The 259,921-nt window shown below is 41.0% G+C and overlaps 1 protein-coding gene and 1 pseudogene across 1 annotated transcript; both read left to right on the forward strand.

The window, feature by feature from the left end:
- The first annotated feature begins 65,635 nt into the window (after window positions 1-65,635).
- Window positions 65,636-243,336, forward strand: CTTNBP2 (cortactin binding protein 2). Its single transcript, XM_036328864.1, is given in 24 exon segments — window positions 65,636-65,852; window positions 81,752-81,859; window positions 129,549-129,773; window positions 140,492-142,130; window positions 148,275-148,475; window positions 149,852-149,951; window positions 152,238-152,388; window positions 167,499-167,753; window positions 178,168-178,285; window positions 181,229-181,504; window positions 183,702-183,797; window positions 184,883-184,962; window positions 199,049-199,135; window positions 199,217-199,316; window positions 211,894-212,046; window positions 212,198-212,385; window positions 221,874-222,052; window positions 224,701-224,906; window positions 225,364-225,549; window positions 232,166-232,229; window positions 235,506-235,638; window positions 236,954-237,055; window positions 242,188-242,394; window positions 242,396-243,336. Coding segments are annotated over 24 exon segments (4,968 nt in total). The 5' UTR covers window positions 65,636-65,771; the 3' UTR covers window positions 242,429-243,336.
- Window positions 163,119-163,781, forward strand: LOC118666540 (annotated as a pseudogene).
- Window positions 243,337-259,921: the final 16,585 nt, after the last annotated feature.

Here is a 259,921-nt window from a genome sequence, read left to right on the forward strand (position 1 = left end):
CCCTGACCAAGGGATTCAACCCACAACCTGGGTATGTGCCCTGGCCAGGAATCAAACACCTGGCCACAGCCTTTTGGTGTACAGGAGGACGCTCGCTGCCCAGCAGAGATCTGTTCTTGTAAAGATATTCATTACAACAAATCAAAACAAAAAATGTATGCAGGCCTGTAGTGGTTGTGTCTGTGTTGTTTTGTTTGTTTAAGAGCTAGAAAGGGCAGCATGAAGGCCCAGGAGCAAAATGCCCTCATTTTAGACAACAAGATACTAGGGTGGGAGGACTTTGGTCTGCCTAATACATTGCAGGCTGTGGTTACAAGACTTGGAAATGTGTCTTTCCTGAATGTTTTTGCTCTGATTTATGTCAGTGTTTGATTGATTCAAACAGAAAGTTAAGCTTTTATTAACTTGCAGCAAACCGTTGTCCTATAATCTTTGATGTTTTAACTCAAAAATGAAAAGAAAGTAGAAACAGTGTGTTAAAATGAAATACAATTTATTGTTTCTGGCTTCCCTACTCTTTAGTTGCTTCATTTCTGGAGTCAGTGCAGTGCTCTTGTATGAACATGATATTTAGGAGCTACTACTTTTTAATCTGGCCCTATATAGGCTGCTAAACTTCTTAATTAATAAGTGTGATAATATATACCTCCTGGGATTTTGTGAAGATTAATCAGTTAATTAGAGGACATAATAAAGGTGAAATCCATGGAAGACAATAGGGATTTAGAAAATGCAAGTCTCCACCGATGCCTGTCCTTTCCTGAGAGATGGAGTTTTAATGAGGACACCTTTTAATTTTAGCATGAACACAATCACTTCTTTCCTAATAATTTCCTCCTAAATCAAAAGCTGACATGGAGCTCGTTTTCCCTCTTTAGATCTGTTCCCTCTTTGGAAAGCGAGGTGGTTGGATTATGCTTTGCCTCAGTGTCGTTCAATATCTGGGCTTCTGTGGCTCCTTCAGAGCTTTCCTTTGGCCTAGGAAAATCCAGTTTATCCAGCCATCAAATTCTTCCCTCGGTTAAAAAGGAGAGTAAGCAATAAGTAGCCAGGGACAGAGCATAGCTGATGTCAACTGAACTGCCTGAGCTTTTTGTGTCCATGGTTGTTTAGTGCCTCTTCTGGGATAGGTGTTCTCTAGTGGGTATGGCATGTAATACAAACACATTGCTCCCACTCCCACATATTCATCTACATGCCTCCCGAAGGAAAAAGATTATAAGACAGGGAAGTCTCAGACAGAGAGAAGGCAGGGGAGTTAACAGAGCCCTAATACAAAACATAACACGTATTTTTGCAAGTTAAGATTCCTGGGAAGCAGAATGAGCCAGAGATTGACACGGAGGGAATTTATTAGGTAGTGATCTTAGGAAGGGATGGAAACAGAGGTGGGCATAGGGAAAAGCTGCCTTACGATGAGTCACAGCAAAGGCCTCATCTGAGTTCACGGAGAACTCTGGAACTAATGTGGCCTGTCAGAGTTGCTTGAATTAAAGCAAGAGGGTCAGGCTTTTTGCTGCTGCACCGAGCAGTCATTGATTGTGGCTTTCTCTGGGAAGAGGGCGTTGCTAGGATGAGGCCCCTCGCTCTTCAGCCCAGGCACTTCCAGAAGGGGGCTGACAGCTAAGAGTGTCTCCCAGCAGCAGTTTCTGCAGCGAGGGAAACAACCCCAGCATCCTTGAAGGGAGATCTGGGTGTGTCATGGCTTCCACTAAACTTTACTTTTTCCCCTGCCCCATTTCCTTCTTCCTTTTATTCTTAATTTCCTGATATGCACCCCTAATAAAGTATCAGCAGGTAAGCTATGCTCTAGGCTCTGCTTTGTAGAGAAGCTGGGCTGAAAAACCAAAAAGCTATACATGTTTGCTTTGGCTTCTATTTTATAGCCCTACATGAACCTGCTCCAAAATGGAACTCTCTACTATAATGAGGATGTATATAACTAATACCACGGACCAAAAAAAGGCTTAGAACAATGGAGATTAGGGGGAGGACACTTGACTTCTAGAGTCAGAAAATTTGATTTCTAGAGAAGCTCAACTTGTGAATATTAGGAATACAACTTGGTCTTTCATATTTCGTTTCCAATTTGACATAGTGGACATAATAATGTCTGATTTCTCCATCCCCCTAATGATGTCAAGAGTCTGAAAGAATATAATGTAAGTCGGAGCACTTTGCAGATATCACCAGATCTCCAGGATCAAATTATCCTCCCCATTACACTCTCTAGAAAATGTACTGAACAATGAAACAACGATGCCATCCTTCAAGAATGGATGGCAGGGCCATGTGGTGCACAACCTCTTACAAATACAGTGACACCCGAACACTAGGAAGCTACCGGTTCAAATGTCTCTCTTGTCCCCTGCCAAGTTTCCAGACACTCCACCACTGGAGACTGAGGTCTTCTTAGATCCCTTTTGATTTTTCAGTGAAAGCTCCAGGTATTGCCCAAGTCCAGGCACTGTTGCCAGCTGAACCTCTACATGGGGCCTCCTGCAGCTATGCTCTGTTATGGCCTTGTCAATAGGTGCCTGAGAACAAGACAGGCATCTTCTCTATGGGAAGAAGAGGAGAACGGGAGGGGAGGCACTGGGAGTCAGGACAGTCAAAAGAGGAACTGAAATGTGAAGTCAGTGGGAAAATAGTTCTCCTACTTCTTGATTTCAATGAGGTCTAGCCCTGGTTAAATATAGTCTAAATCTACACCGCGGGCCACAAGAGTAACACGCTATATGCTGTAGGATAATCAACACCAGAGCTGTATCACTCCTGCCTATGTCCCCTTCTATCTCCTCTCCTCTGAAATCATCGATGGCTTCCCTGGGTGGGATTTGTACAGGTTTCTCTTGTGACCTACGTATGAGAGGGTGACATTCATTATTATTAGAATAAAATGTTTAGTCCCTTAGCTTAATTCTTACAATTAGCACAGTTTTCATTCTAAGAATGTGAAATTAGAACATGACCCACTCTTATTTAATTAGCCCCACCCTTTCTACCAAGATTTAACTCTGCAAGTCTTTTGAAATATAACATGAAATAGCACAGAATCCTCCGGCACGCTCAGGGGAGGCATGGGTAAAAGTCGTTTTTTTAAAAGAGCAAAAATAATGGGAAAGTAATGAAAGAAAACGTCCCTGACATATTAGAACTAAAACAAACCATATGCTGTGTCAGAAAACGATTTCCTGTCACCCTGGATGAAAGCTGAATGAGGGCTCTCCCCTCTCCTTTGTGAAGACTCGGCCTTGGCTAGCCCCTCTTGGGATTACAGGGCTCGTCCCCTCTGACCCCAGGCCTCTGGTGGCTATCCTGCCCCCAGTATCTGCCACCGAGCCTGCCGAAGAGCTGGCGGCAATTACCGGAATGTAGGGCAATGACCTACTTTCCAGTTTTGTGAACCAGTAAAGCTAATATAGTGCTTTCTCTTCCAAAGCACAGACTTCATTGATTTTTCAACAGATCAATGCCAGCCACCCTAGACAAGGCAGCATCGAGCAGTCCCTGGGCAGTTCTGCTATGGTGAACTGAGCTGCATAGACAACTAACTCTGAGCATCTGCAGTGTATTCTTAATTGGATCTATGCATTCGTTCTGAAATAAAATGTCTATAGATAAATCAACAAAGTTACCTACTGACATTGCGAATCCATCAATTGAAAGGCAATGGCACGATGCCAAGGAGCCAAGCCTGGGGCTTGTCAGTGCTGGCCTAACAGGTCCCTGCAAATGTGAGGCAATTTGAAGAACACTCAAACATCAATTCTGCACAAAATAAAGGATTATTAAATGTCATAGATGGAAGGGATCATAGGAATGATCTAGTTCAGTGGTCTTCAACTGGTAGGTAGGTTATGGGGTTGGGGAGGAGCTATTCTTTGGAATTACTGGGGAGCTTGCTCAAAATATATACTCAGGTTAGGCAGAACCTCTCAACTCAGCCTGAGTGCATATTAGAGTCTGTTAGGTGGTCTCACAAATATTTTAGAGCTTTGATAAATGACTCCTACCTCACTAGAGAACGCACTGTTTTACAGAAATTGAGTTCCAGAGAGGTAGACTGTAGCAAAAGCCACATAGCTAATAAAATGTAGGACTTGGACGACCCATCTAGATGTCCTGACTCCAAAGGCAGAGCACTATAAATTTACCTCATCCTTCTTAGAATATGATTAAGCTTAGAATATTAAATTTAGAGATCCATGATATAATCCTTCACTTCAGTGCCTAATTGAACTTATAGGTGGTATGAATTGACTGTTTATTAATTTGAAAACATGGATTATAAAGCTTCTTCAAATGTTAAGATTTTAGATGCACAGATAATCAATGGCTTCCCTCAGTGGGATTTGTACAAGTATCTCTTTTGACTTATCATGAGATGGTTACATATATATTAGTGGTTTACTTAAAAGTAGCATGTAGTTAGGTCTTCCTTTTAATTTAATCTGACAAACTCTACATTAACATTGGAGTGATTAGACCAGAGTGGGCAAAACTTTTTGACTCGAGGGCCACAATGGGTTCTTAAACTGGAGCGGAGGGCCGGAACAAAAGCATGGATGGAGTGTTTGTGTGAACTAATATAAATTCAAAGGAAACATCATTACATAAAAGGGTACGGTCTTTTTTTTCAATAGTTTTATTCATTTCAAACGGGCCGTAGTTTGCCCATGGCTGGATTAGACTATTTAAAGTTCATGTAACTATCAATAGGGTTGGGCTTACATGTTCAATTTGCACTATCTTCCTGCCTTTTGGGGGGGTTAGGTTAATTAATTAATTTATGTATAATTTTATATTTTATTAGCTGTGCCTCTTGATGTTGTCATTGCTTTTTAGTGGTTACTCCAGGATTTAAGGTCCACATTGTTATTTTTTTTGCATTAGGCAGTCAATTATTTCTTAAAGCAATACATTTAATTTTATAAAAAGTATTTTGTATTTACCCATATATTTTTAATTTTTAGTGCTTTTACTTCCTTTACGTAGATCCCAAATTCCATCTGGTATCATTTTTCTTCCATCTGAAAGACTTCCTTTAATGTTTCTTATAGTGTAGACAATAGTGTGTTGGAGCCAACTCACATAGGTTGGCAAGGGTCACTTATGTGCATTCCTTCCTTCCTCTGTGTTCAGAGATGACTGGTTGATACCTTGAAAGTGGCCATAGGAGGGTTACACAATGAAATTGGAAAATGCAACAGAACTAGTGCCATTTCGCTGGCAAACTATATGTTAAACATTTGCCATCAAACATCTTAGTGCAGGTCTGGTTGGCAATAAACTTTCTCAGCTTTTACATGTCTGAAAATGTCTTTATTTCATTTTAATTTTTTAAAAGAATCTCATGACCCCAAAAAGGGTACATATAAACAAAATAGCAGCTCTGTACATTATATTTAGGTAATTAAAAACTGGTGATAAAAGAAAATCTTAAGAGCTTCCAAAGGAAAAAAAAAACACTGTGTACAGAGAACCAAATATAAGAATGAGAGTAGATTTCTCACCAAAATATTGCAAGTCAAAGGAAAACATTGTGACATCTTTAAATTACTGAAAGAAGTAAACCATCAATTTAAAATTTTATATATAGCCAAAATGTCTTTCAATAAATGAAGTGAAATAAAGACTTCATGTACAAAAGCTGAGAAAAAAATACTAAGGAGGATTCGTAAATGTCCTGGTGAGTTTGGCAAATTCAGGGGCAAGTCATCCAGGAGGAACTGTGGCATCTTTTGGTAGAAAAAGCATCTTTTAGGAAAATGGAGGCAGAATTACCAAGCAGTAAAGTTTGTGATACTGGGTACCAGGAACAGTCCTGCTGTAAGTGCAGTGTGCAGTCACTTAGATTTTGCACCCATGGGATTCGTATCTGAGGCCAGTGATAAAGATACAGACATGATTGTAATTAAAAATGGACAGATATGTTTTCCTAAAAGTTCTATGAGGCTTTGGGGAGTAATGGACACCATGTTGACAGTTTTTTAACAGAATATACCACCAGAAATGTTGAGACACATTATGTCCAAATTTGCCCTAATTGGTAATGGTCTAGATTTCTTTATGAGCATAGATGAGGCTCATCTGAAAGTCCCACATAATATTAAAGATGTCTTTACTGGGGATGAAATCTTGCATTAGCTGAGGGGAAATAATAAGTAAAAAAAAACACCCCACTATATTTGTTATGGACTTTTGTCATGGATATTATCAGTATCATTTTAATTCCCCTTCTACTATCTGAAGTATGTCCTTTATTAGTAGAAGTCAGAAACTCTTTTCCAGCCTTTCTTGAAGCTAATGTAAAAACAGTAAGATATGCTCCATGAGATTACTATATAGAAGGCAACATGTAGAAATAGGTACCAAAGGGAATCAATTTTCTAGAAGAATAATCACAGAGACATCTGGCTTACAGAGAAGCAGTGATGGAAATTCTAGCATCAAGTGTGAAGTAGCCTGGGCTGGGGAACAGGGGCAGGCCGGGAGAGGTCAATGGTGGGGAGGAGACATATACTAGTATAATACTTTCAACAATAAAGAATTTTAAAAAATAAAAGCAAGTCTAAGAAGTTGTTCTTATGCCTATGTGCTATGCCATTGTTGTACACAGTCAAGATGCACCATCACGGTGATGCTATCAGTCTCTTATAGATACTGAACCTGCTGCAAGGAGCATTTGCCTTCAGGAGTGCTCTGGCAGCTAGCATTGGTGAGGTCAGTGGAACAATCAGTGGCCAAGAAGGCTCACTGAACAGCTTCATGAGCACAGCCACATTACCCGTACTGACTCTAGGTTGGGAATAATGGTTTTTTACAGTTGTTGTATTGCTTAATAATCTGCAAACACTTTCATATCCAGAAGCTTTGGGAGAATACCAGGAGAGGAACTGTTCCTACTTGATAGGTGGGTGTCAGAGTTCAGGGAGTTACTTAGGTGACACATCTAGGAATGCTAGAGAAGGGACTCAAACTGATTATAAATCTAGCACTCTTTCTACCATATCCCAGTCTTCCTCATGTCTCCCCACAGAGGACACACACACACACACACACACAAGGTTGGTGAGTACTGAACTAGCCCTTATGCAAAAAACATATTTAAAGGAGCTACAAAAGCACCACAATGGATTGGTAAAACAACAAATCTCTTCCTTCATCCCACAAATAGCCTGCTGTGTGCTAAGTACTGGGTTAGTCACTGGGTTACAACAGTACATAGGCTTTATAGAGCCCTGGCCCTCCTGGAGGTTAGAGAGCAACCAAAGGACTTGTATGCATGTATATTAGCATAACCAATGGACACAGACACTGGGGCGGTGGGGGCTTGCCCAGAATGGGAGTGGCTTGGGGTGGGTGGGGCAAGTGGGGAAAAAGAAGACATATGTAAAACTTTAGACGATAATAATAATAAAAAACGAATAAGGACTGTTGATCATTTTCGTAGCTAGGGTTTATGCTCTTAGTTGTTTATTAAAATTCTCTTCTCTAGCTGGTTATAAATCCTAGAGAGCAAAGATCACACATATTTATAATCACCGTGTCACAACTCAAGGGAGGAGAAGGGAGGACAATGTGTGAAAAATTCCAGGGATAGCTCTCTGTGAAGGGAGTTGATGGCCATTGGCTGTACTGTTAGTTTTGACCTCCCTCAATCGCTCCAGCCGGCTCCACTGGATTCATATGTTTTCTTTATGTAAGAAGGTTTACACACAAAAATGTTGGGGAGTTGAGCATTCAAAATGTGTTTGGGTCGGTCCATCAAAATTGCTTGAACAAAACATTTGAGTTACTCAGACAGAGCTATTTGGCAATGGCTACCTGAAGGTACTCATATGCTGCACTATGGCCGTACATGGTATAACACGCCTGCATATGCCATGCAGCTTTCATTTCTCTGTAACAGTGAGAGCAAGCAGCCTCTATAGGCACAATTGTGAGGGCGGGCTAGCTTGCCTTCTGCATCTTTTCCTCTGCTCTATTTCCAGCATCTTCCATATTCATGTCCTATAATGAAACAGGAAATAATCTGATAGGAGCATTTTGTACTTCTGTATTTAAATTCAGCAAACATTTTATGCATACCTACTATATCCCAGCAGCCGTAATACTGACTACATTTCATAGAGTCTCTAATCTGTAAGAGAGATAAAAGACCTACACAGAGAAATAGAGTTTCTAAGTTACTGAAAACGTAGCACACAGGTAAATAAGAAATGGATAAAAAATATGTTAGAGGCAAGTAAATTTTGCAAGTAATAGATAAATGATTAATTTATCTGTTTGAGCAGTAAATATTTATCCCATATTTCAGAAACATTGGTAGTTGTTTGAGATACGGGGGGTGCGCGGGGGGGGGGGGGGACAGAACAAGGTAAGTCCTTGCACTGATGACATTAAATTCTAGTAAGATAAATAGATAATAAACAAGGGGGTAATGTCATCATATACCTCACTTCCTAACCAACCCTTATTTTTCCATATTACATCCCTCCTGAACTACCAGCTATCCCATATATGAGTCATTTCCATTCATCTCTCTCAGATGTTGTTTTCTTACTTACGAAAATTTCCTCCACTTTCTGGTTTGATTTACAAGGTTCCCTCCCACCCAGGCTCAGCTCAAAAATAAGATCTCCTTCAAACCTGTCCTGCTTTTCCCAGGAAATGTTAACATTCTCTCCTCTGGATTGCCACAGCACTCTATGCATGGGGCCTCAGTTCTGCAGGTGTAATAACACTGAAGTGTAATTAAATGTTTAAATGCCTTTTCCCCCACTAGACAAGGAGCTTCTCAAGAGAAGAAAACATGGTTTATTCCTTCCATGCCCTTCCAGGTGCCTAGATCACCTGCATGTACGGGGAGCTGAACTATAATAACATTATCAACCACAATGATAACAATGACACGAGCCTAAAGTCCCCACAATGTGCCAGTACTCTGCTAAGTGAGTGGATTCAAAACAACCCTTTGAGTTATGTATGTTATTAATATCTTCATTTTATAAATGAGAAAACTGAGACCCATAGAAATTATATGATTCCCCCAAAGTCAGAAAGTTCATGAAGAATAAATATCTGATGAATGATTATTTTTTATTTTATAAAGAACTCTGTGCCCATGAACTCATCCTTAAAAGTCACATATTCATAAGCATCTGCTCAAAACAGTTTTAAAAATTTGAGGGATATTGATCATTGTCATCCTCATAGCAGCAAAATCCAGTTACAGATTAAGTTCTTTGAATCTGAATGAGGTAAATGATTTTAAAGTAAAGAATAATTGAAGGAATTCTGGTACATACAATTTCTAGAGGGACATTTGAAAGCCTTTGCCTTTATTTTCTCTTGGACACATATTTTCTCCAGTTTCAAAGACAGCTGTTAGAAGGAAATGAGGCAAGAGATTTAAGGGCAGTCATGAGGCTTAAAAATAGAAAGTTGCATTTTTTTCTCATCATGCAGCATGTCCTTTCCTTCCATAGCACAGTATTCCCCATCTGTGACCGCATAGCTGGCGCTCACTGGATCTTGTAAAATCATCACAAATACTGTAGTTCATTTTCATAGTTAACAAAAAAGTTTGATGAAAAATATTCACACTTTAACTTATCCAACTTGTCTGTGTTATGAAAATCTCAGAATTTGCCCTAGCTGGTTTGGCTCAGTGGATGGAGCCTCTGCCTGCAGACTGAAGGGTCCCAGGTTCAATTCCAGCCAAGGGCACATGCCCAGGCTCGATCCCCAGTAGGGGGTGTGCAGGAGGCAGCCAATCAGTGATTCTCTCTCATCACTGATGTTTCTCTCCCTCTCCCTTCTTCTCTGAAATCAATAAAAATATATTTAAATTTTTTTTAAAAAAAATCTCAGAATTTACCAGCTTATTGTGTACTCTTCTGCTTGTTGAGCTTGAGGGGGGAAAGACAAAATATGAACATGTTAAAGACTATTAATACTATGACATTAAATTTGTCTGAAATGCTCTGATCTTAAATTTTTCAGTAAAAGCTCTGAGTCTCATATAGAGAAGATATCATGAGGAAGTAGAACTACTGCATTTCTGTTTCACAAAGTCTTCCTGGTACCCATTTACTTGCAATGAAATTATCTTTCTTGATATGGAAATAGGCAGTAAAGCAGATGCTTTACCGTTCTCTCTATGGTCATTTTAATCAGCCTACTGCCTTAGCATTCATGAAAGCAACAGAATTCATTTTAAAAAGTTCCCGTCAGTCACCCCCAATAAATGAATCATTAGAAATCCAATCAGTGGTGATGAGCTTGGATGTAATAAAGAGCCATGCTTTGAATCTTGATATTTTTAAAATATTCGTATTATTGGACTAGAAAATGAGGCTGATTAGCTGCATTGAACTGGTTGTCATTTAAAATCCATATAAATTTACCTGTCATCTGAAGACATGAGAGATGATAGTCAGGGACTCAGTCATGTCTCAGCAGGAAGAGGGCTGCCACACTAGACAAAGAGGAATGCATTGCTCTACCTCTGGTCAAACTTCAAATTAGTAAGAAAGGCCCCAGAGAAAGGAAAGATGAATAAAAGGGGTGTTTAGTGAGCCCCTTCCTCAAATAAATAAAAGCATTGAAGAATCCTATTTCTTTTTTCAGGTAGAGGTAGGAACTGAACCACGATTGTTAACATTTTGTAGCTCTCTGGGAATGTTTGTAAAATCTCTGTTGGTTACATTTGTCATCTGTTAGTTTCTTATTCTGATTTATGGTAAAACTCTTAAAACTAGGTGGGAAAGTAGAGGGCTATAGAAGAACCTCAAAGAAAGAGCATGTGGTGGAAGCTACTATGATGGTGAGGAAGGAACAGGAAGCAGTCAGGAAGGCAGGTGGGAAACTCTAAAGCAGGGGCTGATGCTGCTTCCATAGGCAGGATTTCTTCCTTTCGGGGAAGCCTCAGTTCTGCTCCTAAGGCAACTGGTTGGATCAGGTTCACTTGGATTACTGAGGACAATCTTCTTTATTTATAGCCAACTTGATACCATTGTGATTGGATAGTCTATAATAATAAAAGTATAATTTGCTAATTAGACCAGACAGCCGAACGACCTTCTGGATATCATTTCGGACATCCATCCGGGTGAAGCTGTGATGGAGTGGGCCGAGGTAGAGGTGGTTAGGGGCTATCAGGCAGGCAGGTGAGCAGTTAGGGGCGATCAGGCAGGCAGGTGAGTGGTTCAGGGTGATCAGGCAGGCAGGCAGGCAGGCAGGCAGGAGAACAGTTAGGAATGATCAGGCAGGCAGGCAGGCAAGCAGATAGGGGTGATCAGGCAGGCAGGTGAGTGGTTAGGGGTGATCAGGGAGGCAGGCAGGCAGGCAAGTGGTTAGGAGCCAGTGGTCCCGGATTGCGAGAGGGTGCAGGCCAGGTTGAGGGACCCTCCCTTCCCCCGCTCTCCCCCCCCCCCCGCATGAATTTTGTGCACCAGGTCTCTAGTTATTAATAATAGGAAAGAAACAAAGGGACAGCCAGACATTATAGGCATGTCATTTGGGCAGCTTCACCAGGAAGCAGCAACTTTGCACTTCACATAGGGAAGATAGATTCATGCCCAGTAATGTTGGGAAGACTAGGGAAGGTACTTGCCTATCAGTCAAACCTGGGGACAGAGATGACTGGCCAGAATGTGCGTGGCAGTTGGAAGCACCAGAACATTTGGAAATACATAAACCTCTAAACAAAGAAGTGTGCGCTCTTGGGCTCTTGGGACTCTTGTTGCTTGTGTACCCCTGGCTCTAGCTTAGCTTTCTGGTATTTGCCCATATGGCCCATGGCTATGCAGGCCCCCCACACAATGGACTAAAGGACTTCAGCTAGCCTGATGCTATATCGGACTGTGCAAATGTGGAATGGAAATTCTGGACTCCGACTCTGATTTGAACTCTATTGAAACTCCAGTTACACTTCTTCTAAGACTGGACTGAGGGACAAGGGACTTTGCAAGCCCAGGGATGTAATTCCACAGAAATAAAGTGGTCTACTACATTACAGCTTCCTGTGTGAGTCTCGGAAAGTTGCTTTTCTTGGGATACCGCAAGAACTCCACCCAGCAGCAACTGGGGGAGACAAGGAATGCTTCCCTCCTATAACAAACTGAGTATACACATTAATCACATTTACAAAAACCTACAAGGTCTTTGAAACGGTGTATAAGCAGAAACACTGCCAGCTTGGACAGACAGCAATAGAAGAGAGGACAAAGTGAAAGAGAGCTGTTTGACTTCAAAATTCTACCCTTAGGAAATGAGCTGATAGAGCTACTCACCTGTAATCATGTGCGGCCCTTCAAGAAGAAAGGGAAAATGACTCTACAGCAGTAGCATGGGTGCAGAGGCAGGGCTGGAGCTGCGGGCACAGGACATACAGAGCTGTGGTGGGACCGGGGAGTGGAGTCTGGAGCCACAGAACTGAATGGAATTTGCTCCATTGGATTTTGACCTTGCGTGGGTCTTGTTACTCCTTTATCTCTTCCCCTTTTCCCCTTTAGAGTGGGAATATCTATTCCATGCCTACCCCACCATTGTATTTTGGAAGCAGATAACTTGTGTTCTAATTTCAAAGGTCTATAGATGAAAAGGAATTTTATTTCAGGATCAATGAAATCCAGACTCTCACCTAGACCAGATTGGGTTGATTTAATTCAGATCATGAGATTTTGAACTTTTGAGCTGATTATAATTAGATGAGATTTTGAACCTACTTGGCACTGCATATTTGGGAGCCTTGGGCTGTGTGAATGTAATTTGCATATAGGACAAATGTGTATTATGGAGGAACAGAGAGTGCTCTGTAGTGGTTTAATAGTGGCCCATCCAAAAGATATGCTGTTACATTTTAATACCTGGAACCTGTGACCTTATTTAAAAAAAATAAAAGAGCTTTGCACATATAATTAAGAATTTTTGAGATGAGATCATCCTAGATTATCCATATGGGCCTGGAAATTCATTGCAAGCATCCTTATAAAAGACACACAAAGGAGAAACACACAGAAAAGAGAAGGTTGTGTGAAGATGGGGACAGAGTTGAGTGATACAGTCACAAGCCCAGGAATGCCAAGAACCACCAGAAGCATAAGGAGGCAAGGAATGGAGTCTCCCCTAGAGCCCTCAGGAGGGATCACAGCCCTGCTGTCACTTTGATATTAGAATTCTTGCCTCTATAATTATGAGAGAATTTTTTTGTTGTTGTTTTAGCCACAAGTCTATGAAAGTATATACACTCTATAAGAAAATGATAAAAAGAAAAAATAGAGTCACCAAGTAGTAAAACATGTGTATCAGGATTCCCTGATGCAATTTTTCAATACTGTGCAAGAGAATGCACAAGACAGTGATGTCCTCTTTTTAAAAGTCACCTTCAATCTCAAAAACATTATGCTATGTAAAAGAAGCAAGGCACTTTCATGACATACTGTATAATTCCATCTACCCTGGAAAAAGGTGGCAAAACTATAAGTCAGAGACAGATCCATGATTGTTCAGGGGCTGGGGGTAGGGATGGAGTATTCTCCAATGGGACACCCGGGAACTATTGAGGATGATGGATGTAATCAATATCTTGACTATTGTGGTAGTTAAACAGTTTAAACATTTGTCAAAATTTAAACCCTACACCTAAAAAGGGTGCATTTTATTGTATGTAAATTATACCTTAACAATCTTGACTTTAAAAAGTCCTACCTTACAATGTTATAGGTTATGTAAGTCTTGCTTTAAAATGTTGGTGCAAGTCTTTTGGAAACATGTGAGTATCAGGCTTATACTGGTATCTATTTACACTACAACTGACTTGTTTTATATGATTTTTTTTTTACTGTTTTCTGAGATCCAATAATTCTCAAAGGACACTGACTCTTTCACTATTAAAAGTATATCTACTCTATAAAAATGATAAAAAGGAAAAAAAAACACACTAAATGTGTTTTTTTTAGTTTCTAAAAAAGAGTTGAAAAAATGTTCTGCTTATGAAAAAGTGTATAACATCCCAAAGTGAATTCTTTGTTTAGTTTAACTTAATGAATATTTAGTTAGTATTAGTATCTTATGTGGAAAATACTATGCTATGTGCAGGGCTGGTTCTAGGAGTAGTTACAGAGATGATTACAAAACAATTATTATATAGTTAGAAAGAAGTATAAAATATGAAGCAAGTAACTCTAATACAAAACAGGTTCAACCCAAATGCTTAGAAGAAGGGATCTTAGAAGAAGAAGCAACCATACCCAAATGGGAGGACCTCTCTAAAATAGATGAGATGAAATTAAAAATAGGAAATGGATGATTGTGGATTTAAAAAAAAGGGGGACTCCCAGTGGAAGAAACATGGGCAAAGGCATGTGCAATGGACTGAAAATGTGAGTCCCCCCGTCCCCAATGCATATGTTGAAGTCAGTCCTCAATGTGATGGGATTAGGAGTTGGGGGTCTTTGGAAGGTAAGTAGGTCATGAAGATGGAGCCTTGCAAATGGGATTGTTGCCCTTAAAAAAATAGAGGAGGCAGAGGATCTCACATATTGCTCTCCACCATGTGAGGACACAATGAGAAAACCAACGTCTGCAAGCCAGGATCTATCTGCACTTTGACCTCGGATTTCCTCAAGAACTGTGAGAGATGAGTTTGTTGTTGAAGCCACCCCGTCTATGGCAATCTGCTATCACAGCCTGAACTAAGGTAGTGTAGAAACAGGAACAAACTCAAGGAATAGTCAGTAGTCTCTGGCTAGAACTGGAGTAAATGCAGAGGAGAGGGAGAGAAACTAGAAATGGGATTTAGGATAGTTCCATGCATGCCTTCAATGCCAAATCGGGGGCTTTGTACTTAATTCAGTGGTCAGTGGGAGCTATTAATGCAGTGCTTGAGAATTTTGAGTATCTGGTAAAAGCTATGAATGCATTTCTCCAGAAAAGTGCCCAGGTACACAAAATGTTGTGTACGCCTCAGAATTTCCACAGACACCTGGCACTCTTCCAAGGCCTTTTTTCCCTGGGACCCTCTGAATCAAAGAAGTTTCAAGGAGCCACATATAAAGGGAATTTTCATTTCATATTATTTTAAGTTATTCCTCCATACATGATCAGAATGGAGAATTAGATTGATACAACTTATGAACTAAAATAGGTTTCCTTAAAGTGTGATGTATATTAGAACCTCCTGCGTGGCTTATAAAACATCCATATTCCTAAGTCCCACCCAGATATACTCAGGTCTCTAGTGGTAGGACCAGGTGAGATACATTTGTAACCAATACCTAGCTGACTGTGACGCCCATTTTGCTTATAGAACAACCAATCTAGTGATGAAGTGGGTATTGTGAGGGACATTGTTTGCTTTTGACTTTTCAGCAAGGCCTGGGAGAGATAATACCCAAGAAGAGATTCTAGAATATATTTTTCAACTCTACCAATTCTCAAGACATTTTCTGCAGTCAGTATTCATTTAAACTCAGCCTAGAAACATCTTCAGCTACAGTGTGTTAGGCAGGATGGCATATAACCTGGAGAAAGGTAATCCTTTAGCTGGAACATTTTATTATTTTATTTTATTTTTTAAATATTTTTATTGATTTCAGAGAGGAAGGGAGAGGGAGAGAGAGATAGAAACATCAGTGATGGGAGAGAATCATTGATCGGCTGCTTCCTGCACACCCTCTACTGGGGATCAAGCTGGCATACTGGGCATGTGCCCTTGACTGGAATTGAACCTGGGACCCTAGAGTCTGCAGGCCGACCCTCTATCCACTGAGCAAAACCGGCTAGGGCTAGCCAGGACATTTTACATGAACATTAGCATCTTGTACGCACAGTATTGAAAGCTACTGATGTGTCCCGGTGGATTAAGATAAGCAGTCATGATGTTAAAATGTTCACCTGCCATAGCAGCCAGAGTAGTTTCTATTCTGTCTTCGATCTAAGAGATCCAAGGTTTTACTTGTACATCAGTCAATCTTTCCAAGAAGGATTTTGAAAAATGACAGTAATTGGAAAGGTTCTGAAATCAGTGGGGTCTGTTGCCTATCAGTTTTATGAGAGTCTGAGATCTTTTTTTTTTTTGTAAATGAATTACCATAACTGTATTCTAAAAAATGCCGTTAATTCCTGAAAGGTTTTTGTTTTATTATTATTCAGACATTCCACACATTCATTCCTACTGAGAAACACAACATTTTATGATTTAATATTAATCTACCAAATCAATTTATTATACTTTCTGATTATTGTTGAACAAAGGGATACAAATAAGTGTGAATAATAGGTTAATTAAAGAATTAGTTGTTAAACGAAGCTGCCATTTTCATTTTCCTAATTTTCCAAACCTGTTATAGACTATTTACTAGTAAGCACATATACTCTTTATCCTCAAGTGTTCAGTTCATCTGATAAAAAAGACTGAATGTATTTGCATAAATATCTCCATTTTTGTCATTCCTTAGGTTTGGTGGTATATAGTTATTGCACCTCTTTTCCTCTTCTTCTGGTTATAGCAACTCCTCTTCTTTTGGGAAGTCCTTCCTTTCCTACTCTAGTCATAAGGTTTCCTTTGGGAGTTGTCAATCACAGAACTCCACCCCCACCCCAAGCTAGACCAGTCATGACCTCACCTCATCAAGAGCCACCTGATTGGCCTGGATATGGGCATCGAGTTCTTCCCAGATATTTTTTGAACTGGAGCTGGGGTCTTTAGGAGAAAACTGATTGATAGGGAGATAACAGAAAATTCTCTTCTCTCTGATGGTGAAGTTAAGTGTGTGGGCCCAGAGAAGCTGGTAGCCATGTGCCCAGGCACAATAAGAAAGCAGATCAGAAGCAAACAAAACGAAGCCATCATATAAAAGAAAGGTGTTTTTAAGCAACTCATTGGAGTCCAAGAGCCACTATAATGTGCTTCAATGCTATGCTAGCTAATGTGGCCACTGGCTACATGAGGCTAGTGACTCTTGAAATGTGGCTGATTCAAATTGAATTGCTCTATATGCCTAGCATAACACAGATTTCTAAAACTTGGCATGAATTAAAGAAGAATGTAAAATACCTCATTAATGATTTTTATAATGGACACATGTGAAATTATAATATGTTGTATATATTAGTTTAAATAAATTAAAATTTAAAATTAATTTCATCTCTTTGTATTTATTTCATCTTTTTATTTTCTAGTGTGGCTTCTAGAAATTTTTATATTACATATGAACCTCAAATTTTACTTCTATTGAAACAGCCCTGTTCTCTGGTGAATCTGGTTTTTTTTGTTTGTTCCTTCATTTCTTTAGCTTCTTTAGGTGGGGTTTGTGCCATTGGCAACCAATAAAGCCCTAATTGATACTGAAATTAGTAGCTGGAAAAGTGGCCTTGAGAGGGACTGATTCAGAATATAGAAGCATCTAAGTTCAGGCGCAGAGGGGGCAGAGAGGTTTTCTCCATCCTGAGTTAGGAAACTCATTAGCAAAGCAGTTAGTTGATCTTTATAGGTTATTATTGTTATTCAGATCATGGGCCTACCCTTCCTGAGCTTAGATGATTACAGAACTTGGTAGAAAAAAAACAGGATTTTGGAGGTGTTGGCTGCTTTTCGCCACCTTCATTAGGAAAGTTCGGCAAGAGGGGGGAAATGTGATCCAAGCAGAACTGTCCGAAAGTGGAGGAGGAGTAGCAGCCCCACATAGTTGTCTACAGAGAGGCCACTGTGCCACTGGGCATGCTCTGGATGTCAAAAGGCAGCTCACTGCACCAAACTCCAGCCAGTGTGCAGCCAGAGTGAAGAAGCCAGACTCCTAAGTGGCCACAAAGCACTGCTAACTGACGAAGTCATTCTCCTCCCCATGTTACAAAGGGTATTGGGAGCTCCTGGGGCAGAGGAACATTGAACTCTGCCCCATCACTGTGTCCACCAGGCAGAGGCAGAGGCCAAGATGAGATACACTAGGCCAGTGATGGCGAACCTTTTGAGCTCGGCGTGTCAGCATTTTGAAAAACCCTCACTTAACTCTGGTGCCGTGTCACATAGAGAAATTTTTTGATATTTGCAACCATAGTAAAACAACGATGTATATTTTTGATATTTATTTTATGTATTTAAATGCCACTTAACAAAGAAAAATCAACCAAAAAATGAGTTCACGTGTCACCTCTGACACACGTGTCATAGGTTCGCCATCACTGCATTAGGACAAGGCCGAGGATGGGTGGTGCCCCCTGAAGAGTCACTAAGTCTCCATCCATGAAATACACATACGTATACATATACATATACACATACATATACACATACACATACATATACATGTGTATATATAAATTCTGGGACCCACATTTGAATATGAACGATTGCATTGGACAAAAGGAAAAATTTGAGTTTTTTTGTTCACTGCAGCTTCTCTTTCTGAGACGATTGTATGAGGAAATGAATTCTTAGGGCATTGTTCACATCAGAATTAGTTCATGCAGAGGACTGTTTAGATTGGTTGACGATGTGGAAGTGCGACCTAATTGCTCTCTGAGGAGGGCAGGTATGTGCAGACTTTAGCTTTTCAGAACACGAAATAAAAATGACAATAGTATAATTGGTGAGGAGAAAGATTTGAAACAACTGAATGTAGCTGAAATAATCTAGAGGGTTTGGGATGTAGAATGATATTCCAAATACTTTGCTCACATTAAGCCTCCTTCAAATTATTCCTTATGTCAATCAAGGACATAGCAGGAAACAGATTTGCTTCCAAAAAGTTCAAATGAAAGAACTTTAAAGGAAGGGACTCCTTACAACTCGGTGAAGCACTCAAAGTCCCCTTCCCAGCCCTGGGTGCGGGAAATGGGGAGGGAAAACTGTTGCCAGGAGCCGCAGTCACAGAGGGAGGTGGCTCCTGCCACAGTTTGAGGGCCAAAGCAGAGGACTGGGGAATAAATACCCCGGTCTCTCTCTTTTCCCACCCTTTGATCTTCTACTATTGCCTCCCGTAGGTTGAACCCATGCTGAAACCAGACAGCAAAAGGCAGAGATTGGACTGGGGTGGGAGTGGCAAAGAGAATTACAAGCATAGTCCTGGTCACATCATCCTATTTTCTAAACTGCCCCTTCACTACCTGCAATTGCTTTTTAATTTATCTGTCTGGATCTTTCCTTCAAATCTTTCCCTCAAACCTATGGAATTTAGAGTTGGGGTATAAAGGTTTGGGAAACTTCTGTCCCAAACCTAGGGCGAAGATAAAGTGAGTGAGATGTGCACAGGTTTCTGTTGTACATCGATAGTCCCTCCTCCTGAAATACCTGTAAAGTGATCAATTAGGAAAAAATGTTACTGATTCTCCCCAACCCTGCTTCTGCATTGTATATATATTACCCAAAGGAAGTACATTAGCGCTCTCTCTCTCTCTCTCTCTCTTTCTCTCTCTCTGTGTGTGTGTGTGTGTGTGTGTGTGTGTGTGTGTGTGAGAGAGAGAGAGAGAGAGAGAGAGAGAGAGAGAGAGAGAGAGAAGGGCAACATCTTTTCTCTAAACAAAGTACCAAATATATACAACAGGTTTATGTGCAAATTATTTTTTTTTTTAAATATATATATTTTATTGATTTTTTACAGAGAGGAAAGGAGAGAGATAGAGAGTTAGAAACATCAATGAGAGAGAAACATCGATCAGCTGCCTCCTGCACACCCCCTGCTGGGGATGTGCCCACAACCAAGGTACATGCCCTTGACCGGAATCGAACCTGGAACCTTTCAGCCCACAGGCCGACGCTCTAGCCACTGAGCCAAACCGGTCAGGGCGCAAATTATTTTTAATAGTACCAAAAAGCCATAGGAAGAGAATTTCATTTTATTTTCTGTCCCTGAAAGGCTGTGGTGAAAAATTAACTGATAAATAATTATTGTAATGATGAGGAAGCTGATTGTAAACTTGATCATTTTACTTGGAATAGCTATAAGCCTTTCACCTTAGCATTCAAGCCAGTGTTAGAATCTAACCTCCTGATTCGGTTTTCTTTTTTATTTCTAGCAAAGCAGAGATCCACACCTTTAGGCAGAGGAAGAAAATGAAGAAGAGAGACACCATCGGTTTTGCAAACGTTTGCTAAGAAGGTAGCATGAGCCAGGCCTCCGTGCAGGCTGAGAGGACTGAGAACTCAGTAAGTGGCAAAGTGGAGCTCTTAACTCAAAAACCCTATTTCTATAGACTCTCTACAGTTCAAATCCATCTGAAAATAACAATAACATCTTAAAATAGGCTTGCCGTTTTCAAATAAAGCGGAAGTTAATACAGTGCCATGAAATTTAAATTTGCATACACAGCTCTTATTCTTTTTGTTTCTAAAGGGGGGTTTTTTGTAGGAAAAAAAGTTGTAATTTGTCAGTTTGGACAATGACACCTCTATGTCCAGCATCTCTTGTTGGTTTTACTGCAAAGATATAGCATTTTTGTTTGCATTATCTGTATTTGAAGCTAAATCCTCTCAGTTAAATTGTATGAGCACAGTTCCATAACTGTCAAAAGCCTTTTTAAGCCTTCACAGTTTGATTCCACAAATTGCTAGACAGCCTGCGTCTAGAGTTTAAATAGATCACCTCTATTTGAACTCTGATACCATCCAATAAAACAGCAGGGCTACAGCTGTGTAGCACAAAACTGATCTTCATGGAACGAAAATGCTGTCAGTCTCCTATCATTTATCATCACTCTCCTAATTACCTGGATATTTCAAAATACCTGGGTTGATAACCCAATTTAAAGAATATATTTGGACACTTTAAAGTAAGGCTCAACAAACTATGGCCGTGGGACAAATCTGGCCCACCACCTGTTTTTGCAAATAAAGTTTTATTGGAACCCAGTCACACCCATTCATTTACATATTACCTATGGCTGCTTTCATGTTACAAAAGCAGAGTTGAGTAGTTATGACAGACTGCAAAACCTCTACAACATCCAATTATTTATTATCTCATCCTTTAAAAAAATTGCCACTGCTACTTTCACTGAAATGTCTCCATTTTCTTAGATTTTGTTTTGTTTTGCTATTTCCCAATAACGTGATCAGGAAATAGGTAAGTTTCCTCCCTACTCACTCCGTTTTCTTTGGAGTAATAAGCTCCTTTGAACCAGTTATCACATCTAACAAACTAGAAACAGCACCACTAGCTGTAAACCAGCCGTGGGCAAACTACAGCCCACAGGCCGGATCCGGCCCGTTTGAAATGAATAAAACTAAAAAAAAAAAAAGACCGTACCCTTTTATGTAATGATGTTTACTTTGAATTTATATTAGTTCACACAAACACTCCAGTCATGCTTTTGTTCCGGCCCTCCGGTCCAGTTTAAGAACCCATTGTGGCCCTCGAGTCAAAAAGTTTGCCCACCCCTGCTAAACCTACCTACTTTATAAAGTACACAGTGAAAGTTAATGAAATAATAATGTGCAATTCTTGTTAAGTAGAGTGTGAGGTAATTTAAAAGAAGATGGAGTAATTTTCCATCTCACAAATTTTAAGCATGCTTTGGATGAGGTGGGCCACAAAGGGTGACAAGCAAAATTCTGGAATCAAATTTGGATTTGAGCCTTGGTTTTACCATTTGTGAGCTGCATGACTTGTTCTCTGCCTGAATCAGGTTCCTCCTCTATTACGTAGAGATAATAATTATAGTACCCATCTCATTCGGTTATTAAAATCTATTAAAATGACTGTATTTAGCATAATGCTGGCACATAGTAAATTATACATGCTTCCACTGGCAACTTAAGAAGGGCCTTCATGAGATTTAATAAGGGAATGAATGAAAAAGGGAAGAAAGATAGCATTAAAACCACCAAAAGATTGGGGCATTTTCCTGATATACTGCCTTACACTTCGATTTCTTTAGGTAAGAAATAGTTCTCTATTTAGAGCCAAAGCAAATGCTTCAAATATGAGGTGCCTTCATAACTCAATTATTTAGAAACTCAAGGGTTTGCTTGTTAATTTGAGCAAGTGGAATTTGTGGAACCTACAGATGTCTTGCTCACACTCAGGGCTCATTTCAAAGCTCATGGATTCTGAATGAGATGAGAGCTCATCCTCGGTGCATGTGTACACATAAGCTATAGCTGATTTCCTGAGCTCGGGGAGCATATTTACTTTCAGCAGGAAATGAGCTCTTGCGTGGAAAATTGGTCTGAAAACCCATTACTGCAGCGGATTCGTTTTCATTTATATTCCAACAGGTAATGGAATTTATTTGGAGTATTGAGAGAGAGCGCTGCTCTGAAACTGAGTATTGTCTCATTTTCATGCAAATATTTTTATCATCATCTTAGGTAGAAATATAATCATGCTCCATAAGACTTGTCATGCACCCAGAATTTAATTAATGATGTGCCTGCACAGAATCAAGATAAGAAGAACATAGCTTCAAAGCTCTTACTGATTTAGCAATTTCACTCATTTATTCATTCAGGTATTCATTACTTTAACAAATAGAGGGGTGGACAAACATAGGTTTACAGTGAGTATACAAACACAATTTGTTCCTGTATTATTATGTATTTATTTATTATTGCATTATTTATTACTATTATTAACCTACGTTTTTTCCACCTTGTATTTATTGAATCCCTAACTATGTGTTAGATACTATGTGTATGTGACACAAATACACAGGTTACAACCTAATAGCGAGTCAAAAAATGATCATTCAGATTATGATAAAATAAGGCCTAAACACATTGGAAGCATGCATGCCCAGGGAAGAAAAGGTAAGCTTCACATAAAGGCAGCGCCTAACTGAGCCTTGAAAAATGAGCAGACAATGTGAAAAGCATGCCAGGCAAAACAGCATGCCCCAAGTACAGCAGTGTGTAGACAATGGAGTGTTTGGGGAAACCGGAAGTGGTTCAATACTCCCAGAATATAAAGTGTTAAGTGGGGAGAGGGGTTGAAGGTATAAGGCAAGTGGGAGTGGAGACTGGACAGGGTCCTGATCATGGAAGACTTTGTCAAGCAAAACACTCTAGAGTTTTATCTGAAGGCAACCAGAAGCCACTGCAAAATTTTAGCTGTAGAGGGAGGGATCAGATTCTCACAAAGGTAGTCTGTTATGATAAATAGACAAGTGATATCAAGGACATGAACCCCAAGGATGACCATGGTAATAGAGATGGGGGACCAAAATGAGAATTATTTAGGAAGTGGGATCAATGGAACACAGGTACTGACAAGATGTGGGCTTTGAAGGAGAAATAATAATCTGAGATGATACCCTCATTCTTTGGTTTTGGCAGCTGAGTTAAGAAAGTATCATTTACAGATAAGAAATCCAGGAAAGAATTCATGGGACAGGCTGTGGGAACATTGTAGAAGACAGTGAATTCTGTTTGGGACATCATCACTGTAGAATATCTAAGCAGAGATGCCTAAAAGGCAAAGATAAATGAAAGTATTGGGTTCAGGAAGGAGGTCTGAATCAAAGCTGCAAGTCTGGGAGTCATGGGCTTTTAGTTCTACTTTGTAATGTGATTGTTAATTTTGTGTCAGCTTGGCTGAGCTAAGGGGTGTCAGATAGCTGGTAAAACATTCTAGGTGTGATCCTGAGGGTGTTTCTGTAAGAGATTAGCATTTGAATTAATTGACTGAGTAAAGATTAACTTCACCAATGCAAGTGGGCACCATCTCATCCATTGAGGGGCCTGAAGAAAATAAAAAGATGGAAGAAAGGTGAATTTGCTCTCTCTGATTGAGCTGAGACATCCATCTCCTCCTCCCCTTAGACACTGGCACTCCTGGTTCTGGGGCTTTCAGACTCCGACTGAATTACACCACTGTCTCTCTTGGCACTGCAGCTTGCATTGAACAGATGGAACCTCTAGACTTGAATAACCATGTGAGCCAAGCCCTATAATAAATCTCATATTATCTCTATATATTCTATTGGTTCTGTTTCTCTGGAGAACCCTGGCTAATACAGATGCTTGGGTATGAATTAAAGCAAGCAAGGAAAATACAGCATAAAGAGAGAAGAAGAACTAAATTGGAATCCTAAAATGCTTCAGAAAAAATAATGAGATAAAAAATATTACCTGAATGATGGTAACTGGGATACCACTACTGGCTTTCCAGAGAAAGGGTTTAATTAGAGATAGTCAGACTGTGGGAGGTGGGGAGTGGTTGCAAGATGGAGACAAGAGCAAGGAGCTTGACTGAAGAAAAGATCTAAGAGGACAAAGAACATGCAAAAGGTTTTTTTTGGATGCGAGAAAAAAGGCCAGTGTGAACAGGGGAAGGTGGAATGAAGATTTGGGATGAGTAAATAGTATTTGTTGGGTCAAATCTCATGCATTTTATTTAACTTTTAAAAAAATAGATGAAATAGATGAATTCAATTTTAAAGTAAACCGTTACCCAATGATGGGTAATTCTAGCTGATATTAATCATATTTAATATTTTCATTTTAAAATGAAATTTTCACTTCATATAAGAAGTGCCTTAAAGTTGATTTTGATGTAAAGAGTGGATTTGCCAAAGATGAGTCACATATGAATGGTAAAGTCTCTTTGAGTTGAGGAGGAAGCAGATGTATTCTTTGTGGCGCTCATGTACACTTTCATTTTTAACTAGAGGCCTGGTGCACGAATTTGTGCACCAGTGAGGTCCCTCGGCATGGCCTGCGAGATTGAACCAAAACCAGCTCTCTGACATCCCCGAGGGGTCCTGGATTGCGAGAGGGTGCAGGCCAGGCTGAGGGACCCCACCGGTGCATGACCGGGGTTAGGGAAGGATGTGGGAGGTTGGCTAGCCGGGGAGGGACGACGGGAGGCTCCAGGGCATGTCTGGTCCATCTTTCTCAGTCCTGATTGGCTGGACCCCAGCAGCAAGCTAACCTACCAGTTGGAGCGTCTGCCCCCTGATGGTCAGTGCACATCATAGCGAGCGATTGAGCAGCCTTAGCATATCATCAGCATATTACGCTTTGATTGGTTGAATGGATGACTGGACACTTAGCATATTAGGCTTTTATTATATAGGATTGTTTAAATTATTACATATGTCTCCTTTTCCCCCATTAACCCCACCCCAGCCACTCCCACCCCCCAGGACACACCCCCTACAGCCCCAGTGTCCATGTCCATTGGTTATGCTAATATGAATGCATACAAGTCCTTTCATTGACCTCTTACTCCTGCCCTCCCCTCCTCCCCGCAGCCTCCCCTGCCTTCCCTCTGAGGTTTGACAGTCTGTTCAGTGTTCCTCTGTCTCTGGATCTATTTTTATTCATTAGTTTATATTGTTCATTATATTCCATAAATAAGTGAGATCATGTGATATTTATCTTTCTCCAACTGGCTTATTTTGCTTAGCATAATGCTCTCCAGGTCCAACCATGCTGTTGCAAATGGTAAAAGTTCCTTCTTTTTTATAGCAGGATAGTATTCCATTGTGTAGATGTACCACAGTTTTTTAGTCCTAAGAGCTCATCTGCTGATGGGCTCTTAGGCTGTTTCCAAATCTTAGCTATTGTAAATTGTGCTGCTATGAATATAGGGGTGCATATGTCCTTTCTGACTGGTGTTTCTGACTTCTTGGGATATATTCCTAGACGTGGGATTACTGGGTCAAATGGGAGTTCCATTTTTAATTTTTTGAGGAAACTCCATACTGTTTTCCCACTTTTTATATAACACAAGATCCAGCATAACCCTGTCAGTGCATGAAGAACTTGCTTTTGACTAATGGGTTGCCTTGGATGCAGTGTGTTGCTCAATGTGCGGAGATGCTCAGCTAAGCCACTGCACTAAAGGTTCTTGAGACCTGGTTTCTCAGATATGCTGCTGTTGCTCTGACTGCCCCCAGCAGCTCGGCACTGGTCTCAGTCCCTGAGCAGAGGTGCTGATGGTGCAGAGCCATGGCCAATGCCCCCCCTGTGCCAGGCCTGGGGAGTTCCAAGACCCTCAGACAAGTTTGAGTGAGCACTGAATGGGCTGTAGTAGATGCTAAAAGGAGATCAATAGAGAGGAACAAACCTGGGATTTCTGGAGTTAGGGGGAGGGGGGCGAGGAGCAAAGGCTGTAGCAAAAATCAGGGGAGGATAGAGATCAAGCAGAGCCTATTCATTAGTTCCTAACTGAGCGAGGTGCTTTGTCTGGTACTAAGTAAGTGCAAATGCCTAAGACACAGTTCCTACTACAAACAATCTACACTAAGAAAATAGATCTAAAATTGTAACTACTATTCCATTTATTTGCTCAATATATGGTATATGATCAACCCAACCAAAAAAACAACACAGGTTTTCATATTAAATAAAGGACTACATGTATTTTTAAATATTCTTTGTGAACTTAACATTTCTGTTAAAATTTATTTACATTACTTGATGCCTTCCATTAGTCATTTCAAAAATAATTCACCATAAATAATGGAATCTGCTTTTATTTTAAATCAAGGTGAATAAATATTTTCTACTAAAATTCCTTTATATGTATGTTATTTATGAGAAATTCAGAAAAGGTTAAGAAGGATTCTCGAATTGCAACCTACTTGATACTATACTCCATGGCAGGAGCAAAAAAGTAAAATATCAAGCAAAGCAAAGACTCTACTATGTTTCTTTTTAAGGCTGAAAGAGTTCCATTTGTAAAAAAAAAATGAATTCAAGAATATGATGAGAATATGAAAAATTCTTTGATGTTAAGGCTGGGTCCCAAGCAATATAAGAATCAATTTATATACCAGTTTGGTATTTTGGGAGGGCAAATAGCATATGCTATTCAGGAGCTAGAAATGCAGAAATGGCTAAAATGGCGACTAAGGGAAACTAGTTGGAATTGTGCACATCCATTTTTCTGAAGCCTTGGTCATAAAAACAAAAAAACAAAAATGAGGTATTTGCTATCTACTTCTGAACATTCTGTGCTGTTGCAATAAATCATATCATTAAGACATTTCGCTTATTCATACTCTGACAATTTGAGTATGTGGAGAAAATCATTGTAATTAATGGGAAAACTCAGAAAGTCACAAGAATATTAAGGGTGAAGATGTAGGTTACATCTATATGACTCTGTCTTCTCATAGCTTTATTAGGCTAAGAAGAAAAAATGAAAAATATTCAATTAGATCTATGGGTAGCATTTTAATTCTCCTCAAAGATTACTCAACCAATTTACAACACCAGCACATCTTGTTTGCTAGATTACCTGCTTGTATTTCTAGTTTGTCAAACAGTCCTTTCTTGTTCAGCTCAGAGTGTATTGAATACATAACTACACTTTCTTCATTTCATGCTTGGTCTTTCCCCAAACATGCCTATATGTGTATACCTCTCCCTCTAAAGCACAGAATAGTATATTCCAGGTCCATCATTAGAGACTCTCTCATATTGGACATCAGCATTTCAAGAGCAAGGGCTTCAACCAAAGTATATTGGTTTGATCTGATACACTGACTGAAGCCATCTATTGGGTTGAATGGTCACATTCAATGGTCTTAAAAAGAAAAAGAGCTGGATTTTTTTTTAAAGAGGAAAGTGGAAAGAATAGCAAGCAAAAGAAAGAAAAAGTGGAAATGAGAGAAAGAATGAAGACAAGAGGAAGGCCATGCTCACAGTGGCAATGCCCAAAAATATTGAAATTGACTTTATAGCATGAATACCTGCAGGTATCATCATGGATATCAGGCATTTTGAGTTAGCATATTATTCATGCCATGTGCCATATTTTGTGCTGCATGTAAATCATGGTTAGTGGAAAACTACACAGTTGTCATGGTCTAAGAGAAATTGGCTTCCATGTGAGGAAACCATTCTTTATGTAGACAGAAATGTCTAGCTGATTGTGGTAGGAAGACAGTTCAGTTTCAACCAACCCTCCTCCTTGGTCAGCTGTCCAAAATAGCCCCATAATTCTGAAACATGACATATTTCATACCTACTTCAAATAGGTGCATGTTCTCCATTATACCTACTGCAATTTTGTCTTATTACATTATTACCAGTCAGTTAAACAAATGTTAACAATGAGTTGGTTTCTAATGACATCAATTATGGACAAGCTATCTATACGTCTTTTGAAAAAAAGGTTACCACACTTAAACAGAACAAAGAAATTGAGTAAGTCCAAGGCCAATGAATTAATTTTGCTTTTCCCATGAATGATATTTATAAATTACACTTTTGTAGCATTTCATAGCCTACGAAGTAACCCTATGCATGGTCTATTTGTGCCTCCCAACAATCCAGTGAGAGAAACATCATGCCCATTTTTCTTATGTAGACATTGAGGTTCAAAAAACTATGTAAGCTGCCCAAGTTTATAGAATTATTAAGTGGAAAAAACTAAGCTCAAATATATTCCCAGGTCTTTCTCTCTCCCAGCAGAGCTGGCTCCACTGAATGCTGAAGCCAGGTGACTAGATGAGGCTCTGCATGGGGTCAGATTAGTCCTTGAAGTCACAGGAGTGTGCTTGCTCACTTCAGGGATCCTCAGTGTCTAAAAATCGAGGCACTGTATTTATAATAACCCCATCATTGAATGTCTTTAAATGTGGAAAGACTACACCTGAATATACAGAGTGGGGGGAAAGTAGGTTTATAGTTGTGAGTACACAAAACACAAGTTATTCTTGTATTATTTATTCATGACTGCATTATTTTCCATGGACAACAGTAAACCTACTCTGGCCCTACCCTGCATTTCCACTTGCACAAAAGGCCATTTTTCTCTGGGTCCCACACTGTGGTGCTTTCCTGCTCCATTGTACAAGTTCACCGCAAGGCTATGAGGCAACATTTTCACGTTGGGACACTTCTCAGGCCTCACCTGAACTTGTCCTGGTTGTTCAGGTCTGTTGCTCTTTGTTGGCAGCTTTGTGGTTCAGAAAGCACTCACCTGGGGCAGAATGAGGTTCGGGAAGAAAGATGTGAGAGGTGCAACTCATGTAGTGACTTGGACCTCCTTCTCCAAAGCTACCAGAGGTAATGGAACAGCGGGGAGGCTCAGAGGCAGGAGCCCGTGCGAAGCACCATGGGGCGGAGCAGAGAGCTGTGCTATGGATCACATTAAGGGAGATGCTTTGTGATTCCTAACACTCTGGGCCATGTGCTGTTTCTGCAAGTTCAGGGCTACATGAATAATGCAGGTCCCTCCAGGATCCCTTCCTGACAGGATAACAAAAGCACTAACAGCCATACAGGTCCATTTTGTCTTAATGTATATCATTTAACTTTTGCAATTGGACTGCTATAAGTAGATGCCATAAAGGAATTTCAAAGCCATGAGTGGAAGCTATGAATAGGGGAAATTAAAGAATCAAATGACATGTTTAATAATTCTATTCTAAACAACCAAGGAGGTGTTTGAAAGGGAACACATAGCTCTGCTTTTAAATGGCCCAGTTTTCTTATAAACATGTAATTTTATCAATCACCCACATGGCTGGATTGTTCTAGCAACAATGCTAACCACACTGGGCCTGACTCTCCCCTTGAAATGCACTGGGTCACTGGGCATGGAACTCAGGGCAGGAGGAAGGAACACTTCTCTGTGCCTGAAAATCTCCCAGAACCCTTTTATTCTTTCCAAGAGTTCCTCACGCACACAACCTACAAAATCACCCCAAGATTCCTCATCTTTTACCAGAGAGTATGGCAAAACTTGGGAGTTAGAGGAAGAGATACATGCAATGCAAAATAAAGGCACTTCTGGTAATCAGTGCTTTTTAAAAAAATGTTTTCAATTAAATATCAGGAAGAGAGAGGAGAGGAGAAGAGAGGCGAGGCGAGGCGAGGCGAAAGTATTCATGCACTAGAATAACTATTAGAGGGAAAGCTTGGATAATCTTTTTGTTAATGCAATGTCTTCTGATGGCACAAAGCCCCATATTTTCTATTTTGGAAGTTCATATTAGTCTGAGTCTCTCTTTTATATTTTAGTAGCAAGTACATTTGCAGCTCTGTATTATCATTTTACAGATAGCAAACCTGAAGACAAAAAGGTTACTTGGCTTAATTTTAATTACATACCAGCAACCTCAGCCCTTAATTTTGTTGTCACGTGGGGAACTGGTAGGAGGCCAGCTATTTGGGCCTTGCTCCTGAGCTTTCTGTCCCCCTGCTATGGCTTCTGAGTCGGAGTTGAAGTCGTGACGCAGACGACATGGATATTTTCTCCACATTGGTGCATCTTCTCGCTCCTATAAACCAGGATTGTCCTGGGTGAAAGCGCTGGAATCAGATAGTCCAGGGAAAAAACACTTGGAAGCTGTCTTCTAAGCCTTGGTTTCTAAACTGTAAAAAGAAAACAAGTAATAGCTGCTGCTTTATCTGGTTGTAGTGAAGGTTGAATGAGGTTATCAATGTGGTCATGACACTGTCCACCAGGCCCTGCACCCCTGACTTATTCTGCTGCTACCCCTCTGATCTGCTCTCTCACGCTAATTCCCCTCTCTCACTTCTCTCTCTCCCTCCCTCCCTCTCTCTCTCTCTCTCTCTCTCTCTCTCTCTCTCTCTCTCTCTCTCTCTCTCTCCTCAGCTCCTTAACTAATCCTTAAGCGTGCCAAGTCCACTCTCCTACAGGGCCTTTGTATTTGCTGCTCCCAGTGCCTGGGATCCTCATCTCCTGATGTCTACCTGGTTTTACTGCACCTCTTTCAAGGCTCATTGCTCAAATGCCATCTTATCAGAGAATCCTACTGTGAAAGGTAGGATAATGCCCCTTACCACCACCCCCAAAGATGTTGATGTCCTACTCCTTGAAATCTGTGAGTATATTAGCTTACATGGTAAAATACACTTTGCAGCTGTGATTCAATTAGGAATGTCATGTTGGGGACATTATCCTGGACTATCTAGCTAGACCCAATGGAATCACTGGGGCTTTACAAGTAGAAACAGTTAAAGAGAGAGGAAGGAATCTGGATGTTACACTGCTGGCTTTGAATATGGAGGATTGGACCATGAGTCAAAGAATGCTGGCATCCTCTAGAACAGTGGTTCTCAACCTTGACTGCACATTAGAATCACCTGGGAATCTTTTTAAATTCTTGATTTCTGGACCTCATCCTCCGGAAATTCTGTTTCTTTGTTATGGGGTGGGGCCACAACATTAGTAACAAAGAAACAGAATTTCTGGAGGATGAGGCCCAGAAATCAGGATTTTAAAAAGATTCCCAGGTGATTCTAATGTGCAGCCAAGATTGAGAACCACTGCTCTAGAAGCTGAAGAATACCAGGAAAAGGATTCTCCCTTAGAGCATCTAGAAAGAACACAGCGCTGCGGAGCCTTTTAAGACTACTGACCTCCAAACTGAAAGACAATTAATTTGTGTTCTTTGCACCGTTTGTGGTTTCTTGTTATAGCAGCAATAGGGAACTAATAGATGTTCTTGCACTCTCTACATAAAATGTTTCACATCTCTGCCCCCACACCCATTACGTTCTAGTCCATTTACTCTGCTGGATTTACTTCCGTAAGACTTGGCCACCACCTGACAAAGGTTTATTTTTCTGTGTTGTGTCTCACCTTACTAGAGTGTGACATTAATGAGAGAACAGTCTTTGCTTGATTCATTCTCTCCTCCCTTAATTTGAGAAGTACCTGGAACATAAATATTTTTTGGATGAATCAAGAACCTAGCATGAAATAATCCCTCCATGATTTTTAAAAATTGATAACACATCTGCCAGTGAAGAACTGTTAACCAGTGAGCTGCAGGCTGATTGCTAGCTCTTAAAGGAGTCCCAGGTGTGCCTGACATACTGCTCCTCTGGACCCTCTGGCAGGTGGAGTAGCCATGTCTATTTTACTTAAAATATATATTTTATTGATATCAGAGAGGAAGGGAGAGAGACAGAGAGATAGAAACATCAATGATAGAGAGAATTATTGATCAGCTGCCTCCTGCAAGCCTCCCACTGAAGACCGAGCCCACAACTCAGGCATATGCCCTGACTGGGAATTGAACCATGACCTCCTAGGTCAGTGATGGTGAACCTTTTGAGCTCGGCATGTCAGCATTTTGAAAAACCCTAACTTAACTCTGGTGCCATGTCACATATAGAAATTTTTTGATATTTTCAACCATAGTAAAACAAAGATTTATATTTTTGATATTTATTTTATATATTTAAATGCCATTTAACAAAGAAAAATCAACCAAAAAAATGAGTTCGCATGTCACCTCTGACACGTGTGTCATAGGTTCGCCATCACTGTCCTAGGTCATAGGTCAACACTCAACAACAGCCTGGCAGCCATGTCTATTTATCCAAGTGTGCCATTCAAATAATATTGTGTTCTATGTGTGGCATAACAGATAAAGGAATTTGTAAGGTGTGCTAGTATTTGAGGACATAAACAATGACTACCCTGCAAAAATCAGGACCCCTCTTTTGAGAGCCAAGAACACAATCGTATACTGAGCATGAAGCAGGTTTTAGTCTGAAGATGATGTCAACAGATAGCCCACTTTTAATGTGGAATCTATTTTTAGGTTGTAAGTGACTTCCTAGATACAAGACCTATGACTGATAGTAAACATGAACTCAGGAGATAGGACCTGATCCATGGTGTTCATTGGGCTTTCAGAGTTCACTCTGAACCCTTACAGTTGACTCCCATACCTCTATCTCTTCATTGGCCACCAACATTTCTTGAATTGCGATGTTCTGCATTTTACCTATTTTAACCAAATATTTCAAACAGCTTCCCTTTCACTGATGTATAAAAATTTATTCTTTGATCTTTTTCTTATTACCTATAGGTTGCATGATTATTGCTTATTAGCCTTTTCGTCAGCTCTAGTCTTGCTACTGTCACAGAAAGAGCTGACTGTTATAATAATCAGGGCTGTTCATTCCTGGAATTTGCTGAAGCTGGTAGTAAGCGTGCTGTTGGAGAAATGGAGCTCATGAGATTGAAGCCATAGAGCTGGGGTTCTATATTAATTCTCTTATAATTCATTGATCTACTAATACAATATATAGTTATTAAGCATCTACTATATGCTGGCCCCAGGGAATTAATAGAGAAGAAAATAAGCACTATCCCTGCCAGAATGAATGTTACAGCCCACATAAAGAGTTAGACTTTGACAACCAATGACAAGCGTGTTGAGTCTACAAAGGACAAAACCAAGATTCTAGATGAATACAAACCTATTCAGTATTCAACAGTTCTTTAATGAGTACATACTATGTATGAAGAACACTTTTTAAGTGCTGGGAATTCTATCTACAGTGGAAAAGACTAGCAGAATGTAACCTGATGAGATTTGCAATCTAATATGGGAAAGAGAAACAACAAATAAACAGATAAATAAGCCACCAAATCTGGGAAGCATAGCAGTCTTATCCAACACAGAGAAACAGGAACAAAGAAAAAGCAAACATAGGGAAACAAAGAAACAGGACCCAAATGAAAGAACAGAAGGATTCTCCAGAAAAAGTGCTAAGTGAAATTCAGGAAAGCAATTTATCATAAACAGAATATAAAGTAATTGTTTTTAGACTTCTCAACAACATGAAAAAGAACATAGAAACCATGAATAACAATTAGTCCAGCGGTTCTCAATCTGTGGGTCACGACCGTTGGAAAACACATATAGCATATCAGATATTTACATTACGATTCATAACAGTAGCAAAATTACAGTTATAAAATAGCAACGAAAATAATTTTATGGTTAGGGGTCCCCACAACATGAGGAACTGTATTAAAGGGTCACGGCATTGGGAATGTTGAGAACCACTGCCAACCTTGATACTCAAGCAGGCTAAGCAGTTTCTTGCCTCGGGGCACTGAATTTATTTCCACTGCTTCGAACATTCTTAATGACATAGCTGAAATAAAGGATACCCTGGAAGAGCCTGGCTGGTGTGACTCAGTGGTTGAGCATTGACCCATTAAATAGGAAGTCATGGTTCAATTCCCTATGGGGGGTGTGCAGGAGAAGCCGATAGATGATTTTCTCTCATCATTGATGTTTGTATCTTTCCTTCTTCCTTCCTCTCTGAAATAAAAAATATATATAGTTTAAAAAAAGAATACCCTGGAAAAAATTAAGAGTAGATTACAAGAAGTAGAGGATCTAATCAGCAAATTAGAAGAGAAGACAGGAAAATAATCACTAGTTAGAGCATCAAAAAGAAAAAAAATACTTCAAAACCATGAGAATAGTGTAAGGGCCTTTGGAACAACATGAAATGGAACAACATCTGTATCATAGGGTTAAGAAAGTGAGCAAGAGATGGAGGACCAGTTTGAGGAAATAATGACAGAAAAATTATCTAACCTGAGGAAGGAAAAAAGTCAAACAAGTTCAGGAAGAAAAGAGAGACCAAATCAAGATGAACACAAACAGACCCAAACCAAGACACATAATATTAAAATGGAAAACATTAGAGACAAAGAGAGAATCTTAAAGGCAGCAAGAAAGAGACAATAACCTACAAGGGAGCTCCCAGCTGATTTCTCAACAGATACACTACAGACCAGAAAGGAATGGCATGAAATATTCAAAGTCATGGAAAGCAAGGATCTGAAAACAGAAGTATTCTATCTAGCAAGGCTATCATTCAAAATTGAAGGTGAAATAATGAGCTTCCCAGACCAAAATGCCACCAAACCACATTGCAATAAATGCTAAAGGGATGGGGAGAAGAAGAAGAAGAAGAAGAAGAAGAAGAAGAAGAAGAAGAAGAAGAAGAAGAAGAAGAAGAAGAAGGAGAGGAAGGGGAGGGGGAGGGGGAGGGGGAGGGGGAGGAGGAGGGGGAGGGGGGGAGGGGAGGAGGGGAAGGGGAAGGGGAAGGAGAAGGAGAAGGAGAAGGAGAAGAAGAAGAAGAAGAAGAAGAAGAAGAAGAAGAAGAAGAAGAAGAAGAAGAAAGCAACAAAGGCATAAAGAATAAAAATGGCAATAAATAAGTACCTATCAATAATAAATTTAAATATAATGGATTAAATGCTCCAATCAAAAGACATGATCTATATATATGCTGTCTACAAGAGACCCACCTTAAAACAAAAGACTCACAAAGGATGAAAGTGAAGGGATGGAAAAAATATTCCATGCAAATGGAAATGAAAAAAAGTGGGGATAGTAATAATTATATCTGACTAAATAGACTTTAAAACAAAGGCCATAACAAGAGACACATAAGGCCACTTCATAATACTAAATGGATCAAATCAACAAGAGAATATAACTTGGTAAACATATATGAACCCAATATAAGAGCACCGAATTATATTTTAAAAACTCTTGGAGGACTTTAAGGGAAAAATCAACAGCAATACAGTCAGAGTAGAGGATTTTAATACCCCATTGACATCACTGGATATATTAAAATATATATATATCAACAAGGAAACAGCGACCTTAAATGACACACTAGAGAAGATGGAGTTAATTAATATTTACAGAATATTTCATCCCAAAGCTGCAGAATATACATTCCCCTCAAATGCACATGGGACATCCTCAAAGATAGATCACATGTTAGGAAACAAAATAAGTCTTTACAAGTTCAAGAAGATTGAAATCAAGCATCTTCTTGTGTCATAATGGCATGAAATAAGAAATAAACTACAATAAAAATACTCTAAAAATTCAAACACATGGGGGCTAATTAACATGTTATTAAGCAACTAGAGGCAGGGTGCACAAAATTCGTGTACTGGGGAGGGGAGGGGCGGTCCCTCAGCCCGGCCTGCACGATCTCCAATCCAGGACCCCTTGGGGGCTGTCCAACTGCTGGTTTAGGCCCAATCCCACAGGCCTAAATAAACCAGCAGTCAGACATCCCTCTCACAATCTGGGACCAGTGGCTCCTAACCACTCACCTGCCTGCCTGCCTGATCACACCTAACCACCTCTGCCTGCCGGCCTGATGCCCCTAACTGCTCCCTGCTGGCCTGATCACCCCTAACTGCCCTCTCCTGCTGACCTGATCACTCCTAACTGCCCTCCCCTGCCAACCTGATCATCCCCTAACTGCTACCCCCTGCCAGCCTGATCTCCCCTAACCACCTCTGCCTCGGCCCCTGCCACCATGGCTTTGTCCGAAAGGACGTCCGAAAGATGTCTGGTCCAATTAGCATATTACCCTTTTATTTGTATAGATGAATGGGGCACCAATGAAATCATGGGGAAAATTTTTAAAATTCTTTGAAAATGAACACACAAAAACAGAAAATATATGGACTCAATGAAAGTGACCTTAATAGCATACAGGCCTCCCTCACAAAGCAAGAAAAATCTCAAATAATCTATCTAACCCTACAATTAAAAGAACTGGAAAGAGAACAACAAGAGATCAATGAAATCAAGAGCTGGTTCTTTGAAAAGATAAATAAGGCTGATGAACTTTTAGCCAGATTCATCAAGAAACAAAGTCAGAGGATGCAGATAAATAAAATCAGAAATGGAAGAGATGAAGTAACAACTAACATCATAGAAATACAAAGGACTGTAAGAAATACTGTGGAAAACTATATGCCAACAAATTTGACAATCTGGGTGAAATGGACAAATTCCTAGAAACATACTAAATCAAGAAGACTCAGAAAACCTGAATAAGCCAAAAACAACTAATGAAATTGAAGCAGTAATAAAAAAACAAAAAAACTCCCAGTAAACAAAAATCCTGGACCAAATGGTTTCACAGGCAAGTTTTACCAAACATTCGAAGAAGAAATAGCATCTATCCTTCTCAGACTTTCCCAAAAAATTCAACAGGAAAGAAGCTTTTTTTTTTACGAGGCCAAGATTATCCTAATTCCAAAAACAGATAAAAACACTACAAAGAAAGAGAACTACAGTCCAATATCTCTGATGAACATACATGCTAAAATCTCAACAAATATTAGCAAATCAAATCCACCAATACATTAAAAAGATCATACATCATGCCCAAGTGGGATTTATTCTGGGGATGCAAGGCTGGTACAATATTCACAAATAAATAAATGTGATGCATCACATAAATATAAATAAGGATAAAAAAAATCACATGATCAGATCACTAAATGCAGAAAAAACACTTGACAAAATATGGCACCCATTTTTTTAAAATATCGATTTTTAGAGAGAGAAGAAGGAAGAGGGAGAGAGAAACATTGATGTCAGAGAGAAACATTAGTCGGTTCCCTCCTGTACACACCCGAACCAGGGATCAAACGCAACCTGGGTGTGTGCCCTGACTGGGAATTAAACTGGTGACCTTTTGGTACACAGGACTATACTCAACTAACTGAGCCAAACCAGCCAGGGATCCATCACCCATTTTTGATAAAAACTCTCAGCAAAGTTGGAATAGAGGGATCATATTTCAACATAATAAAGGCCATATATGACAAACCCATAGCCAACATCACAGTCAATGGGCCAAAAATAAAATTGTTTCTCTTAACAACAGGAACGAGGCAGGAATGTATGCTCTCACCAGTCTTATTCAGCATAGCACTAGAAGTTCTAGTCAGAGCGATCAGAAAAGAAGAAAAATATATAAGGCATCTAAATTGGAGAGAAGTAAGTAAAATTGTCATTATTCACAGATGACATGATATTAGACATAGAAAACCCTAAAGATTCCACCAAAAAACTTTTAGCTTTATTAAATGAATTTGGCAAAGTAGAAGGATGCAAAATTAACCTTCAGTAATTGATGGCATTTTTATATACCAATAATGATCTCTCTGAAAGATATATATATATATATATATATATATATATATATATATATATATATATTCCATTTACCATTGCAACAACAATAAAAGATACCTAGGAATAAACTTAACCAAGGATGTAAAAGACCTGTACTGAAAAAAGTATAGGATATTGAAAAGAGAACTATAAAATAATAATAACTACATCACGGTGTTATTATAAGGATTAAAGAGATAATGCAAATGAAAGTGCCCTGTAACTAAATATACAAAAGTAAGGTATCATTACTGCTCCCTATTTGGGCATTGATCCAATGGCAGAAGTGGGTAAATTACTTGCTTAATACCACAAATGCATTCTTAAATGTAAATTTATTCTTGTATTTTTGCCTAAAATAGGTTTTACATATATCAAAGAAGTCAGAAAACTCATGTGCTTAGGTGAATTATTTTATTTACTGAAAAGTATCCTCCCCCTCTCTCTACTTATTCTATTAAATATGTTTGAGTTTATATAAGGTTTTAATAAACAAACCCTACGATGTTTGAAAAAAAAAATACAGTTGGACCTGCAGTCCACCAGCTATCAACCTACATTTAGTGATAGACTACAGTTGAAAAGGCTACCACTAATCTTGTCTAGCTAAGGTAGGGGCTTAGAGTAGGAGAGGCTGTAAAATATACAGATTCCCCACATATTTAAGGAGAATAAAGGTTACAACATTGCTTTGGAATATGGATTGAAATTGATGAGTTAATGCTAAGAGCCCTCTAATATCCATTACTTCCCAGTGTGGTCCATAGACCAATGGAAGCCACAACTGAGAGATAGTTAAATGCAGAGTTGCAAGACCCATCTAGATGTATTGAATCAATCAATATCTATTCTATATAATGAAAGCCTAATATGCTTTCATTATGAACAGTATCCAACTGTTCATTTGACCATTTGACCCGTCGCTTTGACACACATTGACCACCCAGGGGCAGATGCTCTGACCGGTAGGTTAGCTTGCTGCTGGGGTCTGGCCAATTGGGACTGGGCAAGATGGGCCCAGACATCCCCTGAAGCCCACCCGCAGTCCCTCCTCGGCCCCGATCTTGCACCAGTGGGGTCCCTCAGCCTGGCCTGCGGGCGTCAGAGGAAACCAGCTCTCTGACATCTCCTGGGGGGTCCTGGATTGTGAGAGGGTGCAGGCCAGGCCAGGGGACCCCACCAATACAAGAATCTGTGAACCAGGCATCTAGTATTTTTATAAGCTCCCCAGGTGATTTGTAGATACACTTTGGTTATACAAGCATTACTTTAAAAAATCCGACATGGGAAATTAGACAACTCAGTTCCCCCAAACATCAAGCATGCATCATCCTCTGTGGATCCATGTCTATTTTGATCCCTTGCACTTCTCAAATGGATTCGGACTGTTGCCAACTGCATGCATACACATGCTCTCAATTTGTTCATTCTTATATCCTTGGCCACCTTTGGGGTTGTTTTTTTTTCTTGTTTTATTTTTTTTTTAATTTATTTTTTTATCCACCTTTGGGGTTTTAGCAGCCATTCTAGATTTCTAGGTAATGATCTTAGAGGTTCCAACATGAGTGTGGCCAGAAGGTAATCACTATTTATTTTTGCCATCCTGTCATTTAAAATGTGTTATTTCTTGGTTTTCATTATCCTGAAGAATAGTTTACCTGGAAATAAAAGGGTTAATTCATAATTCATGAAAACTGGTTTCTTTTGTGCTGAGAAGGCTGGCTGGCTCATCCTCTTGCTGAGAGAGACAGTTAATCAGTATGCAAGAGGTGTGGTTGATGTGGCATAACAGCAAAAGGTGCATCGTTTAATCCTCAATGTAAAGGCCTACTCCTTGAGAAGCAGGCCAAGAGTGGGGCTCTGTGAAGACCACCTTCTCTCATCTCTTCCAGGACCTGCCTGGTTCTTTAATGTCAAATCATCTGTACCTTTATTGCCCCACTAGAGGCCCAATGCACGAAATTTGTGCAAGAGGTTCGGCCCTCGCAGCCCTGGCTTCGTCCGGAAGGTGGTCCGGAAGGTCGTTCGGCTGTCCAGTCTAATTAGCATATTACGTTTTTATTATTATAGATAGCTTTCCCTACTTCAGACGCCCAGTGTCCTCTTTAGAGCATGTTTGTGTTGGTGGGGCAGCTTGTTCTAAAGTGAAGTTGGCACCCATCACTGGTAAACCTCGGCTAAATTGCAGTTCAGATCCAGACCTCCACAATAAAGCCAGTCATAATCTTGTTGCTGGTAGAGGGTCTTGCCTTCAATTTGTAAAAAAACACAACATATGTGAAGTGCAATAAAGTGAGGCACAACAAAATGAGCTATGCCTGTACTTAGATTCACTTTAAATCAGCTAGGGATTCCTTTCATTAATACCCACTTTACTTTTTTTCAAAAGTGTCCCCACATTTACAATCATGTGAGTTATCACAAAGTTATATGCAGTCATTTAAATCTCCAGCCAAGAATTACAACAATTTCCAAATAATTTGGTAGTTTGTTTGGAGAATTATTCCATTGTGAGGAAAAGGGATGTACTAGTATTTCACATAAAATGGCAAATCTAAAAATAGTTCAGAAAAATAAGGGTTAACTTGTGAGGAATTAGGTGCTAAAAAAAGACTAGAGATTTTTAAAAGCTGCTTAGGGAAACTGAAAAGGTTTTTTAAAACATGTTCTAACCTCTTGAGTTACTTAAGAACCCCTGCTTAAATTTCTGGCTAATCTATCTTTTTAGAAAGTACATATCAGTAAGGTGGCCTCCTATGTAATATAGGTGAATTAGACTTCTTATGCACAGCCCCATAAGCAAAGTAATCTGCTGCCAAATAACCCCACAATAATTTTTATTATGTAAAAATACATTGCATTTAAAGTTAGTATGTTTATCTTATTAATAATGCTAAAAGTATCAATATGCAAAATATGTCATTTTAAAGTTATACTTTTGTTTGACTTACGGGCTCAGTCTCATTATTGTAAAGTCACAATTCATGTAATGGTCTTAAAAAACAATCATTAATAAATTCTATGAGGTTCTTTGAAACATAACCACTAAATAGTTAAATAAAAAGAGTGAGCCTTTTGTAGATTGTCTACTCTTACCTGAAAGACTGTCTCTTGTAGAAGATACTGAAGAGAAGATACTGAAGACAGTGTGGGACTTGAGTATCCCATTAGGAAGGCAAGGGACGAATGTGCCATCAGCAGAGCATGATTTGGTTTTTCGAAAACTGAGATTTTTATGTGTTTTGTGTGTGAAAAACGTGTTCTGTGAAGGGAAAGATCATGGTGGTTGGACGTTTCAGAGTATGTCTAATGAAGGCGATGGAATGGAGAGCTGAACATTGGAAAAAACAGGAAGAAGCGGAGATAGAGGGAGCATTTGCACAGCAAAAGAACATGGAGGCAGAAATGAGCTGACTGTGTGTACAGCAGCTGTTGGATGCTTCCCCAACACACTTTTCTGGCCCATTTGTCCTTGTCTGCTTCTGCTTAGGATCCAGAAAAGCTAAATACTGTCCCAGTGTTTGCAGCCAGGGGTGGCCATCCGGAGACTTCGTTCTGGATGACAAGTATATGAATAAAATTCTGCTTAGAGTTTCTGCCAAAGCTCTTGCTTTCTTTTTAAGAGGAACAGCTATGGTTTATATTAACCTTTCCCCTTTTTCTTCCTTCCTGCCTTGAATATGAATATGATGGCTGGTTCTGCAGTAGCCATCTTGTAACCAGGAGGGAAAAGCCTAGAGAATGACCTTGAGGGAAAAACCTAGAGAATTCAAGAAACACAAGCCTTGGCCGGTTTGGCTCAGTGGATAGAGCGTCGGCCTGCGGACTGAAAGGTCCCAGGTTCGATTCCGGTCAAGGGCATGTACCTTGGTTGCGGGCACATCCCCAGTAGTGGGTGTGCAGGAGGCAGCTGAATCGATGTTTCTCATCAGTGTTTCTAACTCTCTACCCCTCTCCCTTCCTATCTGTAAAAAAATCAATAATATATATATATATATATATATTTTAAAAAAGCTTTGAATTGTTAAGTCAACATCAGTAGACATTCACCTCCCAATTCCTTACTGTAAGGGAGGAAAAATTAACCTTTATTTGCTTAAGTCATGTAGTCAATATCACTTATAAGCAAATGCTATCCTCCCTGATATAGTATATGAGAGAAGGAGTAAAAAAAATTATCTGAATGACTCAAAAAGAATGTTCGGAGTAATAGAAAATAAGATTGTCTTGAAGAGGAGGGCTAGGTTATGGAGTGCAGAAGAATCAATTTGACACTGTGGGCGTTAGGAAGCCATTGAATATTATTAAAAGAAAGAGAGAATATAGAAGAGTTACTTATTGGAAATCTTATCAATAAATAGATTATTCTAACAATAATGTACCAGATAATTTGGAAAAAGAATTAATAGTACAATATACTGAAGATGAACCCCATATAGTGTACATTTAAACTACTTTTTTACTCCTCTCATTCTTAATTTGAGATAACCAAACAAGTTGTGATTTCTACATCCAATGCATGTGTCTTAGTCAATTTAGGCTGCTAGAACAAAGTACCAAAGACGGGGTGACTTATAAACAACAGAAATGTATTTCTCACAGTCCTGGAAGCCGGACGCTCGAGATCAGGGAACCAGCATGGTCAGGTGCTTGGTCAGTGCCCTCTATCTGACTGGTAGATGGCTGTCTTCTCTCTGTGTTCTCACCTGGCAGAAAGAGAGTGAGCTAGCTCTCTGGCATCTTCTTATAAGAGCACTAATACCATTCATGAGGCACAACCCCCCCACCCCCCCGACCTAATTACTTCCCAGTTCCGAAAACCATTGAAAGGTGGGTGCAGGGAGCGGATCTCCCCCTTGCGAGTTCTTGCCTCACAAAGTTTGAAGAATAAAAGGACTCGTTGGTAAAAGGGTGGAAATTTATTGGAAGCAAATAGACTCTCACGTAGGAAGGAGTTCCCAAGGGGGTAACCAACCAGCCCCTTTTTCTAAGGTTTATAAAGGCTGTGGTTCTTTGTCTCTTCATGTTCCCTTCTCATTGGACCCCTTCCCCATTTTATGACCCTGTGCTTTTCTCATTGGTCACTCTTTTGCAGAATATCAACTTCTGAGTCCAAAACCCACATAGCGGCCCCGCCTCTTTCTCTCCCCTTATCTTGTGTCATTTCTCTCTCTCCTGAGAACATATGCTTCCCTCCTTCCAGCATCTGTCCACATTTCTCTGTCCTCTGTGAATGGATGCCTTCCTCTCCCCTTATCCTGTGGCCCCTTTCTATTCTCTGTGAATGTATGCCTTCTGGCAGCTCCAAACCCTCACAGATGCATCTCTCCCCCATGGACCCTCTTTATTCCTAAGACTCCCTAAACCTGCCTATTCTGTCCCTAGAATTCCTTTCATCATCACATTGGGATAAGTGTCTCAACATATGAATTTGGGAGAGCGGGGAGGACACATTCAGTCTGTGGCAGCATAGCATAAGGTCTAACGTCAGTGTGTTAAGCTAAGAATTGCATATAGTTCAAAACACCATGGAGAATCCCTTAAGATTCAAAGGACAAAACTTTTTGTGTTTGTTTTTACATCCCCCCCCCTCTCCCCACCCCGCTCTGTGGTCTTGCTTTCCCTAGTGTAGTGCTCAGCAAACTTTTTCTAAAATGGGCCTAGAAAGTAAAGATTTTAGGCTTTGCAGACCATACAGTCTCCATTGCAACTACTCGATTCAGCTATTTCAGAGAAAAAGCAGTCATAGATAGTATATAAATTAGCCACTGTGGCCGTGATCCAGGAAAGGGTTTTTAAAGCTGGATTTAGGCCGTAGGTCATAGTTTGACAATACCTGACCTAGAGCATTGGGAACTGGTCTTCTTCTTCTTCTTTTTTTAAAAATATATTTTATTGATTTTTTACAGAGAGGAAGGGAGAGGGATAGAGAGTTAGAAATACCAATGAGAGAGAAGCATTGATCAGCTGCCTCCTGCACACCCCCCACTGGGGATGTGCCTGCAACCAAGGCACATGCCCTTGACCGGAATCGAACCTGGGACCCTTCAGTCCGCAGGCCGACGCTCTATCCACTGAGCCAAACCAGTTAAGGCGAGAACTAGTTTTCTTTAAAGTGGAGAAGGGCCATGAATAAATTAAGGGTGGAGGCTATATAATTTAATTTGCATAATATACTGGTAAATGTACATGAAAATCAATTCTACTTTGTATAATGTAGTAAATAGTTATATTTATTTTCTGTAAATTTCAGGGTCTTACTGATAAATAAAGTAAATTGTATCTAGATTCAGTAACTTTTTAAACCAAAAGTTATTAAATCTTAGATTAGGCAAATCTACATCCAACTTCTAAAAATTTATTGTTTGTATACTTTTTATGCATCTAAGGTAGTATTTTTTCTCATTAACGTAGTTCACTATCTCCAGGTAATGAATAGCATAGAATTCCACAAAACTATATTTATTTTAAATATTTTTTCTAATTGAAACTTTTAATTCTATAATTTCCCCATTAATTTAAAGATCAAAGTACTTCTTTTCTTTTTTTTTAAATTCCCTTATTTGCCAGGAGGGAACAGGTGATGCTGTGGTTGTAATTGCCCATATCTCAGTGGTGAACACGATGAGCACTGTTTTTCACACGCAGAAGATCTCTGAGGCCTGTGTCATCCAGGTAGTGACTCAAGGATATGCCTGTAGCTCTGCCATGTGGGATTGTCTACTTCTATATCCCAGAGCAAGGGAAAGAGGTCACAGCCAATCTCTGTGCTTTGGCCTGGAGGTTATATGTGTCCCTTCTTTTTATAGACAGGTTACCAGACTAGTCACTTGACCCCAAACAAAGTCCCTGGAAAGCTGAGAAATGCCACCTTCCTGTGTAATCGAATGGGCTTAACAAACACACAGCATTGCCCCTGCCACATTTTTATTCTATCATATAAAAGGCCATAAAAAGTTATAGTGATTCGGTGAAGGTTTAAAATTTAAGCTAAATATCCAACATAACATAGAACAGCATATGAAGACATAATATAACCCTGTAAAAAGTCAAAGATCACTATTAAATATTGATTGGGTTACCAATGAAATCAAAGAAGAAATTCGAAACATCCTGGAAACTAATGACAATGAAAACACAACAATCCAAAACCTATGGGACACAATGAAAGCAGTCCTGAGAGGGAAGTTTATAGCTCTACAGGCCTATCTCAAAAAACAAGAAAAAATGGTAGTAAATCATCTAACTCTACAACTCAAAGAATTAGAAAGAGAGCAACAAGAAAACCCCAGAGTGAGCAGAAGGAAGGAGATAATAAAGATTAGAGCAGAAATAAATGACATAGAGACCAAAAAAACAATACAGAAAATCAATGAAACCAAGAGCTGGTTCTTTGAAAGGATAAACAAGATTGACAAACCTCTAGCCAGACTCACCAAGAAGCAAAGAGAGAGGACCCAAATAAACAAAATCAGAAACGATAGAGGCAAAATAACAATAGACCCCACAGAAATACAAATGATTGTTAAAAAATACTATGGACAGCTCTACTCCAACAAACTAGACAACCTGGAGGAAATGGACAAATTCCTAGAAAAATACAACATTCCAAAACTCAATCAGGAAGAATCTAAAAATCTCAACAGGCCAATAACTATGGAAGAAATTGAAGCAGTCATCAAAAAGCTTCCAGCAAACAAAAGCCCAGGACCAGACAGCTTCACAGGGGAGTTTTACCAAACATTCAAGGAAGAACTAAAACCTATCCTCCTCAGACTACTACAAAAAATTCAAGAGGAAGGAACACTTCCAAGCTCATTCTATGAAGCCAGCATCACCCTAATACCAAAACCAGGTAAAGACAACACAATGAAAGAGAATTACAGGCCAATATCCCTCATGAACATAGATGCCAAAATCCTCAACAAAATCTTAGCAAATCGGATCCAGCAGTACATCAGAAAGATCATACACCATGACCAAGTAGGATTTATCCCAGGGATGCAAGGATGGTACAATATCCGCAAATCAATAAACGTGATACATCACATAAACAAATTGAAAGAAAAAAAACCACATGGTCATATCAATTGATGCAGAAAAAGCATTTGACAAAATTCAACACCCATTTTTGATAAAAGCTCTCAGCAAGGTGGGAGTAGAAGGATCATACCTCAACATAATAAAAGCCATATATGACAGGCCCACAGCCAACATCATACTCAATGGACAAAAACTAACACCATTTCCCCTAAGAACAGGAACAAGACAGGGATGCCCCCTCTCACCACTCCTGTTCAACATAGTACTGGAAGTGTTAGCCATTGCAATTCGGCAAGAAGAAGAAATAAAAGGCATCCAAATTGGAAAAGAGTAAGTAAAACTGTCCTTATTTGCAGACGACATGATATTATACATACAAAACCCTAGAGACTCCATCAAAAAGCTACTGGACTTAATACATGAATTTGGCAATGTAGCAGGATACAAAATTAACCCCAAGAAATCCGAGGCATTTCTATACACCAATAGTGAACTTTCAGAAAGAGAGATTATAAAAACAATCCCGTTTACCATCGCACCAAAAAAATTAAGCTACCTAGGAATAAACTTAACTAAAGAGGTAAAAGACCTCTACTCAGAAAACTACAGGACGTTGAAAAAAGATATAGAGGAAGACATAAACAGATGGAAGAACATATCGTGTTCATGGATTGGTAGAATCAACATCATTAAAATGTCCATACTACCCAAAGCACTCTATAAATTCAATGCACTTCCCATTAAAATACCAACGGCATACTTCAGAGATCTAGAACGAACTCTCCAAAAATTCATCTGGAATAAAAAAAGACCCCGAATAGCTGCAGCAATCCTGAAAAAGACCAAAGTAGGTGGGATCTCAATACCAGATATCAAGATGTATTACAAAGCCACTGTTCTCAAAACTGCCTGGTACTGGCACAAGAATAGGCATATAGATCAATGGAATAGAATGGAGAACCCAGAAATCGGCCCGAACCAATATGCTCAATTAATATTTGACAAAGGAGGCAAGAACATACAATGGAGCCAAGATAGTCTCTTCAATAAATGGTGTTGGGAAAATTGGACAGATATATGCAAGAAAATGAAACTAGACCACCAACTTACACCATACACAAAAATAAACTCAAAATGGATAAAGGACTTAAATGTACGACAGGAAACCATAAAAATTCTAGAAGAATCCAAAGGCAACAAAATCTCAGACATATGCCGAAGCAATTTCTTCATTGATACAGCTCCTAGGGCACTTGAAACTAAAGAGAAAATGAACAAATGGGACTACATCAAAATAAAAAGCTTCTGCACAGCAAAAGAAACCATCAACAAAACAACGAGAAAACCCACTGTGTGGGAAAACATATTTGCCAATGTCATATCTGATAAGGGCCTCATCTCCAAAATTTATAGGGAACTCATACAACTTAACAAAAGGAAGATAAACAATCCAATCAAAAAATGGGCAAAGGACCTAAATAGACACCTTTCAAAAGAGGACATTCAGAAAGCCAAGAGACATATGAAAACATGCTCAAAGTCACTAATCATCCGAGAGATGCAAATCAAAACAACAATGAGGTACCATCTCACACCTGTCAGACTGGCTATCATCAACAAATTAACAAACGACAAGTGCTGGAGAGGATGTGGAGAAAAAGGAACACTTGTGCACTGCTGGTGGGAATGCAGACTGGTGCAGCCACTATGGAAGACAGTATGGAGTTTCCTTAAAAAACTGAAAATGGAACTCCCATTTGACCCTGTGATCCCACTTCTAGGAATATATCCCAAGAAACCAGAAACACCAATCAGAAAGGATATATGCACCCCTATGTTCATAGCAGCACAATTCACCATAGCTAAGATCTGGAAACAGCCTAAGTGCCCATCAGTAGATGAATGGATCAGAAAACTGTGGTACATCTACACGATGGAATACTATGCTGCTCTAAAAAGGAAGGAACTCTTACCATTTGCAACGTCATGGATGGAACTGGAGAGCATTATGCTAAGTGAAATAAGCCAGTCAGTGAAGGAAAAATACCACATGATCTCACTCATTCATGGATAATAGAGACCATTATAAACTTTTGAACAATAATAGATACAGATGCAGAGCTGCCTCAAACAGATTGTCAAACTGCAGCAGGAAGGCCGGGGAGGGTTGCGGGGCAGGAGGTAGGGGGGTAAGAGATCAACTAAAGGACTTGTATGCATGCATATAAGCATAACCAGTGGACATAAGACATTGGGGGATAGTGGAGGCTAGGGGACTGTCTAGGGCGGGGGGATAAAATGGACACATATGTAATACCCTTTGTAATACTTTAAGCAATAAAAAAAAAAAAAAAAAAAAAAAAAAAGAATAAAAAAGGACTATTTCGCTGAAACCGGTTTGGCTCAGTGGATAGAGCGTCGGCCTGCGGACTGAAAGGTCCCAGGTTCGATTCCGGTCAAGGGCATAAAAAAAAAAAAAAAAAGTCAAAGATCATTACCCAGTTTTGTTCCCCCGTTTAAATGGAATTCCTTGATGAATCACCAGAAGGATGAGTTGAGAATTATACTGTAGAGTGAGATTTCTATTCAAAAGATGTCATGTTACTTGACAAGCACAAAGGATATGTGGTAGGGTACTAATACTTATTCCACTTCATTCCCTATGCGGATTTAATGATCATCCTTAGCCAGGCATAGTTAAGAGAATACCCTTTGTTCTGCACCATCTTTCTGTCCTCCCCCCCCCTCCCCCCCGGCTCCACCTCCATTAATCCCGTCAGGAGTCTCACATCATTATTGTTATCACTGATCTGCACGCTAGTCCTGTTTCTTTAAATGAGAGCCCCACATTTCTATTTTCAGGATATCTCAAGTCTTTGATTATGCTTATAGTCTGAGGTCACTTTTAAGCATAAAATTGTTGTCAGTAGGGGGGCCAAGGATGCCTTACTTCCCTCTAGTGAACTATGTGAAACCGCCATCTGCTTTGCATATGACTCCAAAAGTGGCAGAATGCTACCATGTCTACCTGTTCTCTAAATCTGAGCCTGTTAAACAGCCCCAGGTTTTCAAGCCAGGGCTGGTGCTAGATTCAGTTCTCTCAGAAACAGTGATTCTCACCAGGGAGGCATGGATTTCTGGGTTTCGAGGTGGAAATTAGAATCTCTGGAGGTAAATGCAGTGTGTGTAGTCAGAAAAAGCATATTTAGCACAAGAATGAAATTTTTTGTTTTGAAAACAATTGTTCTTTGTTTTTTAAAAAATATTTTTATTGATTTCAGAGAGGAAGAGAGATAGAAACATCAATGATGAGAGAGACTCATGGACTGGCTGCCTCCTGCACGCCCCACCACTGGGGAATGAGTCCGCAACCCGGGCATGTGCCCTGACCAGGAATCAAACCGTGACCTCCTGGTTCATAGGTCATTGCATAACCCCTGAACTACACCGGCCGGGCAAAAAACAATTGTTTTTAGGATTCAAAGTCCTGGAAGTAAACTTTAACCATCTCCTTTGTGCTGGAAATACACAAATGCCAGTGACTTTCAGCAGGTTTGGGAGAATGTGTTTCTGAATCAGCAGGGAATCAGAGTTTTATATTTATTAAAAGGTGCATTGGGTTTAAAATGTGGAGAATTTTTTTATGGTGGAAAAAGCTAAGAATAGATTCTCTGCTGTGCAGAAAAAAAAGAAAGCCATGGCATGATTGGGAAATCTGAGGACAAGGAGGTCAAAGGTAAGGCTTTTGAGCAGCAGGGAAGGGACTAACATCAGGGGACTGAAAACACCTCTAGGAAATCCTTAGAAATAAAAAGGAGGGCACTGGACATACCAGAGTGGTGTGGGATGAGAGCTCACATTATTTCATTCAGATGTTAAAGAAGGCTGTTCATGTTGTGAGCACTAGAACTGCATTTCTGTTTGAAGCATAAAAGGTGACCTCCTGTGAGCCCAAATCACAAGCCCATCTGGGCCTTAGTTTCACCTATAAAGTTAGAGGATGCATGGCAGCCAAGGTCTCTTCCATTTAAAGGTTCTGTCATTTTCTGAGAAACACCCCCCACCTCCCACCATCATATATACAAAATCAAACAATTAGCCAACAGTCAACAAACAAGCATTCATCAAATCCACATAATGATCAAAACATTGTAGGCCGAAGTCTTACCGGGGTTGCAAAATAGGATATAGACTTTTCTGTCTACAGGGAATTTACAATCTAGTTGGGGACACAAGGTTTAATTGTAAATAAAGCAAGACAGACATAACTTTCTATTAGACTAGGGGTAAGCAAAACATGGCTTGGGAGACAAGTCTGGCCCAATACCTATAGCAGTTCTCACATTGCATGCGGCAAAGTTGAGTCACTGTGTCAGAGTGGCCCACCAGCCTAACTAATTACTACCTGGAACTTTATAGAAAAAATTTCCAATACTTAAATTTGGATAATCAAACAATGTCACAGGGCAAAGTAGGATTGATTCCAAGTGGCTAATAGGACAGAGATATTGGAAATGAGAGGGGAGGCCCAGTCTCTGAAAGAGTTGAGGCAGCCAGATCCTTGAATCAGAGAGGAGAGCAGGGAGATTCCAGGTAGTTTCTGGAGAAAAAAGAAGGTGGAATAGGAGGATCCTTATAATTAGTAGGAAAATGCTGTATAACTGCATATTGTGGTTGTTTTGTTTGTTTAGAATATATTCTTTATTTCAGAGAGAGGGGGAGAGAGATAGAAACATCAATGATGAGAGAGAATCATAGATAGTTTGCCACCTGCATGCCTCCTACTGGGAATCAAACCTGCATGTGCCCCGACCAGGAATTGAATGGTAACTTCCTGGTTCATGGGTGAATGCTCAACCACTGAGCCACACCAGCCAGGCTACATATTGTTCTTATTATACCCTTTTATTATTATTATTTACCCTGCTAGCCCTCAAAATAATTTGGAAAAATCTAACCCTTTTAAAATTCTTCACAATGCTCTTCCAAAGTCAACGTTGATTAAAAATTCACCATCCCGGGAGAACCAAGATGGCGGCATAGGTTAACGCCGGAGTTTGCTGCTTTGAACAACTACTTCAAAAGTGAAACCAAAAAACGGAAGGGACATCACCCAGAACCACAGGAACGCTGGCTGAGTGGAAGTCCTACAACTAGGAGGAAAGAGAAACGCATACGGACACTCAGAGGAGGCGCAGTGCTGAAGTCAGATTCTGAGGTGCGGAGTGCGCGGAGCGGGCTGGCGGCGGAGGGCGCGGTTGGCGTTTTCAATCGGGAGGGAGTCGTAGACTCTGAGCTCCAGATCCGGGCGAGTCTTTAGGGACCCAGACTCAAACGGGAGAAGCGGGACTGTCTGGCTTCGGTCAGAGCGAGTGCAGCTTTCTCTCTGAGCTTTGCAGCGGGTGCTGGGACTCAGAGAGGCAGAGCCCCTGGGGACAGGACTGAGAGCCGCCATAACTGCTCTCTCCGGCCCACCCTGTTGATCCTGTGCGACCCGCCCCGCCCAAGCCCTGCACACAGGCATTTGCCGGATAGCCTCAGGCAAACGCCAGATTAGCACCTCCCTAGAGGACAGAAGTTCTCTCACTGCTGACACAGCTGATTCTCATAGCCACTTGGCCTGGAGGTCAAACCCTCCCTGGAATTAGCTACAACAATCAAGATTTAACTATAAGACTGCGAACAAAGACCACTAGGGGGTGCACCAAGGAAGCATAACAAAATTCGGAGACAAAGAAACAGGACAAAATTGTCAATGGAAGATATAGAGTTCAGAACCACACTTTTAAGGTCTCTCAAGAACTGTTTAGAAGCCGCCGATAAACTTAATGAGATCTACAAGAAAACTAATGAGACCCTCGATCTTATATTGGGGAACCAACTAGAAATTAAGCATACACGGACTGAAATAACGAATATTATACAGACTCCCGACAGCAGACCAGAGGAGCGCAAGAATCAAGTCAATGATTTGAAATGCGAGGAAGCAAAAAACACCCAACCGGAAAAGCAAAATGAAAAAAGAATCCAAAAATGCGAGGATAGTGTAAGGAGCCTCTGGGACAGCTTCAAGCGTACCAACATCAGAATTATGGGGGTGCCAGAAGATGAGAGAGAGCAAGATATTGAAAACCTATTTGAAGAAATAATGACAGAAAACTTCCCCCACCTGGTGAAAGAAATGGACTTACAGGTTCAAGAAGCGCGGAGAACCCCAAACAAAAGGAATCCAAAGAGGACCACACCAAGACATATCATAATTAAAATGCCAAGAGCAAAAGATAAAGAGAGAATCTTAAAAACAGCAAGAGAAAGAAACTCAGTTACCTACAAGGGAATACCCATACGACTGTTAGCTGATTTCTCAACAGAAACTTTGCAGGCCAGAAGGGAGTGGCAAGAAATATTCAAAGTGATGAATACCAAGAACCTACAACCAAGATTACTTTATCCAGCAAAGCTATCATTCAGAATTGAAGGTCAGATAAAGAGCTTCACAGATAAGGAAAAGCTAAAGGAGTTCATCACCACCAAACCAGGATTATATGAAATGCTGAAAGGTATCCTTTAAGAAGAGGAAGAGGAAGAAAAAGGTAAAGATACAAATTATGAACAACAAATATGCATCTATCAACAAGTGAATCTAAGAATCAAGTGAATACAGAGAAATGGAGCGTTAATACCACATAGTAGGTTAATGGTGGACCCCAATAAAGATATTCCAGCAGAAAAAAAAAAAAAAAAAAAAAAAAAAAAGAATCAAGTGAATAAATAATCTGATGAACAGAATGAACTGTTGATTATAATAGAATCAGGGACATAGAAAGGGAATGGACTGACTATTCCTGGGGGGGAAATGGGTGTGGGAGATGCGGGAAGAGACTGGACAAAAATCGTGCACCTATGGATGAGGACAGTGGGTGGGGAGTGAGGGCGGAGGGTGGGGCGGGAACTGGGAGGAGGGGAGTTATGGGGGGAAAAAAAAGAGGAACAAATGTAATAATCTGAACAATAAAGATTAAAAAAAAAAAAAAAATTCACCATCCCTCTCCTGAGAAGCAAGAAATATTGCTGCATAGATGCTTTTAATAACGGAAAATTTGTGATTCACTCTCAAGATAATTAGAGGAATATATAAATAAGTTTCAAGGGAAATTAAGATAGAAAAATCTGGAGTTCTAGATCAAATATCAATATTTATTGTATTTTGATTGAGAATTCTATTACTATCTGTCCTAATTTGTAGATCTATTTTATTAACCATCATAATTTTGACAAATAAAAATACCTGAAGATAAATGGTAATTGTTACAGATTCAGGGCCTAATTATTTTTCACTGTGTCAAACTGCTATTGTGGAAAAACAGATATGTTTCTTTTGGTGCCTTTAAATATTTCTCAGTGCCTCAAGCCCTTTAAATATTGTGAGGTAACATACTAAAGGCCACTCATCCAGGCCTGTCCTCCCCAGACAATGCCCTGTTCCAGAATTTTCCTTGCTCTTTTCTCCTTGCCCCAATTCAAATTTATTTTCCTGTATTTGTTCAGTATCTTGTGTCTTGGGGACCTTGCTATAGCTACTTAAAGACAATTGGGTGAAAATGAGTTAATACAACTTTTAGCAAACATCTTCTAGGGTTAGGATACAGCCCTAGGATATGGAAAATTTCATTCACTCTTAAAGTTTCCTTATGCTTGGTAATGTGCTGAACCCAGGGGACACAAAGATAAATATGAGCTTTTTTGGTAGCCTTCTATCTTTAGCAGTGTGCCCCAAAAGGTGGTTCCTTGGTGATCTCCAGCTGTCTATGCTAGGCTACTTATTAAAATGCTAGAGGCCCGGTGCACAAAATTCGTGCACGGGAGGGGGGGTCCCCTCAGCCCTGCCTGCACCCTCTCCAATCAGGGTCCCTGGGATCGGGCCTAAACTGGCAGTCGGACATCCCTCTCACAATCCTGGACTGCTGGTTCCTAATCGCTCACCTGCCTGCCTGCTTTGTTGCCCCTAACTACCCCCCCTGCTGGCCTGATCACCCCTTACTGCCCCTCCCTGCTGGCCTGGTCGCCCTCAACTGCATCCCCCCCACCAGCCTGGTCGCTCCTAATGCCCCCATTCCCTGCTGGCCTAGTTGCCTCTTACTGCCCCCCCTGCCAGCCTGGTTGCTCCCAAATGCCCCCCTCTGCTGGCCTGGTCGCCCCTAACTGCCCCCCCTGCTGGTTGCCCCACACAGCCTGCTGTTCAGTTGTTTGTTCATCCCTCACTAACGCCCCTGCCAGCCTGGTTGCCCCATGCAGCCTACTGTTCAGTCGTTTGGTTGTCCCTCACTGACCCCCCTGCTGGTCATAGGCAGCCATCTTGTGAGGGCATGAGGGTTAATTTGCATATTACCTCTTTATTATATAGGATGCCACTGCTTAGGCTGTAAATGGGGCTTACTCAATGGGGCTACCTGGGGAGGCAACTTGGAATCCACATTTGAAGTATGCTGCCTCTTTCTGTACTTTAAGGCCAGGGGAAGATGATGAGTGGAATAAGGGCATCCGTCAATCAGAATACTGGTAGCCATGGTCAAAATTGACTTGCAGATATGTTTTTAAAATGGGGAAATTTCATGTAAACATTTTTCTCCCTTCTTTTAAAAATTAGAAGCTCTGATATCACTGGATTTCATCTCTTGACTCCATTCAAGGAATTTTCAACTTTAGTTGGGCAGGCACTGTGTGTTCCTGATGGCTCAAGACCCTACCATTCTCTATTGTCTTACACATTTGTCCAGTTACTCAGATATCCTACATACTGTAATCATTTGATTTAATAACCTGTGATTTAGATTCAAGTGGATAACTACACATTTTTAAAGAATCAACTCTGTTAATGTTATTCCAGTTTACCTGTGTTCCAGGTAACGTTGAGCTGGGACTTAATTCTATGCACAACCTCTTGAGTGATCTTAAGAAGTGGGAATTTTATATTCTAGAGCAGAGAGTGGTCAAGGTATTTGAGGCAGGTGGTCACTTTCAGTCATCCGGCTGACATTGGTTTGGCTTATGATGTTGAACATGGGTAGCAGGAAACAATTGAAATCACCTCATTCCTTTCTAAATCCAGCATTTCTATAGTGATTGTCACCATGGTATCTTGATGTACTCTGAAAGGGGAAATTTGACATATATATTTTTACAAAACAACCACGTGGTAATGAGAGAATGAGAAACTCCTTCCATATTTTAACCCCAGAGGCATTTCCTTAAGGGAGAACTCAGAATGTGTGTGTATTTAGGACAGACGTTCCTCCATGCTCTGACCTTCCCAAAGGCTGGTGGTGTCTTTTAATGATGATTCTTTCAGGCGTCCAGCTGAAAGAGTCCTTGAATCTGAAGCTGGAGGGTAACTCAAGGCCACTAATATTCCTTGTGTAGCTGTTCTCAGTATTTGAGGCACTGCTGCATGTAAATCGTATTTAATCCTCGCAACAACCCATCATTTCCATTTTACAGAGAGAAATGAAAAGATATTTACTGAGGATCATTCATTTGCTTCAGGTCGAAGAGGTCTCCTAATACCTAATCCCCACGCTTTTAAACTACAGCCTGTGTTTTCTTACGTTATTCAGCCTTCACAGTCTTCTGTGGATTATGGATGGGTGCTATTTACACAGACCACCAGACAAGTGGAGTTGTGCACTGTGGGTGGTTCTGAACCCTGGCACATTGACGGGAAATATCTGCATGTGAAGTACACTGCAGTCATAAATAAGACATGTGACAAGTCTTATGCAATTCATGGAGGGCTGGCTGTAAATCCTGTTTTTCTGACTCATGAAAATATATTCAAAGTCAAGAAAATGAGATGATATAGAAATGAGCCAAGTTCAGTATGCCCATCATGAAGGACACATTACTTGTGACAAACTTGCACATAACAAGCCCGTATGTCAGAACACATGCACTAGAAGCACCAAGGCACCCCATGCTGCCTCAAATCTACCCATAACTTCTTCACCGAGCTGGTTGATATAAAACGTCTCCTGTGGGAGAGTAGAGGAGAAATGAGTTCATTCAGAACAGATGCTACATGAGTTTGCTCAGGCTGCCATAACCAAGTACCACAGACGGGAAGGCTCAAACAACAGAAAATAATGTTTTCTCACAGTTTTGCAGGCTAGACATCCAAAATCAAGGTGTTGGCCGGTTGGTTTCCCCTGAGGCCTCTCTACTCTGCTTGTATATGGCCATGTTCTCCTCTCACAGATGGTTTTCCCTCTGTGTCCTAATCTCTTTTTCTAAAGACACTAGTCATATTGGATTAGGGCCCACCTGAAAGACCTCATTGTACCATAATTACCTTTGTGATGTTTCTTTCTCCAAATACAGTCACATTCTGAGGTACTGGGTGTTAGGATTTCCACACATGAATTTTGAGGGGGACACAATTCAGTCCATCACAGAAGCATAGATCAACCTTTTTCAGAGGATTTAGGAATTGTTAGCATGCATTTTGATGGTAAATGGCAAGATAGTGGCATCACCAGCACTTAAACATGTTTTTATGTCCAACTTTCTTCTATTTTTTCTTATTTAAATAAGATGTAATAAGTCTTAGTAATCACATAAACTACAATGTTTTGCATTAGGGATTATAAATGAAAAACTTATGGAAGACAAGCAAGTAATGTCTAATGGGAAACACTAACGTCAAGTAAAATATAACAGGTCAGATATAAATTCCAGCCTGTTGGAGAGGGCATGGCTCAGTCTCTAAAGGTCTCAGTGTGAGCCCAGTGGTATATTGTCCTCGGAATTTTTGAGAGGTTGGAAAGTTGAAATTTTATGTGAATGAAATTCCTCGTTTTTTAAATGTTGGGTTTAGTATTTCTTTTCTTTCTTTCTTTTTTTTTTTTAAAGAAAGACATCATATGAGTCCAACAAAACATGTCTGCTTCCGTGATTTAGCCTGTTGGCTTGAATTAGGCTAGCTAGATTTGAATCTAATGGCCTGGGCTAGATCAGAGTTTGTGATCCTGGCTCTATATAACCCTAGTTATATTTTTGAACAAATACTATGTATTAATAAAGATTTATGTTCTCATTTAATGAAAACAGGCATGCCCTAAATGTCGCAACAATCGATTTGACCAAAACTGGTTTTTAAGACCTATCGCACACTTCTCTATTATGACTTTCGCAAGTACTTACAGAGAGTTCTTACTAATTACTCTAAAATCTTGAAATATTTGGTTTAAAATGAAAAATTTATACAAATAGCTTTGTTAAGACTGTTGTGCCGTTGTAGAATTGTTTTACATTCAATAAATTATTTCTGAAATTGCATGTCTTTTAGGGTGACTATTCCTTTTCTTACAGGTTGTGTTAAGTAATGAGCTGAAAACTTCACAGTGGCCAGACACTGTTGTAAGTGCTTTAAATGAATTTATTAATTAAATCTTCTCAACAACCATAGAGGAAAGAGCCATTATGATGACCACTTAAGTGATAACTGAGAGAAGCACTTGTCCAAGATCACACAGTTAGAAATAGGATCTTAATCATGTAACGCTGTACTTAGCCATTACTCTACAGTACGGGACTTGAGTTGTTTTGCTTGGAATGAAGGAGGGATAGCATTTGAGAGTCTTTCATCTCTCTCCTCTGCATACCCTACTTTGCCTATCACATCTAAATTTTAATCTCCACCCTGATAATATATATATATATATATACCTTTTGCATAAATATACATTACATATAATATACATAATTCATATATGTCACTAAACATTTAATATTTTAATTAACATGACATCCCCCTAATATCTATAGTGTAAGGTTCTTAAACAATGGAGTTTATGGATAGAATTCCATAGGAACTCCTTGACAATAAAAAGTGAATAAATTACATTTTCAGGTTCACTAACCGTCAACAGTTAGAATTTACTTCAATTATGAATTTAGGTAACAGACCACAACAGACCTGGCAGTACATGCAACTTTGTCACATGGAAATCATAGATATTTTAAAATCTCAATATACCACTTACAGTCATATAAACTTCAAAATTATATTAATTATTGAGTCCACCATTATATCATGTTAGTTATTGAGATAATAAAAATACATCTATTACTACATGAGAAAATTTTTATATGCAGAATTTTGATAAATAGATTTGAATATAACAGTTTTCTTTATGATTCTTTGTTTTGCTTTATGCATTTATGGTTTTTTTTCTGAAAAAGAATAAGTTTCACTACAATTACAAAGAGGCCAATGTCATAAAAAAGTAAGTAATAATATTTACTTCATCCATTTATTCATCTATCTTTCCTACTATCCATTCATCAGTTTCATTGAATTAAGTTGATTACATATTTATTGACTACCAATTTGGTTGGAGTTAATGTTCTTCTGGACCGACTTAACTTCATCAACCTTTAAGTCCAGAAAATCTGCCAAAGGTTTCCAAAATGTACCAGGATCTTCACAACCGAGATGCCTTTTTTCTTTGAAAGACATCCATTTAATCATCAGCCTCTTCACTGAGGGAAACCCAAGGCTACCCTCACACTATCTCCTCTCCTCTGCTTTTCAATCTCTAACTATTCTCTCATTTTCTAAAAACTATGAAGGCATGCCACTCCCTAGAAATAAGAGGAATATTGCTACATTTTTAAGACTGGTTATAGTTTGTCCATCACAGCATTAATATTCTACTGCTGCAATGGCATCTTTTATTGTCAATATGGTTTTTCATGTCTTACTATAGATGAGTTAGCTGATCAGTGCCTTGATTTTGTTTGCCAATGGCAACTGGAGAGTCTGGGTAGGTTTACTCCCATCCCTACTCTGAAAAATCAAACAATACAGCCCCCTGGATACAATCCATTTAGACAAGGGAACATTAAGAAGTTTCATTAGTTGTAAACACTCTTTCTAAAAGTAAACACATGTGGTTTTCAACTGTAGTTCTAGTCATATTGGGCCAACTCTTCTACTGAAAGAAAGAAACAAACAAAAAAGTGAAACAATATATACAAAACAATTGGTAGAAGAAACTGGCATGCCATGAATGCTGGCAGGACTTGGGAAGCCATGATTCTGGAGAGAAGGCCTAGGATGGCGTAGGGACAGTTGAGGAATAAAGATGAATTTACTGAGCTAAGGAGATAGAGGTCAGGACTTCAGGGTTACCAAAGTGCCTGGGATTTGAAGGACAAAGTGCCATAAAGGAAGAAATTTAAGAGAAAGAGTCCAAAAACTCTGTACACAGTTTCCTCTCAAATTTTAGGCTGAATTCTAAGCGAAACATGTGCAGGATGAGAATCCAAGAAAGCCAATAGAAAACAGCATCGAGGAAAGCAAGGTGCTGAGCAAAGACTCCACAAACAGGACACCAAACACTAACCACACAAGAAAAAGATCGATAAGTTAGATCGCATTATAAGTGAGACTTTATGCTCTGATTTACAGGTTCATGAAAATATTTTTTAGAAGAGTTGTTGCTTTAACACTCACATATGAATCTATGATTCCATTTTGTTTGTTTGTTTGTTTTTATATCTCTAAAAATGATTTATTATAGGAAATAGAACCATACAATGTGATATTTGTAAACGAGGTGCCTTTACCCATTGCTCAAGTTCAGGGGGTCTTGGGTAGATCCAGTTCAACTTCTTTCCTGCCACCACCTCATATTTTAAATTCTGAGAATGGGGTTCCCACCACCATTCCAATGGGTACACACTGGGGAGAGGTGCAGGGCTATCCACGCAGAAAATGTCAGGCAGAGGTGTCTTATGATCCAGATGGCATTATGCCTTTTGGATGGCCAATGGCCAGGAGGTGAAGGCTGAAAGCTGATAAAGTGATGTCCTTTGCAAATATGGAAGGGAGGAAAAAGTAGTGTAATTACATCTCAAGTGAATTGATTTTTTTTTTTTAAAAAAAACACGTTTTATTGATTTCAGAGAGGAAGGGAGAGGGAGAGAGAGATACAAACATCAATGATGAGAGAGAATCATTGATCAGCTGCCTCCAGCACGTCCCCTACTGGGGATTGAGCCCACAATCCCGGCATGTGCCCTGACCAGGAATCGAATGGTTATCTTCTGGTTCATAGGTGGACCTCAGTCACTGAGCCGCGCTAGCCAGGCTGAATTGATTCTTAACAAAGAAGATGTGAATGCTAAAGTGAAAAGTTATGAGCATTAAGTGTTGATGTAATGACAAAGAGATGCTGATTCTGACAGTAATGGTTAGTATGGGCTAGTTCTGTTTGTCCATAAGGAAAATATATTGTATGCTAGCATAAAACTACTTCAGTGGTTAAATGTTTCCTTAATTGCCAGAATAAAACATTCCATTCCATTAAACCTTAATGTTGATTTGTCAGAGTTATCTTTGTTATTCTTTAAATGACTTCACCTTCCCTAGAATGAAAATAACAACACCAATTATTTTTTTCCTTTTCAGTTCTTAAATCACAAATATAATTAATCCTTCAAGTCTAGCCATGACATTTTTATAAATATTATGTATTAAACTTTCTTTTTATTTGTTGATTAATTGAATAACTTCTGCTATGTGTATTTATGTTATTTCTTTTCAAATAATGACATCACATTTCCTGGTGATTTTAAATGAACCCAACTGATTTGAATCAATCAAAAATGTCTTGGGTGGACAAAAAACTATGGTCATCAAGTGGGATATTGGGCAGTGTAAAGTAGCACTTATTCCAAAAAATTCCAAAGATATTTAAAAGGGCATTTACTTGGTATATGCCTAATGACTACGATTATCTGGGAAATGTTGATGTATTGGTTTATTTCACAATTTTACATGGGACAGCTATACATTTATGGCTTTTCTCCTGCTTTTTGTATCATAAGTAAATCATCACTGAATCAATCATAAATGTCATCTGTATATTTATTAAAATTCAAAGGCATAATCTTTAGTTCCTTACTAATGCTTCAAATACCACATTTCCTTTTGAACTGAACAATACATACCCACGGTGAAAAGAAAATCTCCGCTTTGGTTTTGTAGCTACCTCTACACTCTTAATCAAAGGAGAAAGGGATCTGATCTCACAACCTATTTATATAGTTTTAAAACTTTCTAAGAAAAATAAAGCTTGCTATAATTAATGCCTAATGGCATAAACACCCCTGCATTAGTGGTTGCCTAGTAACTACATACTGCAGGCTTGTGGGGTTGCCAAAGAGGCTGAACACAGAGAAATATTCAGATTCCTTTCTAATTCAGGTGGATGAGTGGCAGCAGCGGGCCAGATTCCTTTATTAAAATCGATTTTCCATAATGGTTTTCCACTAAAACACCCTCCTGCACTAACACTTACTCTTGTAAATGACTTCTACAGATAAGAGTCTAAACCAACAAGTAATGGTATTAAAAATATTTAATAGAGCAGAACCAAGACTGCTTTATTGTTCTGCATTTGTCCCAGTTTCTGTTCTTAGCGTGGCTAGACTGGGGAAAAATGTTATCACTGTATTTTTGTTGTAACGTACCCTGCGAATCACAGAAGGACGCCTCAAGAAGTCGAATTAAAGAGTCACATTTATTGCAATCCGGGACAATGAGGGGCCATTCCCAAATCTCATAGCCATAAGATGGTGGCAAAACCATTCTTATATAGGCAAAAATCACAAAGGTATTGATTACATCCCAGGGTTTGGAATGAGGCACCTGGCTCGCAAAAAAAGCAGATTACAGAAGCAGAATTAAGCATGTTAATTACAGTTTTGGGTCTCGGGATCACTGAGTTGATAGAAATACATTATCTAGAGCCCTCAGGTCTCCCTATCACTGAGTTGTCAGGACAATTTAGAGTAATTGTGCTGTCCTGGTCTTGGGACCACTGAGTCAGCTGGAACGCACCACCTGTGGCCACTAAAACAATTTAGGGTAATTGAGCTGTCCTGTTTCCAGGTACAGTAGAATGTGCTCTCTAAGACCAGTATGATAACAATCAATGGAATAGTCATTCAATCGATAAGGCATTCAATCGAATGGGATGACTTATACAATTTAGAAAATCAAAGTAACCTGTCCATTGTTAAACAAAGCAAATAGGTACATAAGCCAAACAGTAGGGTTAAACTATAGATGGTAGCTACCATACTTCATTTTAAGTCTTCAACGAGGTCTTATATTTGGACATCACTTTAGCATTGAATGGTCAAATGCAGATCCCAGCTAGAAGTTAGTATTAAAAGGGGCTGGGAGTGATTATAATGTCATATTTATGTTAAGCTTTGGCTTGCTTCCTACCCAGCAGATTTCATTTTCTAATTACGTTTTTCTTTAGCTTAGGTAAAATTAGCTTGCATTCTCTTGGCGCAAGCCAACTACAGTGGTGGAGGAGGTCTCCCAAACCATAGGTTGTTGACAAGAGTGGCTAACTAAATTAGGACCAAACGTACTGAGTAAAATCCACAAAGAGCTAAGCCAATGTAGATAATGACTAGGTGACTGTGAGGGAATGTAGTTCGGTCATATGAAAACTCCTTTCTGGCAATGTCTTGGTTTCAAAAACATGTGATAGAGACATAGCACTCAAGCTCATCTGTGCTCTTTTTTAGAGTTCCCCATGTCAAGCTTTGGGACTTCTTAAATTGGTGGCAGTGGTGCAGACAGGGATAAGCGTAGTCTGGAGTATTTAAATTACATAACTACCGCCTTGTAGATACAGTCAGAAATTATTTGCTACTCCATAATTTTGTCATTTGGCAATACTAAGACATGATAACATATGGTTTGCTCTTTGGAGTTAATGTAAATGTTGTTATTTGACTGAAATAAAGAATTCTCTTATTCCACAAGGGAAACTGTTTTAGGATGTGTGCACGTTCCTTTATCTTTCCACATGAGAGGAAGCATCCCATTGCATCATGATGCATAACTCTCTGAGTTTGGGGTTTAGTGGATTGGAGCATGTGGCTGAGCCCCCCCCCCCCCCCCCCCCCCTCCCCCTGCCGCACACACGCATGCAGTCTGCATTCCTAGTTTCAGCAACCCACTTCATTGGTGCTAAAAGAGAACTTGGAAGAGTGTGCTCTGGCTGAGCACAAACAGGGGTCAGAAAATAATTTGTGTAAATTCATTTGTCGGGTCATCTACTTCATTATGTTTAAAGTTGAAAAAAATGTAACTTGTTTTCTCTGCCTGCAATATATTTAGCATCTCTCCTTCCATTTTAAAGGTGAAGGTAATTTACTGATTAAAAATCATTTTTCATTTTTGCTACAGGGATTTCTTCCTGCTTATACTTTCATCTTTCTTCTTTTCCCCTGCCTTTCAGAAGTTTTCACTCTAGTCCTGGGATGTCTTTTTTTTTTTTTTTTAAAGCTGGAAAATGAAACTTCAAAAGATTTAATTTCTAGAACCATCAAGTCACTACTCTCTCAGATCTATTTGGTTTGACTTTAACAGTCTTAGGGCAAAGAAAGTCTCTCAGAAAGAGTTAATTTGCGATCTCAGCCTCAACAGAGGCTAATTCTCAGGAAAGAATTGAAATTAGCAGCAAGTGTCCTCCCTTTAGAGTAAACTCCTCATGTGCCACTTCTTACTGTAGGGTGGGACATCCCTTCTACCCCGGGCGAAGGGCAGTGGCAGCTGTAAGGCGGAGACCAAACACTGTTTATTTTCCTTCCGAAGTTCCTGGACTTTGGCAGTTAAAAAATGTGCCATCCTGTGATTTTTCCCCACCTGTTTATTTTTTTATTTTACAATAAATACATAAATACAATTTTTGAAAGCGATGAGAGGGAAGAAACCAACCACTCAGGAACTGGCTAACTGATGCCTTTGAGTTGTGATATGCTTTAATTTTACTTGGACTAATAGAAGCTATTTCATCCCAATGATTTTTAAAAATTGAGCTGCACATATGAAATAATTTGCTTCCAAGAAATATTGCCATGTTATGTTCTTAGTCCTTAACCCCAAGTGAAGTTGATTATTTTATTCTTTTACCCCCCTCCCCCCAGAAGTGAGTTGGTTAATTTCTTGGGTAGCAATTTAACACCAGGATCAAGTATCAGTATCAAAAATATGCATTGCCTTGTTATGTGTGAATATACATTTTGAAAACAACAAGGAATGCTTTTGGCTCCAACTTTAAATTTTTGCTGTCAGTTCAGCATCTAAGTTTAAATGTCAAATACTTCTCTTTCATCTTATAAGGAATCTAGTTATTCCAATATTGAGCAATAGCAGAGAAAATGTTGGATAAAAGAAAGTGGAATACTGAACAAGGATGAAAACCATAGGGTGAAGGGTGGGTAGCTATAAAGTCAAAGAAAGTAAATCACTGTGCACCTCTGCTTATGCAGCGGTTCTCAACCTGTGGGTCGCGACCCCTTTGGCGGTCGAACGACCCTTTCACAGGGGTCGCCTAAGACCATCCTGCATATCAGATATTTACATTACGATTCATAACAGTAGCAACATTACAGTTATGAAGTAGCAACGAAAATAATTTTATGTTTGGGTCACAACCTGAGGAACTGTACTTAAAGGGCCAGAAGGTTGAGAACCACTGGCTTATAAGCCACCCCTGAGGAGATTTCTAAACCTGTGACCCTTAACTCCAGAGTTCCAGGTGAAAATTCTTTCCGATTGTAGACCTTTCTGGGAGGGAACTTTTCACAATTTATTGATCAACCCTTTCAGAGCCTTTGCAGAAAATATTTTGTCTGCCCTGGTTGGTGCCATATTTAGATCAGTTTGGGAAGTGAAGAAATTCAAGTGCCCAAAACTTTCAATAGGAGTCTGCCATTTTTGAAACTCAGCTTTGATCTATAACCGTTGCACCGAATTTTCCAGACATTCATCTTCCAGAATTTCAAGTCCAGGAGTTGGTTGTAGTTTGATTTTACTTCTTTGAGACACAGCTTGAATGCCTCCATTTGATTTTGTGCTTTCAACACAGCTTTGCGTCTGGTGATTGGGAAGGCCTGTACCATCTGGTCTCGATAAGGTGATAGATTTTCATATCTTGGGAATTGGCAGGAAAGGGTAGCAACTGAATGAGAAGTGAGAAGGGGAAAATTGAGAATTTGGGCTTAACTCATTAATCTCATGATATGTCTTTTAAGATCTCTGATTCTCGTTAAGTCGCTTTTTGGTAAAGTTTTTGTTTTGTGTGTGTGTGTGTGTGTGTGTGTGTGTGTGTGTGTGCGCGCGCGCGCGCGCGCGCGCCCATCGCAGAGAATTCTTTTAAATTGTCTTAAAAGTCGAGATTCTCCTTTTATAAGCAATGGCACTTAGCATTTCTTGATCAACTTTTAATAAAATACCTGAGATTGGAGTCAAAGGGGGCCCTGCTTCACCTTTTTTGAAAAAGAGATAGTACAGAAAGGTATGGGCCGAGTGGGCAGGTGCAGTGAAATAGTGTAGCAGGACACATTTTGATTTGGGAATGGATGGTTTTTAGAGGACAAGATGCAACAATACAATAAAACAAAGCCAGCTAGATATACCAAGAAGGTTAAAAAAAAAAAAAAAAAGCCGCCCTGGCAGCAGCCTTGCAAAAATCAAATAAACGAAAAAACTTAAAAAAGAACAGCGTGCCTTCTGCGGTTCCCAGCGGCGGGAGAGGGCAGGGGAGGATTTCCTGATCTCACCGAGAATTCCGACCCGAGGCCTGGCGCGGCACCGGCCTGTGTGCGCACCTCGCCCAGGTGGGGGCGGGCTCGGCTGCCTGCCTTCGCCGCGGGGGCTGCGGTTGCCCAGCTGCACGCGGGGCCCCGCGGGGCGGGCGCGCGCCCCGGGCCGGCATCTGCAGGACCAGCCCGCGGGCCCGCAGCCGGGCGGCGCTCCGGCGCGCAGCGGGTTAAGGCGGCGGGGGCGGCCGCGAGGGGCGGGGAGAGCGCGGCGGCGGCGGCGGCGGCGGGGCTGTGAGCGCCCGCGCCCGGGACCGCGGCGGGGGAAGCGCCGCCCGCGCCGAGGGGCTGAACCTGGAGCCGCCGCTCCGAGCTCGCGCCGGGACCCCGAGGGCTGGAAGATGGCGACAGACGGCGCGAGCTGCGAGGCCGGCTTCTTCCGCGGCCCGGAGGACGCGGCGGGGGCCACGGCGGAGGCGACGGTAACCGAGGTCCCGGGGCGCGCGCGGGGGGAGGGTGGGCGCGGGCCGGGGTCCCGGGGGGAGCCGGCTCGCTCCCGGGGCTCTGCGGGAGCCGGGTCCCCCGGGGCGCCCCTTGCCCGACGCGCCCCTGCCTTGGGGCGTCCTCCTGGTCAGTGACCGGGTCCCCGGGGGGCGAGGCGGCCGCCTGGGCTGGGGGTCCCCCGGTGCTTTCCGAGCCTGGCGGGCAGCAGCCGGGCCGCCCGGGTCCGGGGCTTCCTACGTGCGTCCGGCGCCCCCTGCGCCCCCTCGGTCGGCCGCGCTCGGCTTCGGCCCGGCTGAGGTGGGCGTGGGTTTCCCGGCAAACTCGCCCCCCTCCCCATTGTTCTCTCGCCTCTCGGTGGCGGTGGGCGCTTTCTGGAGGGTGTTGGGCATCTCTCTGCGGACCCAGGAAAGCAGGTGCGGGGTGCCCAGCGGGCGCGCGCGGGAGGCCCCCGGGCGAGGCCCGGTGCCCAGCGGCGGGCATCGCTGTCAGCTCGCCCCATCCCTGGCCGGCGGTGTTGGGGGGAGGGTCCTCGTTCTTCCGGAGAAGGCGCCCGCCCGCCCGGCAGCGGTGGAAGCTCAGCACCTGGTACCGACACGGCGGTCTTTGGGGTCCAGAAACCCAATGAGCTTCGGCTCCTCGCTGGTCCCCACTTTCACTCCGGAACGTCCGCGCGCACAGGCTCAGTGGCGGTCTGCAGCCCTGCCTGGAGGGCTGGACCCGCATTTCCTAGGAAAACAAGCTTCTCGGGATTTGGGAAGGAGCTTTGCGGGAGCTGCGAGCTCTGCATAAAGGCAGCTGGGGTGCGCCCGCCGCCCAGGGCGCGATCCCACCCGCCAGGTCCCGCCGGGTGCCGGGGGGATGGAGCGAGACGCGCGTGGACGTCCCTCAGCTGTTCTGGTGACCTGAGCACGGTCGGTCCCCAAGCAGCAGAGGGAGGGCCAGCCCTGTCCTGCCAGGGCGGCTTTGACTTCCCCCTCTCAGTTTGGAGGTGAGGCTTTCTGGATTAGGAGAGGACAGAGCTGGGGGAAGCCACTGGGACGCGAGAGGAGCCAATCCTGGAAGGAAAATTGAAGCAGAGGGAGGGAGAGGAGGAAGAACGGAGGAGGAGGAGGAGGGCTGCTGATTGCCATTTGTGAAACTGGCAAGTTTTGACTTGAAACTTTAAGAAAAATTGATTTTTTCCCCTGAAAAAAAAAAGAAAGAGAGAGAGCTTTCTTAAGGTTTCAGATGAAATCTGCCCCCTTGTGATGCAGTGAATCAATCTCCTCTGTGAAGAGCAATGAGGAAGCTTGCTATCAATACAAGCCTCTCTGGGTCGCTGGGAAGTTGAAATGATTGGGTAGCTTCATCCCCAAGGGATGGTAAAGGGGAGGGAGTGGGAGGAAAAAGAGGTGATGCGTGTGTTTCTTGTTGTTTTTTTCAGGAAGGTTGAATTTGTCTGTTTGGTCGACTTAGAACAGGCTTCTTTCTACTACTCTCGGTATTTTAATCACTTGACAAACCAAATAAAAGCACCTGATTTATGGTCTGTCGTTTTATTTGGTTAGATTGTAAACAGAACCATGGATTTTTGTGTTAACAAGGTCCATGTTCCCTTTCTGATGTTGAACATTTCCAGGAGTCTGATATTCAGACTGCGTATAGGTGGGGACTGGGTCATTTCACCCTGGTTAGTTGGAGTAGCCATGGGAAATGTGTGCCAGTAAAGTCCTGTTATTTCCATAGAATTCTTTAGGGTCCTGAGGAGATGCAGTAAGGATTCTTAATCTAATAGTCTTTTAGTTTTTTAATAACTTTTGACTTTATAGTAAAATTTTGATGATGCCTTCCATGCAGTTTTTCACTTAACAAGGTATATGGTCTCCCCATGTCAGCCACTTGTCCGGTAGACTGATTTTTAAAGAAAATGTGAGCCCTGACCGGTTTGGCTCAGTGGATAGAGCGTCGGCCTACGGACTGAAAGGTCCCAGGTTCGATTCCGGTCAAGGGCATGTACCTGGGTTGCGGGCACATCCCCAGTGGGAGATGTGCAGGAGGCAGCTGATCGATGTTTCTCTCTCATCGATGTTTCTAACTCTCTATCTCTCTCCCTTCCTCTCTGTAAAAAATCAATAAAATATATTTAAAAAAAAAAAAAGAAAGAAAATCTAGGTTGAGGAATGCTATTTGTCATTGTAACTGTTCCTTATCTAATGATTAAAAATCGAAGACATTTTAATGCATTTTGCTTTTGTGGCAACTGAGGGTTTACTTTTTTTTTTTGTTTTTAGTGAATAAATTTTTTTTTTTTTTTTGCATTTAAGAGATGTATTTCACTTCAGATGTATTTCAGTTTATGTACGATGGGTTTTTATACGTGCATTTGACAGTAATGAGCCAGTGGAGACTCGGAAGCAGTAGGCTATTTTTGAAAGTAAGTGTTTTTACTAAGTTTTGACCATTTAGATTGTTGCTTAGAGACAGGTTTTCAGCATAATATGCTTTTCAGTGGAGGAGTGTTTTAAATTTAGTTTGCGATCCTTATTCTTAGCTGTTTAAATCCTGAAAGCATCCCGAGTGTAAAGCTGGGTACCAGCTACATTATTCAGTAGGATCACAATAATAGTTCTTTTTGCCGTGAACCATGCCTAGAGACCTGGGTTATTTTCAGTGCCTTAGCCAAATGTGATGACTTTTATAGGCTGTATTGCTCTTTCTACTCTGAAAATAACTCCTAATGGGTAAGGCAGTATGGAAAACAGAAAGCTTTCTGCTCTTTATTGTCACCAGAGAATTATTTAAGAGTGAAATGAAAAGGGCGATCTTTTTAGAGCTATGTTTAGGAAGCTGACCAGCATTCTTGCCATCGTGGGCTTTCCTGGAGCAGCTACTGTGCAAAAAGTAGATGTAAATGTTATTGTCATGGTGATCGTGACAAGAAAAAACCTTCAGCGATGAATTTTTAAAAAAATGTACAACAGTGATGTTAAACAAATACACAGCTAGTACCTTTAAATTTTTGTTTTCAGACACAGTGCTGAATGTTAATGCAGTGAAAAGAACCTTCTTAGCCAGTTTTGCAAAGCTTTCTTTAAACTCAATTGAAGTAATATGGCAGCTTTCGAACATTGAAAGTTTCCCAGCATCATTTTTAAGTAGAAAATAATCTAGATTTAACACATATTACTGAATATTTACTGAGATGGAGGCATCATGAGTAACATTTTTGCTGTCCGTGAAGTAACATTCCAATGATAGAAACTGACATATACCAAGGAGTCAAATCAGAGATGATGGTGTCAGGAGAGGTGCCAGTAATTTTCATTAGGAGACTGGAGGAAGAATTATGGAGAGGATTCCTAATGGAAGATTCGGGAAACATTCCACATCAGGATGGCATTTGAGCTGGGCCTTGGACAGGGAGATCACAGGGCTGGGATTTTTTTTTTTTAGAATTCCTTGAAAGGTGAACCTGGACCACATGTGAGGGGCTCTCAAAGATGATCATGTAAGTTTTAATTTCAGTATCAATTATGTGCTTTAGAAAAATAGCCTAGAAGCTGAGGAAGTAGACTAAAATACTCCCCCAAGATTAGACTATAATTGCTTCCAATGTGATGCTTTTCACTTTTCTTCTTCTTACATAATAGGTTGTGCATATCTGTTTGCACCTGTTGTTTAGACTTTATTATTGTTGTTGGTATCCTTGCTATTATTATATTTCTCACAGGAGCAATTTTGTTTAGAGAAAAGCAGTTAATTTATCCTCTCTGTGCTTGAATGCACGCCTAACCTAGATTGCCAGTTGGTTCTATTCTCTTGTGTTTCAGGTGATTTTTCGAGGTGAGAAAATGTTTCACAGACTTAGTACTGAGCCATTGACAAACATCTGCTGTTTATCATATGGAGAGCGAGTCTGTGGCTGGGAGGGGACAGCTTCTTCCTTCAAGAAGACCTGTGTGGGTTTGTTTTTAAAAGCAAGCAGAGGTTGCTTAACACAGTGTCAGGAACATGGTAGGTGTATTTATTGAATGAAGAAAATGTGCACTCACCCAGGAGCTGTGTCATGACAATTAGCGTTGATTGCCTAAGTGGAAAATTTGTGTGTTTTCAGATTGTAATGAAACGATTAGCCTGTGATTTGTAATAATTAACATTATAGATATCACAGATCTTGTTTCAGAAGTATGAACCTGATTCTTTTTTATTTTCATTCGTATGTGGTCCTTTTCTGAGCTGCTTTTGTCAATAACATTTCAGATATTTTACATATTTTTTTAAAATTTAATATCCAAAATTATTAGTTTTTCATTTATATTTTTTTTCTTTTCAAAATACTGATTGAGGCTGGAAATGTGGTGGGATGCAATCCTCCCATCCTGAATTCTTCTTGTAATAAAATCAAGGCCCAATCACCCTCATAGTGTCAAGACAGAAATACAGGGAAGTTTGGAAACAGGAAGAGGTAATGAAATGAAAAAAAATGAGCAGGAAGCAGGAGTTGGTAAGGTGTTGGAATCATCTTCAAATGCCCAGAAATATGGAACTAGAATTCCACTTTGAATGTGCCTGGGAGGGATGGGGCAGTGTCTCTCCCTTCTACCCCACATCCTTTACCATCTAAGCACTAAGAACATCGGAGTATCGCGTTAGAAGACTTCATTTGAATGTATTTAATTGTATTCTCTGTTGGAGCTCCTTTGTAAGACTTATATAACATGGAAAAGGAAACTTGTCTTTTGTCTTTGATAATTACATAATGACATGGAGACCCATTACAAGATGATGATGGTGATGATGACATTGATAGCAAAGGATTTTTAAATTTTTGTTTTAATTAGTTGTAAATAACTTATACAGAAATGAGATCATGGTATTAGTGCCATGCACAATATGATGCCATCCCTGTAGAAACCCCGATTTTAAGGGGAAAAAATGTTGTCTGGGAATAAATTCTTAGTAAATAACCAAATAGGTTGAGGATGATTACAAGGTTATTACTTGTCAAGGTGACTCTGCTCTGTGGAGTGAATACTTTTTTGTAAATGATTTGGTTTTGGCCTTTTCATCTTTCATTGAAAAGGCAACAAGGTGATTCCAAAGACAACAAGATGATTCAGAAGGGCTTTGTAACTGTAAGACTACACTTTAGCTATCCACGTCTCAGCCTCTTTAGTTGAAAGTCGGCATGCTGACATTTGCCACCTGCAGATAATCCTAGATGATCATCTTTGGTGCATTAGAAGCTTCTTAAGGGACTATTACGGGAACTGGATGCCAGCTCGCACGTGGAGATGATCCATGTTGCATCTAGGACTGAGGTAACATTGAGAGGCTGAGTTAGGGTGGAAATAAACATTTGTTTTATCTGAACTCTGGTCCTTTTAGTCCAAAGAGAAAGTAGAGATCTGAAAGGAGGAAAAGAGTGGTAGTTGTCCTTAAGAACTGAGTCTGCCTTCCCTGACCGAGCCAGTTTGCTGCTTTTCACTCCAGTTTTCTGGTAATACTTAAAATTAGTTACATCCTTTACCAGGTTCCCTTCCTGACATTATATTTACTTGTCAGTTTCACCTTCTTCCAGTATACTGAGTTATTATTCTCTTGCTCGAAAGACCCCGTGCAGGTTTGAAGTCTGTGGTCATAGAAAGCTGAGCTCAAGTTTTCAGTATGTTGCTTCAAAGGCACGTATTATTATTATTATATTATTCTGAATGGTTTTTGAAGCAATGAAAGGAAATGATTGAATTATAAGTTACTTAGTTGCCTCTATGATTTACATGCTTTGTAAATAGTAGGGCATTTTATACCAAAAGGAGAGGCATACATGTTAAGTAAACCCATGTAAAGATGTAATGCTCTCGTCCTGACACATCTAGAAGAGGTGAGAAAATAGAGAGTTAATACGGACCAGTTTAATATAATGAGGAAATACACACTGCAGGACATGACTAATTGCCAAATGAAGTAATAGAACAGACTCTGAGTCTGAATTGAGAGCTTTCTGGAGTGTGGGAAGACATATGAAAGTGGGATTTGAGCTACGTCCTGAAAATGAATTGGAGGAGGAAGTTGTTTTAGGAAGAATGAAATCAGGAATATGCAAACCCTGTCAGGAACACACTTTCCTCTGTGTAGAGAAAAATCAGGAGAACTAATCTCAAACTAAAACGTAGCTTCAGAGATTTGAAATAGTTTTAGAGTGTGAATACATGTACTTTTTCTTCATGAAAATCTTCATAATTGTCTATATTCAGATTTTATTAATATTGTAAATGTTCTCTGTACTTAGAAAGTTGGATTTAATTTTTTCATGTTTATGATGCAGTTTTCAAATCTCAGGGTAAGTTTGCTTGCTTTTCCCTCCTTTACAGCCTTTCTTATTCATCCCCAAAAGCATAAATCCTGGGTACACAGAAAGTTCTAAATACATTGTTATTTATTAGAATGCACTATTAAACTGGGAAGGAAATGCATTTCTGTAACTTCTGAGCAAAAAAAGTAAAAAGAATTTTCCTCACATATTTCTCAAAGTTGGAGGGACTGACCTAAATGTCCTCAGCCCAGTAATGCAGCCACCCTGCTGGTCTGTGAAGTCAGGACAAATAGAGGCTGGAAGAGATTTTAGAGATCACTTAGTACATTCTCATTTTACTGCTGGAGACCTCAGATCCACAGAGGAGGCCAATCTGCTTCTCAGGGCCCACCTCCCTCCCTCCCATGTGGTAGTACAACTCACTAGATTTGAAATTGGAGGAGATGTTCTTGGTGTTTCTGGAAAGAGCCAGAGGACATGTCTGGCTTTGTGTTTGGTCACTAGTATTTCATCATAACTGATAGGTTTGGGCAAAGACCTGAGGATCACTTCTGTCACTGTAGCTCACAATATTTTCTAAAGCTTTTTGACAAACATCAGTGTGCTAACTCCATTAATTCTTTTTTTAAAATCTGTATTGTTGAAACTATTACATTGGTCCTCCTTCCCCCCATTAAGCTCTTCCAGCCCATTCTTGTTCCTCCCCACAGCCCCAGGCCCTCACCACCCCATTGTCTGTGTCTATGGGTTATACACATATGCATAAAAGTTCATTGGTTGATCTCTTCCCACCCACCCTCCCCTGCTTTCCCTCTGAGGTTCAACAGTTCATGCTTCTATGACTCTGGATCTATATTTGATCATCAGTTTATTTGGTTCATTAGATTCCACCTATGAGTGAGATCATGTGATACTTATCTTTCTCTGACTGGCTTATCTTGCTCAGCATAATATTCACTAGGTCCATCCATGCCCGTTGCAAATGGTAAGAGTTCTTTCTTTTTTATTGCCACATAGTACTCCATTGTGTAAATATACCACAGCTTTTTTATCCACTCATCTAGAGATGGGCACTTGGGCTGTTTCCAAATCTTAGCTATTGTAAATTGCGCTGCTATGAACGTAGGGGTGCGTATGTTTTTTCTGATGAGTGTTTCAGGTTTCTTAGGATGTATTCCTAGAAGTGGGATCACTAAGTCAAATGGAAGTTTCATTTTTAATTTCTTGAGGACACTCCATGCTGTATTCCACAGTGGCTGCACCAGCCTGTATTCCCACCAGCAGTGTATGAGGGTTCCCTTTTCTCCACAACCTCACCAATACTTGTCATTGGTTGATTTGTTGATGATATACATTCCGACAGGTGTGAAGTGATATCTCAGTGTCATTTTGTTTGCATCTCTTAGATGGTTAGTGACTTTAAGCATTTTTTCATATGTCTCTTGGTCATCTGTATGTCCACTTTGGAAAAGTGTATATTTAAGTCCTTTGCCCATTTTTAAATTGGATTGTTTGTCTTCCTTTTGTTAAGTTGTATGAGTTCCCTATATATTTTGGAGATTAATCCCTTATGAGATGTTTCATTGTCAAATATGTTCTCCCATGTAGTGAGGGTCTCTTGTTATTTTGATGATGGTTTCCTTTGCCATGCAGAAGCTTTTTATTTTCATGTAGTCCCATTTGTTTATTTTCTCCTTAGTTTCCATTGTCTTAGGAGATGTATCAGTAAACATATTGCTATGGGAGATGTCTGAGGTGTTACTGCCTATGGTTTCTTCTAGGACTTTTTTTTTCAATCTTTTATTTATTTATTATATATTTTTTAATTGTTTAAAGTATTACACATAGTAGTACATATATCTCCTTTTTTTCCCCCCATTGCCCTTTCCCCAGCCTCCCCTACCCGCTGTCGCATGCCTTCATCCCACCTCCCCAGTGTCTTGTGTCCATTTGTTGTGCCTATATGCATGCATGCAAGTCCTTCGGTTGATCTGTTTCCCCCCCCCTCCCCAACACTCCCCAGCCTTCCTGATGTAATTTGACAGTCTGTTCCATGCTTTACTGCCTCTGTATCTATCTTTTTGTTCATCAGGTTATAATGTTCTTTATTTTCCATAAATGAGTGAGATCATGTGATATTTTTCTTTCATTGCCTGGCTTATTTCACTTAGCATAATGCTCTCCAGTTCCATCCATGCTGCTGCAAATGGTAAGAATTCCTTTTATTTTTAAGTAGCAGCGTAGTATTCCATTGTGTAGATGTACCGTAGTTTTCTAATCCACTCATCTGCTGATGGGCACTTAGGCTGTTTCCAAATCTTAGCTATGGTGAATTGTGCTGCTATGAACATAGGGATGCATATATCCTTTCTGATTGGTGTTTCTAGATTCTTGGGATATATTCCTAGAAGTGGGATTACTGGGTCAAATGGGAGTTCCATTTTTAGTTTTTTTGAGGAAACTCCATACTATTCTCCACAGTTGGCTGCACCAGTCTGCATTCCCACCAGCAGTGCACGAGGGTTCCTTTTTCTCCACATCCTCTCCAGCACTTGTCGTTTGTTGATTTGTTGATGATTGCCATTTTGATAGGTGTGAGATGGTACCGCATTGTCGTTTTGATTTGCATCTCTCAGATAATTAGTGACTTTGAGCATATTTTCATATGTCTCTTGGCCTTCCTTCTGTCTTCTTTCAAAAATTATCTATTTAGGTCCATTGCCCATTTTTTAATTGGATCATTTATCTTCCTTTTATTAAGTTGTATGAGTTCCCTGTAAATGTTGGAGATTAAACCTTTATCAGTGATAACATTTGCAAATATGTTCTCCCATACAGTGGGCTTTCTTGTTGTTTTGTTGATGGTTACCTTTGCTGTGCAAAAGCTTTTTAATTTGATGTAGTCCCATTTGTTTATTTTCTCTTTAGTTTCCATTGCCCTAGGAGCAGTATCAGAGAAGAAATTCCTTCGGCATATGTTTGCGATTTCGCTGCCTGTGGATTCCTCTAGTATTTTTATGGTTTCCCGTCTTAACGTTTAAGTCCTTTATCCATTTTGAGTTTATTTTTGTGTATGGTGTGAGTTGGTGGTCTAGTTTCATCTTTTTGCATGTATCTGTCCAATTTTCCCAACACCATTTATTGAAGAGACTGTCTTGACTCCATTGTATGCTCTTGCCTCCTTTGTTGAATATTAATTAGGCATAGTGGTTTGGGTTGATTTCTGGGTTCTCTATTCTATTCCATTGATCTATATGTCTGTTCTTGTGCCAGTACCAAGCTGTTTTAAGAACAGTGGCTTTGTAATACAGCTTGATATCTGGTATTGAGATCCCACCTACTTTGTTCTTCTTTCTCAGGATTGCTGCAGCTATTTGAGGTCTTTATTATTCCAGATGAATTTTTAAACGTTCGTTCTAGATCTGTGAAATATGCCATTGGTAATTTAATGGGGATTACATTGAATCTATAGATTGCTTTGGGTAGTATGGACATTTTGATGATGTTGATTCTACCAATCCATGAATACGGTATGTTCTTTCATCTGTTTATGTCTTCCTCTATCTCTTTTTTTCAGTGTCCTGTAGTTTTTCGCATATAAGTCTTTTACCTCCTTAGTTAAGTTTATTCCTAGGTATCTTAATTTTTTTGGTGTGATGGTAAATGGGATTGCTTTTTCAGTCTCCCTTTCTGTAAGTTCACTATTGGTGTAAAGAAATGCCTTAGATTTCTTGGCATTAATTTTGTATCCTGCTACATTGCCGAATTCATTTATTAAGTCTAATAATTTTTTGATGGAGTCTTTAGGGTTTTCTATGTACGGTATCATGTCATCTGCAAATAAGGACAGTTTTACTTCTTCTTTTCCAGTTTGGATGCCTTTTATTTCTTCTTCTTGTCTGATCGCAATGGCTAGTACTTCCAGTACTATGTCGAACAGGAGTGGTGAGAGGGGGCATCCCTGTCTTGTTCCTGTTTTTAGGGGAAATGGTTTTAGTTTTTGCCCATTGATTATGATGTTGGCTGTGGGTTTGTCATATATGGCTTTTATTATGTTGAGGTATGATCCTTCTATTCCTACCTTGGTGAGGGTTTTTATCAAGAAAGGGTGTTGAATTTTGTCAAATGCTTTTTCTGCATCAATTGATATGACTGTGATTTTTATCTCTGAATTTGTTTATGTGATGTGTCACATTTATTGATTTGCGGATATTGTACCATCTTTGCATCCCCAGGATAAATCCTACTTGGTCATGGTGTATGATCTTTCTGATGTATTGTTGGATCCGATTTGCTAGAATTTTGTTGAGTATTTTGGCATCTATGTTCATGAGGGATATTGGCCTATAGTTCTCTTTCATTGTGTTGTCTCTATCTAGTTTTGGTATTAGGGTTATGCTGGCTTCATAGAATGAGCTGGGAAGTGTTCCTTCCTCTTGAATTTTTTGGAATAGTCTGAGGAGGATATGTTTTAGTTCTTCCTTGAATGTTTGGTAAAACTCCCCTGTGAAGCCGTCTGGCCCTGGGCTTTTGTTTGCTGGGAGCTTTTTGATGACTGCTTCAATTTCTTCCATAGTTATTGGCCTATTGAGATTTTTAGAATCTTCCGGATTGAGTTTTGGAGGATTGTATTTTTCTAGGAATATGTCCATTTCCTCCAGGTTGTCTAGTTTGTTAGAGTAGAGTTGTTCACAAATTTTTTTAACAATTCTTTGAATTTCTGAGGGGTCTGTTGTTATTTCGCCTCTTTCATTTCTAATTTTGTTTATTTGAGTCCTCTTTCTTTGCTTCTTGGTGAGCCTGGCTAGAGGCTCATCAATCTTGTTTATCCTTTCAAAGAACCAGCTCTTGCTTTCATTGATCTTTTGTATTGTTTTTTTCATCTCTATGTCATTTATTTTTGCTATGATCTTTATTATCTCCTTCCTTCTGCTCACTCTGGGCTTTTCTTGTTGTTCTCTTTCTAATTCTTTGAGTTGTAGAGTTAAATGATTTACTATGATTTTTTTCTTATTTTTTTGAGGTAGGCCTGTAGTGCTATAAACTTCCCTCACAGGACTGCTTTCATTGTGTCCCATAAATTTTGGATTGTTGTGCTGTTATTGTCATTAGTTTCCAGGGTGTTTTTAATTTCTTCTTTGATCTCATTGATAATTCAATCATTATTTAGTAGCATGCTATTCAGCTTCCAAGTGTTTGAGTTTTTTGGATTGTTTTTATTGTAGTTTATTTCTAATACTATGCCATTGTGGTCTGAGAAATATGCTTGGTATGATTTCAGTCTTCTTGAATTTGGGGAGACTTTGCTTGTGACCCAATTGTGGTCTGTTTTTGAAAATCTCCCATGTGCACTTGAGGAGAACGTATATTCCGTGGCTTTGGGGTAAAATGTTCTGAAGATGTCAACTAAGTCCATCTGATCTAGTGAGTCATTTAGGATTGCTCTTTCTTTGCTGATTTTTTGTCTCGAGGATTTATCCAGTGATGTCAGTGGTGTGGTTAAGTCCCCTACTATGATTGTGTTGTTGACCTCTCCCTTGTTATTTCCAGGAGGCTTTTTATGTATTTGGGTGCTCCTGCATTGGGTGCATATATGTTTATCAGGGTTATATCCTCTTGTTGTATTGATCCCTTTAGTATTATGAAGTGGTCTTCCTTATCTCTTATTATGGCCTTCACTTTGAGGTCTGTTTTGTCAGATATAAGTATTGCTACCCCAGCTTTTTTTTTTCATTTCCATTTGCCTGAAAGATATTTTTCCATCCCTTCACTTTCAGTCTGTGTGAGTCCCTTGTTCTGAGGTGGGTCTCTTGTAGACAGCATATATGTGGGTCATGTCTTTTTATCCATTCAGCCACTCGATGTCTTTTGATTGGAGCATTTAGTCCGTTTACATTTAAAGTTATTATTGAAAGGTACTTGCTTGTAGTCATTTCTATTTTTGTGCCTGTGTTCTTTCTTACCTTTACGTTTCTTCTTTTTACAACATTCCCTTTAGCATTTCTTGCATTGCTGGCTTGGTAGTGATAAACTCCCTTAGCCTTTTTTTGTCTGCAAAGCCCCTGATTTCCCCTTCAATTTTGATTGATAGTCTTGCTGGATAGAGTATTCTTGGATTCAGTCCTTTGCTTTGCAACACTTTGTATACCTCCTTCCATTCCCTTCTAGCTTGATGTGTTTCTGTTGAAAAATAATTTGATAATCTGATGGGGGAGCCTTTGTAGGTAACTCTCTGTCTCTCTCTTGCAGCCTGTAAGATTCTCTCTTTGTCGCGTACATTTGCCATCATTATTATGACGTGTCTTGGTGTGGGTTTTTTGAGGTTCATCTTGCTTGGGACTCTCTGTAGTTGTATAACTTTTTTCTTACCCATATCTGGGAAGTTTTCTGTCATTATTTCTTCAAATAGATTTTCTAATCCTTGTTGCTCTTCTTGTCCTTCTTGCAGCCCTATTATGCGTATGTTACTTCATTTCATGTTGTCCCAAAGCTGCCTTAGGCTCTCCTGCTTTTTAATTTTTTTCTCCGGTTGCTGTTCAGATTGAGCTTGTTTCTCTACCTTATCTTCTAACTCACTAATTCGGTCCTCTGCTTCTTCTAGTCTACTGTTGATACCTTCCATGGTGTTTTTGATTGTAGCTATATCACTTTTCATTTCTTCCTGATTCTTGCATAGGTTGTTGATTTTCTCATCCATCCTGTGAATGAATTGTACAACCATTACTCTGAATTCTTTTTCTGTCATGTTGCATGCTTCAATCTCATTAATTTCCTTTCTTGGTGACTCCTCATTTTCTTTCCTCTGGGGGTTGTGTTGTCTCCCCATTCTGATTATCTCCAGATGGTTCAAACGTCGAGTTGCGGGGGCCTGGGCCATGTGCAGTGGGAGCTTCGCACCACCCTAGTGTCACTGAAGAGCTCTGACACTAAGATGTGTGATTGTGGTGGGTTGGTGGGAACCAGGCTCGCTCAGAGTCAGTGTTTCCAGCGCTCAATGTGGCCTCGTGTGCGCCCTTAGAATCAGGGACCCTGCCTGAACTGTGCTGAAACTAGATCCCCCCCCCTGGAGTGTGTTGCAAATCAGAGCCCCTTAGCGTGCGCCAGGAGTCAGAGTTCCCCAAGAATCCAGTATCAGAGTCTCTGTTGCTTCGCGCGGCCTCGCATTGACAATCAAGGTCCCTGTGTGCACATGCACCAAGAATTGGAGTCACTGGCTCTTAGTGTGAATGCACAGGGAATCAGGGATCCCAGGCGCAGGTGATAAGAAACACAGTCAAGTCACTGGTGCTTGGTGCTGCCTCCTGCCCGGAGAATCGGGGCCCTGGGGCCTGTGCTGCGCGGGACAAGTTCCCGGTGTTCGCACGTTAGCTCCCAGACCAGGGCTCCTGTAGCCCGCGCTGCCCGGGACCAGTTCCCGGTGTTCTCGCACTTCCAGGCTAAGGTTCCTCTAGCAGCTCTGAGGCCCGGACAAGGGGTGGGTCTATCAGTTAGTTACTCTGGCGCTGCCCGCAAGCCTGCGGGAAGGAGGGATGGGCTCTGTTGCTCAAGGATCTGCCGCGGGGATTTCTGGACTCTTGGTGTCCGTGGGTCTGTAGCTGTGGTCGCAGGTCTGTTCCCCAGTGGCTGCAGGGTCCTGGTTTGCGTCTGAGACCAGACTGGGTGGTGCTGAGGCCAGGATCCTAGTCTCAAGCAGCTCTGTTTCTCAAGATGGCGTGGACTCTGTGCCCGTGCTGGCCGCCCAGGAGTGTCTGCGCAGGGAGCGGGGCTCCGCCGCCTAAGACTGCGCGGTTTAGCAGCCCCTTAGAAGACCTGCAGAATCTAACGGTCCCTAGCTCATATACACACACACCACACACTCCTCTATCACTCCCTCATGCTCTCACACCTAAACAATACTTTCTTAGTGATTTCTTCCTCAGTACTTTAACTGTTCTTTTGTTCTTTTATTTTTCTCTTTCATGGATGCCATGTTCTTTGGAAGCTTGTTTAGACCAAGTTAATGGCCTTTTAGGCTTCCTCCACACGAATAGGAGTTTACTTTTTGAATAATAAGAATTATATTCAAAATATAATTATATTTCAAAATATAATTATATCCGGGGGGCATCAGGGTTTTAGAGATGCTTAGGTGGGGGATGGCCAAAAAAAGGTTGGGGACCACTGGTCTAATGTATGTGCAAAAGGAAACAATTTTAAAAGGAAAATCCTAAAGTCTTCCTTTGAAGAATCAGCTATTTCTGTTTCTTTCCCCTTAAATTATTATAACCTTCCAGAAGAAGGTTTCTTTGAAATTGAGAAGGCCAGTTTCTGATCATGCCTGTTTAAAAGCCCCTGGGATCATTTATGGGCTTTCCGTGTTTACTTCTGTCTTAAAGGGATGGTGTAGGGTCAGGTATATAAGTGCTAAAGTAGTTCTTATTAGCTGATTGATAGAATGGCGGTATTTTTCATCTGGAACGTTTGCACTGTGCCACTAAATGTGTAGACAAGTCAGGCCCTTAGCTGTAGTTCTGCCATTTCCTGGTTGCCTGATCTGAGCACATTATCCAACTTCTCTGAGTTGTGGTTTTCTTAACTGATGCATTGGATGATTTCTTACAGAATAGATTTGGCTCTTTGAGAATACCTTGGAAACCGCTGGGTGCCATACAAATGTGAAGAGACCTTTCGGTGGACGGGCCAACACTGTAACCATTTAGTCACACAGGCCAGGGCCTTCAGGATTTATTTAATGTTGGCTGAATAAAAAGGTAGAACACTTTGTGGCCCAAGGAACACACATCTGTGGGCCAGATTTGGCTGTAGGCTGCCAGCTGATGGCCTCTGCTGCAGTGTTCTATAAACATGACCTGTTGTTATTGGATGTTCTGGAATTTAAATAACCTTCCAGGAGCCTTTCCATTAGGGCCCTTCTAGGAATATTTTCTTGTGCTCTCTTGGCTGTCCTTGCAGTGTCTCCCCAATATACTCTGGGCCTGTTTTGTTACAAATTCCAGTTATTTTCGGTTTGTGTCTCAATGTGAAGACATTCTGAACCTAGACGTGCAGGCATACAGGCTGGGAAAACAGATCTCCCTAACGGGGAGATTCACTATGTTGGTGTGAATGGTTTTTACTCCTCCTTTTTTTGAAGGTCAGGGCATAGATTGTCTGCTGCCAAACAGGCCCCGGTGCTTCTTGAATTTACTGAGCCACTGGGACAAAAGATGATCTATTGCAGCCGTGGGCAAACTATGGCCCGCGGGCCGGATCCGGCCCATTTGAAATGAATAAAACTAAAAAAAAAAAAGACCGTACCCTTTTATGTAATGATGTTTACTTTGAATTTATATTAGTCCACACAAACACTCCATCCATGCTTTTGTTCCGGCCCTCCCGTCCAGTTTAAGAACCCATTGTGGCCCTCGAGTCAAAAAGTTTGCCCACCCCTGATCTATTGCATACCTGTCCCGTGTGTGTGTCTGTAGATCTCCCTGTGTTGGGGTGGGGTAGGGCATGTTCCTTCTAAAGGGGCTGCATACATGGACATGTGTGTTGTTCCTAAAAATAGTTTTTTCATCGTTTTTTAAAAAATTTGTGTTACAGAAAAAAGAGTTTGACGTGGACACCCTCAGTAAATCAGAACTCCGTATGCTCCTCAGCGTGATGGAAGGGGAGCTGGAGGCCAGAGACCTGGTCATCGAGGCCCTGCGGGTAAGAACTTTCCAGCGCTGAGTCCCATTGCTATGGCAACTTCTTTTTTCAAAAGACCAATGGTGAAGCTTCTTTTTCTTAGTTTCTCAATCATGTAGATTTAAAATGTTTCCTCATGTTAAAATGTGCACGCACTCCAGACATCAATCCGTAATCTTTGTAAATCCAAACACTGAAATTATGGGAAACTTGAAAATTAAGTGCTTTTGGTTCCCCAGTCCTTTTATGTTTCATGCATTTATTTGGTTAAAGACATAAGTTTTCAGAATATTGCTAATTTGGTATCCTACATGTATTATGAGGTCAGTAAAGAAAAATTAAGAGAATCATTTGTAAAAGATATTGCTGATAATAGAGCCTTTTCCTTCCTATATAAATTATAAATTCTTATTTTCAGAAACTCAGAAGAGTTAAAAACTAAATGTTTATATATATCGTCAAATGGTTTTGTTACTTTTTCATCTGATCTTACAGTAATTTTGAAATTTTTATAGTAGCTTGTGAAGCATTATATTCTAACATATTTCTTAAGTACCTTAATACAGTTTGTTGTTGTTTTTTTTAAAAAATGCTGTTAAACTTTCTCAATGAAGAATTTTCTAACTGGTTGTTCCCAATCTTTCAGTTGTTTTGGTTTGTGAGCCAAACTTAAGTTTTTCCCCCTCTCTCTTACACTTAGTACTTTGTATGTATGTAATCAGGTTTTTCCTGGTTCTTGGTCATTTTTCTACGATGGGCATATTTATTATACATGGAGTATGGATATCTTTTCTCACCAGGGAGTACTTCCTCAAACTTTGCCTTAGGGAGTTCATTTTAACATATAAAAATCTGAGGAATGTAAAAAAATCATTGCCTCCGATTGGCACTAATATGGTGGGGGAAAAGGTAATAACGGAGGGTGGTCAGACATAATGGAGAAGGTGGATATGCTGAGAATCCAGGTGTGTGGGGAAGGGGAGACACAGTTCCTGAAAAAGGCTTCAGTACATTTTCACAAACTGAAAATTAATACAATGGGGATATTGATTATTCCTGTCTGATGACAGAGCATAATTGCCTCAGAGAAATGGGAGTATAGTTATATCATCTGCAAGCCAGTGTTTCAGTTGAAGGTGTTGCTTTTTGAATGACAGGTGTTGCTAAGTAGACGTGGGCAATTGGTTATGAGAGGTTTTCGTCCTGCTCCACATTTGGAGCGTTTGCATTGCTTGCCGATGTATATTTTCTTGAATGAACTTGTGGGAGAAATGCTAAGGCAAGTGTATCACTAAATTGTATGACCCCCAGTCTAGGAGAGAACAGGGCGCCATCACCTGTAAGGCCAATAGGTAGCCTCTTGAGGCCAAATGGATGTGAAGGTTCCAGTTCTGCCTTAGGTATTTTCTTTCTTTCCTTTTTACAAATACATGATTTTCTTAAAGTTGATTTGAGAGCGAGAAGCATCGATGTGAGAGAGAAACATCGCATCGGTTGAACCAGCAACCTTTCGGTGCACAGGACGATGCTCAACCATCTGAGCCATACGGGGCAGGGCTGCTTTAGTTATTCTTCTGTCTGTCTCTATTAACCTGTAAAAGGCATCATCGCCATGACATTTTCCACTGCTCCCACAGATGTTTAAGAGTGTAATGGAGTCCGTGCTTTATGTATCACCTTAGCAACCACATGTATTTCTCTTTTTAACTTAATTGCAATACTTTCAAATGTAAAAGTAGAGGTAAAGAGTTACTTAGGATCAGGGCTTGCCAAAGTGAAAGTTTTTCACAGAATCAAGGAGTGTTGGAGATGCAAGGCGCCTTACATGATATTTTAGGTCAATGTTTTGCATCCCTATCAGATCTGTTGTTTCATTTTCATGAAGTACTTTGTATTACTCTTGCTATCCTGCAATGAAATTCGTGGATAATTGCACGTGTAAGTAGGTTGTGTTAAAAGTAACCAATATATCACCTTAATTGTGATAGAAAGTAACAGGAAAGAAATTTATAGCATAACATTGTACATTTCATTATATAAGTGCTCAGGCATGATTCTACTGGAAGACATGAGAAGGTAAGTAGCTACTTGCACCTCTTAATAGGGTTGCCATGAATGCAACTTTCGTAGAAGAATCCTGATCCAGATGTGCCATATTGTTGACTCAGATACAGTGAGCAGATTTGTGGTGGAAGAGGTGAATTTTCTGAAATAGTGGTGATTCTTGGTAAACTTCATACAGAAGTGCATATTTTTAAAAATTTGTCTTTATTGTTGAAAGTACTACTAGTACAGTGGGGTACTTTTTCCCCATTGCAGAAGTGCATATTAATATGAGAGGTGAGTCCCTGGAAAATTCAGTGTTTGTTAAAACTGAAATATATGAAAAGGAGTTCCTCTCTAGGCTCAAATAGTCATACTGAAAGTTCAAGTGAAAGGAATGAACAGAAGGACATTTGGAAGTTATTGGGGATGTTACTGGATGTATGGCAGACCCCTAGCTCCGCCCCCTGGTGCCAGTCACTAGGAAAAGTGAAAATGCTCTCACCTATTTCCAAAATGCCTTCTAGGTACTGCCCCTATGGGGAACAAGTGGGTAATACTAGTCTCCTTTGTTTATATCAGTGGTTTTCAACCTTCCTAATGCCGCGACCCTTTAATACAGTTCCTCATGTTGTGGTGACCCCCAACCATAAAATTACTTTCGTTGCTACTTCCTAACTGTAATTTTGCTACTGTGATGAATCGTAATGTAAATATCTGATATGCAGGATGTATTTTCATTGTTACAAATTGAAGATAATTAAAGCATAGTGATTAATCACAAAACAATATGTAATTATATATGTGTTTCCCGATGGTCTTAGGCGATCCCTGTGAAAGGGTCATTCGACCCCCAAAGGGGTCGCAACCCACATGTTGAGAACCGATGGTTTATAGATTAAAATCAAACAAACAAAAAAGAAGCCCCAAAAGATTATTACTTATGTCAGGTCAAAATATGGCATGCACAAACTGGGCGTATTTGGAGATTCTTAAGGCTTATTGTCTTTTTTTAAATTGAGAATCGTGATTGATTGATTTAGATGGTTGTATTGTTAAGAATACGTAATAATGTCCTACTCATATACTAGTCATAGCTGTCATAGCCTCACTGTGGTGATTTACTGATTGTTATTCCTCTGGGGCATTCCCTGGAGCTGGTGAAACTAATTAAATATTTGGGTCCAGATGTGTGATTATGTTGCCTTTTCCTTTAAAAATAGAGTATAATTTAGTGTCTGGCCAGTGCTCCAGAAAGAAATTGGGCAGGAGAGAGGATGGGAAAGTTTTATTTTTATTTCATATTATGAGCTAAACTTATTCCTAAATTAAAAGTCAAAATCTACTCTATCAGTATAAGTATGCTGCTATTCAGTACATTCAGTTGTTTGGTTTTTTTTTGTTTTTTTTTTTTTAAATATATTTTTATTGATTTCAGAGAGGAAGGGAGAGAGAGAGAGAAACATCAATGATGAAAGAGAATCATTGATCTGCTGCCTCCTGAATGTCCCCTACTAGGGCTTGAGCCCGCAACCCGGGCATGTGCCCTTGACCAGAATTGAACCTGGGACCCTTCAGTCCATAGGCTGATGCTCTATCCACTGAGCCAAACCAGGCAGGGCAGTGCATTCAGTTTTATTAAAAGAAAGCAAAAGTAATATTTTTCTGAATATAATAAATGTTTTTGAGCCTAATATATAAGTTGTGGGAGTTTTTAAGATATAAATATACCTAATTTGTACCATGAAATTTTCTGTTGTTGTTGTTAATCCTCAACTTAGAATATTTTTTTCCATTGATTTTTAGAGAGTGGAAGGAAGGATGGGAGGGAGACTGGGAGGTAGGGATTGAACCCACAGCCTTGGTATGTGCCCTGACTGAGAATCAAACCTGCAACCTTATGGTGTATGGGATGACACTCCAACCAACTGAGTCACCTGGCCAGGGGTAGAATTTTAGGAAGTTTAAAAAGATATTTTATACCAAGCTATTTTACTTTTAAAATCATGTTATCTTGATGCTTTTGATTTTCATATTATCATAAAAATTGCATAGATCATTGAATTGTTGGTGATGCACATTTTAGTTCAGTCCATAAATGTGATTTTTGGAGGAGGAGGTTGTTGTTAGGTCTGATCAAATAATCAAACCAATACTCCTTCCCCTGGGAAACAGACCTTTAGATCATTTCGCAACGGACATTCTTTTGCTTAGATCACATTCCATTTACTAAGACCAGTCACTGTCCCCTCCTGACTTGCCCAGGATCCAGACCTGCCCAGATAATTCCCTGCCAAAAAGCCCGCCTAGAGTCCTTTAAAAACTCCCACTCCCGGTTCCTGGGTGCTGATGGCATTTGGGGGTAGCCTATCTGATTTCCAGATGATTTAATACATTTATTATTCTTTACCACTTTTGGCCTTGTGCGTAACTCTTTTCTGCGACCCTAACAGGTGTTATGAAATTACAGTATGTATCTTGGTACAATGTTAGGGTTGCTGAAGGAGGAAGGCACAAGGCCAAACGGGGTGCAGAATTATGAATTTACTAGGTCATCTGGAAAACCAGATGGGCTGAGCCCCAAAATGGCTCCAGCCTCAAAGATGGGGAGTCAGAGGTTTTTAAAGGAGTCTAGGGGAGTTTTTTCTGGGCGGAGAATTCTCTGTGCAGGTCTGGATTCTGGGAAACTCCGGAGGGGAGAGAGGATGGTCTTAGTAAGTGGAATGTGGTCTAAGCAAGTGGAATGTCCATTGTGAAGTGACCTGAAGGTCAGTTCCCAGGGAAGGGGGTATCTATTCAATTATTTGATCAGACCTAACAGGTACTTTTACAATTTTCATAAAAATATTTCTCAATAAGTTCTTTTTCCTGATGAACATTTACCATTAAGGAAAAAATAGACTACCAGGTAAAATAATGCTTTTTCATATATTAAGAAATGAAGGTGATGTGCCGTGAAAGCAAAATATTTGTCACTACCATTTAATAAGCAACTGAAGTTACTCGAGCAACATTTTCATCAGGGTATCTTTGAGAACAAACTAAAGATGGGGCTTTTCCAGCTCAATGATGTACTATTTGACCCCCACCGAGTGGAAGATAGATTCAGGGTTACAAATGGGACGAAATCAGGAATATATTTTTGTACCCTTTGAAAAGGGTCCTGTCAGTTTAATTAATAGTTCCTTTTTAGAATTAGCTCCTTCTGATCTGAAAACACAGGGTGTTCCCTTGTGGCAGTGGTTCTCAACCTTGGCTGCACATTAGAATCACCTGGGAATCTTTTTAAAATCCTGATTTCTGGGCCTCATCCTCCAGAAATTCTGTTTCTTTGTTACTAATGTTGTGGCCCCACCCCATAACAAAGAAACAGAATTTCTGGAGGATGAGCCCAGAAATCAGGATTTTAAAAAGATTCCCTTCTAATGTGCAGCCAAGGTTGAGAACCACTGCCTTGAGGCATTCTGACAACATTTTAACCACCTGGTCAGAATTTCCTTGGCCACATTGCTGATTGTGTGTCTTGATTATAAGAGGAAACAAGGGTCTGAAGTAGTTCTCTCAAAAGCCTACTTACCTTTCTTGTCTTTGGTTGTTGTTTTGGAAAGAAAAATTAGGAGCATTCACCTTCTTCCTCTCTAGTTTTCTGAGTCAAAATGTAAATAATCGTTGAACAAATGAAATAAGAAAGGGAAGGTTATACCCCGTATTTCCAATGGTATTTGAACAGGATGGGGATCCTTGCACTCATTTATTCAGCTGATGTTTACTGTCTTAGGCATGTCTTGGACTTCAGGGATGGGGAACGCGGGGCATTTCTTTTCGTTCTTGGGGGATCTTAGGATCTAGTGGGAGAGATTGACATCAAACCAGTAAACAAACCGTCTAGGTACAAATTATGTTCATGGAAGAAAAGGAAAGAATGCTGTGAGAGGGCTTAGGCGCAGTTGTGCTCTAGGTTGGTCAGGAAAGGCTCCTCTGAGGAATGACATCCCTGAGACCTGGAGGAGGGATATCGTGGACCCAGTTGGAAAGAGTGTTCAGGCAAAGGGATCACATACGCAAAGACCCTAAGAGAGGAAGGAGTTGGCGACTTACAGGAACTGTGAGAAGTCAGAGTTAGAGAGAGAATAGCGCAGTGTAAGGTGCAGAGCTGGGCTGGGACCAGACCCTGTGGAGGGTAAAGGTGAGGCTGGTTTTCATCCTGCATCAGGTGGGTAGCCACTGATGTGTTTAAGCTTGATGATGCCAGGGATTTGACATGCGTTTTCTAAAAGATGACTCTCATAGCGCAGTTATATAGTGTTGTATTTTTTGCATTAAACGTTTTAACTTATTAAGCGTAAATATGTAAAATGTATCACCACTTTCAAGGGAGCATTTACAAAGATCACCCTAACTGCTAGGTGGACAACACTTGCAGAAGAGCCAGAGCGAAGACAGAACGTCATAGTGGTTGTCTAAGGAATGTGAGCATTTCAAATGCTTCTAATTATTGCCCTTTAAGAAGGCATGGAAAATGTGCTTCCCATTCATCGCTTTTGTCACCTAGCCGTGAACAGTGTTTTTCTTCAGACTGTTAAGATGAGCTGACTATGGATTTTAGTTAAGGTGTTGTGCACCTAAAATAAGATTGGTAAGGTTAAGTCCTCCACTTGAACTTTATTAAAAAAGGCAAATTGGTATCTGCAGTGTTGTTTTTCCAGCCCAGTTCACCTCATTTCAGTTTAGATATTTAAGTTAAATGAATTTTATTGTTAAAAGCTCTCTTCTTTCAGATTTTAGGATTACTATATATTTCTAAAGGCGTATCTGTTATAAAATCAATTTTTAAAAGCTTTTTCACATATGGTTAGGTAAAGTAGCAGAACATTGCTTCACATGGTGCTAAAGGTGACCTGACAAGAATGTGAAATATATTTCAGCAGTGTCTGACTTCGGTATAAGCAAACACAGGCATGTGGCCTATTTTTAAGTGGAAAATGGCAGGGGTTATGTTCACATAATTACCCCCTGCAGAATTAAAAAATGCTAGAGCTGACGAGCTCTTCAGTAGTCCTGAACTCTCCCATGAAATTCTTCTGTGGAAAACAGACAATGGACAGGGTCCTGTCGTGGGGTTAGGTGCTGTACTAGAAACCTTACCTGTATCAAAGTGGAGACGTGGCTCCTATGGCATTGGGTTCTAATGGTTAAAACACTGCAGATGATAAACCCTTGGGAAGCTCTGCACTTATCCGTAAAGTACTTTAAACATGGTTTTGTATCTTGAGATAATAATGTTTATGCACAATAGAAGTTGACACTCAAGTTAGGGGGAAATGACACCTCCATTTGCTGGTGTCTGGGCATTGCAGCCATTCTGCCTTTAAGGTGTCCTTTAAATCCCTACATAAATGAGGTCTGACAGGTGCTTTATTATCTCAACTCTCTGGCCTTAATACAGAGCCATGGTTTTGTTTGAATTGTAAGGATCAAATGGGATAATGTGCTACACAGCACCTAGCCCAGGATCTGGTACAAGTAGGTGCTTGAGAAAATATTTGTAGTTGAATCCTAGTCTGTCTGAGTGGAAAGATTTCCCCTTGAACTTTCTCCGTCTCACACTTTGAAAACTGTAGGACAGATCTTGGCCGCCTGCTTCCTGTCTCGGGAAGTGAGCATTACCTCTTATTCCTCAGGGTAGATGCCGTACTCCTCAAGTTGGAGGCTGCCAGATGGAAACAAAGGCTAAGCTCCTCTATTAATTTACCTTCACAGCAAGCCCACGGCGAGTGGGAAAATATGCAGGAACATGAAATCAGATGGTAAGACTGTGGGCTGGAAAGAGCTGGGGATAGCATTATTTTCATGGGCTCAGGAGAGAGAAGAGTGACTTGTCAGGTGTTGTCCACATAACAACATTCTCTAGAGCAAAACTACCTGTCCCCACCCTGCCCCCTCCCCTCCCCCCAGCCAAGGAGGGCTTAGGAATTTTGGAAACTTATAAAGTGTATTGGGAATATGATAGGCATTAATTATTTTTAAAACTAACGTTATGTGTGTAGGAATGGCATAAAAATTAGACCTATGATTACTATAAACATTTATTCTCAGCATGTCAATCCGTTCCCCACATCTCCATATTTAGGCAGCATATTCTTTATTCTGCTCAACCTCTGATTTTCAGTGGCATTATTTTAAATTTTGCATGAATAATGCTGTTCACAATGATCTCTGTTCACAGCCATCTCTAAAAGTGAGGAAGAGGGAGGTGATTCAATCCTTTCAAACTAAAACAGTTTTTTTTTCTTCAGCCCCCTCCCTCCACCCCCAGGATTATGGGTTAGGCAGCAGACAAACCAAAATCAAGAAAAGGGGCGATTCCCTTTGTCTCGTGTGCTCAGGACCATCCTGAGGTTATCTGCTGTTTCCAATAGGCTGATGTTGGAGCAGGTCATGGAGGTGGCATGGGACTTAACATGGTTGGGTTTTTATTACGTGCAGGGCACTTTGCATGCATTATCTGTTGGCATCTCTGTGAAATCCTTGAGATCAGTGATCGTACCTGACTTTTAGGAACAGAGAAACAGGCTCAGCATAATAGGCCATTTTCTGTCTGACTCCTAAGCTTGGCTCTTACCATGCCTCTGCTTCAAAGGCAATGGTAGTGAAGTTAAGCACTTTCCTAGAGCTGGAGGTTGTCATTCATAGATTATTTACTTTAAATGCTGTGAATTCCCAGAACATTTCCTGTAATGTGTTGTAAATATCAAAAGCTGCACAGAAATGGAAGTGACCCCATAATTGTTTATTAGACAGTCTTCTATGTTTAATCATTCATTTGCTCTTCCCTCCCATTGACTGCAGCTAATTATAAACAGAAGTAAATCCTGAAAGACTTCTAAGGTCTTATTGAACAATTATTATGATATTAGAAGAACATCATTGATCTTTTAATGTTTTCTTCTATCACACAAAGTACAGAAAAGTTTGTGCTTTTCTGTACTTAGGATATTCTGTCTTCTGGATGCAGACATGTTGGAGCATGTGTGAATGCTGCATGACCCAAGTTTAAGGAAATGAAGATTTATGAAATGGACAAGGATACAGTAGCTAAGGAGCTGCTGTTTTATACCCTGATTATCTTTCTACATTTCAGTCATTAGAGCTATCTCTTATAGTTACATTTCCTATTTTGATTTTTTTTTTCTATTTGATCAACTTGTTTTTCTGTTTTCACTTGCATCCAAAAAATGGCAGGTGGTAAATTGAGTCATCAAACAGGAATTTAGTTTGGTTTGCATGAAAGGCTGTTGTGCTGATTTTCTTGAGGTATATAATCCTTTGATTCTTCCAATCAATAGAGGTAGCAGAAAATTTGGGAAATCAGATTATATAATCATGATAATAGTAGATTCACAACTAATGATGAATTTAATATTCCTAATAATTAGTGTAGTGAAATGCAGATATGTCATTGGTTTTGTAAGAAAGTTCAGATTTCCCTTCACAAAGGCTAAATCAATAGATCTAATCTATATATATATATATAAAAGGCTAATATGCTAAGTGCCTGACCATACAGATAATGAAGTCATGTAGCAACGCCCGGCTTCCTCTCCCTAGCAACTAGCCTCCTTGCGGTTTCTTTAGCCCAGGAACATGACTTGTTTTATAGTCAGGTGGAAACATTTCACACTGTAACCAAATGTCTATGAAGCATTTTCCCATGCCTCATCTCATTTGATCCTCACAGAAGTCCTGGAGTAGGTTGACCCAACTGAAAAGAAGTTAGAAATGGTGGACCTTGAAAATGACTTCAGGTTTTCTCAATGCATAGAACAGTGATGGCCAACCTTTTGAGCTCGGTGTGTGAGCATTTTGAAAAACCCTAACTTAACTCTGGTGCCGTGTCACATATAGAAATTTTTTGATATTTGCCATAGTAAAACAAAGTAAAACACCATAGTAAAACAAAGATTTATGTTTTTGATATTTATTTTATGTATTTAAATGACATTTAACAAAGAAAAATCAACCAAAAAAATGAGTTCTCATGTCACCTCTGACACACATGTCATAGGTTGGCCATCACTGGCGTAGACTATAGTCAAACACTGCTGCAGTTAAATATTTTACCTTTTGTTCTTCCTGTGTGATCTGCAATAATAATCTGCTACATGCTGATATTTACTGCTGTGTTGCTGACAATTATCTGAAAGAGAAGTTGGGGTGCTTCACTGGGCTGGGAAAAGTTTGGCTAAATCAGGAAGCAGGTCTAATTAAGCAAGTTTATTCTATATCTATAGAAGGCTAAGTTGACTCGCACATGTGCAATACATATAAAGCTCTCGCTGGCACCAATCTCACATGTGTGTTTCAATCTGTCATTGTCAATCGTGAATTTGGTTGGCACTTCTGTTATAGCGAATAGCGATATTAAAATATTTCTTCTAATTAATTTCCTTTCAAAGTGCACGGATTCGTACACCGGGCATCTAGTAGTCTTAGATAAGATAATCTATAATAATAAACGCGTAATATGATAATTAGACCGGACGTCCTTCCAGACGACCTCCCATGCAAAGTTAGGGCTGCGAGGGAAGCCCAGGTCCCGGGTGCCAGGGGGAAGCTGGTGCAGGCAGCCGGGGGAAGGAAGGCCTACTCTTGTACGAATTTCATGCATTTGGCCTCTAGTTTTATATAAAACCCTAAGTAATGCCTAGAAGTTAACTTAGAGTTGATAATGATTTTCTATTGATGACTCTCTTCCCATGAATGACTTGGGGTAAATCTTTCATAGCCACTCTGAAAAGTACATTGGGCCTTCTTCTGGAGTGTCATGACAAAATAATGAGACTTCACTGTTGTGATTGAGAAGACATCGCCCATCATCTCTGCTTAGCTACATCAGAGGTTCTATGCATTTTTGTGCCCATTTGGCAGGTGGAAATAAGATATGAGTTTGGTTTGGAGAGGTGGTAGGTGCTGGGACCTGACCAGCAGACCCTGAGCAACGAATGAATGGATTACTCTGACACATGTTTCTGTGAAAGAGAGGCTAAGGGACTGCTTGGCTATAGCAACCAAACAGCCCTGTTTGCCTGCCTCCTTAGGCTTTTCTTGTAACAACAGCTTGAACTAAAATTAACTATTATATACTATCAGCAGGGTAAGCACCCTTGAGAAGACACATGCGTCTGCAGTGTCCTTTAAGCAAGGATGTTTTGAAGTCTAAATATAAAGATTCTAGTAAAACACCGGGGGCTCAGACTTGTTTGGAAAAGTCAAGGCAGGGGCTGCTGCCTTCGGCAAGGTCCCCCTAGAGGCCGCCGACCTTTTGGAGATTCCTCCTTACAGACTTTCCAGTCAAGTCCCGTGCTTCCCCACAGGCAGGTAGGACAATTAATGGAAGAGCTTTGGAAACCCTTAATGGGAATTGTTAATGTGTCAAACTCTTTTTTTAAAAAAAAATATATATATTTTTTATTGCTTAAAGTATTACAAAGAGTATTACATATGTCTCCTTTTTTTTTCCCCCCGCCCTTGACAATCCCCTGGCCTCCCCTACCCCCCAGTGTCTTGTGTCCATTGGTTATGCTTATATGCATGCATACAAGTCCTTCGGTTGATCTCTTACCCCCTTCCTGCCCCCCCACCCTCCCCGGCCTTCCTGCTGTAGTTTGACAGTCTGTTCGAGGCAGCTCTGCCTCTGTATCTATTTTTGTTCATAAGTTTATAATGGTCTTTATTATCGATAAATGAGTGAGATCATGTGGTATTTTTCCTTCATTGACTGGCTTCACTTAGCATAATGCTCTCCAGTTCCATCCATGCCGTTGCAAATGGTAAGAGTTCCTTCTTTTTTACAGCAGCATAGTATTCCATCGTGTAGATGTACCACAGTTTTCTAATCCATTCATCTACTCTTAATGAATTTAAATTTCAAACAGTTGACAATTGAGATTCACGTAGGCTCTGAGGTGGGAAAGGATGCGATAAAAACAGTGTTTAAGGGAGATTACTAGTATGTTAACCACTTTGGAAGCAGGTTGACAGAAAAAGGGAGAGAATGGTTCTGAGGAAGCAATTGCAGTTGACATTTATTAATGTATGGGTTTTGTGAAACTCTGAATTGTGGTAGATAAATCTGAATGTAGGTGACATCCTGTTGGGGAGTATTAAAGGGACTTGAGTAGATGGAGAGGAGATTGTGAATAAAAATAATTCCTCCAACATAAGAGCTTATTATTTTCTAACTTGTGACAGTAACCAGTTACTTCTAAAGCAATTTCAGTGTTGAGGTATAAACCTTATTTATTTATTTATTTATTTATTTATTTATTTATTTATTTATTTTTAGGATATTGTGTTTCTGCTTCATGTGAATTCGTACTTAATCTAGGAATCATAAACTTCAGTTCTTTAAATTGCCTTTTTAGTGCTAGTCATTCAACATTCACCCAACAAATATTTATGGAGTGTATTCTGTCATGCCATTTGCTGGGCCCTTAAACTAGACATTCCCTGTAGTTGAAACTGGACACAAAACAGGTCCGGGCCACCTGTCACTACTTGAGCCAAATTAAGTAAAGATGGGGTTGAATCATATATGAGCATTTATTCCAAAAGTGCTGGCAGTGTAGAGAGCAGCAGGTCATCCTACGAATTCTGCTGTAACCTCCCCTACCAGCTGGCTGATTATATATGGACTAGAGGCCTGGTGCACAAAAATTTGTGCACTTGGAGGTGGGGGGGTCCCTCAGCCTGGCCTGCACCCATTTGCAGTCCAGGACCCCTTGGGGGATGTCCACCTGTCGACTTAGGCCCACTCCCTGGGGGATCAGGCCTAAGCTTGCAGTCAGACATCCTTCTAGCAGCCAGGGAGCCCTTGGGGGATGTCCCACTAAAGGCTTAGGCCCCCAAGGGATCAGGTCTAAACTGTTAGTTGGACATTCTTATTGCTGCCACGGAGGTGGGAGAGGCTCCTGCCACCACCACTGCGCTGGCCAGCCATGAGTCAGCTTCTGGCTGAGTGGCACTCTTCATATGGAAGTGCACTGACCACCAGGGGGCAGCTCCTGCATTGAGCATCTTCCCCCTGGTGGCCAGTGCACATCATAGCAACCGGTCATTCTGCCATTCAGTCAATATGCATATTAGCCTTTTATTATTATTATATAGGATGTCCCTATTTCCCCTTTTGCCCCCTCTACCCAGCTCTTGCCCCCCACTTCTCTCTGGCCATCACCATACTGTTGTCTGTGTCCAGGGGTTGTGCATATATTTTCTTTGGCTAATCCCTTCTTTAAATTCACTTCTTTAAATTTTTATTTTCAGATAAGTGCTTATAACTGCACTATTATATATTTTCTATTATATCATTTAGAATTAAGATATTTTTTAATTGAACCCTTGTAAATTTTAGCACAATTTAATAAATTATGCTAGAAGCAATTAGGAGATTTTTCATGTAATGCATACACATTTCAATTAATATTTTATTAATTTTAATTTTTTAATATTTTAATTTGAAATAATCTCATACATGTAAAAAAAACTATAAAATACTACAGCATATTATATGTACCCTTCACCCAATTTCTTAGGTGTTAATAATTTAAACATAACCATTATACCACTAACAAAATTTGGAATATATTTTTCTTATAATCTCTTTAATGTTACTTAATCCATTTACTTTGTTTTTGTTAATCTTCACCCAAGGATATTTTTCCATTGAATTTTAGAGAGAGTGAGGGAAAGGGAGACACATTGATTGGTTGACTCCTGCACATGCTTTGATAGGGACTGGGGATCAAGCCAGCAACTGAGGTACATGCCCTTGACTGGAATCGAACCTGGGACCCTTCAGTCCACGGGCTAATGCTCTGTCCACTGAGCAAAACAGGCTGCAGCTTAATTCATTTACTTTTAACCTATATGTATCTTTATATTTAAAGTGGGTTTTGTTTTTGATTCACCCTCATAATCTATCTTTTAATTGGTGCATTTATGCCACTGACTTTCAGAGTGCTTACTGATGGAGTTACTGCCATATCAGGTGGCTTCTGGAGCTTCTGGTGCTGGCCTGCGGCCCGGGATCGGATCTGATCAAGGGCAGCCGGCAAGCGGCTTCTGGGGTCACACAGGGGGGCCTGGATGGCAGCTTGGGCTGTCCCGCCCTGCCTGCAGTATGCAAATTAGCCTCCATCTTTGTTGGCGGTTAATTTGCATATCACACTGATTAGCCAATGGGAGGCTTAGCGAAGGTATGGTCAATTACCATGTTTGTCTATTATTAGATAGGATAAGGAAGTAAGGCTACATGCAAGGGGGAGGAGGGGCAGGATAAGGACTGCATGGTCTGTGATCTGTATGTCTCCTTCTAGGGTCTTGAAGTTCGATAACAAGGTAGTTAATTTTCAATGGTGTTAAAAACAGCTCCACCCATACCTGTGACTGGAGAATGATCAGCATTCCTGAGGCAAACTCCTGGAGGGGTTCAGCATCCAGGCACAGCAACCAAATCAAAACCTGTCCTGTTCGTTCCCAAAATGTATTTTCTTTTCTGAGTTATGGACCCATCTGGACTCTGAGGCATCTCTTGTCTTTTTACAGCCCTGTTTTTCTCCTTGCAACACAGTCTCTGGTTTCCCAGGGTCTGTAAGAACACCTCTTATCTATAGTTAGTAAGGCGAAGAATCATTAAACAACTGTGCATACCCTTCCCCCTATCACAGTCATGGGACTTACTGTCTAGGGGAGGAGCCTAGCCATGACTGACAAGCCCCATTTGTGATAAGTGCAGCAGAGAGGTACTGGGCATTATGAAATGTACCATAATTAGAAGATCAATGATGCTCTTCTGCATCATCATTAAGTACCATAACTGATATGTTTCTAAGACCCACTGTGAAGGGCTGTGTAAAAATATATCAGGGACAATGCTAGTAACTTAGCAAAATGTTAACATTTTAAATACATTTAATGAAAGGAAAATAATGCCCTAGCCAGTGTGTCTCAGTGGTTGCAGCGTTGGCCTGCGGACTGAAGGGTCCCTGGTTCGATTCTGGTCAAGGGCACGTACCTCAGTTGCAGGCTTGATCCCTGACCCCAGTCAGGGCATGTGTGGAGGTAACCAATCGATGTGTCTTTCTCACATTGATGTTTCTCTTTCTCTGTCTCCCCCTTCTCTTCCACTCTGTCTAAAAATCAATGGAAAAACATCCTTGGGTGAGGATTAACAACAGCAACAGCAAAAAGGGAAAATAACCATGTTCCCCTGTTTTAGTCCCTAGATTTTGTGCAACAACCCAAAGGTTATTTCTGTGTGTGTGTGTACCAACTGCTATGCCGTCTCCTTCTCTTTCCTTAGATGCAGATGGTGGCCTCCTGATGCCTTGCTTTGCAAAGTGGATGTTAGGCTCCCCTATTTAGCATTCATTGGGTTATTTGAGATTATTATAAAGCAGAACTGCTATTTGTACTCCTGACTTTGTAGAGATTTTTTTTTTATAAAGCTCCATTATATTTATCAAAGCTTCAGTTTGTTAGGGTTCTGCCACAACTCTGTTGTGGGTTAGGTGAGTTGTATTTTTCTCAGATAAAAATGAATTCTTTCCCAGGGAGTTCTGTGTTTATTCACAGGAAGAAATCTCCTGGGAGGATTTTCCCTCTGGAAATGTCTGAATCTTATTATGAACACTCTTACAGATCCTAACCTGCGATCCTCTCTGCTAGAGAGAAGAAAGTCTGCAAAGATAATGACATGTTCCTGCTTGTCATCTATTGCTTTGCCACAAACCACCCCACGACATAATGGTTTTAAACAACAACATTCAGTCATTTTGCTCACAGATCTGCAATTTAGGCTGGGCCTGGTGGGGCCAGCTCATGATCCACATCTCATGTGGCTGAGGGAGTGGTGAGGTGTTGGAGGAGCTACTTCCAAATGCTGGCTCCTTCCTTGTTTGCTTCTCTGGGGGTGGTGGGTGGGGGTGGGGGAGGGGGTTAGTGGGGGCTGAGCGCTGGGGGCTTGGGTTCTTTTCCATGGACTGCTTGGACTTCCTTGTCACAAAGTGACTAGGATCCACCTGCGAACATCCCAAGACTCAGGGAATAGGATAATCTGCCAGTTCTTTAAAGTCTCAGTCACAAAGTCATTTTCCATTATATTCTATCTGTTAAGTAGTCACAGGGCTCAGATTCAAGGGGAAGAGACCTAGGCCTCATCACCTGGGAGGAGTGTCAGAGGATTTGGGGATAATGTGTTTCAAACTCTAGTAAAAGGCTGCTCCTGTTTACTGAGCCCTGTCTGCCAGGAGAGCTATTTCGCACTTTCTGTGGATTATCTCATTTCATCCTCACCCGTCTCCTTGGGAGGAGATGCGGTGGAGGAAAAGGAGCCACCTACTAACCTGACTAGTAGCTCAGGGGAGGCCTGTGCAGCGACCTTGTAAACTCAGAGACCAAACATAACCACAAGGGATGGTCTGAAATTAAAATTTTTTAGCTAAAAGCAGTTTATGGTGGGTAGTCATGTCCTAGGCCAGTATCTTCCCTGACATATGTCAATCTTTACCTTAATTGAGCCTTTCTGTGTCTTTTTGCATCTGTGATAACATATGGTTGGAATGTCAAAGTAATTTCCCTTTCCCGGACCCCTCAAAGCACAGGAGACTGGGTACAGTAACAAAGCAATGGATTGCAGCCGGGACAACAAGCTAAGCTGGCTGTACGCTGGACTGGACTAAGCATTAATATGACACAAGATCTCTGGACATTGACTGTGTTTCTGGCCCTGATTTTCATGGCAGGACGGGCAGAGATGGGACATTGGGAAACCAGGAGGGAGACTCCTTTATTTTGCATCACAAATAAACCTTTCCACACCACAGTCTCCCACGTGTGGGTCTTTGCAATGCCTTTCTTGAGATCCCTTTGGGGAGCCTGTTTTCCACCAAAAACACTTCTACTGGTTCCTGTTCTGGTTTTTATGCTTTGATTTTCTATATTCTCTTTAGTACCTCCGTTATTTTTCAACCATCATGGGGCGGGGGAAGTAATCTTTTATCTGACCCCACCAGTTAGTGTCTCTAGCTTTCTGCATGTGGCATATAATTATGCACTCACCTGGCCCTTCCCCCTTATGCATTCATATGCATGCGACTTCTGGTGGGAAGAAGGGTTTCCACCAAAAGCCCATAGCTGTGCATTTTAGACTTTATTCTTGGAGAGGTGTGGGGCAGGTTCTTTTAGGGTCCTGAGGCTACCACCACATTGACCTTGGATATTTGAGGGTTGCTGTTCTCTCACTAACTTTCTAGCACCAGTGTATACAGAGGGCTCTTCATTCTCTGTAGCAAAACTGGTACATGTCTGAAGTCTTGTGGAAGACTTAATGAAAGGGTAGGGATAGAGGGAAAATAGAGACAGAGAGTGGTAGAGTGTAGACCAGTGGTTCCCAATGTGGGGCACATACCCCATAGGGGGCAATTTGATTTTTTGGGGGGGAGGGGGGCGATTCAAGAATGAGTTATTAATAGTGATTTTTTTGCATTTCTTATGGTTCTAGGGGCCTCAAATACAGTATATAAATGTATATTGTGACATTTATGCATTTCAGTTTTCTCTTATATGTTTTGAAACTTTATTTGTTATTTTTTTCATAACACTCCATGTAATTATTATTTTTTAACAATTTCTTAGTGATTTCTTCCTCAGTACTTTTCTTTTTCGTGGATGCAGTGTTCTTTGGAAGCTTGTTTAGACCAAGTGAATGGCCTTTTAGGCTTCCTCCACGTGAATAGGAGAAATTATGACAATTATAAGTCACGGGGGGGGGGGGGGGTTGGGGGAGGGGTGCATCAGGATTTAGAGATGCTTAGGTGGGGCCAGACCAAAAATGGTTGGGAACCACTGGTCCAGACCATCTTGAGAGCTGTCCAGCATCCTCAGAATCCCCAAGACCTTTCTCAGTAGTCCAGGAGATCAAAACAATTTTCTTAATCGTAGACATTATTTTCTTATGTCATCCCTTTCTGTCATGAGTATACATTGGAGTTTCCCAGAGGCTGCATGATGTATGACTTTGCAACAGATCAAATGAAGAAGCGGATATGAAAATCTGTTATGCATTAAGCCAGATGTTAAAGAAATTTGCAGAATATAAAATAGTGCCATTCTTCTGACTTAACTTTGTTTGGTTTGGAAAATATAGTGATAAAACATATTCATGTTAATATGCGATGGATTTGTTATAGTTTTAAAATAATAAGTAGATTTACATTGTTTTAATTCTAATAAGATAAATAGCTATAACCCACATAGACAAAAGTTCATTGGGCCTTTAATAATTTTTTAGATTATAAAGGATCTTGAGACCAAAAAGCCGGAGAACCACTGGTCAGGTAATTTGGCTTTTGCAATACACTTTACTCATGTCCAACCGTGTTCTCCTCCTCTGGAGCCCACGCCAAACAGTCTCTCGGTTACCCTCCCAGTTTAGATTTTCTGCTGGAAAACATAGCTTTTCCCAGTGATACTAGAAATAATTACCTGCAGGAGAAGCCCAGGCTCCTTTCCAAAGAGATAGAACCATACTCCTCGCAGCTGCAGAAGCTAATTCTATTAAATGTCTGTGCAGCATCCCTGGCTGTGCTTATAAACGATGTGCGATGTGCCCGTGTGATAATATTTTACATATGTGGGGAGGCTGTTAGGGGGCAGGGAAAATGCATTTGTATGTGTGTTTCTTTTTGATCCTGTGATGTGCCTGCTTCAGTTTGATGCTGGAGATGCTGACAAGAATTAGAAATACACCCCTGCTCTGACTCTGACAGAGGGGCTAGTTGTTGCTGAGTGCCCTGCTTTGCTCAAATACAGTCCCCCCCCCTCCACCCTCCTTCTAGCTTATTTCTGGGACTAGAAACCTTTCAAAAGCCAATGGGTTCAATAAAGCTGTGATATTTAGTTATGGTTTTGTACTTTTCAGCTTTCAAAAACCTTTAAAATATACCCTAAATATTTATGTAATCTATGAACAGGTGTTTATATGTGTATGTGTGTATGTATTGTGTGTATAACACACAAATATAATTATGCAATTGCGTTTGTTACTAATTTCTACACCCCCCATAAATTAGTGAATCTTTTAGTCAGGAAAATAATTTGAGTCATAACTTTAGAAGTTCAAGTTAATCAAATTTTATTAGTTGGTGATTTTTTTATTATTATAGAGAGTAGTTAATGGTTATTAAAAAACATTTACTAGCTAACGCCTGTTTTAAAAACCATTTTGGGGGAATTTTATAGATGTAAATGTGTTACTCCATAGGACTCTGAGGTAATTGCGCTGTAGGTGATAAAGCTGAGGGTGGAAGGCAGGCCTGCAGGTCAGAGTCCTGCAGCTGGCCAGGACTGGAGCAAGATGTAGATCTGGGATCCTGCCACTCTACATGTTGCTCCTGAAATCAGAGGTTTGACCTATTTCTTCTTTAAATAGAAGTCGCATTTTTATTAAATTGTGGCCAAAATGCTCATAAAACACATTAGTGAAGATGGCTGCAGAGCAGGAGGAAGCCGCACTCACCTCCTCCTGGCGCCAGACTGGACTTACAGCTAACTTATAGAGCAATCAACCTGAATAACCAGCTGAAGGCCAGCTAAACTGAAGTATTAGTAACCAAGAATTTACAGAGAAGCCTCATAGAGACTGGTAGAAAGGGTGAAGACATGGAAAGGACTGCCCCTGCACACACATGCAGTGACGCAGAAGCCAGAGGGATATCTCCACTGCGAAACTCCCTTCCCCAGGAGCATGCGGGCTCAACCCCCTGCAGGGATCCCTGACCAAAGCAACAGAGATGGGAAGAGGGGCCCACATAGCGTCTAGTGGTAAAAACCAGTTGGGATTCAGTCCACCTGGGAGAGAAGGGAGTCTGCTAGAGACCCAGATGCCACCTTCCCAGGGTCAAGCACTCCTGTTATTATAGCACCAGCCTGGGCAGTACACTACTCATTGTGCCACCTTCTGAGGACACCACGGTGCCATGCTCAAATCCTGCAGAGGGGTCTGCCGACTGCACTCAGCAGGGACCTTCGAGGGGCTCTTTTTCTAGAGAAGCTCTTAGTGGAAACTCAGTGATTAATGATTAGTTTTGGAAAGGGGACCATTCTTCCCCACCTTGCATGCAGCTGGCGCCTCCCCTCTCTCCCTCCACACACATACCTCCCTGTGGCCCCACCCTGCTGAGGACAGTCACCCTGGGGAATCCAAGTTCTGTGCAGAGCAGTGACCTTTGGAACTCAATTCCTTAGGAAGCTTTTGTCAGGGAATCAGATGGGCAGGTGCTGGACTGTGTGGCTACATCACAGTGGGAACCCCTGCTATCTCCCCAGGAGCTCAGCTTGCTCTATTCCCCCCAATGGAAGACTCATTGACCTGTCTTTTCTACAGCCAGGGGCCCCGCCCCGCTGAGCTCAGTCCCATGGGGAGGAGTGGAGAGCTGCTTGGAACAGAGGCCTTCGGAGAGTATCTCCCTCGAAGGCTCTGGCTTGGAAATATTTCTCTGGTATATCTCCTCGGGCAAGAGAAACAAAGGGAAAAATAAACTTACAGCACGACATCAACTAAAAGCTTGCTGTACAGCAAAGAAACCATCAGCAAAATGAAAAGGGAATCTATTTTGTCAGGTATAAGTATTGCTATCCCAGCTTTTCTTTTCATTTTCATTTGCATGAAATATCTTTTTCCATCCCTTTGCTTTTAGTTTGTGTGTACCTTTTGTTCTGAGCGGGTCTCTGGTAGACAACATATATTAGCATTTAAGCCATTTACATTTAAAGTGATTTTTGGTAGGTATGCATTTACTGCCATTTTATTTTTTTTACTATAATTCTTTGTTCTTCTCTTTATCTTCTTTCTTCTTTACCCTTTAACATTTCTTGTAATACTGGTTTGGTGACACAAACTCGTTTAGGTTTTTCTTATCTGAGCAGCTTTTTATTTCTCCTGCAATTTTAAATTATAGGCTTGTTGGTTTTAGGTTCTTGCTTTTTGTTGCTTTGAATATTCCATGATTGGAATCAAGACAAGGATGGCTGCTTTCCTCACTCTTATTCAACACTAGAGGTCCAATGCATGAAATTCGTGCATGGGTAGGGTACTTAGGCCTGGCCGGCGATCAAGGCCGAACTGTGGGGAGAACAGTGGGGCAATTGGGGGGGCCCCCCACTGGCGCCAGCCTGGTGCCAATCTCTCGTCCATCCGCCCCGTGCTGCTGCCAGGAGGCGATTGGCAGGGTGATTGGGGGCAACGCTGGCCTGCTCACCAGCCAGCCCCGTCTCCCAGCACTGCCTGTTTGCCTGCTGGCCATGCCCCCCACCACAGCTACCAGTCGCCTCCCTCTGTGGGGTGATTGGGGGGGGGGCCCTGCTGGAACCTGCCTTGGCTGGCCTGGGACAGTGGGGGGGGGGGGGCGGCTACCAGAGGTGCCGGAGGGCCGGCCACGCCCTCTGTGAGCCACCCGAGACCTTGGGGCAGCTCCTACATTGAACATCTGCCCCCTGGTGGTCAGTGCACATCATAGCAACCAGTCATTCCACCGATTGTTCGGCTGTTCAGTCTATTGGCATATTAGGCTTTTATTACATAGGACTAGAGGCCCAGTGCACAAAAATTTGTGCACTCGGGAGGGAAGGGGGGGTCCCTCAGCCTGGCCTGTGCCCTCTCGCAGTCTGGGACCCCTCGGGAGATAACGCCCTGCTGGCTTAGGCCCGCTCCCGGCTGGCAGAGGGCAGGCCCAATCCCTAGGTGCAGCCCCTGGTTGGGCTCAGAGCAGGGCTGATTGGGGAGTTGAGGCGCCGCCCCCTGTCATACACAGAGCAGGCTGGATTGGGAGGTTGCGATGCCACCCTCAGTCACGCTCAGGGTAGGGCCGATTGGGGGGTTGGGGCACCGCCCCCTGTCACACTCAAGGAAGGGTCGATGGGGAGGTTGCGGCGCCAACCCCTGTCACGCACAGAACAGGGCCCATCAGTGGGGTTGGGGAGCTCCCCCCTGTCACGCACAGAGCAGGGTCGATCAGGGGGTTGGGGAGCTCCCCCCTGTCATGCACAGAGCAGGGCCCATCAGGGGATTGGGGAGCTCCCCCCTGTCACGCACAGAGCAGGGCCCATCAGGGGGTTGAGGGGCTCCCCCCTGTCACTCACAGAGTAGGGCTGATAGGGTAGTTGGGGCACCGCTCCCTGTCACACACAGAGCAGGGTGGATCAGGGGGTTGGGGCACCGCCCTCTATCACCCACAGAGCAGGGCCGATCAGGGGGTTGGGGCGCCACCACTCTCACACTCAGGGCAGGGCCGATGGGGAGGTTATGGCTCTACCCTGTCACACACAGAGCAGGGCCCGTGGAGGGCGGGTTGGGGTGCCGCACCCTGTCACACACAGAACCGCAGGGCGATCAGGGGGTTGGGGAGCTCCCCTGTATCAGGCACAGAGCAGGGCTGATCAGGAGGTTGGGGCGCCTTCCCCTGTCACGAACAGAGCAGGGCGGATAGGGAGGTTGTGGCCCCGCCCCCTGTCACACACAGAGCCGCAGGGTGATCAGGGGGTTTGGGCGCTGCCCCCTGTCACGCTGATCCCGGTGCCAGGAGGCCTTTCGGCTCCGCTGATCACGGTGCTGGGAGGCATATTACCCTTTTACTATATAGAATAGAGGCCTGGTGCATGGGTGGGGCTGTCTGGTTTGCCCTGAAGGATGTCCTGGATCAGGGTGGGGGTCCACACTGGAGTGCCTTGCCAGCCTGGGAGAGGGGATGATGGCTGTTTGTAGCTGGTCACACACCCTTCAGGGTGGGGGTCCCCACTGGGGTGCCTGGCCAGTCTGGGTGAGGGGCTGAGGGCTGTTTTCAGGCTGGCGGGTGTCTGAAGCTCCCAACCGCTCCTTTTTTTCTTTTTTTTTAAATTCTGGGCCAGCTTTAGCTCTGGCTCCAGCTCTAAGGCCTCTGCTGCTAAAAGCAGGTATCTGGTTTGTTTGGGTTCTATAATCGAAACAGTGTATAACTCCAGCTCTGAGCTCGCTGAAAGCAGGTTTCTGGGGTTTTGTTTAGTTTCTGTATTTGTTACAATGTTTCAAACTGCAGGCTTAGAGGCCGGCAAGGCAGGCGGGGAACGTTGGTTTCCTCCGTCACTGAAGCAAGCAAGCCTCATGTTAGTTTCAAGCTGCCTGGCTGCTGGCCGCCATCTTGGCTGGCAGTTAATTTGCATATTTCCCTGATTAGCCAATGGGAAGGGTAGCGGTCGTATACTAATTACCATGTTTCTCTTTTATTAGATAGGATAGTACTGGAAGTCCTAGTCACAGCAATCAGGCATGAAGGAGAATAATTAAAAAGCATCCAAATTGGAAAGGAACAAGTAAAACTGTCATTATTTGCAGATGGTATTATACTTTATAGAAAACCCTAAAGATTCCACCAAAAAAAATACTACTAGAACTGACAAATGAATTCAGTAACGTAGAAGGATGCAAAATGAATATCCAGTTGCATTTTTATATGCCAATAATTAACTATAACTAAGAAAGCAGTCCAACACACAATTGCTTTAAAAAGAATAAAATACCTAGGGATAAATTTAACTAAGTGTGTAAAAACACTTGTACTTGGAAAATTATAAGACACTGAAGAAAGAAATGAAGAAAAAACAAATAAGTAGAAGCATATACCTTGTTCGTGGATTGGAAGAATTAACATCATTGAATTATCCATACTACCCAAAGCAATCTATAGATTCAGCACAATTCCTATCAAGATACCAATGGTGTATTTCACAGAACTAAAACAAATATTGCAAAAATTTATATAGTACCACAAAAGACTATATAGACACAGTAATCTTGAGAAAGGAGAATAAAGTTGGAGGAATCACATTACCTGATATCAAACTACTAAACCATTGTAATCAAAACAGCATTGTACTGGCATAAAAGCAAATATATAGATCGATGGAACAGGATAGAGAGCAAAGAAATAAACTCCCACTTTTTGGTCAATTAATACTTGAGGAAGGTGGCAAAAACATACAATAGGGTACAGATAGTCTATTCAATAAATGTTATTGGGAATATTGAACAGATACATGCAAAAAAATTGAAACTAGGTCACCTTTTTATACAATAAACAAGAATAAACTCAAAGTGGGTTAAAGACTTAAATGTTAAGGCTGAAACCATAAAAAAATGTCAGAGGAAACATAGGCAGTAATATCTTGGACATTTCTTATAGTAATATTTTTTGCTAATATATCTCTTTGGGCAAGGGAAACAAAAGAAACAATAGAAAATGGGACTACATCAAACTAAAATGTTATTGCACAGCAAAAGAAACCACCAATAAAATGAAAAGACAACCCACTGAATGGGAGAACATATTCACAGCTGATAAGGAGTTAATATCCAAAATTTATAAAGAACTTAAAAACTCAACACCAAAACAAGCAAACAAAAAAACACACAACAAAACAATCCAATTTTTAAAAATGGCCAAAGGACCTGAATAGATACTCCTCCACACAGGACATACAGATGGTCAACAGACATATGAAAAGATGCTCAACTTCACTAATCGTCAGAGAGATGTAAATTAAAACCACAGTGAGGTATCAGAATGGCAGCTATCTATAAATCAACAAACAAGTGTTGGCGAGAATGTGGAGAAAAGTGAATCCTCGTGCTCTATGGGTGGGAATGCAGATTGGTGCAGCCACTGTAGAAAGCATGGAGTTTCCTCAAAAAATTAAAAATGGAACTGCCTTTTAACCCAACAACCCCAATTCTGGGAATATATCCGAAGAAACCTGAAACACTAATTGGAAAGTATATACCTACCCCTGTGTTCATTGCAGTGTTACTTACAATTAGCCAAGGTCTGGAACTAGCCCAAGTGTCCATCCGTAGATGAATGGATAAAAAAAGCAGTGGTACATTTAAACAGTGGAATACTACTTGGCCATAAAAGAGAAGGAAATCTTACCTTTTGTAGTAGCATGGATGGACCTGGAGATTATTACGCTAAATGAAATAAGCCAGTCAGGGAAAGACAAATACCATGTGATCTCATATGTTGAATCTAATGAACAAAATAAACTGACAAATAAAATAGAAACAGAGGCATGGATACATGGAACAGACTGACAGCTGTGAGGGGGAGGGGGTTGTGGGGCTGGATAAAAAGTTGAAGGGATTAAGCAAACAAACAAACAAACTAAACCATAGACAAATAGACACAGGCAACAGGGCGGTGATAGCCAGAGGGAAAGGGGGGAAGAGGTAAGTGGAGGTTCGCAAAGGGGGCATAAAGAGGGATGGAAAGAGACTTTCCTTTGGGCAAGGTTGCACAAGGCAGTGTGCAAATGATGTTGTTTTGAGTGGTACACTTAAAATCAATAAAAAAGAAGGCATTAGCAAGAGTCAAATGCTTGGATACAAATACAATTAATAATCTAGTGTAATAAATATGATTTGTCCCATTATAAGTGTATTGAAGTTTCTCATTTATTGTGATCCCTTTAGTCAATTACTAGAGTACCAACCACCGGATGCATCTTTAAGACAGTTCTGGGGTACTAGAGCTTTGGAAATAAGTCCAGACTTTGCTCGTATTAGCTCTGTGACTGTTAGGAAAATTATTCCCATATTTTAAATCTCAGTTTACCATTTTGACAAATAGGGTGTAAATAGCTATCTTAAGGTGGTTGTCGGGATTTATTAGTAATGAGGCTGCATATGCAAACTCTAATAGTTAAAGCTAACGGTTTTCTGGCCCTTGTGATGTGCCAGATAGGGAGATGGGAACAAAATGTGGAAAAATATTAGTAATTGTGACAAGATTTTGTGCTAAGAAAATAATAGGTAGACTCCTAATTTAAATCGAGTGGATAGAGAGGACTGAATATGAATTTTAATATGTTTCTCTGGGAAATGATCATGAACTTGTAGAAATTGCAATTTGGAAGGTTGTTTTTTTTAAGCCTCATTTGGAATATCCATATACATTATTAAACTTGTGGAAAACACTTTAAAAAAATGAAGAAATTCTAAATAATAAAATGGTGCAGTGGTTCCCAGATGCTGCATAATGTTTATTATTAAAAAGACTTATCACCCGGCCAGAGTGGCTCTGTTGGTTGAGCATTGTCCTGTACACCAAAGGGAGGGCACATTCCTGGGTTGCGGGTTTGATCCCTGGCCAGGGCACTCTCACATCGATGTTTCTTTCTTTTCTCTCCCCACAACCTCTTTCGCTCTCTCTCAGCATGTCCTTGTGAGGATTTAAAAAAAAAAAAAAAAAAGACTTATTATAAGAACAAGCCTAGAGAAACTATAGTTAGTCCCAAAGTCTTTATTTTCATGCAGGTTTCTTTCGGTTTTTTATATGCCACTCTTTTCATTACATTTTCAGTAAAGGCACCATCAAAGGTGATATGTAAGAATTGGACCCTGTAAATGAAAGAGTAGATTTTGGAGAATTTCTGTCCCCAGTCCTCCAAATTGGATCACTTGTTAAAATAGCTGATCATTTGTTAAAAAAAAGACTGAATTTCATATCTATAAATTTGTTTAATAGCTAGGATAGTTTTCAAAGATTGGGCCTATAATTTTGCAGAGTTAATATATGTTAATGAATTTTTTAAATTCTTCTTTCTGTGCTTGTACAATGATTAGTGTCTCAAGCGAAGAATTACTTATAATTTTCTAAGTCATTCCCCCAAACAAGGCGTCCTATACTATGTTAGACTCTTTAATGGTAATACTTGCCATAGAGGCTATGCTGATGTTTTGTACCCTGCGTTCTGTATAATGTGCCCATTTTACAGTGGGAAACTGCTACTCAGCAGGTCAACACGACATTGGTTGTAATGGCAGAACTCTGATCTTTGGGCTCAGAGTCTACGTTTTTTTCCATTTTACCCTGCACCCTGGTGGCTGCTAACACCAAAGATGGGTTCCAATGCTTGGGAAGGAAGTCTATGTATCTCCCCTCAGGAGATTGTATCCATTAGGCTGATATGTTAGTGATCTATTGCCATATAAACAATACCCCACATTTTTTTTAAACAATGATTTGTTCCTATCATGGTCTTTGTGAGTTGGCTGAGCTCAAATGTACTAGTGGGAGGGACAGGGTAGAAGGAGGTTAGGCTGAGAAGGCTGACAAAGGTCAGATGATGGAGGACCTTGTGGGCCACAGCTTCAGGCAGATGCCAACTTTCTGGGGCTTCTAGGCCATTCTTTAAATATGGGTAGTTTGTCTTTCCTTAACTGGGAGAGATTGGTTAGGGTAAGTAATAGGAAGAATATAAGAGCAAAGAAAGTAGCCTAGGTGTATCAAGAGAGAAGTGGAAATCAGAAAGAATCTGAAAAGGCTGCTGCCAGTCAGGGTGAGAAGGCAGCTAAAGTTTCTTGGGCTGGTGGATGTTCATAAGTGAGCATTTGTTGTTATTGGTGGTATTGTTGTAACAAACGTGTGGAATTAAGTGTCAGTGTTAATCAAGAAATGTTTTGGTTGCAATTGACCGAAGCCAAATGCCCGCCTCCCCAAGGAATAGATTGGCTCATGTAACTGAAAAATCACAGGGATAAGTCTAGCTTTTAGGTGTGGCTAAACCCAAGGACTTAAGCGATGTCCGTCAGAACTCAGTCTCACCACGGTAGGCCCTGGCTTCTCTGAAACGCACAGTGGTAAAATTGGAGCATTACTGAACTCAAGGGGCTCACCACTTGGAGTGTTCTATTCAAAGTCAAGACGTGGTTGCTGCACATAGTTTTATTTTCTCCCAGCAACTAAAGGAGATAGGATTCATATCCAAAGCTCTGCTTCCCTGAAAGGGGGCTTAGCCATGCTTATATTCACTATTTAGTCAACTGAACATTGATTTCAGTTGGCTACATTTGCAGGGTTGGGTTCTTGTCAGACTCATCCTCCTTATAGCTGGTTTGCAAAATACAGTGCTACATTTTGACATGTAGCATGAACAGCATCAGTACGAATGGCCCAGATCTTGAGACCCTTGTCCTAACAGTATCTTCTGCAAGACTTACATTTATTAATCCTCTCAGTCAGTATTCATAAAGACCATTCTTAAAGAGAAACATGTAAGAGGGGAAAAACATGAAACTGTTACTGGTGAATCTGGAGGTCTTGGGGTGCCACGAGGAAAAGAATTTCCTGAGGCCCCCACGGGAGGAGTGGCTTTTGTGGAAAGCTTTACTGATGATGTAAAATTAAGGGGGGGTCCCCTCCAAGGTCCCATCTCTGTCCACCTTGTCTTCAGCAGGGGCACGGCCCAGAATTTATGTTCCATATTAAAGTATAGTCCAGTCCAGCGTCTGGCTAGCTTAGCTTGTGTTCCCAGCCGCAGTCCATTGCGTGTTGAGTCCACAAGGCTAGGGGCCATGCAGCTGCTTACGGCCACATGGCTGTGCTGTGGAGAGAGAACAGGCCAGCGCACTGGCAAGTGGGGGTCATGGAGCAAGAGAGAGCAAGCACAAACAAGAGCACAAGAGCAAGAGGACTCTTTCGGGGTTTTAACCTTCCAAGATTTCATGCACTCTAGCCCAGTGGTCCGCAAACTGTGGCTCGTGAGGCACATGCGGCTCTTTGGCCCCTTGAGTATGGCTCTTCCACAAAATACCGACTTCTGTGCATGGGCCACGAAGTTTCAATTGCACTGTACATGTGCACCCGCACGTGGCATTTTGTGGAAGAGTCACACTCAAGGGGCCAAAGACCTGCATGTGGCTCGTGAGCCGCAGTTTGCTGACCAGTGCCCTAGCCAATCTATTGTTCCCAGGCTAGTCTGACAGGCAGGCATTTTCACTGCATCACTCTGACTTTACTCCCGCTTTGTTCGATCCCTTCCCCCAGTGATCTGCAGTGGTTCCCTGGGGAAAGTGAAGCTGTGGCTACCTGGTGAAGCTGCCCAGATGACCATGCTTATCATGTCTGGCCTCCCGATTGCTCTATTCCTATTAGTAATACTAATAACTAGCTAATTATGACAGTTATAAAATATGTAGCAGCACTACACACCTATGAGAATGCCAAAATCCAAACGCTGACAATACTAAATGCTGGCGAGGATGTAGAGCAACAGGAAATCTCACTCATTACTGAAAGAATGCAAAATGATACAGCCACTTTGGCAGACAGTTTGGAGGTTTTTTACAAAACGAAACATACTCTCACCATTAAATCCAGCCGTCATGCTCCTTGGTAATTACCCAGAGGAGTTGAGAATTTATGGCCCACCCCCAAAAAAACCTGTATACAGATGTTTCTAGAAGCTTTTTTCATAATTGCCAAACTTGGACACTACCAACATGTCCCTCAAAAGGTGGAACATTAACCAGACGATGGAATATTAAGCAGTGCCAAAAAGAAAGGAGGTGTCAAGCCATGAAAAGACATGAGGAACCTTAAGTGCATATTGCTAAGTAAAAGAAGCCAAACTGCAAAGGCTGCCCGCTGCATGATTCCAACTATATGACATTCTGATGTAGGCAGAACAGGCACAGTCCAGGGATCCGTGGTTATGGCAGGAGTGAAGAGAGGGGGAAGGATGAACAGGTGGAGCACAGAGTATGTTCAGGGCAGCACATCTACTCTGTCTGATACTATAAAAATGGGTGTATGTCATACATTTGTCCAAACCCATAGAATGTACAAGACCAAGAGTGAACCCTAAGGTAAACTTGGACTTGGAGTGATTATGATGTGCCATTGTAGGTTTATCAGTGTGTCTTGTCCGTGTTAAAAGTAAGTTGTAACAAATGGAGCACTCTGGTGGTGGGTGTTGGTCATGGGGGACGCTGTGCAGGTGTAGGGGCAGGTGGTGTATGGGAAATCTCTGTACCTTCCTCTCAATTTTAATGTGGCTCTAAAACTGTTCTAAGAAAAGATTCTGAGAAAATTTAGCAGCAGGTCTTTGCTTGCTAATCCAAGAACATTGCTTGTGTTTAAAACGGGAAGTAGCAGGAGGAAGTAGGGGCATCAGTCTTGGTAATGCCTCCTGGAACCTCTCTTTCAGCCCAAACTTAGCGTGGGTAGTTTGTAAGTGCTGTGTTAGTGATCTCATCCTCTCTTCCTGAGAGCAGCAGAACTGAAGACTTGTCGTCGTGTCAGGCAACATGCTATGTATGCACTGTCCATTAATTATTTCTTTCAGCCTTACAGCAATCCTATGAGCTAGGTGTTATTATCTCTATTTTACACATAAGAAACCGAGGCTGAGAGTGGTTAGCAACTTGGCAGAGGTCAGAGAGCTAGGAAATTTTGGAGCCAAAATCCAAATCCAGGCAGTTGGCAACTAGGGTCTTCACTCTGGAATGAATTCTGTGGTTTTGCATCTCCAGAATCTCCAGTCCTTTTCCAGATGCTCAGCCAGACCCTCTAGCTTTAAGCAAGATGAGCCATGCACGTTCGTGTACTTATTTTTAACGTGGACAAGACACACTGATGATTCATTGTGCCCTCCTCGGGGCTCAGAGAGAGGATTGCTCCTGCAAACACTTCCCAAGGCAACCTTAGCAGCCCCTGTGGGAAGCTTGGTGGTCAGAGCATCCATCCACACATGGCAGCTGGCCTACTTGGGTTCAGAACTGCACCAAAGGACCTGAGCACCATAAGCCGTTTTCCTTTATTGATGCTAGCAATTATCTAAAGAGAGTAGGGAAATTAGAACACTATTGCATAACTGTGAGTCACCTCTAAATAAACAAGTAAAACCTGCATCTTTTGGCTTGCGTAGCTTTGGAAGGACCAGAATTCTTTTGTTTTGAGAACATAAGTAAACCCAACCTAGCACCTTCCTTTTCCTGTGTTCAAAACAACATAGATCAAATTATAAAAGCTCATCACTTCTTTAAAGCAGTACATTGAATGCCCTAGATGAGATTTCTCCAAATGTTAAGATGCATAAATTTATGGTCAACACTTTAAGAAGTAATGTTTGTTCATTTTTAACATTAACTTTATGACAGTTCTTTAATAAATTGGCATAGGTAAATAGTATTTTCTCCAAACTATGTGCTTACCCTGAAGTCTAACAACGTAACATTGAACTTTTAAATTGCTTTTCCTGAGGAAGAAAGGAGGCATCCGTTTGTTTAGATGTGTGTTTTATATAGTTTCCTAAATGGAGTGAATTACCAAAAAAAAATCTTAAGCAGTGACATAAAAAGACAATTAATTTAAGTTCCCGGTTAGGTCAGAATCAGATTGTTTTCTCTGATATTTGAAGGTATTGTATTGTGGATTCTAAGGTCATATCACATACCCGTAGCCAAGTATCTGTATAAAAACACATTCTGAAGTCACTCTATTTGACTGGTTGAGCCACCAGAAAATGTTAACCATATCTATCTACTTACCTATCTATATTTTTTGATAGTTTAAATGATTGAAAGTAAGCTGTATAAGGTTATGACTAGTCAATTTTTTCTTCCAGCTGGAAATTCTTAATCAGAACAGTCTATTTCGAAGCAGCAAAGCTGGTCATTAGCATTCAATACTAACAGTATTGATGTACATTTAACTTAATTTATAAAGAATTCATTGAGATTTTTTAAAAAAATATATTTTATTGATTTTTTACAGAGAGGAAGGGAGAGGGGCAGAGAGTCAGAAACATCGATGAGAGAGAAACATCGATCAGCTGCCTCCTGCACACTTCCCACTGGGGTTGTGCCTGCAACCAAGGTACATGCCCTTGACCCTTGAGTTTGCAGGCTGACGCTCTGTCCACTGAGCCAAACCGGTCTGGGCTCATTGAGATTTTTATTGTGTACTGGGCTCAGTACTCATAATGAACATGAGTATGGCCTGATATCTTTCCTGTAGTTTGCAGCCTAGTTTTTTTTGGAAGAAAGGAGAGAGAGACTTTCAAGCAGATACCTATGTTGTGGTGGAATAGCAAGTGTTCAGCCAAAGCTGTGTGCAAAGTACAGTGGTGGCACAGAGAGAAGGGGTTCAGCGTTGGGCTAGTCAGAAAAGGCTGTACAGAGAAAACAAACGAGAAAGTGGGTCTCATAGGAAGCGTACAACTTACGGCTGCTCACAGAGGTGTACAGCAGCATGGGAGGCTCGGGGCCTTGTACATAGTTTTGTAGTTTGAGCATGTTTTAAAATGTACCTAGGATTCTTTTCATCAGATATGGAAAGACACACAAACATGAAAATGACTGTTGTGAAGGAAGGTGTTTTTATACTCAGATCCCTAGAAACAGCAAGCACACCATTGCCACACAGGGCCATCGGGGGAAGCGCCAGGGTCAGCCAGGAGGTAGAGGGAGTGAGGCAAAGCCTTTATTGTGGTTTCCCAGTGAAGGAATGGCTAACTCAAGGTAAGCAGGTTTAGTTTGGCGAGGTTGAATAATTTCAGAAGGCTCCAGGATATAGGGACAGCCCCTGGTCTGGCCCTGGGTGGTTAGTCCTGGGGATAGTGGCTTGAAGTGTGAGTTTTATAAAGGGGTGCTTGGGCTCTAGATTGATTGGTTTGTACATGTAAGTCACATTCCCTAGAGAGTCATTTGCCGTCTAATCATCAGCTAGCGCTGGGAGTGTGTTTTTGCTATTGAGCCACAAAATCACACTAGGAGACCAGCATCAAGGGCTCCATGGGTATCGTCTAAGGTCAGGATATTCATCAGCACCTTGACATACTAAGAATCTACCCTAGGATTCATAAGCCCATCAGCCCATGTCTGAGGGAAAGGACCACAGATACATCAGAACACACTATGCATGGCTTCCCTGTTTCGTTTCTCTCACTCTTCAAGTGTGAGAACTGGGAAATAAGAATTGGAAATGAGAGTGAAAAATTAGAAATTCAAACACAAAGCCACTGGGTGGAATGTGGTCCTCATAGCTGGAAGGAGTAGTTTTGGTCAGAGTACTGTTTGTAGCAACTTAAAGATAAAAGGAAGTCCAGAGGGAAGAGAAAGCATAGATAGAATTAATTAACTTTAGAGACAAAGAAACAGTTTCCTGTGAGAAAGATAAGGGAAGGGACAGAATTTTGAGAGTGCTGAAAAAAAAAAAAAAAGATTACCAGTAGGATGAGGAAAGCAAGGTTGCATGTCATGAGGAGGACAAGGATGAGTTAGGACAGTGATGGCGAACCTTTTGAGTTCAGCGTGTCAGCATTTTGAAAAACCCTAACTTAACTCTGGTGCCATGTCACATATAGAAATTTTTTGATATTTGCAACCATAGTAAAACAAAGATTTATATTTTTGATATTTATTTTGTATATTTAAATGCCATTTAACAAAGAAAAATCCGCCAAAAAAATGAGTTTGCGTGTCACCTCTGACACGCGTGTCATAGGTTCGCCATCACTGGGTTAGGAGCATAAAGAAGTTTTGGAATGTCCACTGTGTAAGTAGGGACATGTAAGAGGATCGGACTCCTCCTCACCAATAGGATTCACTAAACCTGTAGAAGTCTTGGTTCCATGAGTCCAGATGAGTCTGTAGACTTCAAAAATGTATTGGCTTTAAAATATACTGTTCTGTGCTTTAACACTGCTCAGCCTTCTAAGAAAGCACAGATGGAAGATTCTAGATAGACCCAAACTTACAGTATCCTATATAATAAAAGCCTAATAATGCTAAGTGTCCAGTCATCTGGTCGGCCGTTCAACCAATCAAAGTGTAATATGCTAATGCTACGCTAAGGCAGCTCAGCTGCTTGCTATGACATGCCCTGACCACCAGGGGCAGATGCTCTAACCGGTAGGTTACCTTGCTGCTGGGGTCCGGCCAATTGTGACAGAGCGAGATGGGCCAGACATGCCCTGGAGCCCTTCCGAGGTCCCTCCCCAGCTAGCCAACCTCCTGTGTCCCTCCCTGGCCTCAATCATGCACTGGTGGGGTCCCTTGGCCTGGCCTGCACCCTCTCGCAATCCAGGCTGAGGGACCCCCCCTTTCCCTGCCCCACCAAGTGCATGAATTTCATGCACCAGGCCTCTAGTTGAGAAATAATGGTTTGAAGAAATAGCATCTAGAGACACATGAGCTCTACACTAGATGGAGATGAAAAGTGTTCTGTGGGAGGTACACTGAGGGAAAGGAAGGCACTGAGATATTTGGGTAGTTCTGATGGAGGCTGAGGATATGTGGATGTGGCGGAGAGTTCTAGTGAAAGCTGTGGGAGCCAAGGACTTTAAGAAATTGTGAGCTCTGATAATTTTGCTTATCCATATGATTCAAAGCCTCCTGAATAACTAAACTCTTAGATAAGCCATTTTGTTTTCTTTTTCTCTAAGGCTTTGAATTTAAAATAAAAATACAATAACCAGTAAATATTTTATCCACAGTTAGAATTATACCTTACCTTACCTAAACATCCATTACTTTAAAAAAAAACAAAAAAAACTTACATGTACAAACATCATTAGCCTTTTTCTTTGACCATTTGGTAATCTGGGCTATTAATCCCTAAGGGTAGTGCAAATATAAATTTCAGTTATGACCTTGTGAAACAGAGACAATCATTACTTATTCAATTCATTCAGACTGAAAGCTGTTTATTTCCTATGAGGAGCAGGCAGCCTCCAGGGCCATATATCCAGGGAAGAGGGTATTTATTCTACCGATGAGTTCTTTGTAATGAAGGAAAAACAGTCCAATACTGTTGCAAAACCATAGCTGTTTAGTGGCTTTCATTTCTTCCTGGGACTCTTCTCCCTCCAAGAAATGTTTCAGCTTTGGGGACAACGTTTCTCCCAGGGGCTGTAAGTTTGGATTTCCAGTTCTTCACTCTCATTTCTAATTCTTACTTCCTGGTTCTTCACACTTGAAGAGTGAGAGAAACAAAACAGGGATGCCATGCGTAGTGTGTTCTGATGCATCTGTGGTCCTTTCCCTCAGACATGGGCTGAGGGGCTTATGAATCCTAGGGTAGATTCTTAGTATGTCAAGGTGCTGATGAATTTCTTGACCTTAGACGATACCCATGGAGCCCTTGATGCTGGTCTCCTAGTGTGATTTTGTGGCTGAGTGGCATCATAGCAAAAACACTCTAACACAGATCACGTTTAGGAGGGATTTATTTGATTATTACCCTTTATGACATAAAGAGCAGCTGATTGCCTGTTGTACACTTCATGTGGTTGTGTGTGTTAAAAAAAAAAGTCTTTTGTTTGTTAGGGTCATTTTAACACTGGGAAATAATCTATAGTAATAAAAGGGTAATATGCTAAGTAGGGTGATGTCTTCCAGACATCCATCCAGACAAAGCCACAGCGGCTGCGAGGCCTGGGGCTCAGGCAGCCATGGGCTCAGGCAGCCGTGAGCCCTGGCGGCTGCAAGACCCGGGGCTCAGGCCTCGCAGCTGCCGTGGCTGGTAGTGGCAGCAGCAGCAGGGTGATGGGGCAGTGCCTTCCCCTGATAAGCCGGTCGCCTCCTGCAGAGGAGTGGGCCTAAGCCATCAGTAGGACATCCCCTGAGGGCTCCTGGACTGTGAGAGGGGGCAGGCCAGGCTGAGGGGACCCCCCTCACCCCCGCAGTGCACGAATTTTCATTCAGCGGGCCTCTAGTAATAAAATAAAGACTATTACTAATACTAAATTAGGTTCAGAAAGAAATATTTTGGCAGTTCTACTTTTAATTTTTTGAGGTAACTCCGTACTGATTTCCACAGTGGCTGCACCATTCTGCATTTCCACCAATAGCGCATGAGGATTCGCTTTTCTCCACATTCTCACTAACACTAGTTTGTTGATTTATTGATGATAGCCATTCTGACAGGTGTGAGGTGATACCTCGTTGTGGTTTTAATTTGCATTTCTTTGATGATTAGTGAAGTTGAGCATCTGTTCATAAGTCCATTGACCATCTGTATGTCCTCTTTGGAAAAGTGTCATTCTACTCTTTTGCCCATTTTTAAATTGGAATGTTTGGGGTTTTTTTGGTGTTGAGTTTTATAAGTTCTTTATAAATTTTGGATATTAACCCCTTATCAGATGTATCATTGGTGAATGTGTTCTCCATTCAGTGAGTTGTCTTTTCGTTATGTTGATGGTTTCTTTTGCTGTGCAAAAACTCATGACCCAGCAATTCCACTTACAAGAATTTATCTGAAGAAACCATAAACACTAATTCAAAAGAATATATGCACCCCTGTGTTCATTGCAGCATTTTTTACAATAGCCAAGATTTGGAAGGAGCCCAAGTGCCCATCAGTAGATGAGGGAATAAAAAAGCTGTGGTACATTTACACAATGGAATACTACTCAGCCATAAAAAGGAAAAAAATTTTACCCTTAGTAACAGCTTAGATGGACCTGGAGAACATTGTGCTAAGTGAAATCATCCAGTCAGAGAAAGACAAATACCATATGATTTCACTCATATGTGGAATTTAATGAACAAACTGAACCAACAAACAAAATAGAGGCAGACTCATAGGTAGAGCAGGCAGGGGGGTGTTAGGGGAATGGAGGGATTAAGCAAAAAAAAGAAAAGAAATAACTCATGAACAACAGTGTGGTAATTTTAGGGGGAGGGAGGTGGGTAGAGGTGGAAGAGGGCTTAGAAAGAACTTATGGTGATGGAAAAATATTAAATTAAATCAAATTAAAAATTTTTTTAAAGAAAATTATTTTGGAAATAGCCTATTAAGATTTTTCCTTCAATAAATTGATTTTTTGGGTCATTTGGGGGGACTTTTCTGTTGATACTTTTATTTCTATGTAATGGAGTAGGAATAGTTTCTATGGATGCTAGGCTTAATGTCAAGAAAGTACATATAATTAGTTACTTCTTAAACACAGCTGCAAGTATCCATGTGCCTGGTACCAGTATATAAAAATAGACTATACAGGCAAAACAGTCTGTGCATTAACTTCCAAGCGCGGGATTATTTTAGAGGAGTCTTCTGAGTGCATGGCTGTACTGCGTCAGCTCAGCCAACTCTCATGATGCCTCATATGTACCCTGACAGATCCTCTTTTAGGAATTCTGATGTGCAGTTAGGTCAGTTGGTATGAGTGCGGGGCTGTGACCAGGGCTCTGGATGTGATTCCCATTTGAAGCATTTACTTTAGCACCGAGGCAGTAAAATTGCACTTGAGTCCTTTCCTGCTGGCTAGCCCCATGGGACAGTCACTCACAGGAATGGATGACAAGCATGTCTGGACACACCATTCCTAGTCCTGTTGCTCCTGGGGATGTCCTCTGAGACATTTCAGAGCATCATCCGATCTTGTGGACAAAGCGAGGGCGTTTGGAGGAAAAGGACATCTGAATGGTAACATTATCTGCCCTGGCTGAGGGACTGTGACCACAGGCTTTAGTTCTGTGTAACTTCTCTGGAGCTGATCAGAGTTTGAGAGCTTATCTGGTTTTGGCAAAAGGCTGATGACCTTAGTCCAGTGGTTCTCAACCTTCTGGCCCTTTAAATACAGTTAGTTCCTCAAGTTGTGACCCAACCATAAAATTATTTTCGTTGCTACTTCATAACTGTGATGTTGCTACTGTTATGAATCGTAATGTAAATATCTGATATGCAGGATGGTCTTAGGCGACCCCTGTGAAAGGGTCGTTCGACCGCCAAAGGGGTCGCGACCCACAGGTTGAGAACCGCTGCCTTTGTCCCATCCTAACTAAATTTGTTATTTCACTGTCCTTGTGTTCTCCAGGAATATTAACGGGAGACGAGGGATATTCAAGGAAAAAAACAGATGACTTCAGGAGCTGCTCCAGAATAGAAGGGGGTGGAAATGGCAGGGTGCTGCTCTCCTTCCTGCAGCAAATTCCAGGGAGCGCCGTCATGTGCTGCCTACACAGAAGAGCGGTGCCATCTGGTCCGAGGCCATGGCGTCTTTTAGTGTGAAAGTGGGTGGCATTGCTTGGACAATAGAAATTGGATTCTTACAAGGATAGACTTTAAAACCACAGTTCAGGTTTACTCTTCAGAAATTGATCACAGCCAGTCATAAATCATGCTGGAGACTCAGGAAATGATTACCCTTCATCTGGGCCTGAACTCCTTTGGAGGATACGCCACTTTTCACTGTTTCATAATGTATAACACATGTTTACAGTGTTCTGTAATTTATCCTCTATTACAGACTAGTTAAGTACTCCCCATTCTGCTCACAAATGCCCAGCAGAATAAAGAAGGCAAGGCAGCTGGTTGCTGAAAAGATGGCCCATGTGTAGACCTTGCTTGGATAAATGATGAAATGTAAAAAGAAAGTCCAGCAGAAACACAGATAGTTGAGCATTTTTACTGATGTGAACCAACACAAACAGGCCTTGATAAATGACCAGTTTTATATTAATAATACCAGCTAACCTGTGCACCACAGTTGATGGTTTACAAAGCATTTTCACAGCTATCCTTGCCTCAAATACAATAAAGGAAGACAAGTTTGCATGATCGGAAATAGCTTCTTACCCTGTTCCTGCAAATGACACTTGATCTCTCTGTTCCTTGAAAAAGATCAGCTCTCACCTTTTGCCTAATAGGTCCCTGTGCCTCTGACTTGACTTAAGAATAGCTTAGGAGTTTCCAACCCCCAGTTCACACATCTGCAACCTGTCCCAGGGACACACATCTTTATTGAAGGCATATGATGAAGTTACCCTCCAGGGACTGTGCCTCTTCCCAGGCATGCCCTGTGATCCGTGTAGCACATCTCTCTTAGCAACTGCAGCCATTTTCTGGTTTGCTGTGGGGCGTAGCAGCAGGTAGGCATTCAAGAACTGGGGAACATTTAATGGTGGTAAAAATTGCTGGCAGGGTTTGAATAAAGACTGCTTCCAAACCATTGGCATTCCTTTTCCCTTGATTGTTGCTGATAGCAAGTAAATCCTTTCAGCTGGTGGAAGGTGAGAGTGGTAAGATCTTTCTATGTTCTCCAGATGCTCAGCAGTTCTTGTGACTGGTGAGCTACTCTTCAGTGTCCAAGGTTGGAGTGGGGAGGTAGGGGTTTGGGGGGAGGGCACAGCACCAAGAGCAAAACTGTCTCCATCATTCTCTCTTTGTGTCCTGGGAACTTTTCATTTTAATTAAAATAACTTATATTTCCTGCTGCTATAAAAGGGAGCATATTTAAAAATTTTCATTACAACCTCTGCCCCCAGAAATCATCTGTTATATTATCCCCACTAGACAAGAGACTGCTTTTAATTCTTTGTTTTTCACTTTTTAATTAGCGTGTGGGGATGCTTATGTTAACACTGTTAACACATTTCAAGTCACAAATAAGTAGATATTTCTGAATTTACCATGTTAGCGAACTACATTGTTCCTGAAATATTGAAGCATTTCAAGGAAGCTATGTGGCATTTTTTTTTAATTTTTTTTTTAGGTTTGGTTGGTTATGGATAACCGCTTATATGTTCATTTTTAGGAAAGATGTTTAATGCTGTTTTTTCTTTCTTGGTATGACTTAAAACTCCTAGGTGATTAAAGCCAAATAAGAAAATACTTCTGTGCAGTCATGATGATGTGAATAACACGCAGGTGGGGGAGAACCTGTCTGGGGATTGTTAGAACACGCATTCGGTCCAGCACCTGTGAAGGGGTGTCTGCAGAATCCCTCTCAGAGTGCTTGGCACAGGACTCTTCAGCCCCCACAAGTGGCCATTGCTTCTCTATACAATATGTGACCACTCAACAAAAGCCTGTATTTCAAACATTTATTTTAAAAATCAATGAGCAAGTCAGTTCTACTCTCCTTTTAATCATTGCAAACAAGTTTTCTTTCACATGTTCTAAGTCATCTTTTTACCAGGAGCTGTTATTTTGCTGGTTCACTATAATGTCACGAAATTTGATATGTTTCTGATGGGGTTACTTATTTTGTTGGAAAAGTCTGCCAATTTACTCAGTATCTAGAAGCTTTAGAAAACTTAGCATGAAGCATATGACTTAGAAGTTCAGCAAATGAAGTACATTTATGTTAGCGCCACAAATAGAATATTTATCCTGAAAATTCACCCCGAAAGCTCCAAATTACACCCATTATTAATGGCAAAGCTTCTAAAGTTAATGGCATAACAGTGTCTTCTTTCTCTACATGTGGTGCTTCAGAACACATCATTTGATTTACATTAGAACTGATTTTATGTATTAAAGGGTGTTGTTGAAATAGGATTCTGTAATATTTTGTTCTAAGTCTTTGCTTTTTGCTCTGTAATCCTTTTAAAAAAAATCTCAAAAGAATTTATTATTTATACTAGAGGACCAGTGCACGAAATTCGTGCATGGGGGTGGGGGGTGGTGTTTCCCTCAGCCCAGCCTGCACCCTCTCCAATCTGGAACCCCTCGAGGGATGTCCGACTGTCCAGGCCTAAACGGGCAGTCGGACATCCCTCTCACAATCCAGGACTGTTGGCTCCCAACCACTCGCCTGCCTGCCTGCCTGCCTGCCTGATTATCCCTAACCGCTTCTACCTGCCAGCCTGATCACCCCCTAACCACTCCCCTGCCAGCCTGATCAACGCCTAACTGCTCCCCTGCTAGCCCCAACTGCCCTCCCCTGCTGGCCCGGTCACTCCTAACTTCCCTCCCTTGGCAGCCCGGTTGTCCCTAACTGCCCTCCCCTGCCGGACTGGTCACCCCTAACTGTTGTCCCCTGCAGGCCTGGTTGCTCCCAACTGCCCTCCTCTGCTGGCCCGGTCACCCCTAACTTCCCTCCCCTGCAGGCCTGGTACCCCCCAACTGCCCCCCCTGTAGACCTGGTTCCCCCCAACTGCCCTCCCTTGCAGGCCTGATTGTCCACAACTGCCTTCCCCTGCTGGCCTGATCCCCCACAACTGCCCTCCCCTGCTGGACATCTTGTGTCCACATAGGGGTGGCCATCTTGTGTGTTGGAGTGATGGTCAATTTGCATATCACCTCTTTATTAGGTAGGATTTTCTCTACCCATGGGTGTCATATTCACATGTGTTTCTGTAACTGTTGGATGATGATGAGTTCATTTCCACCCACGGGCATGTTGATTCTTCTCTTGTGTAGCGATTCATGCGTGCACCCACAGTGCTTGGCCTCCTGCATACACAGAGGGGGCTCTAGAATAATGGACCTTAGAAGCACAGCCTTTTTCCCTTAAGGGAGGTGATGCAATAGGAGAGACAGAAGAGTAGTACACGCATGGGCACACACCTGAAAATGATCTCCCAGCACACTACAGGCTTTGCAGACTTCTCCTGGGGGCTCTTAAGAATATGGAGACTTCGGCCCTGGCATCTGATCCCCAACTTGCCATTTCTGTGACATAATCTAAAGGATATAAAAATAGGCAAAGACAAGCCAGAAAGAGTGTCATCAGTATTGAAATGATAGCTATCACTGCATGTTCATGGTCGTCCAAGCACAGCCAAGTGCCTTACATGCATTATTTCTTTAATCCTTCAAAACAACAAGAACAACAAAACCTTGGGTTAGGTAGCTGTTATCCTCATGGAACCAGTGAAGGCCCAGGAGAATACAGTAATCAGCCTAAATTTACATAACTTGGAAGTGGCAGCGTCTGTATTCAAATGCTTTGCAGGGCTGTGGCTCTAACTTCCTCTTCTTCTCAGCTGAAAGGAACACAGCCATGTAAATTGGCATCAGTCTGCCCACTGAATCCCTTTAGGAGAGAAGCATATTAATGGCAACCAGCTGAAAAGTTAAATATATTCGAGGAGACTCTACCTGCCCTGCTTATGGATAAACACCAGATATGGGTTGGCTCCTACTGGTCTAAAGATGGAGTAAACAGGATAAAAAGAAAAAGAAGAAGAAGAGGAGGAGGGGGAGGGGGAGGGGGAGAGGAGGAGGGCCTGGGAAAGAATTTGCAGCCTAGAAAAAGGAAAATGACCTAACACTTAAGATGCAAGGAAACAACCTACATCTGACAAAATTATGAGAAACAAATTTTAGAAAGTAATTTTTAGATAGCATCTGCTTTGTGTCTTAAAATTCAAGGAAGCAGACTCTGAAGTGACTGCATGGTGGGTAAGCCATATTGTGATGAAGAGAGAAGACTGTCTGCAAAGCCGAGGAAAGCAAGCAGAGAAGGGGGCAAGATCCTGGGGGCAGAGTGCTGGAGTGCATCCTCGGTCCGCCACTTCTAGCCATACAGCCTTGGACAAACCCTTGCCCTCTCAGTGCTTCAGTGTCCTTCTCTGCAGTGTGAGACTACCTGCCTAATAGGGTTATTATAAGAATTTAAAATGAACTAGGAGAATCGAAGCATATATTAAAGTAACAGTGAAAAATCAACACCATTAAAAAATTGAATCCAAAACAAAATTAAGATCTCCCAGAATCCAGAGGAAAGGAATAAAGTGATAGAGTAGGAAATAAGATTTCGTATATATATGTGAAAAAAATATACATACACATATATACATATACATAGACATATACATACACACACACACACACACACACACACACACACACACACACACACAAGAGAAAATGGAGGTCCACTAGGAGAGAAATTGATGTTTTTGAAAGAGACTGGAACAAATGGAATGATGGATGCTGCAAACAAAATGTAGCAGAATCTTTTGATTAAAAAGGCTACAGGCCAGAACAATTCCAGCCAACACTGGGAATAACCTTAAATGTTATATATTTTAAGGGTAGAAAAAGAATTGATTTAATTAGGTGGAAAAGCAGAAGGCTTACCTGAAGGCGAGAAAAGTTTGCCTGGCCTCAGCCTTCCTTGCTCCTGTGCACTATGTAGAATGCCGGACACAGGTGACTGAACAATACATATTCCTATGGAAGGATACCCCCTCAGAATGTTTTTACCCAGACAAGGTGGCGTTCATGTAAGAAGGAAAGAAAAATCATCCTCAGAATGACAAAGGTACAAAATATTTGAATCCAAAAACTGCTTGAAAAATAAATGATCTAAAGACTTACCTAGTTAGAAGTCAGCATAAAAATAAATAATGGTATAAAAATGCAAAGAGGAGCAAGAAATTGGTTATTCGTTCTTATCCTTGGCTTGGGCATCTAAGTGCTTAGGAGCCTCTTGGTAGATTTAGCAATTGAGTGTTGGACAGAGCTGAGTGTGTGGGGTTACACAGGTGATCCTGATGAGCAGGCAGGATTGGGAACCACTGCTCTACCAATTTTAATAAAATATGTACTGGACATAGATAACGGGAAAAGTGGGGATGTTGTCAAGGATATATAAAAAGGATCCCTTTATTAAATTTATGCTAACAGGTTTGAAAATATCAAACTTTTATAAGATATATAAAAGCAAATTCTAATAAATAAAAATGATTATTTCCCAATAGTAGGACTCAATTTTATGAAAATGTCTTCTTTCTCCCAATGTGTGTCTAATTTATACATAATTTCAGTCAAAATTATAATTGCTTATTCTTAGAAGTTGATAAAATAAATTGAAATTTTATCTACAAGAATGAGCTGGTAACTTAGCAAAGAAAGTTTTGGAAACTGATATTGTAAAGAAGGCTTGTCCTACCAGTTGGTAGCATTTAATAACACAAAGTATTTGTACTAGTGAATTATGAATAGAAAGATAAAGGACACAGATAAAAAACAGGCCCCATATTACAGAAATAAAAAGGACAACTCATCACAAAGACATAATTGCTTATGTGAATAGTGACAAAACCTCAACATGTATGAAACAAAAATCAACAGAATTGAAGGGAGAAACAGACAATTTCATAAGCATAAGATTTACTATCTCCATCAGTTGTTCATAAACAACTAGTAGTTGATAGTAAAAACAAAATACGAATAACATTATCAATCATCTTAAATAACTGACATTTGTATTTGTATAATGTATTCAGTGACCGCAACAGAATTAAATGAGAAATCGATACAATAAGCTATTGAGGAAAGCTCTAAATATTTGGGATTTTTTGAAAAACATTGCTCTGTAATTCATATGTCAAACACAAAATCACAAGGAGCTCAGAAAATAATTTGACCTGAATGGCAGCAAATACAGAGCCACTACTTCTACTCTCAGAAGAGCCAAATGTGTGTATCTTGCACTTTGTAGTAAAAGTTAAATGTCAATCTCTATTTGCAAAGAAAATCATTGGCAGTTTTGCGTTGATGATCCTGAACACAATTCAACATTTCCAGCAGAAAAAAAAATTGCCCACATTTGACAATGTCACATTGGGACTATCAGTTAAAGTTAAAACAAAACCAAACCCAGCAAAACATACACACAACTGTCTCACACTGGTTAAAAAAAAGGATTAAATATTTTCTGACCATAAAATTTATTTAAACTGGTAATAGGGCCATGATTTAACCTATTTATCAAAAGTTTGCTCTGATTTAAGAGGAGCCTACGTGATCAAGAAATGGCTTGAATGTGTTAAAAATATTGTACATCATAAAATAGGTTGGATGTATGAGTAGACATCAAGTAATTATAATTGGCTGTTAAAATATAAGTTTCAGCAGGGGACCCATAATGATAAATATCGGATCCTAAAGTGAGGACAAAGATACAAAATTTCCCGGAGAAATTTTGAAATCCAGTTTTGATTTTTAAAGTCCTTTCCCACATCCTATATAATAAAAGTGTAGTATGCAAATTGTTTCCTCTACCAGGAGTTCTTCCAGGAGTTTGACCAGGGGGCGGGACTGGCTGGGGGAAGGGAGAGAGTACCTGGCCAGCAGGTGCCAGCCACTAGGGACCCTACCAGTGCATGAATTTCATGCACTGGGCCTATAGTTGAGGGAATAAAATAATCTAGATGCCGGAGATTAAAGAGAAAAGTTCTTATGAAAGAGCTTTTCTTTGGAGAGAATTGTGCTGAGTCCTGCCCCATCCAGTTGCTTCTCCCTTCATTTCAAGTTGAGAGAAAAGGACTTCAAGGACACAAGTTAATGACTTAAATTTTCCCTGAAGGCCTTGGTAGTCTGAATGAAGGTGGAGATGAAAAGCGGGAATCCGGTAGAAATGCCAGAATGGTGATTTCAATGGCCATCTTGAACTGCCAGATTTTGTTTAGATGAAGATTCATGAGTGTTTCCTGTAGACTACGTTAGGCCATGGGCATCAAAGAGTCGAAATGAGATTGATTCAGGCCCTATTTAATAGAGGAGTCTGGAGAACATGGGACCTCAGCCCACTAAAACTGCTTTCTAGATGTTATACATAGGAATGTGTGCAAGGCTAGCTTCATAGGTGTGCAACCTATGTCATGGCAAAGGGCATGCACTTGGAAGGGGCATGTTTGGTTAAATGGTGTGCTGCTACCATCTTGAAATACTTAATTTCTTTAACAACTTTGTGTTTTAATTTTTTACCGGACCCCGGAGATGATGTGTCCTGCCCTAAATGTATGACCTACATTAGGAAACTATGGATGAAGGGACCTCAGCAGTGGGAGAAGGCGTGGTCCTCTAAAGTTACCAAGCGCTCAGAGGGGAAGAGTAGTCTTTAAATATTCACCACCTTCGTTGGTAAGGCTAGCGAACCAGTCAGGTGGAATGTTCCTGCTCCTCTCACCTCCATCTTCACCATCTACCTCCAGTCCTTTCCAACCCCGAGAGGGCTAAAACACTTGGAAAGGGCGAGCAGATTTGGATAAAAAGAGAGCGGTTTTCATAACTCTCCCTTCCCAAGTGGTGCATGTTAAACCTGCTGCAGAGCCTAGCCGGCTGGGGGAAGGGAAGCTGGTTTAGCACTAAGCTGGATATTCTGATAGCCAAAGGGAGACTGCTTTGTGTCTTAAAGTGACTATAAGACTTGTATTAGGTAAAAAATAATTGGAAAAACCATGGGGCTTTCTTAGGTTTTCATCCAGGGCTAAGGGATGAGTTACTTACATTAATACAAATTAAGAAACAAGTGAAAGACAAAATGAAACTTCTTTTGAAATTGCATCTCTGAAGTGATTCTTATTCGGTGTATTGATTACATAAGAATCTAGAAATATCAAATGTTTTTTGATTCATAAACCATGTTAACTTTTAAGTTTCAAATGATGCTCTGAAAGCCAGCTTAGATTTAATGGTGAAATTGAACTTCTTGTAAACAACATCTCCTAACTGATGTAATTTGGTAACAGGAAAAAACAATGCCATTTGCACTTGTGTTTGTCTAGTTGTTGGCTCTCTGACAGTGGTCTGAAAACGAAAAGTTTAGTTCAAAGTGATTGCTTCCAAAGTGAGGAAATGTATGTAATACATCCTTAAAACACGCTTAACATTTTGACAGTTAAACTTGATTTATAATAAAGTAATTTCATTTTCCACTAGCAGTGACATAGAATAAATTTTTCCTGTGGGCTCTTCTAAATGACCTGAGTTGGGAAAATGTGGATAGTTTTCAATATATTTCTACTGCTATTTCCAATTTTATGTGAAGACTGTTGTAGGGTAATTATCTAAAATTGCATTTAGTGCCATTTGGATGTGCAATTAACTTTGACACTGATAGACTGACAGAGTAAAATGAGGTTGCATTCTTTCCTGGGATTCTATGAGCTATATTTTAATGCCCTTCAATGATGAGATATTTACATCTTCTTAAAAAGATACGTACTTTTTAGAATTGATTTGAGAGAAACAGAGGAAGGGAGAGAGACAGAGAAGGAAAAAGAGACAGACAGAAACAGAGAGAAACAATGATTTGTTTTTCCAGTTATTTATGAATTCATTGGTTACTTCTTATATGTGCCCTGACCAGAGATCAAACCTGTAACCTTGGTGTATTGGAATGATGCTCTAATCAACTGAGGTACCTGACCAGAGCAAGATATTTACATCTTCTTAAATTTTCTGGAGTCTTTTTATTTTTAAAAATATGTTTCCATTGATTTTGTTTTTTTTGGAAAGGAAGGGAGAGGGATAGAGAGATGGAAACACTGATGAGAGAGAAACATTGATCGGTTGCCTCCTGCACTTTTCCTTTTGGGGGTTGAACCTGCAACCTGGGCATATGCCCTGAGCAGGAATTGTCCTGGTGACCTCTTGTTTCATAGGTCAGTGCTCAACCACTGAGCCACACCAGCCTGGCTCTGGAAGTTTTTTATAATTGTTCAAACTTTACAAAAGAGATAGTCTAATAAAAGTTATTTCACCATTATTAGTAGTGTATGTCTTTTCTCTGTAGTTATATCTTTTGCATGTTGTGAATGTTGTGGATTTTTGACTAAAAAATTTCATGATGTAATTTCTTTTTTGGCAAATATCCTTATCAATTCTTTCTGGCTATACAAAACTTGTAGGAGATTTATATTTTGTGACTTGGTAAGTATTATGTGAAATATAACATATGAATGTAATAGAGATAATTTTATTTTTGAACTTTTGGTAAAACTTATTTTAACTGTTGATCTTTCTAATTTTATTTTAAATTAGGGAAGGCTGCACCTAAAATTCAGTTCCTTGAAGGAGTGGACATCATAGGAAAATATATATTTGTATTATTTGTAATTTAAAAATCAATTTAAAAGTACTGTAGACGGCAGCGGCATGCCAGACTATCAGGGGTTGGGGACACATTCCCCTCCCGTCTTGCTCACCGCCTGACATCACACTTTAGCCATTACTCAGAACAGTTGTGAATACCTTTTGGAAAAGTAATCACAAAACCTTCTTATAAATATCTTACCGTTTTATTTCTTCAGTGCATTCCTCTGATTTTGTTTTAGGCTCGCAGGAAGGAGGTGTTTGTCCAGGAACGCTATGGAAGATTTAATTTAAATGACCCGTTCCTGGCTCTGCAGAGAGACTACGAAGCAGGTGCTGGTGATAAAGAGAAGAAGCCAGTCTGTACCAACCCCCTCTCCATCCTGGAAGCAGTCATGGGCCACTGCAGAAAAATGCAGGAAAGGATGTCCGCACAGCTGGCTGCTGCTGAGAGCAGACAGAAAAAGGTATTGAGACTTTCAAAAGGTCATTTCCCCCAAAATACGGTGTAGAAGGCAGAAATGATCTCTGAGGTTATCCTTTGTTCTTAAATATTGTATTTTCAGGAAGAGTTGGAATAAGTACTTAGAAATGCAAAATTCTGACCAATTCTGGTGGTGGTTTTGAAATATCACTCAAAATTAAACAAACAAACAAACAAGCACAAAACACTAAACCAGAAAGGATGTCTGATAAAGAAATTATGTTTCCCATTAAGGTGACTTAAATACTTTCTTTAAAATAATAATTTTCCTTCTTTGAATTTCTCTTTTCTACTGCTATAAGACATGTTTAACTGCTAGGTAGGTGATCTAGTAATGCAACCAGGAAGGACTCTGATCATATGTGGTAACCCCAACTTACTTTATCCAGCTTCTGTCTCAAATATTTATTTAAAATTAAAAATCGCTTAAATTATTTCTTTGGAAAGTGAAACTAGCATGAAAAGAAGTAGAATGAAAGTTTGCGTGCAATCTCACTACATGTCATCGTGAAGTCCTGGTTAGTCTCAGACTCGCCTCTGGGATCTGATAGCTGTGTATGCTGCAGACCCCCAGGCTCCTGCTCACTCACATGCCTTTCATTTAAACCAACTTCCTCCCCACCCCGAGCCTCCCCTACCAGCACACACTTGTTTATTGTTCATGAGTAGATGCTTCAGAGTCCTGAGTGATAAAAGCTTACTATCATCAGCCATGCGGAAATAGAAGTTTCAAGTTTGTCCTTCCAGTATACAGACAAGCTATGAATTCCCTTTACAAAAGAGAGTGAGGAAATTGTAGAAGCTAATGATGTCTAGTGTAATTAGAATTAAGAGCAGTATGTTCTTTCAACCATCATTAAAACATAAAATGTTTCTATTTGTCCTTTTCAGAGAACTTGTTATAGCTTACATGTAACACCTGCTTGATAATCAACCTGAATGCACCATATTGTAAATATTTATGATACTGTCATTGATGTGTATGTCTTTTCTCTGTAGTTATATCTTTGCATTAACATATGCATGCCAGTGTTCTGGGGTGGGGGTTGAGTAAAAGCAAACACTTTCATCAGGATGTCAAATAGTAAGAAAATAAAGCACTGGGTAAATTAGTAAAGAAGAAGGAATTGAAGGCTTTCCATGGATGTGAGGTGGAATCAAACAGTTTTACTGAGGACGCTGCAAACCCTCTACAAAACCCAGCAGACAACCACTGAGGCCTCTGGAAATTGTCAAAAATCCCCACAAACCACATAAGCAAGAGTTAATATATTTTAGCTGATGTCACTGAAGCTCATTTGTATTTCTTGGATGATGCACATTTCATTTATGCTCTGAACATGTCAAATGAGCTATTTCATCATAAAGTTTTTCTGGGTTTTCTCCTGTGTTATCAGAAGTCAAGAAAATACTTGTTTTCATTGTAGTTTTCACTTGATATACAAAAATGCATGCTTTCCTAAATTTTACTTCAGTTTTGCATTTTATCATTTCTCTTGTAGAAAAAGAAGAAACTCATTTTGAGATCAATGAAAGATTTTATTATCTAGCTTATTTTTGTAAATCAGCTTACATCCTGTTTGTTTCTGAATGGCTGGGTCATTTCCAACCTGGCTGGTCGTGAAAGGAAATCGTTTCTGTCCTGTGGGTCCTGACAGGCTAATATGAAATGAGCCAGTGATCTTTTGCTCACATATAACAGGGATACAGTGGTTCTTTATGGCCGAATTCATTGGCTGTGTAGTCTCTGACAGGCAGCGCTATCTTATGTCCCTAAAGGATAGTCTGTTCTGGTAGACTGTAGCATGTGAAAAGAGTTACAGTTTCTACTCGTATCCTGAATCTTACAAAGAAAATAATCACATCAAGTGATAAGGCCACAAAACAAAGAAGTCATATTTTTAGCAACAAATCTACCTGTCATCTTTAGTTTTGAAAGTTTTTTTTTTAATTTTTATATATTGAGAGAGAGAGAGAGATGTTGTTCCACTTATTTATGCATTCATTGGTTGATTCTTGTATGTGCCCTCACCAGAATCAAAACCACAACCTTAGCGTATTGGATGATGCTCTTAACTGAGCTACCTGGCCAGGGCCTGAAAGTATTTTAACCAGACATTTTCAGTACCCTTGCATATAAAGTAAATTGCAGCTTTAGAAATCTAAAATCAGTAAGACAAAAAAAAATCCATTACTTTCTATCAGCCAGTTCTTTAAATTACTGTCAGAGCAAAAGCCAGGGAAAGCAAAGGCCTTATTATCTACAATTCAAGTGTTTATTACCAGACACCAGGCACAGCCCATGGGTGATTCTAACACATTTGGCCTGAACGCTGCTCTGCTAGGCCTCTCCAGAGGAGAGAAGGAGGCTGCTTGCTCATTCAAGCATTGGTTCCTGCTGAGACTCCTAATAGGAGGGTTAACTGGTCATTTGTGTGCCAGGAAAATTTGGGCAAGAATAAATTTGGGTAAGGACTGAGCGCTTAAAGCTGTTTTGAATAAGCTAATGAGTAATCATCATGGGAAACTTTGCCTCCAGTAATCTCTACATTTCGAGCCTGTAACCTAGGTAGGTTAGAATGATATTTGGGGTTTTTATTACTTATCTTGTACATCATCTGTTAATAGAGTTTCAATCCTAATTTATTTTCAATCATTTTACTCACACTTAGAAAGTGTGAGTAATTTCTAACCCTAAAATAGGAGGGACCTTATAATTTGAGCAGAGCCTTTAAAAGTAAGAAGCCAAGATAATAACTAGGAAATTCCTAAGGGAGCAATATTTTTTCCACCAGTGAAAAAACTAAAAGTAGTTAGCTCTGTGTATTGGGTATAGCTTCTTCTAGGTGGCAGCTCACTGTAATGAGGTCAGTTGCATGTCAATAGATGCATCAGGCAGGGTTTTAATTGTGAGCAAATGAAGCCAATATTGATTGAGTTAAGCAGAAAAAGTGTTTATTGGTTGTTTTACATTATGGTAGAGCCTGGCTGGGCCAGCTAGGGGACCAGCTCTTACCAGCCAGCATCACCAACAAATGCTCATTATAGATGCAGTCTGAGGTGGGTGATGTTTTTGCTCATGAGAGCTGGATACTGCAGCTTGCTGACTCCAGACAGCACCACTGCCATCACTGCTCTGGGTCTTGAGTGGTGCTTCCCTGGCCCTGCTTCTTTGCATCCGTCATTTCCCACTGGAAGCCTAAGAACAGGTGCATTTCATTGGTCAAACCTAAGCTCCACACCCTCTCCTCAGCTACAAGGGAGACTGGGAAAGCTCCCCTACGTTGGACATATTTCACTTCTGTGGGGAGAATAATAAGGGGAGAGAATTCTCCCTATCAGGAAGCAGTTTCAGGTGCTAGACAACCAAAGAAATGACAGTTGAGCCAGAAAAGAATAATTAAGTTGTTCTAATTTCTTTCATAGGCTCCATCTTCCTCTTACAGCTCATTGTACTGCACTGCGACTTGTACAGTGCTCTCTACTTCATTACATAATGGTTTATAACATATAATTTAATTTTAAATTGCTTCCTAGACTTTCATTCAAGGACAACATGGTAGAGAACCATCTAAAATAACATTTTTAGAAAGAGTATTTAGGACATTTTGTAAATGAGTGATTGTTTTTAGCTCATTCCTGAGTCTTTTTTTTTTTTTGTATGACTCATTGTTACGTTTCAACATGTATTTGACTTCCCAGACACATTGCAGTGAGTGTTAAGAGAGAGCTGGAGATGTGTCTTATGCTCCCTCTCAAATAGGATATTTTCTTTTGCTCTATTTTCAAATTTTTTAAAGTTTTTACTTATTTCAGAGAGGAAGGGAGAGTGAGAGAGATATAGAAACATTAATGGTGAGAGAGAATCATTGATAGGCTGCTTCCTGCATGCCCCACACTGGGGACCACGGCCAAAACCTTGGGCATGTGCCCTGACCGGGAATTGAACCATGACCTCTTGGTTTATTGGTCGACACTCAACCACTGAGCCATGCCAGCTGGGCAACATTTTTTCATTTTATTATGCTTTTTAGTTCTAGTTTTTCATTTGATTTTTTTTTCTTAGTTTCCATTTCTATGCTAAGATTCCCCTATCACACTTCATTGTGACCATATTTTCTTTGACAATGGCTGTTTAGGGTCCTTGTCTGCTAATGCCAATATGGATCATCTTGGACACAGTTTATATTTGAGTACATTTATTTTGACAAAGGACCACTTTGAGTTTATTCGTGGGTATGGTATAAGTTGGTGGTCTAGTTTCATTGTTTTGCATGTACCTGTCCAGTTATCCCAACACCATTTATTGAAGAGACTGTCTTTACTCGATTGTATGCTCTTGCCTCCTTTGTCAAATATTAATGGAGCATAATGGCTTGGGTCGATATCTGGCTTCTCTGTTCTGTTCCACTGATCTATATGCCTGTTCTTGTGCCAGTAGTAGGCTGTTTTGATTACTGTGGCTTTGTAGTATAATTAGATATCTGGTATTGTAATCCCTCCAACTTTGTTCTTCATTCTCAAGATTGCTGAGTCTATTCCGGGTCTTTTTTGGTTTCATATAATTTTTGGAGTATTTTTTCTAGATCTGTGAAATATGCCATTTTGGTATTTTCTTGTGTTTTTTTTTTTTTTATTGCTGCTTCAATTTCATCAGTTGTCATTGGCCTATTCAGCCCATCGCTTTTCATTACTTTGTATGCTTCATGCCACTCCATCTGGCCTGAAGTGTTTCCATTGATAAATCAGCTGGCGAATTGAGAAATCATCTGGGGATGTCCCATGTAGGTAACTTTCTGTCTCTTCCTTGCAGCCTTTAAGAGTCTTTCTTTGTCTTTAATGTATACCATTTTAAAAATGATGTATAGTTGTGGGTCCTTTTGGGTCCATTTTGCTTAGGACTGTGTGTTTCCTGAACTTGAGTGACTTTATCCTTCACCAGGTTAGGGAAATTTTCTGTCATTATTTTTTCAAACGGGTTTTCTATTCCTAGCTCAGGTTCTTCTTCTTGCACTTTTATTGTATGACTGTTGTACCGAAGTTTCTTTAAACTCCCCACCTGCTATTTAATTTTTTTCCCAATTGCTGCTTTGAATGCATTGTTTTTTTCCTACCTTGTCTTCTGATTCACTGATTCAGTCTTCTTCTATTCTACTTTTGATTCCTTCCAGGGTATTCTTTACTTCAGCTGTGTTGTGCTTCATTTACACTTAATTTTCTGTTTGTTTATCCTTACATAAGAATATTTTTCCCCATTAATTTTTAGAGAGAGGAGAAGGGAAGGGTGGAAGGGAGAGAGAGAGAGAGTGAGAGAGAAACATTGATGTGAGAGAGAGACATTGATTGGTTGTCTCCTGCATGTTCCCCAACTAGGGCCTGGGATCAAATCTGCAACCCAAGTATGTGCTCTTGACTGGGAATCGAACATCCAACTAGTTTGTTAACAGCATTGGGTCCTGGTATGGGTCAGCAGACATCCAGTGGTTCTCCCAGCTCCACCTCTGCTGGTCTTTGCCAGCCACCAGCAGAGAATCTTAGTCACTTAAAAGTCTGTTTCTGACCAGTATGGCAGTGTAGGTAAATGTGGTACATGCCTCTTCCCAGAGCCACGTCTAAAATACAGAACAATCATCATTAAGAACTGCCTGAATGCCCTGACCAATTTGGCTCAGTGGATAGAGCATTGGCCTGCGGACTGAGGGGTCCCAGGTTTGATTTCAGTCAAGGGCATGTAGCTTGGGTGCAGGAACATCCCCAGTGGGAGGTGTGCAGAAGGCAGCTGATCAGTGTTTCTCTCTCATTGATGTTTCTAACTCTCTATCCCTCTTCCTTACTCTCTGTAAAAAATCAATAAAATGTATATTTAAAAAAAAAAAAAAGAACTGCCTGAAATCTGACTGAATGGAAGCCCTAAGTGACCGGCCAACCGGCTGGCCATCTAGTAGGTATGATGCGCACTGACCATGAGGGGGCAGACGCTCAACACAGGAGTTGCCAAGTGACAGCAACTTTGCAGAGTGCCCTCTTGCACTCCAGGACCCCTCGGGGGATGTCGGACTGCCAGTTTCAGTCCAATCCCCCAGGCCAGGCCAAGGGACCCCACCTGCCAGAGGAACCCAGCTCACTCTGCAGATGCCCTTCGAGCCCCTGAACTGCCCCAGATGCAGCTGGCCAAGGGAGGTTGGCTCCAGGGTGTGTCCGGCCCATTTTGCCCAGTCCCGCCTTGCCAGCCACCTTCTAATTATTTTCCTTTCAATGTGCACAAATCCGTGGACCAGGCCTCTAGTAATTAAAGAAGGAACTACACTGAGACTGGTAGGAGGTGCAGAGGTGTGGAAAGGGTTGATCTGACACCCAGATGTGGCCTGGGAGGGGTATCTTGGCTGAGGAGGCCTCCTGTGAGGAGCAAGGGGTCCCAGCCCCACACCAGGACAGTCAGCCCTGAGTTCCAGTGCCGGGAAGAGAAGTCCTTGTAACATCATGCTGTAAAAACCAGCGGGGATTGTGGCAGGGTGACATGGAGGCAGCTGGAAACCCAGGCAGTTCCTTTTATAGGCCCCACGCACAAATGTACTTGGAATCACTCCCTCTGAGCTCCAGTCCTGGGGCAGCAGCTTGAAAGGATCCAGGGTCATACAGTGAGGATCTAAATTGTTTAGCATCGGGCAAGACCTGCGGAGCAGCTTTCTCCCAGACAAAAGGACTGACAGAGGTCATTGTTCCTCTAATGAGATCTCCTACCCCTCACAGAGCTGACTGGCAGGCGCCATATCTGACACTCCATCAAGCTGACCCACAATGTTTACCCTGCCCTGGGGATTACCTGAGATTCTGTCCAACCCAGTTTGTAGCTGCACCCACGTTGTTTTCCATGGCTTTTCCATATGAATGGCCTGTCCTATCTCAGGATTCAGACTTTCCTAAAATCTCTCAAAAAAGTAGAGCTGGACTCAGCTTCCCTATACCTCTAGATAAGTGGCCCTAAGGCCTCGCACTAGCAGCAGCCTGCCTTGGTTCACAGCTTGGCCTCTTCTGGGCACCTCCAAGCCCAACACAAGTAATGGCCATCTGCAGATCGTTCAGTAGCTCAAGCCAGGTGGCCCTAATGAGAGCACAGGCAGTAGCTGACTTTGCACCTCCCAGGAGGCCGCAGAGCCAGTGCACCTGGTGGACAGCTTCAGACAATGCCAGATTACAACTCTACCACTTTCATGAGTGACACACTCAAGAGAAGAACTTAGTGAGCAACCAAGCCACACCGAAGCAAGTCCTGTGCCATAGGGTGTCTTCTGCTGTAGCCACAGCTAGTCTTCATAGCCAGTTGGCCTGGGGGTCAATCCCTCCCAGTAATGACAACAGCAATCAAGGCTCAACTACAACAGGATAGTGCACACAGCCCACATAGGGCGCACCTAGAGTGCCTAGCTCAGGAGACTGGGGAGGCCGAGCCATTGGGCCCTACAGGACACCTTCTACACAGAGCCACTCTACGAAATTCTGGAGATGTAGCAGCTACTTAATACATAGAAACAAACACAGAGAAGCAGCCGTAATGTAAAGAAAAAGAAAAATGACAAAAAAGAGAAATATCCAGAAAAAGAACTGAATGAGATGGAAGCAAACAAACTACTACATACAGAATTCAAAACAGTGGTTATAATGATGTTCAAGGAACTTATGAGAGCTTCAAGGAACTTACTGAGAATGTCAAGGAACTTAGTGAGAATGTCATGGCACTTATAACATCAAACACATAAAAAGGGACCAGTCAGAAATTAAGGATTCACTGGCTGAAATGAATAATTTAAAGGAAATCAACAGAAGAGTAGAGGATGCTGAGAATCAAATTAGCGATTTGGAATATAAAGAAGCAAAAAACACCCAATCAGAATAGCAAAAATTAAACAGAATCCAAAAATAAAAAGATAGTGTAAGGAGCCTCTGGGACAGCTTCAGGCATACCAACATTAACATCATTCAGGTGCCAGAAGGAGAAGACAGAGAGAATAAGAAGTTGAACATCTATTTGAAGAAATAATGACAGAAAACTTTCCCTACCTGGTGATAAAAATAGACTTACAAGTTCAGGAAGTACAGAGAGTTCCAAACAAGATGAACCTAAGAAGACCCCACACTAAGACACATCATAATTAAAATTCCAAAGGTTAAAGACAGAGAGGGAATCGTAGGAGCAGCAAGAGAAAAGCAGTTACTCGTATTTCCCTACAAGGGAGAGCCCATATGACTGTTAGCTTGTTTCTCAACAGAAACATTGCAGGCCAGAAGCAAGTGGTAAGAAATATTCAGTGATGAAAAGCAAGGACCTACAACCAAGATTACCCAGCAAAGCTATCATTTAGAATTGAAGGTCAGATAAAGAGCTTCATAGATAAGAAAAAGCTAAAGGAGTTCATCACCACCAAACCAGTATTACATGAAATGTTGAAGGGTCTTCTTTAAGCAGAAGAAGAAGGGAAAGGGAAGGGGAAGGAAGAAGCAGGATCCGGATGGAGGAGGGCAATGGAGGGAAACATGGGGAAATCTGTAATACAGTGGGGCCTTGACTTACGAGTGTCCCGACTAACGAGTTTTTTGAGATACCAGCTGTCTCCGCCAATTTTTTGCATTGAGTTGATAGAGTAATTTGAGTTAACGAGCTCCTCAACGAGCTCGTCCTCGGAATGAATTAAACTCGTAAGTCAAGGCCCCACTGTACTCTCAACAATAAATATATTTTAAAAAATAAATACAGAAGAGCTATATTAGTCTGAATTTTCTTGTTAAAATAATCTATTAGAATAGACTGAGAGTCAGTTGGTCATTGGCTGAAGTTTTGGGGGAGAGTTGCAGAAATTTATCCCATGAATGAGGTAAATTGTAGAGGAAGCTAAACAAAGGTAGATAGAGTGATTGATGATTGGGGTTCAAAGTGCAAATGAATTTGGAGTCATGTTTCTGCAGGCACCTCAGTTATGTGGTTTACTCTATGTTCTGCTATCTGTGATAAGATTTTAAAAGACCCATGTTAGTCTGAGATAGAATTCATAAGGCACGAATGATGGCAAGACAAAGATACAAATGAATTATGGGAGACTTACAGTTTTCTGTATAAATATCTGAGATAAGTTGAGTTAATCTTCTGTTGGAAGTCAGTCTTCAATTGGATTCTGAAGTATAAGATGAAAGTTATCATTTCAAAAATGAAGTGTGATTGATCCATAATAAGGAAATTCTATGGGCAAGATGTGTGATATGGTGAGAAAAGCTTGAGACAAGTGGAACCCTGAGTGAGTGTCTTGATTCTGACACTGATTAACTGGATAACATCAGGAAAATCACTAATTTAGCCTATAGGTAGTTTTGTAAAATTAAGGTAGCCCTTAGAATTCTGTAAGACATCATTTTTCTACCTTCAGAGCTAAACTATGAAACTCATATTTTAAAAATAAGCTGAAAACTGACCTAGTTTCCGCTTTTTTCTACATTGTTATAAGAATTGGGGAGGGGTGCTAATATAAAATATATTTTAAACTTTCTCATTCTAATTTTGTGTATGCCTTCCATAGCAACCTATTATTTGATCTATTTAGAAAAGGTAAATGCTACACCATAGCTTTAACTATAAATGTTATTTTTTATGATGACTAAAACATGCCTGTAAATATGTTTTACAGTACTATTGTTCTCCAGCTCTCACCTAATCTACTTACAAAGTCACCCCTACAAATTTTATACAGTAGAATAGAGTGTGTGTGAATAAACAATAGTCTCTAATTATTCTTGGAGAATTATGTGTATTCCCGATCACCTATTTCACCTATTCATGGACCCATTGCAATGTTACTTAACAACTTATTCAAAGCAGGAAACAGCCAAAGTAAATAAATAGCATGCCAGGCCCTCGCTGGGCAGTGAGCCATTTTCTCCTTTTGGTTACTGCCTAGTGCAGGAACCCCACATGAAGGTGTGCATTGGCATTCTAGGCAGAGAGAACAGCAAAGTCAAAGTCCCTGAGACAAGACCACGGTTATGAGTGTTCAAGAAACTCAAAAGAAGCCAATAGAGTGGGAGCTAAGTGAGCAAGTGAGGCTGACGTAGGAGATGGGGTCAAACTTTTGGGTTCACTGACATTGATTATAATTCTAATAAGATATTTCTTTAGCTCTTTGTAGTTTTCAAAGAACTTTCATATATAATTTTATGTGATTTCTATAGCAACCCATCGCAAGAACCTCGAAGTTAAAAAAAAAAATACTAATACAGTTTGCAAATAGAGGAGATTAGTATTTATTTACTAGCACTTATTATACTGTACCTCAACGATCAGTTAGTAATTTTAAAACATTAAACCTTTAAAAAAGTAGTTCCCTTACAGAGCTCTGATTTTACAAAAACAGAATGTACTGAACTCTGTGCTGTGAACTGAAGGATGAGATTACTATTCTGTTCTATAGTTAACTTTAGTAGATTAAGAAAATTCTCTGTTGGTGTAACTTAGATGTTTTTAATAAAATTAGTTACATTTATTTTCTCATTTTAATGAGTCTAAAATATTTGTTTCATATCACAATACACTTTAGAAAATGTGGTATTTTAGCTAACCCAAATCATGTAATTGTAAGAAAAATCTCACAAGAAGCACTTCTTTGGCTAAAAGAACTTTCTGCATATTAATAGAGCTATCTTATGAATTTCTTCCAGCTGGAGATGGAAAAGCTTCAGCTACAAGCCCTTGAGCAAGAGCACAAGAAGCTGGCCTCCCGCCTGGAGGAAGAGCGAGGCAAGAACAAGCATGTGGTCCTGATGCTGGTCAAGGAGTGCAAACAGCTCTCCGGCAAAGTCATAGATGAGGCCCAAAAGCTAGAAGAAGTAATGGCCAAACTGGATGAAGAAAAGAAAAAGACCAGTGCATTAGAAGAGGAACTCTCTGCTGAGAAACGAAGAAGCACAGACATGGAAGCTCAGATGGAAAAACAGCTCTCTGAGTTTGACACTGAACGGGAACAGCTTCGTGCCAAGCTGCACCGAGAAGAAGCACACACCACTGACCTCAAAGAGGAGATAGACAAGATGAAGAAAATGATTGAGCAACTGAAAAGGGGAACTGACAGCAAACCAAGCCTCTCTCTCCCCCGGAAGGCGAAAGATAGGCATTTGGCCTCTATATCTGTGGGAACAGAAGGACCTATGACAAGATCTGTTGCTTGCCAGACAGACCTACCGACAGAAGGCGCTGACCACGTGAAGAAGTTGTCTTTGACTGTGCCTGTAAAGCCTTCCACAGGGAGCCCCCGAGTTTCTGCAAGTGCAAAAGGGAATGTGTGCACCAGTGCCACCTCGGTCAGACCGGGTATTGACAGGCAGGCTTCCCAAGGTGACTTGATTGGCTCCGCTCTGCCCACTGTCTCATCTCCAAGTGCAAATAGAATTGAAGAAAATGGACCCAGCACTGGTTCAACACCAGATTTAACAAGCACAACCCCACTTCCCAATAACGCTGCCCCTCCCACCCTGCAAACACTAGGCACAGCCCCCCAGAGCTATTCGCAAGCTCCGCCTGTGCATAGTTTACACTCACCGTGTGCCAACGCGTCTCTGCATCCAAGTCTAAACCCACGCGTCCAAGCAGCTAGATTTAGGTTCCAGGGCAATGCTAACGACCCAGACCAAAATGGAAATACCACCCAGAGTCCTCCATCAAGAGATGTCTCTCCTACAAGTCGTGAAAACCTAGTGGCCAAACAACTGGCTCGGAATACTGTGACCCAAGCGCTGTCAAGATTTACAGGCCCTCAAGCGGGAGCACCCCCAAGGCCTGGAGCGCCCCCGGTAGGGGATGTTGGCACCTACCCTCCTGTTGGTCGGACCAGCGTAAAAACTCCCGGTGGAGCACGAGTTGACAGAGGCAACCCTCCTCCTATCCCTCCAAAAAAGCCAGGGCTCTCCCAAGCTCCTTCTCCACCCCACCCCCAACTCAAAGTTGTTACGGATAGCAGCAGGCCCTCCAGTGCTGGCACCAAAGCGGATAACAAAACTGTGGCTTCACCTCCTTCCAGTTTACCGCAAGGGAGCAGGGTCCTAAATGAGGAGAACCTCCCTAAATCCTCCTCTCCTCAGCTGCCACCAAAACCGTCCATAGATTTAACTGTGGCGCCGACAGCCCTGGCCACGTCTCAGGTGGGTGCCTGGCCTGCTGAAACCCCTGGACTGAGCCAGCCTGCATGTGCAGAGCGTTCCCTTGTCATTCCCACCACCATTGCCTTTTGCTCTTCCATAAACCCTGTTAGTGCCTCATCCTGTAGAACAGGTGCCTCAGACAGCCTCCTGGTAACAGCCGCAGGTAAAGGGATTGCCATGTTATACCCTTTTTAAGAATGTGGCCTGCCCTCTTGCCTTAATTTCTTTCACATCGCCATGGAACTTTTTTTTTAATTTGATACTTTTTAATATATATTTCTTTCCTCTTTTTTTTTTTAATGACTCCAGGGTATGGTGATTCATCTTGCGGTGTTGTTATGCTAAGTGCTTTCTTTCTTTTTTCTTTTTTTCTTAGTAACCTTTTTTCTTAGTGGTTTGGAGCACCAGGAGACCATAAATTTAGAGAGATGAAAGCATTTCCATGGGAAGAAAGACTGTTCCTTCTTATTAAATTTATCTCACAGACTTTAATATCAGTGGGTCATCACCAGGCAGTGTGTGTTCAGTTCTACCGCTTCTGAGATGACATAAACGCAGTCCCTTTAAGTAGTTATTAACACTACTCTCCAACTTGGATTACCAAATTGATTAGATTTGTTCTGTAATTGGTATGTTCTAAATTTTAATATAAGCTTGGTGTTAACTATTTTTAACCTCAAAAATTGAGTGTGTATGTTTATCAGTCTCTGATTTAAGAGTAGTTTATTTCTAAAGTCGTTTACTTTTATTTAGAGCTATCTTCTGCCAACACTTGAGCACAGGTGGTTAGCATGTGGCCTATATTAGTGAAGGTGCCTGCTGCAGACGTGCTTTCTGAAGTCACAGAGTATGGGACTCTTGAACAAAGAAGTCGATAAAGATCTGGGTTTTTTCCCTTTTGTTTTACAGTACTAAAGGAAGCACTTGTTTTTTTATTGACATGAACTGGATTCGTTTTTATGAGTAAATGAACATCCAAGATACTGTTATGTTTCAGAGTTCAGTTGAAACTTTGGAGAAGTCTTGCCTATCTCAGGATCTTAATGGTTAGCAGAGATTACTTTTTCTAATGAGAAGAAACTTCAAGAGTTAAAAGAAGATTTGAGTAAGTTTTATTTAAAGTAGGTTTTATTTAAGTAGGTTTTATTTAAGATTGAGGAGAAGAGTGGAAGTAAGGAAAACAGGTAGTTGGTAATCATCAGGGAACGAGAGCAGTACATCATGACTTACCTATACAATTACAAACTGTCTCCTGGAAATTAAGTTCCTTTAGAAGCTGCCTTCTTATGTTCTGGGCCAAATTGGAAACAGCAGGGACTTTGATATCAGTCAGATTTGTGTTGGAACCTGGGCTTTGCCACTTACAGTTGTAGCTTTGGGTTGCTTGTTCTTGAACTGAGCAAGTTTTCTTATTGGAACTTATGCTACTAATGTGGGGAGGGTGGCTGGTAGGAGGATTTAATGTAACGAGTTTAGGAGCATAGTATTGAGCTTAGAGCAGCGTGAGTGATGAGAAAATAGAGATGCTGTTACTGCTTCAGGGATATCGTTGCTAAAAGCATTTTTGAAAATTTGCTTTAGAATTGGCTTCAGTATTACTTCGTGATGTCTTTACGGGCATATCTATGTGGATATATATTTTATCCAAAATGGTGTTACGCAGCTGGATGGCCTTCTCCTTGCCTGACATGATGTTGGCTGTTTCTCACAAGTTAAACTCGCCCTCCAAGGAGGGATTTTTGCTGCCAGTCAGGAAAACCAGAGAATGTGCTGTATGGTTGGTTGTAAGGCAGTCGCAAAACAGAAGTTCCAAAAACATTCAAACAGTGGAGTGTTACTGACATAAATGCACAGACTGTAAAACACTTCCTAGGATATATAAAGTTTGTCAGTTATTTTTTAAAATACAAAGCTGTCTTTACTTCGTACCTTGATGCTTTGCCTGTAGTTGCTTTTTTCATGGCTGTGCTTCAGGGTTAAGCTGCAAGGGCCTTTGGTTTCAGTAGATAAGCCTTAAAGCCAGGATCCACGATGGAGGATTATAAATTAACATTTAAAGACAGAGAATTCCTAGTCCGTGATACAGGACTGGGCAAAAGTAGGTTTATAGTTGTGAGTATGCAAAATAGGGTTAATTCTTGTATTATCATTTATTAATTATTGTATTTCCATGCAAATAACTGCAAAACTATTCTTACCCAACCCTGTATATTCACCAGAATGACCTGCGTAGGATACAGTGGAATTTTAGATAAAGGACCCATTTTAAAAAATGCCCTTGGCTTGTGTCTAGACTCTAGAGAGTTAGAGGATAAATTCGGGAACTAAAGAAATAGCAGCCACTGAAAATGCATGAAACTGGTCCCTTATTTCCTGTTCTCTGATTCTGTAATTTGCCCAAAATATCTTCAGAACTGCGTTTTTACCTTTGGTGGGATAACAGGTTTCTATTTCCTTTGATTAGAAGATGTGGTTTATGAGTCGAAACGGAGGCTGTGGAGGTAGTCATTCAGCACGTGTTTACCGATCCTGCAGTGTATTCCGGAAATGGAAATGTTAATACTGCGCAGTGGGGGGTGCATAACTCCCCCATGGGTGTAGCTTAGCCTATAGGATTTTGAATCTGTTTTCCAATTAGATTGCCCCTGTTTTTGCCACCCCGCTCACTGCAACTAGGAAGCACCAGAGCTCCCTCCATCCTGCTGCTGAACCCACCTGTGCCTGGGTGAGTTCCTGCCTCTGCAGAGCATAAGCTCATCGCAGGGTCTTCATCTTCTAAGCAGCCACTAATGCGTTGTGGTTGGAAGGGCAGGGCCTGGGGACAGCACACCTGCCCAATGCATGGTAGATGCGGGCTCCAGTTCCAGTGGGGGACAGAACACTGCGTATAAGAAGGCAGGGTTAGTCCCTTTCTACGTATCACCCTAAAGAGCACATTTACTCTGAGCCATTAGTTTTTCCATCTAAACATGAAAGCATTGAACCAAAAAGTAATAGTAGTTCCAAACCAAAGAGATTTGTTAAACTTGCCTGTTGAATTTTCAAACAACAGTTCACTACCACTCCCTCCTTGGAGAACCACTAGATCCCATGATCTTTCAAACTCTAAAATTCTGTGTTTCCCTGTCAGCTTATATCCGTGAGAAAGAATTCTGATTAACAAAGCACTGAGAAGTTTGCAATGACAAAAGGTACCACTTCAATGAATATCTTGTAAATTACTCTAACCCTGTCAACAATGTCTATGGTCAAATGCTAATTTTTTAAATAATATTTTTAAATTTTAAGTAAATTAGTTTTTCTTGTTCCTCATGAACTTGTCAAGTGAACACATCTTAATTGTTAGATAAATAGAAGCCTAAAACAGAAACCACCCCAGGCAGCTGAGTTTCCATACCCTTGGGAATATTTTTAATTTTGTTACATTTTATTGGTTCAGATTTTTTTTCTTATTTAAGCATACATTTTAAAAATTATTCCCCATGTATGACTGGCTTAAAGCCTACATCAGAAAACGAGATTGATCTGAGCTATGACATTAACCTTCTCCACACCCTGAAGCTGATGCCAGAAGCTGGTCTCCACTCTTCCTTCTGCCATGGCACCTTCTGTCTGCCCCTTGTCACTGCATGTCTGTCAGACGTTCACCGTTACTGATGTGTGCACATGGCACTGCAAAGCTGAATGAATGACCTTTTCTAACATCATTAAAGTAACTGTGTGACCGCAGACCTGTCCTATCATTGCTTCACCATTACTTAAAAAGTCAAGTAACTGTTACCATTTTTATCATTGTTGGGGATCTCAAATGAGGAATAAATGATCATGGTAGGTTTTATTTTTCCCATGCTTATAGAAGGATTTATTACAATAACTTAAGTTTGCCTGTGCTAGAGAAAATTGGAAATGATAATGCAGACAAAAGATTTATTTAAACTTTAACAATACTTGGTATTTATAGAGCATTTTCCTTTGTAAATCATTTTTAAATGTATTGCAAACCTCTAACAAAATAAGGAAATTAATGTATATTTTTCTGCAGTTTTGTGTAACAGAGATAGAACCACAAGACTCTTCAGTGGTCTAAAGATTGAAAACATTTTTGAATAAAATATTTTATCTTATGGATAGCTTTTCATTAAACATAGAGTTCCCCAGGAAATTACATCCATAGTTGAATATTTCCATATAAAGAAGTTAAAATATAGTTATTAAAATTTCCCCCCAAGCCTAGAATTGTATTGGAAAAATGAAAACAAATCCCCAAAGAATAGCAAATCATTTATTAGATACCTGTTGATATTCTTAAAGGGATATCAATAACCAAGAATCCTTGGATGAGTTAGAGGGAAATACAGAGAGGAAGGGAGGAAGGAAGGGAAGGGTGGAGGGGGGGGGGGGAGAGAGAGAGAGAGAGAGAGAGAGAGAGAGAGAGAGAGAGAGAGAAGGGAGGGAGGGAGGGAGGGAGGGAGGAGGAGGAAGGAAGAAGGAAGGAAGGAAGGAAGGAAGGAAGGAAGGAAGGAAGGAAGGAAGGAAGGAAGGAAGGAAGGAAGGGAAAAAGGGCTGGAGGGAGGGAGAAAGAGCATGAGCCACATTCCCTCCTATTCCACGGAGGACCACAGAACAATGCTTTCATATTGCTTTTGTGTTTGCTTTGCAATCAAACACCTTGGTGTTTACAAGTTTTGTTTGCCATCCATTTCTGATAAGTACTGATTTAATTTTTGTGGGCTTGTTTTTTGTTTGTTTTTAAGAAAATACACAAGGTAAAATGTACCAGAGAGGAGCCTTCTTGTAAGTATGAAGTAAAAATACTACTTTTGTAAGAAGAGAAAATGACTATCAATGGGAAAATATCACAAAGTTTAGATAAATATCTAATTTTAGGACCATATGAATTCTGTATGTCACTGCAGTCTAATAGGGTAACAGCAATAAATTATTTATGGACCCAGATAAATTAGGAAGATATAATGCTCAGCTTTTAATTAGCAGTTCTAGTTTCATTTGTATAAACTGCTTTGTTTATTACAAAGAATTTTTAAAATATTGAGACATCCTTTGATATTTAATATTTACTGAAATAATTTAAGGCCAATAATTAAGATTCAACTATAAAGACTGAATATTACATACATAATACTGTAATACCCATATACCTAAAAATGGTATCCTGATGCCAATGTATAAAGAATAGAAAAGCTTCATCTATTACACGTTACTACATGGGATGTTACCAGATATCTATAGAAACTATGCCCTGAGGAGTGACAATGTGCACGTATGCCTTTATATGCACACCAGCATTGCTTAGTGGTGTTTGAGGCTCCATAAGGAAGAAAATAAAATGATGTGTTTTGAAAGTTAACTGTATTTAAGCCAAAAATACATGAAATACTTCTATGTCACATTAAATAAATATTTTTTTACTTTACTGTTTTTACAGCTTTTTGATCAAGGAAGAATTCAGAAAATTTTCCATGCTATATGCAGCCGTCTTCACACACTTAACAGATTCTCTCCTAAAGCTGCTAAATACTGATGAAAAATATCTAATTATGATAACTTTTTGTTAAATCTATATTTACAGTGTCCTGTCTTGTTGGCTGCTTAAAATTTTCTGGAACACGTGCTATAAAGATGGCCAGATGATATAATCTTCAAAATTATGTTATTTGTAGTGGTATACTTTAGATCCAGTCATATATGTAGTGCTTCTATTAACTATTGATATTGAATAGTAGTTGGTCCCCATTATTTTTATTCTTAAATGAGGGAATTCAAGGAGTATAAGTGGTTCCTTGACAGTATTTGGTCCATCTCAATGGTTTATGTAAAATTAATAACCTTGGAAACATTGTCAAGAAAGAAAAATCTCTGTTTCTTACAACTATTTCTATCTTGTACCTGAAGATACCAGTTAACTTTTTGAGATTGATACTGAAATTTGTATGTCATTTTAAAAGGCAAGTTGTTTTGAAACCTTGAAGATGAATTTGAACTTTTAAAATGAGACAGCCGTCTTCGTTTCCTAAAACCAATCCCCACTTTAACCCTGATCTGTGCAAGACTGATGTCTAAAAATAACTTGTGACCATGCATGTTAACCTAATTAGCAGATAGGAAATTGAAATGACAGTACAGAGTGATGCTAAGTAAATATTAACAGACTGATAATGTTAGAAACCACATAATCCTCCAGGAATCCATGTTCCTATGTCTGTGTGTGTGTGACTCCGGAAGGAGTGGGTAAGTCTGTCGCTTGTCCTTGCCCCTGTCCTCTAACGAGACTCGCTTTAACCCACAGGCTGGTCACCCTCCCTAACCCCTTTGTTAATGAGTGGTGGTCCTGCCCCCCTGGCTGGCAGGCCCACCCTTCAGCAAGTTGCTGCCCAGGGAAATGTCACTTTATTATCAATGCTGCTTAATGAAGAAGGACTGGACATTAATTACTCCTGTGAAGATGGCCATTCTGCCTTGTATTCTGCTGCTAAGAATGGACATACAGGTAAAGAGGGTGATAATATCACCGCACTGTACTACCCACTTGCAAAAGGATAGAGAGTTGAAGCCCTTGGAACCACTGTCAGGAGCCAAGAGTTTACTTTGGTGTCAGTTTCCCCTTCCAGGTAGTGGATAATTTTTTTTAACATGATTTTAAGATTTTGTAAACATTTTTAAAAATCCAAATTGTACAGTTCTGTAATATAAAATTTGGGCAGCTAGGAAAAAAAGTCATCTTTGTTTTATATGCAATGAAATGTGTTGTGTAGATAGAAATTTTAGGTCTAGCAACTGCATAGCACATTTTAGAAGAAAGCCCTCCATCTGTGATCATTTCGGTCAGGACAACATAACCCTAATTTTGTCTGTTAGAAATACTTGATGTGTGTGAAAGTCAGAGAGGGAAAGTTTTAGTAGTTAGGAAAGATCAAGATTCTGAAGTTGTTCTGAAGTTGAAACAATTTATAGTTATTTGGATTTTTTTAAAAGCTGAGAAGATGTACAACTATAAATGACATATTGATGAAATCTAGGAATAATTTTTGATCCTTAACATGCCGATCCTATAGTCAAATATTCTGAAACTTAAGGTAGTGAAGAACAAGATGATTTGACTGCATATGCAAAGTCAAATAGCATTGCCTCTGGAAGCCGCATGGTTGTGGAGTAATTCCGACCTTGTGGCTTCCCTGGAAGTCTACAGAGCTTTACTGTGTTCAGGTGGATTAAATGGAAGATTCTAGTGAGCTGATAGAGTAACTCATTATTTTAAAAGTACTTTGGAATTTTTTACTTCAAGAGCTCTATGGGAATTTTTTTAATATAGAGAAATCTGGTAAATTACAAGAGGAACATGAGGTCCATATGCTATTTATGCCTGGGTCAGGTGACTGTGGTTTCACTTGTATTCTCATTCATGGAGTTAAGTGTAGGATGACTACTACACAAGAGCATTTTAAAGATTAAAACAGAGTAAGAATTTAAATATCAAGAATGGTATTTCAATTTGGTAAATGGATTTTGTTCTCTATCCAATAACATTCTCTGGAATAGTCTGGTAAGAAAATCTGGTAAAGTGTTTTATGGCACACGACAGACGGTTCTCTCACTCCTCAGCAACTCTTCCCAAAGCACCAACAGGAAATAAAAATCACATCTTAGTGAGCCTGGGGTATTACAGTCTTCGGGAAGAAGAGTCTGCTTTCCCCAGAAACAGTCTGTGGACTCTCACATTTGCCGTGATAGAAGTGATAGAATTTTCAGGTGAACTGTGCATGGGAAAGGTCCTTTGGATTTAGTATCTGTCTACAGCTTTTATAGAATTTGGCTCACCAATGCTCTAAATGGGGGATTGAAGTGGCTTTCTGTTAAAACCCACAGATTGTGTGAGATTGCTGCTGAATGCCAAAGCCCAAGTCAATGCTGCTGATAGAAATGGCTTTACACCCTTGTGTACTGCAGCTGCTCAGGGACATTTCAAGTAAGAGATGCTCTTAATTTATTTTACTATAAAAAGAGATTCTTTATATTTTGCTTACATATCTTAGTTCTGGCTAAAGGTGCAAACTAGTGCTTAAAATCAATTGGCAAATAAACTTACTAAATATTTTTGAAGATTTAAACACAAAGTAGGATCCTAAACTTGCTCTTCTTAATAATTGGTGAAGAGTTGTATATGAGGGGAGTGAAGAAGGAGAAATATGCTGTGTCCAAACCTCACATGAATGGACTTGATTCTGAAGAAGATAATCTTTTGGTAGCATGTCAACAATAAAATGAACTGTTAGACTTTGTTCTTCACTAATTCTCACCACCCCAAAACAAAGAAGCTTTTTTACTTATGATCGCGTTAAAAGTAGAACATAGATCTATATTATTTGTAACAATCTTAGCTTTCTAGTAGCAATTTATTCATTATTAAATCTCAGTTATTTACCTGATCATTTTTTTAAAAAAATGAAGCAGAAACTTTACATATTGAAAGTAATTAGAGCACAAAACCAAAAGAATCTATCAATTAAGATGTACATAACTTCAGCAATGATTCCTTTATTAGCTTACTAAGGCAGTTGAACATAGTAATGATTTTAAAAATTGAGTCATATGTTACTAAAATAGAATATACGTAAGTTTTTTCTCTGTGCTGAAAGGGCAGGTGGCAGAGATTATAAGCTATTTTCAACTTTTTACATAACTATCCTGATAGAAATCTTTAACAAATTTCTGAATTCTTGAAATAGAGGTTTTAAGGTTCACACGAATGTTATCCATTATAAATGGAAACTTTTCAAAATGCATCCTTAAAGCATACAGTTTTCATTTTTTTCTGCCGTTATTGAGGACCATAAGTCTTGCTATTATTTTCTGTATGTCTTGAGTCCTCCAAAAGGGATTTCTTCTGGGCTATACTTTACCTTTACTGTCACCAGGTAATGTGTAGGGCCGCTCACTTGGATAGTATAACAGTCATGGGAATAGAGGTATGGATAGCTTTACAAAAAGGAAGAACACTGGGGTTGATTAATTTAAATGTGCATGAGATACACACACATATCAGTATGTAAGTTATTTTTTCAAATATGTATAAACAAACCAAACGTTTTAAAGGAAAGCCAAGATACATGGAACAGATGGCTGTCAGAGGGCAGGATGAGAGAAGGTGAAGGGATTAAGCAAAAAAAAAACCCCACCATATATATAAAACACATAGATAAGGGCAACAGTATAGTGATAGCCAGAGAGAAAGGCAGGTGGGAGGTGGAAGTGGGCTAAGGGGGGACAGAGGGGACAGAAAGAGACTTTACTTTGGGCAGTGAGCACATGATGGTGTATGCAGATGATATTTTGTTGAGTTGTACACTTGAAACCTGTACTTTTTGAAATTTATCGTTATTGTTGAAAGTATTACGGATCCAGTGTCACCCCAATAAACTCCATTTTAAAGAAAAAAGAGAAAACATGCATCTGAAGTAAAAAAAAAAAAATTAAGATGATGCGAATTGCTTCCTAATTTGACTATGATTTATTTAGTCCTCTCTTCTAAGTTTATTTTCATCTAATTTTATAAACTCAAGCTTTCGATGTTTAGTCAGTTAGTAAGAGCCACTGTGCCTTGAATTTACCTCATTTCTTTCCATCTTGATTTTCAGGGCAATGAGTTTCTGCTTAGCCGTGTCCTCTTCATTGCAAACTAGCACCCACCCCTTCAGGAGGCAGGAACCCTCTGCTGTCCTTTTCCCCCAGGCAACCATTTTCCCTGCCTCCCTGCTGCTGTTTATAGTGGAGGCACATGGTGCCCTGCTGTCTGCGCTATTTATAATTATTTTCTCAAGTGAAAAGTCTCAGAATGACTCAGCAGCCTTACTTTTTTTCAAGATTCAAACTGTTTTGAACCACAAATAATATATGTGTCAAGCACAGTTAAACCATTCATCCCAGTAAGTTAAACTATTCCAAGGACTCCACTGTTACGAGTTGGTTACAGCAAAGTGTCATAAACCAAGTTTCAGCGCTTGACCAAGGTTGCTGTTTTAAATTTTCAGGGGAGTAATTAAGTTTGTGATTAAAATATATCTTCTAGCCTTGTTAAAAAAAACACACAGTATCCTACATAATAAGACCCACAATAATTTATGACATATATTTAGATATTAGATACATATAGATGCAGAATGACTTTAGCATTATTATCTGTATTTCATATCTCAGGTGGCACTTCAAAAATCAAACGGAATTTCTGTATAATTAATCATAATCTTGTGTTTAGGTGTGTAGCATTACTAATTGCATATGATGCTAACATTAATCATGCTGCTGATGGAGGACAGACACCTCTATACCTGGCCTGTAAAAATGGAAATAAAGAATGCATTAAACTCTTGTTGGAAGCTGGAACTGACCGAAGTGCAAAAACCAGAGTAAGTACCAATCTTGTTTGTTTTGTTTTGTTTTGTTTTGTTTTGTTTTGGGGGTGGGAGGCAGGGGGGAGGTTGTTTTATAATTTACAGTGTGTCTACAAATTCCACAGCTGGAAAAATAAAATATGTTAAAATAGAGGTTGCTTTGCTTTGTTTTGCTTTTAGGATATTGGGTAAGGACAGTGTATGTTCTCAGAGTCTCTAAAAGCCTTGTCTAACCAGACCTTTGCCTCTGAACCTCCATTTATTCATCTTTAAAACAGGAAAATAAATACCTATGTCCTGACTTTTTTCAGAATTAGGGGAGATAATGAAGGTGTAAGTTTTTATTCATTTAACAAACATTTCCCGAATACCAGCTGTCCTAGGGACTAGAGAGACAGCAGCAGCCAAAACAGCCCCTGGCCTCATCCATGTTATATTCCATTATTGGGGGCAGGGGGAGGGCAACAATAAACAAATAATTGAACAGATAGTAGTCGGATGTTTAGGAGATGGCAGTACCTGGGGTCATAAGAATTGGTCAGAAAAGTCTTCAGTGAAAATGTGACAACTGAACCAAGCCCTAAAGGAAGCAAGAGCACAGCCCATGAAAGATGAGGAAAGCTGTGTGCCCGGCCTGAGGAAGAGGAAGTGCAGAGCCATCAGGTGGAAGAGTGGGGCACCCTCAGTGCACCTCAGTGAGGCGTGGGCCGTGAGGAGGACTTAGGGTGAGGCTGGATGGTTTTGAACAAAACATGGATATGGACTAACTCTTTTTTTTTTTTTTAAATTCTTGCCCAAGGATATGTTTTCATTGATTTTTAGAGAGAGGAAGGGGAGCAAGAGAGAGAAACATTGACGTGAGAGAAAAACATTGACGGTTGCCTTCCGTATGCATCCTGACCGAGAATTGAACCCACTACCTTTTGGTGTATGGGATGACTCTCAACACAACTGAGTCACCTGGTCAGGGTATGAGTTCATTCATTTTTATAAGAATCCCTCTGGCCCTGACCAGTTTGGCTCAGTGGATAGAGCGTCGGCCTGCGGACTGAAGGGTCCCAGGTTCGATTCTGGTCAAGGGCATGTACCTTGGTTGCGGGCACATCCCCAGGAGGAAGTGTGCAGGAGGCAGCTGATCAATGTTTCTCTCTCATCGATGTTTCTAACTCTCTATCCCTCTCCCTTCCTCTCTGTAAAAAAATCAATAAAGTATATTAAAAAAAAAAAGAATCCCTCTGGCTGCAGTGATAAGAAATTGTAAGGGGAAGGAGGCCGAACAAATGCATGGAGGCCTGCCTGTCAGAAATCTGTTGTTTTAATCCAGGGAAGTAGTAGTTTGGATCAAGGTTGAGGGGTAGAGTGAGGAATGTTCCAATTCTGGATGTATTTTCAAGGTTCATTATATATTTTATAAAATTCTGTAGAAGTATAAACGCTGGCGACAGTGACCATGACTGTAATAGAAAGAAAAGGTGGTGCATAATGGCTGAGAGGTCAGGCTCCAAAATAAGACCTTGTGGCTTGAACCTTGCCTCCATGATGCACTGTCACTTTGGGCGTGTTATCTTCTCTGTTCCTGGGTTGATTCCTCTACAAAATAAGGCAAATAATGGTAGCCATGATTAGGGGTATTAAAATGAAATAAGCCTGTCTATATAAGATGGTTGCTGTACTGCCTGGGAATTGTAAGCAGCCGACCAAAGTGAGCTGTCATCATGGTCAGCAGCAGCAGCATCCTCAATAGCAGTCAGTGCTCAGTTGTAATGCGTAAATGAAAGGGAGTTTGTGATGAGGTTTGTCTTTTATTTGTGTTGACTGTTTCTCCTAGGACTGAGGTTTGTTATTGCTAAGTAAGATGTGCAGCACCTCACAGAGTTCAGGGTCCCTGTCTAATTTGCTTCAGAACTTGAAGTACTCTGGAAATCCACTGTAGAACCCAGCAGGCTGATGTAATAACTATTGACCTCACCCAGCTCAGTTCTGCTAGCCCTGTACAAGCTGCACAGATGAAGGGAGACCGACTAGTAAAAGGCTCAGCCACATGGATATGCGTTTGAAATAAAACTTCCCAATGAGCCCTCTGAAATGTGTCTTCATCAAGATACTGTGATGCACTTGTAGACAGAGAAATCAACTCTGTCCACTGACATGAGTTTCTCTGACCGGGGCCCAGCTAAGGCTGGAGGAGTGAAGGAGCTTCCACCACAATCCACTCCTCATGGGGCTCAGCTCAGGCAGGATTTTATTTTTGTTAAAGTTGGAATAATCACCACCGTCCAACATAGTCCTGATGAAAGGCAAGTGTAGACATTTTAATTTCCACAGGTTCTCTGTACCATAGAGCTCTTCTCTTAATAGAGAATTGACTATACTGGGCAACCATTTCACAGGAAACATCCTTAAAATTGTTCAGGATACTAAGGTGCATTACCTGTTTTATAGGTCACTCTTAGATCCTGGGCTTTCTTAAGTAATTTCCAACGAACCAACAATTAATGGTATAACCAGTGATATAAGTTAGCTATAAACATTTTCCATTGAATCCTATTGCTAGAGGTTTTTTTTTTAAATCTATTTTTTTAAAATCTGAGAAAATAGTCCAGTGTTATTCATGTTATTTTATATATTTTATCTAAGAAATATATTTTATCTAAGAAATCTGTGGTGTTACACACATGGATTTCATTATGAAATGATGAAATCCTGCCTTACATGTGAAAAATGAGTTTTACAACACAAAGCTGCATGAAAAATAAGGAGTGCCACATAAAAATTTGTCACATCCTATAAGTTGGAGAATCCAGAACTACATGCTCTCAAGCAAGTTTTTAACTAGCTGAATAACACTGTTGGAAGTACAGAGGTAAACAGTATAATTGATAGAGGATTTTAAGGCAATATTTCTTGTGACTCTTAATAAGAAATCAAAGGAGAATGGAAGATGGAAAGTTTTTCAGGAACAGCTGTGTGACCTTTGTAATGTAAATTAGGGATGGTTATGAGCACTTAAGCTCTGGTGCCTGCTTGAGGCTGATACCCAAGTAAAGGTGTCCTCAGCCCAGCACGGAGCAAGCCAAGCCTTGCAATGCTTTACCTCGCAGGAGCCCTCCAGGGCCACGGAGAAAGTTGACCTCCGTACTTGAGCTCTGGCTAGGAAAAGAATTCAGAGACAGGACCCAAACTCAAGAGAGAACATTTCTTAAACAAGCAAAGAAAAGGTACACTCACGGAGAAATTTCGAGTGGGCGTCTCAGAGAGCTGCTCTAGGGTGTGGGCTAGGGTTCCTTTTAACCCCTGGGCAGCTGGGGGTGTGGGGGGGGGCGTGGTTAATACTTTCTTCTTAAAGCTGACCTATCACGGCCTGTCAGGTCATCTGCTGTCCTGGTATGAAAGTTAGACGGGGCTTTCCTGCAGCCCCCTTGTTCTCCTCTAAGGGTGGGGGTCTACCACACGACTTAGCCATATGCCAGGGGAGGGAAGGTCAAGGGGAGAATCTGACCTGCATGCCTGGAGACATTCTAGAGCAGTGGTTCTCAACCTTCCTAATGCCACGACCCTTTAATACAGTTCCTCATGTTGTGGTGGCCCCAATTTCATTGTTACAAATTGAACATAATTAAAGCATAGTGAATGATCACAAAAACAATATGTAATTATATATGTGTTTTCCGATGGTCTTAGGCGACCCCTTTGTGAAAGGGTCATTCGACCTCTAAAGGGGTCGTGTCCCACAGGTTGAGAACCGCTGTTCTAGAGGAACAGAAGATGCCTTAGGGGTGAGGTCCCCATTAACAGTACTTATCTCCAATACTTGCTGTACCAGTTTCTCCCAGTGTTAGCTATCCAGGATGTTCTGCCCTGGTGACCGTCTATAACTGGCCCATCGTCCATGCTCTAACTACCTACCACAGGAGGACTACATGCTATTTCAGTTGTCGCCCAGCCATGTCTTGTTTCAGCCAAGTTGATTCATTGGTATGCGGTGCAGAACCAGACAAAAAGCCACATTATCAGGGGACAGCATTAACAAATGATCAGACTGTTACCATTTATGGTCTAGTTTTCTCCCTTTTTAAAAAAAAAATATATTTTATTGATTTTTTACAGAGAGGAAGGGAGAGGGATAGAGAGCTAGAAACATCAATGAGAGAGAAACATCGATCAGCTGCCTCCTGCACACCCCCCACTGGGAATGTGCCAGCAACCAAAGTACATGCCCTTGACCGGAATCGAACCTGAGACCCTTCAGTCCACAGGCTGACGCTCCATCCACTGAGCCAAACCGGTCAGGGCCCCCCCTTTTTTTTTAAAAAAAAATCACAGAACAAATTATATGAGTTTTGTATTTTTTTTCTTTTTTAAAAATTTTATTGTTGAAAGCATTACATCCTCCTTTTACCTAAATCCCATTAACCCAATGGTTCTCAACCTGTGGGTCGCGACCCCTTTGGCAGTCAAATGACCCTTTCACAGGGGTCGCCTAAGACCATCTTTTTTTTTTTTTTTTTTTTAATATATTTTATTGATTTTTTTACAGAGAGGAAGGGAGAGAGATAGAGAGTTAGAAACATCGATGAGAGAGAAACATCGATCAGCTGCCTCCTGCACATCTACTGGGGATGTGCCCGCAACCCAGGTACATGCCCTTGACCGGAATCGAACCTGGGACCTTTCAGTCCGCAGGCCGACGCTCTATCCACTGAGCCAAACCGGTTTCGGCAGGACCATCTTACATATCAGATATTTACATTACGATTCATAACAGTAGCAAAATTACAGTTATGAAGTAGCAACGAAAATAATTTTATGGTTGGGTCACAACATGAGGAACTGTATTTAAAGGGCCAGAAGGTAGAGAATCACTGCATTAACCTCTTCCAGCCCACTCCCTTCCCCTCCCCTGGGCCCTCACCACCCCATTGTTTGTGTCCATGGGTTATGCATATATGCATACAAGTTCATTGGTTGATCTCTTCCCAGCCACCCTCCCCAGTCTTCCCTCTGAGGTTCAACAGTCTCTTCATGCTTCTATGACTGGGTCTATGTTTGATCATCAGTTTATTTGGTTCATTAGATTCCACATATGAGTGAAATCATGTGGTACTTATCTTTCTCTGACTGGCTTATTTCTTTCAGCATAATACTCACCAGATCCATCCATACTGTTGCAGATGGTTAGAGTTCTTTCTTTTTTATTCCCACATAGTATTCCATTGTGTAAATGTACCATACTTTTTTTATCCACTTGTCTGTGATGGGCACTTAAGCTGTTTCCAAATGTTAGCTATTGTAAATTGCACTACTTTGAACATAGGGGTGCATATATTCTTTCTGATGAGTGTTTCAGGTTTCTTAGGATATATTTCTAGAAGTGGGATAACTGGGTCAAATGGGAGTTCCATTTTTAATTTTTTGAGAAAACTCCATACTGTTTTCCACAGTGGCTACACCAATCTTCATTCCACTAGCAGTGTACTAGGGTTCCCTTTTCTCCAAAACATTTGTCATTTATTGATTTGTTGATGATAGCCATTCTGACAGGTGTGAGGTGATAGCTCATTAGTGTTTTGATTTGCATCTCTTGGATAATTAGTGACTTTGAGCATTTTTCTTTTTTATGTCTCTTGGCTTTCTGTATGTTCACTTTGGAGAAGTGTCTATTTAGGTCCTTTGCCCTTTTTAAATTGGATTGTCTTTTATTAAGTTGAATGAGTTTCCTATATATTTTGGAGATTAACCCCTTATTGGATGTATCATTGGCAAATATGTTCTCCCATGTAGTGGACTCTTGTTATTTTGTTGATGGCTTCTTTTGCTGTGCAGAAGCTTTGTATTTTCATGTAGTCCCATTTGTTTATTGTCTCCTTAGTTTCCATTGTCCTAGATGTATCAATAAACATTGCTAATGGGGGATGTCTGAAATTTGATGCCTATGGTTTCTTCTAGGACTTTGATAGTTTCACATCTTACATTGAAGTCTTTTATCTATTTTGGGTTTATTCTTGTGTATGGTGTAAATTGGTGGTCTAAGTTATTTTTCTTTTGTATGTACCTGTTTAGTTTTCCCAACACCATTTATTGAGGAGAATGTCTCTGCTCCAATGTATGCTCTTGCCTCCTTAGTCAAATATTAATTGAGCATAGTGGCTTTTGGTCAATTTCTGGATTCTCTGTTCTGTTCCATTGGTCTATATGCCTGTTCTTGTGCCAGTAACAGGCTGTTTTGATTACAGTGTCTTTGTAGTATAACTTGACATGTGGTATTGTGGTTCCTCCAACTCATTTTGAGTACGTAGATTTGTAGAATAACTTGATATCTGGTATTGTGATTCCACAACTTTGTTCTTTCTCAAGATTGCTGTATTTGCAGTCATTTTGGTTCCCTATACACTTGTGGAGTGTTTCTTCTAGGTCTGTTAAATATGTCATTAGTATTTTAATAGGGATTGCATTGAATCTATAGATTGCTTTGGGTAATATGGACATTTAAATGATGTTGATTCCACCAATTCATGAACATGTTGTATTCTTCCACTTTTTATATCTTCCTCTATCTCTTTTTTCAAAGTCCTGTAGTTTTAGAGTACAGGTCTTTCACCTACCAGGTTATGTCAATTCCTAAGTATCTGAATTTTTTTGTTGCAATGGTAAATGGGATTTTTTTTTAAGTTTCTCTTTCTAAGAGTTCACTATTGGTGTATAAAAATGCTATGGAATTTTGGATATTAATTTTGTATCCTGCTATGTTTCTGAATTCATTTATTAAACCTAGTAGTTTTTTGATGGAGTCTTTAGGGTTTTCTATGTATAGTATCATGTCATCTGCAATTAATGAGAGTTTAAATTCCTCCTTTCCAATTTGGATGCATTTTATTTCTTCTTGTCTGATCACTATGGCCAGGATTTCTAGTACTATTTTGAATAAGAGTGATGAGAGAGGTCATCCCTGTCTTGTTCCTGTTCTTAGGGGAAATGGTTTTAGTTTTTGTCCATTAAGTATGATGTTGGCTGTAGTTTGTTATATATGGCCTTTATTATGTTGGGATATGTTCCCTATTACCAGTTTGCTGAGAGTTTTTATTAAAAAGGGTGTTGCATTTTGTCAAATGCTCTTTCTGAATCATGTGATATGATCATGTGATTTTTATCTTGCTCGTTTTACTGTGCTGTATCACATTTTATTGATTTGCGAATACTGTACCAGTCTTGCATACCCAGAATAAATCTCACTTGGTCATCTTTTTAATGTATTGCCAGATGCTATTAGCTAAAATTTTCTTGAGGAATTTAGCATCTATATTCATCAGGGATATTGCCCTGTAGTTCTCTTTGTTGTGTCTTTATCTGATTTTGGAATTAGGGTAATGCTGGCCTCATAGAAAGAGTTTGGAAGTGTTACTTCCTCTTGAATATTTTTGAATAGTTTGAGTAGAGATGTTAATTCTTCTTTGAACATTTGGTAAAACTCCCCTGTGACTCCGTCTGGACCAGGGCTTTAATTTGCTGGAAGTTTTTTGATTGTTGCTTCGATTTTATTAGTTATCAGTCTAATTAGGTTTTCTGATTCTTCCTAATTGAGTTTTGGAAGGTTGTACTTTTCTAGGAATAAGTCCATTTTGTCCAGGTTGTCCCATTTGTTGGAATAAAGTCGTTCATAGAATCTTTTGTTTTTTTTACAATCCTTTGTATTTTTATGGGGCTAGTTGTTACTTCCCCTCTTTCATTTCTGATTTTGTTTATTTGGGTCCTCTCTATTTGTTTGGTTGTGAGTCTGGCTAGAACAGTGGTTCTCACCTTCCTAATGCTGCGACCCTTTAATACAGTTCCTCATGTTGTGGTGACCCCCAACCATAACATTATTTTCGTTGCTACTTCATAACTATAATTTTGCTACTGTTATGAATCGTAATGTAAATATCTGATATGCAGGATGTATTTTCATTGCTACAAATTGAACATAATTAAAGCATAGTGATTAATCACAAAAACAATATGTAATTATATATTCAATATGTGTTTTCCGATGGCCTTAGGCGATCCCTGTGAAAGGGTCCTTTGACCCCAAAGGGGTCGCAACCCACAGGTTGAGAACCGCTGGGCTAGAGGTTCATCTATCTTGTTTACCAGATACCCTTTCAAAGAACCAGCTCTTGGTTTTATTGATCTTTTGTATTTTTTTTTGGTCTCTATGTCATGTATTTCCACTCATATCTTTATTATTCCTTCCTTCTACTTGTTCTGGGCTTTCTTGTTGTTCTCTTTCTAATTCTTTAAATTGTAGTGTTAGATAACTTATTGCCAGTTTTTCTTGTTTTGTTTTTGTTTTTGTTTTTGTTTTTGTTTTTTTTTTGTGGTAGCCCTATAGTGTCCCATAAATGTCGCATTGTTTTGTGTTCATTTTCATTTGTTTCCAGGATGTGCTTTATTCCTTCTTTGATCTCTTTGGTTACCCATTCATTGTTTAATAGCATGCTATTTAGCCTCCATGTATTTGATTGTTTTTGAGCATTATTATTGTAGTTGATATCTAATTTCAGGACATTGTGGTGTGAGAAGATGGCTTGACATGATTTCAGTCTTCTTGAATTTGTAGAGACTTAGCTTGTGTCCTATAATGTGGTCTATCTTTGAAAATGTCACATGTGCATTTTATAAGAATGTATATTCTGTAGCTTTGTGAAGGAGTGTTCTGATAGTATAAATTAGTTCTGTTTTCTAGAGTGTCATTTAGGATTTCTGTTTCCTTGTTGATTTTTTGTCTAGAAGATTTATCCAGTGATGTCAGTGGAGTAATAAAGTCCTCTACTATTATTGTATTGCTGTCGATCTCTCCCTTGATATCCTCCAGAAGTTATTTTATATATTTAGATGCCCCTGTATTGGGCCCATATGTGTTTACTAGAGTTATAGCCTCTTGTTGAATCTATCCCTTTAGTATTATAAAGTGACTTTCCTTTTCTCTTGTTATGGCCTTCACTTTGAGGTCTGTTTTGTCAGATATAAGTATTGCTACCCCAGCTTTTTTTTTTCATTTCCATTTGCCTGAAAAATGTTTTTCCATCCTTTCACTTTTAGTCTGTGTGAGTCCTTTACTCTAAGGTGGGTCTCTTGTAGACAGCATATATATATGGGTCACATTTCTTACACATTCAGCTACACTATGTCTATTGATTGGAGCATTTAATCCATTTATGTTTAACGTTATTATTGATAGGTATTTGTTGCCATTTTTATTCTTTATGCCTATATTTCTTCTTTCCTTTCTATTCCTTCATTTTACAACAGTCCCTTTGCATTTCTTGCATTGCTATTTTGGTGGTAATAAACTCTCTTAGCCTATCTTTGTCGGTGAAGCTCTTTATTTTACCTTCAATTTTGAATGATAGCCTTGATGGATAGAATATTCTTGGATTCAGTTCCTTGCTTTTAATCACTTTTTATAGTTAATTTCATTCCCTTCTGGCCTGATGTGTTTCTGTTGAGAAATCCATTGATAGTCTAATGGGAGATCCCTTGTAGGTAACTTTCTGTTTCTCTCCGGCAGCCTTTAAGATTCTTTCTTTGCCTTTTAATTTTGCTAATTTAATTATGTGTCTTGGTGTCAGTCTTTATGAGTTCATCTTGTTTGGGACTCTGTGCTTCTTGGACTATGTGACCTTTTTCTTCCCAAAGTCAGAGAAGTTTTCTGTCATTATTTCTTCAAACAGGTTTTCTATTCCTTGCTCAGCTTCCCCTTCTTCTGGTACATCTATTATGCAGAAGTTGTTTCATGGCATGTTGTCCCAAAGCTCCCTTAGACTCTCCTCCTGCTTTAAAATTTTTTTTTCCAGTTGTTGCTCTGCTTGGGTGAATTTTTCTACTTTGTCTTCTAACTCTCTGATTCGGTCCTCAGCTACTTTTAGTCTACTGTTGAAACATTCCATTGTGTCCTTTATTGTAGCTATGTCATTCATTTCCTCTTGATTCTTACACATGGTGAATTTCTCATTCAGTTGTTTGCGCATCCTTATAGCTGTTACTCAGAATTCTTTCTCCGACAAATTGCTTGACTCCATTTCATTTAGTTCCTTTTCTGGTGATTCCATGTTTTCTTTCATTTGGGGGTTGCTCCTTTGTAATTGTTTCTATGTATTAGATCAAACTGATATGCCACTCAGAGTTTTTTGGATTGGTCTTATTTAGTAGATGTTTTGTAGGACCCGGTGGTGCAGTCTCTCAGGTCACCCTCGGCTGGGTGTTCTAGGGAGGCCTCCTACTTGAGCTATTTGGGTTCTCCTGATGAGTTGAGTCTTGAATGTTATTGCTCCTTTCATGGATAGAGTCTCCTCTCAGGGTGTCTGTTTATGTGGCTCGCTCCATACCACATTGTGCTAGTCGTTGTGGAGGTGCTGACTGAACAGCACAACATGAAAAGATATGCAACATGAAAAGATATGACGCAGAAGGAACAGTGCATGAATATACACAAGACACCTATTACCCCAACAAAAGTGACCACCAGAGAAAAGAGAATTAGGAAAGATAAAATATGAGAGCAAGAATGATAGAGAGAGAAAAAAAGAAAGAAAGAATATTGGACTAAAACACAACAAAATAAAGAAACAAACAAATAAAACACCAAAAGGCATAAATGAGAACAACCAGAAGACGGGGGTGTTCCTTAGGGGGGGGGTCAGAATCTGTATAGATGCGGAGCTTAAATAAAGAAAATAAGGCCCAGCTCCTGCTCCACCATTGTTCTCAAAGGCAGCTCCAAGCAGCTGTCCTAGAAGGACCTGCTCCTTCAGGATTTCAATCGCATCCTCTTACCCAAGTGCCCTGCACTCTTTTTTGGGAATGCCTTCATCGTGTTCACCATCACCATTTGGTTATACTGGTGAATGTGGCATATGGATCTTATTCAGTCTGCTGTTCTGTATAGTGTGATGACCCTTGTAAGTGCTTATTTGGTAGCCTTTGCCTACAAAAATGTGAAATTTGTACTCTACCACAACATAGCACAGAAGAGGGAAGATGCTGCTTCCAAAGAAGTGACTGGAAAACTTTCTGAAGCTGATAATGCAAAGATGTCTCCAAAGTAAAAAGATGAAAGATTCTTGTTGGAGAAGAATGAAGTTGCTGAGTATGAAGCTACATTTTCCATTTTCTGTAACAACACCATGTTCCTGGTCTTGGTCATTGTTGCATCCTTCTTTATATTGAAGAACTTCAACCCCACAGTGAACTATATTCTGTCCATAAGTGCTTTATCAGTTCTCATCGCCCTCCTGTCTACTAGCTCCAATAGACCATGTCAGCTTCCTTCATCCTTGGCTTTGTATCTGTGGGTGGTCAGTGCTATCTGGAAAAGTATTCGGATGGTCAGGACCATCATAGATCTTTTTATAGTCTGGAGTTTGAGGGTTTGAAAGACCCAACAAAATGTAATTCAGTATTTGTTTATTGGCTCTTTTTTGACAAACTGTTGAAAGTACATGAATTGAATTCCAGGACATTTATTACTAAGGAAAACATATCTGGCAATGTACTATAATCACAAGAGGAGAAAATAACTTGTTTCCTTGATCTGTCAGAGGTCACTGTTATGCCCAGATTTCAAGATCCCCAAAAGACCACCAGGGAGCCAGCCGAGTCCGATGCAAAAGCAAAGAGTCTTTATTCGAGCTAGCTCGGCTCCCCGACCACACTCACCGACGCAGCGGCAAGTGGCAGAGAGAGAGCGAACTCTGTGTGGAGAGGGGTTTTATAGGGGGGTTGGAGTAAGGGGAGGAGAGAGGACTGTGGGCCCTGCCGATTGGCCAGGCGCAAGTCGGTGTCTTGTTACACAGGATGTGGTCATATCTATGGCGCACACTTCCCTTGATTGTCATTGGTTAGTTTAAAGAAATCCTGGGTGTGGCTTGCAGAGGCTTGGGCTTCCGGGAAGAAGCTCCTTGCCGAGCACATGGCTAAGGCTGCTGCCCCAAAATGGAGGATCCAGGGTAAGATGGAGGGCATAGCCCTCGCCCTGGGGCAAGATAGAGGGCGTAGCCCTCGCCCTTTCAGTGACAGTAACCTGGACTGAACTGTTAGAATTTGTTATAGTAGCAAAGAGTTAATAACTGGTTCTGTGTGTTCCAAGCACAATATTACAACTTTTTGGGAACCATAAATATTAGAATGAATCCTCTTTCCTCTCTTTCCCCCTGCCTGGGGGAGAGATTGAACTGCATGTTTACAAGTCTCTGAATTTGTGATTTGAAATAACTCAATTAAAGTTAAATACATGATTTCTTCAATTTGGGGAAGAAAAGAAAGGAAAGGAGGTTAAGGAATTGGAGGGATAGGGGAAGGACCATGGTTTAGAGTAGAGGAGAGAGAAAAGAAATGAGAAGAAGAAAAATAAATATGTTTTTTAAAAGAAATAGTGGAGAGAGCACATACACCTGAATTTAGGAAGTGAAACAAGTTTAAACATTAGGAGAAGAGCAAGAGAAGAGAGAAAAAAAATTGAGTAGTGAGGAAAAAGAAAAGAAGGGAAAATAGGGGAGGAGCAGGGAGGAGAAAATTATATATGAATTAACCAACAGAGACTAGCATAACAGATCAATGAGCAGATAAAGATCAATTTTAAAAATGGGGAAGGAAAGAGAAATACTAAAACAGAGAAAAGGAGAAGGAAAATGTGAGGGGAAAAAGAAGAGAGGACAAAAAAGGTGCAAAAAATAAAACATAATTAAAAAAATTTTAAATAAAAATAAAAAAGTGAAGTGAAGGGTCCTTTCGCTTCAACCGAGTTTGAATGCCCCATGGGAGCTGGTTTAGGTCCCCACTCTTCTGTCTGTCTGCCAATTCTGGGCTTCCTGTTTGTCAGGCACTGTCTTTTGGTGTTTAGCATCCTGCCTGAAGCTCCAGGTGACCCACAGGTCCTCTGCTTGTGTCTGTCTCCACAGGCCTAGGCTGCAAGTAGGCGGGACCAATCTTCCCTCTTTGTCTGTTTCTGACAGGGCTTTAGGTTGGGCTGTTTCACTTTCAGGGAACATGATGAATGTTTTTTCCTGACCTAGAGCTACTCCTCCACGAGTGGCCCAAAATATTACTCTGTCCTTGTTTGGACAGCCATCCTTGCATGGCACTCAATGGGGTTGGCTGGCAATCTGGAGTTTTTATCAGTCTGGTTCCCAGGGCCTCTCTTCCAATCCAGTCACTGAGGACTCCTTGAGACTATTCAGACACACAAGCTTGGTCTCTGCCTTTGTTTCCTCTGTAAAGCTCAAATTGCAGGGTGTGGCAGGCTGTATCTCCTGCCCTGAGGTTACTGGGAGGGGCTAGCTAGCTCCTTTGGAGAGAAATGGCCATTTAGGTTTGGAAGCCTAAGAACTTCCCAGTACAGGACTCCTGGCCACATCTCCCAGCCCTGCTTCCCTTCTCAGGCACCTCAAGTCTGTGCCCCCAACCCTGTCACCCCTCTCAAGCCCTCGCCACACTTCCTACCAGTCTCCAGGCATTTTCTGTCCTTCCTTAAAATTGCCTCCTGAGCTGGGCCTAATTTGTTACTTCCGGGTGGATTTTCTCTGATTTAGTTGTATTTCCAGTCTGGCCCCGGATGAGGTGCACTACACATCTGCCTATTCCGCTGCCGTTTTTTCTTCCTCTTCTCCCTATCGTGTACCCTATTTTTTAAGTGCTGAAGCTCACTGAGAGATATTTAGCATAGCAATATGAAATGCCACATGAAAAAAACTTGCCAATGGGAAAATAAAGATAGGAAAAATAAAATGAAGCTAAAACACAGATCTCCAGAATAAAGCTCAGTATATTTTTTGTAATGAAAGTCTTAAAAATTTAATGAAGATAGGTACATGAGTAGAAGGGAGACCCATCTCTGTATAAAAAATGTTTTGCTTTACAGGAGACCATATTTTCCCTAGAATAGTGCTTGTCACACTCTAGTGCAGTGGTTCTCAACCTTCCTATTGCCACGACCCTTTAATACAGTTTCTCATGTTGTGGTGACCCCCAACCATAACATTATTTTCGTTGCTACTTCATAACTGTAATTTTGCTACTGTTATGAATCATAATGTAAATATCTGATATGCAGGATGTATTTTCATTATTACAAATTGAACATTATTAAAGCATAGTGATTAATCACAAAAACAATATGTAATTATAGATGTGTTTTCCGATGGTCTTAGGTGATCCCTGTGAAAGGGTCATTCGACCCCCAAAGGGGTTGCGACCCCCAGGTTGAGAACCGCTGATCTAGTGCATCAGGATAACCTGGAGGGCTTGTTAAACCTCAGATTGCTGGGCCCCACCCAAAAAGTTTCTGATTCTGTAGGTTTTGAGTGATGCTCAAGATTTTTCATTTCTAACAAGTTTCTGGGTGATGCTGATGCTGCTGGTTTTGGGACCACACCTGAGAACCATTGCCCTAGAAAAGAGTTGAGTCTATTCCAGCAACCAGCAAGGTGAATGATTGTGGCTTCCAAGTAACATAGAGAATAGGCCCAGTCATTTTAGTTGGAACATTTTGTAAGTTTGCATGTATCAGTACAATCACAGAACACTCAATAGAGGCCCATGGGCACCCCAGGAAGTACTTTGGCTTTGTTTTCCTGTATGTCTAACTTTTCCCTATTATTGAGAATCTTCTGGAATTATTGACATAAAGTTTTAAGATCACTAGAATTAGGATTCTGCCCTATAAGTAAAACTGGTGTATAATAGCATTCATTTAGTACATTACTAATAACATTGTAGTTAGATATACATTTCAAAAAATCGTTTTATGCTAAAGTTCATTCTCTTTTGTAGTATTAAATTGAGATTGGGGTTTTCCATACATAATAAATACTTCATTACTGGTTTGGGTAGTGTCTACTCACTTCGATTGGTTAATATTAAGTGGAAATTCTTACAAAATAGCAAACATGAGTCATAGCAATGAGAAATACACTAACTGACAGGTTAGAGAACTTCTTAAGAACTCAATTCACCAGTGATATTCAGGATTGGAACACCTGCTTTTCCCAGCTCAGAGGTCCAAGCCCAGAAACATTTAGAGGTGAACTTCAAGTAATGCTGCTCTCAATATTAGTGTTGTAATTAACTATTTCCCTTGGTCATTTTATTTTCAGGATGGCTGGACACCAGTTCACGCAGCTGTGGATACTGGTCATGTGGACAGCCTCAAGCTTCTTATGTACCACAGAGCACCAGCTTTTGGAAATTCCTTGCATGAGGAGGAGACCAAGTCAGGCCTCTTAGACTTGGATGGAGAAGAAGAGAGTCCTGAAGGCACAGCCAAACCTGTTGTTTCTGCAGACCTCATTAACCATGCCAACATAGAAGGATGGACTGCTGCCCATATTGCTGCTTCAAAGGGTTTTAAGGTGTGTCAGGTAGCAGCTGACCTCATTACACAGCTGTAATTTGATGAGTGGCAAAGTTGTCTGCTGTTGACTTGTGTGTATGTCAGTGGAATAATAGAAGACTAAGTGGTACCATTGCAGGAGATGATTAGCTACCTATGTGAACTGACATTTTTCTATCCAGCAGATACGATCAAGAGTATATGAGACTTCTTGCAAAAAAATATGTTTGGAGTTTGTTAACAAGAAATGTGGGAGTAATTTTAGATATTTTGTCTCATCTAAAATTAGGAAAAAATGGTTGGTATTGATTAGTCTGCTGGGTTGTTTGATTCAGTACCAAGACCATGATACTAGTTAGAGGGAAGGCCAAGTCTCAAATACATGCCCTCTAACATGAACAGCCTCATTACACCTTATATGTGCTGGCCTATTAATAGAGGGGGCTGTGGATTCTGATTATTAAGGAAATAACATAATATGGTGAGCCATCTATTTGTGCTTCTTTTTTCTAGTTAAGCCACTTTGGAAAGAATATGCTCTAGCAATAATAAGTTATTAGAAAGCTTTTGAGTGTAGGACACTGTGTGTGCTATCATTTGTAGGGATCCTTTATGCCATTAGGTCCAGTGGTAAGGGTGTGGAGTACCAGAAAACTGTAGGATAAGAGAAGTACAAAAAATTAAAACAAGGGAATAGAATGTCAACTATAATTGAAAATAAATTTTCTCAAAAAGTAGGGTAATAGGTGTGGTTAAAAGAGGATAATGCACATTTTTTTATTTTTGTGGAAAAAAGGGAGAGAGTGCATATATTTCAGAGAGCAGAGTTGCAGGGATGTTGGGTTCATAAATGACTCATTCTAGAGGAGATAGAAATCATTTGGAGCCTTGCAGAGTGAGTGAGATTTGCCATCATCACTGGGGGAAAGAGTAGTTCAGATGAAGGGAGCAATGGGAACAGAGAGTGGGAAGGGCAAGTGGGTAACAGCTCCAATCGGGCTAATGAAGAATAGTGAGAAGAAATAAGACTGGACTGGGAATACCATATGATGTCATGGACCTTCAGTGACATATTAAGTTTGGGCTTTATTTCCTAGTCAGAGTAAAGCCATTGCAAGGAGCAAAATAATCAATAGGTTAAAGATGACGAGAGTGGTAGAAATAATAAGAGATATTATAGGCTAGAAATATCCTAAAGATTGAAGAGATTAGATATGGGAAATGAGGGTGCTGAATAGAAGGATAACAGTGATGTTTTCAGAAAGAGAAAGGCGTCATTGTGATCAAGAAGATAGATTGTGAGTTTAGACATGCTGAATTTAAGTGCTGTGTTATGTCCATCCAGATGGAGACATCGCGAATAGCTAAAAATGTGTACTTGGAGCTCCTTGTTGGATAACTTCTGTTATTGTGAATTGCATTGGATGCCAGAAAGGAGCATGAAAGGGGTGGCTTGCATCCTGTCTTCACCTCTTAAAGAAAATCTTTGAGTTTAAAACAATATGTTACTGATAAGAGGGGGTATACGTGTGCTCAACCTAAAGGCAAAAAGCAAAAACAAAAGAGTGAAGCAGAACCTGAGCATGACTGATCTAGAATATTCAGCTAATGAACCTCATGCTAGGCAGAGAGAGGAACCTGCTCCCTGACTGGTGTCACCCTGCAGTGTAGGGCACAGTGTTGCAGCTCAGCTCCTTAATTAGGACTCCTTATTAGGCCTGGTGCTTTTGATAATCAAGGATGTCTTATGGATACCCAGGCCCCTGGCAAGTGTGGGTGCTCTGTCATTGTTGAATAGAGGGAACTGTAACCTCTTTCTCTCTCACTTAGAAGATGTCTCACCCTGTATTCTCTTACTTTAAGAAGCATAAGATGAATTTTGAATAAGAAAAGAAATATTTTAAAAAATGAGATCGACAACATTCACACACCTCCAAGTAAAATGATAGATTACAATAACTTATTTTAGCCCTGGAGTAGGTACATAATCTTCCAGTCTAACTTCATTTTATGATTTTTATGATTATAAGTACATTTAAGCCCTGGAGAGATTAGTAGATAGAAGTTGGGAAGGAAGCCCAGATTGCCTGATTTAATTACTCTTCACACTATACCATGCTGCCTTCCATCCTAGTGAAAGGCATTGGAAAATATTCTTGAATCATTTGCCTCTTACAAAGTTTATGTTCTGACTGAGGTAGCTCTCCATAGAGGTAATCCATTTACAACTAAGTTATAAAGAGAAGTTTTCTGTGGAAAAAAAAAAGTCTGAAGTAATCATGTGAGTAAAAAGGTTCTGCACTGACCACAAGCTGAGGCCCAAAAAGACAAATACTTTTCCTCTCTATGGTAGTCTATATGTGTCCAGACTATATAAGGTAGTAGTACTGTCACCCAAGAAGAAGACCTCAGTTTCCACTGTTTTTCAGTAAAGCATCATGGGATTTCAGAGTTCAAAGATACATAGCTCATCCAGTCTAATCACCTCGTCTTAAAAGATGAAAAAATTAAGTCTTGGAAAATTGCATAACTAATTCTCCAAGGTTAATTCATAGGAGATCAAATTCCCAAATCAGTACTTTTTCCATTTTTGTCCTTGGTCTTCTTCCCAATGGTTAAGCAATTTATGCAGATTGCAATTTAGTATTTGGTAATAAGAGCTCCTCACACTAAACCTGGCCTGTGACGACTCCAGAGCTGAACCAGTCACTGAGGGTGAACCTTTGTTTTCATCACTTGGTGTGAGCAGGCAGAAAAGTTTCTTAGCGAAGCTGTTCTGTCATGAGAACTTTGATACGTCAAGTTCCTGCAGAGAAACATATTAGGGAGATTTTGTGCATCTTTGCTGTTGAAGCTCTCATATAAAGAGAGTCTTTAAAAAATATATATATATGTTTTTATTGATTTCAGGGAAGAAGGGAGAGGGAGAGATAGAAACATCAATGATGAGAGAGAATCATTGATCGGCTGCCTTCTGCATATCCCCCATGGGGATCAAGCCTGCAACCTGGGGCATGTGCCCTGACTGGGAATTGAACCATGACCTTTTGGTTCATAGGTTCATGCTCCACTACTGAGCCACATCAGCCAGGCTAAAGAGATTTTCTATTTGGGGGTGTGTGTCTTTTTTACTGCAGGAGTAGATTGTATAATTTATATATTGCCAAAGCAGTTGCTTCTTACCACTCATGTTCTTATGTGGTCTCTCTGGGTTAACTGTATAATGCCAACTCCTCCCCCAAAACTCTTCCATTCTTTGTTTACACTCTGACTTTGATAACAAGGTATTTTTCTTTGTTTTTCCAGATTTTTCTCTTTTGTTTAACCATAAGCAGCTTCCAAGCTCCATTCACAGCTGGCTAGTCCTGCTTTTTAAGAACTCACCCAGTCTTTCAGCTTTAACTGGGCTTCTGCTATAACTAGTCCCAAACCCAAATCTCCGCATCTGGCTTTTTAATTGTCTTCTGGACATTTATATCCAGCATCCTAGAAGTCATCTCTGGGCATGCCAGTGTCCTCTGGTCAGGTGGTGGCCCTCTTGTTGTCCTCTCCAGGCCATTCTTGCATCGTGTTAGGATTGTGTTCTGCCTGATGCATTTGTTGCTTGTTTCCTCTCACACTGTAGCATCTAACCAGCTGGGTGGTCCGGAAGAAGTTTGTGTCTCAAGTGCACAGGCCCACATGGAGCCCCCAGATATAGATTCCCCCTTCATAGGAAATGGCTGTAAAGAGAAAATGATGATTAGGAGCCACTAAATCTCTTCCTTGTCACACAGAGTTGGGTAACTAGCTGAGAGGAGAAAGACAGGATACCTATGAAGTTGAACCATGATAAATCATGATAAATAGAACCACTTCTTTGGAATCTGTTTTTTTTGTGCTTTTGATTCTCCATGATTATTCCCTTAATTTTTATAAAATTATTTTTGAAAGACCAGACTCACTTAGCTCTATGTAAGCAAAGGGGAGGCTATTTTTTTTTAACACACATTCCACAATGTTCAGTGCAGAAAATGGTATTCTTGCTTAATTTGAGCAGCAGTGATTAACCGACAGAACCCTAACGGATTCTAATGTAAACTTAGTCAACTGATTTATTCTAACGTAAACTTCTAACAAACACACTCCACCCTTCACCCAGGACGTGGACTTTCCAGTGTTTTCCCTAATGCCTTTCATTGACCTGGATTTTGACCCTGTTCTCCTCACTTTGTACTTTCTCGCTTGATCTTATTGATCCCCAAGATACAATCTATTAGAAATTCCAAAATTGTCCCTCTGGCCCAACTTACTGTTTCCTGAATCCATCCAGGAAAGTTCTATCCAAGATGGACAATTTATAGGGCATTTCCTTAGTAACTAGAAGAACAGACTTCCCGGTCTGGCTAGTACAGTCCTTTATTATGCCTGTCATCCCAGTGTTGTTAATAACTGTTATTATTAACTTTTTAAAAAATATATTTTATTAATTTTTTACAGAGAGCAGGGTGAGGGATAGAGAGTTAGAAACATTGATGAGAGAGAAACATCGATCAGCTGCCTCCTGCACACCCCCCACTGGGGATGTGCCTGCAACCAAGGTTCATACCTTTCACCAGAATTGAACCTGGGACCCTTCAGTCCACAGGCCGACGCTCTATCCAGTGAGCCAAACTGGTTAAGGCTATTATTAACTTTTACACTTAAAAGTGTCACAGTTTAGAAAATTATATGGCAACCTTGTTGATGACCAAATTCGTTTTTGCTTCTACCAAACAGTTCCAAGTGGGTGAATCCTTGGGCTCCCATGTTCATGCTCCTTAGCCAGTCTGCTGCATCTCTTGTTCTTCCTCTGAATCTAAAAACATCACCTGCCACTATATTTACTTCTTCAATCTTTCTAATTTAATGATTTCAATTGATCAATACAACTCTAGATTTTATTCTTTGATAAATGAATTTTGAATATGTTGCCTCCTCCGTGCCCCATGAGCACTATCCTTGAGGCACCCTCATTATCTGCTGTCTGGACTTGTGTGGGCGCCTAGCGGGGTCTCCTCAGCCAGTCACTTCCACTCTTTACACTGCCATGCAAGGGGCCTTTCTAACAGGGAACATGGTCATGTCATTTACCTGCTTAATGTTTTTACAAGGCTCTGTCACTTCCAGGATAAATGTCACCTTTATCATGACAGATAGGTCCCTTCCTGGCCTGGCCTCAGTCTACCTCCTCGAGCACACCTCCTGTCTCCTCCCCTCATGCATTCTGTGATCTAACCATGTGCTGCCAGCTGCTGTGCAGACATCCCGTGCTTTCTCTGCTCTCCCAGCCTTTTCATCTGCTGTTCCCATTACCTCAAGTGGCCTCCTCTCCTGTCCTGACCCCTCCCTGCCTGGAAAACATCTCAGCTGAAGTCTTGGCTTCTGGGAGTGAGATATTCCCAGGGCACCTCTTGACACTTAAGAGAGCTTGAACTTCAAAACTGTAATTGTTTGCATGCCTCTCTCCCTTTCTGCCTCCTTCCCCAAATCACTTTTCCATCTTTGTATATGCTGTACCCAGCAGACTTTCCGGCCCTAAAGTACTAATTGTTTGCCCAGCCAAACAGTGGACTGAGTGGCTCAGTGGACTGAGTGTCATCCCATGCACCAAGAGGTTGCTGGTTCAATTCTCGGGCTGTGGTCAGGGTGCATGCCCGGGTGGTGGACTCGATCCCCAGTAGCGGGTGTGCAGGAGGCAGCCGATCGATCTTTTTATCTCTCCATTTCCTTTCCTCTCTAAAATCAATAAAAACATATTTTTTAAAAAGTACTAAATGTTTGTTGAATCAATTCATTCTTTTTAACCGATCTCCTTCCTGTCACCCTGTTTCTTGCGAATATATCTTCCAAATGCACCAGCTGGTTTTCAGAGCTGAGCCGACCATGCCACTGGCTACCTGAACATATGCTCATGCCTATAGAGAAGCATCCAAACTCCTCAGCACTCAGCCCTCCGCAGCTGACTCCAGCCGTCTTCATTTCTGACCACTCACCCCAAAATCAACTTTTTGGCTTATGCCATCACTTCCCATTTTTACAGCCTTCAGCTCCCCTGCCCTGCAAAACGATACACTCACACCCAAGGTTGTTCTCAGAACCTGCACTGGACCTTACCTCCTGGACATCTGCAAACTGCTTTCACGTTTGCTCCCTCTGTCTGGTCTCAGACTCTCAGCTCTCTGCCTTGACTCTGACTTTAGCTCTTTGGACTAGGGCAGTGGTCGGCAAACTGCGGCTCGCGAACCACATGCGGCTCTTTGGACCGTTGAATGTGGCTCTTCCACAAAATACCATGTGTGGGCGCACACATACAGTGCGATGAAACTTCGTGGCCCATGCGCAGAAGTAGGTTTTCGGCCTGGGCGAGTCTATTTTGAAGAAGTGGCGTTAGAAGAAGTGGGGGGTGGCCATATAGAGAGGATGAACAAAATGAGATAGACAAAACAAGTATACAAGACGAGTGTGGATGGGCGAGTTGGAAGGGGTCGACCTCAGCGAACGTACCTCAATCAGATTCAGGATGTTTTTAGCAAAGGCCAGCTTAGAGTACCCTAATTAAGTTAATAACAGTGTACCTACCTATATAGTTTAAGTTTAAAAAATTTGGCTCTCAAAGGAAATTTCAATCGTTGTACTGTTGATATTTGGCTCTGTTGACTAATGAGTTTGCCGACCACTGGACTAGGAGTTTCTACTTAGTCCCCTTAGCACTGGCCCCTTGTTCCTCAGCTTTCCTTAAAGGGCCATGGTAGAGTTGGTTCATTGGCCCTCACCATCTCTTCTACTGTTTCCTCTGTAATAACGGATCCTACAGTTTTCAGAGGGGCCCCTGACCACCCAAAATAAAGACTTGCCTTCTGCAGCCTCCGCTGAGGTAACGGTGGCCACCTACCTAAGTCCGGGTACATGGGATGTGAGCGGAAGTAAAAGCTGAAGCCTACGCTGCTGCTCCTTTAAGCCCCTGTTATTGCAGATGTATCTGTATGGTGACTAGGACTTTGGCTTGAACGCGTCTAGGTCTCTTGCTCTTCTACTAGTATAGGACACCCTGCCCCATTGAGGCCCCTGGGAAATCCATTTCCAGAAGCAGGGACTGGCATCACAACATTTATCCTCTTCACACAGTGCCACCTATCAGGAAAGACCTTAGATTCTTTTCTTCACCTTCCCTCCTCCACCTCCTCCACGTAGTAAAATTTTGTCCATCATTGCAACAGCCCCCTTTCCTGTGTACAATTTCCCCATGTCTAACTTCGCTACATTTTGTGTTCCTCCATAAGGAGCAGAACTGTTATCTTATTCATTGCCACAGTCCTTGGCTCTAACATAGCACCTGGCACATGCTTCGTACCTCTTTCATAAATTGTGTGGATTGTTGAGCACTAAGTGCTTGTACAGTAGTTGTAGCTGTTGTCACACAGCAGTTGTGTTCACCACTGAGCCCAGCGTATTGCTGTAGAATTTACACCTGTAGCAGTGTTTCGATATGTGATATCCTATTATCTTTCTGGCATTTTGTGCTTCATTAAAGAGACAGTCACTGCTTGTATATATTGCCCGCTGACTTAACTGAGCCATAATACAAATTATATATAACATTCTTTATGGATCAGAAATAAAAATCTTGCAGATTTGGGTTATATCTTTTATCATTTCTGTTTGTAATTTAAAGTAACATCACCCAGAATTATATTGAGATCAGTGACATTTGTTGATGTGATGAATATTCAGGCTCTTTTCTAATTGGTGATGATTATGTTGATTATAATAACAGCAGCTAATAAATATCAAGAGCTTATTAAGTGCTGAGAATATGAGAGCTTTGTATGCATCTTTTCTGTAAGTCACATAACAACTCTGTGAAACATAAATATTTGAAACGTAGATAAGGAAACTGAAGCAAAAAATGTTAAATGGTTTACCAAAAACATAGATAAAATAATTTATATTGGCAGGGTTATAATCCAAGTCAGTTTTGTCTTTACCTGGTTTTGCTGTACGTGCTAACTTGAATAAGAAATGTATTGTTTTTCTCTTTTATAATCTGGGAATTCACAAAGTTTAGTGCTCAGACTGCATTCTACTTAATCCTCATTTTAGAGTTAATCTCTAAATCGACATTACTGAATTTCTCACTATCTTATGCATTCACAGGTCTTGTGAAAATTAATAAACAGTTTTATTAGAATTGTTATTTATATATTGACTTTGATTTCACTTAATTTCTTGACTTAGTGACTTCTTAAATCTGAACCCCAGCCCCACAAAGCCAGACTGCGATTACAGTCATAGAGGAAACCCCTCCCACCTGGGAGGGGCGGTGAGAATCAGGTGTCCTGGCTGATTCCCTTTTCAGGCAGGTGATTGTCTCTACAGGGGTCCTCTGGTTCTGCTTCTCCATTTTGTGGGTCCAAGGGCTAGTCTCCAATCGCCACAGAATCCAAAAGTAGTCTCTACACCAGCTCTGCTCTTGAACCAGCACTGGCTTCCTTTTCAAATTTCACTTAATTGGTGGTTTCAGCTTACTCCTTGGTTATCTTTCTAGCCCTTAGGGATTTCCTGTACTTCCTTGTGAATTCTGGTTGCATTTCAAGTATGTTTGGGGGTAAATATGAGGCAGTTGGAACGTACATGTTCTCCTGGGGGGAGTGGAAATTGCTGTGGCCACTTCTGAAAGCGCTTTGCAATATATACTAACATAGAACATACGGCATACCTTGTGACCCAGCAGTCCAACTCTGGTTCATACACTCCACAGGAATGTGGGCCATAGTATCTACCAAAGGACTTGTGCTAGAATTTTCATAGTAGGACCCAAATGTCCATCCATAAGAGCTTAGGTAAGTAAGGAAATTGTGGTATATTGACACTAGAGAGTGCCACGTGGTAATTTTAAAAAGTGCAAAACAAAAAGATGAACAATGACTACTCCCAACACATGGATAAATTGTATAGACATTATGTTGACTGAAACAAGCCAAATATAAAAGTGTGCCTGCAGAATGAAACCATTTATATAAAGTTCATTAGCAAGCTAACCAGTCTCTAATACTAGAATCAGAACAGTAGATACCTAGGGGGCACAGGTGGTGGGGGAAGATGGGGAGAGAAGGGAGGGGGCTAGAGATTGAGATGAACGCTTACAAAGTGCTCCTTACACAAGTATTGTACTTTGTGATCATTCTTCAAGCTGAATACTTGTATACTTTCTATGCGAATACCATATGCTTCAGTAAAATATTCACATAAAAAAAGTGTGTTTTGCCAAACAGAAAGTGTGTGTGTGTGTGTGTGTGTGTTTAGGGAAATGATGAGAAGGATGTTGCTTGTTTTGGTTGTTAGTTCCTTGCCATAGGTCAGTGATGGCGAACCTTTTGAGCTCGGCGTGTCAGTATTTTGAAAACCCTAACTTAACTCTGGTGCCGTGTCACATATAGAAATTTTTTGATATTTGCAACCATAGTAAAACAAAGATTTATATTTTTGATATTTATTTTATATATTTAAATGCCATTTAACAAAGAAAAATCAACCAAAAAAATGAGTTCGCGTGTCACCGCTGACACGCGTGTCATAGGTTCGCCATCACTGCCATAGATTCTGGTCTGTTCAGTTTTGTGCTTAATTTTATGGGAAGTCAGGAAACAAAACATAATGTGGTAAAAGTTGAGCTAGTAGAGTTCCTTAGTAAATATCCGAAGGTAACATCCCGCTGGACAGTTATTTATTAGAAATGTTTGCATTTATTTCTACTTTGGTTTTGAAAATAAGACTTGTCAGTTTGTAGGTTACTGATATTTTTTGAGTGAAGATTTCCTTAAGCAGCATAAAAGAAGAAAAGCTGAAAAAGAGAGGGAACATAACTTCAATATCTATTGGGAATGTTTTTCTCAAAATACAACCAACATGGTCTTTATATATTTAATATTTAAAAAAAAAAAACAGACACAATAAGATCTGAAATTTTAAAAAGTGCTTACGAAGACTCTGGGACAGAATTGTTACAATTGGAGCCCCATACTCACATGATCAGGAAAGCAGTTCATAGTCCAGTATTCAGCAAGCAGCATCCAGTTGTAGCAAAAGCCGTTTTGCTTTATGTTGTGAAATTAACATTGAGGGATACTGTCTGCCAAAGTCAATTTCTTTCCTAATTTCCCTCTGCAAATTGAGTGATTAGTAAACTGATTTTTTTCTCTTGATACAGAAGAGGCTGTTCTGTGGAGCATTGTCTTGATCCTGTGATTCACAGTTCAGTGAAGCATTCTTTGCTTTTCATTTTGGGACATCGTTTAGTTTGAGTTGCTGGGGAATTCCTGATTTGTTTGCTGTGGGCAAATGACTTTTCCCGTGGGGTTTTAGCTCAAGTTTCTTAATTTGGACGGAAGGTAATAGAGCTCTTGTCTTTACAGAATTGCCTAGAAATTCTGTGTAGGCATGGTGGGCTTGAGCCAGAAAGGAGAGATAAGTGCGGTCGGACTGCACATGATGTGGCCACTGATGACTGCAAGCATCTGCTGGAGAATCTGAGTGAGTGCCTTCACAGCCCCACTGTTCATCCTGCATCCACAAAGCAGGGCCTCAGGGACCATGGGTAAAATATTAGTGCAACTCAGTTTCTCATTCTCTGTTTAGCTTTCTTTGAACCCGAGCTTTTATAAAAACACTTTACTGATGACAACTGTGGTAATTATTTTTCCATGTAGAATTGCTTTTTACAGAATGAGTTGCTATTCAAATAATGCAAGATCTTCCTTGTATTTTACTTAACCTAGGAAAGCATTCTAAGTCATTCTTCTGACTTAGGGTATCACTCTTTTCTTCTGACTTAGGTTGTCTTTGTAGACATGAGTCTAACAGGGTATGAGAAATCATGGCTGGATACTTTGCCATTAGCTGGTTGTATGAACCCAGGCAAGTCAGTTGTCTCTCCACATCTATTTGCCTACCTGTCTATGAAGATAATTGGTGATCTTTTTGGTTCCTTCCAACTTGAAGAATATGTGCTCTCAGCACATTTTATGAAAGTTTCATTTGTGGGTTCATGCATACAAAATAGTATGTATGACCTCTTAGGTTGAGATTATCACCCAATCCAGTAGACATAGCTAATTCATTCTAGGGTATGTAAGATGGTATTGTGCACTATGGAAAACATTAAGGAAGTTGGGAGGGTTGGGAATGGGAGTTTTTAAAATGGGTTTGGAAGTTTCAGTTTTTAAAATGATGGACAGGGTTGCCTCACTGATACCAAAGCAAACACTCGAAGGAGGTGAGGAACTTTCCAGGCCAAACATCCTGGTGGACAGAGGCCCTAAGGTAGGGTCATACCTGCATGTCTGAGGAACTGCCAGAGTGACTGGGTTAGAATGAGCAAGGGGAGAGTAGAAGGAAAGCAGGTCAGAGAAGTTCCAGGATGTGGTGGGGCTAGGATCCTGATCTTGTTGAAAATGTAGCATCAGAGGGACTTAAGGAGGAGCCATGTCAATGCTTGAGTATAGAAGTGATAGGATCTAAAGTACATGTTAGTAGCTCACTGACTTGTTGAGAATAGGCTATAAGAAGTCACAGGTAGAATCAGAGGACTTCTTAGTTCACTGATGTAGCATTCTAGGTAAGAGACAATAATGAGGACTCAATCTAGGATTGTAGCCGAAGAGTTAGCGAGAAGTGGTTTGGTTCTGATATAGCTGAAGATAGAGCCAAGAGAACCTTCTGCTGGGTTGAAATTGAAGTATGAGAGAGGGGAGTGAAACTTATATAAAATGATAGTGAACATAAACTGTAATTGGAAACTAATTTTTAAAGTATGAGAGAAGGAATTTGTGGAAAACTCCAGGTTTTCAGCCTGAGCAACCAATTGGCAGGATGGAGTTGCTATCAGCTGTCCAGGGGAAGGCTGCAGGTGAAGCAGCTTTTGCTAGTGAAGACCAGAAGCTCAGCTTGGGGTGTATGAATCTGAGCTGTCTGTCTGGTGGAACTCCGTGGAGATGTCAAGTCAGCAAGAATTCTAGAGATGAGTATGAGCTCGATATGCGAATCTGAGAATCAGCAGTCTATAGATGATACTTCAAGTCAGAGGACTGAATGAGATCACCAAGGAAGTGAATACAGATAGAAAAAAATGAGAAAAATGAGCCTTCCAACACTCTGTCATTAAGAAATCTGGAAAAAGTGGAGGGACCAATAAAGGGACAACAATAAAGAGTGACCAGTGAGGTCTGACATGAGGACATCCAGTAGAAGTGTACATCAGTGAGCACAGAGACATCAGTTGTGTCAGATGTTGGTGGTAAGTAAAATGAGGACTGAGAATTGACAACCTGAAAATAATATTATCCACTAGTTGGTCAGTTAATGGGAGAAGCCAGTTTAAGAAGGGGATCATGGGAAATGCACATTTTATTTTAATTTAAAGCATATAAAGTGATATTTCACTAATTTTTGGGTAGAAGTCTTCATTTTAGTGTATTTCTACGATTGAAGTTCCACATATTGTTCTTGTTTGAACAGACCACACCTTTCATGCTTCACGTATGATTTCTAGTGTTTGAGGACTTAAGCATATTTGTTAGCAGACAGGATTTGGGAATAATTACATGTGACTAAGCATATAATTCAGTTTGTAAGGATGGAAGTGCAGGGAGTGTTGCCCACCTAGGTGGGACCTCAATCAGTTGGTGTCAGAGAGAGATTAGAAAGATCATTTTAGAAGCACTGTCTGCCATTTATCAAATTTTTACTAGTACTTACCATGTAATTGTATGTTAAATTCATTTAAAATGTACACACCTTGATTGTACTTTCCTTCCATTTTATAGAAGAAATTGGGGTATAGAGAGATCAAGGTAAGCTCTCCCAGCTAATAGAAGGCTGACCTTGAGGCTGAGAACAAAGGTTGTATGGCTGAAGCCACCATCCTAAGCACACTGACCTATAGAACTATGTGTATGTTACATGCCATTGAGTCAGCTCCTACTCCTGGCAACCCTATGAATAGTGGTATCCACAATGTCCTGTCCTCAACAGCCCTGCTATGCCCCTGTAGACTCACGCTGTAGTTTCTTTTATATACATGTTGTTTATGTTTCTATAACCTGCCTCAATGAAGGTGAAGAGAATGGACAATACAGAGAATTCAGGGTCCAGAGAGGGCCCTAATTTTCTCAGATTTTTTTTAAAGAACTTGAGAATCTTGCTGAAGGGAAAGAGTCAATGAAGTAGAAAAGGCCAAAGATACAAGGAAAGATAATCAGTTCAAGCAACCTGGTTCCAAAGAAAGCGTGAGGATATAGATGAAAGACCAAAGTGTACTCCAGTATTAAGAACATTGAATTAATGTTATTTAAAGAAGTATTGAAGCTGCCCTTCTGTTTGCTTATAAAATGTTCACATTTGCTTATTTCATAGAATCATTTTGCTGTTTTTCTATCAGAATTTTTTAAATTTCTAATTGCCTTATTCTTCTAACAGATGCTCTTAAAATACCCTTAAGGATTTCAGTGGGTGAGATTCAACCAGGCAACTATAGTTCCAGTGACTTTGAATGTGAAAATACAATAGATGCTCTAAGTATCCGCAAACAGACATCCTGGGATGATTTTTCAAAAGCAGTGAGTCAAGCTCTGACAAGTCATTTCAAAGCCATCTCTTCTGATGAATGGTGGAGTCTGGAAGATGTGACGGACAATAACACCACTAGCTCCAGCATCGGCCTCAGTGCAAGCAGTGTGCAATCCATCATGCTAGGTATCAACAATCCTGCAATGAAGGGAAGTTAGATTTTCAGGTTCATTTATGTTTATGGGCTTCATAACCTGAGAATTTACTGGTTAAACACATTAAAAACTCACTGTGGCAGCTGCTGGTGCTGACACTTGAGTATTCACAATGCAGCCATTACATAACATTAGTATAAATGCGTTTATGCCTCAGATGATACTCAGAGAGTAAAGAACATGAAAGCCCTTGGTGTGGTATTGTGATTGCACTTGCTCTTCTAGATAAATGCGTGAAACTAACCACATTACAGCTGCTTGCTAATGCACAGGTTCTGAACACAGCTCCAAATTTGTACTTGGGCTATTCCAGGATATCTGTAATCCATTAACACCTTACCTCCAAGGACAGGAGTCTTAATGAAGTCTAGAATTGGAAAAAGCATTTTAATGAAGATATATTCAAAGCTCCCACATGGGATGAATCAGGATGATAACTGGTTATTCCCGTTCAATAGGCTCCATGAAATAGCCTCTGAGGACCTTCAGAAAATAACATTTGCTTTCTCGTGAGCATAATAAGGGCTCTGTAAAGGCTAGTTATCCCTGGTTAGTTTCTTTTCTCTTAAACCAGGAGAACAAACATCTGCAGGAACCTGCTGCCACTATGCCAAACCTGTGCTGGGCGCTTTATAGCAGCACCTCAGTGGATCCCTGCAGCAGGCTCATTGTACAGATAGCTAGACAAGTTACACGATGACCTTCCTGAAGGCACAGCTAACGAGCGAATGAGGCAGGACTCAAACCCCAGTCTACCTGGTAGGAAAGCCTGTACACTTTCAACAGCACCATGTTGCAAAAGCATGGTCCAGTTTGAGAGAAGGGTGCTTTTCACCATGCTATTAATGTGTAGGCTTATTATAGTAAAAAGTGCCTTTGTCAGTTCACTCACAAATGCTAATTCACTTTCAAAACATATATTACTGCTAGATTTTAAAGTAAATTATCCACAGCCATGCCAGCATGGCTCAGTGGTTGAGCGTCAACCTATGAACCAGGAGGTCACGGTTTGATTCCTGGTCAGGGCACAGCCAGGGCTCGATCCCCAGTGTGGGCGTGCAGGAGGCAGCCTATCAGTGAGTCACTCTCATCACTGATGTTTCTATCTCTGTACCTCTCCCACTCTGAAGTCAATAAATATATAAAGAATAAAGCAAATTATTCACAACTTCATTTTATGGCTCTTTGGCATTTTATGGCTCTTTGGCAATAATTTTTATTAAAATTACCATAATTATCACAAAATACATATAGTTAAATAATTGCATTAAGAAAAGAAATCAGAAATGATTCTCTGGGTCACATTTTGCCCATTAAACCAAGTGTTATTCAAGGGGTAGGTTAGCCTTAGGGGTCTAATAAATGAAGTCAGCACAGCCATGTTTTGAAGGTAATGGGCCCCTACATCAGCCTTCATCCAGTTAATCTGGAAACTGACAAAGGCAACTGGGTATTCACAACCAGTGGATAGATTTACCTCTGAGCCATGGTTTCTGTTCATACTCATCAATGAGGGTGAGGTACTCCAGTAGAATTCCAGGTCTAAAAGCATTGATGTTTGTTGTTGCTGGGCTTCATTTAGCACCTGGCTATAACCACGAATAATTAGTAACTACACTATTATTGTTATTAATATATGCATATAAGGGATTTTACTGTGTTGATAACCCAAGCTAGATTAAAAGGACCCAGGCCAACAGATAACAGGAAGTTACAGGTGGGGTAGGCACCTTTATGTTAGGTCATGCTGAGAATGGCTATCTAGGAATTGATCTGTGGAAGGGAAGAGAGGAAAACAAGTTTCTCAAGAGGGCCCAGACTCTGGGAAGGCTTCTCTTATCCTGAGCACCTGAGGTTATGTGTGTGTGCTTTCTGGAATCTAAAGATTTGCTGGAGAGGGAGGCAGGGACCGGGTTCAGAGTGGGTGGCCTTTATGAAGCAGGCACTGGAAGATCTATGAAAGTCCCTCTTTAGGACCGCTTTGGAGAAGCCTGTAGTTTGAAGGTCTTCCTCTTGACCTTCAACAAAAGTTAACTCCCTGTGACCGTTCACAAATTCTGTACATGCCTTTGGATTCCTTAGAGTTCTCACAGAGGAGATCATGCATCAACGCTTATAAGAAAAATTCCTTTTCATCTTCTCCTGACATTTTCATTTTTTTGAACTAGGAAATGTGCCATGGTCAGTGGGTCAGAGCCACACCCTGCCCCCGTGGGACTTCATGAAAAAGAATAAAGCAGAGCAAGTCACTGTGCTTTTGTCAGGTAAAGATATTCTAAACTGAGATAACGTTGACTGTTATGATTGTCAACTTTTATGATTGTTTCGAAGTACCAGTTCTTAAACCTGCATGTTTTTGTCCTGCATTCTCTAGCCATGCGTATAGGACTCCCACTGCTAACTAATCAGTGTTTTTTGGAACAAGGAGAGGAAAAATCAAAAGCCAAGTTGTTGACACCGGTGGTGATGTCTTGATTGTTGATTCCTATGATTTTGATTGCATCTCATTAGGAATAGACCAGAGGCCAAACTGGTGTGCTGATAAGAGAGTGACAGAAAGTTAAGTTTGTTACTGTCAAGTACAGTGTATGATTAATATGATCATTATAATGGTACAAATTAATGTGTCGTGAGTACGCCCTGTTGTGTATGGCACATTAAAAGTATAAATTCACTAAACCCTTATAACAACCCAAGAGGATACATATTTCTGTTTATCCTCATTTTTATATACAAGGAAATTGAAGGCTATAGATATCATCATGTACTTCCTAGACTTGGGAATGGAATCTTTACAATTTCAAGTAATAAAGTTTGATTTTGTTGTTTTAACTATACTTATTGAGGTTTTAAAAAAAAAGTGTGAGACCATCCTAGAAAATCCCTTTGGGCTCAAGCAGTGTATTGAGAGAATAGCAGAACTTACGGGAGGGGGTTCGGAGGGAGGGAGTTAGAGAAGAGACCTAAAGGGAGACCCCAGTCTGGTCAGCATGGCTCAGTGGTTGAGCATCGACCTATGAACCAGGAGGTCATGGTTTGATTCCCGGTCAGAGCACATGCCCGGGTTGCAGGCTTGATCCTACGTGTGGGGCATGCAGGAGGCAGCTGATGAATGATTTTCTCTCATCATTGATGTTTCTATCTCTCTCTCTGAAATCAATAAAAATATATTTTAAAAAATGAAAAATAAGGGAGACCCCCCCCCCCCCCCGACCTGTGCATTAATGCCAGGCAAGGCTAGAACTTTCTGAGGATTGGAACTAAGCTCTGCTAACATTTGCTTATAAACAGTAAAATATTGAATCCGGCAACCAGAGGCAATGCTCCTCTGTATTTTTCCTTCTTGCAGGTCCTCAGGAAGGCTGCCTCAGTAGTGTGACGTACACATCTATGATCCCTCTTCAGGTGCTGCAGAACTACCTAAGGCTGGTAGGTGGATGTGTTATAGGCACCTCTCGCCAACACCCGAGAGCTGTTCCCGGGCAGGACAGCCCCCTGAGTCAGTGGGAGGAGGCTGTCCCCAACCTTGATCCTTGTCTTCTCATATAAATGAATTTATATGAGAGACCTTGACTGCGTTGTGAAAAGCCAATTTATTAACGCAATTAAAGCATGTACCTTTATTGAAAAAGCAAAGCAAACCCATACATCTGGCTTATGAAGCACAGAAGGGCTCTCAGCTAATCTGAAGAGCAAGTTGGGTGGTGGTCTGAGGTGTTATATATACCCTCCTGTCTATAGTTCTTGAAATTCTTCTGCTGACTATTTTGGTACAGATTCATTCTCAAGGTCCCCCCACCCCTTTTTTACTTTGTTGTGGCCTCCCCAGAATTCATGAAAGCACCTGGCAACTTTATCTTGCCAAGCTTTGAGACTGCTGGCTTCTCCGCCTAGGGAGTAAAACTGCCCTTTTTTCCTTTCCCCCTCCCTCTCTGCATTCTCTCATTAGGGAGTTTTTCTTTAACTATTTGCTCTGTGTCCTTGCTGGGGAAGATGTTAGTTACAAGCTGGCTGCAGATTGCCCAGACTATTAGGCCTTGTTTTATCTTTCCTGCCTCGTTTCCCCATTTGTGAGTGTTAAAATCAGAGCAAGAGGAAATGGTCTGTCCCTCACTAGTACTTGACATCAAATAACTAATCAATATGGAAGAGAATGGCTGTAAATATTAAGATGCCTTGCTATAGACTTTTATAATTGAAAAATGAGTAAATGTCTAAGCATTAATTAGTGTATTGATGTAGCCACTTTAACAGAAATCAAAAAATTACAGCTTACACAGTGTGAGAAGTTTATTTTTTCAAATACAGAAGGCCTACCTAGCAGGTGACAGATCCAGGGAGGGCGAAGGTGCCGGGAGACCTTCTCTCAGTGCTACTCTATCCCCTGAGTGTCACCACTGCATAACCAGGCTCGCGCAAGAGGGAGAAGAGCCTGGAGGGCAACCCTCTGCCTTTCTAGGGGGTGCACACATCATTCCTGCCCACACCCACGGGCCAGAACTTAGACATGTTCAGGTGGGACTGGCACGTGTGGTTTTTGGCTGCGCAACCCTGTTAATAGTGGGCAGCGCTGGGACTAAAAGGCAGAAGCAGGGAGTATGTTACCAAGAGGAAGTAGCACGTTCTCAGTACCGAGTGGGTAACTGTCATGCTTTGTATTTGTTCAGTACAGTGGAACCTTGGTTCTCGAACTTAATTCATTCTGGAAGGCTGTTTGAGACGCGGCTTATTCAAAAACCAAATCATTTTTCCCCGTTAGAAATGAAGTAAATTGAATTAATCCGTTCCAGATCCCCAAATCATTCCCTGCTTTAACCTTTCTTATATACAGAACATGTCTAATGTAGCATTTAATCTATAAACAAACACTTCACTTCTTAAATATATTGAACGACTCCCCACTGGCCTTAAATCACTTTCTGCATTCGTTCCAAGGGTGCAGCAGCTTCAGTTGTTCACATGCCATTGCCTCTGAAATACTGCCACCAGCTAACTGCTTTTTGTTTATACAAATCAACAATTTTTCTATCTCTTCCATTGCCTGTGATCTTTGTTTGGTGAGCACTTTCATACCCTTAGCAATATTAGCACCCTTGATGGCCTTTTTATTTTTCAAAATTGTGCTAATCATCCATTTCACCAGCAATGAAAGAAAAACATATTCATAGCACAATTTTCTGAGATGTTAACAACATAAGATTTAGCAGTAAACTGACACACATTCTCTCCTTTATTTGTGACCTGAGAGAAGCTTTTTGATAACATCGGCATGAACGGGTTGCCAGGTCAAGAACTGAAGTTGTGTTCCAAATGGAGACATGTTTTCCGTAAACAACTTGGTTGAGAACTGAATTGTTCGAGATGGGAGACATTTGAGAATCAAGGTTTGACTGTACTCATTAGATGCCAGGAAATATGTCTTATTTATTTATTCCGGAAAACATCCCTCTGAGGTAGATAATATCACCCATTTTGTAGACTAGGAAACTGAAGCAGAGTGAGGTAAAATAGCTACAAGGCCACATAGCTAGTGAGTGATGAAGTCAGGACTATGCGTTCCCTGATATAGGTGGTGTCTGTGTATGAGAGATCTATCTGAAACTAAGATATATTGATGGTGTAAAACATTAACTACACAATCATTTTGTTTACTGCCTTAATTTGGAAGGCTTTTTTTAAAACAATGAATGGGTTTGACTAAGACCCTTTACAAAAATTGTGTTCATTGACCATGAATTGGTATACAGTGGGGCCTTGACTTAACAAGTGTCCCGACTAACGAGTTTTTTGAGATACTAGCTGCCGGGGTCCAACCCCAGCAGGTCCAGGGGTCCCCAAAGGTGTAGACGGAGTCGGCGAAGAAGGAAGGACACGGAGACAGTGTTCAGTTGATCAGCAGCCTAGCCAGGATCTCCAGCCAGGATCTCCAGCCAAGTTCTGGTCTGGATCTCCAGCGAAGTTCTGCTTCAGATCTCCAGCCAGGTTCTGTCTAGGATCTCCAGCCAGGTTCAGTCACCAGGTTCTAGTCAGGTTCTCTTGCCAATTTCTGTAGTCAGGTTCAGTCCAGGATCTTTTGCCATGTTCTCTCCAGCGAAGTTCTTCTATCTGTAGGTTCTGTGTAGGTTCTGTGCCTAGGTTCTGTCTCTCAGTTCTGTGTTCTAAGTTCTGTGTTCTAAGTTCTGTCTCTTGCTGTCTTATTACATCTGTATTTATACCAGTTGATTCAATCCTATCAATCTCTATTACAAAGGTTAGGGCGTTTCTTATCTCCATTCCAGGGAGTAAAGATTATGTAGCTTAAGCATGATTGTTCATAGTTAAAGTGATTAATTACCCACCTGGCACTAGTTAAGAGGTTTTATTCCCTCCCTAACTTCAGGGGGAAATCCCTACCTGGGGAAACAACCTTTCTCAGAGGCCTTGGTTAAAACACATAATGCCAAGAAGGTGAGCAAACATATTAAGAACAGTATGCCATATATGCCAGGTCCCTTGAAACAGCAAGCATGGACCGGCTCCCGGCAACTAGCTGTCTCTCCGCCGATTTTTTTACATTGAGTTGATAGAGTAATTTGAGTTAATGAGCCCCTTAACGAGCTAGGTCTCGGAACTAATTAAACTCGTAAGTCAAGGCCCCACTGTATTTGCTCCTGAGGAAAGTAAATTGTGTGTGTGATCAGAAAATTTTTATTACTTAATATAATTGAAGTTGTAAAAAGTTAGCCTTTTTTCTCATATGTTAGCACTCAATTTCTGAGGATTCTAAGACAATTAACATAGAATTTTAAAAAGCATTAATAATCCCTAATGTAGCAAATAGTATATTATGTAGTTCATCACTCTTAATCTTTCAATAAACATAGGATTTTAAATAAATGAAAATATACCAGTTTTCATAATCTTAAAATCTAGTTGAAACAAACATCCTTATGCCCAATAATTTGTGAAATGTAACCAGATCGTTGGTCCAGCATACTAGCATACAACTTCGACAATTTCTAGCAGCAGAACACCTGGAATAGTGATTAATAAATGTATTCATTGGATTGTAAAATAATTTCTTTTAAGAAATTATTAATGTCTACATTTTAAAAAAATTATAGTTCAAGTGCAAGCAAACATGAAAGATATCAAAGATTTTATTTATCTCCATGTTTCCTATGGCATCAGGTGCAACTGGAACCTTACTAATTGCAACAAAAATGGATTCAAAGGCAGCCTCCAAAGAATCAGCAGCTGTGGCTCCTTTAATTAGTGTTGTGTGAGTCAAAGATTGTTGCTGCTTTGAAAATCGTAATGAATTCCAGTGTTTTTCTACCTCTTTTTTTTTTTTTTTTTTTTTTACCAAGAATTTTTGCATAATTAGCAGGTATAAGTCCTGCTGTTTGATCATCAGGACTAGCCAGAAGTCCTGAGGAAAACAAGCATTGAGAGCCATTTATTGATCTGGTTGGGATTAACTGTAAAAGCAGCTACAGTCGAATGGGAACACTCAAAAGCCTTACAATTTAGGAGAGATGGTGTCTTCTCAATCTGATACTTTCAATTTTTTTCTTTGCTAGTTGTTCTTTCTCTGATGCATCAAAGTAAGCCTGTTGGTTTTATACAGATGGGAAGGAGATCTGTCTCATTCCTTGTATAAATGAAGGGTAGAGTTGTGTCAGCAACTAGTTTTCAGGAATGTGAGCCTCATGCTCTCAGTGGAGTCAGTTCCTACAACCACTTGCTTCTCCCTCCCCCTCCTCAGCATCTCTGTACCAGACAAGATTATGACTCAGAGCTTCTCATTCACCTGTTTAGATGATTAAATGAATAGAAAAGCAATGCATCTGAATTACAACTGCATATTAGCCTTGTCTGAGTAGATCTGTCAAATGAAATATTTGTTAGCCGCATTCCAATTGCAATTAAGCATGTACTTCGTGATGCACAAGACATAGTTTTGACTACCAGTTTGACTACCATAGTTTGACTACTAGATGAACACTGTTGTTACCTCTGTTCTCAATTTAATGAATGTACAGAACAGGCTTTTTTAACCTAACAGTTAACTCTTGGATGAAGATAAAAACTAACACTCACTTTAGCAATCACTTCAAAATTTAAAGTGAGTGAGGCTATCTATAATAATAAAAGCATACTATGCTAATTAAACTGGACAGTTGAACGACCTTCCAGACGACCTTCCAGATGAAGCTGGGGCTGTGAGGGCTGAGGCAAGCTGCTGCAGCTGCAAAGGCCAAGGCCCTTGCACAAATTTTGTGCATTGGGCCTCTAGTATATTATAATAGTTGTCAATGTTTCTTCTTCCATAAAAGAGTGTAACCCCTTAAGGAGATAGACCATATGTTATACATATTTGTATCTTGTTTAGTTACTTAATTCAGTTGTTGGACAGCTATTTATTGAGAGCCTCCTAAATGCAGGCAGTTTTAGGAATGTAGGATATAGCTATGTGTAAATAACATGCATTTTCTAAATGCATGGAGCTTACATTCTAGTGGGGAAGATGTATTAAAAAACAAATGCATAAATACCTATAATGTGAGGCCAGCACTAATTACAACTATAGAGGAAAATAAAGCAGGAAAGAAGATAAAGCGCTAGTGGAAGGAATGGCAGAAAGTGCTTTGGATGGAGTTGGTAGGAAAGACCTTTCTGCAGGGACATATAAACAGAAGACCACGTGAAGTGAAGGCCTGTGGAGGGTGTTTAAAGCAGAGGGAATAGCAGGTACAAAAATACCTAACCTGGCAGTGAGGTCTGAGAGAGAACCATAAGCCAGGTCATGTACCATACTTTTGTCCATATCCATGAGTGTTCTCTCTCTCTCTCTCTCTCTCTCTCTCTCTCTCTCTCTCTCTCTCTCTCTCTCTTTTTCTCAACCCCTCTCCCCAACACCCTCTACTAGAGCTGTTTGCCTGCTCTTTATCCATGAGTCTGTCTCTGTTTTCTTGGTAGTTCACTTTGTTCATGGCAAGGACTTTGAATTTTAGCCCAGGTGTGATAGGAAGCCACTGGTAGGATTTGAGCCAGAGAGTGACATATCCACTTAGTGCCACAGTAATTACAAGGCACTGGTGTGTCTTTGAGTTATTGAAAATCTGTACAATAAAAAGCAAGCCTAGTGATATCTGACTTTTAATGAGTATTTAATGTATGCCAAATTCTGTTCTAAGTATATAGATTGTCCCTTTGATCATTCTATGAGGTAGGTACTTATATCAGTTACTCCCATTTACAGATGAATAAACCAAGATGCAAAATAATTTGCTTAAGAACCTCAGGAAGTGGTGGAACCTAAAGAGTTGAACTTAGGAGGTCTTCCATTCTCATATATGTAATCATAGTTTATACTGGTTACTAACCTGTTGGTTAAGAAAGAATTGCAGTAGCCAGTTCTCACTGTGTATATAAATGTGTTCTATAAAATGCATGTATTAAAGCCCTTATGCAGAAAACCAAATGGAGTGAAGACTTTAAATCAGCCTTTTAAAATAAATGATGTTATTTTTAAATACTTTCATTAAATAGTTAAATAGATACAAATACATTTTAAATCTCTATCTTTGAATTTATAAGGACACATTTAACTTATTTGAGTTTTTAATCACTAATTATTTATAACAGTTGAACTTTTTGCATTAGCTCAAATTTATCTCTTAACCAATTTGTAATTTTTATTAGCTTATTCTTAACTTTTCTGCTATTTTATTTTATTTTTTCCATCACCATGTATTCCCTCTATGCCTTCTTCCACCTCTACCTACCCCCTACCCCCTGCACCCCGCCCCTGGCAATCACCATACTTTTGTCCATGTCCATGAGTTCTCTCTCTTTTTTTCTTAACCCCTCTCCCTAACACCTTCTCTACCAGAGCTGTTTGCCTGCTCTTTATCCATGAGTCTGTCTCTATTGGGCTTGATAGTTCACTTTGTTCATTAAATTGCACATATGAGTGAAATCACATGGTGCTTGTCTTTCTCTGACTGGCTTATTTCACTTAGCATATGTTCTCCAGGTCCATCCCTGCTGTCACAAAGGGTACAATTTTCTTCCTTTTTATAGCCGAGAAGTATTCCATTATGTAAATGTACCACAGCTTTTTTATTCACTCATCTACTGATGGGTACTTGGGCTGCTTCCAAATCTTGGCTATTGTAAATAACGCTGCAATGAACAGAGGGGTACATATATTCTTTCAAATTAGTATTTAGGGTTTCTGTGGATAAATACCCTGAAGTAGAATTGCTGTGTCATAAGGCAGTTCCATTTTTAATTTTTTTGAGGTAACTCCATACTGTTTTCCACAGTGACTGCACCAATCTGCCTTCCCACCAACAGTGCACAACGGTTCCCATTTCTCCACATCCTCACCAATACTTCTTGTTTGTTGATTTATTGATGATAGCCATTCTGACAGGCATAAGGTGATATCTCATTGTAGTTTTTTATTGCATCTCTCTGATGATTAGTGATGTTGAACATCTTTTCATATGTCTATTGACCATCTATATGTTCTCTTTGGAGAAGTGTCTATTTAGGTCCTTTGCCCATTTTTTAATTGGATTGTTTGTTTTTGTGCTTATTCTTAATTTTTTATTTTAATAATTCAGTGACTATAAATGATTATTATATTAGAAAAATACTTGATTAGGTGATCCTAATCTAAGCCCTATTTTAACATGTAGGGCTCTGAATCCCTCAGGACATAATCCATGAGATTCTTCCATCTATTGGCTGTCCACTCCAATCTTCGCTGGGAGATTATACTTAATCTTCATACATCCCAAGATAAAGTTGCTACGTTTCCATAAAAATAAGGTCATAAGTGATGGTTTTGTATCTAGGACAGCCCACCATAGCTCCATCAGTCTCTTTAGCAAATGGCAAGGTCCAGCCTGATCCTTTTCAGGGTGTAGAAGAGCAAGGCTGGGTAAGGTCCCAGTGGAAGGAGGAAGCTGGTTCCTTCATGTGAAGACGAGGTGGCTTCAACACCAGTGGATCTTTAGGTTCCCATGGTCGTGGTGGAAGATTCTGGCCAGTTGGGATAGTGTCAGCCCAGAGGAGGGCTGGAGCAGGAGGAGTTCATAAGAGCGGAGCCCGGGTGACAAGGGAGGGTTATGTTCAAGATATCTCTAGTTTTATCTTTTTAAATAGCTGTAACACATACCCAAATTATTATGTCTGTATTAATAAATGAGGGCCTACCTTTATTTGAGTTTAGTAGCCAAGTCTAAAAGCTTGGCTTTTACAGTTTCAATTAGGTAACTTTTAAAAACAGAAAATATGTGTGTGTCCATGTGTGCACTGTAATTTCTCTTGAATTTTATTCTCATACCTATTCTATTAAGAGGGACCTTAGCAAATGGTTAAAACCTGCTCTAACAAGAAAGACTCCAGTTTTGTGACTTCTGATGCTGAATGTGCCAATATTGTTTGGGGGATTTAATATTAATAAACTGATAGTAACTGTCATCTGGGACTCTAAAGTTATACATGAACTGTTTGTTTAAAATTGAGTGTCAAAGATGTCAGATTTACAGTCCTAGTGTCATCAGTGGGGAGCTCTCTGTGTCCCCATCTGTTGCTAGGGGACATGGGCTCCTTGCGATGTCACGAGAAAAAGGAATTTTTTGAGACTCACAGGAAAATGAGTGATATTTATTTTCATGGGTTAGACCCCTGAGTTTCCAAGGTGCTTATTTCCTTCGTCCCACCAATGAAATAAGTGTCATTTTGCTTTTAGCAGAGCTAGGATTAAGGCCATTGCCTAGAGTTTTCATTCCATGTATGCATAGTCCAATCCAGCATCAAGCTAGCTTACTTGTGTACCCAGCTGCAGTCCATCAGTCCCTTGCTTGTGGGGTCCACCATGTGGCTTCTAGGAACATGGGCAGGAGCAAAGCCAGAAAAACAAGAGAGCCAAGAGAGAGAATTCCTTTGTCTCAGAATTTTAACTTTCTAAGATTTTGCACACTTGCCATGGTTCCACCCCATCTGGCCAGTTGTTTTTGTTACAGGCTAGACTGACAGGCACCTTCCCTACATCACCTGGATTCACTGTGCATGGTCCATGTTCCCTTTCCCCCAGGGATTTGCAGGGAATGGACCAGTGGTTCCCTGGGGAGTGTGAAATTGCAGCTTCCTGTTGAAGCTTGCCCAGGTGGCCATGCTTGTAATGTCTGGCCTCCCTTTTGTTCCTTTCCTATCTATAAAAATAAAAGGGTAATATGCTAATTAGACCAGGTCAACTGGACATCTTCCAGATGTCTGACTTCCTTCCGGACAAAGCCACGGTGATGGGGGCTGAGGCAGAGGCAGTTACGGGGCAGTCAGGCTTGTAGGGGAGCAGTTAGGGTGCGACCAAGCTGGCAAGCAGAGGCAGTTAAGGGTGATCAGGCAGGCTGGCATGGGGGCAGTTAGGGGCGGCCAGGCCAGCAGGGGAGCAGTTAGGGAGCGACCAGGCCAGCAGGGGGGCAGTTAGGGGGCAGCCACGCTGGCAGGGGGGAAGTTAGGGGGTGACCAGGCTGGCAGGGGACCAGTTAGGGGGCAATCAGGCCAGAAAGCAGAGACAGTTAGGGGCGATCAGGCAGGTCGGCAGGTGAGCAGTTAGGAGCCAGCACTCCAGGATTGTGAGAGGAATGTTGGACTGCCGGTTTTGGCAGTCAGACATTCCCCAAGGGGTCCCGGATTGGAGAGGGTGCAGGCTTGGCTGAGGAACCCTGCCCTCCCCCCCCCCCCCCGCACAAATTTCGTGCACCGGGCCTCTAGTCATTAATAACTAGCTAATAACAATGGTAATGTTGCTGGAGGAATTTGTGGGCCAGATTTCCCAGACATGACTAGGTGTGAGGTTCTTGGGGTATCACTGACATAAGCATTTTCAGAAGCCCCCACGGGAGAATGAGATGTGGTGAAAGGCTTGCATGGAGTTGCATTCCTCTGGTTAAAAAGTCCTATGTCCTTTAACCCAGTCCTGAAAGAGGGGCAGCTGGGAATCCAGTAAAGCCAAAAGGAGGGCCAGTGTCCAAAGCTTTCGTCCCATGTTGCAGCCGGGTCTAGTTCAGCATTCAGGCCAATTAAAGTCCATTAGTCCATTGTGTGGGTCCCATGTGGCCATGAGCCACATGGGCGAATGCAGAGAGCGTGCCCCGTGTGGCAGGAGTTCCAAGAGAACTAGAGGGTAAAAATCAAGAGCATATGCTCCTTTGTCTAGGCATTTAAATATTAAGGTTTGGCACCCTTGCAGTGGCCATGTCCAGTCCCTTCCCTCATTGATCAGTGGGGAGTGTGAAATTAGCAAAGCTGTTTAAATGGCATGCCTATATCATCTAGTCTTTCCTTTACTCCTTTCCTGTTAAAAATAGGCAGATTATTACAATGTTATCAGTAACACTACTATAAAGCATTATACCTTAAGCTATGGCCATCCCAATTTTATTGGCTTGGGGAAGACCTTTTATTTTTCATTCTTTTTTGAGTTCAACATCTCACCGCAATCTGGCCTAAAGTGGTCTCAAGACAGTAGAAGCTTTTCCTCAGACTCTGACCAACAAAACTTCAAATAAAAGGTTAAGTTTATTGCTCTAAAATTATGCCACTAGTCTGAAGCCACATTACAGGTGCCACATTGACCATAGTGGAAACAATAGCTCTTCTGGTAAACTCCTTTTTGTAGAAAAACACTGTGGAGGGAAAAAATAAAAGTATGGATGGGCCTTTGTTGAGGTTATTGTTCCCATTTAATCTAGAATTCATTTGCCTCACAAAGCACTAATTGACGTGTGATGAGAGCTTTCTGAATAGGCTGTGAAGATAAGAATAAAAGGGATTGGTACCAATTGTGATAATAAGGCCCTGTCCCTTTATGAATAAGCCAAAAGGTCACACTCTAAGCATGCACTTAGGGATAAGGGATAATTCTGACAACTACAATGCACCTTTTAGAAGTTAACTTTGATTTTATTTTTCAAAGAACATATCTCAACACGATTAAAATATTTAACTCCCACCCCAAAAATCTGTCTGCTTTCCGTGTACCTACTGTCTATCTTTAGTGCCCTCTGCTGGAAGCATGTAGCATGTATATTTATTATACCTCAGACCTTGCTATTTGAGAAATATAAATGATAATGCTAGAATAGATAAATATGTTTTCTTCGCATAGCTTTGCGTGTTTTCACCAGTCTCGGTAGAGCAATATGCTCCCAGCAATTATTATTATTATTATTTTTTTTTGGTTCAGATCTTACATGGTAACCAACACAATTATATCATTTGACAAGATAGACAAAATAACATTAACAAAAAAGCTGATAATACCTGAAATGAGGGGAAACCTACTAATGGAATGCATTCATTAGAAAGTATGAATGACCTGGAAGTTTGTACATTTGTTTTTCCCTTTATTTACTTACTTAGTTCACTTATTTATAGTTTACCTTTTTCCAGAAAGGATATTAGTCTAAGCGAACACAAGATGCTTACTGCTAGCGAATGGCCGAAATTTTAAATGGAATGTTTCCTGCCTATATTTGTCAAACCCCCACAGTCTGAGAACAGATGAGGTATTGATATTGAAGGCATTTTATCTGTGAAGCTGGGTCTCTGGCTGTTATATGATCTCAAGAATCAATCTTAAGAAAGTACAGGCGGTATGACAGGATAGCTGTAATGAACAGAGAGCACTGTTGTTTTCAGAAATAAGACAAGATTAAAGAGCAATACTACTTGAAGATCTTGAGTAGCATATTCCGTAGATCTTGAAATTCTGTATTGAGTTTCACTGGTGCAAAACAGTCTGTTCCTTGTGAGAGAATTTCCACCCAATAAGTCATGGCAGTTTGAGATTAACTTGGAGAGCTCAGGGTTTATGGTTTAAAATTGGACCTGGCTAGCGGTACCTAATATGCTATTTCCCACTAAAGTACTTTTGAAAAGTGACAAAACTTCACAAAAATGGAAAAATAGAACTGAAATCTCCCTTTGGCAAGAATCTAGAAAAACGTCTTACTACCTTTATAGGGGCAAGAGACTGTTAGGCCTACTTATTAGCAGCCAACTGGAAATTAGGTAGGAAAACACTTTTAATACCCTTCTAATGCTGGTGAAACTGTTACCGGCAATTGAACCTCGGTTCAGCAACCTCGGTACTTGAGTTCTGGCTAAGAAAGAATCCAGAACCAAGACAAATACAAGGGATAGAGGGGGTTGGGGAGGCAAAGGGACAGGGAGCACCTTGGGGAAAGAAGGGGCTGGGCAAAGGTGAGGGGTGTTCAAGGGAGACCAAGAGCAAGTGCTGAGTCCTTTGTCTTGAGGGTATTTATCTGGAGACCCCAAGGGAGGATCTCAACAGAATATTCATCAGCTTCCTGGGTGTGTCCCTGTCCTTTCAGGGTTGCGGTCTCTACTGATGGGTACCTGCCAGGTCTACCACAGGTTAGGGGAGGTCCACACTGCAAGACCAGTGATATGAAAGGTCAGGGGTCTATACCACATGGCGAGCTTTATGCTAGCGGGGGAAAGGTCACCCTGGGGGTGAGGTTCCACCCTACAGTTGTCCATTTCTAGGCACCTTTGGGTATCTGGCCAAAGGTGCTAATGCCTGTCTAACTGCCTACTACACCATTATCATCTTACTAATATTAAAAAAATAAAGCAAGATTTATACTAGTTAGAAAATTGAAGGTTTAGCAATAGTGGAATAGTATTTGAACCTAGAGAAAAATCATTGGTGGCTGCCAGATATGTTGTTTTTCAGAGCCTAAAACCCAGTCCCAAGTCCAATATAAGGAGCCCCTTAAAGGACCATTTCTCTGTTTAGCTCATGGTCTGACACCTGGTAGTCAGGCCTCATTTTTCTCTATTTTCCAGGAGTTCTCTAAGCATGTTATGGTCTCCTTAAAGGCCAAAGCTCAAGTCTTAAAGGCCCTGGGTAGGAAGGAGTTCCCTCTTCCTTCCATGCTAAGGCCTTTTCCTCAAGCCTTCCCTTCATATCCCAGAATCTGCCTTTCCCTGAGCCAGGGGCACAGTCACTGTCTTCACAGAAGTCCATCCCAGTCACCCTCAAAAGATGCGGCCTTCTGTGATCTCAAAGGGACAACTTCATCAGAGCACAATAGAACAACAGCAACACAAAGATACATGTGCATGTGTATCCTTACATTGTTCCATTCGAAATTATAAAGAGTAAACAGAGCCTTTGATGTTTAACATTTCTGTAAGTGTGGGTGGCTCAGTCTTCATACATGAGCTCCTCCAACAGTATCAGTTAGGCTGGCCCTTCACCTGCCCAGGTCCTTTACTGTAAGACCTTCCCAAGAAGAAAGCTCCTCCCAGGCATCTGGGCTGGGAGTGGGAGCTCATCCCTGGAATGATGAAGAGGGGAGAATGACCTGCCCTCCTCTTACTCCTGCCTTTGCCCTATGTAGAAGGTCATCGGCTTTTCATCCAGTATATGCTATGTCTCTATATGTTCTCAGATGAAGTAAGTATCGTTACACGTAAGGATAAAGATATTTTTTAATCCTGTAGGCACCCAGGTAGGATATTTTCCTTTACAAAGTAAAAGTGATCAGCCTCGCCCTAAATTTCTTTGGAACACCGAATTCCAAACTGGAATAATATAGGGAGTTGATCAAAGAGTGTATGAATACTCATCAAGATATCATTTACATAAAAAGTCAAAGATACTCTCTGATATACAATGGTTATAAAAAAGATTACAATCATGGATTCTTTTTTAATTATATGTTTATTGATTTCAGAGAGGAAGGGAGACGGAGAGAGAGATAGAAACATCAATGATGAGAGAGAATTGTTGATCAGCTGCCTCCTGCACGCCCCACACTGGGGATCAAACCCACAACCCAGGCATGTACCCTGACCTGGAATTGAACTGTCACCTCCTGGTTCATAGGTCAATGCCCAACCACTTAGCAACACCAGCCAGCCTGCTCATGGATTCTTAAAAAACATACAAATACACACATCAACTGTGCAAAGGAAAAAGCGAGAAGGAAACAGGTATTTGCAGTGGTTACTTTAGTGGTTTCTGTTCTGCTCCTTAGTGATTTTTTATATTTTCTAAAATCCTCATAATGAGATTCATTGCTATTTTAATCACTGAAAAGTAAAATAAGCATTGGGAAAACTCAAAGATTATCTAAAAATTCTGGAACATCTGCAAGCGACAAAATATGCTAGGAACCCTGTTCCCAGCCAATATGCTGAACTGAAACATAGAGAATAGAACAAGGAGTTTTCTTTTTCATAAAATGCCATCTCTTGCTTTAAGTATATAAACACTATGTAAAATACTACATAAGTATATAAATACAGTATTTGCCAGTGTTTCACATTAAAGTGAAAAGCATGATGTGCTGAACGAATAAAGCTAATTAATTAAAATATGATTTTTAATCTTTTGAAAGGCTGAGGACAATCAGACCACTTTTATTTTTCCTCTGAACTTAGCATTTCCATCTAAGTCCTCTTCTTGGTTTATTAATAGGTCGAGCAATATCATACTGTCATTTTCCATGGCCCAGAAGGAAGCTTGCAAGATTACATAGTACATCAGCTTGCACTCTGCATGAAGGTATCGATGACTTGCAGACCCTCTCCCTTTTTTGAAAACTTGAATGTGTGTAGAACTAACCACTCTGTTCCTTTGCCACAGCACAGACAGATGGCTGCAGGATTCTCTTGTGAGGTAGTGAGAGCTGAAGTGGATGCTGACTTCTCTAAGGAGCAGCTAGTAGACCTGTTCATCAGTAGCGGTAAGACCACTTCAGCAAACTGAATTATGGTAACCAAAGGGCTTGCTCTTCAGTGACGCCATTAAAAGGAAATGAACTTTGTTGCTTGGGGATACATTTAAGTCAGCTGTTCAATTATTCAGGGGCCCTAGTTGGTTTGCCTCAGTGGATAGAGCGTCGGCCTGTGGACCAAAGGGTCCTGGGTTCGATTCCAGTCAAGGGCACGTACTTCAGTTGCAGGCTCCACCCCACCCAGCCTAGGCCCTGATCCTGATCGGGGTGTGTGCAGGAGGCAACCAATCAATGTGTCTCTCTCACATCGATATTTCTCTCTGTCTTTCCCTCTCTTCCATTCTCTCTAAAAATTGATGAGAAAATATCCTCAAGATAAGGATTTTATAAAAAAAAGCATCTATGGCAGCGGTTCTCAACCTGTGGGTCGCGACCCCTTTGGCGGTCGAACGACCCTTTCACAGGGGTCGCCTAAGACCATCCTGCATATCAGATATTTACATTATGATTGATAACAGTAGCAACATTACAGTTATGAAGTAGCAACGAAAATAATTTTATGGTTGGGTCACAACATGAGGAACTGTATTGAAAGGGCCAGAAGGTTGAGAACCACTGATCTATGGGATGAAAATTGGGAACTCAGATGAATATTCGCAAAAAAATATTTTTGTGTATATATATATTATATCATTGCACTTACTGTACTTCCTGCATTGTCTTCCCTTCTTCTTCTTATCTTTTGTTTATAACACATCTGATGTGAGTGCTGTATTACTGGCACCAGAGGTATACCAAGGGAGGAGGTGGTGGGAGCAGTCCGCCCTAGTGGGACTGAGAATGGCATCACTGCTGCTGTTTAGAATTGCATAGTGATCATGAAAAATACCCCAGTTATGGTAATTTATTTTATTTATAAATTTCCTACAACCAAAACACCCTTTATCGCTGTACCAGGGGTGAACTGCTTTCTCCACGTCACCTTTAGTAAGCTATTGACCTTGACTTTGCTAAACACATTGCGTATATTTCATCTCTGTGACAGCATATGCAAGTAGGTAAAATTCTCTTCATTTCAAAGGTGGGGAAACAGGCACAGAGAAGTTCAGTAACTTGCCACAACTACACAGTGGCAGAACCAGTATTAAATGTGTTTATTAATACAACGTTTTCATGAAGTTCTATATTAGGTTTCAGAGCTTAAGACACTAAGCCTCACCACAGGTGCAATTAGCATAGTCCTGCATAGCATAGCATGTCTAGTGACTATGGCGCAAAACTGAAAGAACCAGACTCCAGTCTCCACTCGATTAGAGCTACAGAGAGCCCTGGGGAGCAGGTGATGGAGGGAAGCAGTTACAAAATCCATGGAGGGAGCTTTGAAAAGCAAATCCACATCTCCCTTTTGAAGGAGGGTTGCTTCTCAGCTTTGGGTGAGATCTGATGGCTAGGGCAACTGTTGACCATGCTTAGGAAGAAGGAAATAACCAACAGTTCCCAAATCAAGAAATAAAATTAAGCGGCAGCTTTGGGCATGGACCGAGGATTCCGAAACCTAGAAGCACATTGTGGGGACGAGAAAATCCCACTAGAATCGGAATGTTGCTGTAGTACCCAGCCTAGCCTTTGGTCAGAAACTAGTGAAAGTTAGCTACACAAGGCTGCTTTCTCTGAAGATACTACTAATAATAGCTAACATTGATTAAGCTCTTCCTCTGGTAGGCCCTGATCTAAGCAATCCTGATTTATAAACATGAATCATGAGAAAACAGGGTAAATACTTTGACCAAAAGATCTCACAGCTAGGACACAAGGGAGGAGTAGGACTCAAACCCAAGCATCTCACTCCTGAATCTTACCTTAATCAGTGCCAGGCACTATTCCTTAAAAACGCACCTGTGCCGAAACCAGTTTGGCTCAGTGGATAGAGCGTCGGCCTGCGGACTGAAAGGTCCCAGGTTCGATTCTGGTCAAGGGCATGTACCTGGGTTGTGGGCACATCCCCAGTAGGAGATGTGCAGGAGGCGGCTGATTGATGTTTCTCTCCCATCGATGTTTCTAACTCTCTATCCCTCTCCCTTCCTCTCTGTAAAAAATCAATAAAATACATTAAAAAAAAACAATGCACCTGTGCCAAAATGTCTGTTTCCCCCTTAGTTATGTAACAAAGGCCACCTACATTTTTCAGCTTTGCCTTGTTTCATCTCAAAGTTAGAAGCTAAAGTCTTTTGTTCTCTCCCTATTAGATAGATAGCAACTACAGGCTGAATTCTGCTTAAGCTTAGTGAGCTAAAAACATAGGAGAGCAGTGAATTAGGTCATGAGGTGACCTCAGGTGGATGGCTCAGCATTTCTAAATCTCTGGGGAGCATCTTCTTAAAAAGAGCTCCTCTTCTTGGCTTCCAAATTTGCTGAGCGGCGCAAGTCTTTTGGCCCCTCACACTTGAAACACAGGTCTTATTGACAAGCTTGAAAACCCCAAGTGCCAACAAGCCACAGGAAGGGGGGTGAACTGACTGGGTGGGGCTAGGGGAGGAGGAGGGACATCTCCATCTACCTGAGGGCAGCTCTCAGCTCCAGCGGCTTGTTGCTGGCAGAAGTGTAGCGTCAGTGTCCTGAAATCTTGTAATTTTTAGGAAAGAGCCGCAAGTCTAGGTATTCATGTAAAAATGTAGGGTTTCTTTCTTTCAATGTTGCCAACTATTTCAACTTTTTCTTAATATATTTTTATTGGTTTCAGAGAAGAAGGGAGAGGGAGAGATAGAAACATCAATGATGAGAATCACTGATTGGCTGCCTTCTGCACGCCCCCTACTGGGGATCGATCCTGCAACATAGGCATGTGCCCTCACTGGGAATGGAATCAGCGACCTAGATCATAGGTCAATGCTCAAGCACTGAACCACACAGGCTGGGCTCAACTATTTCAATTTTTAAAGCAATATGAGGACCACATAGAACCCCACGGTCTTCTCATTCATGGACCCCTCATCCCTCTCCCATAGCCAGTCCATGGTTATATCTTGCCAAGTTGGCCTCAATGCCCATCCCCAGTGACATCATCTTACCTTCTGCCTCCTTTCCTACATCTCGTCTTCTTTTCTGTAAATGGCTGTTCTGCCTACTGCTTCTCTTCCCTGAACGCCCCTCAGAGACCACCAGACCCTAAGTAAAAGCTCTCTGTGGTTCTTGCCTCCCAAGTTGCTTATTTGAACTTTATTTTTTTTATCTAGATATAACATTGCGTATGATTATGGTGTATAATGTAATGCATTGATTTGCAAAACGATTACTATCATAGCATTTGTTAATACCGCCACCACATCATATAATTACCCTTTTTTGTGGTGAGAACATATTAGTTTGCCCTTTGAGCAACTTTCAAATATATAATATGTTGTTAACCATAGGCACCATGCTGTACATTAGATCCTCAAAATGTATTCATTTTATATTTGAAAAGTTTGTACCTTTGACCAACATCTCCTCATTTCCCCCGTCACTCCCCAGGTGCTGCCAACCACCACTCTACTCTGTTTCTCTGAGTCTGGCTTTTTTAGATTCCACATATGTGATATCATACAGTACTTGTCTTTCTCTGTCTCACTTACCTCACTTAGCATAATGCCCTCCAGGTTCATCCATGTATCACAAATGGCAGGATTTTCTTCTTACTTTATGGCTGAATAATATTCCTCTGTGTGTGTGTGTGTATGTATGTGTGTGTGTGTTTAATTTTCTGTTGTTTCCATGTCTTGGTTATTGTAAATGATGCTGCAGCGAACAAGCGGGTGCAGATATCTCTTCAAGATCCTGATTTAATTTCCTTTGGATATATACCCAGAAGTAGAATTGCTGGGTCATATGGTAGTTCTATTTTGAATTTTTTGAGGACCTCCATACTGTTTTCCCTAGTAGCCACATGAATTTCTATCAGCAGTGCACAAGGCTTCCCATTTGTCCACATTCTTGCCAACATTTGCCTCTTCTCTTTTTTATAATAGCTAGCTATTCCGACAGGCATGAAGCAAGATCTCATTGTGATTTTGATTTGCATTTTTCTGAAGATTAGTAATGTTGACTTTTCATGTACCTGTTGGCCATTTGTAAGTCTTCTTTGGAATATCTGACTTTTTTAATAGATGTCTATGCTCCATTAAAATATGGTGTTTACTCCTTACACGTTTTTTGTTTTTCCACTCTCCGTGTCTTTGTTCAAGCTACAATTTTCATCTAGAATTTTAGAGTGAACATACAACCCAGCACACACTACAGTTAACACATGGCAGGTACTATGCAGAGTATTATATGTACCAGTGATGGCAAACCTATGACACTGGTGTCAGTGGTGACACGCAAACTCATTTTTTTGGTTGATTTTTCTTTGTTAAATGGCATTTAAATATATAAAATAAATATCAAAAATATAAGTCTTTGTTTTACTATGGTTGCAAATACAAAAACATTTCTGTATGTGACACGGCACCAGAGTTAAGTTGGGATTTTTCAAAATGCTGACACACCGAGCTCAAAAGGTTCGCCATCACTGATATATACAGTACTGATTAAAATAGATACGGTCTCTGCCCTTCTGGAAATGACAGGAAAAGTCCCTGTTAAAATGTCTAAGGACATCTCAAATGAAAGCTTACCTGATCCCTCCAGTATGACAACTCCCTTTAATGAACAGTAGTGGGCTCTGTTTATACATCGGGGCCCCACCTAACTATAGGTCAAGGCACTGGGGGTATTATTTGGGCTTTTGCCTTGGCCCAAACACATATTATATTGTAAACTCCTTGAAGGCTAGTCATGTAGCTTTTTTTTTAAACTTCACCTTGCACACTTATTGAATTCTTATGGAGAATAATTGGGTGAATCTCCTAATACGGGAAATAGCATGGTCAAAGAAAAAGAAAATGCTAGTCATATTCAGGTGCAGCAATCAGAAGAACTTGCTTGGAGTGGAGGCAGAAAGAAGTAAGATTAGAGAGTGTATAGGAGTTGATCAGGGAGTAGTTGATGATAGGGCATAAAAATAAAGTTAGATTTGAAAATGGCATATTTTTAAATTTTATTTTTAATTGAGATATAACATTAATTTCAGGTATATAACATTTTAGTATTTGTATATATTGTAAAGTAATCACAACAATAAATGTAGTTAGTTAACATCCATCACCATACATAGTTTAAAAATTTTTTTCTTGTGATGAGAACTTTTAAAATCTACTTTCTTAGCAACTTTCAAATATGCCATACAGTGCTATTCACTATAATCACCATGCTGTACAATACATGAAAAATGAAGTTTTTAAATAGTAGACTGAGGCCCAAACACTCTCCACTCTAACTATTATGTAGCAAATAGTATGTCATCTCCAAATATGAAAGGGTTTTTTTTCTGTATTTGAAGATAAGTCATTATTATAAATAAGTAAAGGATCAGTAATTTATAAGCATCCGATATCTTCCTTCTCTTTTTAATAACAAAACTAAGACATAACGTTTATTGCTAAGACCTTAAATGCAGTTGCCCAAGTTAGCAGCCTGAGCATTATCATTGATTCCTCAGTTTGCCTCATTTTCCACATCTGGTCAGTCCTGAGTTCTGTTGAATCTGCTTCATATATCCCCTCTCTTTTTTCTGCTCTACATTCCCTCTACCAACTCTTACTTCTTACTCAAGAAACTAAGGAGATCACTAACCCTTTTTGCTCCAGACTCCCTCCTTTCATGGGCTTCCAGAGAGCTCAGTCTAGAATACAAAACCACTCATAACAGTTCTCTTTCGTTATACTCCAGTGGTTCCAGAATAAAAACTAAAGTTCTCTGAATGTTAGGTTGTCAAGAACACTATGGTCTGCCCTCTGTCTGACCTTGCTCTTGCTGATGTCCATCCTTATCTCCTAAAACTCCTTCCACCATCATTTTCATTTTCTGTTGACCAACAAAAAGCTCATGGAGAACATACATTTTAGGTCCTATAGATGGGGATACCAAGTGCTTCTGAGCAGTGCCAGGGAATCTCGTGAGCTAGGGGGGTAAGATCCATCAATGGGTGTGGTGTCACTTTTAAAGTGCAGAAACAAAGCAGTGTGTTCTTGTGGTCCAGAAGTGATGGGAAAGAACAGAGAGTAGAGAAGAAAAAGATATTCCTAGTCTGTTCTGCTCAAGCTTTGAGAATAATGGGGGGATGGGAATTATCTACCAGTTACTCTCTTGCTTTTTTAAACAAGAAATTAAATTGATCAAGTTATATTACTACAAGTGAGAAATGCACTGATTCTTAAGGTATTCCATGCTTACTCTCGGTTTTTAACCTTTTTCTTTAATGAAATAGATTTAAACAAGTTGGATTGGGCTAAGATTCGAATGCTGAAGTTTATCTTCCACTGTGCACAGCACATACATTACCTTCTTTGTTCCTCTCTGAATCTGTAAAAAGAAAGCCAGTGGACAGAGAATGAGTAAATAAAGTGTACAAGCAAAAAAATAGTTACCCTAACCAGTTTGGCTCAGTGGATAAAGCGTCGGCCTTCAGACTGAAAGGTCCCAGGTTCGATTCTGGTCAAGGGCATGTACCTTGGTTTCAGGTACATCCCCAGTAGGGGGTGTTCAGGAGGCAGCTGATCGATGTTTCTCTCCCATCAATGTTTCTAACTCTCTATCCCTCTCCCTTCCTCTCTGTAAAAAATCAATAACATATATATTTTTTAAAATAGAAGAAGGAAGAGTAGCAAATGTGTTTTAAATAATGTTTTAAGAATTTAACAATTATATGGAGTTTAAAAATGCTACCAGTGAAGAAAAGAAGGTAGAACAAAAGAATACTTCAAAAAGAATGACATAGCACTTATACTAGCAAGAGCTATTCTGTGTTTCTTTTAAAATAACATCTTCCTTCTCAGGTTGCCTTTCGTGAGAGATAGTCATGCCACATGCCTCTGTTGAATGTAAGGAGGCTGTGAACACGCACTAGACTTGTGTCAAAATTTGCTTCAGTGTAAGGTAGGGAGTTAGGTTAGCAAAACAGATACTTTTTCAAATTACATGTGACAGTAAGTCGTAAAAAAAAAATTCAGCCCTAGATTAATATTTTAAAATAATACTTTGAATTCCTAAGTGAACTCTCCTTTTTAGAAGTAATGAGGATGGAATAATGTACAACGGGAGGAGAGTATGCTCACTGGCATCTACATGGCTGAGTTCACCTCCCTGGATCCTGCATCACATCCAGAAGGCTCTTCTAAGGCCTGCCCCTGGCTCCTCATCTGAACTCTCAGAGCCTCACCCCTGCCGAGCCCTTCTTTCAAGCAGACAGTGTAAAAGACAGCTGCTTTCTCCTCCCAAGGGGAAGATTGTAGACTTAGGGTCACTCTAGAGACACAGGAGTTTGAGTTTAACTATAAATGCTATGTCAAACATTTTTAAACCAGTGAGTGTTGTTCTAGGACTGACTCTTTGGAACTTTTAATACAAGGGTGTTCAAAGCTGCAGTGTAGCCCTGACCTAGCCCAGGGGGGTGTCTGTTTACGATTATCAACGTGTAGGAGAGGAGCAGGGCTGACATAGCCTATAATGTTGGGAGAAAAAAAGGGGGCAAAAAAGAAAAAAAAAGAGTAGATAAGTTTCTGAAATAGGACTTTGAAGTAGCATAAGGCAAAAGTATTCCAAACGGTTAACTTTCTGGCATCAGGCCAGAAGGACTCTCCAGTTCCAACACGGAGTGGGTAGCCTTTTGTCTCCATAAACCCTGATCAGAGAGAGGCTTAACCCTTCAAACTGGAAACCGTAATGACTTCCTGCTTCTGTGGTTGGTTAAAATAATAGACCTGAAACTATGCTAAATAACCTGAATTAGACACATGCTATTTCTCAACTAAAATAAAATTTGCCTTTGGACTAAGTTGTTTGAGGATGTTGAACTAAATGGTCAGATGGAGAAATAGGTGGTACTGAAAAATGGAGGAAATGAGGCTGGCAGTGTTGAAGACGAAGCTTTCACTGGAGAAACCCAGTCTGCTTGACCCTTGCTGGTACCTCCTGGGAGACTAAGGTAAACAAAGATGAGGGTGAAACCCAACCCAACTGTTAGGAACAGCAGTCCTGTTTAGGACACGAATTGTACATTAAACGTGGGATTAATGAAGTCATTAGCAACTCAGTTCTTGCTTGTGGATCCAGGGGAATGAGTTTGCCGTCTCTTTTCTGTAAACTCATTTATTTCATTTGCAGCCTGAATCCTCACTTGCTGCTCCCATCCTCACGTCCCACCACCTGCTGGACATCTCAGAGAGGCCCTGTACTTGTCAAGCACATCAGGCCTGGACCATAAATTAGCACCCCCACCCCCTCTCCGAGTACACTCTTGCTCATGTGCTCTCTGCCTCCATTCACTGCACAACCTCTTCTCTGGTGGGAACCCCGGTTGTCACTGATATTTCCTCTCTACCCCCCTCTCTAGACTGCTACCCCTGAGCCTTATTGACCTCTCTCCAGATGCCTTTTCATCCTCTGCCCTGGATGAGGTCCTTCACTTCAGCAATAAAAGCCTGTCGGTGCATTCTCCTGTATCTTTCCTCTCCAGTCAGTTCTTTACGTGAGAGTAAGATCTCTTTAACATTGCATGTCATACTGGTTTGGTGGTGATGAACTCCTTTAGCTTTTCCTTGTCTGGGAAGCTCTTTATCTGGCCTTCAATTCTACCTGATAGCTTTGCTGGGTAGAGTAATCTTGGTTGCAGATCCTTGCTATTCATCACTTTGAATATTTCTTGTCACTCCCTTCTGGCCTGCATAGTTTCTGTTGAGAAATCAGCTGACAGTTGTAGGGCAGCTCTCTTGTAGCTAACTAGCTGCTTTTCTCTTGCTGCTTTTAAGATTCTCTTTGTCTTTAACTTGTGGCATTTTAATTATGATGTGTTTTGGTATGAGAATTTTTGGGATAATCACTCAAGTTTTATAATATCTAATCACTAGAGTGACATATAATATTGTATGTCAACTATAATTGAAAAGCAAACAAAAAAATAATTTATATGAAAATGTAAAAAGACAAAGTGAGATCTCAAAGCAGCAATCAAACCCTGTTGATCTTCCTCCTTAAAGAGTTCCACTGGTTCTCAGAGCTGGTAGTTTCTCCCTCCCAACATGGCATTCCACTTTTCATTTGTGGTCAGATTGTGATCTTAGCAGCAGGTCTCACCCTGGATGCACACAAAGTGCTCAGGCCAAGCACAGGCCAATTAAATCATAGCCTCTGGGAATGGGTCCCAGGTGATTGTACCATGCAGCCCCAGCCTCAGCCCCAGGAGGACACAGCCTACTGTGCTGCTGCTACATCCCATTCCACCAATGTGGCGCCACACTAAGCTCCCAGCCAGTCCTGACTAGAGGGAAGTATCAATTTTGAGTCACTGTTAGGCAGCTGTTCTCACTTTTCTGAACTGAGCCCTGCCCAGCCTCCATTCTCTGCCTATGTATGCCATTTCTTAAACCTAGAAAGCCTTTTTCTAACCTATTAAGATGTCATTCCTCATAATAGTTTAGTTTAAAATGCCACGTTCCCAATTAGAATTAGTCACCTATGATAAGACATAACACTTAACATGGGACATAAAGTTAGGGAGCACTGGATAAATGTTTGTTGAAATGCAGTTACATGTTTCTGAAGATGGATTCTGGCTGCTGGATACCGAAGCTTTAGGGCCACTGGAACTAGCCAGACAACTAACACTAATCAAGGAAAAACCTTTAGTCCTTAGTTACAGGAAAGTGGATACACAAATCATTCATCCTAATATGTTTTTTATTACTGGTTTGTTAGTTTTTCATCATTATTTTAACAAGCTATAGATTTATCATACTTCCATAATCAATGTATTCCTGAGAGAACATTTAAACACTGAGATGCATAGTATTTTAACACTTTTTACTGAGTAACTTGGTTGAAGGGAATCCAGCACACACCAGACACTAGTGTAACAGTTCCCACAAATACAACTAAATTGAGATGTGGCTGTTACTGTTTCTAGCCTAATTTTTAAACCTTCACAGCATACAGAAAAGCTATTTTAGTCTGAGAAGAGTAATCTTGGCTGTAGGTCCTTGCTGTTCATCACTTTGAATATTTCTTGCCACTCCCTTCTGGTCTGATATGTTTCTGTTAAGAAATCAGCTGGCAGTCCTATGGGCCATCCCTTGTAACTAACTGCTTTTCTCTCGCTGCTTTTAAGATTCTCTCTATGTATTTACCCTTGGCATTTTAATTATGATGCGTCCTGGTGTGGGCCTCTTTGGGTTCCTCTTGTTTGGGATTCTCTGTGCTTCCTGGACTTGTAAGTCTATTTCTTTCACCAGGAAGGGAAGTTTTCTATCATTATTTCTTCAAATAGGTTTTCAACATCTTGCTCTTCTCTTCTCCTTATAGCACCCCTATAATGTAAATATTGGTACACTTGAAGTTGTCCCAGAGATTCTTTACATTATCTTCATATTTTTGGATTCTTTTTTCTTTTTGCTACTGTGATTGGGTGATTTTTGCTTTCTCATATCCCAAATCATTGATTTGATTCTCAGAACTTATACTCTACTGTTGAATCTCTATAAATTATTCTTTATTTCAGTTTGTGTATGCTTAATTTTTTACTGATGTGTGTGTTTTTTTTCGTGACTTTGACATTCTCACTAAAATCCTTGAAAGTCTCATAAAGAGCCTTCAGTAACCTTATAACCATGGTTTTGAACTCTATATCCAAGTAGTTTGCTTTCTTCCATTTATGACATGTTTCTTTGTCTCTGCATTTTGGCTGCTTCCCTGTGTTTGTTTTGTGTATTAGGTATAGCTGCTGTGTCTCCTGGATTTGGTAGAGTGGCCTTGTGTAGTAGATGTCCTGCAGGGCCCAGTGGCTCAGCCTCTGCAGTCACCTGAGCTGGGCACTTTAAGTCTGCCCCTGTGTGGGCTGTGTACAGTTTTATAGTTGAGCCTTGATTGCTGTTGGCATCACTGGGAGAAGTAAACTTACAGGCTAATTGGCTGTGAAGACCAGCTGTGACTATAGTGGAAAAGCTTCAGTGCAGGAAACACCCCTATGGAGCAGGACTTGCTTCAGTGGGGCTTTGGTGCTCACTGAGTCTGCCTCTTGAGTGTGTCCCTTGTGGATGTGTAGTGTTGTAATGTGCTATGATCTGAAGCTGTCCACCAGGTGCACTGGCTCTAGGGCCTGCAGGGAGGTGCAAAGCCAGCCACTTCCTGGGGCCACCTGGCAGGAGCTACAGAGAGATCTGCAGATGGCTATTTCCTGTTTGTATTGGGCTTAGAGGTGCCCAGGCAAAGCCCAGCTGTGAAGCAAGGCATGCTGGTGCTAGTGGTGAGTCTTGGGCCTTTTATTGATAGGATTGGGGCACTCTGGCACCAGCTGCAGCTTGTTTGAGAGATTTTAGCAAAGTCTGAAGCCTGAGCCAGGTCATTCATATGGAAAAGCTGCTGCAAATAGCGTGGATGGGGCTTATTGGATGGGACGGGGTTTCAGGGAATCACTGGGTGTAGCAAACAGTGTGCTCTGGACTGATGAAGACTCAATAATGGCTGCCAGTCAGCCTGTGACAGGGAAAGTCACAGCACAGGAATAATGACCTCTATGAGCATCCCTGTCTGGGAGAAAGCCACCCCCAAGTTCCTGCCCTGATGCCAGCAATCCAGTTCCTCCCCATATGTGTCTGGGTCCTCTGGCGCTAAAGCTCAGAAGTAGAATCAATCATGTAAGTTTGTGTACTCACCCTTTAAGAGGAACACCTAGGATTCCAACCACCTCCTTATCACTCAGCTACAATTCTGAAGTTACAAGGACTTCTCTTCCCAGCTCTGGACCCCTGGGCTGGGGCTCTGGTGTAGAGCTGTGGCCCCTTGCTCCTCATGAGTAGTCTCCACAGAGACGATCTCCCTCCTGATTAAAAAAATGGCACACATGTGTCAGACCCACGGTTATGTGCCTCTGCCCCTCTTACCAGTCTCAATGTGCTTTTCTTCTTTACTTCTCTAGTTGTGGGATTTCCATTCAGCCAGCTTTCAGGTGGTTCTGAATGATGATGGTCTGTATTTTCGCTGTAATTTTGATGTGGTTGTGGGAAGCAGCCAGTACGGGCATTTACCTATGCCACTATCTTGATTCTTTCTGGGAAATTAAGAGGATGTCTCCACCAAAATGAGTGAATAACTCTATAAAGAGACAGAGATGAAATCCAGAAAACAGCAGATCCATTCAAAAGGAAGCCTATTTTGTTCACTTTAATATCCATTGCATGAATATTTTCCTATTATTCCACTCTACTGTTGGTGGACAGTTGGAGTGATTCCATTTGGGATCTGCTATGGAACTGCTATTGGATGGTTGTGTGTGTGTGTATCTTCACCTCTATTAAATAGTGCCAAACTGTTGGCCGGAGTCCTTCTACTGGGTCAGCAATTGAAGAGCATTCTTAGTATGTCACATCTTTGCTAAAATTTTCTATCTTCAGACTTGATAAATTTTGCCCATTCATATTTTGTAAAAGCTTAAATCACTGCATTTCATTTCTGACCACAGCTTATCTGATCCCACTGAAACAATCTCCTGTTAATAAGAAAATCATCATCATCTTAGAGAACTTGGAAAAAGCTTCACTGTCTGAGTTATTGGGAGATTTCTTGGCACCTCTGGAAAATCGCAGCACTGAAAGCCCCTGTACTTTTTCAAAAGGTAAAGATTGTGGCGAGATGAGAGCATGCTGAGAAGCAAGCTCCCGTGAGACCATTCTGCGTTTTCTGTTCCCCAGAATACATGCTAGACTTCATGTTCTTTCTTTGACTTATTGTAATTCGCATGTGTCCCATAATATGGCTTATTTTAGGAAACGGAATGCCGGAATGTTACTACTTTCATGAGAACTGCTTTCTGATGGGCACCATTGCCAAGGCCTGCCTCCAGGGCTCCGACTTGCTGGTGCAGCAGCATTTCCGCTGGGTGCAGCTGCGGTGGGATGGCGAGCCCATGCAGGGCCTGCTGCAGAGGTCCTTAAGAAGGAAAGTTGTGAATAAGGTAACAACCCACAGCTGCAGCCTATTGTTGGCGGGGGGGGGGGGGGGGGGGGGTGCTTTGGGAGACCTGGGCTTTTGGTTCTGTCTTTTACTAATCGTGTGGCCTCAGGCAAGTGCGGTATTTGGATAGTCAAGGGTTAAATAAGAGAACGCATATAAAACCCATAAAGTTTCTGGGCTACGTTAAGTTTTTTGAAAAAGGCAAATAGGTTTTACCATTATTAATTCTTCTCAGGAAGTCTCACCAAGTTCTAAGTTCTGTGGAAGACTAGATTGGAAAATTACTCTTCTTAAGGAGAAGCCACTGCTACAGGGGCCTTCAGAATATTATCCATCTACTCAAGCTACTTTTAATATGACTTAAACCCGCCACAGTAATACTAAAAAGTGACATGAAAAATTAGAATTCTCTTTTGACACATTTTATATTTTTAACATTTTTTTTATATTTCAATTACAGTTGGCATATAGTATATTAGTTTCAGGTGTACAACATAGCAATTAGACATTTATAAAACTTATGAAGTGAAGACCCCAATAAATCCACTGATATACACGTAGCCCTCCTGCTAAAGCCAGACAGGTCAGTCCCACCTCATACATCCCTGGCTCCTTTTGAGCTTCTGCCCCAGCACTGTATCTCACAGTGAGTGAGTCTATCAGTGAGTAAGTTTGTGTGCAGGATCTTTAAGAGGAACCCCTGTGACTCCAGGAGTTCTTTGTCTCAGCCACAATCCCCACTGGTTTTCACAGCCAGAAGTTGTGAGGACTTCCTTTCCTGGCACTAGAACTCAGGGCTGGGGAGCCTGGTATGGGGCTGGGATTCCTCACTCCTAAGGGAAGACCTTTGCAACTCAGATATCCTTCCCGATTTTTTACCACCACCAAACGTGGGTGTGGGACCTGCTCATTCTGTGTGTCCCCCGCCCCCACTAGTGTCAGTGTGGCTTCTTCTGTATATCAGTTGTAGAACTGTTCAGCTAGTCTTCAGGCATTCTGAATGGTGTGGTTCTGTGATTTGGTTGTACTTTTGATGTGGTCAGGGGAGGAGGTGAGTACAGCATTTACCTTCTCTGCCATCTTGACCAGAAGCCTCTTTAAGCACATTTTTAAGAGTAATAATAACTTTTAGTGATTTTTCAGAATATTAAAACAAATATTCTATATTCACCCAAATAACAAAATTAACTTAAGGCTAACCAAATCTAGTACATTACTATTTAATTTAACATTTTTAAGTTTGGTCAGTAGCTGAGTGTCTAGGTGGATTTTAAATAAAAGTTTGATTTAGCCTGATTTTGTTCATTTAATCCTGCACAATGGGACTCCTTGGATCAGCACAGTATTTTCAAGCTGTAACTAACACAATACCCCAATGCTAGCTGCTCCACAAGAAGAGGCTTTTTCCCCTCACCATAACCAAATGTCATACGGTAGGTTTTGCCGATGTCAGTTAAGCACCTCACCATGTCACGTGCCGGGTCTCGGGGAGTCTCCTGATCTCCCTTCAAGAGTGCAGGATGTCTGCAGGACTTCAGACACATACTCCCTCAAACATGTTCAAAGATAGGAAGCAGGGTATGTGGGGGATAAAAAGCTTTGTTAATCTCCTTCTTGGGGAAGAAAGCACCTTTTTCTGAACAAAATTGTGTGTGTTGTCTTAGAGCTGTGGTTGGCAAACTGCAGCTCTTTGGCCCCTTGAGTGTGGTTCTTCCTAAGCCTTAGGAGTACCCTAATCCTATCTAATAATAGAGAAACATGGTAATTAACCATAACTTTGCTACCCTTCCCATTGGCTAATCAGCGAGATATGCAAATTAACTGCCAACCAAGATGGCAGTCGGCAGCCACGCTGCTGAAGCGAACATGAGGCTTGGTTGCTCCCGTGATGGAGGAAGGCAAGGTTCCCCGCCTGCCGCAGCCCAGCTCTGAGCTCCAGATGCAACAATGTTGCAATTATAGAAGCTAAACAAACCCAGAAATCTGCTTTCAGCTGCCAGCAGGCTCAGAGCTTAGAGCGCCAGTGATGGCAACAGAGTTTCAATTATAGAAGCTAAACAAACTCCAGGTACCTGCTTTCAGCCAGCCACGACCTCAGAGCTGGAGCCGGCTCTCAGCTCCAGTGACAGCTATAGAAGGTAAATAAATCCCAGAATAAACAAAAAGATAAAAAAAAGAGGCTGGGAACTTCAGTCACCCGCCAGCCTGAAAACGGCCCTCAGCCCCTCACCCAGACTGCCCACACCCTGAAGGGGGTGTGACCAGCTGCAAACAGCCATCATCCCCTCATCCAGGCTGGCTGGGCACCCCAGTGGGGACCCCCACCCTGAAGGGGATGTGACTACCTGCAAACAGCTATCAGCCCCTCACCCAGGCTGTCCAGGCACCCAAGCGGGACCCCCACCCTGATCTGGGACACCCTTCAGAGCAAACCAGCCGGCCCCCTCCCTTGCACCAGGCCTCTATCCTATATAGTAAAAGGGTAATATGCAAACTGACCCTAACAGCAGAAAGACTGGGAATGACTGCTCACTATGACACAAACTGACCACCAGGGGGCAGACGCTCAATGCAAGAGCTGCCCTCTGGTGGTCAGTGCGCTCTCACAGGGGTAGCTCTGCTCAGCCACAAGCCAGGCTGACAGCTGTCAGTACAGCAGTGGTAGTGGTAGTGGGAGCCCCTCCTGCCTCCTCAGCAGCGCTAGGGATGTCTGACTGCAGCTTAGGTCTGCTCCGTGCTGGCAAGTGGACATCCCCCGAGGGCTGCCAGGCTGCCAGAGGGATGTCTGATTGCCATCTTAGGCCCAATCCCCCGGGGAGCAGGCCTAAGCCAGCAAGTGGTCAACCCCGAGGGGCCCCAGACTGCAAAAGGGCACAGGCCGGGCTGAGGAACCCCCTACCCCCGAGTGCACAAATTTTTGTTCACCGGGCCTCTAGTTAAGTTAATAACAATCTACCTACCTATATAGTTTAAGTTTAAAAAATTTGGCTCTCAAAAGAAATTTCAATCGTTGTGCTGTTGATATTTGGCTTTGTTGACTAATGAGTTTGCCGTTCACTGTCTTAGAGGATATGAATGAGCATGCATTTGTGCGGGGGGAGAGTGGAGGGGGGGATGGCTATGGTAATTCAGTGGACAGTGGGTACCACTAGTGAACTGAATTGCTTTCTGAAATTCCTAATTTAATCAGAGAAATATTCTACCCGAAGCTATGTTAAAGTCAGTTGGCTGGTTATAAATATACTAGAGGCCCGATGCATGAAAATTCATGCAAGAGTAGGCCTTCCTTCCCTCGGCTGCTGGCACTGGCACCAGCTTTCCTCTGGGACCCGGGCTTCCCTCCTCTGGCCACCCGCAGGCACCTGGCACCCGGATTGGCTTCCCTTGGGCCCTGGCTTTGTCAGGAAGGACGTCCAGAATGATGTCCAGAAGACATCTGCTCTAATTAGCATATTACACTTTTATTATTATAGACTAGTGGCCCGGTGCTCAAAATTCGTGCACAGGGGTAGGGGGTGTTCCTCAGCCTTGCCTGCACCCTCTCCAACCTGGGACCCCTCGAAGGATGTCCTACTGCTGGTTTACAGGGATCGGGCCTAAACCGGCAGTCGGACATCCCTCTTGCAATCCGGGACTTCTGGCTCCTAACCACTCACCTGCCTGCCTGATTGCCCCTAACCACTCTGCCTGCTGGCCTGCTCTCCCCGAACTGCCCCCCACCACCGGCCTGCTTGCCCTCAAATGCCCCCCCCTGCCAGCCTGATCACCCCTAACTGCCCCCCTGCTGGCCTGCTCACTCCAAACTCCCCCCCCTGCTGTCCTAATCACCTCCAACTGACCCCCACTGATGGCCTGCTTGCCCCCAACTGGTCCTCTATTGGTCTGCTTACCCCCAATGGCCCCGCCCCTCACCAGCCTGATCACCCACAACTACCCTTCCCTCGTGGCTTCTAACCGCCTCTACCTCGGCCCCGCCACCATGGCTTTGTCCAGAAGAATGTGCGGAAGGTCTCCTGGAAGGTCTCCCAGTCTAATTAGCCAGCTGGTATGCCCTGAAGAGTGTCCTGGGTCAGGGTGAGGGTTCCCTTGGGGCGTGGAGTGGCCTGGGCGAGGGTCCTGTGGTAGTTTGCAGGCTGGCCATGCCCCCATGGGGTAAAGGTCCCCGCTGGGGGGGGGGGGGGGGGCGTGGCCAGCCTGGGTGAGGGGCTAAGGGCTGTTTTCAAGCTGGCCACACCTCCTTCAGGGTGGGGGTCCCTGCTGGGGTGCCTGACCAGCCTGGATGAGGGGCTGAGGGCTGTTTGCAGGCTGGCCACGGCCCCGGGCAACCCAGGCTCCCAAACCCTCCTTGAGCGGAGGCCACAGCGGCTGGAAGCAGTTATCTGGGATTTATTTATTTTCTATAATTGAAACTTTGTAGCCTTGAGCAGAGCCTACAGCCAGCCAGGGCAGGCGGGAAGCTTGGCTTCCTCCATCACCAGGGGCAACCCAAGCCTCCTGTTCGCTCCATCTTCATGGCTGTGGCCATCTTGGTTTGGTTTATTTGCACACTCGCTCCTGATTGGCTGATGGGCATAGCTTGTGGGTATAGCAGAGGTACGGTCAATTTGCATGTTTCTCTTTTATTAGATAAGATTAGAGGCCTGGTGCACAAAAATTTGTGCATTCGGGGGGAAAGGGGGGTCCCTCAGCCCGGCCTGTGCCCCCTCGCAGTCTGGGACCCCTCGGGAGATAATGACCTGCTGGCTTAGGCCTGCTCCCCGAGTGGCAGAGGGCAGGCCCAATCCCTAGGTGCAGCCCCTGGTCGGGCTCAGAGCAGGGCCGATTGGGGAGTTGGGGCGCCACCCCCTGTCATGCACAGAGCAGGGCGGATTTGGAGGTTGCGATGCCACCCTCAGTCATGCTCAGGGTAGGGCCTATTGGGGGGTTGGGGCACCGCCCCCTTTCACACTCAAGGCAGGGTCGATGGGGAGGTCGCGGCGCCACCCCCTGTCACGCACAGAACAGGGCCGATCAGGGAGTTGGGGAGCTCTCCCTTGTCACGCACAGAGCAGGGTCGATCAGGGGGTTGGGGAGCTCCCCCCTGTCACGCACAGAGCAGGGCCCATCAGGAGGTTGGGGAGCTCCCCCCTGTCACACACAGAGCAGGCCCATCAGGGGGTTGAGGAGCTCCCCCCTGTCACTCACAGAGTAGGGCTGATAGGGGAGTTGGGGCACCGCCCCCTGTCACACACAGAGCAGGGCAGATCAGGGGGTTGGGGCGCCGCCACTGTCACACTCAGGGCAGGGCCGATGGGGAAGTTATGGCTCTACCCCGTCACACACAGAGCAGGGCCCGTGGGGTTGGGGGGTTGGGGCACCGCACCCTGTCACACACACAGCCACAGGGCGATCAGGGGGTTGGGGAGCTCCCCCCATCAGGCACAGAGCAGGGCCTATCAGGGGGTTGGGGCGCCTTCCCCTGTCAGGAACAGAGCAGGACGGATAGGGAGGTTGTGACTCCGCCCCCTGTCACACACAGAGCCGCTGGGCGATCAGGAGGTTTGGGCGCTGCCCCGTCACGCTGATCCCGGTGCCGGGAGGCCTCGCGGCTCCGCTGATCCCGGTGCTGGGAGGCATATTACCCTTTTACTGTATAGAATAGAGGCCTGGTGCATGGGTGGGTGCTGGCTGGTTTGCTCTGAAGGGTGTCCTGGATCAGGGTGGGGGTCCCCACTGGGATGCCTGGCCAGCCTGGGTGAGGGGCTGAGGGCTGTTTGCAGCTGGTCACACACCCTTCAGGGTGGGGGTCCCCACTGGGGTGCCTGGCCAGCCTGGGTGAGGGGATGATGGCTGTTTGCAGCTGGTCACACCCCCTTCAGGGTGGGGGTCCCCACTGGGGTGCCTGGCTAGTCTGGGTGAGGGGCCGAGGGCTGTTTTCAGGCTGGCGGGTGACAGAAGCTTCCAACTGCTCCTTTTTTTCTTTTTTTCTTTTTTTCTGTTTTTATTCTGGGCCAGCTTTAGCTCTGAGGCTCCAGCTCTTAGGCCTCTGCTCCTGAAAGCAGGTATCTGGTTTGTTTCGGTTCTATAATCGAAACTGTGTATCAATTCCAGCTCTGAGATCCTAGCTCGGCTCGCTGAAAGCAGTTTTCTGAGGTTTTGTTTAACTTCTATATTTGTTACAATGTTTGAAACTGCAGGCGGGGAACGTTGGTTTCCTCCGTCACTGAAGCAAGCAAGCCTCATGTTAGTTTCAAGCTGCCTGGCTGCTGGCCGCCATCTTGCCTGGCAGTTAATTTGCATATTGCCCTGATTAGCCAATGGGAAGGGTAGTGGTCGTACGCCAATTTCCATGTTTCTCTTTTTTTAGATAGGATGCTTTTCACCAAAGCACAGCCCTTGTACGTCTTCAACCAGTAGGGAAAAAGGCAAGGTAAAGACCATGAAAAGTCATTAGCTTTTCAAATTACTGATACTTCTATTAACTCATCATTATTAATACTTAAATGTCTTTTCCCCCAAAAAATTACATAAGTAATCACAAGACACCCAAGTTTTTTTGTTTTTTAAATATTTTTTTATTAATTTTGAGAGAGAGAAAGGGAAAGAGAGAAACATCAATGGAGAGTGAAACATTGATCAGTCGCATCCAGCTCATCCTCCAGGGGATCTAGCCCACAACCTAGGCATGTGCCTGAACGATAATCGAACTGGCAGCCTTTTGGTTCATGGGATGATGCACAAGTAACTGAACCACACCAGCCAGGGCCTAGTTTATTTTCTTAAATTCCTTTTTTTTAAAAAAATTTTATTGTTGACATTATTACAGATGTCTCCCATTTTCTCCCTTTATGCGTCCATCTACCCAACCCCCTGACACCGCCCCCCCCCCCCCCCCGCCCCAGGTCTTTCCCCATTCTATTGTCTGTATCCATGGATTATGCTTATATGTTCATATGTTCTTTGACTAATCTCTTCCTGTGCTCTCTCTTCCAACTCCCTTTCCCCCCTATCACACACACACACATACACATACACATACACATACACATACACATACACACACATGTCTATTATTCTGCTTCCTGCTTCCATACCTGCCTTTTTTTTTCATCACTTTATTTTGTTCTTTAGAGTTCCCTTATAAGTGAGATCATGTGATACTTGTCTTTCTTTAACTGACTTGTTTTGCGTAGCATATACTCTCTGGGTCCCTCCATGCTGTTTCAAACAGATATCCTTTTTTTACAGCTGCATAGTATTCCATTGTGTAAATGTAACACAGCTTTTTTATCTACTCATCTTTGATGGGCACTTGGGCTGTTTCCAGATCTTAGCTATTGTAAATAATGCTGCTATGAACATAAGGATGCATGTATTCTTTCTAATTTGTGCTTTGAGATTCTTAGGATATACCAGTATTCCCAGAAGTTGATTGCTGGGTCAAATGGCAAATCCATCTTTAATTTTTTGAGGAACCTTCATACTGTTTTCCACAGTGGCTGTAGTAGTCAGCATTCCTTCCAGCAGTACTGGGATTCCCTTTTCTCCACATCCTCGCCAACACTTGCTGTTTGTTATTTATCGATGATATGCATTCTGGCAGGTGTGAGTTGATACCTCAGTATACAAAATTAATACCTGGAAATTGATGGCATTTTTATACACCAATAATGAACCTTTAGAAAGAGAAACTAAAAAAACAATCACATTTACCATTGTAACAACAACAAAAAAAGAGATAGAGATACCTGGGAATAAATGTAACCAAGGAGGTAAAAGACCAGTACTCAGAAAACTATAGGACATTGGAAACGGAAATAGAGGAGGACACACAAAAGTGGAAGCATACACCACGTGCGTGGACTAGAATAATTAACATCATTAAAATGTCCATTCTACCCAAAGCAATCTACAGGTTAAACACAATCCCTATTAAAATACCAGTGGCATATTTCACAGATCCACATAGAATATTCCAAAAATTTATATGAAACAAAAAAAGATCCCAAATAGCTGCAAGAATATTCAAAAGGAAGAACAAAGTGGGAGGGATCACAATACCAGATATCCTCTATTACAAAGCCATTGTAACCAAAATAGCCTGGTACTGGCACAAGAACAGGCATATAGACCTATGGAACAGAACAGAGACCCCAGAAATCAACCTACACCAATATGGCCAATTAATATTTGACAAAGATGATAACAGCATACAATGGAATAAAGATAATCTCTTCAATAAATGGTGTTGGGAAAATTGGACAAGTACATGCAAAAAAATGAAACTAGACCACCAACTTACACCACACACAAGAATAAACCCAGAATGGATAAAAGACGTAAACATAAGTTGTGAAACCATATAAATCTTAAAAGAAAACATAGGCAGGAAATCTGAGACATCTCACGTAGCAGTATTTTCACTGATACATCACCTAGGGTAAGGGAAACAAAGGAAAAAATAACAAATGGGACTACATCAAACTAAAAAGCTTCTGCACATCAAAAGAACCCATCAACAAAATGAAAAGGGAACCTACTGTATGGGAAAACATATTTGCCAATGACATACCTGATAAGGGTTTAATTTCCAAAATATACAAAGAACTCATATACCTCAATACCAGGAAGACAAACAATCCAATTTAAAAATGAGCAAAGGACCTGAATAGATATAATTCTTATCAGACCATGGGTGGTTACACAGTATTTAAAATTTACACATTTTAAAATTTGGAAACAAATTTCTTCATATCATCCAAGCTCTATACATTTTGAGGAAGTTAGCATTTTAGTTAGGGAGATTAAATTAACTCAAGGTGAACATGACACAGATCCTGATGTACCATGTGGATCTTATCACCCAAAAAATTCAAATATTTAATGTCATTTTTTATTTCATTAATTCAAAATCCTTTTATGACTATCTACTACTTGCAAGGCCTGTGAGGTCCTTTATATACATGTGAATAATGTCGCCTTCCAGAATTGTTTAAGAATTCATCCAAGGTTTCTCCTTAGCCTATTTATTGCTCCATCATGTCTGAACTTGTTTCATATGATAAGCTACAGGTCTCTTTCTCATGCTAACACACATAATAGTGTGTTATTAACTATCCCTTCTTCAACCACTCCAAGATAAAATCATATTCAGCTACATTTTTACTTTGCAGTTTTCAACGTTTACATTTTTAATTTTGGACTTTTTAAAAACAAAAGGAAAAGGCCCAGCTGGCGTTGATGCTCAGTGGTTGAGCATCAACCTATGAACCAGGAGATCACAATTTGATTCCCAGTCACAGCACATGCCCAGGTTGCAGGCTTGATCCCCAGTGTGGGGTGTGCAGGAGGCAGCCAGTCAATGATTCTCTCTCATCATTGATGTTTCTATTTCTCTCCCCCTCTCCCTTCTTCTCTGAAATCAATAAAAATATATTTTTTTAAATAAAGGAAAAGAAGCACTGTTCTAACCCAACCCTCGTGTTCGCCCCCCCCCCCCCGTCTCTCTAGCTCCGAGGGCGGGTGCCCTCTCCCTGCGATCCCATGTGCAAGACGGTGGACTGGGCCCTGGCCGTCTGGCGCCAGCTCAACTCCTGCCTGGCCCGCCTGGGCACACCTGAAGCACTTCTGGGGCCAAAGTATTTCCTGTCGTGTCCTGTTGTCCCAGGACATGCCCAAGTGACAGTGAAGTAAGTGTCGTTTCACCTTACTTGCCTTTTTAACCTAGAGCCGTGGCTAATTTGTTTGTGCTACCTCCTGTCATCAGCATGGAGTGTCAGAGGACAGCTGTGACTTGTCGGTTGGCTCACTCCAAAGAAACTAAGAGCTAGATAGCAGTTTCCCCCTTTTATAAAACTCTCATCAAAATCACGTGTGACTCGCTGTGCAGGGTCGCCTGGGGAAGGCCCACATGAGAGATTCAGTCAAGTATCCTGTAACCACACAAACCAAAACCTTACATTCTTCTGATGAATTAAAAGCTTCTGCTATGTCAATGAGACTTAGGTACTTACCATGCTTTTCTTTGCAGCAGCTTATGAGAACAAACACATAAATAATAAGGTTAATGAAATAGAAAATCAGGATGAAATTGAAAAGGAGAAAAAAATTTGTCAAACTCCAGCTTAGTAAGGGTTCTGTGATCAGCTGTCAGCTTTGTTCTGCAATTTCTGGCATCCTGGGCAGAAATCCATTTTAGAAAGCAGGGATGCAAATAATGTATCTTCTTTATTATAAGACAAACTGTCAATTAAAGCCGTTTGGGGGAAAGGAAGAATTACCATGTTTAAAATAGACACAGCATTACCTTGCTAAAGAGCAGAAATACAGCCCAGCCAGGGGCTCAGTAAGAAAAGAAGCAGTGTGCTAGCCCAAGCCCTCGTGTTCTGCTGGCTCAGAGGTCAGGCGCTCTCTCCCTGCGACCCCATGTGCAAGACAGGCGACTGGGCCCTGGCCTCTCGCCCCAGCTCAACTCCTGCCTGGCCCGCTTGGGCACACCTCAGGCACTTCTTAGGCCAAAGTATTTCCTGTCTTGTCATCCTGTCTTGTACACCAAAAAGGTTTCAGGTTTGATCCCCGGTCGGGGGTGTACAGGAGGCAGCTCATCAATGCTTCTCTCTCTCTCCCTTCTTCTCTCTCTAAAAATCAATAAACATATCCTCAAGTGAGGACTTTAAAAAAGTAAAAATACGTTTATACCTCTAATTATGCCCTTTTTCATCAATATTACAATTACATTTAAGCCTTTCACATCCAGAGTCTCAAGATTCTTAGGAGCTAGCTTTGGCCTTTCCTATCAGGAGCACAGTCATTGTCAAGAACTGTCGAGGCTCTGAGATTCGTACCCTATTTGCAAGCTAACAAGTTATTCTGCCACAGGTTCAGGGTTCGGGGTCAGAGGCCAAGGACTTCATCCCTCACAACACAGCCCAGCCTGGGCTTCATATTTCACTGGTTCCCCGAGCCCCTCAAGTCCCCCTGGGCAATGCACAGTGACCCAGGTGGAGTCTGGCTTTGCAGGAGTCACAGCTGCAGAGCTCCCAGCTTGGGAATCCCCAGGCTTCTAAGGCGGGTGCTGTCAGACCGGCCCACCCTTTGTCCTGGAAGGATACATTCCATTTATTATCCTGGCCAGGACACACATCTGCCCACTGCTCCAGGAGACACGGGCTCTGTCTTCCAAGGCTGCGTGCTCTGCTGACATCCTTGGAAAGATAGTCCAGAACAAAGCTGACATACAGTGTGAAATAATGTCGTGGAGAAATGTCTCCCAACGGCCATATGAAAGAACTCATTTTTTAAAAAAATTACCATCTTTACCCCTTTAGCACTTTTGGAAGTAACTGTGCAAGTTTGACTCATGTGGTCGAATACAAGATTTTTTTCTATATTCTGTATTGTTGGGGTTTTTTGCTTGAGTTACATATCAGCAGGCAGTAACAGAGAAGCTTATGATAGACAGATGTGTGATACTTGGGTAAGTTTTAACAGTCTTAAAAGGCTTTGAAAAATTTCCTCTTCTGGGAGATGTGGGTTTGGCTCTATAACCTTAATCAATTAAGGCTACAACAAAATATAATCTTTTTTTGAAGGAATGTTAATTGGTATTAGTTACTCCACATTTGTTCCACTGCTACAGTCATTAATGCCAAGTCTGCCTGAGGCTGGTTGACCCGTCCCCTTTCTGCAGGACTAAGCCCACCCGAGGGCAGAGACTGAGCCCTGGCCTTGTGGCAAGCAGATATAATTTGCCAGTGATTATTAGGTGGATCCCAGTTTCAGAAATATTAAAGTACATGTGTGTCTTATTAAGGAAATAACACAGACCTTCAGGCATATTTTTTCCAGACTTCTTCTGTCTATAAATTTACCTTTCTTTCCATGTATTTTCTTTTTAAAAAAATATTTTATTGAATTTATTGGGGTTACATTGGTTAATAAAACTATATAGTTTTCAAGTGTACAGTTCTATGATACATCATCTGTATATTGCATTGTGTGTTTACCCAATCTAAAGTCAAATCTCTTTCCATGTATTTTATTCATGCATTCATCCAATGCACACTTGGCATCGATTCCTGATGACAAGGATCTTATAAAGTAAAAGGAGAGAGACATGTAAGCAGTCAGTTTCATTTGAAATGCATTGTATTTATGAGGCAAAGTCAAACTACTTTGGGGTTAGATTATTACACTTGTCCCAGAACTTACGTGGGAAATGAAGTATCTCTTTAGAAACACTTATGTTTTTGTATGGTCTTCAAACTGTCCTTTGTAGAGTTGTGTATAATTCCTGCGCGGCCTGGTACTAACTAGGGGTCCACCCCTCTCTTGCAAGGTGGATGTCTAAGCTGTGGAATGCTGTCATTGCACCCAGAGTTCAAGAAGCAATATTGTCAACAGCCTCAGTGAAAAGACAGCCTGGCCTTGTGCAAACAACTGCCAAGAAGCACCTTAGCCAAGGACAGCGGACTGTGGTGAAAGCTGCTCTCAGCATCTTGCTCAGTAAAGCCGTTCTGCATGGCTGTCCCCTCCAGAGAGCAGGTATGTGGGTCCCTGCTGGGAGGAGAGGAAATCCACACTCTTAGGTAAAACTTGTTTACTTTGTTACTAGGGAGCTCTGTGTTTCCTCCTTGTGAATGGAGACATTATCTCAGCATTAATGAACAGTTCACACCATCAGCCCAGAACTGTCTCTCTGTCTTGCCGTTACTGGCTCATGTTTAAATTGTAGGCCTCCAAGTAAAGTGTGCTGGGTCACAAAATTCCTGCTTGGGTATTAAGCAGGCCCGTGATTTTGAAGAGTCTCTTTCTTTGAGAATTTTGCCTGACTCTGAAACTGCAATACATGCTGGAGTTTTATAATTATCCCAATTGTATGTTAATAAATTGTGATTATTTTTTTAAAAAGTGATTGGGTAGAAAGTCACTGAATAAAATGAGAATTTTACTGCATTATCACTACCTTCCTTTTGGCAAAACATGATTTGTGTTGTTTCAGAGCTCCACCAACATGCAGTTGATTTCAAAGGAGGAAGTTTCCCTTTGTTCCTAGTTTCAAGTTACAAGAGTTGTAGCAAGAAGAAAGGAGAGAGTGGTGCCTGGAGAAAGGTGAGCACCTGTCCTCACAAGAAGTCTGGCCAGTTCTCTTCCCCGACCTGGAAGAAGCCAGTCCTGAGTGAGAAAGGTAGGAGGGGCCGGCATGCTGTCTAGAGGTACCAGGGCACGGGTCTAGTTTCTGAATGTAAATGTGTTTTTTATTCTTTTTTTCACTGTGCATTCAACAAAATTCTGAGTATCTCAAAGCACATTTTCATAGAATAAGAAAGTATGTAGTAGGTACATTTTCAAAAATATTTTGGAGCCCCTTTCCTGAAAATAATTTTTCATACTAGAATTCTGATATTAAATTTATCTTTACTGTGTTAATGATCTTTTTAAAATTGCTATTTGTGGTGTCCACATTTAAATTTTTGTAATGCAATAATTGCACTTTGGCATATTTCTCTCCTTTTACGTGTCACCCCTAAGTCAACCTTAAGTTTTTAAAAGTATGTGTGCAGACATATTTGATGCCAGTTAACACCTTTATATGTGAATTGTTTTACGTATTTCTTTTCCATATGATTTGCCCAGTTCTATTTTAGGCAATGGAAACAGAACACAAAACATAGCGATAGTCCCTGCCCTCATTGAGTTTACATTCTAATGAATCATTAAACAGACTCTAAATAATGGGATGGCACATATAAAAAAGAAATACCTAAGTTTTCATCTAACGAAGAAGAGATAACACATTTATCTCTGCTGTTAGACCTCTCTCTTTTGGTTTTGCTAATAAGATAATTATACAAATTATAAATGTCCTTCCTTAAAGAAAATCCATATTTGGAAAAGATGTTCCAACCTCATAGACATGGTGGGTTTCTGATACATGTAATTAAGTTTAGGTCTTGAGGAGCCACCTGCAACTATTCTGTTGGGTGTCATTATATGCCAACTGTACAGCAGTAGGGTTGCTAAATAGGAGAATACGCTTCCTAAAATTTAAAACTTAAAACATTTTGTTCATCAATACATTTTCATAGTTTAGCTTACATTTTGATTTTTAAGAAAAAAATTAGTATGGTTTTTAACCATAGTAATACATGCTGGAATTTTATAATTATCCCAATTGTGTGTTAGGGATTATTTTTTAAAAAAATGATTGGATAGAAAGTTACTGAATAAAATGAGAATTTTACTTATACTTTTTTGTTTTATGTATTGATAATAGGATACATTCTGATCCCAGGATCTTGTTGTTACTTCCCAAAGGATGTTTAAGTCAGGGAATAAACTCATTAGATTCCCATCCCCCAATATACCACAGAGATTCCCCAAGTAACTCTCTGCAGCAAGAATTATACCTTTTACTTGTTTATCCCAGTATGGTATAAAAAAGAGTTCTAAGATGAGGAGTATCACCTTCATTTACAGATAACAACCAGGATGTTCAGAAACCCTTGGCTACCTGCTCAAAATCCCCTCTCCTGGAGACAGTGTTTTTGTTTGCAGTGCAATGCTGTTTTATGACAATCTAATCCTGTGGCACATGTAATAATCCATAAGTACCCAGATAAGTAAACACCCATCAAGACTTTTTTTAAATATATTTTTTATTGATTTCAGAGAGGAAGGGAGAGGAATAGAGAGATAGAAACATCAGTGATGAGAGGGAATTATTGATTGGCTGCCTCCTTCATGCCCCCTACTAGGGGTTGAGCCCACAACCTGGGCATGTGCCCTTGACTGGAATGGAACCTGGGACCCTTCAGTTCACAGGCCGACACTCTATCCACTGAGCCAAACTGGCTAGGGCCCATTCAGACTTTTTATCCTTTCCAAGTTTATTACAATTTCTATAGGATTTAGGACCAACTTATTTCTTGAGATAAATAATTACCTAAACAGTAATCATTGTCAATATATATACGTGTTGACAAACAAAATCAATAAAATGAATATAAATTTAAAGCAATATTATGGAAATACTAGTAAATTTAACTCAGAAAACTGAATTAGAAATGATTTTTTAATTTATATTTTTGGTGATTATAGTTTTAAAGTATTTGACATAATATATGCTTTGAAACATGAAACTTTATTTTAAAGATTTATAAAATTGTATAGTTTACATGGATTTCAACAAAAAGTTTTATAAAATCTAAAAACTAATTTTACGGAGGGTCAAGATGATGGCATAGATAAACACAGTTTTCTTCTCCTCCCAAAACCACATCAAAATTACAACTAAATTGCAGAACAACTATCATTCAGAACTACCTGAAATCTGGCTGAATGAGGTCCTACAAGTAGAGAATTGAAGAAGCCACATTGAGACTGGTAGGAGAGACAGAGGTGTGGAAAGGGCTGGCCCAACACCCACATGTGGTGTTTTTTTAATCAGGAAGAATATCTTGACTGGGGAGATCTATATGAGAAGCAAGGGGTCCAAGCCCCAACCATCTATGGGAGGCTCCTGTGGTGGGAAGAGAAGTCCTCAAAACTTGGGGCTATAAAAACCAGTGGGGATTGTGGCTAAATGACATGAAAGCTGCTGGAGTCCCAGGCAGTTCCTGCTAAAGGGCTCTTGCATGGACTTAACTTGGACTCACTCCCTCTGAGCTCCAGAACTGGGGTAGCAGCTGAAAGGATCAGGGGACATATGGAAAGGAACTAAATTGTCTGGCATCAGAGCAAGAACTAGTGGGCAGCTTTCTCACAGACAGAAATACTGGCAGAGGTCATTGTTCCTATGCTGAGACCTCCCCTGCTACAGACCCAATAGGCAGGCACCATATCTGAGTCTCCATCAACCTGGTCCACACTGTTTGTCCTGCCCTGGTGATTTCCTGAGACCCCATATCACACAGTTTGCAGCCCCACCCAAGCTGTTTGCAGTGGCATTTCCACATGAATGGCCTGTCTTGTCTCAGGCTTCAGACTTTCCTAAAATCTCTCAAACAAGCAGCAACTGGTGACAGCATGCCCCAAACCTCTTGATAAGTGGCCCCAGGCCCGGCACTAGCAGCATCCTGCCTTGTTTCGCAGCTTGGCCTCTCCTGGGCACCTCCAAGCCCAACACAAGTAGCAGCCACTTACACACTGCTTGATAGCTCTTGCCAGGTGGCCCCAAGCAGGGTACTGGAACTAGCTGATTTTGCACCTCCCAGGAGGCCTCAGAGCCGTGCACCCAGTGGTCAGCTTCAGACTAAACCAAATTACAACCCTACCACATCCATGAATGACAAAGTCAAGGGGTAGACTCAGTGAGCACCAAAGCCCCACTGAAGCAAGTCCTGATCCATAGGGATGACTCCTGCACAGCAGCTCTTCCACTGTAGTACCAGCTGGTCCTCATAGCCAGTTGGTTTGGGGGTCAATTCCTCTTAGTAATGCTAACAGCAACCAAGGCTCAACTACAATAAAACAGTGCACACAGCCCACACAGGGGTGTACCTAGAGTACCTCCTAGCTCAGGGGACTGGGGAGGCTGAGCCACTGGGCCCCTACAGGACACCTACTACATACACAAGGCCACGCTACCAATTCCAGGATACATGGCAGCACTACATAATACATAGAAATAAACACAGGGAAGCAGCCAATGAGAAGACAAAGAAACATATGGAAGCAACCAATGAGGAGACAAACATGTCGCAAATGAAAGAACTGAAGAAATCTCCATAAGATAAACTAAATAAAGTGTTAGCAAGCAAACTACCAGAGGCAGAATTCAAAACTATGGTTGTATGGATGCTCAAGGAAGTTAATGACAATTTCAAGGAACTTAGTGAGAACTTCAAGGAACTTAGAACATCAACGACATGGAAAAGGACCAGTCAGAAATGAAGGATACACTAACTGAAATGAAGAATAATTTACAGGGAAGCAACAGGAGAGTAGAAGATGCTGAGAATCATATAAGCAATTTGTAATATGAGGAAGAAAAAAACACCCAATCAGAACAGCAAAAAGAAAAAGTAATTCAAAAATATGAAGATAGTGTAAGGAGCTTCTGGGACAACTTCAAGCATACCAACATTTGCATCATGGAGGTGCCAGGAGGAGGAGAGAGAGAGAGAGCAAGATATTGAAAACTTATTTGAAAAAATAATGACAGAAAACATCCCTTACCTGGTGAAAGAACTAGACATACAACTCAATGAAGCACAGAGCCCCAAACAAGATGAACCCAAAGAGACCCCCACACCAAGACACATCACAATTAAAATGCCAAAGGTTAAAGGCAGAATCATAAAAGTGGCAAGAGAAAAGCAGTTAGTTACCTACAAGGGAGCGCCCATACGACTGTCAGCTGATTTCTCAACAGAAACGTTGCCAGCCGGAAGGAAGTGGCAAGAAATATTCAAAGTGATGAATAGCAAGGACCTACAACCTAGATTACTCTACACAGCAAAGCTATCATTTAGAATTGAAGGTCAGATAAAGAGCTTCACAGACAAGAAAAAGTTAAAGGAGTTCATCCCCACCAAACCAATATTACATGAAATGTTAAAAGGTCTTCTTGAAGGAGAAGAAGGAGAAGGAAGAGAGGATCAAAAATATGAACAATAAAATGGCCATACATACATACCTATCAACAATTGAATCTAAAAATCAAAATAAATGAGCAAGGAATTTAATGAACAAAATAAACTGATGAATAAAATAGAATCAGATGCATGGAAACATGGAACAGACTGACGAATCTTAGAGGGAAGGGGATAGGAGGGGCAAGAAGAGATTATCCAAGGAACTTATATGCATACTAGAGGCTCAGTGCACGAAATTCGTGCACTGGGGCGGGGAGGGTCCCTTAGCCCGGCCTATGCCCTCTCACAGTTCGGGAAAACTCGGGATGTCCGACTGCCATGGAGTTGGGACAGGCTCCTGCCACTGCCACTGCGCTTGCCAGCTGTGAGCTGGGCTCAGGGCTTCTGGCTGAGCGGCACTCCCCCTGTGGGAGCACACTGACCACCAAGGGGCAGCTCCTGCATTAAGCATCTGCCCCTTGGTGGTCAGTGCATGTCACAGTGACTGGTCGTTCTGCCGTTTGGTCAATTTGCATACTAGCCTTTTATTATATAGGACATGCATTACCTGTGGTCACAGATAATAGGGTGCTGAAGTCTTGGGGTGGGGCAGGATCTGGGTGGAGGGGGTACTGGAGGACAGGGGGACATCTATAATATGCTCAACAATAAAGATTTTTTAAAAACTAATTTTACAGAGTGAAATTCATGGGCCTTGAATTTTAAGCAACATCATGATTAGATGAATAAACCAGAGATTGACATATCTTTCTGTTTATTGTATTTTTTTTATAACAGAAATTTGTTTCCCAATAATTGCACTTGATATAGGGTTGATTTGGGGTGGGGATTTTTACATCGTTTTTTAAAAAAATCAAAATCGGAACCACTCTACATTCCATGCAGATCACCATGGAAGATCCTAAAGTTATTAGAGACACCTCTTTCTTTCCTGACCTCAAACAGAAAAGTACGATGTCAGGTCATAGGCTAATGGACTGCAGGGCCCACATCTGGGCACTTTTGGTCATTAGAGAAAGGCACTAGTCAATACTTTCTGACAATGACAAAAGTATGAGTAAAGAAACTAGTACAGCCCTAACCAACCGGTTTGGTTCGGTGTATAGAGCGTCAGACTGAAGGGTCCCAGGTTCGATTCTGGTCAAGGGCATGTACCTTGGTTGCGGGCATATCCCCAGTGTAGGGGGTGTGCAAGAGGCAGCTGATTGATGTTTCTCTCTCATCGATGTTTCTAACTCTCTATCCCTCTCCCTTCCTCTGTAAAAAATCAATAAAATATATTTTTTAAAAAAGAAACTAATACAGAGATTATGTCTGATTATTGGCTTTTAATGAGGATATATTCAATTTACTTTTCAAAATTATTCTTTAGAGCAGTGGTCGCCAACCTTTCAGACCTCACAGACCACCAGTGGCCTGCAGACCACCGGTTGGCGACCACTGCTTTAGAGATAATGTATACTAGCAATATTCATACAATTTTTAATTCAATCAGAAGCAACTATAAAGCTTACAAAATTTAGTGTATTATAAAAACAGGCTTTTTTTTGGAGTCTGAAATAGTTTTTAACAGTATTTTCTCAAACTTTTTTTACCATAACCCACAGTAAGAAATTTGTTGTACATCATTACCAGTATACGCAAACCTATACATTTGTGTGTATATATAACTGATACCATCGATATATTTACTGCAAGCAATGCAATTGGATATTTTCTATTTTATATCTTTTTGTACACTGTTCATATTTTCCTTGCTGTATAATGCATAGCAGTTAAAAGTTAAGTTTCTACAAGTACACTTCTCATGCCACACCCACTGTGATACATTATGGGGGCCCAACATCAGAAACCGCACTTGATCGGCCTGGTCAGTGCTGGAAGGTAAAGGTAGAGAGGGAAGGGCTTGACTAGTGAGAAGAAGGACCACTGATAAAAGCAAAATTCAGGATCCTGAATTGAGCTTCAGGTGGTGTTAGTTGGACTTAATTCAGGGAACCTTCCCCCAGTGGCTGTGCAGGAAGCTACATCTGGAGACTCTGCCCTAAGGAAAACCCCTCAGGAGATGGATTCAGTTAAAAAACAGTTTAGAAGTGCAGCATAGTCGTGCTGCATAGACCATAGTCTGTTTCTTTCAAATACAGAGTTCAAGATGCACAGGGACAGGGATTCACGCCACTGGAATGATTACATTTTTCCTTGCAGGTATCAAAAGTAGGGCGAGATCACAGCTGAACTGTAACAGGAGTGCTTCTCTGTCAAAACAAAAGTAAGTTCCCTTTCAGATTAACTCAGAGCAAACAATACACACTCTCGTTTTAGTTGTGCAACTATTATACTATTAATATAATTTTAAAGCAATTTGTTGAAAAGATTAGAAATATTATTAGCTTCATTTTTATCAAACTTTGACATAAGGATATGGTAAAATCCTGTATTTTTACATTTTAAACAGACTTTAGATGACTGATTCTATTTTTTTACAACTGTCTGCTGTCCCACCTTCCTCACCTGAATTTTTCCCCAAAGAGCAAACACTGAGTTTTATCCCAAAAAGCAAACCATTTCTAAATTAATAGTGTTTTATTCCCCCTGGAATTTATTTCTGTTTCTGAATAAAATGCATATGCTTGCTGTTCCTTCATTTACCCATTTTAGATAGTATCTGTTGTTGCTGTCATTGAAGATAAAAACTTGGGAGGTACATTGTTTTTTGAGACCAGACATGTCTTTTTTTTAACGATTTCACTTAGTTTATGTTATCAGGACATATATGTTTGTGGGTTGGAAATAATTTTCATTTGGAATTTTAGGCCTATGGCTCCATTTTCCTCCAGTTTCCATTTGATTTCTAATGTTTTCATTGCTCCAATCCTCAGAAACCTATTGGACTTTTTAAAGTCTTTATTGTTGAAAGTATTACATGTCCCCCCCAAAGTCAAATCGTCTCCTGTCATCTTATATTAGGAGCTCCTTCTCCCCCATCCCTTTCCCTCTGTCAGCTACCACGCTGCTGTTCTTGTTCAGGCGTTTCAGTTTTACATCCCACATATGAGTGAAATCATATGGTTCTTAGCTTTTTCTAACTTACTCATTTCACTTAGCATAATGTTCTCCAGGTCCATCCATGTTGTTGCAAATGGCGCTATTTCATCCTTTCTTATGACTAATACTCCATTGTGTATATAGACCACATCTTCTTTATCCAGTCCTCTAGCATGGGACACTTTGGTTGTCTCCATATCTTGGCCACTGTGAATAATGCTGCAGTGAACATAGGGGTGCATATATTTTTGTGAATACATGATTTCAAGTTTTTCAGGTATATACCTAGGAAAGGATTGCTGGGTCGTATGGTAGCTCTATTCTTAATTTTTTGAGGAATCAGCAGGCTGCTTTCCATAGTGGTTGTACCAGTCTACATTCCCACCAGCAGGGAATGAGGGTTCCCTTTATTCCACAACCTCTCCAACACTTGTTATTGCTTGTCTTATTGATAATGGCCACTCTAACAGGTGTGAGGTGGTATCTCGTAGTTTTTTTAAAAAAATATATTTTTATTGATTTCAGAGAGGAAAGGAGAGGGAGAGAGAGCGCTAGAAACATCAATGATGAGAGAGAATTATTGATCAGCTGCCTCCTGCACGCCCCCTACTGGGGATCAAGCCCACAATCTGGGCATGTGCCCTGACGTGGAATCAAAACGTGACCTCCTGGTTCATAGGTTGATGCTCAACCACTGAGCCACGCCAGCTGGGCTTTCTAGTTGTAGTTTTGATTTGCATTTCCCTAATTGCCAGTGAGGTTGGACATCTCTTCATGTGTCTATTGGCTGTTTGTCTCTTGGGAGAGGTGTATTTTCAGGTACTCTGCCTACTTTTGATTGGGTTGTTTGTTTGGTATTGAGTGTTATGAGTTCTTTTTATATTTTGGAGATTATACCTTTGTCTGAACCACTATTTACATATATCATCTCCCACTGATTTTTTTTAATGCCAGATTTACAGAAACATATTTGCTTCAGATGTTAAATGTTTACAGTGATAATATTATTTTCTTATTGCTCTTAGAGAATTGTTGATTATTTCAGCTTACAAATTTTGAGGTAAAGAATGATTTGGTTAATCATATACTAGAAATGTTGGGCAGTTTGCAAACAGCTCCTCATTGTAGCCCAATAAATGCTGTGCCCTATTATTATTAGAGAAATGCCTGGATGGCCTTTCTTTGTTGCTAGCAGAAATAGGACCCTTATCATCTCAAGAAAAAGAACCTTGAGACTCACACAGGAGGACGAGTGCTCTTTACTTGTGTAGAGTTACATCTTTTCCAAAGTCCCATTTCCTTAATCTAGTCCTGGAAAATATTCAGCTGGGGATTCAGTGGAGCTAGAAGCACAGCCAGCGTCCAGGTTCTGTTCCATGGTGGAGCTGGGTCTGGTTTAGCAATAGGCTGGTTGCACAGTAGTCCATTGTATGGCTCACATAGTCCGTGAGCCACGTGGGCGAGTGCAGGAGCGTGAGAGTCCCACAAGCCAGGAGTCAAGCACAAGCAAGGAAAAGCTTACCAACCAACAGCAAGAGGGCAAACTCCTTTGTTTAGGGGATTAAATATCCTAAATCTTCTCGGGCCAATGACCTGTTGCCAGGTGTGACTAACAAGCAAGTACTTCCCTAAGTCACCCAGACTTTCCTGGGCGTGTGTTACACTGCAGCTTCCTGGCAAAGCTGCACAGGTGTCATGCCTATAAAATGTGGCCTCCCTTGTTCCTTTCTGTTCATTTGTTACCAGTTAATTACAATGGTATAAAGACGCAACTATTATATTTCATGAGTTGTAATCTCTAGGCCAAAGTAGAATTGACTCTCTTAACTTTGCTGAAAATGAATGGAAATACTTATGCCTTGGAAAAATAAGGTTAAAATTTTGCAGGTAACAATTAGGACCCTGTCCCTGGTTTACAGAATTACAGACGCAAGGAGAGTGAAGAGAGAGGAGAGAGATAAAGGGAATGGCATCACATGCTTCTTTCTGTGAGGCCTGTTATATATATAATTTTCCCAGTAACTCCATAATGCAGCATAAGGAATCCATTGCAGAAGGGAACCCAGAAACTGAGGTGTTAATCGGTAGGGGGAGCAGAAAATGAATCTGACCCATGGCTACATTGCCAGTAAGTGGCAGAACCAAGTTTGAAATCCTTATTTGTTCCGTGATATCACACTGCCCCCTGCACCACAGTGTATAGTGTCTTAGCTTTACCCAGCATTGGAGACAAAGAAGGAAAGGGAGGAGTAAGGAGACAGGAATGTTGTCAGTCAAGACTTCTTTGTGAATAAAATTTGCTCCTGTTGAGAATTGTGTGGAGGAGGTATCAAAATCCTGCGAAAGAGGGTTGTTGCGTTAAAATGACATTTAAAAGATTTTTTTAAACAATGTTTCTACCGCACATCAAATCTTAAGACAGGTACGGTGTCTAGATTTTCATATTAGGGGTTGGGTTGTGGCTCTCACTTTAAAAACTCTTTTCTGAACTTTGTGTTAGGTCTTTAGAGAATGACCTGTCATTGAGGTTGAACTTGGATCAAAGACTCTGTCTGGATTCGGATGATGAAGCAGACCTTGTCAGGGAACTTCAGAGGATGTGCTCCAGCAAATCTGAGTCTGATCTAAGCAAGGTAAGCAGCACAAACAGGGAGGATGTTAAGTGACTCCATCCAGCAGTGGAGAGACTTCTTGGAGCTACATTATAATGCTCATTCCCTGAAAGAAGTCCCTTAGGGAACAGCGTGGTTAATGCTCCAGATCAGAGCAGCGCTTGCCTTGCTTTGAAAAGCCCTTTTTTCCAAAATATTATTTATGCAGTAGGGATCTCTATTTAAGCACAGATTGCTTTTCTAAACTCTGAAAAACCTGAAGCTAAAATTGCATGTGTTCATTGTAGCTCAGATCACACCAGCACCTTCGTGCAGCATTGGGTTAAGTCTATTCGTTTCCTCAGGCTTTTCCCTAACGTTGGCAGCAAGTCATCTATCAGTAAGAGCATCACAGAAAGTGGAGCAACTGCAACCACTTTCCTTACAAATAAGAAACGTAATTGGCCTGTGTCATGTCCATAGTCATAGTCTCTATGCTGTGACAAGTGAGATCCAGGTATGGGTATGTATCAGTGACCCACAATCTGAAAGCAGGCTTTAATAGCATAAAGTGCAGCCTGTTTCGGCATGCCGATATCTGCAGCAGATTGGACCAAAGTTCCTCGATAAATGCCTTTAAGTTGAGAGGGAGCATAACTTGTGCAGCTTCCACTGAAAGACTCAACTATAATATTTCATGAGTTGTAATCTCTAGGCCAAAGTAGCATGGACTCTCTTATTTACCTTTGCTGAAAATGAACTGAAATACTGATGCCCTGGAAAAATAAGGTAACGATTAGAATTTTGCAGTTTTTATATCCTTTCGTTTTTTTGCCAAGTGATTTTATTTTTCTTTAGGGCTCATTTGGTCATTTTTGTACTTTTTAAGTAGACACTCCTCCCTTAGGGCAGTGGTTCTCAACCTTGGCTGCACATTAGAATCACCTGGGAATCTTTTTAAAATCCTGATTTCTAGGCCTCATCCTCTGGAAATTCTGTTTCTTTGTTATGGGGTGGGGCCACAACATTAGTAACAAAGAAACAGAATTTTCGGAGGATGAGGCCCAGAAATCAGGATTTTAAAAAGATTCCCAGGTGATTCTAATGTGCAGCCAAGGTTGAGAACCACTGCCTTAAGGAATGTTTCTCATGCATTTGCTGTTAACTCACATGAAGGCTTCAAGTCTGCCATGGGAACAGTACAGAATTGAGGGTACGTTCTGCAGAGCTCCTGTCTGTGGATGAAATAAGAGAAAGAGAACACTTCTGCTGCTGCTTTTCCATTGACTTTAAATTGTGCCTTGAGTGTTACAGTCTAACTATGAAAACACAACTTGATTCGTAGTATATTTTCCAGATTGCAGATTCCAGGGATGATTTAAGGAGATTTGATAGTCCAGGAAACAACCCTACATTTTCACCAGCTGTTCATAATCTAAGAATGCCAGTGTCACAAAAGGTAAGTGTCCATTTGCCCCCAGAATCAGACAAACATGGATAGCTTCGGAATTGACTTCACAAACCTTCTTTCAATGTAAATCACAAAGTTATTTTTAAACCACAGCTATGAAGTGAGAAATAGGATAGAGGTCAATATGTTAACTAGTTAAGCAAAGTTGTAAAGCTTACTGTTTAGATAATAACTTGAAAGAATGACCAGAAAAGCATTACTTTTAATCCTCACCTGAGAACATGCTTTTTTGTTTGTTTGTTTTGTTTTTGTTAATCCTCACCCAAGGTTATTTTTCCATTCATTTTTTTAGGGAGAGTGGAAGAGAGAGGGAAAGACAGAGAAAAACATCGATGTGAGAGAAGCACATCAATTGGTTGCCTCCTGCACAAGCTCTGACCAGGGCTTGGGCCGGGGAGGAGCCTACAACCCAGATACTATTGCCCTTGTAGGGTTGTTTCCTGGACTATCAAGTCTCTTTAAGTCATCTCTGGAATCTGCAGTCTGCCCTTGACCGGAATCAAACCTGAAACCCTTTGGTCTGCAGGCTGACACTCTATCCACTGAGCCAAACCGACTAGGGTGCGTGCTTTTTTTATTATTGATTTCAGAGAGAGAGACTTTAACATCGATGCGAGAGTGAAATATTGATTGGCTGCCTCCCACACTTGCCCAGACTGGGGATCGAACCCCTGACCTTTTGGTATATGGGAGGACACTCCAACCAACTGAGCCACACTGGCCAGGGCAGCAGTACCTTTTTTTTTTTAATATATTTTATTGATTTTTTACAGAAAGGAAAGGAGAGGGATAGAGAATTAGAAACATAGATGAGAGAGAAAAATCAATCAGCTGCCTCATGCACACCCCCTACTGGAGATGCACCTGCAACCAAGATACATGCCCTTGACTGGAATCGAACCTGGGACCCTTCAGTCCTCAGGCCGACACTCTATCCACTGAGCCAAACCTGTTAGGACCACAGCAGTACTTTTTGTTAACTTCTGTTTGAGACCTAAAATTATATTCCAAAATGTGGGGTGTCTTTTGAGAAGGTCTCCATTCGTTTTCATTTGTGTCTGGGTTGCTTCATTTTAAAATGTGTTCTTTTTATTTTCATTTGAGAACTTTTATGATTTACTGCATTTTGGAATTTTGAAGTTAATTACAGCAAAGGGCTGAGCGATTAATATAAAGATATTTTATGTTTAAAAACTCTTATTTTTAGCTTAGTTTCTTACTTGCCTGAACATGCATCATGTTTCATTGAGAGACTTTCCTTTAGTCAGAATGTCACCTAGAAGAGCCAGGATTCCAGAAGACTTCATCATTTACCTCTCTAAATAACTTCCACAACTGGTTTAATAAATTCCAAGAGGCGGACCAGCATGGTACTTCTGGGTGAACAGAAACAATAAACTGTTTCTCAGCCAGGAGCTATTTTGTGAGGGTGCTGGTCTTGCAGAGGCATTTAGTAATATGTGGTTTGCTCACCAAGCCATGTCAATTGTGGCTCACACCCTGTTCTCATCCACTCCCCTGTGGCTTCCAGAGGCCTGTGGGGGAGTGCAGAGAGCGGGACTATACAGTGACAGTGGTGAGACTATTCCATTATGAATCCTTATCCGATCACCTGGCAGCCTGGGCCCCTGTTCTCTCACTGCTCCACTAGGCTTCGGTTCTGATGAGTTATATGTGAAACTGTGTGAGCTGTGTGCGTTGGGGGAAGAGGTGGGGGCCAGGAGGTAGTGGCAAGGCTGAGTCCCACATAAAAATGCATAACATGATGACCTGTAAAGACGAACATGCCCTTTCTGGCTCACCTCATCATCTGTCTGCTTTTTGCTTTGTCTTCAATCGGGAACCGTTTGGAAGCACAGCAAAAGCTTGGTTTGGAGAGCGCGTAAGGGAGGATGACCTGAGGAGGTAGCCGGAGGCACTGCTGAGAATTCCGGCTGGAAAATACTTGTTCGGGAGCTGTCCCTGAGCTTTGGCTGGGAGCACATGTCTCGGGGTGCCAGGCCCACTCTTTAGGATTCCTTGTGCAATAGCCAGTGGAAGGAGCCATGAAGGTCTAGGAAGAGCAACAAGGAGTCACTGCTTCTCCACAGGCCGAGCCACTTCCTATATAAAAATGTTGACTGGTTGTGACCGGCTTCCTTTGTTTCAATGTCGAATGGAGACCCAGTTTTGTACCTCTACCTCTCTGTCACATGACCCTGTTCAGTTGCTACAATAAGGTACTATCCATCAAAAATAGTACTGCGAGTGGAATAAGTTCTGGGCAGCTCAGGACAGCTTTGTTTTACTAGGAAAAGGGATATTTTTTGAAAAGTATCCTTTTATACTCTCTGGACTCATAAAAAAAAGAACCTTGTGGTTTAAATGTGATTTGATGTGGGCCTTAGGGCAGCAACCCACAGACCACATTTGGAGGGACTTCCCCAATGCCTGGAAGATGTATTTCTAAGAACCTGTCAGCAGAGGGCAGAGTAGCACTCGGCACCCTCCTGACAGCTTGGCAGGCTCACTCCCTTTCTATCCTCAGCTGGCATTTCTTGGTTAGAGGCCCAGCTTCTTCTGTTATCAGGAAGCAATTCCCTTTAGAAGAGCTCTCTGGCTTGCTTGGAATCATTTCTACTGTGCGGCCACCATTATACACTGAAAGACATGAATGAGTAAATTACCCTCCTACTCCTCATTTGCTGTAATATAACTCATTCCTGCTCCAGCAAAGAGAGCACGGTGGGCTTCGTTAATTGCATGGCATGTTGGCCACCCTTCTAAATTTTTTTTTACATGCAAACATTTAAATTAGCAATAGAATGAGCAGGTACTAACGAATATTTTCTTCTCATGAAAATGCAAATAAATTCCCCTAAAGCAGAAGTTCTTATCTTTGGCTACCTAAGGAAATCCATTTGCTATGCTTTTAATCCCCAGTTCCCGAAAGGTTCTGATGTAATTGATCTGAGGTACAACCTGGACATGAGTTTTCTAAAGCTCCCTGGTGATTCTTACGTGCAGCCGGGGCTTAGATCCATGGCTCTAAAGCATAGCTCTGATCTGTTATCCTTATTCCCCACCCCATTCCTTTGGGTCCTCCCAAATGCATCTTTAGAAAGGTTGCTGTACCTTCGTGTAACTTATTTCTACCTGTAATTTACTATTCCCACACCTACACTTCTCCATGTCTATTTACCCTTCTACCCAGGGAACTCTTTCTCTCCTCTTCACCTGTCACAGCCCTCTATGTCCTTGAAGCACCATCTCCAATGCCCTTTTCCCTACAGTACTTTCTGTTACTTCCTGCCCCCTACTCTACCCTCTAGAAAGCAGAGATTATAGCAGCCTTTTCGCTTTCATCAGATGCTCAGGATTGAGTGAATGAATGGTTCTGAGTTAACAATATTTTGTTAAGGCTCTTTATGGACACTGCCTTCCTAGTGTGCACAATATTGACAGTAACTTTATATGTTTCACACAGAGAACTCGGGTTTTAGTGCAGGAAGCATTAAACACCATTAACTTTCCTAGCTCTGGTACTTCTTAGCTTTGGGGAAAACACCTCGAACCCTGTGCTCGGCTGCCAGGGTGGTAGGAACATGGCTCTGGGTTCTGGTCTTACACTCAGCCTTGAATGGATTCATTAGCCTCACTGAGCCAGTGGTTCTCCACGCTCTCATCCTACCTCCAAGGACTGACGCAGACCCACATTCCTATGCTCCGCTTCAACACCCAAACCACGTTTCTAGTTGTTGTGGGTGCTTCTTGGTACTTCATTTCACGGGGGCATTTCCCGCCTCAGACCATAAAGATGCACTCCCACCCCTTACCTCTCTACCCCCTACCCCACTTCATGATCTAGCTTAGGAGGCAGACAAGGATACCCTGTGTGCCTTCCCTCTGCCTGGGCCCTGGCACTACCTCTGTGGACTTCCAGAGGGAGGTCAAAGATTGTAGCAAAATTATAGTTACACCCGCCTCTCTTCCTCATGGGTTCTGTATACCAATCGCTCTCCGTATTATAATGTGCCCTGTCTTCTGAATACTCCGTATGCTGAATTTGCTGGTGTTTTAGACCAACTTACACATTGGGATGGGCCTTCGTAGGCCCACAACTAAGTCACATTTTACAGATTTCAGAAGGCACGCAGGAGAATCCAACTCCCAGCTCAGGCCCAATTGTTACTTTCCATTAAGTATTTTGCCTGTTAAATTCTAGTTTTCCGTGTTAAATCTTCCAAAGATTACCTTGCTGTTTGGTTGTGTTATTGCTTTTAAATTTAAAAAGGGGGAAAGTAATCAGTGTCAGCTGCTTCAGAGGCCGGGAGCGGCTCACTTAGCAACTCACTTCACATTTGCTGGTTGGCAGGACTTCACACAATAGAGGGGCAGACACCTTGAGTGAACTTTAGGAGCCGGAGGCCTTGTCCCAGCTTCATCACTCTGTGGCTTACCTGTCCAGCTCTCCGTTCCCTCCTGGGCAAAGAGAGAGACATGGACCATGGCTCATCCTCATGAGAGTTCTGAAACCAACACTGGGGAGACGAGAGCAAGCCTGGACGGTCTGGAGGCACCGAGTCATGGGATTGCTGCGCAGAAGCGTCAATCACCATGTCCACTCCATTAGGGCAAGGACATTGCTTTTTCGTGTTCGCTGCCTGAATGCCAAGCACCTAGTCTAGTGCTCATCTGCTGGTGAAATGCTCCAAAAATATTTGTTGATTATTGAGTAGTAATCTAGGTTTTAGTTTGCAGATCTGAAAGTGGAAAGCAGAAAAGTTAGGCGACTCCCTCAGAAAAGGGAGGTGATTTGTACAGCTACCTACCAATAGTCGGTCCCAGTTTATCATTTCTATGAAACTCCTGTTGCTGAGGAGATCCCAGGCTCTGACACTTGACTCACTGACTCCTGTATCTTGTTTGTGACAGCACAAAGGGCCTGATGGATACCTGTGGGAATTTAATCATGCAGCTTCTGTCCATTGCCATTGCCTTTTTTCGTAAGAATGTTGTGTAGGGAGAAGCTTCTACATGGGTCCTCAGAAAGAGAGAGAGGAGAATGTGCTCCGACTGGTAATGAAAGTTGGTAGCAGCGTCAAATGTGACAAATTTCTTTTGTTCCTTTTCTCTGACAGGTCAGTCCTCTCAGCAGCCATCAAACCACCGAATGCAGCAACAGTAAATCAAAGACTGAGTTGGGTGATTTAAGAGTTAAATCTTTCCTTCCTGTTCCTAGAAGTAAAGTTACACAGTGTTCCCAGAACACCAAAAGAAGCAGCAGCAGCAGTAATACAAGGCAAATAGAAATAAACAACTCAAAAAATGAGATTTGGAACTTACACACAAAATGAACACATAGAAAAATCTAACAACTAGGCCTGCCTACAATATTCTCACTCTTAACTTCTGTAAATTTCAAACAGAAACCAAGGACAACAAGATGTAAATACCTTCAAATGAATAAAATATTTTCACATAATATGAAGTATGAGTGCAGGACCACTATTCATTTTTTTGTAAAGAATGTATTTATAACCAATAATTTGTTGCTCTTTTTCATTTCTGTAAGATTGAACTTCAATATCAAGAAGTAATGCCAACTTTTCAAGTAGTTTTATAATAGAATTATTGTAATAGTTTTAATCAACATGTTCAGGGAGTATTAAAACAAAACTGTGTGTACTGTATACCTATATATGTATATCTAAATATGTATATATTTAAGAAAGTCAAGGAATCATATTGCATCCTAAAAGTTACAAAATGTGTACAGTGTTGGCTTTGATAAAGTACCATTTTAAATGGAGATCATAATTTTATGTTCACTTGATGAGGAATGACTCAGAATGAGGCAATAACTAATCATTTCTAAACAATTACTTTCCATTAAAAGCCATATTAAGTATTTTGCCTGTTAAATTCTAGTTTTATGTTTTAAATCTTTTAATAGTTACATTGCTGATTGGTTTATCATGTATATTTATGCTTATGAGTTTGCATTATGACTGTAAAATACAAAATTATATAATGCAATAAAATGTTATTCTTTCTTATAAAAGTTTTGTACCTAAGTGGATATGAAAAAGATTACATAAGTGCTTCAATAAATTAATCCAAGAGTTAACTCCCTTTACAATTTAATTCTGGTAGCATAACTGATATTTTTTAGAACTGTTTCTTCTAAAATTAATGAAATTACTCTTACTAATACAAATCAAAGTTAAGATGCTTTGACATCAAATAAAATATTGAACTACAGCCTGGCCAGTGTGGCTCAGTAGTTGAGCATTGACCTATGAACCAGGAGGTCATGGTTCGATTCTGGTCAGGACACATGCCCGGGTTTTGTGCTCAGTCCCCAGTGTGGAGCATACAGGAGGCAGCTGATCAATGAGTCTCTCTTACTATTGATGTTTCTATCTCTCTCTCCCTCCCTTCTTCTCTCTCTAAAATCAATAAAAAACATTTTTAAATATTTTCAAAAATACTGAATTAGTGAAATAATTTTGCTGTAGTTTCTATCAATAGCTCATGGTAATTTGTCCCTGCAATAATAGATATTTGTGTTCCAACTTAGGGACATTCATGAAACGTGTCCTACATGTTGGTATTTTACTAGCTGTTCACAAAAGGGCCCACCCGTTTTAGATAGTGGGTTTAAATAAAAATAAACATTTAAATCAAGCTCTAAAAATAAGGTGCTCACTGAACAAGCCACCTTCCTTTTTTTTTCTTAGGTATCCCCAAAAAAGTATGATTTTATACTAAGAATCATTTATTTGTCTTAAAAGTATTGAAAGCCCTTTCTTGGTCAGAATGATTTACACTGAAGTACACATATGTGCATTGGTACTATATTAAACTCTTAAGGAATGTCTGCAAGTATCTTTAAAAAAGTCAAAATGTGTAGTCAAGATTATACCATACATAAGGGGTGACGTGGAAGAAAACCTATCACGGAAGAATTCTAACAATGGCAGCATTTTGCCTGGGCATTACCTCTGCAAGGAGAATCTTGGAGTGTATAGCTCAAACTGCATGTATAGAGAAGTGGGCAGTGAGATGGATGGGGTGGGGGGTGGCTAGAGCAAGGGACAAGGTGGGTGGATAGAAGAGACTGGAAGGAAATAGTCTTAGCTTAATGATTAGGCACTATGTTTTATACTAGAGGCCCGGTGCACAAAAATTTGCACTGGGCGGGGGGGGGGTCCCTCAGCCCGGCCTATGCCCTCTTGCAGTCTGGGATCCCTCAGAGGATGTCCATCTGCTGGCTTAGGCCCACTCTCTGGAAGATTGGGCCCAAGCTGGCAGTCAGACATCCCTCTTGCAGCCCGGCAGCCCTTGAGGGATGTCCACCTGCCAGCGGGGAGCAGGCCTAGGCTGCAGTTGGACATCCTTAGTGCTGCTGAGGAGGCGGGAGAGGCTACCACCACCACCGCTGTACTGGCAGCCATCAGCCTGGCTTGTGGCTGAGCAGAGCTCCCCCTGTGGGAGCGCACTGACCACCAGGGGAAGCTCCTGCATTGAGCATCTGCCCCCTGGTGGTCAGTGTGTGTCATAGTGACCAGTGATTCCCAGTCACTCTGCTGTTAGGGTCAGTTTGCATATTACCCTTTTATTATATAGGATAGAGGCTTGGAGCATGGGTGGGGGCTGGCTGGTTTGCCCTGAAGGGTGTCCCGGATCAGGGTGGGGGTCCCGCTGGGGTTCCTGGCCAGCCTGGGTGAGAGGCTGATGGCTGTTTGCAGCTGGTCACACCCCCTTCAGGGTGGGGGTCCCCACTGAGGTGCCTGGCCAGCCTGGGTGAGGGGCTGATGGCTGTTTGCAGGCTGGTCAAGCCCTTCCCGCAGTGGGGACCCTTACCCCATGGAGGTTTGGACAGCCTGGGTGAGGGGCTGATGGCTGTTTTCAGGCTGGCCACACCCCCTTTAGGGTGGGTGCTTCCCACTGGAGTGCCTGGCCAGTCTGGGTGAAGGGCTGAGGGCCGTTTTCAGGCTGGCCAAGCCCCCTGGCGACGGAAGCTCCCAGCCTCTCCTTTTTTTCTTTTTTCTTTTTTTATTCTGGGATTTATTTACCTTCTATAATTGAAACTTTGTAGCCTTGAGAAGAGCTCAGAGCCGGCCAGGGCAGGCAGGAGGGAAGCCGCCTGCTCACTCCAGCTCCGTGGCCATGGCCAGCTGAAAGCAGGTATCTGGGATTTATTTACCTTCTATAGTTGAAACTTTGTTGCTTTGAGTGGAGCTCAGAGTCCGCAGTGGCAAGTGGGAAGCTTGGCTTCCTCCATCATTGGGGCAACCAAGCCTCCTGCTTGCTCCAGCTCTGTGGCTGCCGGCTGCCATCTTGGTTAGGTTAATTTGCATATAGTTGCTCTGATTTGCTGGTGGGCGTGGCTTAAGGTGTAGCAAAGGCACGGTCAATTTGCATGTTTGTCTTTTATTAGTGTAGATTAGCATCTTTTCTGAAGATAAAGTTCCTATTAAAAATTGATACCTAAAAATCCATACCATTTTTATACACCAATAGTAAACTCTCAGAAAGAGAAACTAAAGAAAAACCCCATTTACCATTGCAATAAAAAAAAAAAAATTAAGATACTTAGGAATAAACCTAACTAAGGAGGTAAAAATCTATACTCTGAAAACTACAGGACGTTGGGAAAAAAAGATAGAGGGAGATATAAAAAAAGTGGAAGAATATAACATGTCCATGGATTGGTAGCATCAACTTCATTAAAATGTCCATATTACCCAGAGCAATCTACAGATTCAATGCAATCCCTATTAAAATACCAACAGCATATTTCACAGACCTAGAAAAAACACTCAAAAAATGTTTATGCAACCAAAAACCCTGACTAGCTGCAGCAATCTTGAGAAAGAACAAAGTTGGAGGAATCATAATACCAGATATCGAATTATACTATCAAGCCACTGTGCTCAGAACAGCCTGGTACTGGCACAAGAACAGTCATATAGACCAATGGAACAGAACAGAGAACCCAGAAATCAACACAAGCCACTACGCTCGAATGTTTGACAAAGGGGGCAAGAGCATACATTGGAGCAGAGACAGTCTCTTCAATAAATTGTGTTGGGAAAATTGGACAGGTGCATGCAAAAAAATGAACTAGACCACCAATTTTTACACCATACACAAGAATAAACTCAAAATGGATAAAAGACTTAAATGTAAGATGTGAAACCATAAAAGTCCTAGAAGAAACCATAGGCACCAAAATCTCAGACATCTCTCATTGCAACATGTTTAATGATACATCTCCTAAGACAATGGAAACTAAGGAGAAAATAAACAAGTGGGATTACGTGAAAATAAAAAGCACTGAAAAATAAACCATCAACAAAGTAACAGGAGACCCCACTACATGGAGAATATATTTGCCAATGATACATCTGATAAGGGGTTAATCTCCAAAATATATAGGGAACAGATATAACTTAACAAAAGGAAGACAACCCAATTTTTAAATGGCCAAAGGACCTAAATAGACACTTCCCTAAAGTGGACACACAGATGGCCAGGAGACATAAAAAAATGCTCAAAGTCACTAATCATCTGAGAGATGCAAATCAAAACAACAATGAGACATCACCTCACACCTTTCAGAATGGCTGTCATCAACAAATCAAAAACAACAAAAGTTGGCAACATTGTGGAGAAAAGGACACCCTAGTACACTGCTGGTGGGAATGCAGACTGGTGCAGCCATTGTGGAAAACAGTATGGAGTTTTCTCAAGAAATTAAAAATGGAACTCCCATTTGACCCAGTGATCCTACCTGTAGGAATATATCCTAAGAAACCTGAAACACTCATCAGAAAGGATCTATGCACCCCTATGTTCATAGCAGCACAATTTACAGTAGCTAAGATTTGGAAACAGCCTAAGTGCCCATCAGCAGATGAATGGATAAAAACCTTAAGGTAAATTTACACAATGGAATACTAAACAGCAATAAAAAGGAAGAACTCTTACCATTTGCAAAAGCATGGATGGACCTGGAGAATATTATGCTGAGTGAAATAAGCCAGTCAGAGGAAGATACGTATCACATTATCTCACTCATGTGGAACTAATGAACCAAATAAACTGATGATCAAAAATAGACCCAGAGACATAGAAGCATGAACAGATTGTTGAATCTCAGAGGGAAGGGAGGGGAGGGTGGTTGGGAAAAGATCAACCAATGAACTTATATGCATGCATGCATAACCCATGGACACAGACAATGGGGTAGTGAGGGCCTGGGGAGTAGAGGGCAGATGGGAGCGGGTTGGAAGAGGTTAATGAAGGAAAAAGGAGGACCATATCTATTCTATCTTAAATAGTCAAGACACTTGAATATCAGGATTCATGAGCTCAAATTCTAACCACAAAGCTAACTTAATATCTCTGGGCTTCAATATCCTCAGTAGAAATATTAGAGAATTTTTCTTGTTCCCAGGGGAAATAAAGCACAACAGAAAAACCAGAAATCCTACTGAAAAGAATCAACAGTAGGCTAGAAGAAGCAAAGGACCTAATCAGTGAATTAGAAGAAAAGGTACAACAACAAAAAATTCAGAGCAGCAATTGTGTGTGTGCGTGTGTGTGGGGGGGAGCAGTAGGAGAGTTTAAGGGAGCTTTTGGACAACATGTAAGTTAACAACATCTACATAAATCAACAGCAGATTAGATAAAGCAGGAGACCAAATCAGCAAATTGGAAGTAAAGGTAGCAGAAAATACCCAATCAGAGCGTGTGTGTGGGTAGCCATAGGGTGACTACAACATCTTCTTTTCCTTCCTTTCAGTTGCTAAATGTTAATTTATGTCTTACTTAATCCTATAAATACTTAGATATTAAGTATCTTTACCTTTAAACCTAATATTTACACAATGTACTTGAAGAGAATTACTGTATCAACTAATCCTTTCTACAATGTTTACAGTTGGGCAGTCATGTCAGCCATGGAAGTCTTGTGGTATTTATTTGTGTTTGTTTATTTCAGTGTAAGCCTACACCCTGTTAAGCTCACATCTTCATTGGAACATTTGCATTGGCAAGATGGATCATTATTTTGTTCTTTTTCATGCTTCTTTGACTTGTTTACCTCATCACCACTTTAGAGATTTTAAAATGAGACCAGGTTCATGGCAGCACACAGCACTCTGTGACTAGATCTGAGATTGAATGACTACTTTCTCATTTCAAATCTAGGCCCATTCCCTCTTGAAAATAGCCCACCTGTAGAGTCTAGCCAGTGTAGTGTCTTTAAGGAGACATCAACAGACTTATGCCTCAGGGGACAGCATGTATTTTGAATTCCAGGTAAATGGTGCCTCCCTTGCATAGTGGAAAATGTCGACCTGCCCCGAGTACTTGCAGTTTGAAACCCCAGAGGAGTGCCGCGGCTATACCAAAGTCAAAAGCCACGATATACCTTGCCAATATCATAAACAGATGGAGCACACAAGTTTTAATGAAACTTTTAAAACAGCTATAATTCTTGATTTTTTAATTGATATTTAAGTCTTAGTAATCTGTGGGACACTCAGATATTTGTATTTTGATTGAAAACTTGTAAAAGGAAAAGGCTTTTAATGCCCAAAGCAACTAGCTCTAGTTGAGGAAATCCCTGTGCCACACCAAACATTTTACCCTTCCCCACACAGGTCTTTCCTAGCTCTTCTCAAGCACACCATGAGCTAGCCCAGCTGCCCAAGTTGACACTAATCAAATCCGTAAAACCTCTTTGGGGGTGATCACTCTTTTCTCAACTGTGTAGTTCCTAACTTGTGATGATAGCTACTTTCTTTTCCCTTTTTCTTGTTCTTCTTTTTTAAAAAATATTTTTTTATTGATTTCAGACAAGAAGGGAGAGGGAGAGAGAGAGAGAGAAACATGAATGATGAGAGAGAATCATTGATTGGTTGCCTCCTGCACGCCCCCTACTGGGGATGGAGCCCGCAACCCAGGCATGTGCCCTTGACCAGAATCCAACCCAGGGTCCTTTAGTCTGCAGGCCAATGCTCTATCCACTGAGCCAAACCAGCTAGGGCTCTTGTTGTTATTATTGTTATTATTACAAGAGACCCGGTGCATGAAATTTGTGCACGGGGGGATGGGTCCCTCAGCCCGACCTGCACCCTCTCCAATCTGGAAGCCCTCAGGGGATGTCCTACTGATGGCTTGGGCCCGTTCCCCGTGGTTCTCTGCTCTCTGCAGGGCCTGCCTGCTCCAACCATGGCGATGGGAAAGGCCCTGCTGGGTGCTGTCTGCGGGCCTCGCTTGCCTGCTGGGCTCACGTTGCCAGGGTGATGCCGCCAGTGTCCTGTCCCAGCCGCTATGGGTGCCGTCATCTTTGTCATGGAGTGATGATTAATTTGCATATTACTCTTTTATTAGATAGGATTCTTTTTAGTGGCCTATGGAAATCATCAAGTTTGCTAGCAACCTGATTCTCTCTCATTTTTACTAGTTGATCCCTGCTACTTCAAAGATTCATTGATTCTCTAAGTAACACCAAAGGGTAGACATAAACATATAGAAAGTACTGGAAGCAACCTTACATCCAGTGTGGCTTCTTCTAAAAAATAAGAGTTAAACTTCTCTGAACAGACTGGAGAGTTAAAAAATTAATTAGAAACCTTTCACTCTTCTAGTCAACACTCAGTATCAAAGACAGCACACAACCTCAGAACTCCAGACAGAGTTAGCTACATTTGCTGTAGGATATATTGTTATGCCTTTATCAAAGAAAATCAGATTTAGTCATGCCTTTTTGATACCAAAATATCTAGGCAATTGATCAGGAATTAGAATATTAAACTAACAGAGATCTTTGATGAGTTTTTTATACAAGTCTGTGATTTTAATTAAATGAGACACTAGGCTTACAGAGATTAAGTGATTTGCTTCAGATAACAAAATTACACTAAAGCCCAGATTTTATGACTCATGCTACTATACTCTTTAATCATGATATTGCATTTGTACCTGTCCCCAATCCATCCCCTTAACCACACCTGCATTTCCTTGGGAAACAATTCCTTCCCGTCTCTGACTAGTGAACCAGGCAGAGCTGATTCCCTCCCCACCTTCAAGAGGTAGCAGGTGACACACTCCAGACCAAACAGAGTGGAAGACACTCAATTCTAGGACTGTGTTCCTGGTTCAAGCAGAGGCTTTCTCCCTACTCAGAGGTTGTTGAGAGGACAGGTGTTAAGTCTGGAGCTGCTGGCAGCCACCTTGCCACCTCAAAGAGCAAGCCTGCCTTAGAAGGGTGTCAACACAAAGAAAAGCAGAGAGAACAAGACTGAAACTTGACAACAGTGTTTGGCATTGCCCAAGGAACCTTGGGATCACATGAGCCAATAAATTTCCCTTTTTGCTTTTGAGCCAGTATGAGTCAGACTTCGGTCTCTTGTTATTGGAAGCCCTGAGTAATATAACTTTCTACTATACCATGCCATGTATGATCAAATTTTGTAAAAAGGAAGGAAAGCCGATCTAAAACCTAAGACATTCTCTAATCATAATGCTATCTTTTCTTTTCCAATGGTATGCTCTGATATAATGATATAAAGTCTTACAAAATCCTACTTTGTTCTGCTTTAATTTTGAAGTAAATAGTGTGTTTAGTTATGGGTGCTATACCAATTGGAGTGCAGAAATCAGATCCTAGTATCTGTTTATCCACACCAAATGATGGACACAGGAAAATCCCAGGCAGAGAATATATTAAGAAATCATTTTTCAAAATCTTCCCACTAAATACGCTAAATTTCTTTTTAAAAACCAGCTACCATGTAGAGGCAGAAAGTAAATTAGTGGTTGGTTAGGACTGTGTGAAATAGAGGGGGTGAGGGAGGTTATAGCTAAAGGGTGTGGGGTTTCATTTTGAAGTGATAAAATGTCTCAAATTGATTATGGCAGTGGTTGTACAACTCTGTGAATGTACTAAAACCATTGAGCTGTAGTTATTTTATTTATTTATTTATTTATTTATTTATTTATTTATTTATGAGAATTTTTATTGAGTTTATTTGCACCAAACTGACAACATATGCCGGGAAGCAAGATCTCAAAGAGTTGTAATTATTTTAAATGGAAGAGTTGTATGACATCCTGTCAATATGTGGATTATATTTCAGTAAAGAGGTTACCAAAACAATAACAAAAAAGTTACAATCTAAGGACTGTACTCTTTCATGGACTGTACATAAATTGTTTTCCTTTTCATATGGCAATGGTATTACAAACTTCCTATAGAAAAAAATAGAAAGACAATTCAGTCTTGACTCCAGCAGAGTTGTTCAGAATTTACTTTGATTATCAATAACATAGACAAAAAATTTTTAGCTTCATTTGTAATGCCATATTTCTTGCTAGTGTGGTGCTTCTGGCTGTGGGCAAGGTGGGTGAGGTGGCCTTGTAGGTTAAGTCATAGTGGTCTGGATCAGAGAGCAAATTAGTGACTCACTCGGATACTCTCTGGCAGCCACCTTGCCACCTCAAAGAGCAATCCTGCCTTAGAATGGAAAGTCTATCAGGATCAAGGTTTAAAGGTGTACAGTTAGGGCTGGCCTGGGACCATTAAGGCTTCTGGGGAAGTGCCCTATTTCCCTCACACGGGCTATGGCTACTATAGCCTCCTACAACTGCTGGGGAGAATGTTTGGAGGTTTGGAATAGGTCAATACAAGCGAATGTCCATGAACTTAAGCTTTTTTTTTAGTGTCATAGTAAATTTCTTTGACAGATTCCTAATCCTAGGCCTGAGAATTGGTTATTTATCTAAATTAATTACCAAAGTCTCTAAGAGTGAGTCAGAGGGAAGGGAAGAGAAAGAGGATCCAGCTATTATTGCTTGTGCTATGAGGAAGTTCAGTGCTGAACTTGGACATGATCGGACAATGTGCTTCAGTGGTCTGTAAATTGGTCATTTGAGACAATAATCAAATAATCCTTTTATCACATTTTATTGGTGAGAACAAGGAAGCCTAAAGGTAGAATGTCAGCCCAATCTCACAATCAACCTGGCAGTCATAAGCAATCTTGAGAGGTGTTTGAATATAATGTGAACTTCCTACAACCATAGATCAATCAATTATCCACATCTTACATGCTTTATTACTACGGCAGCATGGGAAGTTTTTAGCCATGTTTATCCACCTGGAACTTTCCTAATGAAAAGGATGGTTGTAAGCACTATTTGGAAAGGATTTTGATAAGGATTGCAAGTCCTGGTTCTCAAAGATTATTGGGTTAATGATGTGATTGCTTTTTTGTTTGTTTTTAATTTGGTTTTTATTTATTTATTTACTTACTTATTTACTTATTTATTTAATCTTCATTGTTGAAAGTATTACTCATGTCCCCTTTTCCCCCCAGTGACCTCTTCTAGCTTGACCTATTCCCCCACCCTAGGCCTTCACCACCCTATTGTCCGTGCCCATGGGTTATGCACTTATGCTTACAAGTTCTTTGGTTGATCTCTTCCCACCCACCCATCCTCCCCCACCTTCCCTCTGAGATTTCAGGGATTGTTCCATGCTTCTATGTCTCTGGGTCTATTTTGTTCATAAGTTTATTTTGTTCATTAGATTCATCATGAGTGAGATCATGTGACACTTATCTTTCCCTGACTGGCTTATTTCACTTAGCATGATACTCTCCAGGTCCCTCTATGTTGTCTCAAAGGATAAGAGATCCTTCTTTTTAACTGCTGCATAGTATTCCATGGTGTAAATGTACCACAGCTTTTTTATCCACTCATCTACTGATGGGCACTTGGGTTCTTTCTAGATCTTAGCTATTGTACATTGCGCTGCTATGAACATAGGGGTGCAAACATTCTTTCTGATTGGTATTTTGGGTTTCTTAGGATATATTTCTAGAAGTGGGATCACTGGGTCAAATGGCAGTTCCATAGTTAATTTTTTGAGGGAACTCCATACTGATTTCCGTAAGTGATTCTTTTTTGTAATTGGATCTCTGAATGGCCTCTGTGTGCAGACCCAGACATCCAGACACTGCAATTTGTAATCTAAAAAAGCAATAATTTTAAATCAAAGGAGGGGCAGAAAGAGTTTTCATATGGGTTAGAAAAGACTCTCACCTGACAGCTTGTACCACATCTGAGAGAGAAGAGCAAACCTCCCTCAGAGCCCTTTCATTAGCTGCTCTAAGTTACTGTCCACTTACACCCTTTTCTTTATGACATTAAGTTTCCAGCCTCTCCTCTGGCACCAACACATTCCACTTTTTTTTTCTCCAAGTGGCAAAAGCCCAGCTTACTGCTTGGGAGGAAAAATACATCTTAATAATCTGAAAAGTAAATACTATTAATACAAAAGAATTATTTTTGTTTTGTTCTTCCTACTCATTTCTTTTGTGTGTGTGTATGCATGTTTTAATTTTTATTGAATTTACTGGGTGACATTGGTTAATAAAATTATATATGTATCAAGTTACAATTCTATAACCCATCATCTGTATATTGTATTGGGTGCTCACAATTCAAAGTTAAGTCTCTGTCACCATTTAGCCCCCCTCTCCCTTCCCCTCTGGTAATCACCACACTATTGTCTGAGTCTATGAGGGGTTTTTTGTTTGTTTGTTTTGTTTTTTGCTTAATACCTTCACCTTTTCACCCAGCTCTGTTAATGCCCTCCCCTCTGACAACTTTTTTTTTGTATACATGAGTCTGTTTCTAATTTGTTTGTTTATTAGATTCCACAGATAAGTGAAATGATACAGTATTTGTCTTTCTCTGACTGGCTTATTTCACTTAGCATAATACTCTCCAGGTCCATCCATGCTGTCGCAAAAGGTAAGGTTTCATTCTTTTTTTATGGCCAAGTAGAATTCCACTGTGTAAATGTGTCACTGCTTTTTATCAACTCACATACTGATAGGCACTTGGGCTGCTTTCAAATATTGACTATTATAAATAAATAAGCTTCAACAAACATAGGGATGCATATAGTCATTTTAATTAGTGTTTAAGATATCTTTGTGTATATTCCCAAAAGTGGAATCGCTGAGTCATAAGGCAGTCCCATTTTACATTTTTGGAGGAAACTCCATATGTTTTCTACAGTGGCTGTCCTAATCTATGATAAAAACACTCAACAAAGTGGGGAAAGAGGGAACGAACATACCTTGTCATAATGAAGGCCATATATGGCAAACCCACAGCCAAATTCATACTCAACAGGGAAACACTAAAAGCACTTCCCTTAAGATCAGGATCAATACCACTCTTATTCAACATAGTACTTGAAGTCCTATTCATAGCAATCAGACAACAAGGATAAATTAAAGGCATCCAAATTGGAAAAGAAGTAAAACTGTCATTATTTGCAGATACATGAAACTGTATATAGAGAACCCTAAAGATTCCACCAAAAACTACTAAAACTGATAGATGGATTCATTAAAGTAGCAGGATACAAAACAAATATCCAGAAATCAGTTGCATTTTTATACACCAATAATGAACTATCAAAAAGGGGAACTGATGAAACAATACTATTTAGAATTGTATCATAAAAAAAATACCTAGGAATAAATTTAACCAAGGAGGTAAAAGACCCGTACTCAGAAAATTATAAGACACTGAAGAAAGAAATTGAAGATACAGATAAGTGGAGGCATGTACCATGTTCATGGATAGCAAGAATTAACATCATTAAATGTCCATACTACGAAAAGCAATTTATAGACTCAATATAATTCCTATCAAGATACCAAAGGCATATTTCACAGAACTAGAACAAATATTCCAAAAATGCTCATAGAACCACAAAAGACCTTAAATAGTCTTAGCATTCTTAAAAAAAAAACAAAGTTGGAGGAGTCATGCTACCTGATATCAAACTAAACTACAAAGCCATAGTAATCAAAACATCATGGTGGGAGCTGAACAAAGATGGCGGCATAGGTAAATGCCTGTACTTGCTGCCTCCCACAACCACATCAAAATTACAACTAAAATACAGAACAACTATCATCCAGAACCATGGGAAAGCTGGCTGAGTGGAAGTACTACAATTAGAGAGGTAAAGAAGAAAGTGCATTGAGACTGGTAGGAGGCGCTTTTTTAATCAGGAGGGAGATCTCCTCTGTGGAGGTGGCCTAAAGGAGCAAGTGTTCCAATTATCTATGGGATCGTATGCACAGGTGACCCAGAGCGCCTCATTTGGATATACCAATACAGACGTCAAAGCGTACTTACTATTAATTAATATGGCCGAGCTTAACCAAAAACTAAGAAGACAGAAGACACAGGAGATAAACAATGCAAGAAATCACACAGGTTTATTTACTAGAGAGCTGACGGGTTTCAGTCCTTGACAGGCCACCTGGAGACACTCGCTGACAGAGACACACAAAGGCCATCAAAATACGCCACGGCAAGGAGCTCGGTCTCTTGACTTGAAGAGAGGCCTCTTAACAGTCTGGGCTCAGAGACAGAGCAGGAACGGCAGTTTGGCAGTTTCCAGGGGGAAGGAGAACTGCTTGTCTGTGGAGGTCAGACAGACGTCTGACTGCTGCTGTGAGAGTCCTTTTATGCCCCATGGGTGGGCTTCTTCGGTGTCTCATATCAGTGTGCTCCGGTGGCCTTCTGGGCTTATCAGGATACACACGCGGAGGTTACAAGGTACTTATCAGGAGTGCACACATAGGGAGTTGTTTGTCAGGAGTTACAAGTTACTTGTCAGGAGTTAACATGCAGGGTGTTACAAGTTACTTATCAGGGTCTCACACACACACACACACACACACACACACACACACACACACACACAAATTAAGCTCCTCTTCTAAGTAAAGTTTAAAATTCACTCTAATAAAAAAATGAAATTTGATTATACTATCTTATACTACCTAAACTTATTATTATAACAGCAAGGAATCCCAGCCCCACACCAGACCCCCAGCCCAGGGTTCCAGAGCTGGGGAAAGATGTCTCTACAGGCAGTAAGAACTACAATAAGAGCTATGGACTGTAAAAACAAGTGTGGATTGGGCTGAGTGACACACAGACAGCTAGAGACGCAGCTGCTCCTCTTAAAAGTGCAGCACCATGAACTGAATTTACAAGCTCCTGCTTTCTCTGAGCTCCAATGCTGGACAAGGCACTGGGGGACCAGACAGATACAGGGAGAAACTGGACTGTCTGGCATCAGGACAGGAACACGGGGGTGGCTTTCTTCCAGACGGAGATGCACACAGTGGTCACTGTTCCTGTGCTGGGACCTCCCTGGTGCAGGGCTGACTGGCAGCCATTTCTGTTTGCTCCACCCTGGAGATTCCCTGAGACCCCGCCCCACCCAATTTACAACCCCACCCAAGCTGTGTGCAGCAGCTTTTACATATGAATGGCCTGTCCATTCTCAGCCTAAAACCTATCAAACAAGCTGCAGCTGGGTCAGGGAGCCCCAAACCTATCAATAAAAGGCACAAGGCTGGCATCAGCACCAGCCTGACTTGCTTCACAGCTGGGCCTCGTCTGAGCACTTCCAAATCTGATACAAAGAGGAGGAATCTGCAGATCTCTCTGTAGCTCCTGCTGGGTGGGTCCAGGCAGTGGCTGACTTTGCACCTCCGTGGAGATCCAAGAGTCAGTGTACCCAGTGGTCAGTGTGAGACCATACCAGATTACAACTCTTCTTATGCAGAAGTGACACACTCAAGGGGCAGACTCAGTCAGCACCAAAGCCCCACTGAAGCAAGTCCTGCCCCATAAAGGTGTCTCCTGCACAGCAGCTCTTCCATTGTAGACACAAGGAAGCAGCCAAAATGTGGACACAAAGAAACATATCACAAAAGAAAGAAATGGAAAAAAGCAAACTACTGGATATAGAGTTCAAAACCACAGTTATAAGGTTACTCAAGAATCTTCTAGAAACCTCTGAGGAACATAGTGAGACCGTCAAGGATCTTTGTGAGAATGCTAAAAAAAAAAAAAAAAAAAAAAAAAATGGAAAAGGACAGTCAGAAATTAAGCATTCACTGACTAAAATAAAGAATAATATACAGGGACTCAACAGTAGACTAGAGGATCCCAAGAATCAAGTCAATGATTTGAAATATAAGGAAGCAAAAAACACCCAACCAGAAGAGCAAAAAGAAAAAAGAATCAAAAAGCATGAAGATAGTGTAAGGAGCCTTTGGGACAACTTCAAGTGTACCAACATCTGAATTATGGGGGTGCCAGAAGAAGAGAGAGAGCAAGATATTGAAAACCTATTTGAATAAATAATGACAGAAAACTTCCCCTATCTGGTGAAAGAAATAGACTTACAAGTCCAGGAAGTGAAGAGAACCCCAAACAAGATTCCTCTACCCAGCAAAGCTATCATTTAGAATTGAAGGTCAGATAAAGAGCTTCACAGACAAGAAAAAGCTAAAGGAGTTCATCACCACCAAACCAGTATTATATGAAATACTAAAGGGTGTTCTTTAAGAAGAGGAAGAAGAAGAAAAAAGTAAAGATAAAAAATTTTGAACAAAGTGACAACAAATACATATCAACAAGTGAATCTAAAAATCAAATGAATAAAAAATCTGATGAACAGCCCTGACAGGTTTGGCTCAGTGGATAGAGCATCGGCCTGCAGACTGAAAGGTCCTAGGTTCGATTCCAGTCAAGGGCATGTACCTTAGTTGCAGGCACATCCCCAGTGGGGGCTGTGCAGAAGGCAGCTGATTGATGTTTCTCTCTCATTGATGTTTCTAACTCTCTATCTCTCTCCCTTCCTCTCTGTAAAAAAATCAATAAAATATATTTTAAAAAATCTGATGAACAGAATAAACTGGTGAATGGAATAGAATCAGGGGCATCGAAATAGAACAGACTAACAATTCTCAGAGGGAAGGGGGTGTGGGGAGTGTGGGAAGAGATTAGACAAAGATCTTATATGCATGTATGCAGTACCTATGGACACAGACAATAGGGTGGCAAGGGCCTGGGGTGGGGTGGGAACCACGTGGAGGGGAGCTATGGGGGGGAAAAAAGAGGGACATCTATAATAATCTCAATAATAAAGATTTAAAAAAGAGAGAGAGAAAGAAAAAAACCCAGCATGGTAGTAGCATTAAAACAGAGATATAGATCAATAGAACAGAATAGAGACCCCAGAAATAAACCCATGCCTTTATGGCCAATTAATATTTGACAAAGGATGCAAGAACAACAATGGGATAAAGACAGTCTATTCAATAAATACTGTTGGGAAAACTGGACAGATACATGCAAAAAAAAAAAAAAAAAGAACAAAAAACTAAACCATCTTCTTACACCATACACAAGAATAAACTCAAAATGGATTAAAGATTTAAATGTTAGACTCAAACCATAAAACTTGTAGGAGAAAACATAGGCAGTGAAATACTAGAATTTCTCAATAGCAATATTTTTTCTGATATATCTCCTCAGGTAAGGGAAACAAAACAAAAAAATAAACAGGACTATATCAAACTAAAATGTTTTTTTGCACAGCAAAGGAAACCATCAACAAAATGAAGAGACACCCACTGAATGAAAAAAGCATATTCACCAATGATACATCTGATAAGGGATTAATATCCAAAATTTATAAAGAACTTATAAGACTCAACACCAAAAAACAAACAAACAATCCAATTTAAAAATGGGCAAAGGATCTGAATAGACACTTCTCCAAAGAGGACATTCAAATGCCCAATAGACATATGAAAAGATGCTCAATGTCACTAATCATCAGAGAAACGTGAATTAAAACCAAAACAAAAGGATTATTAAAACAAATCCACTCCCAGTTCTGTAGACCTTAATAAAGTTTCCTAAAAGAAGCTGTCTTATCTTCTGAAGAAATGGGACCTTGACTGGCCAATGGTTTCTACAGAACAGGTAGAGATTGGAGCTGAAATCTGTCCTCAGAGTTTACCTCTAAGTTAACTTCAGAAAGGATGCAAAATCACTAATTTTGAAATATCTCACCCCTGGTTACATGAGCAAACTTCATCAGAAAAATATCTTGGAGGGGCTTATTATGGTACACAAGGGTCCAGGGACATTAATTTCATTCACAGCTATATATAAAAAGCCTGGAGTGAATCAGTCAAGTGTGAAGGGTCTTAAACATGTTTTCTTGACTGGAATCTACTGTGCAGCATTAACAATGAGCCAAATGAGATTAGTTATAGCTCATTGGTGGATTGTGTTTTGCTCCATCTGAAGAACTTGGCAATAGCATTAAATAACCTCCATACTGTTCAATTAGTACATTTCCCAGAAAAAGTGGATAACCATTTTTACTTTAAAAGATGGAGGCCTTGACTATACACTGTTACACTTCTTGTATTTTCAAATCGTTTTTATCTCAGGTTATTTGAAAGGCAGAAGAGGAACTCCTTAGGTTTATTATTAAGGAGCGAAAACAACATTCAAATAACTCCACATATTATAAACAGTTGTAGTCTCAACCCTTTGGAAACCAACATTAGGATCCAAGTGAAGAAATGCTATAGACTGAATATTTGTGTCTCCTCAAAATTCCTATATTAAAACCTAATCCCCAACTTGATGGTATTAGGAGGTGTTACCAGAGCCTGTGACATAGGAGGCTCAGCTCTCCCCTCCTTGGGTCTTGTCAGCAGGGAGAAAGATTTCAGAAGAGTGACAGACAGTGGTATCGAAGCGAAGTAAGTGAATTTATTAATGCACTTGACATAAAACTCAAGTGAGCAACTCAGCCAGTCAGAGTGCCCTGCCCACTGGGGTTTCAGGATTATATATCTTCTTGTTGCAAGCTTCCAAGTCCCCCTCCCCTGGTATTGGGATTAGCATACAGGGTTTCAAGCTCCCCCCTGTCATTGA

This window comes from Myotis myotis, unplaced genomic scaffold (assembly GCF_014108235.1).
Source record: "Myotis myotis isolate mMyoMyo1 unplaced genomic scaffold, mMyoMyo1.p scaffold_m19_p_11, whole genome shotgun sequence".
Taxonomy (NCBI): domain Eukaryota; kingdom Metazoa; phylum Chordata; class Mammalia; order Chiroptera; family Vespertilionidae; genus Myotis; species Myotis myotis.